Raw genomic sequence first — 288,358 nt, 5'->3', positions numbered from 1 at the left:
AGGTGGCAAGAAGGGCCCCATCTTACCCCCCCCCCTCCAAGAGGTCGTCCCCCAACCAGCTGGCATCCTAGCTACAAAGCAGATCCTTCAGGGACTAGGTAACAAGTCTTCAGCTATTGATCCCTCTTGGGAAAGAGCTTATCAGATCCCCTTCAGTTGACAACCAGTTAAGATCTACTTAATGAGATCCACAGTGACAACCATTTTGTTTCTGGGGAGGATTCCAGGAAAACTTCCTTCCTGTCTAATTATTACATTGCCCCTTTCCCTTCCCCCTCAGAAAAGGACCTCCTTTTTTATTCCAGTGATAAAAATCTGTCAATCAACTAATAGTAAACTTCCCTTTCTACACTTCAAAACCTCTCACCAATACATCCTGCTTTCTCCTCCTTGCTCCTGCCTCAGAAGAACTGGAGGTTCTCCTTATCAAAGCGAAAGCTCCCCCTTCACCCTTGATCCCATCCCGACTCTTCCCCACCTTGCCATTCAGTTACACTTTTTTCTTTCTCTAATCTTATCTTTTTTGTGGCTGCTTTCAAATAAGTCTAGCTCTTGCTCAGACATAAAGAATCTTCACTGGACCCTGCCATCCCTCAAGATATTATTCTGTATGTCTCCTTCTAACCCAATTTCTGGGGGGAAAACCAAAAGAAAACAAAACAATACAATACTCCTTTCTTCTCATCGTCTTGCAATCTGGCTTCTGGTTTATCCAGAGAAGTTGTCACCACTTTGGTTCAGGCCCACTTTATCTCTTTCCTGGATCATAACCTCCTAACTGGAACCCTGCCTTCTAGAACACCCTTATCTAATTCAGTGCCAACCCATCTGCCAAAATCATCATCCTAAAGCACAAATATGACTGTCGCTCCTTTGGCCCAATGACTTCCAAAGATTTCCTTCCACCTCTCAATAAAAATACAGATTCCCCACTGTAGCATTCAAAGCCTTCTGCTACCTGGTTCCAACAAACCTATCCAGGAATATTTCATATTACTCCCCCCAAATCTGTTCTAGACGTATCGGCTTACTTCCTGTTCTCTAAACTTGGCATTCAATATGCCATGATTTTTTTTTTTCTGGTCACATCTGATTCTTCATAGCCCTATTTGGGGTTTTCTTGGCAAAGATATTGGAGGGGTTTGCCATTTCCTTCTCTAGATCATTTGACAGATGAGGAAACTGAGGTAAATAGGATTAAGTGACTTACCCAGGATCACATAGATAGCTAGTAAGTGTCTGAAGCTGGATTTGAATTCAGGGAGATGAATCTTCCTGACTCCAGGCCCAGTGCTACACCCATTGTTTGCCCTTCTCCCATGACTTGTTTTTAAATATAATTTTTATTTCATTTTTTGAAAATATTTTTCCATGGTTACATGATTCATGTAACCATGACAAGCAATTCCACTGTCTCCCATGACTTTTTGCAAGTTGTCCCCTATGCCTACAATGCATTTGGGGTCCTTACCTTTGCTTTTAGGACCCCAAACTTTATTCAAGGTTCATCAAAAGTGCTCAACCCAATGAGAAGTTGCTTCTGATGCTTCATAATGTTCTTTCCCTTTTCTTACTATTCTATGTTAACTTAGCTATGTATCTTTTGCACCCCATCAGCAGAATGAATGTTCCTCAAAGGTACATAGTAGGTACTTGCTAAATGCATGCTGGCTTGGATTGGCTTAGGAAGGGATAGTTTTGATTCGAGAGTTTGATGAGAGGTTCCTGGGATCCCTAGGGTCAGAACAAGGCCACTGAGGAACTACAAGGAAGAAGGAGTGACAAGAGAGAAAGATAAAAACTGAGAGCTAGAGATGGGCATTTTGCCAAAGGCAGGAGTCAACATGTTGGAGTAGAAACAGCCCTCTATTTGGAGTCAGAAGATGAGTGTCTATCAGAGTTAGTCCATTCCCTAGCCATTTGACTATGGACAAGTCATTGAAATTCAGTTTCATCATTTGTAAGTGAAGCTATTTCTTCTACCTATCTCACAGAATTACAATGAGAAATAAATAGGCTAAGATACTTAAGGTGCTTTGTAAACTATACTCCCCCAGATTATACAAACTATACAAAAAAGTTGTCTTAATCTTTGGGAAAAACCAGAACAAATTAGCATAAGGAATGGAGTTGATAAATGGTCTTTTTTTCCTTATTCAAACTTCATAGAATACAAATTGCTACATTTTCTAGAAAAGTATAAATGTTATGTTTTTGTTTCCAAATCTAGGGCAAACAAGGATGATCTTTTAGCTGTCTTATAAATAGTTGGTACCACATTGAGAGAGAGCTTAGTAAATGTTATTTAAAATCAGAGAAAATGAGTTCTTTTCTTGAAAAACAAGAAAATAGGGGGCAGCTAGGTGACTGAGTGAATTGAGAGTCAGGCCTAGAGAAGGGAGGTCCTGGGTTCAAATTTGACCTCAGATACTTCCTAACTGTGTGACCCTTGACAAGTCACTTAGCCCCCACTGCCTAGCCTTTAACATTCTTCTTCCTTGGAACAAATACACAGTATTGATGAAAGAAAGAAAGGAAGGAAGGAAGGAAGAAGGGAGAAGGAAAGAAAGAAAGAAAGAAAGAAAGAAAGAAAGAAAGAAAGAAAGAAAGAAAGAAAGAAAGAAAGAAAGAAAGAAAGAAAGAAAGAAAGAAAGAAAGAAAGAAAGAAAGAAAGAAAGAAAGAAAGAAAGAAAGAAAGAAAGAAAGAAAGAAAGAAAGAAAGAAAGAAAGAAAGAAAGAAAGAAAGAAAGAAAGAAAGAAAGAAGGGAAGAAGGGAAGAAGGGAAGAAAGGAGAAGGGAAGAAGGAAAGAGAAAACTCTTGAACTCCAAGTCCTCACCTCACAACTCTGACCAATTCTGATTGTCCCTGCCTGGAACGTGACCATACTCTTTACTGTTCAGTTCCGTTGGAACTCTGCACTTCCACCTCCTAGCCCAGGTAATATGATGGATACTAATACCTCACATTCTCCTGTGGGGAGGCAGGTGCTTCTCATCTCCTCTCTCTTTACATTTCTCAAGAGAAGGGCAACTCCAACACCCTTGCTAAAGGGAATTCCAATGAATGGCATCTTGGGAAAGGGAAATGACCTTGAAGATGAGACGAATTGCAAAACTATTGCATCATGTCCAGAAAATTATTTCAGTCCTCCTGTTGATTAATCATTAAGTATTTACTACACACCTAAGGAAGACTCAGTCTTGTTCTCAAGGCTAGGACCCAACCTCTAGCTGTATGTTATAATAAGCCATAGTCCCTGTCCCTCAAAGTGTTTACAGTCAAATCAAGAAGAGCCTGATATATCAGCAATTAAAATATAGATAGCATGCAATTAAATGCCAAATTCTATAGTTCAGTCTATAGAAGGAGCAAGAGGGAAATCAGGGAGTAGAAGCTTTCATCCTATTGAAATAATCATGAAAACCTAACTGGAGGGATTGATGGTGGCTTCGGTTGGACCTGGGGGAAAGGAATAGGAGGAAAGGAATACTCATTTATTTAGTGCTTACTACATGGGAAAGACTGAAGCGAGGAGGAGAGAAGGAAAGTCAGTTTCAGGCAAAAGTGGAGAAGGGAAAGATCAGGGGATAGGAATAGATGAGTCCAATCAAGTAGGAGGTATGTGTTGGGGAGGGTTTTTTAATGTATTTTTTTAAACTGTAAATAAGTTCACATTGTTATATTATGGCAATTTTACAAGCTTCTGCCATTTCTTACAGTCTCATAGTATTCCTCTTTTTCTATTTAGGGACTCCATGGACCCCTTTGGGAGTCTAGGGAAACTAATAGACCCCCTCTCAGAATTATGTTTTCAAATGCATAAAACAAAATAACAATAGATAGAACTTATACATCTACTTTGTGCCAGACACTGTGGTAAGCATTTTACAAATGTTATCTTATTTGACCCTCACGACAATTCTGAGATAATATCATCCCCATTTTCATAGTTAGGGAGACGGAGGCAAACAGACTTCTCTGGGGTCACACAGCTGATAAATGTCTGATGTGTGAAGGAAGTTTTTTAGGGGACCTTGATCAAGAGGATAGAATCTAAGCTCTGGTGGTGCAGATTTGAATTCAGATCTTGCTGCTCTAGGTACCACTTAACTGCCCCTAAATACACAGGATTACAAATGAGACTAATTATATTAAACGAGTTACCAAATAGATTTAAAAAACCCACCAAGGTCAAGGACCTCCAGTTAAAAAAACCTGCAACCATCTTTTACAAGGGCTCTGTTTTTCTTTCTTTTCAATGGGAGTAGAAAGGAAGGGAAGAAAGTGAGTTTTGATGATTGGAAAAATAAACCAAAAAACCCCGGCATCTCTATGAAATCTAATATGAATCAGGTTTCATTCAAACTTTGTGCTTTCCCCCAGTGCTTTCTACAGCACATTACACATAGTAGGTACTTAATAAATCCTTGTTGAAAAACCAAATAGTGGACATTGACACTGCTTAATGCTATCAATTGCTTTGCATTCAAATGTGCATTTTCTAAACTGTATGTGAATTTAATTGAAGATTACTCTCTCTGAACAAGCATTAAATGGTCTGAGTGATATTAATAGCTTTCTGTTTGAAAGCGCTGTTCTTTCCTGAAGAAATGCCCCCTGGCAGAAGCTCTTCCCGGCATTGCTTGCCCTGTGTGCAGAGGTGGTCCAGGTCTCTGCAAGGCTAAATGCCAAGCCCAATGAATTCTAGTGCTTCAGCAATAATTGGGAAATGGCTGGTTCAGAAATTCCGTGCCTCCATCCATGCCCCCAAATGAGCATGATTTGGACAAGAGCATTGGTAGTATATTAGTACCTTTGAAGAAGGAGGCTTAAAGAACTGATCTGAAGTCCCCTCTTCACCCCCCCCCCTTTCTGGGAAGCTCTGTCACTTTGGGGGAGGGGAACTGGCTACATCAGATAATAGCAAATGAAAGATTGAAATATGTAAAACAGTAACCAAATCACAGACACCAGATGTGCTGCCAAATGCTCAGAATTACCCAAACAGCTGAATCAGGGCCCAGATCAGCACTTTTCCAGCATGGGCCACACAAAAAAAATGAGTCGAGAAGGGTTTATTGGCTGCTGCAGCTGTCACCTGGCAGTTCATGTGTCATATCCCTCCCTGACGCCTTTCCTCCCTCCCTTGCCCGCAGACCCAGTCCTCAGGTTGATGGTTATTGGGGGTGAGCCTCTATGCAACCTGGGAGCTTTTCTGCTGCTGTCAATCACTTCTTCAGAGAGTTTCAGCCTCCTAAGATGAGCATCACAGTTGGCTCCAGACAGGAGCCTTTTGACCTCATTTGACTTTCCAACTTCTGTTTTGGGGAAGGAGGTCATCCTCTTAATCATTGCTAAGTCTGTTTTATATTGATGGATTTAAGATGGTCCCTTTGCCCAACCACGATATTCATTGGTCGGAAACTCAGTTGGGCCATTCCAACTCAGGGATCTTAGGCTTAGATCTGGGAAGAAAAAAAACCCAACTAAACTTACAGGCATGCAAATAGAATCTCACCACTTTACAGAGTAGGAAACTGAGGCAAAGAGAAGTGAAAGGATTTGCCATGGGTAGTACAATTAGTATCTGAGACAGGATACAAACTCAAGTCTTCTTGACTCTGAGCCTGATGATTTCTTCATTCTAGTCTTTGTGCACACTCATCTATCATAGATGAAAACACACAAAGACAATCGTCATCCTCGGTTACCAAGAGACTACTACTACTACTTCAGCCTCTATCCATGCCTTTCCAATCTCTCCCTCATTTTTTAATTGCTTGAGATCACTACTCAAAAAGATAGGAGAGCAAGATTAGGGGATATTTTTCCCTTTTTGCAAATGTAAGCTTGTGACACAGATCAGAGGGAGGTGGGCAGGTCTCCCAGGCACAGAGCAAATGGCATCCGATGAAGCATTAGGGAGATATACTTGTGGCTAATGAGATGCAACCTTCATTTGCTCACTTTCCCTGGAAAATTGCTTTGCATTTAGTAGAATTACAATACCCTAACACTCCATTTTAATTATGACCAATGGCAGCTGGCACCCCAGTTTGAAGCACTGGATTTTTTTAAATGATAAACAATTCACATCCATTTAATTCTCGATTGGAAACTGGAGGGTACAACACTAAAATGGCTTGCACTTATCTAAGTAAACAGCTGACATTTATATAGCACTTTATGGCCCCCAAGCATTTTATACACACACATGTATATATGTATGTATGTATGTATGTGTGCATAAAATATATATGTGTATATATTCCTTCACCTTATCCTTACAACAACCCTTAGAAAAGAATACTGCAGATATTATTACTCTCATTTAAAAATGAAGAAATAAATTCTTGGAGCTCTTCAGTGCCTTTCCTCAATTTACACATCTAGTAAGGACCAAAGTTAAGATTCAGACCCAGGTCTCAGCCGATGCCAGATTTAACATTCTTACCACTGATGCCAAAGTTTCCCCTTATAGCTTACCGACAGCTTATTCTCACAATCCACTATTTCATGCTTTTCTAAGAGATTCTTGGGCTGGGGAAAATATGACAGGTTAGTCCATCTCCCTCACCTTTGATCAAACATCTCAATTTCATGGAAGGTGACTATACAAGCCATTTGCATTAACTACAACACTGTTTTATAACAGTAATGATAAGTGGATGGTCCTCTATGCAGTTGAGTAGACTCTATGGCAAATTTATGGGAGGATATGGGCCAGAGTAGATAAGTACAAATAAGCTCTGGTTTGCATGACTGGAGGGGAATGCCAATCCTGAAAAGATCATAGAATCCATTGGAGTACCAGAGTATGAATAGGTAGTGAAGGCCAAATGGACAAATTCAGTGTGATGACTGGAAGTTGTGTTCTCCTTTCAAGATTTTAAAACAGTTTCATTAAGAAATGAAATGAACAGGAAATTTCTAAGGGAAGTAATCCAAGGTATCTATAGCCATATAACAATGCTCGATTTACTAATAATTAGTGAAATTCAAATTAAAGCAATGCAGGTTTTTCCTCACACCCATCAGATTATCAAAAAGGATAAAGAAAGAAAATCACAGGTGTTTGAGGGTCTGTGGGAAAATAAACCCATTGATGCACTGTTGGTGGAGTTGTGAATTGGTCCAGTCATTCTGAAAAGCAATTTGGATCTATTCCCCAAAAGACACTAAAACACGTGTGCTCAGGAATACCACTAGTAGTCCTATACCCAAAGACATTAAAGAAAGAGGAACAGGACTAATATGTCCAAGAATGTTTATAGCAATTCTTTATGTGGTAGCAAAGAAGAGAACACTAAGGGAGAGCCATTAATTAGGGAATGGTAAAAACAAAGTGTGATACATAAAAATAATGATATTTCACATTGTCCTATAAGAAATTGTTTACCTATCAATTCCTTTAAGGGACTCCTGATCCTTCACTATTATCTCTAAGTCCAAAGTTGGGATGGACTTCATTCCTATCTGGTCACCTTTTGATAGTGGAAAGATCCCTAGCTCTGGAATCAGAGGTCTTGGATTTTTATCCTACCTTTGAGTATTATTTACTACGTTTGCGACAACCATTCTCAACTCCAGGTCAGCTCTCTTGGTTTCTAAGATCTATGTGGATAATTCTCAGATCTACTAATCCAGCCCTAACATCTCTTCTACCCTCCCCCCCAGAATCCTATCTTCAACTGACTATTAGCCATCTTAAAAATAGATGTTCCATAAACATCTAAACTTAACTTATCTAAAACTGGACTCATTCTTTTCACTGAAATCCACTCTGCTTCTGGACTTCCTTATTAATATTGAAGGTACCACTATTCTCCGAGTCACTCACATTCACAAGCTTACTGTCATCCTTCACTTTCCTCAATCTTTCTTACCCACTATATCCAATCTCTTGCCAAATTTTGTTGATTTCTCGAGGACTAGAAGGTATATTCTATGTACACCCATTTGAGAAGTTTCATTGTTACTATTTAAAATGGTTAGTTTTCCTTCTGAAGGGTATGCTCCTTAAGTGATAGGATCATAGATTTAGAAGCAAAAGGGGTCATTTATTCCAATCTCCTCCTTTAACAAATGAAGAAATGTAGGCATATCATTTGACAGTTTGCAACACATTTTGAATATATTCTCTCATTTACATCCAACAAATTTCATCTAGAATCCCTAATTACCTGGCAGTTAGGTGGCTCAGTGGATAGAATACTAAGCTGGAAGTCAGGAAGACTCATTTCCTTGAGTTCAAATCTGGCCTCAGACACTTACTAGCTGCATTATCCTGGAAAAATTACTTAGCTCTGTTTCCCTAATCTGGAAATTGAGCTGGAGAAAGAAATGGCAAACTATTCCAGTATCTTTGCAAACAAAACAAAAACAAAAAACCCCCAAACAAACCCAAAAGGAGTCATGAAGAATTGGGTAATACTGAAATAATTGAAGAACAAAACCTAATTACAACTGGATTCCCTGACTCTTCCCTCTCCTCATAGTGCAAACACTAGTGCTAGTAGGCAATTACATGAATCCACTGGTTTCCAATATGCGTGAGATAGTTGCCAGATAAATATATATGTATGTACATACATATATATATATATCCTCTTTGACTCTATTTCTTTTTCAGAAACAAAATCAAATTCTAGCATGCTAAGTGCTACATGAAGAGTACAAGATAAATACTTGTAGTCTTTAGGAATAGAGATCCATCCTCTGAGTATAGAGTCTGGGACAAGAACGGAAACCTCCTACTTTGGAAGACAGCAAAAAAAGGTATTTCATGTTTGGGGTTTAAATCTTTACTATGACTTTGAAGAAAGGGTAATTATTTTCCAGTATGGATTTTTTTTTTATCTATTTGCTATATGTCCACCTGGCAAGTGGGCAAACACTTAACTTCCTGGCTTCAGTTTCTTCATCTGTTAAATGGAGATGATAATGCCATCCCCCTCTCTCTCCAGATTATTGCAAGAATAAAAATAAGGTATTATTTATAAAACTTTTTGCAAACCTTAAAGCCCTCTACAAATTCTAGTTATTGTTGCTATTTTTACCACATGATGATCTCTTCCTTTTTTTTTCCCCATAGTGCCTGGTTATAGGACAATAAATTGAAGTTATTCTTTTGACTTAAGATGGCATCATGAGACCTAAAAACAATTCCTTTTTTTAAAAAGTTGAAACTCATCCACTTAGAACTTCATCCTTTGGGGAGGTCTGGAGTTTGGCAGAAGAACACACAGAGCTTTTTGTTGTAAAATGAGATGGACTTTAAGGAATTGAACTTGACAAAGTTTCTAAATGAGGACAAAAATGTTGAGTGTCCAAATTCCCCTATTCTCTCCCCCAAACCCAACAATAAGAATAAAGATGCTTAACGTCCAAATTCCTTCTCCTTCAAAACACTCTCACCAAGCACACAAGGTAATGCAGCACAAAGCCTTCCCAAGAGTCATCGGAAACAGACTGTGGGTTTTATTAGGTCCGAGAGCTTGAGGACTGAAAGGAGCAGTAGTCCCTTCACACCACCTGTTGACCTACACTCAGCCTTGATTACTGATTCCCAACCCTGAAAGTGAAGAATGTCAGGAAGAACTTAATAAATTCCGCCTCACAGAGAAAACAGCTGTGACCTGCCAAGCATGCCTAGCATGAAGAGAAGCACTTCGAGAAATCCAAATGAAAAAGGAACAACTGCTTTCTAGGAATCTGCTCCCTGCTACCTTGGGCTCTGGAAACCTTCCAGTTTTTGAAGCAGGGTCCTAAAGCATGCAATGTGTGTGCTCTGGTTCTCTCTCTGAGTCAGGCCAACAAATCCACCCCTGAGATACCAGTGGGGCATGCGGAGAGGTTGGGATTTTTCTCTTCTCTAATGCCCTTGGGGCGTGGGGGGTGTTCAGGGAGGCTGGCACCTCTGCTATGAGGGCTCTGCATGGCTGCTCATCTATCTTTGGTGTCAACCTTTCTCCCAACTCTCACTAGTGGCTCCAAGAAGCTGTAGCATGTACAGTGGCCACACCACAGTAAAAGTATCTCAGTAGATGGCCTAAACCAGGATGAGGGTAATGGATAGCCCCAAACCCATTGGTGAGGTAGGGGGGCGTCCACCCCAAGCATGTGAAAACTTCCCCCAGAAGAATGGGCAGATGAGAACAATCCATTCCAACAGCCACAAAGGAGACAGAAGCAGGAGCTGTGGAGCATTTAGAGCTGGATCAGCCACTGAAGACACCAAGGTCATCCACTGCATCCTGGGCCATCACCAGTCCTCCTGACTTTTATGTTACCAGTGGACTTGATGAGTCTGGAAGAAAGAGTGAGGTTGATGACTTCACGTAACTCTGCCTCAATTCAATTCAATTCATTTGAAAGTCAAGATATTACTCATGATGCCATTGGTCTTCTTTGAAAATGGAGAACAACACAACTGGCTATGCTCTCCTTAATGTTAGGGAACCAGTGACTAGCACCCCAATTCCATTTACCACAAAATATCAATTAGCATTTGCAAAGGGATATTTACCTCAAAGATATAGCAAGAACAAACAAGCAAGATTTTCTTCCTTGTACTTCAAAGGAATAATCTCACCCATACTACAGGGAAGGAGTTTAGAAAGGATTAGGCTCAAATCTTAGCTCAGTTCCAGAGCTAAGCATTAGCCTATTGCATTAGTCCCACTGAGTTCATGTCTAGGTGAGGTATGACTGACAAGTGATTCTTTCCAATGGGCTGGAGTCCCAAAGGTCACTCTCAAAGATCGATATTTGTCCTTCTAGGCATCTGTGTTGCCTTTGGCTTGGATTCTGACTCTTCTCTTCTGACCAAGGTCAGAAATCTCAGTCCCTTCACCCAGAAAGGAAAAGAAAGGAATGGCCAAAGACAGAGAGGCCCATTCTGAAGGGCCAACTGTCTTTAGGGAAAGGAGGAGACCCAAGGACCTTTCTTCTTATAGCATGGACTCTCATCAAACCCTGGGGGTGAAGGAGTTACCTCATGAAGTCAACAGAACCAGCTAATGCTGACTCACAACTTTTTGATGATATTGATAGTTCTAGCTACACAGCCAGTCCAAAAAGGCACCTTTCAACCACATGGCTAGGCAAGTAGAACCAGTCACAGAATGTCTGTCCATGTTCCAGTCTTTCGCCAAGGCGCTTATCTTATGATTCTCTTGAAAGCCATTTTCCCAGCATCCCAACAGGAAGAGATTGCATTGGCAAAGCAAGTTGAGTCTTTGCATGAACCCAGATCCCATTTCTAGCTCGATTATGGTATAATTACATAGAAGAAGTTTATCATCAGGCTATTTCTCCATCACACCTTTCTGTGGTCCTAGATATCCCCAACAGCTTGTTAAGCTACCCAAACACTCCATAACTGCATCTAATTTAACCCTGTCCTCCCTGAGTCAAGTACCATGTTCCAAAGCTTTACTTTCTTCCTTTTCTAGTCTTCTCATCAAAATTTACTTATTCAGTATTTCATTCTCTCAGACCCTGCTTTCTGCTTTACAAGGTTATAGCTAGTTAAGCTAATAACGAAGACTGTGCTACATGCCCTAAATATTGAATATAATCACTCCTTTTTGCATTTGAACTGAGACTTTTTTTTCCAGACTAGATATCCCCCCCACCTCTCAAAGTGGCAATGCAAGGGACACTCATGGATCTGATCCCACTGTGGATAGGCACTGAAGCTTTTCCAATGTGGGTCCCTTCATCTTTCCTTATGCCTCTCTTCAACTTGGGGGTTCCCCTGTGGGTGCTGTACTTAGTTCAGATCCCTGATTGACTTAGCCTTAAGGTAACTAAGAACTCATAAGCTCAAGTGATCCATCTGCCTTAGGCTCCCCCAGGCTAAGATTATGGGAGAATGCCATTACTACACCTGGCAACTGGGGCTTTCTTAGAAACACACAGCCTTGGTGGGCACAGCTAGGTGGCTCAGTGGATAGAGATCCAGGCCTATAGATGGGACCTCCTGGATTCAAATCTGGCCTCAGATACTTCCTAGTTGTGTGACCCTGGGCAAGTCATTTAACACCCATTGTCTAGCCCTCTCTGCTCATCTGCCTTAGAACTAATACATAGTATTGATCCTGAGATAGAAGGGAAAAGGTTTTGGAGGGTTTTTGTTGTTTAAAAATAACCACACAATCTTAACTCAAAGAAGTTGCTTGAATGGTGGGAATTCAGGCACTGTAACAAATTGACAAAGACATTGCTATTTGGAATCTTAAATTTAGAAGTGGAAGAGACCTTGCAACCCCTCAGTCCATACTCCCTCCTATTACAGTTGAGCACATGTAGACTTAGTTTACACGATTGACCCAGGGTCACACAGCTAATAAGTGTTTGAGACATAATTTGAACTCAGCTCTTCCTGACTCCAAGCCCTGGATTCAATCCACTGCATTTGCCTGAAAAGCAAGATTATAGGAAACTACAGGTTTCCTGTCTACATGAAGACAGGAAGATATCCTCATGGGTAGGCTTTGGGGAGGTAGGGAATGAGAGTAGAGTGCTTGCTCTGATTTTCTTTGTGAAAGTCCTTTGGGGCAGGACTCTTCAGCCAAGAGGATATTTACAGTCCCAACGCTGGCTTTTCACTTTCAGGGAAGGTTGTGGAAGTAGCTAGATCAGCCCAGACAAAGATAGAGCAGCCTCTTCTAAGTACTCAATCAGCCATTAAAGCGTGGGGAGTAGACAGCCAGACCGCTGTGTCAGAGAAGACTGTAATTTCACCCTGACGCTCTCTCTAAGGATGGTTTCCAGTTTTCTGTTTGTTTTTATCTCCCTCCTACTCCACCTTTGAATGTGCACATTGTAGAACTAACCGGGGATGGCTCTGCATTTGCCACATTCAGATCAATATGGAAGATTAGGGACCAAATCCTGCTGGCTTGTGGGTTTTCATCATGAAGGAGCTTTGTACAGTCTGGGCATGGCTGAGGTTATATAACAGGCACTTCTGTGAACATAGCTCTACAGCCACATTTTGGCTCCCTGTCCACTAAACCGGTGATGCCAAATATGATTGTCTTTCCATTTGGTTCCTATCCAAAATGGTCTGTGTTCTAGAACTCAAATTCTGTTCCATCTGTCAACATTTAGGTAGAATTATTTTTTTTAAAAAAGATTAAACCCTTAGCTTCCATCTTAGAATCAATACATAGGTGTTGGTTCCAAGGCAGAAGAGCAGCAGTAAAGGCTAGGCAATGGTGGTGAGTGACTTGCCCAGGGTCACACAGCTAGGAAGTATCTGAGATCAAATTTGAACTCAGGACCTCCCATCTCTAGTTCTGGTTTCTCAATCCACTGAGATACCCAACTGATCCAGAAGGTAGAATTCTAATGCCAGTGAAAAATAACAATCATATCCTTATTTTCTGAGACCTTTTCTCAGGTCCTAGATCTGACTGGAATTTGGAAAGTATAGAAATCTAGTTCAAAGGGAATACTGAAGGGCTGAATTAAATGCAACCTTTGACTGAGCCACAACTAGGTGGCTTAAAAAAAAATCCCAATAAACCTTACTTTCCATCTTAGAAACAATACTGTGTATTGGGTCCAAGGCAGAAGAGTGAGAAGGGCTAGGCAATGGGGGTTAAGTGACTTGCCCAGGGTCACACAGTTAGGAAGTGTCTGAGGCTAGATTTGAACCTATGATCTCCCATCTCTGGATCTGCGACTCAATTCAGTGAGCTACCCAGCTGCCCCCAACTATGTGGCTTTCATAGTGATATGGAGTGTGATGGGGTCTTCCTTTATTTCGAGTTGGGTGGGGAGAATGACAGCATGGAGTTGAGTAAAGTCTTGGACCAACCTACACATCCACTGAAACTTTGGGTGGAAGGCAGGTCCCCAAAGGAGGGTGCTATAATGGCAGTAGAACCAGGAAGTACCTGCCGATTGATGATCTTGAGATATAGGGCTGGGAATATCTGGAGGAAATGCCTTAATTCCCCCAAGATGTTGATACTCTTGGAAAAAGTCCCAATGGCCCTACCCTAATCATGGCCCTGCCTTTTACAATGCAGGAAAATCTAGCTCAGTGATTCACTCACTTTAGCAACACCCACTGAGTAAGACAAAAAGCAGATATACTTCCATTCATTTTGCAACTAGGGATATCAGAGTATGAAGATGATGAAGCATCTTGATGAGGTGATAAAGACAATAATGACCTAGGGTCATACATTCATAGAACTGGAAGAGGCCTTAAAAGTCAGCTAATCCAACTCCCACTTTTTACAACTGAGGAAACTGAGATGAAATACCTTGCCCTAAATCATCCAGTGAGATGGGGCAGAGGGTATGGAATAGAACCCAGGCTTCTAATTTCCAGACTAGTACTTTTAAAAATTAGAATATAAATGCCCTCATTCATTGTACTGGGCTTTATTTCACATTCAACAATTCAGATGAAGAAATTCTGTTATTTGTCAAAGACTGTATGCTTAAGAGGTGGATAGACTCCACCCCAAGCAGCTAGATCTCCTAAACATATGTATGTTTCCTCCTATAAGTTGTGTAAAAATTAAAATTAATATGCAATAACTTCAAATATTATATTTTATAAGATTTATTAATAATCACTAGAAGAAACAAAATAAAAAGGTAACAAAATAAAACCATGTTTCCATGGCTAATCTACCTGTTCAAATAGCCCGCTCCACCAATGTCCCAACCCAGGAAGGAAAAGAGCCCTAACCACAGAAGACCAGCCCTATTTATGGCCCTATTTATCCCCTGTCTAAGTCAGCACCTACTGACAGGAAGTGAGTGGGCTCCTGGGTAATGTAGTTCAAAGGTACAAGATTTCTAATTATTCAGTTGGCATTGAAGTATCCCCAATAACGCTTTCTTTTTTACTCTGAGGTACCAAGTTTGGCCCTATACTCCTCAATTCCAGCATGGTTTTAACTGAGAACAGTGGTTTAATCCAAAAAAAGAGGGGAGCTTTATGTTAATGGTCCATTGTTGTATGTGATTTCTTTCATTAATTGTGCATGGAAATCTATGATGTTTTCCCAGAGAATATGAGACAAAGACATCTTCAAGAGATTAGTTGTTGGGGAAGAAAACAATTTGACTAGAATGATCCAAGAGAGGTTGGTTGGTTGATGTTTTTAATGTACTGCATGTGGGAAATTATTTTACCAGGAACTGGGAAACTCCAAGGAACAGATTGGTTAGGAAAGGCCACCAAATAAGACAAACAACAACCGTGTAAAGTAGAAACCTACCTTACGTGAGTTCAGATCCTTGACAATATTGGTGTTTTCCTTTCTGGTAGAATCCCAACTCTAGGACAGCCATCAGCAAGAATTCAGTGAGGAGGACAATCAGGGAGAGGAATAATCAGAAGTGTTTGTGAATCTATGACCTAGAGGACACAGGCTTCTTCTTTCACACACTACATGTTACACATTCTTCCTAATCATTATTTGTCTGATGATGGTAGCTAACATTTATAGGGCACTTAAAGGTTTCAAAGCACTTTACATATATTACCTCAACTGATCCTCATAAAAATTTTGCGAGTTACGGGAATAGCATTATTATCCCTGTTTATAGACTGAGAAATTATATTGTACAGTCCAGTGTCACACAGGTTATGAGTGTCTGAAGCACTATTTGAATTCAGATCTCCCTGATTTTGAGTCCACTGTTCTGTCCACAGTGCCACCTACCTAAAAAATGGCCACTTTCAAAGAATTAGAAATTGAAGGGATGTCCATCAATGGGGAATGGCTAAACAATTGTGGTATATGTTGGTGATGGAATACTATTGTGCTATAAGAAATGATGAGCAGGATGATTTCAGAAAAAGCTGGAAAGATCTGCACAAACTGATGCACAGTGAAATAGGCAGAACCAGGAGAACACAAAGTACATAGAAACAGCAATATTATGCAATGACCAACTATGAAAACTTGAGTATTCTCAGCATTGCAAATGATCTGGGACACTCCAGAAAGATGTATGATGGGGATGCTACCCCCTCCAGAGAAAGAACTGTTGGAGTCGGGTGGATTCAAATCAAAGCATACTGTCTTTCATATCAGTGTATTTACAGTTTTGGTTTTGGATGAGTGTGTTCTTCCAACAATGACCAATATGGAAGTGTGCTTGCATGATGATCCATGTATAGCCCAGATTAAATTGCTTACCACCTCCTAGAGGGAGGGGGGGAGGGAGGAAAGGAGATGGATTGGATCTTATAATTCTGGAAAACATGTTGAAAATTATTATTACATATAATTGGGAAAATAAATTATCTTTGAATTAAAAAAAAACAAAACAAGAAAACAAATGGTCACTTTAGAGTAGTTTGCCTATTCCTTAAACCTACTTGGATATCCCTGAAGGCTGGGTGATTTACTCACTGTTAGCCATTGGACAAAATGTGGGGCCTGAGTAGAATGAAAGGAACAAGATATAAAATTAGCACAGGATTTTAAATGAAAACAAAGCTATTAGGCAGCTGAGCTCAGTTTAATTGCAATGAACTATCCAGGTTACAGAGAAACAAAAGATAAGACAAATTCCATCCTCTCTGTCCAGAGAGATAGGGACTCTGGGTGAGGAATGATGCATAGTCAGTAATGGTTTGCTTATGTTTTTCCTCCTCTTTTCTGACTTGGGAAACCCTAGTTTTCATCAAGGCTTTGGCTCCAGTGGCACCTCTAATAAAAAGCACCTTTCCTGATTCCCCCGCTTATAAGTGCTCCTCTTTCTCAAAATTCTCTTGTCTTTATTTTGTGTATTTACTTACCTTATACCTAAATTTGTTCCCCCAGCCAACTATATACCTGAAGGTAGAAACTTTTATTTTTTTTTCTTTGCATACTAGTATCTAGCATAGAGCCTGACACATGGTATTTAAGAAATGTTGGTTGAATTTATTTTTCCCTTTAACTTCAGTTACAAGGAAAAGGTCAATGGGTAGTCCATTCCTCTGGTCAGTTCCTCCCAGAATCTCCATTTTAAGGAAGAGTCCAGGGCAGTCATGTTAACTGCTTTGTTCCTCTTCAGGCTCTAATCCTGAAGATATATATATATATAAAACCTCACCTTCTGTCTTGGAACCAATTGATTCTAAGACAGAAGAGCAGTAAGGGCTATGCAGTTGGGGTTAAGCGACTTGCCCAGGGTCACACAACTAGGAATTTGTCTCAGGTCAGATGTGAACCCAGAATCTCCTGTCTCTAGACCTGGGTCTCAATTGACTGAGCCACCTAGTTGACCCTTTGGACTTCTTTCTATAACATGTTCCTCTGTGAATATTTCCCCCCTTTCCCACCCTTTTCATCTTCCTTTTGGGTGTTTTCCTTACCCCTGCTCCCACTTCATCATAATGTAAGCACCTTGAGAACAAGGATTATCTTTCTTTCTTTCTATCCCATTTACATTGTTAACATCTAGAAAAGTGCCTGAAATATCATAAGCATTTAATAAATTATTATTGACTTGATTTGAATATATTGGGAAATCACAGTGAAGTAAAATATTTTAAAAGGAAATCAGTAAAAAAAATAGGGAAGATGAAAAAAAATTGGTTCAGAAATTTGAAAATGTACCTCACAGGGCTGTTGTAAGGAAAATGCTTCATAAACCTTAAAGTGTTATGTAAATGTGAGCTGTTATTAAAACTGAATGATGGCTACAGCTTGGATGAGATGACATGAGTTACAGACCTGGATCTCTCATTAATTTGCTATGTGATATTTAGAACACAAAGATGGGGAAATGGCACGTTGATTAGAGTACCCGTGGCATTGTGTTAACAGGTGCCATAACAATACCCAGATGTATGGTTATCAGTTCATGTCATAGCTACTGCTGTCATGAAGCATCAACTAAAAGGTCATTAGGCCAGAAGAGGAGGGTGATGCTAATAAATGTACTGGACTGGCCTGGGGTCATTTTATAGCTCTGTGGTAAAGCAGAAAGGCACTTGACCCTTTCTCTGTCTGTCTGTCTGTCTGTCTGTCTGTCTGTCTGTCTCTTCCCCCATCCCCTCTCAGTTTCTCTGTATGAAACTTAGAGATAACTTATCTGAAATGAATGTTGTAAGAATTAATGATATTGTTTTAAAAGTACTTTCGTAGGGGAGGTAGGGAAAAGGAAAATGCAATTCTTAGAGAAACATCTTAACTTAATCCATTTTTTCTGACCTTTGCAATTTAGAATTAATTAAGTAGGATAGAAATGTTCCAGAAATTTGTGAAGCTCAAATATCTAGGTTGGCAGACATCATGTGTAAAGTACTTGCTATGTTCCAAGCACTGTGGTAAGTGCTAGAGATAAGAGTGAAAAAATATCAGCCTCGGCTTTCAAGGAGCTCACACTGGGAAAAACAAAACATATTAGAGGGTTCAGTTACAGGGTAGATGGCAAGGCCCTGGGATATTTAGGTTATATTATCGAGTCAAATAGTAATATCTGGGGGATTGAAGGACATATCAGTAGTGCAAATGATAAGGTCTGGTGGTCCTTCATCTTTGCAATGACTGTACTGGATAGCTTCCTGTTCATCCAAGCAGAGAAATAACCATGTCTACTCTACAGAACAAGGGATTACAAAAAAACAGATATAAGAAAATATCAACCCCTTTCTCTACAAGAAGTTTTCAATTCAGTTCATTAAGAAGTATTTTCTATGGAACAAATTTAATTTTATATTAGGGATTAATGGGAAAATAGAATTCTATTTGCCATAAACACACATATATACACATACATATATATGTAAATTTATATATATATATATGGCTAGACCATGCATCTCGTGTGATTCTATCTGTATCAGTATATTTAAAAGGATTCTTGAAGTCCTTGAGAAAAACCCTGTTTCTTTCACTTCTGTGACTTTTTTTCTTTTGACTATTTATGTAAGTCGAGTACCTGAAGTAGACCCGTGAAAGTCAGTGTGATACAGTGGGAAAAGTATTGGTTTTGGCACAAGAGGACCTTAGTTCTAATTCTGGCTCTTCTTTCTGTGTGGTCTTGAGTAAGCATTTAGCCTTTTACTATGTGCCAGGCATTCTGCAAAACATCAGGGATACAAATTCCAAACAGAGAGAAAAATGGTCCTCTTTCCCCAAAGACCTCGTATTCTAATAGAGGAAGACAATATAAAAAGAGAGAGCTGAAAAGCAGAGGTATGGAGGAAGGAGGAATAAGGTATCCATGTGGGGCATAGAGGCAAAGCCTTGAGATAGTAGAAGTGAATGAAGCATGGCCAGCCTGGGTCCACCTCCAAAATGAAGGCCCCCTGGAGGAACTCACCAGTAGAAGAGGTAGGCTGACTTACCAGAGGGGTGTTCCAGTATGAGAATGCCCCAGAAGAGATGGTTCCAGGGCAAGAAGACAGCTGATTCATGGCGGTAAAACAAAATGAAGATGATGGACTAGCTGACTTGTAGGGTTGCTTCTAGTTCCAAATCTGAAATCCTTCTACCTTGGGACTTGATTATCTAGGTGTGCCACATCCTGTCTTGTTTTAATATTTTAATATATAAGTGGATCTAGAGGAGTTAGGGCCTGAGTCAACGGTCAAGGGTTTTTAATTTTGATTTGGCAGTTTGTTCACAATGACAAATAGCTGCATGATTACTGTCTGCAAGGCAAAACTTATCCAATTCACTCTCCAATTCATGGGCTACACACTGAAGCGGAACAGCAGGCTAAATTGTCAGAACATTTTTAATAGTCACAAATAAAACATTTTGACCAAAAGCCTGCTTCCAATTCAAATGCCAGTGGGGGGGGAACACACACATACATATGTGAACATAGACACATTCGTACATACAAATGTTGTTCAGTCATTGTCAGGGTATCAAACTCTTTGTGACGCATTTGGAGGTTTATTGGCAAAGATACTGGAGAGTTTTGCTATTTCCTTCTCTAGCTCATTTTTACAGATGAGAAAACTGAGACAAATAGGGTTAAGTGACTTGTCCAGGATCACACAGCTAGAAAAGGTCTAAAGCCAGATTTGAAAGAAAAGTCTTCCTAATTGTAGACTTATACTTTAACCACTATACCACCTCTCTCTGTCTCTCTGTCTCTGTCTCTCTTTGTCTCTCTCTGTCTCTCTGTCTCTCTGTCTCTGTCTCTGTCTCTGTCTCTCTGTCTCTCTCTCTCCACAATTGTATCCATGTGTATGGGTATATTTATGTTGAGTGTGTCCACTTCCATTACTAAGAAATGAAATCCCAGGCAACCTTGCTTTAGCATTTGTTTTCTCTCATGTCACCATGGACTTAAATGGGAATTACATCTCACCTCTGAAAGATGTCTGTGAATACATCCTCAAGGACAAGCATAACACCAGTCTTATAAACTTGGTCTGTTACAGTATGTCACTGACCAAAGTGGATACGACATGAGCTGTGGGATAACTTCATCTATGGTCCAGTACGGTTCTTGATAAAGGGACTTAGTTGCATCTTGCAATTAGTCTTTGCCATTTTCATTGATTTCGAAGCGTGTACTGTATTTTACAAAGAAAAAAAGAGACAAGGTGACTCCAGGGTGAGAGTCAGACTCTGATTATTCATTCCTAATAGGCTCACAATGATTTTGGACTTGCCCTAGACAGTATATTAAGCATGAATGGTGACACCATCATTTACGCCCTGGAGTGACCCATTCTTTAAAATGCTACCCAAGAGATAGTTATTCATCTCATTTGAATCATCATTTTAAAAAAGTAATAAACACTTTATTAAAAGGTAGATACTCTTGCAGCCAGCAACAACAGTATCACCCAGAAATATGAGCTGGTTCTTTCTCCCCTCCACTCCCAGTAAGCTTGGAGATACAATTGCATTTCTTCATGCTTCTTCCTATACATGACTGACATCTAGAACTCTACAATGGAGAGTGAGTGCTGTGTGTTCTTCAGGAGAGCAGCAATAATAAAATCTGATACTCATTTTAAAATTACTCCCAAAAGCTTAAAAAAAGGAATGATTAACAAGACTGTATTTGACAGGTCTAAGAAAATGGAGGTTATTTAGCTCAATTGCTACCTGAGCAAGAATCCCAACTCCAACATCCTAAAAGCATTCATTCATCTATCGTTTGCTTTCAGAACTCTTAGAGATAAGAAACTCAATGATCTTCCAAGAGAACCAAGGGCGTTCTCTTTTGAATAACTCTAGTTTTTAGGGGATAATTCCTTATTTTGAGCAGAAACCTGCTCTTCTGCAACCTTCACCTCCTTATTCCTTATTTTGACCTATGGAGCCAAGTCTAATGGCACTTCCAATAGTTGAAGATAGCTACTATGGCCACCTAAGTCATCTTCTCCAGGCTAGACAGCACTAGTTTCCTCAACTGATCTATATATTCACTTCAATCTCAGGAGATACTTAGGTGGTGAAGTAGATAGTGTTAGACCTCCAGTCAAGAAGACTTGAGTTCAAATCCTGTCTCAGACACTTCCTACCTGTGTGACTCTAGGCAAGTCATTTAACATCTCTTGGCCTTAGATTCCCTATCTTAAAAATGAGGGTATAATAGCAGTTCCTTCCCAAGATCACAGTAAGGATCAAATGACTTGATATTTGTAAAGCACTTTACAAACCTTAAAACACTATAGTTATAATAATAATAGTGAATCACAATATTAGAATAACATAATTATAATGTTGTTATATGGTATATATTTATGTTAATAGTATAATTAATAACATAATTAATACTATTGTGCTACTATTATAATCAACAATCATTAATGTAGTTATAATATTGTATTAATATTACAATTGATAAAAGTAATATTGTTAATATTATCATTGATAATCATTAATATCATTCATGATATTATATCAGTTCTTGGTTATAATAATTATTAATATTTTGTTGGTGTTCTAATTAATAATAATCATTAATATTATTATTACTACCCAGCCTGTGAAAGGCATTATTCTGAGTATTGTGGATACAAAAAGAAACATGAATAATTTCTGCTCTCAAATAGCTCCCATTCCATTGAGGGATATGCCATCTGTACCAATAAGTAAATAACAGGTCCTTATACTGGCAACTGGTGGGGATGAGGAAAGGCTTTAAGTAGGAGGTAGTACTAGTAGGATATAGGTTCAAATCCTCTTGCTATATTTGTTGCCCTAATAAAAATGATGATATAATAGCATTTATATAGCATCCTCTGTGCCAAATACTATGCTAAGTGCTTTACAAATATATCATTTGACAGTAGCTCTAGGAGCTATTATTATTTTCTCCATTTTTTTTCAAACCCTTACCTTCCATCTTGGAGTCAATACTGTGTATTGGCTCCAAGGCAGAAGAGTGGTGAGGGCTAGACAATGGGGGTTAAGTGACTTGCCTAGGGTCACACAGCTGGGAAGTGTCTGAGGCCAGATTTGAACCTCGGACCTCCCATCTCTAGGCCTGACTCTCAATCCACTGAGCCACCCAGCTGCCCCCTATTATCCCCATTTTATAGTTGAGGAAACTGAGGCAAAAGGTTAAATGACTTGCCCATGATCACACAACTAGTATGTATTTGAATTTGAATTCAGGTCTTCCTGGCTCTACTGCCACACCTAGCTGCCTTACTGGGCATCACCTGGATTAACTCCTTCCTAAATTTTGGCACCAGAATACAAAATTCCAGAAAGTGATCTAGCCAGAGCTATGTTTCCTAGTTCTGAACTCTGTGCATCTTTAGTAGCCTAAAATTGAATCTATTCCTTCTATTGTCATAATCTAAGGACCTCCTAATTCCTCAGCTTCCTATTTTAAGTGCCTGACCCCTATATCCTGACCTCTCAGGACTCTTGGCTTTGCTTGCTTAGACATGTCTTAGTTGACTGTCCTAGATTTGTGCTGCTCCTCCCTCTCCTAGCTGACTGCCTAGATTTGACCTCTTGCTTACCTGGATCCCATGGCACTTAAAATGTTCTTTCCTAATTTTGTCAACTTCCCTTGTCTTGGCTGCTAGTCCACTTGAAATGGATACTAGATATTTTGTGGCATTTCATATGACAGCCTAATCTTGACCCCTTCTGGCCAGCCCTACCCAATTGCAAACTAAGTCCTGGTGATACACCTCGTAAGTCTCTCCACCTAGATAACTATGAGACTATGTTCTCCAGAGTCCCTTTTAACAACTCTGGGTATCTTGATTTGGTTTGACTTTACACTTAAGACCTGGTAGGACTACAGATAACAAAAGTTTTGTTGTTCAGTCAAGTCTGACTCTTTGTGAGCTCATTTAGGGTTTTCTTGGCAAAGATATTGGTTTGCTATTTCTTTTCTAGATCACTTTACAGATGAAGAAACTGAGGCAAACTGGGTTAAGTGACTTCCCAAGGTCACACTGCTAGTAAGTTTCTAAGGGGGAATTTGAACCTAGGTTTTCCTGACTCCATGTCTGGTACCATATCTAGTATATCACCCGTATCTCTTTTATACCCGCTAAGGATTCATAATTGAAAATTTTAGGAAAAGCTGAGTATTGTTCCTCTTGTGTTCTTAATCTTAAGTGACTAACACTTCACAACTTCTAGCAAAATTTTGCCATGGAACATGCTGATTATAACAACAATAATAATTACCCTTTTATTTAGCTCTTGAATGTTTACAAAAGACTTGTTCTCACAACAATTCAGAAAGTGAGATATATGAGAATTATCAGACCTATATATATATGTACATATAATATTCCCTACTAAGGCTTCAATTAAAGCAAGACTCTATTTACAACACAAAATATGTGTGTTGTTCAGTTCACTGGTAAATAGTGGGTCGTTATACTTACTTTTGAAACTTAAAAAAAAAAAAACTGGGCCTTCCAAATAAACTATAATTGCCAAAATTGAGAGTGTGCTGATATCACGAGTAACTCTGTGAGAATTATTGTCCACAGGGTGTACAAGGTATTCAGGAAAGACTAGCACCCCTGGTATGAGGGCTTGCCAAAGAGCCCTTTCCAGGGCTGTTTTCTTCCTTTTGTATCCACTTGCCGCCCAGCTCTTACCTGTGCAATGGCCACACCCTGGGAAACCATCTCAGCAGACGGGCTAAACCAGGTTGAGGGTAACTGATAGGCTTCAGTGAATTGGGGGGTGTCTATCCCAGGCATGTGAAGATTTCCTCCAGCAGAATGGGCATGAGAACCATTTGTTCCAATGGTCATGAAGTCAGTGGAAGCAAGTACTGAGGAGTGCTTAGGACTTGGTCAAACATCAAAGATGCCAAGGTTGTCCACTCTATCCCAGGCCATCACCAGTTGTCTTGACTTTTGTCTTGCCACTAGATTTGTGTGACTCTGGAAGAGAGGGTGAGACTGAATTTGTGGAGCTCTACCTCACTTAAATACAACTTATGGTCAAGTCAAGAGGCATCATCAATGTCGTCATTTTGGTACTCTTCAAGGACAAAAGCCAACCACCATTGTCCTATAATCTCAAACACTCTGGGGTCTCCACATTTTTAGTCAATCACAAAATTTTAGTTTTCATCTTCAAGATTTCCATCATTTTATAGAACCTACTCTAATAGCAACCCCCCTTTCATCTTTCTAGAGATCCAGTGAGTAAGTTCCTTACACTAAATTTAGTGAGGTGGTTGAATGCAGTACAGGTCATGGAATCAGGAAGACCAACAAACAAGAATCAGAAAGTTCAAAGCCTACCTCTGATCCTTACTGTCTTTGTGACCCTGGGCAAGTCATTTAACCTTTGTTTGCTTTAGTTTCCTTATCTATAAAATGGGAATAACAACAGCATCTGACAGGATTGTTGTGAGAATAAAATTAGATAATATATTTAAAGTGCTTTGCAAACCTTATACAACTATAATTTATTATTTTTTTATGCACAAAGAAACTAAACCTAAGGTTTTGTGGCTTTTGAAAACAAATGTAAAATGTCCCAAAACATAAGCCCTAGTTAGCCAAGACAAGATAGAGAGGGAACTGAGATGGTTAGAACCCTTTCAGAGATCCCTTTTTAAAAATGCATTAGCAACTCCCTTCATTTCAGAGGCTAGCTAAAGTGTGTACCACTGCATACTAAGTGTGTTGGTTGGTTTTCTGACCTGTTTTTTTTTCTTTTTCTTTTGTAATCTTTACAAGGGAAGGCTTTTATGGGTAGCAAAGACAGGGATATAGTCAGAAATGAATTTGATGTAAATTTAAAGTCATTGATTTAGAAAAATATATTGGCAGGCAACATTGGTTTGAAGTTGCTGACCTAATCTGTGTTGAAATAAGTCAAACTTGGAAGCAATAAGGTAAAAAATGACAATTCTCAAAGAGAAGGAGAAACTGGGTAATAAGTTTTTAGTTAGATGCCATTCCCATTTTACTTATGTATACCTTTTCATGAAAATGTGGACACTTATTAATATTATCTGATGAGGTAGGTTTCAAAAGTCTTTCATTTGAGCTAGCAAAAATTTTCTAAAATTCTTTTCTTGCTATAGTAAAGGTAGATACCAAAGGGCAAGGACTGCTAAAGTGAAACTTTGTTTTAGCATCTTGGTTCCATTTTAGGTTATCAGTACACACACATTCATACATACATACACAGAGAAGTTGGGAAGGACCTTTTGAAATTTTGTCCCCTAATTTCTCTACCAAAATCAGGATCACAGGGAAGACTTGCCTTCAAGGCTTCTACTGACCTGAATATAATTGGGTTGTGGCTTTTTCCACCTCTCACTAATTTTCATTATAAGATAGCCTAGACACTAATTACCAGGCTGCTTGCATAAGTCTATGAGTTGTGCCATGTGAGCTTGGCCTCAGGTTAGGTTCATCCATGTACAGTGAAAAGTGGCTTGGTCTGGTCTGTTTGCACAGTAACTGACTTGGCTCCCCCCAAAATGATATCATTTAGAAGTCAGGTGGCCTACCAATGTCATGGTTTAGTGGCCATAGTTTGGTTACAGGTAAAATACACAGTACACAGGAAAAATATTCCAAAATGATTTGCTGCTAAGCCTATTAGCTTTCTGTTTTCCAACATTATGATTGAGTAAATGGGAAAAATAAGAATTTCAAGGTCTTTAAATATAAAGACTTGCCAGTCGGGGATTCCATTTGATGAATAGAGCATCTTTTTTCAAGGAAAAAGCACTGATTGCTATTAGAAACTTGAGTTCTAATCCTGATTATTAACAGTTGCATGACAATGACAAATCACTTAAGTTCTCTAAGTCTTAGTTTCCTCATCTCTAAAATGAAGATAATAGCCCCTACCTGATAGGCTGATTTTGAGAATCAAATGAAACAATACATATAAAGCACTCTGCAAACCTTAAAACACTTAAAAATACTAGATAGGATTGTTGTTATTAGAGCCTAAACAGACTCCTTTTGAGAAAGACATAAGAGATGAAAGACACAGACAGAGGAAGACTGGATCATAGGGTTCGAAGTTGGACAAGGAAACCTTCCTTTGTGTTTATCATGTCAATTTAAAATCTATTTTATAGAAAGATTTCTAAGCCAGAGCTAAGGATCACAGAAAACTACAGCTATTTCCACTGGGAGTAGACAGTACACGACATCCTAAGAACACCATTTGTCTCCAGTAAGAAAGTCTATCAGGCATCATTTTAGGGGAGCAAGAGGATAAAGAATCAGCCATTCAGAATATCAAGGAAGAGGGAAGCCAGTAAAAAGGGTCACATTAAAGGATTAATTAAGCAAGAAATGCCCGGAGATAGCAAATAAAAATAATTTTTTAAAAATTTCTAAGTTTTAACAAATTTTACAAAAATAAAAAAAATTTAAATGCTGATTTTTTTCAGGTCAAAGGAAAATTGAGGGATAAGTCAACTGGGGCCTTAGCAACTAAAGTGATTCAATAAGCTACTTTTTTCAGGGGTTGTTGAGGTTCAGAGGTCACCGAGATTTATTTTGTTTGGCTGATATAGTCATGGAGGGAATACAGAGAAGGTGAGTCATCCTGCCACAGGAGAATAGAATCCCACCTTCCTTAAATCCATCTGTCCAGTCACTGGACAAGAGTTGAGAGATTGAGATTTTCTAGGGGAAATACTCCTCCAACTAATATCTTTAAGTAACTCCCTCTGAATTCTCCCATCAAAGACAACCCTCATTTTTTTCTAGTTAGAAATTCAGAGCAGATTTGTGTGTGCATGTGTGTTGAAATAGGCTCCAATTGTTGGCATGGCAAGGTGAAAGACATTGGCGTGATTGTCCTCTCTCTGTTTTCTTTTTTAAGAAGTCTATTTAAGTGGCTAAACATGGTTGGGAAAGAAATTTCTTCAGTTTCTTCATTACATAGATGACAGCAGTAAAGCCCAGAGATGTCCAACGATTATTCACTTCTGCAGAGCTGGAGAAGAATCTGGGATACGAATGGAGGTTGTTGTTGGTGTTTTTAAACCAGTGGTCCCTTCCCTCGACCATGCTGTCTCCCCTGTGCACAAGGTATCCTGCCACCAGGGCAAAAAACTGCTGTATCCAGACTGGACTTGGGATGACGGGGGCCAGATGGGCTGGTGGAGGAGGACTCGGAGCAGCAGGCTTTTTGCCTGGTGGATTAGGCCACAAAACACTGGGGTCTATTAAAACAGGAGTAGTCAGTGGGACTGGGAGAACGTTCTCAGAGGATTGTGCACAGGTTTGACAACAATTTACTTGCTTAATTTTTCACTGCAAGTTGTAGTTTCTAAAAATGACCTACCAGGAGAGGGTTATGCTCTTTAATGAGCCCTGGAGTCATAATAGAATAAGGCATCATAAAAACTACTATGGACCTTCAGAGCAACATTAGTAAAAAAATTAATAATTAGATACAATTTGGTACTTTTCTCTTAGAGGATAAATAGCCAGGCCCAGAGACAGGAAGTCCTGGGTTCAAATATGACCTCAGTCACTTCCTGTGTGACCCTGGGCAAGTCATTTAACCCCAATTACCTAGCCCTTACTGCTTTTCCACCTTAGAACTCAGTGATACTTAGTATTGATTCTGACAGAAAGTAAGGATTTACAATGACACATGTAAAACCCAGTGGAATTGCTTGTTAGCTACAGGAGTTGGGTGATGTAACCATGGACAAAAATATTCTGAATTAATTAATTAAATAAAAAATTTCAAATAAAAAAAGAAATTAAGGATTTAAAAAAGAAAAAAGTTAACCACCTTTTTTCTTTTTCCTTTAATGACAGAAATTCCTGGCTCTTTTTCCTTTCTAGGGTTTATTTAAATATTAGCTCTGAAGTTTTACTTATAGTTAAAATTTTCCCTTTCCTGGTTCCAGCTGTAACTTGCATCTGAGTCCTTCTCACTTTTAGGCAGCAAAGCAAAAAGATCTTCATAGGAGATGGAATGAAGGTTATAGACTCTTCTCCCTTAAACCTCTCTGTTTCTTCTGGGAAAAAGAAATAAAATCCTATGAAAATAGGAACTTTTTTTTTTTTTGCTTACAATCACTCTGAAGTATCTTCACATCAGCAATGTACGTGCCCATGGCTGTTTTCTCCTTTAGAAGTTTCCAGGATCATTTTACATTTTGAGCAAGGAAACGGCGATATCTGAACTTTTTGGCTCTTAGTTGGATGTATTGGGAACTGGAATTACAATACCACTGTCTTTTTAGCAAACAGCAACTTTTACAATTTGCCTTTTATACAAAACATATAATTATGTAACTCTGAGCATTTGCCAGAAGTGATTTTCTAGGAGGGCCAGTCTCAATTCCAGGACGAACCACTTAAAATATTGAAGCCAGAAAAAAATTGAACTTTTTAAATCGAATTTTTAAACCAGTAATTAAAAGTGGTCTCATCACATGCTACTTTTCTGACCTCATAGGACTAAACCGCCAGAGCCAAAGCCTGCTCTGGAATATGCACAGAACCTCTCTTCCTGAATGGCCTCAGATCTTCCGGCAAGGGCGCCATCTCTGAAGCTGTCACTGAGGGCTATGCTATAATTGCAGGTGTCATCCATCAGCCCTGGAGAAGACACGATTCCAGGGGAAGACAGGGCATGTTGGATACATAACCCATCATTTTGGTGTCTTTGCCCTGATACCTTTAACTTTGTTACAACTCCCACCCTTTGTTCTTGGTGGTTTGAAGTTATGTTCTTCCTCTCATGCAGTTGTCAAGATCAGAAAGTACTTCCTGGCCCTGAGTCAGATGGTGTTCATCTCTCACCACAGCACAGGCTTTCCTTGGTCACTCGCCAGTCAGTGTGCCCTGCTGATGCACTCAGGTTAGGCTGAGGCAGCATGAAGGACCAGGTAACAGAAGCTACAAAGAACAAGAAAATGTGGAAAGAAAAGGGGGATCCCCGTGTCTTCCCCAGTTCTTCCTTGGTTCCTCTTCCTTGGTGAGAAGAATGCTACCGACAGGTGATTCAAAGTGGGCAAGTAGAGGAAAGAGAACAGAATCCTTCCAGGTAAGGCTTGGTCATTGATTCCAGACAGCACAGTTAAAAGGCACAGATATGCCTTTGAGTGCATAAGAAGGATAGCTGTATTACATCATGCAGACAGTTATGGAAACACAAAATCAGTGCTCTCAAGCCTGAACAATGCAAGAGTTTTAGTTGAAAGGAACATTTGTTGTTCAGTCCATCTCTTTGGGACCCCATTTGGAGTTTTCTTGTCAAAGATGGAGGAGGAGTTTGCCATTCCATTTCCAGCTCATTTTCCAGATGTGGAAACTGAGGTAAATGGGATTAAGTGATTTGTTCAGGGTCACATCACTGGGAAGTATCTGAGGCTAGATTTGAACTGAGGAAGATGGGTCTTCCTGATGGCTCTGTACCACCTAGGTACTCTGAAAGGGACATTAGAAGCCATTTAATCCAACTTTTTCATTTTACTGAGATAGCATAGAGTGACAGAGGTAGAGAACACCAGACTTCAGGTCAGAAAGACCTGGGTTTGAATTTTACCTCAGATATTTACTATCTTTGGGACACTAAAGAAGTCCCCTAGCCTCTCTAAACCTCAGTTTCCTCACTTGTAAAATGGGAATAATGATAATACTTTTCTCCTATGGTAGGATGAATTAGATCTATAAAGCTCTTTGCAAACTTTAAAGTCCCACAAAATTGTTTGTATGTTGCCTCACCTATTAGAATGTGAATTCTTTGTGGGCAAGAATTGCCCCCCCATCCCTCTTTTTTTTTGCCTCAGTGATTAGCATAATACCTGACATACAGTAAATATCTAATAAATGCTTGTTAAATCTGACTCTCTCCCCACTTTTCTCTCTCCCCACTTTTCTCTCTCCTCTCCTCTCCTTTTGTCTCTCTTTCTCTCCTTTTCTCTCTCTCAATATGTATCTAAATAAATAGATAGACATATATATGTGTGTGTAGTATAATATTATAATTATCGGTACTTTTGTTACCAGTGAGAACAGACCCAGACAAGTTAAGTAATTTGCCTAAGGTTATACACTTGAATCAGAACTAGAATCCAGATCTCCTTATTTCAAGCCTAATGTAATTTCTATTACACCTGAATTTCTCAATCAACACAAGGTCTAATTATCTGGTTAATTAATAGAAATAGGAGATTGCCTGTCTGGCCATTTTGGATCTCATGGGGCGGTTGCACTTTGGTGGGGTCATTCCATGTCTACAGTCTGGTGCCTCAACCCTCAAAACTCAGGTTAGCCAGGGATGATCAATCCCTACAAAATCTGACTCAGATTACCCAAACTCCCATAAGACTTGGTTACTATTTCACAATGCCAAGTTACAAAATTACTGTGACTTATATATTGTTGACCACTCAACACAGTCAAATCCCTTTAGGAAAACCCTTCTAGAAAGCCAAATTAAAATCAGAAAGTTGCTTGGTAAATCCAGAACTAGAACAAAGAACTGATTGACCTTGAGGGGTACTTTTTTTTTGTCCTTCTCTAGCCTATAACTGCCAAGCACAATTTCTACTGGATCAGTTCTGCAGGATGCCCTCCTGTCTGTAAAAGATTACTGATACATTCTTATACTCCAACTCTCCATTTTCAAGACTCTTTAAGCACCTTGTTGCTGGGTTTGTCATTCCATTACCCTTCTTAGACTCTAACATTTTTTTTAAGGCCACCATTTCTCAAGTTGCACCTTATTTTAGATTGGCTTCTTCCTGATGACATCCAAGAAGACACCCTAATCTTAGGAGGATTATATTCAAATCCCATTATGGGATGAATAGTGTCTGGGAAAATTTGTTGTAAAATAACAAATCCCATCCTCCCTGGAGGATTCCAGTTAGTTTATCCAGGAATTACCTTACTTGGCCTCTAATACTCCACCCACATTGTGTCTTCATTTCTCTTTTGGCCAAGTCACTATTTATTTTCTAGGTTAGAAGAAGAGAGGAAACAAATCAAGAATGTTATCCCTTAAAAAGATTTAATCTTGGAAGAAACTAAACTAATAGACAAAATAAGAATTTGGATTCTCTATGGCAAATAGGTGATGCAGTCAATAGGACTAAGAACTTGGGAAAAAATGAGTTCAAATCCTGCTTCAAGACAGATAAACTCCCTCAGCCTTAATTTCCTCATCTGTAAAATGGAGACTATAATAGCACACTTACCTAACAGGGTTGTTATGAGGATCAAATTAGTTAACATGAAAAATCATTCTGCAAACCTTAAAGCTCTCGTTAAATATAGCTAGTTATTCTTTCAGCTATCCAGATGACCTTGTGTGCCATTATCTTGAATAATTGACAGCTGAATATGGGGTAAAAATTAAAATCTCAATAATAAAAAATACTATATTTTAAGAAGGTTTATCAAATGATCATTAGAAATCAAGGAATAAAGAGGATACAAAATAAAAAACCATGTGCCCATGGCTGGTTAGCCATTTTCAAAATCCCCACTCACCACCATCACTGCTGGATGCATGCCCAAAGAAGAGGCAGAGCTTCAGCACCCACTGACTTTAACCTCTGTCTACAGCAGGGGTCCCCAAACTTTTTATACAGGGGGCCAGTTCACTGTACCTCAGAACGTTGGAGGGCTGAGCTATGAAAAAACTATGAACAAATTCCCCGGGCAACAGTATACACAGTGTGGAATCCCCTCCTCCAGATTGCCGCTCACCATGCTGACATCTTCCATTGGGCAGCCACATGGTGCCTCTTTCTCATTCAGTTATGTCACCAGAAGTAGTACTGTATGGGAGCGATGCTGCACTTTGCAGTGACACCATATATAATACTCATGCATACGCATCCTGTGCTCCTCTCACTGACCACCAATGAAAGAGGTGCCCCTTCCAGAAATGTGGTGGGGGCTGGATAAATGGCCTCAGGGGGCCACATTTGGCCTGTGGGCCGTAGTTTGGGGACCCCTGGTCTACAGGAAGTATATAATGACAGGAAGTCAGTGGACTCTAGGGATATGTAGTTCTTTTTTTTAGGGTAACAGATTTTCAATTATACAATGGAGGGCAGTTTTCTTCCAGAATTTTTCAGCAAGGAATCTGAAGCAATGTGCACTTTAACCAGCAGCAAATAGCAAACGCTAATTATTATCCTAATCTTTATCATTTTATTACAAGAAAGGGAGTTTTTTTTTTCCCTCTGAACTCCTGTGGGATCAACCATATGAAAAACAAAAAACTCAAAACATGGGGAAAAAGTTAATTATGAAAATAAAGATGACTTTTTAAAAATGTCAACTAAGCATTTCTTTGAATACTTTTGAGGCCACTGGTAGTCTTCAACACTCTCTTGGGGAAAATCAGTGATGTAAAATATGGCCCATAATCCTCTGCTCATTCTCCTCTGGCATTCCTGGCTTCCCTGGCCCTCATTGTCTTATGTCTAGATGATTGTAATAGCCTGCTCATGGGTATTCCTGCTTCAAGTCTTCTCCACTGCAAACCATACTCCATTCAGGCACTAAAGTGATTTTCCTAAAGCCCAGGTCCTATATCTATATCTCACATACACACACACACACACACACACACACACACACACACACACACTCGTAATTAACTCTAGTGGCTCCCTATTGAATCTAAAATTAAATACAAAATGTTTTGTTTGGCATTCAAAGCCCTTTATAACCTAGTACCCTCCTACACCTTAGTACCCAACATATATTATTCAATCCATGACACTGACTTCCAGACTATTCCATGAATAAGACACTCCATCTCTCAGCTCAGGGCATTTTCTTTGGCTGTTATCATTCCTAGAACGCTCTCCCTTTTCAACTCTGACCTCCTTTGCTGACTTTAAGACCCAACTAAAGTCCCTTCTTTTATTGGAACCTTTTCCCATTACCTATTAATTTTAGTGTCTTCCCTCTGTTAATTATTTTCTACTTATACCTTATTAAGCTTGCTTTGTAGATATTTGTTTGCATATTGTCATTGTTTTTAATCCTTACCTTCTGTCTTAGAATCAATAATAGGTATGAGTTCCAAGGCAGAAAAGTAGTAAGGGCTAAGCAGTTGGGGTTAAGTGACTTGCCCAGGGTCACACAGTCAGAAAATGTCTGGGGTCAGGCCCCCCGCCCCCGACCCCAGACCTGTCTCTCTATCCACTGAGTCACCTAGATGCCCCTTCTCCCATTAGATTGTAAGCTCCTCAGAAGCAAAGACTACCTTTTGCCTTTTTTTGTTTTCACAGTGCCTGGCAAAAGTAGGAACTTAAGAAATGTTTCTCCTGGATTCAAATGCAGCCTCAGACACTTCCTAGCTGTGTGACCCTGGGCAAGTCACTTAACCCCCATTGCCTAGCCCTTACCATTTTTCTGCCTTGGAACTGATACATGGTTTCCATTCTAGGGTGAAAGGTATGGGTTTAAAAAAAGAAAAGAAATGTTTGTTGATTGATTGACTGGCTTCCTTACAATCCCACTTTCTACAGAAAACCTTTCCCAATTCCCCTTTAATTCTAGAGTCTACACTCTATTGACTATTTCTCATTCATCCTATATATTACTTCTTTGATATAGTCATTGCATTTAGTCTTACCTATTAGATTGTGAGCTCCATGAGGGTAAAGACTCTTTTGCCTTTCTTTGTATACCCAGTGTTTAGTGAGGTGCCCAACACCTACTGTGTGCTTAGTAAATGTTTATCGACTGACTGATGAACACTAATTTTTGCCAGTTATCCATCAAGTGACATAATCACAAATTTCAGGCTTAGAAGGAATTTCAGAAGTCACCTAGCTCAGCCTACTGTCTACTATACCTTCGATGTCCTAAACACAAAAGAATATGGCTAATTATAAGCTTTGGCTATATAGTACATCTTAGAATTAAAAAAAAAATATTTCCCTTGCTTAGATTTACCAAATATTTTGGTTTTAATTGGGTGACAGGAAGCAATTCAAGGATGGGTGAGCTTTTTCATTTGGGAGGAGTCTAAGGGCAGTGATGAAAATGAAAATGATTTAAAAAACTCCAGGTATAGAAGCACCTGGGGAAAGTGTCTATTTAGAAAACTGAGGATATTTCTTATTTTATCTCTGTCATAAATCACTTAACTTCTGTGGGTCTCAGTTTCCTTACTTGTAAAATGAGAGGGCCAGAAAGACCAGACCAGACCAGAGAAGGATATTGATAAAGTAGAGAGTATTCAGAGGAGGCCAACCAAAATAGTCAAGGGCATGGAGGTCACTTTGTATTATTAGCACTGGAGGATATTACTAGGTTCGAGGCTGGGGAAGAGAAGACTTAAACATGATAGCTGCCTGCTGTCAAGGACTGTCATGTAGAAGACAACTTGTTCAGTGCAGAGCTAGCAGACAGAACTAGGAGAAATAGCTGAAAGTTAAAATGAGACAAAAATAGATCTAATTTAAGGATGAACTTCCTAACAATTAGAGCGTAATAATGAGGTGGGCAGGTAGGTGGCAGAGTGTATTAAGTGCCAGGTTTGGAGTCAGGAAGACCTGGGTTCAAATCCAACCTCAGACATATACTAGCTGTGTGACCTTGGGCAAGTCATTTAACCCTATTTGCCTCAGTTTCCTCATTTGTAAAATGAGACAAGGAAATGGCAAACCACTCCAGTATATTTGCCAAGAAAATTCCAAATGAGGTCATGAAGAGTGTGTCACGCCTGAAAAAATGACTAACCAACAAAATGATTAAGTGGTGAATACAAGTTCAGCTTGGTCTAGCTGGTCTCTGAGATTCAATGCTAATCACTTTATGACTAGATTCCTCTTTAACTCTACATCTTTTATCTGTGATCTGAAACAATTTACCCATCCATCCTCATTAATCAATTTTGGTGTCACCGGGCTCTGGACACCATGCCTAAGCTGTCCCTGATTCTTCCACTAAGGACTCCTTTCCAATTGTTGAATTTTTCCCAGATCCTCCATTTTGGAGAACGGTCCCAGGAGAGCCATCCTTCATTTTCCAGATTTAGCCACAAAGCCTCAGCTGCCTCCTAACTCTGTTTCTATGGCTCTATTCTTTCTCTGATGACTTTCTCCTAGAATCTCTATTTTGGGGAAAGGCCTCATATTACAGAGACTCAGCAAGTATCTCCACATTTCTCTTTTGGCTTTTCTTTTCTATGTTAACCTCTTCCATTAGAATATAAACTCCTTGAGGGGAGGGACTATTTTTTTTCCTTCTTGGATTTGTATCCTCAGAGGTTAGCACAGAGCCTGACTTGGCACAAGCAAAGACCCAATCAGCTTTCTTGACTGAGGCAACTACCTCTGGAGCAGAAGCTGGAAAGCCAAATTCCACACACACATCCCCCCAAAAAAATTTCCAAACTTCAAAAAAAAAAAGAGAGTCATGATGACATGTAAGGAAAGTGTATTGGAAAGACCCTAGAACACATATAGATATTCTATAACTGGTTCTGATCTGCTATCCAGGTGGTTGAGAGGAACCCTTTGTTTCATGTGGCTATATAGCCAGAACTAGGAGCCTGAGTTGACTTTGGCTGACTCTCTTCGCTTCATCCCATGACTCCTTTGCTCATGATTCTCTGAGAGATAATGCTACAGGACAAGAAGCCATGAGGATTTCTTCCTTTGGAGACCATATGGTTTTGTGAAATGGTGTTTGGCTTCTACATTTGTCTTTTTTTCCTTTTAGTGAAGGAGCCTGGAACCTCCAATTATATCAGTTCTCAGGAGGGTGCTCTAGCATCTTAGTGTCCCCCAATAGGGGTTCCTGAGCTATTACTGTATCAATACTCCAATGAAGAAGGGATGACTTTTAGGGGTGACTTTTGGGATTCCAGTTCAGCTGAGCCACGGACTCATCCTGCAGGAATGCTACCTTTGGATGTGAACTGGACCAATGCTACACGGTTGGTTGGTTGTCGTCCTTCATACTTGAAAAGGTCCAAAATGACATCACTATGTCAAGGTTAACAGTGTATCCAACAATGGCTGATTTGACCAATATGAGTTTGGAAGGTTCTGCCAAAGGTCAGACACAAATAGCCAATATGAACAAGAACTGAGCCAAGCTTTGCGTCTACTCCCCTCAGAGACCAGAGATTGATGTAGGGGAAAGTTAGCTCCCTAAGTATTGGGGAAAAGTTTCATACTTTTTCTCTTGCTATATATTTGAAGTAAGTCTCTCTTTGTAGACGTTAGTCAGTGTTAAGTGGTTAAATGGAATGGAGACGATAGATCATCCTTGGCCCCTAACAGTGGGGACAAAAGCAAGCAATGAGGGTTAAAGTCATACCCTCCAATTTCCTGGGTACCCTAAAAACCTAAAGGGGTGATATAGCAGGCCTGACTCTGGAAGAATAAACTAGAGAGTAGATTAACTGCTTTAAGGAATCTGGAATACAATCCCAAATTCTAATCCAGAGTGGAGAAATTTAAAAAAATGAGGGAGGGAAAAAGTCATCCCATTTTTTTCTTGGGTAGTAAGGCCTAACCAGGTTTCTAGTCACTACTCAATAATTCCTTATTCAACATTTCTTTGAAAAACTTACTTTTATCTGACCCTCCTTCAACATCAATCAATCAACCAAGGATGATCTATTGTCTCCATTCCACTTAACCACTTAACACTGATTAACTTCTACAAAGAGAGATTTACTTCAAATATATAGCAAGAGAAAAAGTATGAAAAATTCCCCCAATACTTAGGCAGTATCCCTGCCTTCTCACCTTCCTCCTGCCCTCTGCTCATAGATATCAACCCCCAAGAGAGGAAATAGAGATCAGCTGTTCACCATAGCCCAACAGAGTCAGGGTTGTTTGTTCATCCCCATCACATGCCAGCAATGGCATCGAATAAAGACTCTTCTAATCTGCACCTCAGCTTTTGTGCCATCACCCAGAAGGCATCTGCTTTGAAGGAAAATGATTTTTGTTCTACACATTTAACTGCCTCTGTGCCCTTCGCCATGTATTTTGGCTTCAGTTCCTGACCAAAAAGAAATTGCTATCTAATGGCATAGAGATGGCTTGGAGATGTTAATATTTGAGGGCAGCAGGTTCTGTAAATGACTACTCTGCTCCAAATGTAGTATTTTCTTCAGTTAAATATTTGAACAATAATCCCCCAGGACCTATGAAAGTGAACATTCTATTTCACTGGAATTATTCCAATGCTTAATTACAGGATGGGATGCAACCCCTTCCTGGTTGAAAAGATGCTAAGTTGGCTTCTAAATCCATTGTGTAACAAAAGGACTCCATGCTGTGTCACAGGACTTCTCTAGCCTTCCTGCTCTGGTTATGGGGGTTCTATTTTCATGCAGCCCCATCATACAATTATCTTTGTTCCAGCTTTTACCTCCCCACCCCAGTTTCAAGGAAATCTGTCTCAGATGATGAACAAATGCATGCCCATCTTTCCCCTGACCCATAAGGACATGACAACCCCCTGATTACAACTTCTGACTTGACAAAGAAATGGAAATTGTTGGGTTTTTTGTTTTTTTTTTTTTATTCTGAGGGAAATTTACCCTCACAGAAGCAATAAGCTAAAAAGTTTTAGCTAAGCCCAGGTGAAATCCTTCATGACTATGGCCCCACTCTTTTATATTAATGTATACAATGATTATTCTTTCACTTCTGAACCTCCCTCCCTCCCTCCCTCTCTCTCTCTCTCTCTCTCTTTTTCCCCTCCCCCTCTCATAAAAGTTACCAGGCTGTAAAAAGATTAGGCAAAAAAGAAATGGAAATGAACATGGGGTTGGGGAATGAATAAGCATTTATTAAGCACCTCCTATTTTCCAGGCACTGTGCTAAGTGTTGTATAGATATCTCAATTGATATAAACTAGGGAATAAGAATGGGCAATGGAGGGAAGAGAGAGAGTGATGTAAGAATTAGGAACCAGAGCCAAACCACTAAACTCATCCTACATTGGGCCAAGTGGGGCCATCAAATAAAGAGAAGAAGCAATAGAAACACAGCTTCTTTATTATCTGACAATACAAATTTCTGGGTTGCATGTATCCCCAGAGAGAAAATGAATCAAGGGAAGGGATTTCACTGTGTGAAGCTTGTACTATTCAGTATCTCTGGGAAGCGCTTGGTCTAGTTTGCACCCTAGCAGAATTGCACAGATGGGCAAAGCAGATATTAATTGCATTGTACCAGTTCGGTCATTTGCACTTTCACTGAACAATATTGTTTATGATATCCCTAGATGTCAGGGAAAGAACTATTCCAACCATCTTCTGCCAATATGGGTTGGTGATCCTTATTCGCATGTCAATTCAACATGGTGGAGAAGTAAACTGAAATAATAGGGTAATTCTTCAAATCACAGATTTCACTAATGGGTATAATTGCCACATAAGTTTTCTATATTGGAGCATTTCTTAATGCCCACCAAGCTCTACCTTTCATATTTATAAAAAATCAGTTTTAGGTGTCTGCAGGTGAGGCCTTGACTAGATTGGGATTCTGAATGAGGTCTGAACAATTACACCAAGCCTTAGATTGGGGGTTAGGTGACTGATTTCCTATTCACTCCCTTGTCAATTGTTCATAAATGGCTCAAAGGGAAATCTGTTTGGTTGGGAAACATGACCTATTTTTTGTCAAAAGGCAATTTTTTTTCCCCTGAAACATTTAAGGCCAAATTTTTACTGTTTCTCTAGTAAGTGATTTATGCTCTAAAATATTGTTCTCTTAGATTCCTGGCTCCTTTGATAGGAAAGAAAATGGCAAACTTCATCTCAGAGAGGATGGATATGGGAGAACTCAAGTGTTTCTCTTGAACAGGTCAGTTCCAATTCTTTTCTCCTCTTCCACATTTAACATAGAGAAGAATACTTTCATGAATACATATCCAAAAAAACTACAGAAAACCTTGGAAAAGGAAATCAAAATATGGATTATATCTTATGTAAGCATGAAATAAACAACTATCTGGTATCCTTGAGGTAGAGCCTTATCTGTGAGGGGAAGATGAACGTTAGGGTGTCTTGTCTATTTTTCAGTTTCAGTTTAGTCCATCCTCAACTTACCTGTCAAACTGATCTTCCTAAAGCACAAGCCTTATCATTTCCTCCCTCTCCCAATTCAATAACCTCTAGTGGCTCCCTATTACCTCTAGGATCAAATATAAAATCTTCAGTATGGTTTTTTAAATCTTCTGTACCTTAGTCCTTTCCCAGCTTTCCTGATCTTCTAATATTGTGATATACATATTTCAAGTGATCCAGGGACACTGGCTTCCTTGCGTTTCCCTGAATAAGACACTCCATTTTCTGACTCTGAGTTCAGGGGCTGTCTCCCATCCCAGGAACATTTCTCCCCTATATCTTCATCTACAGGACTTCTTGACTTCCTTCAAATCTTATAGTCTGGTGGTAGTAGTTAGTGCATTTACTGTGGAGGAAACTGGAGGCTCTGTGAAAGAAAAGGACCTGCCCCAGGTGATATCACTAGACAGCTATGGGACCAATTGTTGGGTATGTTGCAGACATAATCTTTTTTTTTTTCAGGTAGAGATTAAACTAGATGGCCACTGAGGATCCTGGGAATTCTGAAATTCTATGATTTTATTAAAATGGAAAAGCTGGAATTTAATTCCTTGTGTTCAGACTTAAATTTTAGTGTTTTCCCCCATCATACCACAGTATAACTTTTTCTTTAACACTAAGAAGAATATTTCAAGTACTGAATTTTCTAACCTTCTTAATTTTCAGCAAACATATCCTATTATGGAAAAGAAAAGAAACTCTTGCTTTATATGATAATATCATTAAAACCCTGAAGTAAAAATCCAGGCTCTGGATTTTACTGAGTTTGTAATTGCTGTCATTTGGTGAGAAGATATTCATTGTGCATGTAGAATGACAGTAATTTCATTTAATGTGTACGATGCCTTGGGGAGTGACAGCTCATTTTCATTCTGACCTAGCCACGCATGGTGAAAATATTAGAACAAATTAAAGCCAAGAATCAAATAGAATAAATATTAGAATAAATATTCAGAGATGAAAGATTCTGAAATATTCCTCTACTGTGAATGTTCAAAAATTAAATATTTTTCAGAGCTAAAAGAATGAAAGCAAAAGAACTGATAGATCACTAACTATAAGCAAAGCACATTGGGTATACAAAGAGAAAAACTGGAGATAGTAGTCCTTATTTTCAAGGGATTTCTTTTTTAGTAGGGGACAACAACTATGAGAAGTTCTAGCTAAAAGTCAGAAGGAAAAGTCCCAGGACCTTTACATCTTCTCTATTGTCATTTCCACTTATAAAATAAGATCTAAATCACATTGAACCATTTGACAGTGCCAAGGACTTTGGGATGGAGAATATTCTCTTCAGAAGTATTCACTAGCTATGGTTGCTGAGAAGGTATGGATTGAAATACCCTCAGAAGCAGTTGCTAAGTCCTATCTACAGGGATTGACTCCCAGGATGATGGTTTCAGGGACTTGGTAGGTAGTAGTCAAAGTCAAGTCAAATCAATAGAATTTATTAAGTTCCCTCTATTTGCCAGGCACTCAGGATAGAAAGAAGGGGGGAAATAGTCCCTGTCCTCAAGGAGCTCACAATCTAAAGGGGAAGACAACATGCAAATAGTGATGTAGGAACAGAACTAATGATTAAGGGTGTGCTGCCATCCCCACATTTCTTGGACTTACTTCCTCACTTAAAAGCAGTTATTGATCATCAGTTGATGGTGATGGTGGTAAAGAGGGTGAGCTTCTTCTTCAAAACGATTGTTCATCTTAGTGATGGACATATGACCCAGGCTAGAAGCTGGACGCAGGGTCTATGGAGCACTACGATTCCCAGGGGCCCTGGGTTCAAGGTTCTAGGCTATCTCCATTGGGGGAATAAAAGGAGGGAGTGATTATGGTTTGACTCAATTCACATAAGTTGCCTCCTGTCTCTCTACTTCATCTGGCCTTGCTTGTCTGTACCATAAGTGGTAATTGGTTGACAGTTGGTGAGGATTGCTGACCCCTCTTCCACATATCTGAAATGGTAGCTGAAAGCAGGGTTAGTGATCTAGGGCTACTGCTATTCCCAGAGGTGTTAGGGTCAGGGATAAGGACTGTCTCCATTGAGGTGCTAAAAATGGTTCCTCCTGTTTCTCTCTCTCTCTCTGGGTACTTGATACAATAAGAAATACCATATAACTAAATAATAGCAGATATGCTAAGAACAATTTTGATTAAACAAGATAGCATATGCAAAGCAGGTAGTTAGGTTACATAGTAGATAGAGCATCAGTCTGGGAGTCAGGAAGATTCCTTCCTGAATTCAAATCTACCCTCATATACTTACTAGCTATATAACTCTGGAAACATTGTTTAACCCTGTTTCTCTCAATTTCCTCAAAATATCAAATGCACTGTCAAAAGAAATGGCAAACCACTCCAGAATCTTTGCCAAGAAAACTCTAAATGGAGTCACATGATTGAAAAATAACTAAATAATGTTGGTGATTTAATTAATAGAATTCTAGAACCTCAGAGACCATTTAGTGCAATCCATATCTGAACAAGTATTCCCTCTCTAACATACTCAACAGTAGAACCACAACTAGGGAGATGGGATGGATCTCTACCCCAGGGCACTAAATTTATAGGATCTTGATAGCACTTGCAGGCCTTCAACAAATATTAGTATAGTGAGATTATCCCTTCAAGTGGCATAGAGGGATAGTTATGTAGCTCAAAGGGAGACAGAATAGACAGCTCTAGTCTCTTCTACTTATCTCCAAGGGAGAATTTTGATCCTTTTTTTAAAATTAATTTTATTTAGTCAATTTAGAACACTATTCCTTGGTTACAATAATCACATTGCTTCCCTCCCTCCCTACCACCTACCCTTCCTGCAGCCAATGCGCAATTTCATTGGGTATTACATGTGTCCTTGATCAGAACCCAATTTCCATGTTGTTGGTGTTTGCACTAGGATGTTCATTTAGAGTCTACATCCCCAGCTATATCCCCTCGACCCATGTAGTCAAGCAGTTGTTTTTCTTCCATGTTTTTACTCCTACAGTTTTTCCTCTGAATGTGGATAGTGTTCTTTCTTGTAGATCCCTCCAAGTTGCTCAGGATCACTGCATTGCCACTAATGGAGAAGTCCATTACATTCGATTGTACCACAGTATATCAGTCTTTGTGTACAATGTTCTCCTGGTTCTGCTCCTCTCACTCTGCATCACTTCCTGGAGGTTGTTGCAGTCTCCATGGAATTCCTCCACTTTATTATTCCTTTGAGCACAATAGTATTCCATCACCAACATATACCACAATTTGTTCAGCTATTCCCCAATTGAAATCTCACTCAAGAGAAAATTCCCTGAAGTCTCTAATACAACAATCTGGGGGAAGACCACCGACTCATTTCATGTTGACTTTTTCTCAGTCTTATTTTCCCTTCAGCCATCTAAAGTGGGGTGTGCATTGTCTATTTTCTATCTCTAAGCTGGAAACCAGGAGTGTCTGAAGCAACTACAGAGCCCAAAGAGACCAAGGAGTCTGAAGAGTCCCAAAGAAAGTCTGAAGAGAGCAGAGATCTCCTCACTCCTGCTCTGGCAACTCCATCCCTCCCTCACATAGGTGTGGGGCATTGATCTCTACCAATGAGGAAAGAGTCCCCTACTAAGAGGTTTGGGTCTTGGTACAAAGGGAACCCATTCCTCCTAGGATTGTGAACTTTTTGCTTATCTGCACCAGCCCATTGGCTTAGCTGGAATGCTACAAACAGAGAGACTTTGACTGGTTCCTGAGATGTGCTAGACCAACACACAGGAAAAGTACATGTTGTGGAGAAGGAAGACTATAAAAATGAGACATAGAGAGTAGACTGGGGCTTTTCTCTGGAAATTTTTGACTGGGAGCTTGTCTGTGATACAGCATTGGTGGTTTGGACAAAAGGTACTTACATGGACTGGTAAGACTAGAGTGGCAGGCTAGGAAATATTTTTTCTATTTCCTTCCCTCTTTATTTCTTTCTTATATATTAAAATTAAATTGTTATAAGTTACTATCATCCTCATGAATTAAGGGTTAATTATTTTATAAATGGCGACCACACAAATAATCTTTTTTTAAACTAATGTTATACACATTTCTAAATATTATATTTGGTATAATATTAATTTTCTTTATTATAGTACAGAAGTGAAAGAACTTAGCCCCTAATTAGCAAGATTCGTTAGTTAAAATAGTAAATTACCATATGCTTCCTTTCTCTAGGTCAGTGAGGCACTCCAGAAGAACTCCTTCATGGCTAGGCTTCTTCCTTCCACTCCTCTCAGATCTCTCCCCCATACTCTCTTGAGGTGGTTTTCCTAGCAATAGCCTTTCTGGTTTGCTCCACCCAAGAGTGGTTTGTGGTGCTTGCCCTAAAGACAAAAATTTCTATTTATGGCTCTGACAAGAGGTTATTTGGTCAATGTCTGAAGATCTCTAGTGAGCAGGACTCTACTGTCTTCCAAAGAAGCCAGTTCTCTTTCTGGATGTGCCTAATTGTTAGGAAATTTTCTCTTACCTCAAATCTAAATCTGGTTCTCCATGGCTTCCACTCACTCCTCCTGTTTCTGTCCTCTGGGGTCAGACAGAACAAATATCTTCCCTTTTCCCATGACATGACAGCTGTTTGGATACTTGCAGACAGCTATCATGTCAATTCAACAAATATTTGTTAAAAGTTTACTATGTGTAGGTTAAGCACCTAACCACCTTGTCACTTGGTGACCTGATCAGCAGAAGTGACAAAAGTCCTTTGGTAAGTGACAGAGGTCACTGACAACAAAAGTCTCCTTGGTGGTAAAGATTGATTTCCCTGAAAGAAAGAATCATAGATGAGGGCAGTGAGGTGGCTCAGTGGATTGAGAGCCAAGCCAAGAGACAGGAGGTCTTAGGTTCAAATATGGCTTCAGACACTTTCTAAGTGAATGACCCTGGGCAAGTCACTTAATCCCCACTGCTTAGTTTTTACCACTCTTCAGTTTAGATCAAATATACAGTATTGATTCTAAGATGGAAGGTAAGGGCTTTAAAGTAAATAAATAAATACATTTTTAAAAAAAGAAGAAAGAATCATAGATCATAGGATGATAGGTTTAGAAGTGGAAGGAACCTCAGAAACCATCTAGTATTCCCTGAAATTAAAGATAAAGAAAATGATGCCCAGGAAAGTGGGTAAAGTGTCTTGCCCAAATAGTACAAATAATAAGTGGTCCAGTTCTGCCTTTCTGGCATTATATTGAATTCACAATAATGCTGCATGATGGTTAATGACTAAAGCAAGCAATTAAAAAGAGCTTCATCCAGATGGACAGGTTGCAGAGCTATCTTTTGGGACATTTGACTGCTTTGCTTTGTTGCTTTCATTAAAAGGCTTAGCAGGCACATAGACACCAGTTCACATGACACTGTTAGAAGCTCTATCTACTGGTGGCAGAAACATGGGTGACCAACTGTAATGGGTTCTTGACCTCTTTTCACAGAAGAGAATTAGCTTCACCCTGAAATGCCTTGGCACCTGAACCAGAAGCAAAAGAGAGGAAGAGAAGTCTCACTTCTGTGGAAAGCTTGCTCCTGGACAAACCAAAAGATTCACCCAAACACCAAGTTCAAGACATGCTGGCAGTCACAGTCCTCGAATGAGACATTTAATTATACAGTGCTTCATGACTTCCCTTCCCCATCATGAAACAAAAGGCAGAAAGAGTCCAAATTTACGCTGGCAGTGTCTCCACGGTGCTGCAGCAGCATGCAAGGCCTCCTGGGACTTGGCAAAGTGAACTCTAGTCCCTTTGGAGTTTCAATTTACCAAATGCATCCAGCTCAATAGGAAAGCTAGTACTGAACTGCCTTCCACTCCTTTCTCTTCAGCAGGGAAAGGATGTCCTTTATCACCCGACTGCTTGGCTCTGAGACAAGTTGCACACAAGCCCATACAATCATCCACTGTCGGGGGCATCAGCTACAAGCTCTTCTTTTCAAGTGAAAACTCGTGGATGAACCAGTCACTAACTTCCTACAGGATTAATGTCAGAGCCAGAGGAACAGAGGATTGGACTGAAATATCCATGGTCTATAACTCTCCAATATTTAGATAAGAGGAGACTTCTTTCTCTTGAACTCCTCCCAAGTGATCAGAAAGCCTTTGGAAACTGTAGAAATCAATCAATTATTCAATCAACCTTATACATTCAAGGAATCATTATTATTATTGTCCTGCTCATTACCAAATCTGGTGAAACTGGGCTATTCTAGTATTGGTTGATTTAACTGTTTCCCTCCTTCTACTCTTAAGTGGTCACTTCCCAGATTTTCTAGGACCATTTCAATTTCAAGAAAACAAAGTATGCTTTTAAAAGAGATGGTGCAAAAGGAATACTTTTTCTCAGGCAATGTGTCCTGATTTGAGGTTTGGGGAATAGAATCCCTGGATGAATGGCATTGGTTTATTTTTTCATTGAAATAAATTTCTTTTATTTCTGTTATGAGGATTTCATAATATCTTGGGATAATTAAGAGACGCCCTGGGGTGTCCCAAAAATAGAGTATCGAATCATTACTCTACCACAATGAAATAATAGTGTAAACAGGACTTGGTATTCTGGGGGACTAGAAAATCTAGTTTGAAATATGTCTACACATCTACAATTGTAAATTAATCACCTGTCTCCTTTCACAAATTTTTCCTTTGGGATGGGTGGGTAAGGGGAGATGTGGCACTGCAGCAATGACCTCATAATTCTGTTGTGGTACAGGAAAGGGGGAGGAGGAATTTAATTATTACTGATTTATCATCTATCAATGATCAGTTTGATTGAAGGATCCCTGATTTCTTCTTCAATTATAGCAACCTGTGGAGGGCATATTGAATGAATGCCAAAGGCACTAGTTAACCTCCTTGAATTACATTTACCCCACAGTTATATATACACAGTTCCGTGTATATATAACATACATTAATTAGTCAAAGAGCATCTATGAAGCACCTACTCTGTGCCAGGTAATGGAGAAACAAGGAATGGCAATGCCTTCTTACAAAGAGTTTATATCTAACAGGGGAAACAAGATTATACACAGAATATACACAGAATAACTCTAAAGGGAATAAATACAAAGTATTTAAATAGAGGAAAGTTTGCGAGGAAAGGTTCTAGCAACTGGGAGACTCAGTGAAGTGGAGATAAGAAAGAAATACATGTCTGCTATGGGGATGCAAAGGCACAGAGAAGAGTCATGGTATGTCTTGGGTGAAAAATAGAGAGTCCAGTTTGGCTGAACCCAAAGAGTGAGGGAAGGGGAATAATATACAATGAGGCTGGGGGGATAGGTTGGGACCAATTTGTGAAGGGTTTTCACTACCAAATGTGGGAGCAGTTAGGTGGCTCAGTGAATTGAGAACCATGCTTAGAGAGAGGAGGTTCTGGGTTCAAATGTTTCCTCAGATACTTTCTAAGTGTGTGATCCTGAGCAAGTCACTTAGCCTCTATTGCCTAGCCCTTAACTTCTCTTTTGCCTTGGAACTAATACATGGTTTTGATTTTAAGATGAAAGGTAAAAAAAATATATATATATATATATATAAGCATAACAGAGAAGTTCATATTTTATTCTGGCAAATTTGGCTTGGAATATTTGGCATTCATTTGGCATATTAATATTTAAAATGGCACATTTGTATTTTATTATGGCAAAGCAAGACCGTTTGAGTTGACTTAGGAAGGGAATGGCATGGCCGGATTTGCACTTAAGGACAATCTCTTTGACAACAGTTTGTCAGCTTCCCAGGAAAGCATAACACAACTACTCTGGCTAACCAATTTGATCAAATGTGCCTCACCCAAAGATATCTGGGGGAAGAGAAATTGAAGTAATACTAGTCATTCCTGACTCCCATTTCAATATTTCACTTTGTGCTTTTCTTTTTTATGAATCTTTAGCACCAGGAATCCATGACTACCTTTCCTCTGGAATCAGTCCCCTCACTACCTCCCACCCCAATTTTTTTGTCCATCAACTTTCCTCATCTTCCCTCTTTAACAAAGTGCCACCTGCCTGATGTCTTAATTGTGAGGCCTGAGATTCTATTGTAAGATGGAGCCCAGTGATCATGTCCTCCCATTCCTCTCATTCATGGTCCATAAAAGTATTTCACCAATTTGTTCAGTGATGAAAATTAACAAAATGTGCTGATGTCATTTTCCAAATGCCGGACCAAATCCTGCCCTTGGTGAGTGCACATGCAGTGTTTTGACTGACAGAGCAACTTCAATACTCTAATTGCTAGACTTCTATCTACGTTCTCCATAAAGCCAAGGCTTTTCCTTTTTATTCTGAGTTTGAGGAATGACATTATTTCCCTGCAGTTGAGTCACAGGCCTGACTTCTTGACTTTCACCCTTCTTCTCTCTCTCTCTGTCATAAAATGGTTTTGAGAGTTTGCAGTAATATTCTCTGTGTGGAAACTCTTTTAACTAATGTTCCTGTCTGTTCCAAGAATTACATTTCAATAGATAAAATACAATCTACATCAGTGACAAACTGCCAGGATCCAATTGTGAATAAAAGAAGGAATGGAATGAGGTCAGGCCCTGGGTCTGTTTGGGGGCAATTCTCAGCTGTTAGCTCAAAGGATTGAGGCTGAGTTATTTATTCAGGCTGGATTCCTCCAGAGAGAAACATATTCTCCACTGAAAGAAAAAACAACAACGACAACAAAAGATGATGGAATTGATACTGCAAGACATCTCCCTTTTATCACCAATTGCTGAACTATAAAAAGCATGACTTTCAAGCCTAATTAAATGTGAAACTCCTTTGAAAAAATCATTCTACAAGCTGCTTGCTTTGCAGATTTCATTTTTTAAAAATTTCTTTTGTCTTCTTACAGCTTCTTCCAAACTTCCCCTCAGAGCTGCTCAGTCTACAGTCCAATTGGAATGGAAGTCAGACTTTTTAGCTGAAGGGACTCCAAACTGCCCAGGGCCAGTTTATGATGACTGTCCATTTTCATAGGTAACACTGATCCCTGCTGTATCAATGCCATTGCTAACAGCTACTAAAGATTGACCCCATCTTTCATTTCCTATTATATACTCCCCTTTGCACTCCAGATTTTTTTTTATTATCAAGGTTCCCACCCCAAAGATAGAGTTTTGAATTGTTTTTAAAAATTTCCTCAACTGTTGCAAGTATATAGCTAAAGAATAATGTCATTTCTCCCTCCCACCAGCTATTTTCTTTAAAATTACTCCTGAAGAATGGCCTTGGTTGACTCTTGGTCAGCAGGATAAGACAAGATTTCACAGAATGTGTTCGAACTAACCAGCTGCATGAATTTATATAGATATGAATCTGTAAGGAAAGGAGCTACCATGACATTCTAGAAGAGAAGGCAAGAGAAGAATTCCTGGGCATTAAAGACTTTTCTTTCAGATGCTTTTATCTCTAATGATCTGTGTTTCCAAAAGAAGATAACTTGTGTTGTTTAGTTCAGCTCATTCATTCGCCAAACATTTTATTAAGCACCTTCTCTACTAGAGTTTGGAGAAAATACAAAGCTTAAATAAGACATGGCCCTACCCTCATGGATCTTAGACTCCAGTTGGGAAATATCACACACACACAAATCACATTTAGCTTCCACTCCCCCCCCATTTTCTCTGTTCATGATCCCTCGTAGGTCTTTGAAAATGGGTGTGACATGAAGCATAGAATGAAGCAAAAGTAATTTTCTGTTCCTCAGGACACCTATTTAAAGATTGCAGAGACCTTTAAAAATGAATAAGATTAGAACATTGTATACAGAGACTGATACATTATGGAACAATTGAATGTAATGGACTTCTCTATCAGCAGCAATGCAATGATTTGGGACAATCCAGAGGAACTTGTGAGAAAGAACGCTAACCACATTCAGAGAAAGAACTGTGGGAGCAGAAATGCAAAAGAAAAACTTATGATTGATCATGTAGTTCAATGAGGATATGATTAGGGCTTTGATATTAAAAGATCGCTCTACTGCAAATATGAATAACATAAAAATAGGTTTTGAACAATGATACATGTATAAACCAGTGCTTGTCAGGTCTGGGAGGAGAGAAGGACGAGGGGTGGGAAAAATCATGAATCATGTAACCAAGGAAAAATATTCTAAATTTTTAAAATGATAAATAAATAAATAAAGTTATGGGCAGCTAGGTGGCTCAGGAGATGGAAAGTCAGACCTGCAGATGAAAGGTCCTCGATTCAAATTTGACCTCAGATACTTCCTAGTTGTGTGATTCTGGTCAAGTTACTGAACTCCCAAACTACCTATCCATCACTGCCCTTCTACCAAGGAACTATCAATTCTAAGAGAGAAGGTATGAGTTTCAGGAAATAAATGAATGACTGAATAAGGCATTGAGTTTATTGGTATGGTAAATCAGAATTTTGGTCACCATCCTACCCCGGGACACTATAACCTCACTGATGTGTACCATTTTTCATTCCTAATCAAATGAGGTTCAATCTATAATCCATACTCCTGCATTCAGATCATATCTACTCAATATATATGGAAATAGGGAACATTACAGGTGATATATTGCATGGAACCCAGCTACCAGCTTCCAAAAATGTTTAACTTGTTTTGATCTGGCAAATATTATTAGAAAGAGGGCTGTGACTTCTTACCTTTTTTTATATCTCTGTGTTGGGCATAGCATACTACAAATATAAGGTGCCCGAGAGGATAGGCTATACTTTTTGCCTGTTTTGATGGGCAAAGCCCTTAGCCCAGTGCCTAATATGTAAGTACTTATTGAATTAACCTGACTTAAATATGTATTGAATAGCCATTAGCTGGACCTTGATTTCTATCCTACAGAAACCTCCTTTTTGGTTTGCCTGGAAATTACCCTTATGACTCAAAATTAAACTAATATACGCATTTTACTCCTGTCCCTAAATATAAATTAGTTTAGTCAGATCTAGTATCATCATATAGGATGTCTTCATTGTTGTCATAAAATTTAGTCATGCTTTGTGGACAACAGGATAAGGTTTCTAGACCTTTAAAAATGAATCCAGACACAATCTTCCTCTTTCCTCTAGACCAAAACCAAGTAGCTTTCAAGAATGTAACATCTTAAAATTATAACCCCAAGGACACCATATTGAAGTTAGAGTCAGGGATGCCAACAATATGGTTTGGGAGAGGGCCCAATGCTGTTTTCCCTAGAGTTATGCCAAGTAAGAGGTCATGAAACAAACTGGGCTCTGCTATGGTCCAAAACGGAAAAGCTAACCCCAAATATTCTCATTGTGGAACTAGCTAGGGAGCTAAATGGTCAGGAAAATAGGTGATCTATCTATTTGGCAGTCCTGCCACTCTCAAGCTAAGGTAGCAATTTATCTTACTATATTCCTCTTCATTCAGAAGAATTCCATTTTCCTCAGTCAGCTAGCTCTCTACTTTTTCTCCTCCTTAGTGTGGATTTATTGGGTATTAAAAAGATGCATAATACTGAAGGAGGTACTTCCTGTGGTGTACCTGAGAGACACCTTGAAGCCCTCCTTCTTGAGTTCTGCAAGAGAGACACCCTGACACCCAGATTGCCTGAAGATCCAGTAATAAACCAAAGGTCATTTAAGATTATGTAAGACCCTGCAAGAACTCATAAAATTTAGTTTGTGTCTGCCCCAAGGAATGAATTAAATTGGAGTATGACTCCACCAGGCACTACAATGGTATACTAAGGAGTTCGGTCCCATAAAGATGCTTTAAAATGTGATAAATTACTTTGGTGAGTAGTGAGTCCCCCATCACTGTAGTTTTCAAATTGAGACTAAATGACCTGAAAGTATTCCCTCTGAAGTTACCAATGACCTCCTAACCAATAATCTAAAGACCCTTTCTTAATCCTTATCCTCCTGTCCTCTCTGTAAAATCGCACACTTTTAATAACATGTTATATATAACCTTATATATATGTTTATATTATACAGACTGAGCCAAAGCCCCCTGTAAAGCTGGTATATATATGCACATTTTATATATATATATGTATATATATATAAAGATAGTGATGTCTCATATATATGAAACAACCTATCTATATAGGTATAGCTATAGCTTTAGATGCCTCATATGTATGAGACATGTACATGAATGTATAGATGATATATATGAGTCATTTATAGGTCTGAAATTCATAAGTATAGATTATGTGTGTGTGTGTGTGTGTGCATGCATAGCTTTTACAACTTTGGCATCACCCTCAATGACAGGCATCCATCCCTTCCACATCACGGGGGTTACGGGTACCAGGCCCCCATGATCTGGAAAATCTGTGTAAAAATATTTTGGTCCTTCCTTCATACCAGTGAAGGTCTGATTTTTTTTTTCTTTTATGGGGTGCTGACATATGCATTTCTAGATTAGAATGTTTTAGGATATCTCTACATTTCTGGTCTTTGTGTGTCATCTGCTAGCTTTGGGGTTCTTTTTACAAACAGTTTACTTAACTTCAAAAAAAGAAATTGGGTATCTTTCTGGTATTAGCAGATAAATATGTTGATATTATGTAATATTATACATATATTTTTGCATTTTTGAGTTTCTAAACTTTTTTTGGATCATCTGCTGACCTTTGTATGTCATTTGTGGCTTCTACAAAATCCCCCCAAAATTTATTATGCCAATTTGAAACATTGAAACCATGATAGGGAAAGTACCAATGTGAAAGGAATACCTATATTCTCCATATGTCCTTCTGTTGACAAGTCTTACCATTTCTCCCTTTACAATATCTCCTACATATGTCTCTTTATCTCCAACCCCATGGCTATAGCACTGGTTCAGGGCTTCATTTATTAGCTAGGTTATTATTATCATTTTTAAACACTTATATTTTGTCTTAGAATTAATACTAAGTATTGGTTCCAAGGCAGAAGCACAGTAAAGGCTTGGCCATTGGGGATAAGTGACTTGTGTAGGGTTATACAGCTAGAAAGGGTCTGAGGTCACATTTGAATTCAGGACCTCCTCTCTAAGACTGGTTCTTTATCAACTGAACCCCCTAGCTGCCCCTCTTGCCTAGAGTATTACAATAGCCTCTTTTAAAATTAATTTTCATTTTTATTTTATTTTAAATTAATTTTAAATTAAATTTTTTTCCAGATTACATGTCAATATAATTTTCAGTTAATTGTTTTCTACCATTTTGTGATTCATGTCTCTCCCTCCCACTCCTCCACTCCTCAAGAGAGCAGATCATATAATATGGTTGTATAAGTATTATTATACAGTGCATATTTACATGTTTATCATGTTATATGGTATAATAGCCTCTTAACTAGCCTCTCCACTTCTTATCCATCCTCCATATCACCACCAAAGTGGTTTTCCTAAGGCACAGATCAGATGATGCTACTCTCTCACTCAGTAAACTCTAGTGGTTCCCTATTAACTGTGGGACCAAATATAAACCCTTCTATAGGGCATTTAATAACCAGGTCTCATCCTACCTTTCCAGACTTACTGGATGTTACTCCCCTTTATATAAACTATGGTCCAGCCAAAATGACCTTACTTTTCACACACAGATAATTCAATATTCTGTAACTTTTTGTATTCAGTGTGTATAGCCTAAGGAAGTCAATGACAAAAAAAAAATCTCATGTTCGACAAAATACTTTTATTTATTTTATTTTGCCTAGTGTGGTGACTAAAAAAATAGCTGAGAAAAAATGGAATGTCCACTGTTATGGAATGACCCAACAAAGTATAATATATGTATATAATGAAATATGATTCCTAGAACATATCCCCCAAACCACTGAGTCTTAGAATCCTGAAATTCTATAAGTCTATGAGACTCAGCACAAGAGTTACTATCTCTATGAATCCTTTTCTAATTCCCTTCCCTACTCCCAGATGCATGTACCTTCTTCCTAAAATTATCTTGTATTTATTTTGTATATACCTATATATGTCTCCATTCACTAGACCATAAGCTCCTTGAGGGCAGGGACTGTTTCACCTCTGGCGTTGTATCCCCAATATTCAGCACTCGGTATGTACTTAATAGTTTAGTCTGGAATATTATAGAAGGGATCTTGGTTCAGACATGAATGGAACTAGACCTTTGAGGTTTCTTACAGTTTCAAAATTCTGTGATCCTAGGATATAGAGAAGTTTCAGGAGAAGAAAAGTCAAATTTATTAGTTAAAATGTTCCCAGAAAATGTTCAGCTTTTTTTTTTTTTGAAGCAATGAATCCAAACAAAAAGCCTCCCAAAGCAGTTGGCCACAGACAAATCCTAAACCAATAAGAACATATTCTGAACATTTGTTTAGAATATAAAATGAAAAGGAAATTTTCAATTTGTTAATCTTCCTTTCTTTAAGACTGTAAACCCCTTGAGGGTAGGAACTATATGTGATATATATATATATATATATATATATATATATATATATATAGAGAGAGAGAGAGAGAGAGAGAGAGATAGATATATATTTAAAAACCCTTACCTTCCGTCTTGGAGTCAATACTGTATATTGGCTCCAAGGCAAGAAGAGTGGTAAGGGCTAGGCAATGGGGATCAAGTGACTTGCCCAGGGTCACACAGCTGGGAAGTGTCTGAGGCCAGATTTGAACCTAGGACCTCCCGTCTCTAGGCCTGACTCTCAATCCACTGAGCTGCCCAGCTGCCCCCTATATGTAATATTTTACTAGATATCCTTATTGGCTAGCACACATTGGGAAATACCAGTGAATTTTAACCCAAGAAAGACATAATTAGGAGGGAATGGGTCAAATATTAATCACAGGAATCTTTAAAAATTATTTTTTTAATAAAAACTCTTACTTTCCATTTGAGAATCAATACTACCTATTGGTTCCAAGGTAGAAGAGTAGTAAGGGCTAGGCAATGGGGGTTAAATGACTTGCCCAAAATCATACAGGTAAGAAGTATCTGAGGCCAGATTTGAACTCAGATTCTCACATCTCTAGGGCTGGCTCTCAATCCACTGAGCCATCTAGCATCCATATTAAACTATCAGAAATGACAAAAATGGAAAGAAAAAAAGAGACAATCCTGAAAAATTCAGAGAAAGATTCCTATGTGGTGATGAAGAGAGTAAAGAAGTTAAACTAAGAGTATAATACACATAATGATTATAATATAAAATAAAACACTAAAAGACAGCTAAATTGAAGATATTGAAATGATTAATCTTGTATTTCAAAGAACAGAATTTAGAACACAAATCTCTCCTCACACAAGAAAGGTACGGAACTGTGGACCTGTCTCTCAGACAATTGGTAGCCCACTCTGTGTCAGGTATTTTGCTAAGTGTTGAGGATATAATGACAAAAAGAAAACAAAAAATGAAAACACTTATCTTGAGAAGCTCATAATCCAAAGGGGGAGACAACATACAAACCAATATGAATAAATGAGATATACATAATATAAATAATGGGTAGTTTCAGAGGGATGGTATTAAGTTTAAGGAGAAATTAGGAAAGATTTTTTTAAGTAGGTGGGGACTTTAGTTGAGACTTGAAAGAAGCCAGGGAAGTTAGGAAGCAGAGAGATGAGGAATGGAGTGCATTTCAGTCAGAGAAATAGCCAATTAAAATACCCTGAGTCAGGAGATGGAGTACCTTGTTGGAGAGACAGGAAGGAGGCTAGTGTCACTGGATCATAGAGTACAAGGAAGGGATCAAGGAATATGAATCTTGGAAAGGTAGAAAGGTATATATTATGAAAGGCTTTGAAAGCCCCACAAAACATTTTATATTTAATCTTGAAGGTGATCAAGAGTTACTGGAGTTTTTTGAATTTGATATATCGCCTTGACTTATTTTCTAAGTCAGTTATTTTTCTAATGAGGTATCACATTTTCTTCTATTCCCCCCCCCCACACTTTGTTTTATTACTTCTTGATATCTCATGAAATTATTAGCTTCCAGTCGCTCAATTCTAATTTTTATGAAGTTAGTTTTTTTCAGTTGATATTATGCCTCTTTTCCCATTTTGTTAATTTTGTTATTAAGGTGATAATTTCTTCAATTTTTATGCCTCTCTTATCAAGCTGTTGTTTCTCCTTTTTCATAATTTTCCTGCATTGTCTTATTTCTTTTCCAACTTTGCTCAGTACCACTCATCTATTTCTTAGTCCTAAGAATTTGAGTTGAGATTATATCCAATATGAATCTTTTCTTTGAGGCTTTGTTGCTGTTTTCAGGCTGTTGTCTTGTGAGTTTGTGTGTTGAACTTCCCTGGTACTAAAAATGGCTTTTAATAGTCTTGTTCTTTTTTTGTTGTTTGTTCATTCCAGCCTATTTCTTGACTCTGAACTTTATGTTAAAGTTAGGCTATGCTCAACTGGGGATTGGTGCACAATCCCAAGTTTTGGACATTTTTTGTACTTCTGTTTTTAGAGGTATGTCTGGAGATCTGTAAGTTTTCAGCGTTCCCAAGGTGGTGTAAACTGGGGAGAGGTGTGGTCACTACTCTCCTTGTCTTCATTCTGGTCTACATTCAGAAAAGGTCCTTGCTCCTCTGTAGCTGTAGGAGTTTGTGCTCTTCTCTACCTTGAAATAATATCTAGGTCTTGAAGCTGCTGATGCTGCTCACAACCATCTCAAGGGCACATCCCTAATGTGATCATGTGGGCCAGCCCCCATCTTGGTCACAAACCTCTCCTTTTAACTTCCTAAGTTGTCTTGAGTTGGAAAGATATTTTATTGACCATGCCATTCTAGAATTCAATTTCATATGATATATATTTTTACAGCACTTACATTCTGTCTTAGAATCAAAAATATCATTTCCAAGGCAGAGAGTGGTAAAGGGATAGGCAACTGGAGTAAAGTGATTCATCCAGGGTTATACAGCTAGGAATTATCTGGGGCCAGATTTTAACCCAGAACTTCTTATCTCTAGCTCTGGCTTTTTATCTGCTGAACCACCTAGTTGCCCCAATTTCACACAATATTTAAAGGTTGTTTGGAGGGGGATATTGGGAGAATTCTAATGGATTGCTGCTTCTACTTTGCCATTTTAGTTCTTTTTTAAAAAAAGACTCTCAAACCTTCTTCATGGAATAAAATTCAAAACTTCATAGGAAAATGAGGTTTTAATGAAGGGCACTACAGAAGCTCTAGACTTGGGTTACTTCTCTATGGAAACAAATGGCCCTGAGTTACTGAAGGCTCCTTTCCTGAACAACATAGAGTTGTGACACAGAAAAAAGTTTCTTTGATGACCCAACATTAGCAGCAAACAAATCTGGTCTTGTTTCTCTGAGATGCCAAAGATACTACAGAGAGATGACAAAGGGTATGACTCTGCCACAAGTAAAAAAAAAAAGTATACTTCAATAGAAGTTATTCAATAGAATTGTTGTCCAATGCTAAGAGGCTTGTCTTAACAGGGACTGGATTATACTGCATTTCCCAACAGGAAGAATCCGGGGATTCCCAAACCTACTTGGCAATTCATCTAATTCATGATTTTGGCCTACTTTTGGACCACATTGACTTCATTTGTTCATTGAAAATTCACCTAGCAGTTAAATAATTTAATTTAAAACTAAATTACCTTATGTCCTAAACCTGCCAGCATGTATAAAGCAAACATATCCAAGATGCCAGCAAGAGGGTCCCCTAAATCATTTACAGATCTTTTGACTCAGAGATCTTGTTTCCATATCTGTTATCAACTTCTCCCTTGCCTTTAGTTTTATCTTTGTTCTTCCAGGCTAAAAATAAAAATCTCTCAGAGAATAAGACATGAGACATGGCAGTGGACTTAGGGAGAAAATCATACCTTCATTCTCTAGATCAATGTGGCATTGGGAAAGAGACAACAAGGATTGATAAAGTCCATAAATCATCTTTAAAAATCTCACAGTAGGAGTTAGCTACAACCCTTTCTCCTGCCTACCTTTCACTAGTACTGCCTGATTGATAAAGTATTGTCTTGGTTCTTTCTTTTCCTTATGCTCAGGCTCACTCTCTAGAAGGTGTTCTAATTTCATGTGAAACAACTTATAAGGAAGCAGAAAAGGAAAGGGATCTACAAATCAATTTTTTTTCTTTCTTATGTTGTCTTATTGCTGATTAACCAGAGAAAGGGTGAGGATGACATGTGGAGGAGAAGGGAGTCAACATAACTCTCTTCTCCAGAGCAGCAAGGGCTTGGTTGGGACTGTGCACAGGGCATCTGCTTAGAACGAGGGATGTGTGTATGTTAGCAATGGAACAGTTAGGAATGGAATGCCTGGTAGATGAGTGCCACAAACACTACAGGCTAAGCACCTTAATGGACTGAGTTCTTCTTTGGATCTCTCAGTGTCTAGAACCAGTAGGTGCTCAGTAAATATTTACCAAATTAATTAAGCCACTATGAAAAACTGAGGATTTCAGAGCAAATGATGTTAGGGATATCTAATCCAGGTGCCTGAAAAAGGTCATAGATCTTAAGGCTTAATTCTTGCTGTACCCTCAAAGCCACGAGGAGGGTGAGAGATGACAAGGCATTTCAAAAGCTAATTGCTGGCACCCCTGGCCCTCTGCCCACAGCTGTACAAAAGAATAGGGATTTTCTTTTTCTGCATATTATAGCAATTCTCTTCTATCAAGAGGCTAATAATTATAGTATTTATCATTCCCGAAATGGTGGAGGGGGAGAGAAATGCCAGCTGAGAAATCCCCTCCATTTTATTTCTTTATTTGCCCTCTTAAAGAAAAACTAGATAAGGATGTGGGGAGGGTAATGGATACCTTAGAAGGATACCTAATATGGTGCTGGAAGATCTAATCTGCCTCATATTAATATCCTAGCTCACTGTAGTACATTCTCCTCTTCTTTTTCCTCCCTGCTCTCACCCTCCAGTCTGTGTTTCTCTTTTATACCTACTACATTCTCCTTGACAGTACCATATATATTAAGTTGTATGACCCCAATTATTTAAATAATGTGGACTGGATTATAGCCTTTTCAGTAAAAGACTTATGGAAGCACAAACAGAAAGCGATGGAAAAACTCAAGAGCCTCTCATGATTCTTGGGTATAGGAAACATCATCATCCATATTTACTGAGTGAAAATGGGCTATGTTCTTCAGCAAGACTAGTGTTACTAGATATAACTCTTTAGTTATCAGTAGAATCAAGGCCGTGCTTCCTTTTCTTTAGTTCCAGAACAAAAATCATGGGCTTTGGAGGAAGTTTAAGATAGAATTAAATTTAGGAAGCTAATAAATAGTATATTCTTAGCTATAGTTTGAATTTCAATTTGTTCATTCTGAATTATTTTATTAAATGCAGGAGATTGACTATTGAAAACCATAATATGCTCTGGCTGAAGTCAGAACTTTTTTTGGTTTGTTTGTTTGTTTGTTCTGATGTTTTCCATTCAGTTGCAAAGTATGAAGCCAACTCCAGGTGAAAACAAATAGGAACCACGAACAGAAATGTTCTGATAAGGGCAGGGAGGTAGGAGAAGGAACAGCTAGATTACTTATAAAGTTTAAAATCAACAAACCTTTGACACAGTCTCCTGGTCTAATGAAAAACTATTAACTCTATGCCTTAAAAATGAGAAGCAAACAAAGAAGAAGTTAGTAATTGTAGCAAAAGAGTACCATTTTCTTCACCCAGTTTAAGACAGAAGGTAAAAGCTATAAAGGAAAGAGGGTGGAGGAGGAGGGAAAGGGGAAGGGAGGGAGGCAGAGAGAGTAAAAGACAGCGACAGACAGAGGAAGGAAGGAAGGAAGGAAGGAAGGAAGGAAGGAAGGAAGGAAGGAAGGAAGGAAGGAAGGAAGGAAGGAAGGAAAGAAGGAAGGAAGGAAGGGAAAGAAAAGAAAGCTTTTACTTAAAATACAAGTCATTGAATTCAAATTTAACTCCTGTAAAATACTAGCCTACTTTATTATTACATAATTGTTTTGTGGAAGCTTAGAAAACAAAGCAGTGACTACTACACATTTAGAGGAACATAGGATTAAAGATTTGGAACTATAAGAGACCTCTAAGACCATCTGGTCCAACCTTCCTCATTTTACAGATAAGGAAGCTGAGGCCAAAAAGATTTAAATGAGTTAAGAATTAGACATGTCAAAATCCAGAGAAACTTATGAGAAAGAATGCTATCCACATCCAGAGAAAGAACTGTGGGAATAGAAATGCAGTAGAAAAATATGTGATCGATCACGTAGTACAATAGGGATATGATTGGGTTTTTTATGTTAAAGGATTGCTCTACTGCAGATACAAATAACATGGAAATAGGTTTTGAACAATGATACATGTATAACCCAGTGGAACTGTTTGTTGTCTTCAAGAGCGGGGAGGAAAAGGCGGGGTGGGGTGGATCATGAATCATGTAACTATGGGAAAGTATTCTAAATTTTTAAAAAGGGGGAAAAAGAATTTGATGTCAGAAACCTCTTTCCTTTTTTCATCAGAGTTACAAAAGAGTAGGTACAGGGTAAGCCATAGACATATTTGCTCAGATCACAAGGCATTTGACAGGTTTCTTGTGACATCCTTATGGAAATCATGAAGCTGAGAGTTCAATAGATTCAGAACTGATTGAAAAATCAGACCCAATAAAGGATAAAGGAAAAGGTCTCCAGTAAAGCACTATGTTCCATCCTTGACCATGCTCTATACAAAGTTGACTTCTGAGAAGACAAATATATGGCATGCTGATCTAATCTGTAGATGATATCAAGCTGAGATGGGCAGCTAATAGATTGGATGACACATGATTTAGTCAAAAGATTGGGAAATAATTGCAGTGATATGCTGAATCTAATAAGATGGTTTCTTCTGCATGTCCTTTGATACAGAAATACCACTACTAGGTTTGTATCCCAAAGAAATAAAAAAAAAATGGGAAAGGTTCCATTTGTACAAAAATATTTATAACTGTGCTTTTTTTGGTGGTAAAAAATTGGAAAATGAGTGGATGTCCCTCAATTAGGAAATGGATGAACAAATTATGGTATATGATGGTGATGGAATACTATTTTGCTATGACGAAAGATGAACGGTTTGATTTCTAAAGAATTGGAAAGACCTCCATGAACTGATGCAGAGTGAAATGAGCAGAACCAGGAGAATATTGTACACAGAAACTGAAACATTGTGGTGCAATCAAATGTAACAGATTTTGCTACTAAGAGCAATGCAATGATTCAGGACAACTGAAAGCCTTATGAGAAAGAACACTATCCACATCAAGAGTACTGTGGGAGTAGAAACAGAAGGAAACATCTGATTTATCACTTGTTTATATGGGTAAATGATTTGGGGTTCTGGCTTTAAAAGATTACTCTATTACAAAAATGAATAACAAAAAAAGGAAAAAGGAAAAAGGAAAAATTTGAACCCAGAAAAAAAGATACAATTTCTTCAATCCTTAAGGATGGGTATGTGGTATAATTAATGCAGAATTCCCTCCAAGGGTAGATTACAATCCATCTATGTCATCTCATCCTTTGTATTTTTTCCATATATACTCCAGAAAGGATCTCCTCAAATGCTGGAGGCTTTCCTGTAGGACTCTTCACATTTCAAGAGAACTAATAGATCTCTTGTTCCTGCTGGCTAGAGGATGTTAGGGATATTATGGAGGGGATTCTGTTTTGATTAATGGATTTGACTATATGACATCTGGGCAGCTAGGTGGTGCAAAAGATAAAAGTGTTGGACCTGGAGTCAGGAAGACTCATCTTTCTGAGTTCAAATCTGGCCTCAAACCCTTATCAGCTGTGTGAATCTGAGCAAGTCACCTAACCCTATGTTTACCTTAGTTTCCTCATCAGTAAAATGAACTGGAGAAGGAAATGGTGAACCACTAGTATCTTACCCAAGAAAACCTTGAAACAACTGAACAAAATATATCTGAGAGCACTCCTCATGTTGAGATTTTGTGACTGTGTGTTCTTAGTGAGCACCTAGAAAGGTGTGAGAAAGGTAATAACTAAGTCAGGAAACTAGTGATCCAGTTCTGCCTCTAACTAGCTTTGGTGAGTCATTCTACTTCTCTGTGTCTCAGTTTCTTCCTCTGTAAAATGATGATAATAGTAGCCCTCTCTATATCATGGGTTTGCTGTGAAGCTTAACTGAAATAGTATATGTTGAAGTGCAAAGCTCTATGCAAGTGTGAGATATTTTTGTTAATGACCATAACTTTTATAAGAGTCAAGTCTAGTACAGTAATTTGCTATTGTTGAGATAAAGGCCATAAAAAGCAAAGGAAGAAATATTTGTTCTTCCACTGAGGAAAGGCCAAATGTATGTGGATCATTATGGTATAGTAGAAAGAAGACTGGAGATCTAGGTTTGAGTTATAGCCAGCTCTTACATTAAATAACTAGAAAAATCACTTCATTTTTCAGAACTCAGGCTCCTTATCTGCAAAATGGGAAGAAAAATGACTGTACTATCTGCTCTACAGGGTTGTTGAGAAAACATTTTATGAACTTAATTCCAGGGTTATGGAAGCTGGAAGGCCCATTATATTCTATCTGTGGCAGATGTATATCACTTCATCTAAAGTAGGTGGTGAGAAGATCTGAGAGCAGAACTTTAAACTCTTCTAATAAGTGGCTTCAACTTTCTTAAAGAACACTTCTGCGTTCTAGTTCACATGGCAACAAAGAAGTCCATTCACTTCTAAATAAGATGAGGGAAAATCATGCAATGAGAGAAAGAAGAAGCCAGATGTCAGTTTAAATAAAGGATTCCATGTGCCAGAATTTAAAGAACTAATTACCACCAGGTAGGGTTGGAAAAACTGTCAAACCAATAAAGGTTTTGTTTATTTTCAGGTTCCTCCCTTCCCCTTTCTCCTTTTGGATCCTATCACCAGTCACTCCAGTATTCAAGGCCTCCCATCTTATTCTATATCAGGGCTCACACTCTTTCTCATAAGTCCTACAGAATTGTCCTGGATCATTGTTGTTGTTAGTAGCAAAATCTATCATAGTTGATCTCTCCACAATATTGCAGTTACTGGGTACATTGTTCTCTTGGTCTGCTTATTCTTTGATTTCTGACAGAATTCTGGAATGATTTTTTCAAAAAATTAATTAATTTGTTTGTTACATTAAAATACTAAGTCCCCTACCTCCCATTAAAGAAGGCATCATTTGACGATAGACAGACAGATAGACAGACGGACAGATGGACAGATGGACAGATAGACAGACAGACAGACAGATAAACAGACAGACAGATAGATAGATAGACAGATAGATAGATAGATAGATAGATAGATAGATAGATAGATAGATAGATAGATAGACAGATAAACTTTGTACTATTTATTTATCAGTTTGTTCTTTGGAGGTGGACATAGATAAGTCATTCTTCAAGCAATGTTTTTGTTGCTGTATATGATCTCTTGGTTCCACTCATTTCACTCTTCATGATTTCTTGTAGGTCTTTCCATGATTTTATTTCTTTTTAAAATTTTTTCTCTTCTTTTTTCCCCTCAATCACATGCAAAAATAAGTTTCCAACATTTTAAAAAGAATTTTAAGTGGAATTCTCTCCCTCTTTCCCTTTCCCTCTACCCACCCCCCTCCATAAGCAATCATGTAAAACGTTTTCCCATATTAATTAATCCTTTTGTCGAAGGAAACTTGAACACACATACACACAAATGAAAGTTTATCAGGGCTTGCCCTTCTCCATGCTCCAGATTTCACCTGATCTTGCACTCATAATTTACCTCTGTAATGTCACACTCTCAACTGATTTGATGGCTAATCTGGTAATATACCTGATTGGCTGAAATGGTTGTGCTTTGGCTGTGTGCCTTCCAGTTCACATACTTGCCAATTAATGCAAAACTTTATGCCTTAATACAAAGGAGTAATTAGAGAAGTATTTTTAGGCTTTGAAAGTATATTAATAAGCCGAGGATCTTTCACCAGAGGTGGTGTTTCAGTGCCTTTCAAAGCACTAAAGGTAGTGCAAAGGCAGCTTCTGATTCCAACAAAATGTAAGATCAACACTATGCTTATATCCTAAGAGTTCATGTTCAGGACACTGGCAGACTACCACTTATCTAACTGAAAGTACTAATGCTATGAGAGGTCTGAAAGTTATGTGAAAGGACTGGTGAGGTAACTGGAGATGTTTAGCCTGAAGAACAGAAAGGTACCAGGTTCAGTGGACACATGGACAGACAGATTGAAGCCTCTACAAGGAATGAAAAAGGAAAGCTGGGGGCAGCTGGGTAGTTCAGTGGATTGAGAGCTAAGTCTAGAGATGGGAGGTCCTAGGTTCAAATCTGACCTCAGACACTTCCCAGCTATGTGACCCTGGGCAAAATGACCCCCATTGCCTAGCCCTTACCACTCTTCTGCCTTAGAGCCAATACACAGTATTGATTCCAAGATGGAAGGTAGGGGTTTAAAAAAATAAAAGAAAGAAAGCTATGTCAGCTCTAAGGACGATTTTTGAATAGCCCCTACAAGAAAAGAAAGGACTTCTAAGAATAAGGAGTGGTGAATTATCGCTTTGCCACATATTCTCCAAGTTTGAGCCTGCTTTTTCCTGGAATTTGTAGGTTCTAGTAATAAAAACAAAACAGAATTTTGGGAACAAAGCTTTTGTACTACTGTGTATTTGGAGTAAATACACATGCCTAAAACTTAAAAACAACAACAGTGGGGGGTGGGGGGGAGAGATCATTGCTTTCTTAGAATTCTGTTGTCAAATTTTAAGTAGAATATTTAATAGTCTTACAATGGGAATGTCACTGAACCTTGATTTCCATACCTTTAAAACAGAGAATAATTTCTGTGGTACTAACCCCTCAGGATGGTTATAAAGCTCAAATTAGATTTTATATACATATGTGCCTGTGCATTTATAAACTACTTTGCAAATCTTCAAGTACTACATAAAAATCAGTTGTCATTATTTCTCTTTCTATCCCTTCTAAGATAAGTCTATCCCAATGCTCACTCAAGTATCAGGTCTCAGGGGTTAATAAGGCACCTTAGTTGTGAAAATTTAGTCATGATATTTATTCTATGGCCTCTACAAATGTATAAAAATGATGTTCTATCTCATTTAGAAGGGAATGGAAACATGGAGGAGAGAGAAAACAATGGAGCTTGAAATGACCTCAGATTTCTACCTCTAGAAGGAATTAGCTGTGTGTCCTATTCCACTGAGTAAATCTTCCTCTGCTTCCCATTTGTCAAGGCCAAAGAGAATCTATTAGCATCAGAAGAGGGAGAGAGAGAACAGAGATAGACATAGCAGTAGAGTGGAGGCAAAGGATGGATCTGCCCTAGAACTGAAATATACCCCCTAGGAGTTGTTAGGTGTTCTATTCAGTGGCTAGTGTAGTAGTCGAGTTTCTAGGAAGAGGCATGGAGAAGATTCCAACAGAGGAAACACAGAATATAAGAAATGCTACAAAAATTTAGACCAATATTCAAACCAACCTAGAATTTTGCCTCTGACATTTGTTTGTGAAATACTATGGAAGGTAACTTCAGGATCAATCAAAAAAGATTAGAGACATATGGCTACTCATTATCTTTAAATGAATTTCTTCCAAGTGATTAATTTTCCCTGTCCTTGCTTGCTTTTCTACTTGTGGGTAGAATGATAACTTAGAAGTTCAGTATTCAATTAGCAATGCAAATTTGAACACCTTTTGTATTTTATTCCAGGCAGCAGGTGGTTTAATGGATAGTTCACTGGGCCTGGGTTCAGGAAGATCTGAGTTCAAATGTGATATCAGCCACCTATTAGCTATGTTACTCTGGGCAAATCATTGAACCTCTATTTGTTTCCGTTTCCTCAACTGTTAATGGTTAAACATCCTAAGATTCAACAAGTGGAATTATTTTTTTAAAGACCACTCAATTACATTTTTTCAAACTAACGGTTTTCCTTAAGATAATATATCTATATTCCATCATAAACATGGAACACAGTGCCCTTAGTTTGGTTATACTTCAAAGAAATTAGCTCTTTGGCATTGCTTGTATAGAAAAATGACAAAGATGCAGTAAGTATAAGAAACAAAATAGAGGCACATCAATGTATGAGTAGGGGAATATGAATGATGTAACTTAAACTTCAAGTGCATTAGGTACCAAAAATATGGAGCATCATTCAGCCCCACATCAAAGCCAACAGGTGATTGATACAAGTTATTGGTGGAAACAAACAGATTAATCACTAAAAGATGGTAGTAAGGAAATATATGGGAAAGAGAGTGAAAAAAAGCCAGAAAATATACTGATACAATAATTTTTTTTTTAAACCATCACCAAATGTGCAAGACTTGGGGGTTGGGGAGACACATAGACCATCTAGAGTCTTACTCACACACTCAGGAGGATGTTTTTCCCCTGTGCTCCAATGGGCAACAGTCAGAAGGTATGAAGGGCCATGGGAAGGGCTGTTGAACAAGTTGCTAGGGTCTGTGACCTCATGGTTCCTTCATTCATTCTTAGTCTTCTCTGTCCTGTTAAAGGATAGGATTTGTGATTTGTTTGCATGGAATTGTCATTGCAAGTAGAAAGACCTTTTTTATCATAGACAAGATTTCTTAATTTTGGAATGCGAGCAATACAGATAATCTTCCTGAGAGGACTATTGCAACACGCTAGTAAATATAATTTAATAATGACTGTAATATTTGATCAGCTGTTCTTTATAGGTAAAAATATTTATTTGTATATTCTATGTGTCATTTACTTTTGGTTTTACCAATATACATGAATGCAATCTGGAAAACAAAAGTGATAGATTTGTCTTTGTTCTCCTGGTGTTCCTTGAGACTAATGGTATGCATTTTTAGGATAATTAAAATTGTGAAAAGGGAATTCTTTATTTTCTTTGTCTATTCTGAGTTTACACTTGTGAAAGGGAATCCTTTATTCCATTTGTCTATTTTGAGTTAACAGTTGGTTAACAATAACTTAAGTACCCCTGAGTACCTTACCAGATTGTGAAGACAGGATTATCTCCCCTTTGTCTACTTTTGAATTGAATCAACAAAAGCCTGAACATCCTACTTAGCACTAGGTGAAATGAGAATTCACACCCTCAGAAACTCAATCAGCCAGGAATCTGTGAATCCTTTTGATAAGAATTTATACCTCCAGAGGGTGAGAAGTGGATCTCAATAGACACTGCCTTGTGAGCAGTGCTAGACAATTTGGAAACTGTGATTGGCCCCTGTGAAGAGAGGATGGGACAAGAGGTCACCATAAAAGCCATGGAATCCTTCAGCTTGAGGCTGGTCATGTGGAGGTAGTCTGGTAGAGACAGTCTTGTGGAGATTGTCTTCTGGGGATTGTCTTCAGAAGATAGGCTTTGAGGGAACTTTTCTGGAGACTTTGACTTGGATCTCAGTTTCTATTTTGTTCAGACTCCTGGACTGCTTTGTGGGTGAGTGAAAAGGGTTGACTCCTTTCCTAGTTTCCAGAGAAACTAGTTTCCATCTTGGAGGAGGCCACAGTGGTTACTCACCACCAGCTCTCCCGGCTGAGGACTAGTAAAGGCATTTTCTCGAACATCTTTCACATTTCTCTACTTTGTTGCCCCTCTATTTTGGTAAATAAACTTTTGAATTGAGACATAATAATTTTGGCGACCACGGTGTTTAATATAATTTTTAGTCCAGTCATTAAATTTAACCCTTACAGAATGAAAACTATTCCCACCTATTTAGCTAAGCAGTCAGATACCAGATTGCTACAAAAAAGGTTCACACAGAACTATGTCCGGCTGTGACAACCAGTTACAACCATATTGTGTTTATAGCTATACTGCCTCTGGTCTATTTATGTTTTTCAATTTCTTCTTCGAAAATAATGATACATTAAGGGCATGCTTTGTTTAAATCTTGTGAAGAGTATGGGAAAAACCTGAGCAGTGTTGAATCCTGGGCTAAAAGGAAATCTACATGTCAAAATATAAAAAATGTCATGGTTGTATAAAAAAGATGGCACAGAGACTAATTTATCCATTTAAATGGCCCTAAAGAAAAAATAAAGTATTAACAATATATAACCACATGGCACCAGGTAATTCTCATCAAAATTAAAAAAAATTATATCAGGAAGAGAGAGTGTTTGGGAGATTCCTAAAAAGAACAGGTAGACAATTCAGGCAGGAATGGTCTCCCCAGTGGTTCAGAATTTGCATCATTCAGCCTTCCACCCTCCCCACCCACCCCCAATAATTTTCAGAGATCATAAGAATGGGGGTAGGTGGGTGATGCTCATTAAATACCTCTACTGGCCTGCAATTGTTTCTTTATAAGAAATCTCCAGAATAACAACGTGAAATAAAATGAAGTAATTAAACAGCTGTTTTTCTAGTCTCAGAAACCCACCCCTCTCACCCTTCCTGATTGCAGAACAAGATTCAGAGGCTCCCAGAGAACAGAAATCAATTTTCAGTGTGACCACTTATACCTTGGAAATTAGCAGATGCTACCATAAAGAATTGGTTTATTGTTGTATTATCTGTAGGTAAGAAAGTGACAATGTTGATAGTGCAAATTAAACCTAAAAATGTGTTGTTTTCCAGACAGCTAGTGGTTAAATATTTATCACTGCCAAAAGACCCTTCCATGATCATGAAAATTCACACTAGTTTCAAGTGAGCCAAGATCTTATATATAGAAAATTCCATGCTTTACTTCAGATTAGACCTAAATTTTTGAGTCATAGTCTAGAGCTAAGGTGGAACTACTAAAACTGTTCTGCTAAGAAGCCCAACTACCTCTCAGTTTAGATTGAGACTGCAACAAGTGTCTTGGGGAATGTGATAGAGACATGAAGAGAGAGAGGTTTTGCAGGACTTGTGGACCAAGATGCAAGAACTAGGGTTCCAATGGAATGTCCCCAGTTGGTGTCAGTTTGAGCTGACAAGGGGGATGGGGACTTTGTCTCTGACTGGAAGTCACTCTCCTTCCCTGGAGGTTTGAACCTGGCTGAAAAACCTTTGTGAAGCTGACTTGGTTTTTGGGGTTTCTCTGACTGAGCAGTTGAAGATGACACTGAGAAGAGAAACGTGGCTTTTGGACTTGGTCTGACTCTCTGGCTCTGAGCAGTAGAAGCTGACCAAGGGAGAAGCTTTTGAGTTGGTGGTTGAGAGTTGAGCTGGCCAGGAGAAAACTTAGTCTTTGAACTTTGTTTTTCTCTGGGGTTGAAGCTGAGAAAGGAGACCAGCCAGGATGAATTTGTGAAGAAAAAGATTTTGAAAGGGCTGCTATCCTCCATTTTCCTAACTGTCTAAGAGTCACACTTGTGATTCTCCAAACCCTCAATTTTATCTCATTTAGATTAGGGAAATTCTCATCCCTCTTACATCAGTTTCCTATCCTGTTATCCTAATAAACCCCTTGAATTGAAAAAGGAAAGGAAAAGAATATCTTTATAGTTTACTCAAGGGGAGGGAAAGAGCCAAAGGCTTCAAGAAGAACTGGGTGGAGAGGGTTGGTTAAGGGAGGGAGTGAGGGAGGAAGGAGGTTAGAAAGTAGATTGATTCATCAGCCATCAATAGGAATCAATAGACAAACCCCAGGGCATTCCTTTATAAGTGGTTCCCCTGAATACCAGTGTGGTGGCATCCCTCAGCATTTCTCATTTCTACCTCCATCACCAATAAGCAGTCTCAGGCCCCCTAAGCAGCCCTCTCTAGTCAAAAACCGGAGAATAGTTTACCTCTCTATTTCAAGAAGAAATCATTTCCAGTCATTTTACTTCTTCTATTTCAGGGACTATCAGAAGGGTAAGAAAGAGAGGTGCTTAGGAAAAAAGATCTGTGTCTTAGTAAAAATTAAGCTTGTCTCCTACTTGATAGAAAAACACAGTTGGTGAAATCCACTCTATGTTCTCCTTCAGAACTTCTGAATGAGTGGTCGTGTTGTGCCCTAGTCTTCTACCATTACCTGCCGCGTTTAAGTTTGGGTCAACACACTCTCACAATGGTTGGAGTTGGGGATCATCCCTCCTACTTGTTAGTAATGGATAGAGCACTGGGTCTGGAGTCAGGACTACATCTGAGTTCAAATACAGTCTCAGATACTAGCAGTGTGACCTCGGGCAAGTTACTTAACTTCTATTTGCCCCTGATTCTTCATTTATAAAATGGGGATAATAATAGCACCTACCTCTCAGGGCTGTTGTAAAGATCAAAAGAGATAATATTTGGAAAATGTTTAGTATAGTGCTTGGAGTATAGTAAGCATAGTATGAAATAAGCTAATATTATTACTACACCACATATTGTCATAGAGAATAATGTTCATTTTGCTTCAACTGAGAAAAGCATGCGAATTTCTCTCAATTACTGTAAGAACTTCTAAGCTGCTAAAAGCTAGGATTTTGGTATTCAACCTCCTTTCATGTCAGAGTACTTCTGCTGCATCATTATTTCCCTCTGGCTAAATGCTATGGATGGTTTATGCCAAACCTGTTTTGTTTCAGCTGAAAGTAGTTCCTTGCCTATCTCCTAGTGATGTCTGTCATTTCTTCCCTAGAAGACCAAGAAAAACAACAGAAAGTTGAGAGGTGGGAATTCAGAGACAATATAGTCCAATCCCCTCATTTTGGAGATAATGATATCAAGGCACAGATTATTTAGATTGAATTATCATCTTGCTTCCAAAAAGTCCAAAGTACTGAATAAGAACATTTAAACTGAGTAAATTTTGTAAAACTAAGACCAGGACATGGGAATATCTCAAAGAGTCACAGATAAGAAGATGTTAAGATAAGTCAAAAGTTAATTCAAAAAGGAAAGACATTTTCCATAGGTCACAGGATTAGTCATAGATCTAGAGCTGGAGGCAATGTTGGAGATCATCTACTCCAAACCTCTTATTAAAGTGATAAAGAAACTGCTGTTCAGAGTCACTGTTTAGTGACTACAAAGTGACAAATACAGGGAAATATAGAGCTGGGATTTGAACCCAGTTCCTCAGGTCCTAGAACTGTTGTTTTCTGTACACAGAAAAAGGATATTCATGGTATTTGGACCTTAATATAATCCTTATTCTGTCAAGTGACTCAGGGCATGCTATAGGTCCTGTTCAATAATTTGCCAAAAAGACTGCGATGGTTTCATTCCATCCAAGGGAATATGCATAGCTAGCCATTTCATCAAATAGAGCCAGTTGAGGCAGGTTGCAGATAATTCTCATGTTTTTTTTTTCTTCCTCCTGTTCCGACAGTCCAAAAAGAATAACAACATCAGGCATTTATGATAAAATAATGACTATCAGCTCTACCCTGAAGCCACCGTCATAGGGTTACTAACTTCTAAGACCAGACTATGGTTCTTCAACTGCAGTAACTGTAGGAATTATAGAACCAGTAAGAAGAATCACCTTTCTTATCCAAGTTCTTTTCTATAGACTGTTTTAGTCCTCTAATATTTATTTTGCATTTTTGCTAAACATGGGACTCTCAAGTCTATCAGGACAGGACTACACAATACTAATACAATTCACTCTTCCACAGTAATATTTAACTTCTATCAATAAAAGAAATAGTCATGTTGTTAGCATTTCAATCAATTCATTTGTATTGCACTGCCAGGGTGGTGATTTCTGAGGGGAAAAGAAAGAACTTAAGCACAAAAAGATTTCAAGGAGCATACAATTGCTGAACATGCTTCCAGTGATCAGAATAGGAGCAAGAAATTACAGGGAACATGAAGATGGTAAGAACCCAGTTGGGGAAGAATTCATTGATGTGAAAACTCATGAAAACCTATGGTTAAAGAATTTTGTAGTTCCTTCTTGACTGGACCAATTTAATCAAAGTCCTTAGACTTTAAGGTTCTGATTTTCTGTTATTATAAACCTACCAGTGTTGTATTCTTTGGAAATGGAATGGAAAACCCACTCTGGTTTGCAGTTAGGCTGCTTTGGGAGAAACTAAAACAACTGCTGATTGAGGCTTCACAAAATGAGCCTTGTGAGATGGTAGGGTTGACTCAATGTCTCTTCCACTTACACCTCAAATTTACTATTATTATGTAGGAATTGGAGTCAAGATTCTTAGCTCTGAAGTTGTAAAGATGGGCTTATGTCTGATCCAGGATTATTTTTGGCAGTTGAAATACATTAGTATTGGGGGCAGCTGGGTGGCTCAGTGGATTGAGAGCCAGGCCCAGAGATGCAAGGTCCTAGGTTAAAATCTAGCCTCAGACACTTACTTCCTAGCTGTGTGACCCTGGGCAAGTCACTTACCCTCCACTGCCTAGCCCTTACTGCTCTTCTGCTTTGGAACAATACATAGTATTGGTTGTAAGGTGGAAGATAAAGGTTTGGAAAAAAAAATACATTAGCATCTAAACGTTGGATGAGACTATCAGTTCCCCAATCAATGAGTCCCATCTTAATGAATCTTCACCCTTAAGTTCAAATATCTCACAAAGATATTTCCTATTTTATTTCTTTGGAATTCAGATACAGAATTAATAAATGGTAGTTATCACTAACATTAGCTATTGCCCATTTAGTATTAATTTATAGTAAGCTTCTAGAAATATACCTCTATATTAATTTAAAAGTGCTCTTCACATATTTCCTATAGATCCAACTGCAAATTTATTGTAAATACTTTTGTTTATTTATTAGACCCTTACCTTCTGTCTTGGAATCAATACTGTGTATTGGTTTCAAGGCAGAAGAGTAGTAAGGGCTAGGCAATGGGGGGGTCAAATGACTTGCCCAGGGTCACAGAGCTAGAGTGTCTGAGGCCAAATTTGAACCCAGGGCCTCCCATCTCTGAGTCTGGTTCTCAATCCACTGAGCCACCCAGCTGCCCCCTATAAGTACTTTTAAAAGGAAGAATGGCTCCCTAAGCTCTCTGTTGCTACAAAAGAGGTTCCACAATTTAAATGATGAAAGCAACATCAATAAAGCAAGCTTACTTTCTTTAGTAGCCATACTGCCAAACATCACATATTCACAAAATCTTATTTCACACAGTTTTAAAAATCAAACATAAGCTATATGACCCTAGATAAGTCACTTAACCCCCCATTGGCCTAGCCCTTACCACTCTTCTGCCTTAAGATTGATTCTAAGATGGAAGGTAAGGGTTTAAAAAAAATCAAACATAAAGCTTTATGTTGTCGAACATATTGCCATGAATCGAGTATAAAAATTTTTAACATTTCTGTGAATTAGTTTCTTAACCCCCCAAATTAAGGCTTTAATATATTTTTTAATCCATACCTTCTTAGTATCAATAAGTCAGAAGAGTGCAAGGACTATGCAATTATGATTAAGTAATTTGCCCAGGGTCACATAGCTAAGAAGTCTCTGGGGCCATAATTTGAACCAGGACGGGCACTCTATCCACTATGCTACCTAGCTCCCTTATCTTGATACCTTCTTTCAAAGCCCATGACTCAAGGACTACAATAAAATTATAAGTAGCAGGAACCCAAGTGGCTCAGTGGATAGAGAACCAATACCAAATACTACTCTTCTGCCTTGGAACTGATACTTAATATGGATTCTAAGACAGAAGGTAAAGGTTCTAAAAAATAAATGAGTAGCAAATCAGAATCATATTCATAGAAACTCAGGGTAAGGAACTCATGTCATCTGATCCAACATCTACCCAAAGTATGAAAGCCTAGAAAGCTAAAATGAAGCTCAGGGAATTAGAGTTTAAAGTACCCACCTTCTTCCCCTTTCTGAAAATGTTGATGTTTGCCTGCCTTCAGTTTCATACTTCTCTTGTTTCCCAGAATTCCTCAAAGATTCTCAACAGCAGTTGAGGAATCACGTTATTTTTTCTAAACTCTATAAACCATATATTTCCCCTTCATTTAAAATATTTAAAATTGATCCGAAAACTATTCTTCACTATAGTGGCTAAAGAGGAAAGAGATGATTTGAACTTGTAACTCTAACAAAAGACATTATGATAGCAGATATATACTATTTAAAAGCAGAATTTCTTGGGGGCAGCTGGGTAGCTCAGTGGATTAAGAGCTAGTCCTAGAGACAGGAGGTCCTAGGTTCAAATCTGGCCTCAGCCACTTCCTAGCTGTGTGACCCTGGGCAAGTCACTTGACCCCCATTGCCTAGCCCTTACCACTCTTCTGCCTTGGAGCCAATACACAGTATTGACTCCAAGACGGAAGGTAAGGGTTTAAAAAAAAAAAAGCAGAATTTCTTGAAGTAAAATTTCATAGCATCAGAGAATTCCTATAAAAGCCAATATGTGAGAAGTCATTATTAAATTCAAAAAGGCTATTCTTGTTTTATGTTAAGAAGTTAACAAAACTGGACTAAAACATAAAGTAAAACAGCAATTCTAGTAGCAATGAAAATATTATAACAAAGATGCAGAATAAATTCTTTGCTTACAAAAGTCAGATGGTATCTAGCTTAGAAAACACTTACTGCCTACTGCCTTGTTATTAATGGAAAACCTTTTGAGATTGTACCTAACACAGAGAACACTTAAAAATCCCTTCATTTCCTCCCAATTTGCCTTTTTTTTTGCCCATGAGCACTTTCTAGGGTTACACAATAGTGCCATTCAGGTTTGGTAGCAGTCAGGTTATTGTACTCAACTGTATTTTATACCTACCTGCCAATGATGACTTCAGTTGCCTAACCCAATTCGACAAGGCTGGAACTCTTACCTGTACTTTCCTTGGGGAAGGGTGTGTGCTGAAATTAAATCTAAACATTGCTCTTAACTTATTTAGCCTATTTCCCCCTTAACTTCATAAGCAACCATACTTCACTTGATATGTATTTGTTCAACGCCTGTTCTGGGCACAGAAATGCAGGGGAAGAAAGGGGAGAAGCAAACACGTTTTTATTAAGCACCAATGATATCCTAGACAGTGTGCTAAGTACTTTACAAATATTATCTCATTTGATCCTCACAAAGCCCTGTGAAGTAGGCACTATTATTATCTTCATTTTATAGTTGAGGAAACAGAGGCAGACAAAGAATAAATACTTGCCCTGAGCCACAAAGGTACTAAAAGGCTGATTTTGAACTCAGATCTTCCTGACCCCAGGCCCTGTACTTCAAACACGTCACCTAACTGTCTCACTATAGAAGAGGGTGATGAAAATTTGGTTAAGCATTTCTCTACATTAGGACAAATTTTGCCTTTTGTACAATTTCTAAATAAAGATTTATTTTCCCATTAAACTCTTTCCACAAGTTTGTAACAGTAAAACAGTTAACATTTTTTAAAAAAATAAGCAATCCAAGCTGGAAATATAATGTGTTGGAGACTGGAGGTCGAGAATGGAGTTGTAGTCTTGAATCTACTTCAGGATTGTGGTTTGACTTCCAATGCTCGGAACTTCAGTTTTCTAATATAAAATGAGAAGGGGATCAGATAAAATAAATACGTTTCCTTTCGTTCTATGAGGCAAAGCCATAAATATAACAATTTATAGAGGAATCAATTTAGACAAACTAGCCAATGAGTTATCTCAGTAAACAATGGTGGTGGACTTCTGGGAGTAGAGACAAGAGGGTGGAGTAAACCACAGTAGCTCCGAGTCACAACAATCCTCTTGAACCAATATTAAATTATCAATTATTAAAATATCACCACAAAACTAATACAGGAGTGAAAGAACCAACAAGGAGATAGAGTGAAACAACTTTCCAGAAAAGAAAAACCCAAAAGGGACAGAGAAATCTGGGGCACTGGTGTGAGAGGAGAGCTGGGCCAGCAAGAGGCTGTAGCAAGGAGGGAAGAGCAAGGCAAAAGCAAGCCACCCCCTCCACTTCTCCCCCCTGCCCCAAATCTGCTGACCCATATTTGGAACCTAAGTCCAAGCCAACATCCAGTCCCTGAGATCCTGCTGGAGCAAATAGTGGTCCAGGCCAACCCATATCCCTTGAAATTTTAAAGTTGTGGAGAATTCTGGCGCCCCAGCCCAGGGCAGTCTGGGCTGAAATGGGCTGATCCATGGTGGGCCAAGAGCAAAGTCAGGAATCCTAATCTGGGTTTGGGATTAAGAAATAGTTCAGAGTTTGGGGTAGTTGATAGTACTCCACCCCCTTCCGCCATCTTTTTGCCTAAAGTTCAGGGCAGACCTACAGGACAGGGTAATCAAGGATGTGCCTGATTAAGCCAGAGGCTACAATTTAAGTAGTTCCTGACCTGATCAAGATCAAAGTAAGACCAAAAACTTACAGCTAAGCCCAAGGCAAGTCTTTGAGTTATCATGATCTCAAGCATCAATTGAATAAGCAGGGGGAGGGGGCTCTCAGCCCTCAGCCCATCACATCATCCTCCAAGACCTGAAACTGGTAAACACCTAGAAAATAAGCTAAGAATAGCATCAAGGAAAGACTGAAGTTTAAGAGGGTACCCTAACCTCCCAGAAAAAAAGAGACTACTTATAATTAGAAAGGAAAAATAAGTAAACAATGGTGGTCTCTAATTATATTAAAGAATATATGGCAATATCTAATTTGCTTAGTAGTCTCTTTTTTGATGTTGGAGGAAAGCCAGATTATAAGGTAAAATTAAAATTTATTAAAGGTTACTTAAAGTGTATGATCTGAAACTAACCTCTTAAGATGAAATGCATGGACTTAAAATGCTCAGGAATTCCAATGTAGTTGTTAGTCATTACATGCAATAAACAAAATCCAAGTAGGTAGATGGAAATTCATGTCTTGACATAGAAGTAGCATCTGGTATTAAAACATGACACAGCATATTGGAAAAAGAAATGGCTCTGTATGTCACGTATTCTAAAACACACCCATGAAATATGAGCATGAACTTATGCCACTGAAGTGTTAAAGGAAAAAGCACATTGTAAGAATATTAAGCAATTCTGGAGAATAGAAGGTAAAAAGGACAGCAGAAAGGATAAATGGAATGTATTGATTTGTATTAATACTGATCTTTATGAATGCAAAAATTCTTGAACAAATGAAGTTTGTCTCTTCCATGTTACGGTGACTACCTAAACCACTCAAGCTTTGGTTCTGTGGTTTTGGAAATCACCAGACCCTCCTGATGGGATTACAGCCCCTTATTTCAGGGCAACCTAACTGGTACAATATATATGAGATATATATTTACATATAACAAACCTCACTAAATGTTTTTCATAAGTGTTCTAATCAACTAAAATAAAGCATATCCTTTATTTTAATTGTACCCTTTTAAACACCTATGAAGTAGATACCTGGGATTTTTTTTTAACCCTTACTTGCTATTTTAGAATCAATACTGAGTAATGGTTTCAAGGCAGAAGAGCAGTAAGGGCTGGGCAATGGGGATTACGTGACTTGCCCAGGGTCATACAGTTAGGAAGTTTCAGAGGTCAGATTTGAAATTAGGACCTCCCATCTTTGGCCTGGCTCTCCATCCACTGAGCCACCCAGCTGACCCCTCGAATTTTTTTTTAGAGTCTGAACATATAGTAGAAGTGAGCTAATTGATTTAAATAATGATATACTATTAAACACTGAGGGGTCATGGCCATTATATACTTATCCATAATCAATTTGGAAGTCATTAACATAAAAGGCATTTAATTTCTTTATTTTTTTATTCGACAAGCAGCAATATCATGTTTGTCATTTTAATGTAGATACAATTATTAGGTTATCTGTCATATTACAATATTTAGGTTTTTACTTTATGTCCTTTAAGATACATTAAAAAAAACACATCAACTGCAAACGTGAGGAGAAAAAAAAAGCATGGTACCCAACCAAATTTCCACATTTCAGCAATACTTCACTCATTCATTTAGTAAAGTTTTAAGAAATGTCATAATGACATGAGCTTGAAATATCTATAGGCATTTTCATTGACGCTCATGACGTGGCACTGGTGATGTTGTAAACAGCAGAAAAACAGGGGCTGCCAAGTGACCAACTATAGAGGCACAAGCCTGCTTCTTCCCACAGGAGTACACCAAATAGTGAGTTAGGATCTTCTTAAAAGCACACCTGCAGGCAGCTGGCATCATCATGCCACATAGCTATATTCATCTGCTGATGCTTGGCTTCTTTCAATGTACTGTTTGTCTATCAGAACTTCAATGCACTTCTTAATCATGCTAATGCTCGGATTAAATCGAGCTCTTGACTGACTAATAACCTATGGAAGAGAAAAAGAGATTTCAAGTTAATATGAAGTAGTGAATCATATTAACGTACGTCTCAAATTTCTAAAATTTATATCATGAAAATCTGTTCCTGACTAAAACACATTTTATTTTCAAATAATTATTGCTTCCAATGTTTCCAACCTCAGAAATTAAATAGCACCAAGTTAAACCAATTTTTAATGCTATTACAAAAAAAAAAATGCTCATTTAAAATCTAAAAAGCAATATAATGGGGGCAGGAGGCCCTATCTTCTGGTTCCCTCTTCATATTCAGGGAGTTAATTTTGGACAAAGAGTTATGCATTCAGTGATAATAACAGTTCCCCGTTAAGAAAATCACTAACATCTAGGCAGACACTTAAACAAATATAAAATTTATTTCAAATTAAATTTCACATAAATAAAACCAAAATGATTATAAATGCAATACTTTGTTATTTTGATGTTAAGAGACAGAAAGATATACAAAAAGGAAGATTAGGTGGAACAGGTAAGTGGGATCAAAAAAATTATTTATGACTATCACAAAAATCTTGCACTTAGCCTACTATACTGTGCTTCATGGGCCAGCCCTCCTTAAATAATCAGACAAAGGACCATTCAATAATTTGGGGAAATCAAGGACCATTGGTATAGCCAATCTTGATTATTCAGAATAATCACTGTGAACAGAAAATTATTCTCATTAAGATAATAATGAAGCATTTCATGCACTCCTGAAATAGTATTTTAAAGAAGAAAATCTAATTGATTCAGTCATATTAAATTGTAGCCAAGTAATATTGAAAATGAATTTATCGCATTATAACAATCTTATGTAAAATACTTCCATTTTGCTTTACCTCCTGAATAAGAGCATTATGCCGCAACACTTTTCGAGCTTTCATGATGCGGACTATAGCAGCTTGAAGATACATTTTTCTATCTTCATCTACAGCACTTCTGGTCTGTTCCATTTCCTATATTATCAGGAAAAATTGATGATAATCAATGTAAAGCCAATAAATATTTGAACATATATTTAATTGTAATTCAAAATTTAAATTAATGAAAAATAATTATCATACCTCTCAAAATGGCCCATGCTGTATTCTCTCATCATAAAAAATGTGCAACAAAAGCTAATTTCTAGAGTTTGAATTTGAGAGTTGTTAAAAAGATTGTTTTTTTCTTTTGGGGTGTGAAGTAGAGAAAACAGGAAGAACCAATGTAGATAATTTACAATGTCGAAATTCCCTCAATCAATATGAATCTGTAACTGCTATATCTTATAGTGATATAAATATGTCTGTGCACTGAAAGCGACCTGCCCATGGCATGTGTCAGGGCAGAATCTGATTCCAGGTCTTCTTGACTTTGAAACTGTCAATTATAATGGCTATATTTTATCACAAAGAAGAGTAATTTTCCAACTTTCCTGCTACTGGACCCCTCCAATCTAATTTAACTCAACATATTTATTAAGTTCATGATACGTGCCAGGTACTATGCTAGAGATATAACAATCAGAAGGAAATAGTGATGTCAGGGAGTTTACATTTAATTAAAGAGAGATGTAACCAGAAAATCTATAATTGATAGTTTAATCAATGCTTGGAGTATGACTCAGAATTATAAGAATATAACCAGATTAAGAATGTAGTTCCAGGATAATATCTGAGTTAGAATTTAAAGTGTGTGTATTGGTAAAGTAATTTTAAATGTCATCATATTAATCCTAGGCAAGTTACTATGTTAATCATAAATGTGTGTTAATCCATTCTACACTGTATTCTGAACAAGCTAGTTCATGTAAGCAGTTACTGAGAAAAGAACATCATCCAAGGCTAATGGAGGTCTGGAGATCTAGCAGGTTCAGAGATGGTCTTCAAGTAGACCTCCAGGAGGATTAGGGTCAGAAATGAAACTACAAAAGTGTGGGTTTTGCAAGATAAGGTCCAAGGTTTTGAACTGGGATTAAGCCTGCAGGCTTCTGGCCCTGTGATTTCTCTGTCACAATAAAGTCAGATTTTTACCCAGAAGGATCTCCCAGCATCTTATTTTTACAGAAACAACATGTATATGAGCAAGAAGGGCAGAGATTAATAAAGGACTCTTACAGAACCTGATTTCTTCTTCAAATGAATGTATAGATTCCTTAGGACAGAGAGGGGAAGGGAGTGTTTTTGGATAGGGGACACCATGTATAGAAAGGAACAGAGATGTGAATGATGGAATATTATGAAGAATAGGTGGCAGGCAACTTGGCATTTTCAATGCCAGGCAAGGTGCTAGCACTTCAGATTCAAAGAAAGAAAAGTTCCTGCTCTTAAGAAATTCACATTCTAAAGGGGATTAAGAAAGGCTCCAGGGGGCAGCTGGGTAGCTCAGTGGATTGAGAACTAGGCCTAGAGATGGAAGGTCCTAGGTTCAAATCTGACCTCAGACACTTCCCAGCTGTGTGACCCTGGGCAAGTCACTTGCCCCCACTGCCTAGCCCTTACCACTCTTCTGCCTTGGAGTCAGTACACAGTATTGACTCCAAGATGGAAGGTAAGGGTTTAAAAAAAAAGAAAAGAAAAAAGAAAGGAAGAAAGAAAGGCTCCAAATGGTTACATATTATTATTGTTGTACTTGATAATAACAATAACTAGCATTTAGTTATTTAAGTTTTTCTTTAAGGTTCAAAAAGTACACTAAAAATATCTCATTTTATCCTCACAAAAACTGTGAGATAAGCAGGGTGGCAGATAATTTTTCACTCTATCTCATCAGTAGGTACTATAATTATCCCCATTCTAAATAAGGAAATTTATGAGAGAATTAGGTGACTTGTCAAGGGTTTACATAGCAAGTAAGTGTCAGAGGTAGAACTGAGTCTGCTTCCAATGCTCTAGAGACAGCATCACCAGGCTATATCAGTTAAGGGTCTGGCTCCATGACCCCTGGGCAGTTCCATAACAATCCAAAAGTAGGGGCTTGGTTTGATAAATAGTCTTCAATAACAATTGAATTCCATTTTCTCATAGCCAGATATTGTATAATGATAGGCTCACTTTGGAGGAACTAAGTAGTAATAATGGCAAGCTATCTAGGATCTCATGAGTTTTCTGAACAGTTTAGATATCAACAGTTTGTTTATAAGCAACAAATCATAAATCATTGGTAAGGAAAGAAATATAATTTTTAAAGTTTCAGGGCCCAAACAACAGGATTTTATAGATGGTAATTCAAGAAAATGTTTTTATCTAAAGCAAAAATATAACCACTAGAGATTTTTTTTTAAAATCCTTACCTTACCCTGGAATCAATACTGTATTTTGGTTCCAAAGCAGAAGAGTGATAGGGGCTAAACAATGGGGGGCCCAGAGTCAAACAGCTAGGAAGTGTTTGAGGGGACATTGGAACCTAGGAAACTCTTGTCTTGCCCCCACCACTAGAGATTAAAGAATATATATATATATATATATATATACATATATATATATATATATATGATGACAATGTTTTAGAAAGAACTGTCATAAAATTATATATATGTTAAAAGACAATTAAGATGAATTATGAAATTATTCTTTAAAAAAGCAAGGATTTCCTAAAAGGAAAACTAAGTATTTTTTTAACTTAATATAACAAAAAATTAACCATCTATTTCAGATGATATTTTCTGAAACTATATTGCAAAAAGAGACTGTTGTATCTCCTACTTGTAGATTAAACTATAAGGTTAAAAACAATAAAGTGTACCAAAAGGATGTGCTAAACATATAATGAATTTTAGAGTATAAATCAAAAAAAAAGTTATGGTTTTTGGTTTCATTTGCTAAAGCCAACATTAATAGATAAGTTGAAAAAAGTTTAAAAATACTTGCCTGTGGTGTGTCTTTTTGCATTGATGTGGTAATTTTAAATTTTGTTCTTTTACTGCTGAAATTCATATTTAATGAAAAAGTAGATTCTGCATCTATGTCCTCCTGTATTTAGAAAGAAGGCAATTTATAAATAACATTACTATATGGAAATCATGATTAAAAACAGAAAAATTAAACATAATAGCTAAGCATTAAACAAAATGTCTTTAACTCTTCAATCAAGTTTATTTAAGCTTCTTCATTTACACCTTATTATACTAACATGAGTTTAGGTTTGACAAACAAAACTAATTTTTTAAAAGCTAAAACTAAACAGTCCAAGATACTAATATCTTAGTTTAAACCCCCCCCCCTCCCAGCTGATTCTTTCATTTCATTTTCATTCATTTTAAAACCAGTGTTTGGATTTTAGGCAGAAGACATTTTTTAGGCTCTTGACATACACACAAACCATTAAATACCTATTTTCATAACCACTTGGAATACTGAATTAAAAAGTGTTAATAATTACAATGAAAAATATCTATAAATAATAATCACCACCACATGGGAAAGCTAATATTCCCATAAATACGCAACACCACATTCTACTTTAATTTGGTTCTTCACATAATAATTTTTTTCTTCATCACACTCTTTCCTTTTCACTGGTGATAGCCATCACATTTTTTCAACAGGTTAAAAGCAGAAACAAACTATCACTTCTCAGATAAAAGTTATTATAAGCCAATTTAAGAATGCCACTTGCCCTTTAAAGTCCAAGAAAGTGAAATTGAGGTAGCCAAACTTTTGCCAAAATGGAAAACAAGCATTTCCAGATGGAATTTCCTCATTAAGAGTCTAGAAGTACTGCTTAGCTACTGTTGGAATCATATTAAAATGTTTAATATGCAAACAAAAAAATCCATATTTATATATTGTTCCAAGGCTGCAGTAATATCCTAATGTTTTAGAAGAAACAACTCATAATTTTATTTCAAGTAGTATAGAATATTTGTCATTGTGATAAAGTTGTGAAATTAAGTGTCATTTTCCAGCATGATAATGGAAAATAAAATTCTAATCACAGAATGTGTATCATATGTAGAAGCATAATTATTTGATACAAACTGTCATTACCATATTCTAGAACTCAGTAAAATGCATCAAGAGGAAAAGCTAACTTTTCAGCTTTCAACTTTATCATAAAAATGGAGTACTTGTATTATAAATTTCCTTCTAAGCTCTGAGACACAATTATACTACACTTAGTCTAAATATCTACTTTTTGAGACCAAAAACAGGTACCCTAGACTATACTACAAGCTTAAATTACTTATAAGTTACTGAAAACACTAGCCTATCTCTCTTGGCCATATAACAAAATCTATTTCCTTAGAATTATAAATTAAATTTGGCTTATAAAGTCAATTTATTATATAACAGGGAGGGTACTTTTACTTCACACATAAATGGCAACTTCCATATGCTTCAGGAAATAGTTTTTGCAGGTAATTGTCATCCCAAAATTATCATCTGTTGGCCCGAATTTCAAGTAATAATTCTCTCTAAACTATGAGGGCCTTTGCTGCAAGTTATATGGTCTTTGACTTTGGTCCCTACTCAAGACCTTTCCATGATAATATGTCTAGTTTGTACTCATATCACATAGTCTTTGTGAACACTGGGGTCTCTCAATGGTATGATGAAACAATCATGCAAGAACTTTAGATACTTTTCTTACAGAAAAAAGATTAGCAAAATACTATCTCCTAAAAGCAATTTCTCTTAAAAAGCTAGTATGATTTCTTTAAATTGCATTCTTTCATTTTATGAAATTATTTATCAAACGATAAATTTGATATATGAAATATATAAAATATGAAATATAACAAATATGATATATCAAATATGAAATATAACAAATATGAAATAATTATCAAATTATGATGAGTTACAATGCACTGAAGTAAGTTTTACGTAGAGGTACAAAATTGGAAATAGAGATTTCTGGTCATGCTCTAAAATTTAACTGGAATATGAAACTTAGAATTTATATAAAGTCTCAAGATTTACAATGTGTTTTATATGCAATCTCATTTGGTCCTCATGACCCTGTGAAGTAGGTACTATTATTCCCATTTTAAAGAGGAGGAAACAGGCTAAGAAGGATGAGTGATTTGCCCATCTTTACACAGCTATTAAGTGTTTGAACACGGATTTGAACTCAGGCCTTCTTGAGCCCAAGTTCAGCACTCTTACTACTATCATTTTTTATTGTTTTTATTATTGAATATTTTGGTTTACTGACTTTTAGGAATGCCTATGTGGACTGTTTTGGATTAAACAACCTGATTGCACCTAAAATGTATAAACTAATAAAATTTATAACTCAGCACCCAATAACAAAATAAAGGGACATGCAAAGTAAACCGAATATATCACTGAATGATATTGTACAAATACTAATCAACCTTTAGAGGCAAATTAAAGCCTTATGCTATAAAAACTGTAAAAACATTTAAAAGAAATCATAATTAGTATATATCTGAAGTATATATATATGAAGAATTCAAAGGTCCCAGCTTTCTTTTTTTTTAAACCCTTACCTTCTGTCTTGAACCAATAATATGTATTGTTTCTAAAGCAGAAGAGTGGTAAGGGCTAGGCAATGGGGGGGGGGGGGGTGTCAAGTGACTTGCCCAGGGTCACCTCAGCTTTCTTAAAGACAAGACCCGAATGATATAAATAGGAGATGTGGCTTAGATTCACAAATTATTTGATTATCATATTACATACCTTTTCTGAATCATGGTTAATCATTTTCACATCAAGTAATGATTTGATTGTTTTTGCTAATTCCTTTTCATTCATCTGTGTGATATCATGAAGCTCTTTGAAACTGACGGTTTCACTATTGTTAAAAGCAAGTAGTACTGCCATTTGGTATGTTGTCACCATGGCCACATAGGGTTTGGACAAATAATTCATTTTAACTTCACCTACAATTAGGATAAAAATGATCAATGTTATAAAATAACAAGTGATCCAAAATCAACTGATGATAACTTAGTGTTATAGTTATGTCTCCTTGAAAGTGGAAACAATGATTTGGCTAAGTTATTCCAACAGTATTTCCCCATCCCCACACCACCCAAGGATCATCAAATAGCATATACCATCAAAGATTTGAAAAGAGTAGTTCAAAGTAATTTGTAAAACACACTTAAGATAGTAAATATTAAGATAGTATATCTCCTATGGCAACGTGTAAAGTTTGCGTTTTACCATGAATGAACAATTTATGCAAAATATCCCTTGGAATATTAAAAGTGTTGTTCCAGGGCACTCATCAAATCAGTGATGATTTTCTTCTTATTACTTTAAAAAAAATAATGGTAAGTCATAAAGTTACCAGGACATTATAAAGTGCTTTTCCTTTTTAATTTCTAGACCCAGAATAGTTCTTGGGCAATCAATGCTCTGGGAGTATAGATTTAAACTTGAATGAGTTCAAGGTACCATTTAGGTCAATGAACTAGATAGAAGGTTTCCAAGAAAAGGTGTAGAAGAAAAATCATTGGATTTAGAGTCAGAGCACTCAAGTTCAAATCCCAACTCTGCCATTGAGTGACCTTTAGCAAATTATTTCAGTATATTTATGGTGCTGGGTTACTCACTTGTAAAATCAGGCAGTAAGATTAGATTATCTTTGAGACTTATGGTCCATTTCTGGGCCCGTTTTGTTTACCTGACTTACAATAAACTTAATGAATCATTACAGACAGCCTATAATTGATTATATGTGAGAAAGAAAAGTTCTGTAATGGTCTCAAGTATTTTGGAACCAACTAAGCCTCAGGAAAGCATGTGCCACCATCACTTCAATCACTCTCACCTGTGGTTTAAAATCTGGCATACTACAAGTTATTCTAGTGCCCCCAAGTGGTTCAAAATAAGAAATGACTTTAGGAGGTCTCTAGGTAATAAATTCATCTACAGTTTGTAAGAGTTTGGACCTTTTGCTCCTCTCTCCCCTCCCCCAGCTTGGATATTATGTGTCTAGCATATGCAGAAATTGAGTCCCATAATAAAATATGATGACAGGAAAAGAAGACGTCTTTATTCTCCTTTCTAGTTTCCCCCTTCAAATTAATGGATGATCCCCAACACATTTTATTCTCAGACTCTGTATTGAAAACTCTTTGCTGCTCTTTCCAATTTTCCCTTATAACAAAGCTATTTAAATTAGGAGCATAAAATCCATAATAAGAACAAACTTAGTGCAAATGGAAAGCAGTAATAAGAATACTAATTAAGGCACTTTTCTTCTCACTGAGTGCTAAAATGACCAGTGAGTTAGAGCAAACCACCCTGCACTCAAGGGAGAGAAAAGCAAATTAGACTGAATCAAGAATGGGCTTTTCAGTACACATACTATTAGCTAATTTATTGCTGGGTTAGAACTATGTTACAAAACAAAATTAAATGACACTGTGAACAAAAAAGCAAATTTGACAAATTCTGCTTCTAGTTGGTTATTATCTAAAGTGGTTCCTGTATCCATGCAAAAAAGTACTCACTTTGCTTAAGTTTGCATATGCTTAAGCATATGCATGCAATGTCTTGTGATTTCTTAAATATGTACATTTATTGCTCTTTGGCATCCTAAAGCCTTTATATTCCACAACAATATAACTTACACATCTTTTCCTCATGGAATTTGAATATTTTAAATATTGAGTTAGTTTATGAATATCTAATGTTATTGAATCTGTCACAGCATTTAGCACAGTATCTTGTACATAATTATAGCTCAATAAATGTTTAATGAATTAAAATTAAAATGTAAATTCATGAGGTCAGGAATTTGAATTCTTTATGCCTTAGTGCCCAATCTCAAAATGAGTTTTAAAAGATCATGATAGGGTTTAAAAAGAAAACAATAATAACAACTGATGGTTATTAAACATGTGAAATCATACACAAGAAATGTCAAAAATAAATAATCATTTAATAAGAATAGCAGTCATTTCCTCTGCATGCTCCACAGTGTTATACAAACAGAACACCTAACTTCTTGGGAAAAAAGATAAAACATATTGGAACTCAAAATGTATTAATGAAATAATGAAATGTATAGCTTTAAGATATAAAAAAGGCAAGTAAAAAGGCATTTTAGTATCAATATGAAAAATTTACTGCAATGGTGATTAAGGGGATTATAATCTTTCTGTAATTATATTTAATAAAAATATAGTACCTACATGCATTCATTCCTTAAAAAGACAGTAAAGAATGTGTTTCTATGTCTAATGCAAACTTGTCCAGGTAAATTTTAGCAAATTCACATTGGTATTGTCAGGGTGCAATACTACTGTAGGACTAAATTCAATGTACTGCACACCTATGTGAAAATATACTTTATCTAAAATATTGTTAATAGCATTCTAAAGTCAACTCATGATGAGGATTTAGAGAGATAAGCAGAAAATAAGAAACACACAGCCAATGTGAATATTACTGGTATTACTGTAAGTATAAATGCCACTGGTGGCTAGGAGGAATGACAGAGAATGGGAACAGCTATAAATTATATGCTAATACAAACATATTTGGCTACCTAACATTTTCTGCTACTTCCAAAGCTAGAGCTAACCAAGGGCGTTTGAAAGATGCAATAACTCTTTCAGGCCATTACAATACCACACAGAAATGAAATGGTGGCACATTTTAAGGGTTAAAAAAAGTAAAAACCTTTGTATGTATCTCATATGAATAATGGCAGTTTATAGAGTCACTGGATAGACTGCTGGACTTCAAGTCTGAAAGTCATGAGTTTGAATCCTGCTTCAGACACTCATTGATGGTTGACTTTGCTGAACCCATCCTGTGGGGTTTTGATTAGGAACCATCTGCTGGGATCCACTGTCAGCTTCCATGAGCCCAGCTTGGCAGGCGAACAGCCAGGAAAAACAGCGTCCTTTGCCACCCCTTACTGCTATAGCAGTTCTCTGTAGGGGTCAGGGAGGCGGCTCTCCCCATTCCCTTCCTAGGGAAGGAAGCATAAGGCATTGCAGAACTCCCTGGCCACGGGCAAAGATGAGACAGGGTGGGCAAGAAGAGGAAGCAGTATGTGGATAGCCCCATGCAGGAGCTCTGAAATCTGTGCCATCTCTGGTAATCTAGGGACGGGCAATGGTGAGGCTGGCATGTTGGGAGAGGACGTGGAGACTAGTGAGTCTAAGCGGAAAGGAAGGGCAAGTGACAGCTCAAAACTACCAATGATGGAGTCCCTATTTTCTACATGTTGAATAACCTCCCTTTCCTCCCCTTGGCACAGCACCAGGAAGCAGGCACACGTCCCCAGGTGGCCCAGGAGGCTGCTTGGGTTGTTAAGTTTAGGGAGTTTCATCTAGTAGGAGATGCAAATACTGCCCTGCCTTGTGTAGGTTTCAGGAAGGCAGAGGCCGAGGCAATCCCAGCCTGTTCCACTGCACAGGCCCTGGCGGCCTCAGAACTAGGAGGATCTGGGTTCAGGGGTCTCCTCTGGCACATAATGGCTGTGTCATCCTAGAAAGGCCACTTAACCATTCACATTCGGGCAGAGGTGTTCAACACACACTGTCTATAACATGGCTGGAATCAGGTTAAAATGTCTTTAGGAAATATTTGACAAACCAAACCAAACCACAATCCAGGCATTAATGCGAGGTTTTCTAAATCACTAGCAGGGACCCCCTGCTTGGAGCGAGCTCTAGCTGCTCTCTCTGAGAAACTCCTGCTCAGCAAGTTCCCAATCCTGATGAGGGCAGAGGGCCTGGCTCCATCCCCAAAGGCAGGGGCTGCTTTTCTGTCTCTCTTTATCCCTAGTGCTCAGCACAGTGCCTGGCACACAGTCATTATTTATAAATGCTTGTTGATCATATTTGTACTTAACTTTCACTACTGACACATAATTGAAGGGGAAATCCTTCATCATTAACTAATGGTACACACAGATATATAAAGATTTGGACCTAATAAACGTGGGAATTTATTTTGATTAACTAAATATTTGTTATAAAGATTTTGTGGGGGAAGAAGGGAGGTACGAGAGAAATTTCTGTCCATTTATAGGAATTTTAAAAGATAATTAAAAGAAAAGTTGGAAATCATAATCAGATATGAAAATATCACTCTACAAAAGTGAAGTTTCTATTACATACACCAAAATCATGGGTAATTTACTGGCTGATGATAAATTTTAGGAAAAATCCCCCCACCCCCCAAATATTACCTTCCATCTTGGAATCAATAGTATGTACTGGTTCCAAGGCAGAAGAGAGGTAAGGGCTAGACCTGTAATGGTGAACCTATGGTACACATGCCAAAAGGGCACCCAGAGCCCTCTCTGTGGGCAGGCCTACAGTCACTTGCTAGTTTGTAACTAGAAAGTCAGAGAGCCTTAGGGTGATGATGTTCTGCTCCCCGTTCTCCATGGGTCTGAGGACATTCCTCACTTCCTCCATCCCTCTGCCAAGCAGCCAATGGAAGTGTTTCTTCCCTCCCCTGTCTGGGGTAAGGGGGAAATGGGAGGGACCAGGGGGTGAGGAGAGGTCAGGGTGTGACATGGTCTAGAGGGTGGGTGGGAGTGTACTCAGTTGGGGGGAGGGGGCAGCATTCCATCTCTAAAAGGTTCGCCACTGCTGATCTAGGCAATGGGGGATAAGTGACTTGCCCAGGGTCACACAGTTAAGAAGTGTCTGAGGTCAGATTGAACCCAGGACTTCCTGACTCTAGGCCTGCCTCTCAATCCACTGAGCCAGCCAGCTGCCCCTTATAGGAAAAATGTTTGATAAAGGCCAGTGACGTAATTTTGGAAAGGATAATAATGAGTTACAGTCTATCTAGGGAAATATGACCTAGGCTATGAAAGAACTAGAGAACATAATGAAATCAGGAGGGCTGAAAGAAGTGGGAGTGCTTAGTATGATGCCAGAAAACTTAGGACAGATCTATGCTATCTTTAATTATCTGAAGGGCTATTATATGAAAAATAATTCGACTTGTTCTGTTGGCTCCAGAATGTTGAGCTAAGAGCAATAGAAAGAAGATTCAAAGAGCCAAATTTAGGTTAGAAGTAAAGAAAAGCTGAATAATCAGAACTACTCCAAAGTAGAATAGGATGCCTCAGGAGGCTCCCTCTCCCCAAAGGTATTCAAGTAAAGTTTGTAGAACTACTTGGGTATAATGTAGCAGATATTCAGGTACAGGTTGAACTAAGTAGTCTTGGAGGTCCCTTCTAACTGAGAGATTTTTTGAGTTTATTATGCTAGAAATAATTTGTACTTTACCTGTACAAAGATAATGTAACCACGTAAGCTTCCTTCCACTGAAATGCTGACTGTAAAATAATTCAAACTGTAAAATAAAATAAATTTTCAAATTAGTTTTGGGGACTGTAAGTTACAGATATAACAAGCTTATTTTCATTCTGCTATTAGTGTCTTAAAATCTGTTATTCCTACAATTCAGAAGCTACATAGTTGATGACTCTTCACAAACTGAACAAAAATTTAAAATATTTCTGGTTTAATTAAGTTCTCATTACTTTGTGTTTATAGATCAGCTTTTAAAATGCATTAAAAACAATGTACAAATCAATACAATTTTAGAAAGTCTACATATATTTATTTTTACAGTTGGTGTCTGATTATATGACTTGAAGGATTGCCATAGTTTTGGGGGGGGGACAGGAGACAACTTATAAAACATTTATTAAGGGGGCAGCTAGGTGGCTCAGTGGATTGAGAGCCAGGCAGTTCCAGGTATCTGGCCTCCTAGCTGTGTGACCCTGGGCAAGTCACTTAACCCCCACTGACTAGCCCTCATAGTTCTTTTGCTTTAGAATCAACACATAATATTGATTCTAAGACAGAAGGTAAGGTTTGGTTTTGGTGTTTTAATCAGCTATTAATGCAGAGAGATTATAATTTTCTTTGATGGATTACTTAATAAAAATCAATAAAATCACACATCCCTGAGGTTAAATACAAATATTAGCAGGGGAAGAATGTATATTTTTAAATTTTAAATGACATTTTAATATTTCTTATTGAAAACAGCTTGATCATAATTAAAAATGTGCAAGTATATGTTTTTAATGAGATGGCATCTGATAATCCAATTGAAACAGAAATATAAGGAATTTCTGAAAACAAAAATTAATCTTTATTATTTTACTGAAAATCATGAAATCATGATTATATTATAATTACACTCAATGATATATTCAACATTATATGAACATGAATGAGGTGATAAATTCAATCTACATACCAGTCCTATACTCATTTTTGTACTAAATTCAGTACTAAGTTAACACTTAGAAATGTTTTTATTCTTAACTTCACAAATACTGAAAAAAAGGGAGAATATCCCCATATACAAAACAAAGTATGACAGATAAAGGCCTATATATGAACCTGGGAATCTCTATAATAAACAATGTGCCAAGTAGCTGCACTTTCAAAAAAGCATTACAAAAGCAGGAACACACAGGCCACTCCAAGAATTTGGTACACCAAGCTTTTCCTGAAACTACTGCTACTGCTGAACTCTACTTTCTTCTGCCAGTGAGAAATGCTACATGGCATGGGGGTCAGTTGACTGTATGCTACTGACAAGTGTTTAGCAGCAAGTCTACCACCTGATGGACAGGTGCAGCTCAAAGTCCTTCAGTTCCCCAACCCCTTGGCTAAGGCAGCATTTTCTTTTTCCTTCCCTAAGTCAACAATTAGCATGCCTAAATCATCGACTCTACAACAAATGGAAAATGGATTCCAAAAAGGCAATTAAGAAATGCCATGAGGTACTGATGAAGTTAAGCTGTAACCTTTCAATTAAGGATTTTTATTGTATCATAGTATATATAGATACATGTTTAAACTGAACATCATCAAGTTTTAAATATCTTAAATTAAAATATTAGCAAAACAAAGCATTCTTTACCAAAAATCCAAACATCTCATACCCAGCAAATTGTGTAAAATGACAAAAGTGAAAAGTGACAAATGCTGGAGGGGGTGTGGAAAAGTGGGGATTTGCAGAACCATGAACTGATCCAACCATTTTGGAGAGCAATTTGGAATTATGCCTTATTACGTCATTCTGTATACTCTTAAACTCAGCAAAATCATTGCTGGGTCTATTTCCCAAGGAGATGAGGGAAAAAGGAAAAGAACCTGTATGTTGCAAAATATTTATGGTAGCTCGCTTTGTTATGGCAAAGAACTGGACCATTTTAAGTAAATATAACTGTGAATCAGCTCTAAGATCGAAATTTCAAAAATAAAAATTAGTATAGGTAAATGCATCAATTTTCATGAGACAAATAAATACAAAAGCTGGTTTTCATTTCAGTTTCAATGAGTTAATATTCTACTGTGCAAAAGGGAAAAGCTCCCTCTAGTGATGTTTAATGAAAATAGGTAGAGGTTATCAATATTAGATACAAAATTTAAAACTAAAAGGAGCAACTCCCTTCTTTTACGAAGGAAGAAACCAAAGCTCAAAAGGGCAATGACTTATCTCAAGATGCAAATAAATAAAAATTACAGGAATCTATAACTATTATTGACAATCCTTTCATAGAAATTTTGTCCCCTTGCCATGTAATGTTCATTAGTGTAAGTAAACAAGCCTCTGCAGCTTATGAATCAATAGACACAAATGATGAAAACTTAAATAATGATGTTTGTACTCCAAAGCAGACTTATGTTAAAATATTAAAAACTATCTGGAATGAATGCTACCTAATTTTTTTTTTATTTAATGTCTGTTAGATGGTTGAGTACATAGCCTTTTGAATGATAATACAAAACTATAGAAAATCTCTTGCCCATGAAGGAATTTACTCCATAATATCTCTCAAGAGATGACTATCCAACCTCTACTAGTTTTGTTCAAATCTGTTTGTTGCATATCTGTTTACATACAGCTCCCAACTGCTAGGAAGTAAAACTAGATCTTTCATAATCTCCATTCATTCTAGTTCTAGACTTCTCTAACTATGTAAATTGACTCTTTGGACCTAGGTAGTATAATTCAGTTTCCAAATAATAGACTTCAAATAATTGAAGATATATGGCTTCTGATGGCATCACTGAATGGAAACTGCCCTTCTCTCCAAAGTTACTAGTAATTTCTTAATTGCAAAATCTAATGGCCTTCATTCAATTCTACCCTTTTGATCTTATTGTATCCTTTGACACTATTCACCATCTCCTAAATACTTTTTTCCTCTCAGTTTTCATTATACTGTTTCCTCCTGGCATTCCTCCTACCTGTCTGACATTTCCTTCTTAATCTTCTTTACTGGATCTTCACCTACCTCACAGCAATTAACATTGACATCTTCCAAGGCTATGTCCTGGGCTGCCTTTTCATTCTAGACTATTTTATTTGGTGATCTTGTCAGTTGTTATTGCTTCAATTATCTTCTCTATATAGATAATTCTCAGCCTCAGTCTCTCTCCTGAGTTTTAGTCACAATCACCAATTGTCTTTTGGAAATATCTAACTAGATATCCTACAGGCAACTCAAACACATCATGTCCAAAACAGAACACCTTCCTTTTCTTCTCCACTTCCTTATTGATGTGAAGGATATCAGCATCCTTCCACATCACCCAGGTCTGTAACCCCTGTCATCTTCAGTGCCTCATGCTCATTAATACCATATTAAACAGTTGAAAAAACATTGTCTCTATCGCTACAAAATTTCTCATAGAAGTACATTCACTCTACTCACTTAGCCATAACCGTAGTGTAGGCTCTTTTCACTTCCCACTTAATACTATTGCATTATCTTTCTAACTGATCTCCCTATCTCAAGTCTATCCCCACTCTAGGCCATCCTCTCTAATGTGATTTTTCTAAAAAGTCTCACCATGTGGTACAGTGACCTAGGCCTAAAGTTAGGAAAATATGAGTTCAAATTCAACATCAGACTTATTAGTTGTGTGACCCTGGGCCAGACACTTAGTCTCTGTCTGCCTCAGTTTCCCCTAAATATAAAATGACAATAATAGCAACATGTGCCTCCCCCAGGGCTGTTATAAGGATCAAATGAGATACTTATAAAGGGCTTAGCATGGTGAATGGCACATGGTTGATGCTTTTAAAATACTTTTTTCCCCCTTCCAGAATCAAACAAGAAGCCCTTTTAGAATATGAGCTTGTTGGGGGCATTTTTTTTTTGCCTTTCATTAGGTTCCCCAGGATTAGAAATGTGTCTGGCATATGGCAAGAGCTTAATAAATGTTTGCTGACCAAATAACTGACTGATATCTACTATGAGTCTCGGTTCTATTCTCTAGGCTAAATATCTCTAGTTCTTTCCACTCTAGCTAAATTGATATGTTTAAAAGTCCTATTTCCCTTCTTTGAGTGTGCTCCTGTTTGTCAGTGATCCTCATGCAACATGAACCTTTAATATTAAACAAAATACTCCAGAAGTGGCCTAACAAAGTTAGACTACAATGAGACTATCACTTTCCTTACCCCAAATACTTTGCTTTAGATGTTTAATTTCCTGCACTAGTTTTTTTCGAACTGCCATGACAAATTGCTGAATTAAATAACAATTTACTAAAAATGCCAGGTGGTGGTTGTTCCACTCCCCATCATGGACTACAATCTAACAAAGTGAACATCAATCCCACATTTGTGTGATTTATTTTTCTGCTGAACGTCATATTCACTCCATAACATTTCAACTTGTTTCAGCTCAATGTTTTAACCTGTCAGGACTTTTGTTTTCATTCTGAATATCATGCAATGGATTAACTACCTCCCACCCCGCCCCCCATCTGTGCTGTTTTCCTTTCATAAAAATGATAAATAGGAAGGGCAGCTAGGTGGCTCAGTGGATTGAGAGCCAGGCCCAGAGATGGGAGATCATGGGGTTCAAATCTAGCTTCAGACACTTCCTAGTTGTGTGATCCTGGGCAAGTCACTTGACCCCCATTGCCTAGCTCTTATTGCTCTTTTGCCTTCAGTAGTATTTCTGATCATAGCATCATTTTTTTTCAGCCTTTCAATCACTCTGAACATTCTTTTCTTGAATCAAGAACAATATGTCCAGAGGCGCATATCCATAATTTTTCTGAAATTTCTGATGAATGTTTTCTTCAAGTCTAGGGTGAGAAATAACTAATGCCTTATAATATGATCACTTTCTCCCCAAAGATGCAGTTGGTCAAAATTAATTGGAGTGAAAGATACTCTCATTGTGCTCTCTTTCTAAGGTATAAAAAAGTATGGAAGCCAAGTCAAGGATTTGTTAAATGCTTTCCTTTAAAGATTTCCAGCAGATATCTAAATAACTGAAGTTGCCATGTTAAACAAAGAATGTTTAATTATCTATCTTCTCTAGCACCAGCACGGTACTTTGTACAAAGCAAGAATCTAATAAATGGTCACTGAATTAACTGTTTCCTCCAGTTTATTGATTTGTAAAAGCATTATCATGCCACAGTTATATTTCCTCCAAGTCAGAAATAAATCTTGCATTTGGAGAATGCTTATAGAATTTCCTATTTTTCATGAATTTTTGGAAGTGTAGTCCATTCTGTGTTTTTATATGTATATGTCTATTTCTCTCACTACATTTTTAGGCTCTTGAGGGTGGGTATCATGTCTTTTTCATCTCTGCCTCCCCTATTAGTTCCTAGCCCAGTGACTAACATATAGCAGATACCCAATTAAAGCTTGTTGAAATGAACTTGGTCATTAGACTGAATTTTAAAATTAAAAGCAAAGTTGGTCTTTAAAACATTCTAAATTACAATACTAGAGTAGCTACTCTTATTTGGTTAAAATATTCTTTTCCCCCAAAAAGTAAATAGCAACTTGTTCATAAGATATTTTCCTCACCATGATGATCTGATCTGATGATATAAATCACTAATCCTGGGCTCACTTTTACAGAGCTGCTCCATGGCAGAAATAGCTTAATGCTAATCAAGATAAGTGAATCAATAAAACTAGGGACTTGTCTAACGTCCTAGGCTCAGTTCATGAGAAGGCTTGAGATTCCTGCTTCTATTTTTCCTCTCTGTCAGGTATAAGAACAGAACTTGCTGTACTCTCATCATTTCTTTAAACTTCTCTTATTATATCTACAAACACTTTTAGGAGTATTTTTTTTCTTAGTATTTTCAATTAGGAATATTCTTTCCCTTTCTAAGAATATTTTAAAACCTAAAATATCACATTTGAATTCTGTCTTATATCTAGCATTCCAAATTACACAGTATCACTAAGTATATAACTTATCATGACCCTGAACATATTTCACTTTTAATAAAGAAGGCAAGACAACAATGTTCCTCAAAAAATAAAATCCAACCATTAGCAATGAGCTTTTCTACTTGAATGAATATATCAAGGACTAGAGATATAAATACACAACTAACAAAGTCTCTCTACCCTTACAAAGTTTTATATTGGAATAGGGGGACGACACAACACACATAGCGTTAGAGGGGCAAATAAACAATCTCAAGAAAAGTAGTTGCCAATATCACTGTGAAACACAATCAATGGAAGAAAATATTTTTTAGTTAAGATAGACAAGAAGGTGGAGATATTTCATATTCTAGCCTTTTTTCCAACACAAAGTACTTGCTATTACTAGTAACTCTCTCTCTCTGCTATCATGTGATAGCCCTCAAAAAAATGACTACCAACTATGGGAGAAGCTGCCCTCATCAGCATCAAGTCCTTTGTGTTTTCCCAGAGTTGCCAAGTTTTCCCAGAGTTGCCCCATATGGGAGGAGGAGAAACAAGTGACTTCAGCCATGTTATTTGCACAGTCTAAAGGTTAAAAGGGCTGTTTCTGTATTTATTTGAACAATCATTACCACATGTGAAAATGAAATAGGTACAATAACAATTTTTTAGGCCTCTGGATAACAAAATCTCATTGATGTTTAATTTAGGGTTTAAGAGGAAAGCATTAGGAGCCATTGTTGTATTGTTCTCTATCACTGTCCCATAAAATGTGTACAATTATGAACTAACGTTTCAATAAGAAAAATATAGACAACTGACTGTTTTGTTAAAAAGTTAATGTGCCACAGTAAATTTCAATTGGGCAACTCCTAAATTAAGATGTTGTTATGCTGACAAATTTCAAAATCTATTAAATATTTCATGTGTGTGATTATCATAAATTTTTAGCATAGGCAAAATTGTAATAATTCAAAATTTATTTTATATCTGGTATTTTAGGGTTAGGGTCTATTTTGAGACTATAGCTCTGATATTTTAGAAAAATTAAGTTATTATTAAAATATTTTTAAAAGATGCTGCATTATTAACATCTATATTTAAATTAAATATCTTCTTTGGTGTATATGTAAGAGGAAGTTTCCAGTTTAGCATATGGTTTATTTCTTTAGCAATGACTATGTCTATATTAATATAATGTATTCTGTCAATGTGTGGAAGCTCCAAGGATGGAATTCCCTCCATAAATGCAGGCTGCAACTGCCTAAGATTTAGTAAATGAGTTATTCACAGGGCATTAAAGGACTCAGCAGAACCCAGATTGCAGTGTGCCCATCTTATCTCCAAACAAAACTTGCCCACAGGCAAGATCCTACCCATTATGTTGAGGGTCCAATAGATGCACTCAATGACAGAAGAAAATTAGGAATCAAGATATATCATTCAGGTGGCAAGGTTAAACAGTTTTAATCAACTGAAATTAAAAACAATTTAAACGTATTTTAAAGAGCTCTTATTTATTAAAATAAAACCTACTTATACAAAATTAAAACACATGAAAAACAATAACCAAAAATAGGAAAAATTGAGGCAGAAAAATGGTCTAGATTATCTAACTGAAGCATAGAAAGTAAGGCAAACATGAGTTGCAATTTCTGAAATGTTCTTATATTCAACAGATTTTTGTGGCTTAATAGTAGCAATATAAAATTAAATGTTTGATATGCAATGTAAATGTTACATATTCTAACAAAAATATTATTTCAGGAGTATTTTCAATAGTTTGTTTTTTAGAGCTTTTGATGTTAAATTCAGAGCTACAAAATATGAATATTACAATGTAGGTACACTAAGGAAATGCCTCAGAAAAAGCTGTTTGTGCTGTTTTTTACTCTCATTATTAAAAAAAAAAATCCTGCTTACACAAGAATATTCCAGCTTTAGGGGACAGGTTGGTGGTTCAGTGGATTGAGAGCCAGGCCCAGAGATGGGAGGTCCTGAGTTCAAATCTGATCTCAGACATGTGACCCTGGGCAATTCACTTAACCCCCATTTCCTAGTCCTTACTGCTCTTCTGCCTTGGAACCAATACAAGTATTGATTCTAAGATGGAAGGGGAAGGGTTAAAAAAAAAAAAAATATATATATATACATACATATATTCCAGTTTTGAAACAAGCGATCATGATTCATCTTTTCCCCCAGAAGACAGATCAATTGTTAGAATAATTTAAAAACAAACAAACTGTATATCCAATAAGTTAAAAGAGTGGTAATTCTGAAGACATAAATGATTAAAATTTCCTGAGTCTTCCAACAAGTTTCCGGCTAACCTACCATCTGTACGCTTTTTTCCAGTTCCTGAGGGATGGCAAATGTAGAGGAAGGAGACTGAGTAAGTGGCCATGCACCAGCCTAAAGAAAAAAAAAATCATCTTTAAAGTTGAATAAAGTTTGTAATCTACTATTACAATAATGTAAAAATAAATTTGCAACCCAAATTGTCTCCTTCCAAAGACTGAGATTAAGTCAGAATATTACTTAATATCATAAAACATTTCTCCCAAGTAATGTAAAACACTAAAATCTTTCCCAACATAACACAATCTAATAGATCACATAAATTAAAAATAAAAATATACTGTGGTTGTTAAACTAGTTAGTCTTTTTTGCACCACAACTGCTCTTGGATACCAGAGGGTGTAATAAGAATAGACAATGAAAAAGGCACTTTTTATTCTAAAATGCCTGCAGCCCAGATAAAACCTCTCTCTCATATTACTTAGATGAGATGAGTCATCAAACACAATCTTTTTGATAAGATAGAAGACCACTAAGCTTTATCCTGATGGGCATTGCGATCTGAACTTCTTAGGCACCTAAGATTCCCTAGTCACTGCCATCTGCATTGCAATACTTCCAGATTTTTCCATCTACCTTAAAACTATAATATAACTTTATATATGTAAAAATCTTCCCCAATTCGAACATTTACTCCTTGAGAGCCAGGAAATATATGGCACCCTAAAATTTGAATCCCCAAGGCCTAGCACAATGCTCCACACACAGAAAGTGCTTATTAAATACTTTTTCACTCATTCATTCAATCAATCACATAAAATGTACTGAGAAAAAAATCTATTCATACCTGTAGAACATATATTTGAAAACTAATTCCTAAATCAATTACAGTGTCCTGGTTTTTTATAAAATTGTTGAATTTGTTGTTGAGATCAGCACTGACATTCATGTCTGTATACATTCGATGGAGTTTGCTTGTAAACTCATATCCACAGGCTTGCTATAATAGATTTAAAACATATGGTTCAACAAGGAAAGATGGGCAGGATTTATAAGAACATATGTCAGTTCATAAGTATTGAATGGTATGACCTTAATAAACACCCACTCTGAACTTCTACCTTACTTTCAAACCAAACTACTCTTAATTTTCAAAAATTAATATAAGATTGTTACTTTTCAAACACCATTTTCTTTGATAATCTAAAAAAATGATATGGGGCATAATAAAAACAAAGGAAACAGATGACTATGTACTTTTTGAAAAAATATATCAGTCTATCATTCATTACTGACAGCAATGCCAGTTACTGGGGAGAAATAAATGTTCTGTAACATGTAACACATTACTAAATGTGTTATTGAAATGAACTGAAGATAGATATATATAAGTAAAGTGGGCAATTAAAAAAAGTATATTAGGCATATGTATCTTTAAAGACGGAGTACATAACATTTTAATTCTTTATATGATTTATTATGATCTTAATATCAAACAGTAATACAACCAAGTAACACTGGACATTTTATAACTTGCTTTACAATGATTTAAATTTAAATTAATGAAGTTCCATGTATAACCACCTATTTTAGTCACTTCCTCTCTGGCTCCATCAAAATCCCTGTACACATTCCTATTCACTTTTTATCTCATAGTCATGGCTTGTTCTCTTTTGTACTGGTTTTGTTTTTTTTGCTTTGCCCATTTCATAAATGTCTTTCAATGTTTCTTAATATTCTTCACATCTGCCAATCTTAATAGCATTATGAAATCCCATAACAAATTTTATTTAATTATTCTTCTTTTCTTAGATATTTAGATTGCAAGTAGTTATAATTACTGATAATGTTACTATAAAAATTCTTTTTAATCAGAGAGCTCAATTTGTTTTTGATAGTACTCTTGGGGAACATAACATACAACAGAATTACTAATTAAGTAGTTTGTAACTTACTAAGAATTGCCATGACAAATATGCTGTGAAAAGGAATGTGCCTTAAATTACTCTAAACCCAAGAAATTTCTAAGTTACCATGAGGCCATACAAAGGTATCCTTAATTTAAGGGAGAGGTGCCACAAGTGTAAAAAGGAATGATATGAGAATGAATGCACCTTAGTTCCTTCCCTAAAGCAAACAAAAACAGAACACTTTGAGGGACTTTTCATACCAAGGATGGCACATTAATACTACTTCTAACTCTTTTCCATTACAGTATTCTGACTAATACTAAATATGAAATATTTACCACTAAATCAATCAGCAAACACTTATTAAGTATCTACTATGTGCTCACAGTACGATGGTATAAATTCAAAGAATGAAATAATCCTATTTTCAAAGTCATTCTTTACATCCTAATAAAAACTGTTTGTAAACCAACATATTTAATTTTGTTTTTAAAAATTTCAGGAGGGGCAGCTAGGTGGCTCAGTGGATTGAGGACCAGGTTGAGAGACAGGAGGTCCTGGGTTCAAATCTGATCTCAGATCCATTCTAGCTGTGTGACGCTGGGTAAGTCATTTAACCACCATTGCCCAGCCCTTAATGATCTTCTGCCTTAGAACCAATACATACCTTTGATTCTAAGAGGAAAGGTAAGGGTTTAAAAAAATTTTTTTCAGACACATTACAAACAAAAAGTGAATAACTAAAGACATTCCTTTTAAATAGCAGTATCAATGATCATGCAATAGATGGGGAAAAGAACATTAACTGAATTGCAAAGGATGCAATTTCAGAGAATCTTTTGACGAATTTTTAAAAATAGGTTGTAGATGTCTTCTAATAAAGTGAATACACATCTAAAATTTGTTTTGTAAATTTAGCTTTTCATTCATAAAGGATTTAGGAATCATATAAAATTATTAATATAATATAATATTATTAATATAATATTGTTAGATAGTTAAAAAAGAATGGTTTTTATATTACCTTTAATTTATTGATCATGGCTTCTTCAGAATCCATAGACATAGATAGGCCATGAATTAAGCGCTTGGCCAACATTCTGGCATAAAACTGTTGGAAGGAAAAGAAGGGACTATTTCATGGCAATTTCAAATCCTTGAATATTTTTTAAATGACAAAAACAACTATGACAACTTTTTATCTATTAAAATCATTACTCACCTTTTGAAAAACATCTTTATCATCAATATATTTGAAAACAGTAATGAAGCTAGTGAGCTTGTCTTCCACTTCATTTTCAGTCATTCCTTTTGCTGATTTTTTTAGTAAGTTGTCACAGTACTTAGCCAGCTCAAAAAAAATTGAAAATAAATTATTTATTATTCAGTTCAATTAAGTAAAGCACTATACCAAATTTCACTCACAAATAACTTGACGAGAAAGATATACATTCTACTATCAGGTCATCATACGGGATTCAAAATCCATCTCCTCTGAACACCATTTAAGTTAAAGAAAATCATAGGTTCCAGCCTCTGTTCTCAATATGTGACTTGATTACTTTATCTCAAAAAGCTAAAATGATGGGGGTAGGGGGGTGACAATTTAGCTTTAGGCAAAATGAAATATTATCCTCCTTACCAGTTCAGGTGCTTTACAAATAGCTTTGGGTTCTTTATAGTTTACTACTGATGTCAAAGCCTATATGGAAGTAAAGAATAAGAGTAAAAAACAAAATTAATGGTCATTTTAAATGAAATTGTTATCAAGTTTTCCTTTTAATAATCATTTGATTAAATGGTACTATCCCCAAATATTAACATGTAAAGAAACATCAAAGAAATCTTAAAATTCATGTGATGCATACTTCTATTAGCTTTCACTAATAAAAAATGTAAAAGATGACAAAAAAGTTTACAATCTAAAACAGAGCTACTACTGTATTATGGAAAGAGCACTAGATTTTATGTTAGCGGGGTTCTATCCTTCTTGGTAACTTTAACAGCACCCACAAGTTTAACTATCATCCCTATCCAGATTCCTCCCAGAATTAAATATCCAGTCCCAGTCTCTTATTAGAGTTTCAGGCACACATCATCAGCTGCCTACTGGATTTTTCAAAATGAATGTCCCAGGGGGTAGCTGGGTACAGTGGATTGAAAGCCAGGCCTAGAGATGGGAGGTCCTAGGTTCAAATCTGGCCTTAGACACTTCCCAGTTGTGTGACCTTTGGCAAGTCACTTAACCCCCACTGCCTAGCCCTCACCACTCTTCTGCCTTATATTGATTCCAGGACAGAAGATAAGGGTTTTTTTTTTTTAATTAATGCCCCAGAGGCATCTTAAAACCCCAGTATGTCTAAAAATGAGCTCATCATCTTTCCCCTAAACCCCACCTCTTAAAACTTCCCTATTTATCTTAAAGGCACCAATACCCTTCCAGCACCCAAATTCAGCTTCTCAGCCTAAGCCAGTACCTTCCAATTATCTTTAAAAGAATATGTTAACTCCTCTTTATTTTTCAAAGCCCTAAACAACTGAGACCTATGCCTAGTTTTTGGTGCTAAGGAATTTTAAGGTTTACACAGCACTGTCCTAGACTTAACACTCTCCTTTATCTGACATAACCACTTGGTTGCCAAATTTTGTTTTTACCTTCGCATCTCTCATATCTGACCTCTTCTCTCATCTATATAGCATCTACATCGTATTTAGGCCCTCCCAATCATTCACCTTGATTACTGCTGCAGTATCCTAATTGGTCAACCTGCCTCAAGCTTCTCTCAATTTTTGTTCATCCTACACACTGGTGCCAGTCATTTTCCTTTTAAGCACAGAGCTAATCATATGAAACCTGTACTCAATCAATTCTCATGCTTGCCCATTGTCTCAAGGATCAAATATAAAGTCCTCCGGTGAGCTTTATTTTAAAGTCCTCCACTGCCCAACTCCAAACTGAGTTGGAGTATTTGTAGTTTCACTCCCTCTCCTGTACTCTTTGATTCCGTCAAAGTGAATTCCCCTTTGCTCCTCACTCATGACATCCCATTGTCCTTTGTCTGTTCTTGGTGTCGGGAATGTATTCCTCCTTAGTGTCACCTCCCAAACAATCCCTCTTCCTTGAAGACAGAGCCCACTCACCACCTTTTGCAGATCTTTCCTAATCCCAGAGCCCTTCATCATGAACTATCCTGCATTTAATGACTTTGCAAATAGCTAACTAACTCTATATTGATGCTGTATACTCTATATGTACTTATGTTCTCCCTATTATAATGTAAGCTCATTGTGAGGAGGAATTGTTTCATTCTTTGTACGTGTATCCCCAGTATGCTTAATAGATATTTGCTTGGTGACTGATTGGATTGATTAAAATTATAATTCTACAAATTGCTATGACTTTGAAAGATATTAAAAAAGATATTAAAAATCTCAACAGCCAGAGATGCGAAAGAAGTTTATTTCCATTAAGACTGCCTCTGCTAAAGAATGCAGGTAGGAAAAAACATGATGAAATTAAGGAACAACTAGAAATCTATAGTAGTCATAAAATAAAAGTTCACTGGCTGAAGGTAAGTGGTGGTTTGCAAGTGATCTTAAATATCAGGCTAAGAAATCTGTATTTTAATCTCTAAGCAGCAGGATACCACTGAAGAATTTTGAGCAGGTGAGCGAAAGAGTTAGATTTGTCCTGGGAAGATTATTTTGGCAGCTATGTGAAGGACTGATTGGAGAAGTGAAAATCTGGAATTGGTAAAAGCAATTAGACTGCAATTAAAACAGAAAAACAACTCTGAAAGACTTGAGAACTCTGATCAATGCAGTGACTGACCATGAATCCTGAGGGTCAAAGATGAAGAATAATGTTACCTGACTGAGAGATGATATTCAAAATGAAGAACGACACATTCATTTTTAGACATGATCAATGGGATGTTTTGCCTAAGTGTTCCTTTAAAAGATTTTGTTTTTCTTTCTCTTTCTCATGGGGTGGGGATAGACAAGAGAAAAAATAAATGCTTAATTAAAAAAAAATTTTAAGCAAAATGTCCCCAATTTCTGTAGATGTCCGTGCCATTCTGCCAGTATTTCTTTATAATTTCTGCATTATCCTTGAATCCTCACTCTCATCACCCTACAAATCCAATCAGATGCCAAAATCCAGTCTCTACCTTTACAGCATCTCTTGCATCCCAAACCTTCTCTCCACTCACACAGCTCCAACCTCAATTAAGGCCTTCATGGTCTCATCTGGACTGCTGCAGTAGCCTCCAAAATGGTCTTCTGCCTCAGGTCTCTCCCTACTCCATTAACCTACATGTTGCTGCCAAATTATTTGTCTTTAACTTCACCAAGTAACTCCAGGTCCAGTACCTTCCAATTATCTTTAAAAGAATATGTTAACTCCTCTTTATTTTTCAAAGCCCTAAACAACTGAGACCTCTGCCTAGTTTTTGGACTGTCCTTTACCCCTCTACAATCTGACCAACCAGCCTTACTCAGGTTGTTCCTTCTCCCACACATGTGCCTTTGTACTCTCTGTCTTCTAGACCTGGAATATACTTACTCCTGACTGCTGTCTCCCAGGATTCATCTCTTCCTTCAAGTTTTGGCTTCAACACTACCTTCTACAAGAAAACTTTGCTGATCCCAAGTACTAGTGCCTCTACATTGTAGCTCTTTGTATTTATTCTTTTTATATTTATTCTGACTATACTTAAAATTGAACTTAACTTAAACAAGGCACAGCCCCTTTCTTACGTAGATATTTTATTCACTGAAAAGGGAAGACCTTGTGAGAAATACAAAGGAAAATAGTTTGAGAAAAAGCACAGTTAAGTTCTAGGAAGATTTGAAGTCTCACTTGTCTCCAATGTTTTCCAATGGACTCCATAATGATCATGTTCCAAGAGATCACATTATCCTTCAAAGCTCCAATACTCTTGGTATGCCTGCCTTATCAGTATTCTCAGTACTCTTTCATCCTCTGATTACAGATGGGAACAAGGAATTCTTCTCTAAGTCTCCGTTTAAGGAAAGCTCCCAAGACCAGCCACCTCTCACTTAGTTACAGTCCTCTGGATATACACCCATCATAAATATGACCCCATGGTAGGTAATACATCCCACCCCTGTCAGTCTGTCTGTCTCTTCCTCAGCTTTTTTTTTCCTGTTGCTTTCTCCCATTAGATTTGTATCCTAGGGCTTAATACAGTGCCTAGCGCATTCTAGGTGGTTAATAAATGTTTACTGACTAGTGAAGAAAACCAGACGATCAGACAAAAGTATTTGAGACATGTATTCTGAAAGCAGCTTTTCAGAGACAAAAGTAATTACTGATGGTAATGATAGCTGTGGTGGTGCATTGTTTCCTAGCAGCTATTTTACATAATTGTGTTTAAGGTCTTGAAGTTTATATCTAATAAACTATGTATCAAAGACTTGTTTGGAGACAATGGTAAAATTCTATACTATCACACTTTACAGAAATGTGGATTTGGGGTTTCTTAATTTAAGTTAAAGTTAAGCAACTACATGGGAGGAGTTTCTGGGGCTAAGGAAGAAAAACAGAAGAGGTCAAGGAATCAGAAGATCAAAACCAATGTTAAAAAGCATTCTAGACCACAGAGCCAAGAAGTTGACACAAGCAGAAAAGCAGAGTAGGGACAGACCTGAAAGTAGGATTTTTGAGCTGAGTCCAGCTGACTAGGGACAAAGAGGCCTCATGGTTCATTTGGAGGAAAGTTTTCATGACTGGAGCAATGAGAATGCTCTGTTGTGTGAAGAACTCAAACAAGGTTGGCTATCTACAGCTTAAGAAAAGGTAAAACCCCTCAGCAATTTGACTGAGATTGCCCATTTCTGTCTTTATTGCTTGAGAAGAAGAAACCCCCTTTGACTTGGAGACCACTCCTGAATAGCTTTGCAGATCAAAAATTTTAGGGAACTACTCTTCACTGCAAAAGAAGCCCAGCAGTTGTTTCCTCAAGAACCAAAGGCACCAAAATCGACCTTCTAGAGTCATACATGCCCCAAGCACATGCTTTCTCCTACTACTCATGTATCTCATGGTTAGGTTTCTTTAAGTTGGTGTCTCATCCTCCCCCCCCCCAAACAAAGATACTTCATATATTGATTAGAAAGTGTTTGTAAGTAGCCTGTTATGCTTATTATTTTTCTTTTCTTAGTAAATGTTCCTGCTTAAGAATTAAAGGTATGATCATGAATAGTCTGTTTAAATGAGAAGTGGAATCCCTGGAGCTCTATGTGAGTAGCACTGTGTAATATGATTAAATGATTCCCCAAAGGGTCACCTCTAGGATCCTGAGTTATTAAGAACGTAACATGACTGAGATACGGTTTATTATTTGTGTTTATATATCAGTGCCTGCCACATAGAAATTGCTTAATAAATTCTTGTTGTCTCATAGACTGACTACAATCTTACAGGGCTTACACAGTGCATTAGAATCAAATCAGTCAACAAACACTAGAAAGAAAAGTTTTCTATATACATACATGGTTTTCATGTTTTCATATACTTAATCAACACCTAGTAAAAACCAAATCTTATTTATTCACTCAAAATCATTATATATAATTTAGCTTTTCTAACCACAAATCTATGGGAATTTCATAAATATTATAAATCATGAAAAACTAATTAAATTATATCTAAAACCTATAACCTCCCACAAAGATTTACTAAAGAGGAGGCTTGGCATGATAGAAGACCTTAAGAGTAAGGACCTAATGCTGTCTTGAACACTGACAAATCATGGAATTTATTTGATCCTTAGCTTCCTCATCTATAAAATGTGAATAATAATACTTGCACTGAAGAGTTTTGAAATTTGAAAGTGCTATGGAAATGTAAATTATTTTCATCCCATTAAATACAGTATGTATTTGGTCATTTTGAAGGCAGATAAATCTATGCATAAATGATGAAATGTCTATTTATTAGACAGAAATTTACTTATAATTGTTATACAAGGAGCCTAAAAATGCAAAGAAAAATCAAAGAAACTACCAAAAGAACAATTTATCAAGATGCAGAGGAATGATTAGAGAAACTATGAATTTTTAACTCAAAACCATTATGAATTAATTTCTATTTATTAAAATAAAGAAGATTACATTTTTATAAAAAATCTAAAATCTAATTAGTAACTAGTCTTTTTTAACATTTTAACTTGTTAATTTCCATGACTGTTTAGGCCAAGTAATCTCAATACTATTTACTATATCAACATTATTATTTTACTCAAATATCACACTAATGACACCATCTAGCTATCTAATAAACAATTCTGGGTATTACAGATGATGAAATTATAGAATTTGTTTCATATATTATAAAAATTACCTTATCCAGGGCACTCATGAAGTGTTGATCACCATTCAAAACAGTGTTGATAAGCTGGGCAAATTTACCATGCACCTCCAAAACTGACTCCACAAATTGAGTTGGCATCTATAAATATTCAATATAAATCAAACAATGAGATTTTAAAATATTAATTAAATTATGTTGATGCCATGTCAACTAATTTAAAGAGTAAAATTTTCAAAGCAAGTTATTATAAAAATATACCAGGTGAAAACCCAAAGAAAGTAGCTCAGCTATTTTTATTTATATGTATAGCCAACAATATATTAAAATCTTTGAGAAGCACTTCAAAATTTCTCCAAAGAGGCATTTTCATCAATCCATTAGTATCTGACAAAATATATGCCTTTGCAAGGGTTAAAAAAATCAGTATTGACCATTGATAATTAAGAATTCAAGGATGCTGGAAAATAATAAGAACTAATAGCAGAGCCTAGTGGTAAGAATATCAGACTATAATTCAGTAGACCAAAGTTATTCTATCAGCTTTGTGATTAACTAGCTATATGTCATATGAGATTGTTTCCCCATATACATATAGTGTTTTTAACACAGCAAGCACTAGGCAAATATTTTTGTTGATAGATTTTAATATGTGAGTGGAACTGGATTACTTTTTAGAGCACAGCACTGTCCTTAGAACATAGTAAGCAATTTAATTGCTTGGACAAATTATTAAAATGCTTTGATTTTGGTGATTCTCGAATCAGTTGTCAAGATAGCCTGTGGTAATGTATTAAATTCCAATATTCAAAAGGACAAAATTAGCTGTTAATCTATTACAGATAAATTTCTACATGTACAGAAGCATTTAAAAAATGAATTGTTATTGATATCTTTTGTTTTTATAGACCTGAAATCTCTATCTAATTCTCCCCCTTCCTTATAGAAAGCTATCTCATACAGTTAAAAAAAATTTTTTTAAATCAGTAAAATTGATCAAGTCCTTTTTTAAAAAATCTGTTCCATACCTGTAGATCTGCCACTTCCGCAAAGGAGTGAAAAGACTTAGCTTCTCTAATTTCTAATTTGGGACCAAGTTTGTCCAGAAATATTTTTGATAATTCTATGTTCAACTCTAAAACAGAAATGTTACCCAACAGTAACAGTGTATTCAAAAGCATGACAAATAATGATGAAGGAAAAAAGAAATTCCATAAGGAATTAAATAAAGTTATTAGGGCAGCACATGTTGCTTCTGATACTCTATTAGAAGTGACTACTACATGATTATGATAAAAAGGGTATAAATATCACCCTAGAATATAAAGAGAATGAACTGGAAAACTATATGTCCTCCCTTTTTAAAATCATTATGGATATCTAAGCATAATCTAGAAATTACAAAATGAAGATAAATCACCATTTTAAACATTTTCCAAAATATATAAAATTTACTTTGACAGCATGAATGAATAGGACTGAATGATGAACTATAACACTTCTCATGTTCTAAATTTTGACAGTAGGAAGAAAGGAAGGGAGAAAGGAATTATTAAGCACAAAGTATGCCCAGTACTTTATAAATACTACTTCATTTGATCCTCACAACAACTGTGTGCAGCAGTAGGCATTATTATTATAACTTTTTTATTTGAGAAAAATGAGGGAAACTAAGTTTCTTGCCCATAGAAATACAGATATTAAAACTTCTAGATTAGATATGAATTCTGGTCTTCCTGATCGTAGGCTTAATACTTGAGCTACTATGCCATCTCGTTGCTACTTAATATAATCAGTATGTGCCAGGATGGAATCCGGAGCAGTGGGATGATCTGAAGTTCTTTGAGAGGTCAGGGGCATAAGTATTTTGCAAATAGATGGTAGTCTCTTGAAATTTTGCAGGAAAGGAACAAAAAAGTCACCATAAAATAACAAAATTCTTAAAGTAAAGTCTAGTCTACATATGAAAGAGATAAGAGTCCAACTTCTGGGATACCAGTCCTATATCATGGATAGGGAAATTAAAGCAGAAAAGGAATGAATGTGGTTACAACCTATTTGAATTTAGTCATTTTGCTGTTTAATTGTTTTGAGTTCTGTCTGATTCTTGGTAACCCCATTTGGGATTTTCTTGGCAAAGATCATAAAAGTTTACCATGTCCTTCTCCAGTTCATTTTACAGATGAGGAAATTAATGCAAAAAGGGTTAAGAGACTTGCCTAAGGTCACACAACCACTAAGTATCTGAGGCCAGATTTGATACTAGGTCTTATTGGTATCAGAACCAGTGCTCTATCCACTGAGCCACATAGTTGTCCAATAGCATTCCCTTGTTACTTACTTGAGTTACTGAATTCTCCACAAAGCATAGTTCCGTAGAGAGAAAAACAAAAGTTGAACCCTTAGCTCACTTCCCAAAACATGGTGGAAATCCCCACCAAACTAAATTAAAATAAAAGTAGCAGCATTCCTAAATTCATATTTATATTTAGGATAAATTCCCCTATGATTTAAAGGATGAGAACATACATTTATTAAGTGTTAGGCTCTGTGCTAAATGCTTTACAAATACTGGTCATCATGGATGATATTATGTCAGTGCCCGCTTTATACTTCTTGGGATTTCTTTGGCTTTTCCATCATCCTAATCTCATCATCACCCTCCTACTCTTCAACTTTCTTTTGTGTGTTGATTCCCCTCATTAGATTGTAAATTCCTCAATAGCAGGGACTATCTTTCTTTTCCTGTTCATATCCCTAGCACTTATATAGTGCCCAGCACATAGTAGGCACTTAAAAATATGTATTGATAATTGGTTTTACAAATATTGGTCATTATGTCTAATCCTATAATTTAAAGATGAAAATTAGGTAGAAAGGTTAAGTGATTTGTCTAAGGTCATATAGACAATAGGAGACAAGGCTGGTCCTGATTCAAACCTGGTCCTAAGACTCCATTTCCCACTGATCGAGGATAAGAGGTATTAAAATTTCTGAGCAAAACTAAGACACTCAATTATATCACACTAAGGAGATGACACTATGATTCATCTAAATAAACGAATGCCAACAGTTTAGAGGGTATAAGATACCAGGTGAATTAGTTTGCTGAACTATAGCAACATCAAAAGAGCTGAATTTTTAAAAGTCTTTTTATATCCATTTCAATAAACTCTTTTACTTTGTAATACCATGTCTCTTACTTTTATGCATTTAAAAATAACATGAAAAAGAATCCAAAGTCTTTACCAGATTGATAAAGGGGGCCACAACACAAAAAAAGTTAAGAACTTCTGCCTGAGATACTAGAGGAAGATTTTCTGACTAAAGATCGTTTCTTATTGACCCAAATATTGAGTAAGTATACAAAAGAGAACTAAATAGAATGTGAGCTCCTTATTAAATGGAGGTCTTTTGAGGGTACAGACTATGTTTTGCCTTTATATCCACATATATAGGGCTCAAAACAGAAATAACTGGCACATAAGAACTGCTTAATGAATGCTTGCTTTATTACTGCTGTATCCTTATTGATATAATGGAGGCAAGGATGGAACAGGTATCAAGAAAAAGAAAGCAAAGAAGTAAATGGAAAGTTTGACCATAAGTGGAATAATGATTTTCTGAATAAATCCAGAAATTTACTATATTTAAGAGGCAGAAATTCCCCTTTGTAAAAAATTAGACATTTAACTCAGGAAAAAGAAAAGCTCACAGAGTATAGGAAAAGAGTTCTCATTTCAGAGAGAAGGCAGTAAAAAGCTGACCCTGAAAGAGCAAGGCAAGCCATACAGAGGCAGATGACCATTTATATGAAGACTCCTTACTATTAGAACCATGGATATGTTATGTTAGATAGGCCAAACCAGAATTGATGACAATCTTAACATCTGGAAGGATGAAGTAAGCAAAGAATTACAGAATCTCAGAAGATTAAGTTTTATAAAAGGGATTTTTGGAGATTATCTCATCTAACCCCATCATTTTACACATGAAAAAACTGAAGTTCTTAGAAGAATGAATCATGTAGGGAAAGAGCACAGAGTTGGGACTAGAATTCTAATTCTTAATCTATCAGCCAAGGGCAACTCTTACCTACCACCATCCTGTGGGGGTAGTGGGGGGTTTCCACTGATTATCCCCTAAGAAACAAGAAGATGGCTAAAACAAAAATAGTATTAGGAGTCTACCTAAAGGAAAAATGAAAAAGTCTTGGTAAGTGGAAATTTTATCAAATAGGCAGGTAGTTGTAGTATGAGAGAAATCCAGGAAATAGGAGAAAGAAAGGCAATTGAGTTTGCTAAGAAAATCGAACAGCAAACATTAAGGACTAAGCCAAAGGCACTGGAGAAATATGATTGGTGAGAAAGTAAACAGGTAAGAACTGAGACACAGGGTAATAAGAGGGAGAATTATTTAAAATGACATTAGAATTGTGGTCTACAAAGAGGCTGGTTAGCAAAATGAGATAAAAAGTCAGAGTGAGACTAGTAGCAACATTGGCTAGATGCTAAGTCAACCAAGCAATGAATTCGGAGAGTTCCCCTATCTAAGGATCAGTTTCCAGAAACTGAGGAATATTTAATAACTGGTCCTAGCTGTCAAATCTGGGTACATGATTTAGGAGTTAGGGTATTCATTAGTCACACAATAACGCATCCATTCTTAGTTAAATATGTATATCAGGTATAAGCCATAAATGTCATACTGAATATGAGATGTGCTTACAAAATGACCCAAGAACATCTGGTTTATAATGATCCTTTCTGAGAGAAAGAAAAAAAGTTCAATGTTTCCACCATCAACAGCTGAAGACAAGCATTGTTCAATAACCAGATAAGGAAAGATTTCCTATTCCAATGGAGGAGGGCAACCCACCTAAATCAACCTTGATAAAAAAAGTGATGAGATACTTGATTAGAAGTCAGGTAGAAATCAGAGAAAGGGCAGTACTACCTCAGACAAAAACCTGGTAACCATGGAAGCTTAGGTTCTAGAAGCTGGGCTCACTATCAACTAATAGTAAGCTTCTCAAACAAAAGGAAATCTTAAAAGAAAGTGTAGGTATAATTTCTACAACGTCCTAAACCTCAATATAACTTTTTAGGATGCCATTCTTTTACCTAAATTGAGAGCATAAACCAAAATTACAATTCTAATACCATTAGTTGCCTATATAGAAAAAAAGACCACTATGATGTTATAAGTAATCATAGAATGGTTACACTGACAGTGAGATATCTCTTTGTTCTCTTTTCATCCTATTTTTTTTTTTGCTATTAGTTAAATTCTAACCCTACTTCTACAAAAGTTTGAGAAATCCAAATTAATGTTATTAAGAAGCCTGGATCCACAATGTTTTTTAAAAAATTCTATAAGAGGTACAAAATCATTGATCTAAATGTTTTATATTATTTTCATAACATTATCATATGATAATAAGAAAAACACTAAGATGAGGAAGAAAGTATACATGAAAGCAAACAAGAGTTGATGATAAATATGATCAAAAGAACATCTTTCCAAGGTCACATTTCCAAACTCACATTTTCCTGAGAAAGATTACCAGTTGCTCTGAGACCCTCATCATGAATATGGTTCTGCAGTTCTTGAATCATATGAGGTAAACCACTTGACACAGCACGAAGCAAGGTGTACATATTTGCCATGTCTGTTAAAAAAAAAGTCAAATGTATTAATTCCTAGTTTTTTTAAAATGGGATTTTTAAATGTACTTTTTGAAAATGTCCTCATGATATAAAACACTATACTTCCTACAAAATCTGCAAAAATATTTATGTAGTATGTTGAAGACATTTTCCAAATGTATGACAAAAAGTTAAAAGTGATGAGCTATATTAACATTAAATTCTAGAAACAGCAACAAACAAAATAATTTTGGTTTGCTAATTTTTACTTAAGATTTTTTTTGGTATGACTTACCACTTCTTTTCTCTTGTCGGATAATATTGTGACATTCTGCATGTAGGAACTGTAAATGGTCGGCCACCATTCGTTGCTGACATTCATGAATCACTTTATTATATGAACTTGGATGTAAATATTTTCTACACCGCATTTCTTCATCTTTTAATCTACCTAGGACCTAAAGAAATGTATAGTAAGAACTATAGAAATTGACTGCTTTATGAGGAAAAACTTAAATTAGAGTGGTGGAGTGAAATGAAGGTGAGAAAACGTCATTATTCAAATAAAAATGGAAAAAAGGATATAGAATATGAAAACTAACTTTAATTCACTTTTTATCTAATAATTTAAGTTATGACCATAATGAGAACTAGTACCTGCCAAACCTCAATTATGAATATAATAATAGCTCACATTTATACATGGCTTTAAGGTTTATAACACTTTCCAGATAAAAACCTATGAGAGTGTTTATTAGTATTCCCATTTTATAGATGTGGAAACTGAGGTTGTGGGTGAATAAGTGCTTTGCCAAAGGTCATAAAGTTAACCTTCAAATCCTACAATCTTTGAACCATACCAAAGACAACTTATATAAGTTTCCTATAGGAAACTTTTAACCTAGTAGAAGTGATAGGATATAAATAGCTTAATTTAAGATAGATGTTGTTGAGTATAGCAGTAAAGATACCAAATGCCTCAAGACAAAAAAAGGAAGGAGACAAGTTTGTGGAAGGTAGGAAATAAGTTAAAGCTTTTGTACAAAAAGAAATATGAACAAGGTCTTAAATAGGGTGTGGGATTTTAATTGGTAGATATGGAGATAAGAAAAGGCATGCAAGGCAGAAAAGGAGAATAAAGGTCATGTCTGATAAATGGCAAATTCTCCAGGTGATTGGTAATATGAATTTATAAAGATGAAAAATGAGAGATTTGGTTGGAAATAAAGCATTTAGGGAACATTCACATATCCCTACTACAGAGAAACCCTTTTTCAGAAGAAAAGGTAGATAAGATCTCATGGACTAAAATTCCACAAGAAAATGCAACACAAAAGATGGAAACTCTTGAGAATGACATGCAGAGGAAGAGATCAAAGCTACCAAAAGTCACATAAAATGCTCTAAATCACTAATTAGAGGAATGCAAATTAAAACAACTCTGAGGTACCTCTTCAGGTCTATTAGACTGGCCAAGATGAAAGAAAAGGAGAATGCTAAATGCTAGAGGGGATATAGGAAAATAGATTCATTAATATGCTGTACACAAGAGCTAAGAACTGGAAAGCAATTTGGAATTATGCCCAAAGGGTTATCAAACTGTGCATACCCTTTGACCCAGTAATCTTGCTCATAGGTCTATACCCCACCCAGACCAAATGAAAAGGGAAAGGATCTATATGCACAAAAATATTTATTTACAGAGGCACTTTTTTGTGGTTGTAAAGAATTGAAAACTGAGGAGAAGTCCATCCACTGAGGAAATGGCTTAACAAATTATGGTATCTGAATATGATGGAATTCTATTGTGCTATAAGAAATGATGATGGTAATGGTTTCATAAAAAGTTGAGAAGAATTACAACTGATGCAATGAAATGAGCAGAACCAATAGAACAATTTATACAGAAACAGCAATACAGATGCTTAGCAAGGTGACTCAGTGGACTGAGAATCAGGCTTGGAGATGGGAGGGTCCTGGGTTCAAATTTGACCACGGACAATTCCTAGTTTTGTTGCCCTGGGTAAGTCACTTAAGTCCCTTACCACTATTCTGTCTTGGAACCAATACAAAGTATTGATTCAAAGATGGAAGTTAAGGGCTAAATCACACACACACACACACACACACACACACACACACACACACACACACACACACACACCAGCAATACTATGAAGATAACCAGTTTTGAAAGACTCAGTAACTCAGCTCAACAAAGTAATCAACAAGTATTACAAAGGACTTATTTATTCTAAGTGTAATACATATCATAACCACTCAGGAACATTTGAAGCTATATAATTAGAGTAGGGTTAAGTGCTTTCTAGGAGGAAAAACCTCATGTAACTCAAGGTACAGGCATATTTTAAGGATAATTAAATTGCTTCTGTTCTGCTTTTACTATTTTAGGCAAAAGAGAAGGTTAAAAGAAGGGCTAAGACTTCTACTCTGTTTAACCAGACTGAACAAAGAGCTAGTAGGAAAGTAATAGAAGTAATACCTAACATAGATAGCAGGACAATAAATGAGTGACTAGCTGCTTTTGATAAGTTCAAGCCCCAAATCTAGAATAATTACACCTCAGGGTACTGAAAGAACCAGTGTTCATGAACATAAGAAAACAAAAGTAGTGATCACAAAGTCAGCTAGGTTTCAAAGAACAGATCATGGAGATGTCAATGAATTGAGGAATGGATAAACAAATTATGGCATATGAAAGTAAAAGTTAGTAAAACCTATGAATATTTATGTGAACTGATGCAAAGTGAAGTGAGAACCAAGAGAACAAGTTATACATTATAGAAACAATTCTGAAACACTTAAGAACTTTGATCAATGCCATGACCAACCACAATTCCAGAGGAACTATAATGAAGGAGGCTACCTATCTCCTGAATGAGAAGTGATAGACCCAAGATATACAAGACAAAAAAAAGAGAGACAAAAAAAGATAAAAATACCAGAAGGAATCACGGACAAGTAAGATAACTTTGAAAGTTAAATGATGAATTTATTATTTAAAAAGTAAAGTAAGCTATATATAATGTATTGAAGTTCAGAATAAATGACAACAAAAACAAAGAATAAGTCACAGTGATATAAACAACAAACACCCCTATCTCTCCTTTCAATGAAGATGGGGAGAACAATGGCCCTGGAAGGTGAGATACATTGTAAGATTTGATCATTTTGTAGGTTGGCTTTGTACAATGTTTTTCTTTGGGGTATAAAAGGCTAGAAATGACTGCAACATAAAAGCAATGGCAACAAAAGAACTTTTTAAAAAAGTAAAAAATGAAGAATAAAAAACATTGTATCACTTAGAAAAAACAAATGGCAACTTAATTTTTTAAAATGTCATGCCAGACTATCTTCTATTTTTTAAAAATAAGAATAGCAAACTGATATATTGGGGATATTCTGTAGATATATTATTTAGCTAAATGATAAGAAAGCATTTGACAAAGTATCTCATATTCTTCTTCTTGACAAAAATGAGCACATAACTATATCTTGGTTTACATAAGGATCATACTACTGAAAAACACTTAAGCCTAGGCTAATAGCTTCAAATGCTCCCATGTGGTTATGCTATGCATCACACTTAGAATTCTACTGGGTGACATGGAGAGAAGAAATACAAGGAAACGGGAAAAAGGCATACAAAAATGTGGTAGAAGGGCAACTTCTTGAACTTTATATGGGGAACAATTTCCCCTTTAATGAAAACAGGGTCCTAAAAACAAAGAGAGGTCCATAGCTTCCAAAAGGCAAAAATGGCAAAGACTAACTGATAAATGTGAAAAATAAGGCACATGCATGAAGGGAAGTTTGAATCTGAGAATTATTGAAGAAAGTTTTAATGATGCATAATAAATGTACTAGAAGCAAAGAATGAGGAAGCCAAATACAACTTTTGCTGGCTTTGCAATTTTGCCCACAATCCAATTTATATTTCGCTGAAACTCTTCTCCCTACCAACTATAACAGCTGCCTCAGTGGCTTGTTCAAGATTATCACAACTTGATGGTGGTGGTAAAGCCAAGACCAGAATTCAGCCATATCTCTGACTCTTAGTCTAGTCCTCATTTGATTATGAAACTATATGAGTCACACTATATAGTTTTTCTTCAAGTTAAATGTGAAATCCCTTTATTATTTGCATAAGGGATTATTTTATGCAATATTTACATGTCTACAAAAGATAAACAGTAATTTAAAACTCTACATATAATTACTCAATTAGTATTATGGAATTTGTAAATGAGCACAACACTTACACCATTATGAAAATTTACACAAACCCTTATTGAGCACACATATCAAAAAACTCTGTAAGACCAACTTAAAAAAAACCAAACAACTCTAGTTTTTAATAGCCATTGTTTTTAATAGCCACTTTTACCTCAGTCCTCCAAGAATTTGACAATCTCAAAATAAAGTCTTCTTCTGGGTGGTAATACCATTTCCTCTTTCCTTTTTTTGCATTTAAAGCAAAACTCTAAATGAGCAGACAGTTTACTATTTGGTAAAGAATCTGACTTGTAGTTATTTATATAATTTAATAACAAATTAACCAAATTATTAAAATTTGCCCACAAAGAATCAACATTGACAAAGTAAAAAATGTTCAGTGAAAAAATGTTATCAGTAAGTCAGTTATGAAATACTAACTCAATCTCTGAGTAACAATAAAATAGAATGTTTATTCTCAGAAGCAAAAAAAAATTGTTGAATTTGTACTAATAATTTATTTTATTACATAAGTATATCTCCAATAGAACATACTTTTATTTCTTACCTTTTCCATATATTGTGAACAGTTTGATTCTTGTAACAAATTTGAAGCTTCTTGTTTATAATACTCCCCTGTTTCAGTCAGAAAAGACAACTCAAAAATTTCCTGATAAAACTAAATAGAATAATAAAAAGAATATTAGCAAAAACAAGAATGAGTTTTTTTAAATAAAAGTTCTTAGAATTTCTTTTAAAAAGAATGAGTTGTCTTTTACCTTTAAGGGGAATTTTTTCTTATACTGTTCAACATGAACAAAGGAGTTAATAACCCCATGGATTACTTTTTGATTTGGGTCTTCCCCACAGCGATCACTAAAATAAGCAACAGCACAAAATATTCATGAGAATCCAAATAGCTTTAAAAAATACATCAAAGTCTGAGACTGCCTATGATACTTTTCTAATTCAGTTAAGAAAATAAGCACCAAGTATTCTGTGTCAGTCATTTAAATATATAACTTTATAAAAATTATAAGGGAACTACTGAGAATGATATGACAAGTTGCAAGCTAAACTCAATGAATGAACGAATGAACACTAACAAGTATCTAGAAGTCCATTAATTTTCCAGAATTTTTAAAAATATAGTTTTTACTTAGTCATGTGTAGTATATTTGTCTGCACAAAGTTTAGTCATGTGTAGTATATTTGTCAGCACAAAGTTAGTTGAATCTTTGTCCTGGGATCACAGAAACATTGATTTAAATTTGGAAGGAACTGTCTAGGGATATTTAAGTGATTTGCCCCCAGTCTCATCTGATTTTCTCTCTCTCTCTCCCTCTCCCTCCCCTTCCCTATTTCCCTTTCCCTCCCCCTCTCCGCCCTCTCCCCCATAGGCATAAAGACGGAAATTCAAAGTCATTTGTTTGTTCCTATATTATACAGGATGGTAAGAATTAAAATTAAAACTTTTATAATTCTTTACACATTTGCAAAATATTAATCATTATGAGTTAATCAAATAAGGAAAAATGGGGTTATCTTTAACTTCTATGAAAGTGGGAGCAAAGATTTTTAAGTGGTTCTCTCAGGGTCCTGAGCAATTCAGGGATGAGGCTGGACTCCAGCTCAGGATTCTGTGACCTAGATTCTGCTGGACTGCTTTCTGATCAAGGTAACATTATTTGAAATAAACCTTATCTTTTCTTAAATTTTCAACACCAGCCCTAGATGTTTTGAAATTTTCTCCTTTAAAAGGATGGTCACATCTTTTTTACAGTATGACTAAGGATCATATTACTATAATTCCTTAATAGACTTTTTCTTTTTCAACTCTTACTTTCCATCTTAGAATGAATATTGTATATTGGTTCCAAGGTAGAAGGATAGTAAGAGCTAGGCAACTGGGATTAGGTGATTAGCCCAGGGTCATACTGCTAGGCAGTATCAGAGGCCATATTTGACTCCAGGATCTCCCATTTCTAGGCCTGCTTCTCAAATCCATTGAGCCACTTAGCTCCACACATCCCTATCCCAAGATACTTTTAATAAACTTTTGAAACAACTCATCATTGATTATGTCTAATTTCCTCTTTAGTCTTGTTCTTGTACATTTAAACAGAATATTCTGTTCTTTTATTTACTAGATTCTCAGGTTATAGCTATTTATGTGAAATGAAGCAAAGCGCTAAGCAAATTATCAATAGTTTATCCTTCTTCCCACTCCCAATTATGCAATTAAAAAAAATACCACCTAAGAAAATATCAATACCAAACTACAAACCTACTTTCCCAATTCTACAGAATCTTCATGAAAATAATCTAAGACTAGTAATGTCATCCTTTATTAAGTTTTGAGAAGGGAAGTCACTTATCTTTCATAAATGGCATCCTATAATAGATCTTATTTTTACATTCCTAGAACTAATATCAAACACAAGATCCCACTGCACTTGCTTGTTGGGATTATAAAAAGGCTTTGATTCAGTAGAATTGATTTGTCTCAAAGGTTCTCCTACTATGACGCCTATATTAAAATCATATAAGGACCATTGAAATATTAGAAAACTATTTTCAATGCTCTTTGAATACTAACTAGTAATATTATCAGACAATGATAAAAACTCAGGATGTACTGACCAAACATATACTCACTGCCATACATTTGCCAAGGAAAATATCCAATGCAGTCAAAAAAGGAAGAGATTCACCCTATATTAGTGCAGTTGGATGATCCTGTAGATGAAACTGTTTCCAGATGATCTAGTACTAATTACATCAAATTAGAACACAGCCTTCTAAAGGAGATCCATACTCGCTCAAAAGAACTTGGTCCAACCAAAATACGAGGAAAAATAAAGGAAGAATATCTTCTGTCCGCAGCACTATACCAAGATGGGTGGATAATCAACTGATCAAGTCCATTAGTGCATTTATTTATCTTGGACTGCTACTTCTGACTTCTACTTACTGCTGTCACTTAGCAACTTCTCCTCCTTTAAAGTTAATATAATTAAAATTCTCCACGCAGTGCAGGTATCATTCTTCGTTATTTTTAATGGAGTTCACCTAGCTCATCTTCTTTCTCTTCTCCCCAACTCCTGCCCTTATATTAAGGAACCTTCAAATTCATATTGATGATTCCTTAAGTTCTCTAACCTTCCAATTTCTGGTTTTCCATAAACCCTATAGCCAATTTAAAAAACTGTACCAAAGTTTATATTGTGCCAAACACAAGAGTGGTTACATCTTGGATCTCACCATTACCCACAAGTGTTCTACTTCCTTAATCAAGAAATCTGACCTTTATCTATTTGGCCACAACTTCCTATTATCTCACTTCTCTCTGTATTTCATTCCTCAAACAAACCCATTTGTTTTTTACTACATCTAGACATCCAAGTCCTCAATCCCTCAGTACACTGTCAAAACTAATAGTCAACTAGCCATTTTAGTGACTGCTATGTGCCAGGCACTATAGTAAGCACTGGTTATGCAAAGAAAGGCAGATATTTCTTTTTCTTAAGGAGCTCACAGTTCAATAAGAGAAACAACATGAAAATAACTATACTTGCAAACAAAACATATAGGAGAAACTGAAGATAATCAACAGAGGGGTGATAGAAAGATTAAGGAGGAATGGGAAAGTGTTCCTGCAGAAAGTGAGATTTTAGCTGAGATTTAAATGAAGCAGGAGTCAGAGATAAAAAAGGGAAAGAGTTTTAGCTATGGGAGATAGTCATCCCTGCTCTGATGTTACTTCCCTTTCTCCAATATCCTATAGCCAATTCAATTCCACTAAGTCTATTTGTCTCCCTGTCCTTCATACCTTGATTATTTCCACCATTTGCCTCCTTTGCTGCTATTGATGTCAATGGAGCTGGAAGAAGTCACATGATTGTACTGACAGGGTACATTATATAATTCTGTTTCATAATGTTAACTAAGTCTTTCCTAAAGCAAAGAAATACTCTTCTTATCTCACTTTCCTCAGTAGCTACTCTAAACCTTCTTTACTTTCTTGGGCCTCCTACATATCCACTCCTTCTCTAAGTTAATGACCTTGGCTTTTACTTTATTAAGAAAACTGAACCCATTCCAAGGGAGTTCTGTCTTCATCCTTTCTCTTCATCTTAAAACTCTGGTATCATTCATTCCCTATTCTATGACAATGGGGTGACTTCTATTCTTGCTAAGGCAAAGCCCCTACATTTGACCTTGATTCCATTTTTCAATCTTCTCCTCAACCTCAAACATTCTTCTACCCTTCTGAATCTTCCACCTTCCCCAGTTTCTTCAAATATGTTTGCCACCCCCCCCCATTCTTAAAAATACTTTCACTAAGCTCTTCTACTGAGGCTACTATCCTAGGTTTCTTCTTTTCTCAGCCAAAAACCTAGAATAAGTTATTTATATTTGCTATTTCTATTTCTTCTCAGCTCTTCTAATTTGGTTTCTGACTTCATCCCTCAAATTGAATAGCTTTCTCTAAAGTGACGATTTCTATTACCCAATTTGATTGGTCTTTCCTCAGTTCTCACCCTTCTCAATCTGTTTACTGCACTGCTGACTTCTTCTCTGAGTTTTCAAAAAATTTCAAAATACTCTTCTGACTCTCTTCCTACCTAACACTATTCCTCAGGCTTCTCTGCGGGTTCATCTTCCATATCACATAATCTCCTCTTAGCCTAGTGTTTACTAAGGCTCTGTCCAGGGCCCTCTTTTCTTATCTGTTTATACTAATTCTCTTGGTAAGCTTATTAGCTCCCATAGGTTTGGTTATTATCTCTAAGCAAATGACTCACTGATCTATATATTCTGACATAGTACTGCCCCAAGAATTGCTTGATGGACATTTCAAACTGGATGTTTCAGAAATATCTCAAACTCAAGCACTGTTAAAAACTGAACCCATCGTCTTTCTTCTCAAATTCTCTTTTCTTTCGAACTTCTTTATTTCTATAAGAGGCACTTGATCCTTCTAATCTCTAAGTGAATAATCTTAGACTTCTCAAATTCCCTCATTCCACATGTACATTCAAGTTGACAAATCTTACCATTTTCTACCTCCACAATCTCTCTCAAGTTCAAATGCTTTCTTCTACTCACACAGCTACCTCTTTAGTTCAGGCCCTCATCACTTCTATAGTTAGTTGCAATAGCCAAGATTGGTGATGGTGAACCTTTTAGAGACCAAGTGCCCAAATTGCAACCCTTGCACTGCAGAGGAAGGAGGGAGCTCTCCCATTGGGCTGCAGAGCAGAGAGGAGAGTGATGTGAAAATTGTCCTCAGGTGCAGTAGAGAGGAAGAGGGGAGCTGCTCCCTCTGACATGTGTACCATAGGTTCGTCAACACAGGCCTAGATGGTCTTCTTGCCTCAAATATCTCACCACTTTAATCAATCCAATATACACCATCAAAGTAATTTTCCCAAGTACAGATCTAACCATATCACACTCCTTTGCTCAATATACCCCAGTAGTTTCCTATAGCCTTCAGGATAAAATACAAATTTTCTTGTTTAATTTGTATAAACCTTCACAATCTCATTCAAAGCTCTCTTTTCTGTCTCATTGGATATTACTCTCCCTCCCATACTCTTCAATACAGGTAAACAGTCCTCTCCATTCTCCAAATAATATTCTCACCCATTTCCATAACCTTAAACTAGTTGCTCCAGGGCCCAAAATGCACTCCTTCCTTACCTATCACTTTTGGAGTCCCTCTTTTCCTTCTAGATTAAGTTTAAGCACCACCTTTAAAGGCCTCAATTTTCTTAGTATTGTATAAAGACTTAAAGATTCTCAGCTAAGGTCAGGAGGAGGAAGTGTTGAGAGGAGTTTGAGGAGGGAAGAAAAGGTTGACAATGACTTTTGTGGGAAGTGAATCACTCTTAACAGCACCAAATTCAATTTGGTGAGTAATATTATGATTGATAGAGGACTCTATAGAACACTGTGATGAAGGTAGGATTTGATGGAATAAGAAAATTGCATTGACTATAAATGAAATATTGAGTTCTTGATGTGTAGTCTATATTTTCTGTGGGGTAATTTAAAGACTTTCATACATGTATAAAGGTATATCTTTGGGAGCCACAAGGCTCTGAGGAGTCCCCAGAAGTCTTAAGTGGAAGTTTGGGGCAAAAAGAAGGAACTGCTATGAGGCAAATGGATGCCAGGGAGCAGGCCTTCTCCTCCTCTGATGTCACCTAGCCCCGCTTCAGCATTCCCCAGCTCATGGTTCCAATGCTTCCCTCATTCTTGACTCAGACATCTTCTTCCCCCTGACCCATGCCACTCACAGCCATGTAATGTAGCCCATAGCTCATTTGGTGCCAAAGTGGGCCCCAAGCCCATCTCTGACTATATACTCTTAGTGTTTTTCCCAAAATGGCTTCCCCCAATGCCTTGACTCACATTGTGCTCAGGCATCTTTCTTTTGGAGGGGTTTGTTTTATTTTATTTTATTTAATAATGGATAAGATGAACAAATAAAGAAGGTAGTCTTTATATCGTTATGATTATATAGGTTATGGATTTAAGGCTTATTTTGTCTTGGTGGCCCTCAGAATTTTAATGTTTTAGAAATTTCTAAATGGTCTCTTAGAGGAAAATTGTTGATATCCTATGTCTTCTGTAGTTACTAGAGGATACATTGGCTCATTACTTAGGAAAACCTCAAAAATATGTTTATTATCAGTCTATTCTTTTGAACAGTAGATGATTTTACCCCCCCCCCCCAAGGGCAAGAAAATTAAAAAGAAATTCTCTCATATTGTGATAAAACATGTATATATATTTATATACTCTTTCTTTCTCCTCCCTCACTTCCTTCCTTCCTTCCTTCCTTCCTTCCTTCCTTCCTTCCTTCCTTCCTGTCTTAGAATCAATACTACATATAGGTTCCAAGGCTAAGTTTGAGTTAAGAGTGGTTTAGGACTAGGCAATTGGGATTATAGGGCTTGCTAAGGATCACACAGCTAGGAAGTGCATGAGGTCAATTTTGATACCAGGAACTCCCTCTCCAGGCCTGGCTCTATGTCCACTGAGCCAGCCAGCAGCTCTTATATACTTTCATAAATTAAAGCTGTATTTTAGAAAAACTTTTCTTCAAAAGTACTAATAAAAGTACTCTAGGGAAGGTTTATTAAGTTAAATCACTATAGAAGACTAAATAAGGAAGATTGAGCACTATGCTTTTGAATGGTGATTCTTGAATTCCTTGGGGATTTTTCACAGTGGTTCAAAGGATTCATACTAAAAATATCACTGAGGTTTAAGCAATAAATAATTATCCAGTAACATCAAAAATGCATATTTTCCTTGTAATAATAAACATGTGCATGCAAAGCATTTTTATGTTTGTTTCTGTAGAAATTTTGAAACAGTCATGATCATGCACAGAATGATGTTGGTATTCATACTCTGAACACTTCTGACATAAATGCTATGTGCAGTTTGTCAACCTATCACCAAATTGTTTCCAAACTGTTACAAGGGTTCAATATTCAAGTGCAAACAAAGTCCCAATGGATGGTCATATGCATGTACATACCACCATTTGAGTTCTGCACATGGCACTAGAGTGTTTACCTCATTTTCCCATTATGCTATAATCATACCTCATCAGCTATATCTTCACATGATCAAAACATTATAAATGTCTGCATTCTAACTGTGCAAATATAAGGCTATTTGAAAAGCATGATAGCTGGATGTGCACATTACAAACCACATTAAAACCATCATGGACAATCACAAATGCTTTGCAGAAATAAATCTTATAATGGTTCCGTTTCAGTATTAATAATATTTTCTAATTTAAGCTTATCATCTACTTGTGGTATTATTTTTCTATCTGAGAGATTGGCAAATGAACTGATTGACAACACTGGTTAGTGATACAGTAATTTTTGTGAGATGGGTGGCTGCTATGCTAGTGGTAGGAGAGAAAAAAATCATGTCTAAAGAGAATCTTTTCCTTTCAAAGGATATAAGATATAGATATACACGCATACATAAATATATGCATACAATAAACAAACTCTAAAAACATTTATCACTTAATATAATACTCATCATTAGTCAATAGAAAAGTATATCATAACCAGAGAGCCATTTTCTTTGACTAGGTAGATGGCAACACATTTAAAAAAAATTTCCACTTCTCAGCAAGAAAGCCTGTAAAATCTTCTACCTTTCCCTATCACATCTAGTGTAAATAAGTATCTTCACTTTACTATTTTAAATGAAAATACAGAAATAAATGATTATAGATTGTGTTTGTCAAGTGTTAAAGCCAAATATGGCAAACTGCTTTTCAAAAAGAGTTCAATAAAGAACTCAAATTTTTATACAGTTATGTTAAATATCTTCCAAGTAGTAACTTATCAAATAAATAAATTTAATATGAAGTCTTACAAAAAATAATGAGCATAGAGAATGTTCCACATAAAATATGTGTAAATATTTTATTATTAGAGTTTTAAATTTTTACATTTTGTGTTTTCAAAGTTATATATAATGTAAATTTTAATTTGAAGCTGCTTTGGGAAGAAGTTAACATTGTAATTAGTTATTTTTAAGTATTTAATGAATAAGTTGAAAGGAATGGTATGAGTAATATATTAAATTACCCTGGGGGTAGTGTGTGAAAGGAGTTCATTAAAAAAAATTTTGGAATCAAATTTAGAAGAATGACATAATTATAAAATCATCCTGAGATAGCAGTAAGTATAATATCAATATACAAACATATGTATACAAAGCAAGCTATATAAAGGATAAATAGGAAATAATTAACAGAAGAAAGGCACTAGAACTAAGGAAAAGGAAAGGCTTCCGGTAAAAGATGGAATTTTAGGGGGAGTTAGATAGCTCAATAGATTGAGAGTTAGACCTAGAGATGGGTGGTTCTGCATTCAAATATAATTTCCTCACTGTGTAACTCTGGGTAAGTCACCTAACCCCTATTGTCTAGCACTTACTACTCTTCTGCCTTTGGACCAACGTACAGTATTAATTACAAGATTAAAAGTAGCAGTTTTTTGTTGTTTTTGTTTTTTTAAAGATGCTATTTTGATTGGATCCTAAAATTCAGAATTCAGAAGGTGGAACAGGGTCTTCTATGTAACTGGTTTCCTGTCTTAGGGGATACAGATGTATATACAATTCTTCATTCTCAAGAGAAAAAAAAATCTCTTGATCCTGTTGTTGGTGCTTGGTACTTTTTTTAAACCCTTACCTTCTGTTTTGGAATCAATACTGTGTATTGGTTTCAAGGCAGAAGAGTGGTAAGGGCTAGGCAATGGGGATCAAGTGACTTGCCCAGGGTCACCCAGCTGGGAAGTGTCTGAGGCCAGATTTGAACCTAGGTGGTCGTGTCCACATCACTGGCTTGACATTTGAGATAAAAGCAAGAAATTACTTGGCTAAATGTTTGAGTGCCACCTGACAACAGCCTACTTGCATTCATCTCTTCTTCAATAAGTTCATAGGATTTATAACTAGAAAGGACTTTTAAGCTCAACTAATTCAACAATAATTTAACAGATGAGGAAACTAAGACACAGGGAGGTATAGCACTTCACTGAAGCATAAAACAGAAAAGTCAGAATTTAAACCCAATTTATCTGATTCCCAAAACAGTGCTCTTTCCATTATGCTAGAGGGTATCTTAAAAATCTTTGCCTGCAGTTAAACTTCACCTAACAAGCTCCTCTCTGTTAGTTTAAGTTTCTTAAAAATGGGTTGAAAATTAATCTCACATAATCAATTATGGAATTTAGATATAAGATCTACCACACAAACTGCAATATAGTACATAAGACATAAGACAGTCAGGAAGACTTCAGTTAAAACTGTACCTGAGACACATCATCAACCTCTCTTAGCAAGTCACAATCTCTCTAAATTTCAGTTTTCTTATCTGTGAAATGGATATAAGGCAACCTGACAAGAGGAATATTCTGAGGATCAAATAAGATAATGTATATAAAATGTTTTTTAAACCTTAACAATACTATATACAAATTGAGGTATTACAGTTCCTCTGTAACCATTTACCATATGAGAGAATTTGAGGAACTGTGTGACCCAAACTTACTCCATCTTGTAAAATTGACTCCATTCTTGGCTTTGAATTTAATTTTCCTATAAATTCCACCTGCTTGCTAATCATGGGAATTAAGACATCCTATTAAGTTCACCTATTCAATCTCCCTTCCAACTCAGAAAGTTGATAAACTTTCCTATTACAGGAAATCAGAATTGGAAATCAATCTTGTATCCTGGTTTATATCCTTAATTGCTTCCTTTTAATGCATAAAAATCTGTTTCCCTTTGTATTCAGGAACCAATGCCAGCTCAAGGGCTGGTCTTGATTTGCTATGCAATTTGTTCGCATTACTTTATGGTCAGAAGCTTGGACCTTTGTTTTCTCACTTATTTCAGATTTCACCCATCAGTTTTTACTGAAGTCAGCCAGGTCAAGATAAGACTTAAACACCAATGCCAGGTTTTGAGAAAAACTCCCTTGAGAGTAGCTTAACATGGGACTTCTCAGAAGATTGCCAGAAATCCAACTCCTCTTGAATCTCTTCCAAGTTAATGCAAGGTTTATCCCTCTACTACTGGATACACAATTTGTCTCTGCCCTGCTGGGGAATGATTACTCCCTTTAAGAGTCTGATGGGTTCCAACAATAGTAAAACACCAAAGGGTTTTTCTCATGGAAAAATTTCTTTTGTTCTAGAACTAACCTCCTTAGGGAACTTTGTATTGATCTGGAAAAAGGTATAGCTTCCCCTACTAAGGGGTTGAGGGAGTAACTAAAAGATAAAAATCTCAAACTATTAAAAAAATCTAAATGGATCCCAAATATGGTATGGAAGGGGACTTTTAATTATAACAAATTAAAGGCTTTGATATTAGACTTTCAGTAAGAAAGAGATTATAACTAAGTTTTGTCTGTGTTTTTATTTCTTTGTAAAATGTTCAGAAAAATCTTTGTCTTGTGTAACATTTAATGTTGTTTGTTATTCTGGTTCCTTGGAAGATTGCTTTTTTCTTTTCTAAAACCTTACCTTCTGTCTTAGAATCAATACTAAGTATCAATTACAAGGCGGAAGAGCATCAAGAACCAAGAAATTAGGGTTAATTGACTTGCTAGGTCATACTGCTAAGAAGTATTGGAGGACAGATTTGAATGAGACTTCCCATCTCTAAGCCACCTAGCTGTTCCCCCTTGGAAGATTTCTAAGGTCAAAGTGCAGCAAGACAGAAGGTTGCTGAGAAGCTGCAACCAAAGAGTTTAGAATGCTAGGGAAAATTAATGAAATCTCATACTTGAGGTAGTTCTCCCAGTTTTCTGTAATCTGACGCTAAAATCGCTGTCCAAGGAAGCAAGCTAACTCCACTTTAGGCATTCAGTGGGAGACTGGGTTGGGAGAAAAAAAAAAAAAAAACCTCTGCAAGATTCTTTCCCTTTATCATTTCAGCCTTGTTCAGTCGGGGGTTATAGAGAGAAAAATCAGATAATCAAAGGAAAGAAATTTTTTTTTTCTGATTTGAAGAAATTTGTGGCATTATAAATTAAGACAATTTGTAACTGAAATGTAGTATTTTTTCTGTAAATTTCCAAATTATGGTAACTGCTAAAAAACATTAGTAGATGATGGTTTACAAATTAAGTCTGTTAAATGCAGTTATTAGAAGGGGCTACCTTTACTTCACTGACCTCATGGTTGGAGTAGATTTTGAGTTATCTCTATATATACCTCTCTATATATCCAAAGCCTTATATATAAGACCATAATGCCATCCTGAGCCTGGATATTAGACCTCAATCTTATTTGGAGCGCTTGATATGCTCAGATGTTAGTCATTCCTCCCTACTGTTACCTCCTTGTTTCGTGGGCACTCCTGCACCCACATGTTGATGGTGATCACAAATTGCAATTCCTTCCCCTGATTTAAAGGCCCTTGTTGTTGCTACTTTGGTAGTTTTCTTTATTTCAGGTTGATGTATCTGGTGTCAGAAATAGGTCTCAAAGATCCCTACGCAGGCAGCCATCATTTTTGACTAGAAGCTAGCTTGGAGTCCTCCCAACTTCTCCTTTTCAGTTGTTTCCTGGATCTTTAATCAAGGGTTGCTAATGCCCTTGAGCAATCTTTTGTCCCTTCCAATAGGCCTTTCTAGAGGGATGACTGCCAAATAACATGGTTCCAGATTATGGATCCTGTACTTGCAAGATGAAAGCTCTACACAGAAATATATATATATGAGACCTTAAAAAGGTCCTGAAACAGACATTCACTTCCTTCTCTACCTTTAAGACTTCCTCCCTTCAGGTAAGCTCCAAGGCCAGTTTTCTTCCACCTTTGAGAAGAGGTCTCATTAAAAAAGATCAGTTGGCCTAGCTTAGATTGATGGGACTCCAAAGATAAAGAGAGACTTAACATTTATGCACCCTAAATTTTTAAGAAGCTTCACCATTATTGTTTGCTATCTTTGTGGGACACAATTTGCACTGTGTTCTATTAATATGTATGTGTCTGCAATAGCATGGCCTCTACAAACAAGAACCAAACTGAAAATAGTAGCATGCTTGTGCAAAAGGCTGGTAACTAAAAAAAAATCTCAATAGCATTCTGAGATTTAAAACCTAACATCAAACTGCCACTTTTAAATTCTTTTGGCAATAGCTTAACTGAAAATAGCCTCACAATATGAAATGCTTTGGATAAAAGGTCCTTGTATAAAATAAATTAAAAATTGAGATTCTGTGTTTGGAAAAATACATCCAGGTATAACTGAATTTTTTCCCCTCATTTTTAATTATGTGTCTTTCCTAATAGGGCTAGTTTGCTTTAGTTTTATTTTAGGGAGGGAGAAATCATATCCTTAATGAATATATGTCTAGACATGATAATGTAGTAAGAGCTCATTAATACTTTTGCTGTCAAATAACAGTATGTAGCTTTTAGCTGAATAATGGAATTGAATTACTCCTTGGTCTCTTAAACACTTTTGAGGTATAAAACTTTTTCAGTTTACCATTTTGTAGTATGGATACTTAAATAATGCCTAAATTTGATAAATCACAGTTTGAACTACTGTTGTGACATTTTTTGCAGGATCTCCAGATTGACTTTCTCCTAGAGAAAACTGCACCCCCCTGAGGTCATGTATCTGGCCCCCCACTGCACTTCTGGAAGGGGCATCTCTTTCATTGGTGGTCAGTGAGAGAAGCACTGTATATGGTAGTGTTGCAATGCTCAGGTACAGTACTACCTCCAGTGACATAATCCTTTGCATGGCACCTTAGAAAGAGGCGCAGTGCAAAGGATTATGTGGCTGCACAATGGAAGATGTCAGCATGGTGAGCAGTGATCTGCAAGAGGGGATTCCACATTGTGTATACTGCAGCTGGGTTGGGTTAGGGTTAGGGTTAGGTTTTTATAATCCAGCCCTCCAATGGTCTGAGGTTCAGTGAACTGGCCCCCTGTGTAAAAATTTTGGGGACCCCTGTTGACCTAGAGTCTTTTTTTTTTTAAACCCAATCCTTACCTTCCATCTTGGAGTCAATACTGTGTATTGGCTCCAAGGCAGAAGAGTGGTAAGGGCTAGGCACTGGGGGTCAAGTGACTTGCCCAGGGTCACCCAGCTGGGAAGTGTCTGAGGCCAGATTTGAACCTAGGACCTCCAGTCTCTAGGCCTGATTCTCAATCCACTGAGCTACCCAGCTGCCCCCTGACCTAGAGTCTTAAAGCAAAGAACTCAGAAAGGCAGATAATTAGTGAATCAGTACTGCCAATTCAGTTAACTACAAGGCTGAATTTGAAAGAAGACAAATCTGAAGAATCAAAGATCCACTCCAAAAGACCCTAGCCTCTGGCTGCTATTCTTCCCACATACAGTAGAATTTTTTAATTTTCTGAAAAACATCTCTCAGATATCACCTGGACATTCTCAGAACTAGAGCCACAGCTTTTCCTCAGCCATTTTAAACCTTAGGGTGGCCCCAGCTAGAGAATTTTCCCTTTTACTCTTTGAGATAGTCACTGGGCACCTAAGGCCTCTCCTTTTGTCCCAGGGCAACTCTCTCACCACCAAGGTTTCCCTTCTGTCCTACTGTATGGAACTCATCCCAAATCTTCTATACCTTAACCATCTTGTTTCTCATTCATTTTCGAAGGGCCCAGCCCCAGACCAATCTACCTGAAGCTGGATCCTGGAGAATCCTAAACAATCCCTCTATTTCTATTGCCAAAAAGGAGTTGACTGCTGTGTTTAGATGTAACATTTGTTACATCTAAAGAGGGACAATCTGTCTGTTCAGGAAAAAGAAACAGATGACAACAGTGTTAGACCATTGCCCCAAGTCATCAGACACAAAGTCATTGGGTTCACAGAGCATCCTTGACACCACTTTTGGTCAGTGACAACAGAACTCTTCTTGGTCAAAAGGAGTTAGAAGAATGTTAAATGAAGTTACCAAAAAAGCTACTTTGACCTCACTGACCTCATGGTTGTAGCAGGTCTTGTGGTATTTCTGGAAACTTATTGTATCTAGAACCTTGATATGATCAGTCCTTAATGATTTATCTACAGCCCTTGACTTTGCCTCCCACACCCCACAGTCATGTGGTGATCCCAAATTACAATTCCTCTTCCCTGACTAAAGACCTCTGTAGTTGCTACTTCAGAAGTTCTCTTTATTTCAGACTAACAAATTTAACCACTGCTCTCTCTTTTCAGGAGGGAAGGATTTAAAGCTGAAAAAGAGGTCTGAGAAGGGTCCATTAAAGTTACAGGGGAAACATTTAAGGAGAAAATGACATGTGCTGTAGTCTGAGAACTACTGAGGTGATGGCCTTGTCATGAACTAAGGTAGAATCCTCTTTATTCAGTTTCCCCATTTGATGCTATTTTCTTCTCAACAGGAATCCCATCTGGTTAATTTTGAGCCTGATGATATACTCTGAGAAAAATGTGGAGCTTTGTTACATGACTGGATGTTAAATATGACTTATGCCTAGAATCATACAAGGTTAAGGGAGTTCTTTCCTTGTTATGGTACGGCAATCTTCACATTATTATAAATCATGTCCCTTCTTTTCCTTTTGTAATAAATTTCCATAAATAGCTGAGAACTATAAAATTCTTTTATTGAAATCCTAACTATATTAATAGATTAATACTGAAACTTTTGAGTTATTTATGGTCAATTATGACTCAGGAAGAATATCTAAAGGGGGAATTAGACAAATAAGATGTAAAAGTTTTCTAATTAAATTGATTAGTAAATTTAAAAAAGCAGGAGGATTAGATCATTTTCTCTAAGAATTAGGATATGTACATATGTATATAATTGGCTTTCAAATGTTTCAAAAGGGAAATTTATACCAAATTTGTAACAAGTCCTCAAAACTGGATTAAGAATTTTACATATGAAATTGCATTGATAATTGTAAAGAAAATAATTTTCCCATTTTAAAGTATCTGATCATTTTAAAAGACAGAAAGGTATATTTTACAAATTAGGCCCTTATGAATTTTTTTTTTAAGATTCTTATATCAGATACAAGGTTTAGATAAAGAAAGAAATAGCACATGATAGATAAAAACTGAAATTCTCTGAAATTCAAGGTTTGGAAAACCAAACTAGGTTTACCTAGACATACTAAATTTTATTAAGTCTTGCTACTGGAAGATTTCAGGAGAATTATCTAGGAATCTCTAAAAGTGAACTGGAACTAGAGAAACAGAATTCCCTTCATTCAGCCCCAAGGATAAGGCTTATTCCAGAATGTTCAAGAGAGGATATGTTCAAGAATTAAGATGACTACATTGATTGGACATATGGGACTCAAGGACAAAAAAACTAATGAAGTAAAAAAAAACTATTATATTACTTTGATCTTTTGTTTCAATGTTTATATTGGCTAAATTTTCTTAGGTTACCTTGGTGACATATAAATCTCCCCTCAAAATTAGTCCACTGTGAACTTTCTAAGTGGTGTGATCTATAGTCTGACTTAGTTGATCTATTTTTGTTGTTGTTAAGTTGTTTTTAGTCATGTCCAACTTTTCATGACCCCATTTGGGGTTTTCTTGGCAAATTCCCTCAATTATTTCAGATTTTACCCATCACACATAGAGCATATGAAACAGTAACCTATTCATTTTTAGGGTATACATCATTACCAAATGAAGAAATCCACTGTTTACTGTTAAGTATTTGCAGTTACATATATATATTTTAAAAAAGAACTTCTGTTCTACTTTATTGGAGTAAGCCAAACATACATAACTGAGAAATATCTGCCTATAAAAGAATGGTGGTGAAGCAGTACTTTCCTTTGCTTAACTCTACTTCTTTGGTGCAAGGGCAAGTTCTCTTAGAGGAATGTCATAAGGAATGTGACAGCCATGGGGAAAAATCACAAATCAAACCCATGTAATTTTAAAAATTTAAGTCTAGAATCATCTCTGAAAATTCCACAAAGACTCTAGCAATTACTAAGCTTTGACATATCATATTTCTACTAGTTATATACTGAATGCTATAAATTTATAGCACTACTATTTATGTTTACTTGTATCTATTTCAAATACTTGGACCTGATATAATTACAGAACAGAAATATTTTCATCTATACTACAACACTTTTCTCATTTACCAATAGTGCTTCTTATTGATTTAGCATTACCTTAACAGCATTTTTCATTTAGTCAAGAATTATTTATGCATTTACTGAGTGCCTCCTATGAGTCTAGTATTCATCCATTTGTAGCTAATGAATCTTGTATTCTCAACACAAATCCATTAACTTTTTCTAAAATTCATCTTTTGTTTAATTAATGATGCTTCAAATTGAAACAGGCATTAGCAAAACATCAATGGTTTATTGGAAAATGAGGGGATACCCTTCGATTGGGAAATGGCCGAACAAATTGTGGTATCTGTTGGTGATGGAATACTATTATGCTCAAAGGAATAATGAACTGGAGGAATTCCACGTGAACTGGAATGACCTTCAGGAATTGATGCAGAGTGAAAGAAGCAGAAATAGGAGAATACACAGAGATGGATACACTATGGCACAACTAAATATAATAGAATTCTCAATAGCAGCAATGCAATGATCCAGGACAATTCTGAGGGACTTAGAAGAAAGAACACTATTCACATCCAGAAAAAGAACTGTGAGATGTAAAAATTAAAATTAAATCTCAATTATGTAGAATATTATATTTTAGGGGATTTATTAATGATCATTAGAAGTAAAGGAATAAAAGGGAATACAAACTAAAACCACATGCCCATGGCTAATCAGCCTGTTAAACACCCACCCACACTTACCATCCTCACCAGGAAGCCAAAGAAGCTGAGGCCTGAAAAGCCCACTAAATTTATCCTCTGTTTACAGGAATTACGTAATGACAGGAAGTCAGTGGGCTCCTGGGAAATGTAGTTCTTTTTTTTAGGGTAACAGATTTTCAATTATACAGGGAGTAGAAATACAGAAGAAAAACAACTGCTTGATCACATGGGTTGATAGGGATATGACTGGGTAAGAAGACTCTAAATGATCACCCTAGTGCAAATACTAATAATATGGAAATAGGTCTTGATCAGTGAAAACCCAATGGAATTGCTTGTTGGCTATGGGAGGGGATGGAAGGAGGGGAGGGGAAAAACATGATTCACGTAAATATGGAAAAATATTCTAAATTAATTAAATAAATAATTTTTTAAGAACATCATTCTTTTTAAAAAAGGGATTTGCTCAAACTATAGTACTTTGTAAATAGCAAGAATAGAATATATGTTGATTAAGTGAACTTAAGAATCATTCATACATATTCTGAAATGCTGGTGATAACTGGTCTTTACTTGTGCAAATTAGCAATGCTGGGAATTTTGTCTTTTTTAAAATTTAATATTATTTTTAGATAATATGTAACATTTTTTAAATTATAACAGTTCTTGGGGAAGCTAGGTGGCTCAGTGGACTGAGAGTCAGGTCTAGAGAAGGGAGGTCCTGGGTACAAACATGGCTTCAGATACTTCCTAGATGTATGATCTTGGGCAAGTCACCTCCCACTGCCTTAGCCCTTACTACTCTTCAGATTTGGAACCAATCCACAGTATTTATTCTAGGATAGAGGGTAAGGGCTTTTTGAAAATAAAATTTTTTAAAAAATTTAAGGTTCTGATTCTGATTCCTGGGCCATTTAGAAACATTTATTTGTTATTGATGATTATAAACCAAGTTGTAGCTATCTCAATTACCCACACTCCAGCTGAATTCATTTATTGGTGAAGATGTCTATAAAAATCAGTATACTACAGAGATCCAATTCTTTAGGCAGTCCAAAGGGCATGAGATAGGTTGGCAAAACATCAAGTCACAGCAAAGTGGCTGGAGATCAGTGTGTTGTAATGAGTAAGAATTAATCCAATTCTAATAATTTATCAAGGTTCCTTTCAAGACTGATGTTGGCTGGTATAGGATTTAAACTTAGCTAGATAGCTAAGAAATCTAAAATTCCTTGACTTTATACTTGTACTTAGGACAAGAGGTTCAACAATGATTCTGTACTGTGGAAGAAGTGATTCTCTACTAATACAGAAATAGACACAGCCAGAGAAAACATCTTCATAAAAGTCACATATGATTGAGGTTCAAAGTTAAATAGCAATTGATAGTTGATAAAACTAAAATTTTATATGCTAATGAATTCTCAGATTCAAACATCTACATTAGAATAACTAAGAGTTAACAATATTTCAGAATAAAATTTAAGAGGAAATTTAATGAATAAAAAATCTATTGGATTGTTTTTAGAAATTCTCTCCATAACTGAATTGTAAATTGAGAGTTAATGATATTGTTTTTAGCTAAAAACATACCTATCTAGGGTTCAGAATGTATGTAAAAGTTGTGAGATAATAAAGGATAGAAAACTTTTAAAAATACTTAACAATTCTAAAGAAACAAACAAACAAAAAGCCCTCTGTCTTTCCATTATTCTCAAGACATTTTTAGTACACACACGTAGTTCTATATATATTCCAGGTTTGGAATTTTCCAAAATTAGCATAAATAGAATCTACCTCTCTATTTCACAACCCCATCAAATGTGAATGTTATTACTTTTTCAGTAACCATTCACTACAAATACTTCCCAGTTCTTCCTTTGTGCATTCATTTTGTAGAATCCTTTCAAAATTGTTTGCAATTAAAAAATAAATAAAACTGGGAGCAGCAAGGTGGCTTAGTGGATTGACAGCCAGGCTTGGAGATACAAACAAGACTCTGGGTTCAAAAGTGGTCTCAGACACTTCTTTGCTGTGTGACCCCAGGAGTATTACTTAACCCCAACTGCCTAGCCTTACCATTCTTCCAACTTGGAACCAATATATAGTAATAATTCTAAGGAAGAAGGTAAAGGTTTAAAAAACAAACCCCAAAGATTTTTTAAAGCAAATTCTCTAAAACTTTAAAGTATCTCCTATATATAGAATTTTCAAAAGATGGATTTTACATTGTACCATAAAAACTTAAAAAGTTGAAAGTTGTATTAATTTAAGTCGGGGGCCTTTAATGGAATCCTTAAAAGGATGAAAGATTTCTCTTCTCTTGGTACCACTTATTCAAAAAAGGAAAAGACTCAGAAGTGTGGCATGGGCAGATTTCTTATCTGGAGAAGAAACTGGGCATTAGGACAAAATATCCTTTTTTTCCTCTGGAGAGTATTGGAAATTTTATTTTCAAGGGGATATAAATTAGAAGAAGTAAGCCAAGGGAATAATTCTCATTTCTTCTATTAGTTTCTCAAGAAATAAAGATCAATCCAAGAATGAGATAGTATAGTTCTTGAGGACTATGTTACTATGAATGCAGGTACAAGGTAACTATACTTCCAGTTGAATTTATAGGTTAGCAGTTCACTGAGTTGGCCATTTCACTGTTTATTCCTACTACTTGGCGAATGCCCCAAATCGGGTTTTGATGGCCTCATACTGAAAGGAAAGAAGCAATTTCTTGTTAGCAGATGAAGCTGAAAATAAATAGGCTGTCCAATAGCAAGAAAGCTAATTTTGTTTGCCAGTTTGAAAAGGGCTAGATAGCTCTTAGACCAGTGGTTTAATTTGGATTAAATTATTTAATGTTAAAATCAAGTGGTCAAGGTCCAAAGCAACTGCTATATGTTTCCCAGTCTAAAAGTTATTACTAGCAAACAGCCTTCCTGTAGAAGATCTGGCATGGAGTTCTGCTATGTGGAATTATAAGAAGTAGCTACCACTTCAAATTACTCAAGAATAGTATAGCAAATAAAAACAAACAAAAAAGACTGTATCACTTGGAGTTTACAGTTTAAAGTATTTGATTCTAGATGACTTAAGTCTGACCAAATGAATTGTTAGGGTGATGACAAAGTCTTGGAGAAAGAAGGAGCAAAATGCAAAAAATTAGGTTTATAACCTTATATGGAAATCTAGGTACAGTGAAAACTATTCTTTGCCATTTAGAAGGACTTCTTTTGCTTCCAGTTTAAGGTGACCTATTAAAAAAACTCATTAGTGATAACTTTCTACAGAACAGTACAAGTTTTATGATAATGGGGAAATGAGAGCAGAAATTTCAGAGCAAAAAATGACTTTCTTTGGATGAGATAATTATCTAGCTATACGTTCATATTCACAAATCCACAGGATCCTGGCATTTAAGCCAACCTATGACAATCAAGTAACAAATATTAAATGCTTATTATTTGCCAGGTGCTGGGGTTAGGGAAACAGAAATTAAATACCTTCTACCCTTAAGGAGCTTATATTTGATCATGGGAGACAGTATGTGAAGATACAGATACATAAAAATAAATACAAGTAAAAGAGAGTGGGAGGGAACGGCAGCAAGAAGCCACTAGCAGCAACTAGAGAGGTTTATGAAGATTTCCTACTTAAGATTGCTTGAGCAAAGTTCTGAATAAAGGTGATTAATAAGACAATAGAAGAGGGGGGAAAGTATAATGGGGAAAAGAGTGCAAAGCCACAGAGACAGGAAATGGGAGTTTTGTGAGTGAGAAAAGGCAAAGTGGATAGTTTGGCTGTTCTGTACACTGGTATGCAAAGTAACTGGAACTAGGACAGAGCGAAATAATTAAGTGTATTAATTTACACGCTAAATCTTCATAACTTTAAAAACTTCTGACATTCTTTTGCTGCAAATATTTGACTTATCCAACTTGGTTTCAAATAAGATTTTAACATATTCTTTAATTCTTCATCATGAAACCACTTTTACCACATTGGATTTTAAGAATATTTTTGATGCACAGACCATTTTTCCAAGTCTACTCTTGATTAGGTCCACAGGTTTTCAATGAAATTTAAATCTGAGGAATTCCCAGGACAATGAGTCATGTTCATCTCCATTTCTTTTTTTTTATTTTTTTTTATTTTTTTAAAATATATTTTATTTGATCATTTCCAAGCATTATTCGTTAAAGACATGGATCATTTTCTTTTCCTCCCCACCCCCACCCCCCATAGCCGACGCGTAAGTCCACTGGGCATTAGATGTTATCTTGATTTGAACCCATTGCTTTGTTGATAGTATTTGCATTAGAGTGTTCATTTAGAGTCTATCCTCTGTCATGTCCCCTCAACCTCTGTATTCAGGCAGTTGCTTTTCCTCGGTGTTTCCACTCCCATAGTTTATCCTTTGCTTATGAATGGTGTTTTTTTCTCCTGGGTCCCTGCAAGTTGTTCAGGGACATTACACCACCACCAATGGAGAAGTCCATTACGTTCGATGATACCACAGTGTATTAGTCTCTGTGTACAATGTTCTCCTGGTTCTGCTCCTCTCACTCTGCATCACTTCCTGGAGGTTGTTCCAGTCTCCATGGAACTTCTCCACTTTATTATTCCTTTTAGCACAATAGTACTCCATCACCAACATATACCACAGTTTGTTCAGCCATTCCCCAATTGATGGGCATCCCCTCGTTTTCCAGTTTTGGGCCACCACAAAGAGCGCGGCTATGAATATTTTTGTACAAGTCTTTGTGTCCATTATCTCTTTGGGGTACAGACCCAGCAGTGCTATGGCTGGGTCAAAGGGTAGATATTCTTTTAGCACCCTTTGGGCATAGTTCCAAATTGCCCTCCAGAATGGTTGGATCAGTTCACAGCTCCACCAGCAATGAATTAATGTCCCTATTTTGCCACATCCCCTCCAGCATTCATTACTTTCCTTTGCTGTTATGTTAGCCAATCTGCTAGGTGTGAGGTGATACCTCAGAGTTGTTTTGATTTGCATCTCTCTGATTATAAGAGATGTAGAACACTTCTTCATGTGCTTGTTAATAGTTTTGATTTCTTTATCTGAGAACTGCCTATCCATTTCCCTTGCCCATTTATCAATTGGAGAATGGCTTGATTTTTTGTACAATTGATTTAGCTCTTTATAAATATGAGTAATTAAACCTTTGTCAGAGGTTTCTATGAAGATTTTTTCCCAATTTGTTGTTTCCCTTCTGATTTTAGTTATATTGGTTTTGTTTGTACAAAAGCTTTTTAGTTTGATGTAGTCAAAATTATTTATTTTACATTTTGTGATTCTTTCTATATCTTGCTTGGTTTTAAAGCCTTTCCCCTCCCAAAGGTCTGACATGTATACTATTCTGAGTTTACCCAATTTACTTATGGTTTCCTTCTTTATGTTTAAGTCACTCACCCATTTTGAATTTATCTTGGTGTAGGGTGTGAGGTGTTGATCTATTCCTAGTCTCTCCCACACTGTCTTCCAATTTTCCCAGCAGTTTTTATCGAATAGTGGATTTTTGTCCCAAAAGCTGGGATCTTTGGGTTTATCGTATACTGTCTTGCTGAGGTCGCTTTCCCCCAGTCTATTCCACTGATCTTCCTTTCTGTTTCTTAGCCAGTACCAAATTGTTTTGATGACTGCTGCTTTGTAATATAGTTTTAGGTCAGGGACTGCAAGGCCCCCATCATATGTGTTTTTTTTCATTATTTCCCTGGATATCCTTGATCTTTTGTTCTTCCAAATGAACTTTGTTATGGTTTTTTCTAAATCAGTGAAGAAGTATTTTGGTAGTTCAATGGGTATGGCACTAAATAGATAAATAAGTTTTGGTAGGATGGTCATTTTTATTATATTGGCTCGTCCTATCCATGAGCAGTTAATGTTTTTCCATTTGTTCAAGTCTAGTTTTAGTTGTGTGGCGAGTGTTTTGTAGTTGTGTTCATATAGTTCCTGTGTTTGTCTTGGGAGGTAGATTCCTAGGTATTTTATTTTGTCTAAGGTGATTTTGAATGGGATTTCTCTTTCTAGTTCTTGCTGCTGAGCTGTGTTGGAGATATATAGAAAAGCTGATGATTTATGTGGGTTTATTTTGTATCCTGCAACTTTGCTAAAGTTGTTGATTATTTGTTCATCTCCATTTCTTAAAAGAAATGCCATATTTCAGTGGTCCATTACCATTAGAAGTTATTACAAAACAATTTTGTTTCTCAGAGTATTCATATAGTTAACAGAATTCATCATTTCCTCAATGAGGCAAGACTTTTAGGCTGAATGGAAATTTTAAAAAATTTCCAAAACACCTGAGTTGAGTGTTAATATCTTACAAATTCACCTGGATTTTGGACAATGGTTTAGTATAATCTTAACTGGGATAAATGACTTTCATCCACAAAAATTACTCTGTCCGAACATTCAGTATTCCAATTTTTGTACTGTTTTCTCACATAAGCATATTTTTCTTCACAGAAAAAAGTAGCTATTCTTTTTTTATTAACTACTTTTCTGGATGATTTTAGAATTTCAAGAAGCCTGTGTGCCCTGAAGAGGAATGAATAAAAATTCCTCCAGTTGCTAGGTCCCTTTGAACATTTTTGCTTAATTTCCTTTGCACTTTGATGCGACTAGTCCTATTTGATTATGGGATTGAATCATAATAACTAACATTACATTGACTTGCCCAGGGTCTGAGTCTGAGGCCAGAGATGACCTCAAGTCCTCTTGACTCCAGGTCCAGCACACTATTCTGTACCATCTTAGCTGCTCCTACTTATCCTTGAAACTCTTGACTGTATCACAATAGTTGACACAATATTTTTAAAAGACACTGGAGTGGGGTAGCTAGGTGGCTCAGTGGATAAACAGCCAGGACCTGGAGATGTGAAGTCCTGGGTTCAAAAGTTGTCTCAGACACTTCCTATCTGTGTTACGCTGAGCAAGTTACTTAATCTCCATTGCTAGCTCTGCTCTTCTGCATTGGAACAATACTTAGTAGGGATTCTAAGACAGAAAGTAAAGGTTTTTTTAGAAGAAACACAAAAAGTCATAAAATGTTGTCTTTAAGAACTACAATTTTCCATGTTTCCTTGGGGGGGGAAATACCATTCTTTTTTTTCTTCTTCTTTTTTAAACCCTCACCTTCCGCCTTGGAGTCAATACTGTGTATTGGCTCCAAGGCAGAAGAGTGGTAAGGGCTAGGCAATGGGGGTCAAGTGACTTGCCCAGGGTCACATAGCTGGGAAGTGTCTGAGGCCAGATTTGAACCTAGGACCTCCCGTCTCTAGGCCTGGTTCTCAATCCACTGAGCTACCCAGCTGCCCCCTGGAGATACCATTCTTAAGAGGCCATGGAATTAAAAATATAAGAAAACAGAGCAGTGAAATACGTGTATATAGTATGAAATCCAACACTCAACTGACAGAGAACTAACTAAAAGTAGAGATTTCAACTCAATCCTATTTTAAGAAGCACACAACTACTGCTGCTACAAGATGAAGAAAAATTGAAATGACTGCTTGTCATTCACAAACCATTGTAAAGTTTTAGTGTGAAGAAGTAATATAAGATTATCTAGAGCCAAGTTGTTAAAGGCTTTAAGTACCAATTTAGTTTGCATTTTATCTGTAGGTGATAAATATCTCTCTATATTTGGTACTACTAATGATTCTTGAGCAAGTGACAGTTATATCTGTGCTTTAAGAAGATTATTTTGACAGCTATATGGAACATAAAACAGAAGGGATATTGGAAGCAGGGATACCAATTAGAATGCAATTATAACAGTTCAGATAAGAAGACATGAAGGCCTGAATTAGGGTGATAACTTTATGCATGTAAATAAGATGAATAAACATTACAAAGGTAGAATAAAAGGACACAACAGGAATAAGGTAGTGAGAGAGAAGTCGAGGTCTACTCTCCAAAACTAACCTACTGTGACTGGAAAGATGGTTCTTCCAAAAGAAATAAAGAAGTCTGAAAGAGGGCTGGCTTTAAAGGGTTAGATACCAATTGAAGAAAAATGGCAATGAGGATTATAGACTTAATTACAAAATATATAAAGACTGCTCTGCTCTTTCTATTCTTTTAGGTATACAGCTGTATAAAGGCCATGAGATCTTTGTCAAAGTCCCTTGTCAATCCATCCATGTAAGAAGCCAAGAAGACTCTAAAGTAAAGACCTGTCTTTAATTGCTTAGAATATGCTCTCCCAAAAGAAGCTGTAAAATGAGAAATAGAGTTCCATCAAACTTCTGAGCTAATTTTTGGTATGCTGGGAAATATTTTGAGTGTTTTTTGGTTTATATGAAAATGTTCAATTATATGAGATCCCTAAGGTCTCAAGATACAATAAAGTATGCCTGGTAATATCTGTTATATTATGTATGTAATACCTGTTATAATTATAAATTGTGTTTTATACATTACAATAATTATATGTGTTATATAATGTTATAATAATTTTATATGTAGTATCTCTCATAATGCTTGACCTAATTTATTATTTTTAAGGGCAAAATGAGTTCTATTTAAAAGATTTTGAAAACCATCAAGTGTATTAGAAATGTTGAATGTATTTTTCTCATTAGAATGTTATATTTCTACTATCCCAGTGCAATATTTCCTTCCCCCAGAGTATTCCACAATTCCACTATTACTTATGATGTAAATCTGGAAAATTCTACTACTATAGTTAATTACAAAAAAAATTTACATTTAATAAGAAATGAGATTTCTAATAAAACACTTTATTAGGGATGTTTGCAAGTCAATTCAACTCAACAAGGAAAATTAATAATATGGGGTACATCATAATAAGTGTTATGAATACAAAGAGAAAAATGATTTTTAAAATCCCTATCCTCAAGGAGCTAGCCTACTGGAGGGAAAGAATTTGTACAAATAAGTAAAAAAGTCAAAAGATAATCAATCTATATCTGGAAGAGACCTCAAAAGACACTAATTCAGTCTCCTTATTTTAGAGATGAGAACAGGCCATAAAGTCATACAGGTTGTAAGCAGAGAGACTAGATTTTAATCTAAGTACTTTGGATCCAGAGACAGAGGAGAGGAGTGAGGCAGGGTAGTCCAGTGAAAAGAGCTCTTATTTTAGAATCAGAGTAATTCCATCTGAATCACGTCTTTTGAAAAATGGAGAGATTTTAGATCCTCAAGAGGACATTTCTCTTGAAGATCAAAAAGCTGTCCATCTTTCAAAACTCACTTTCCTAAGCCCTCACACTGCTCTTACCTGATTTTCCAGCCTTCCCGGGCTCAACCCTGAAGATAGCCAGTTCTACTCTACAATATCCTCTATTTGTGAATTCTTTGCTTCCCTGTCCTAATGATGCTCATGCTTTGCATATTCCTAGTTTCAGAATATTCTCACTTGTTTCCTCTACACAGAATTTCAATTTGTTAATAATAAGGGAAAAAACCCTAGAGGTGAAATTACTTTCATAGAGACAGACTCAATTCCCATGCTGCTAAAGGAACAGAAGGAAATTCCATGACTGAGCCAACTGTGTACACTAAAAATCTTTATTATCTAATCTCAACTAAGGCCCCACCTCAGCAAAATAATTCTTTTCCTTTTCCCATGGAGTACCTATCCCATTCCTGTCCCAAATATTATCTTCATGAATGTATCCCTTCTATCTCTATCCATCTAAGTGTATACTTCATATTTTACTGAAAAAATAAAAGATTATCCTCTGTGAGTCCCCCCTTCTCTATATCACAAAACTCTTTAACAGCCTGCATTCTATTCTTTTTAACTCTAGGGTGAAGAAGAAATGACATTTCTCCCATAGGATTCTCTTCTACATATAACCCTTGATCCCATTCCCTCCTATCTTCCCTGCCACAATGTCCCCACTGTTGTTCATTCTCTTATCTTCCCATCCAGATTCCTTTCCCATTTCCTACAAGCACACTCAGTTCTTCTCTATCCTTAAAAATCTCTTACCATATCTTCAATGTATCATCCTATATCTCTCCTCCCTTTTTCAGGTAAATCCCTAGAAAAAGCTGTATCCTCTTCTCCTCTTACTTATTTCTCAATCTATTACAACATGGATGCCAATCTAATCACTCAACTGAAACTGCTCTCTCCTTACCTTGGCTTCTTAATCGTCAAATCTGATGGCTTTTTCTTAGTTATGATCCTTCTTGACCCCTCTGTTGTATTAAATACATAACTTACATACTAATTATTCTTCTCTGGGTTTTTGTGACATTATTCTCTCTTAATTCTTTTCTCCTACTTGTCTGACCATCCGTTCTCATTCTCACTGCTGGTTTATTTTCCACATCATGGTTCCTAACTATAAGTATAAACTAAAGCTCTCTGTTTCTATACACTCTCACTTGGAGACCTCATCAGTTCACCTGTATAAAACTATAGTTATCAACTCTATGAATATGACTTCCACAATTCTGCATATCAAATTCTAATCTCTTCTGAGTTCAAATCTTACTTCTCCTATTACCTGTTGGTAAGATCAAAATTAACATTACCTCTAGTTTGTATTGTATGTATTTCTACCACAATGATTCTGCAACATAATTGATTTTATGCTGCATCAATTTTATAATTGAATCTGCACCTGTCTAAATTTATATCCTGGAACTGAGCTCAGGAATTCAGCTTTCTCTGAGTTAGCTTAAAGTTAGTTTAAAAGAAAAGTTGTTATCTCTCAGGGCAGTAATGGTTGGGACTTCCTGAATATCTGATAGTTAAGTTTCACAAAATTGCCATCCCCAAAAGATATCTTTTCTTTGTTGTTTTTATGTAGCTATCAAGTCCGCTGATTGTGATCCCCTAGCAAAAACTATACAAAGTGAATGATTCTCAAAAAACAATTGACCTACTTTGTTAACAACAATTTGAACTCTGGACCTCCTGGCTCCAAGCCTGGGTCTCTATCCACTGCGCCACTTAGCTGCCCCTAAAACTCACTCCCATTTCAGAACTATCCTATTTCTTATCTTGAATACTGCCATTCTTCCAATAACCTAAGCTTGCAACTTTGGCTGTATCTAAAAGACTTTACTCTCCTTTATCCCATATATCTAATTAGTTGCCAATTCTTGTCATATCTACTTCCACATTATATCTCACATTATTCCTATTCTCTCTATGTACATGGCCATAGCACCTCTGCCTCAAGTTTATTCCTTCTCCAATTAATCTTGCACACAACTGTCAAAAAGTTTTTTTCTTAAGTACAGATCATGCCATTCACAACTCAAACTTCTATGGATAAGATCATAAATGACACCCTGAATTCAACTTTTAAAGCTCTTCACAACCTAGCCCTAACCTACCTTTACAATTTTAGCATACATTATTCCCCTTTGCATACCTTATGATCCAGCCAGCCAGGCCTCCCTATTACTCATACCTGATATTTCTTATCTTATCTCCATGCCTTTGTTAAGGCTATCTTCAACACCAGTATGCACTCTGAACTCTTGGAATCTTTTATTACCTTCAATACCCTGCTTAAGAAACACATTCTATATGGAGCCTTTTTTTGATCCCTCCTCCCAAAATCACCTTGCTTAAATTTACTTATTTATGGAATGTGGTCAGTCCTGAAAGCAAGTTCCTTGGATAGCATAGATTGCTTCAATTTTGTTTTTAAACCTGTTATGTTACAATTTTTTTTTACATTAATCTGGGGGGGGCTTTATAAATTATCTAGTTCAACATCCTCCTTTTTTTATAGATAATGGAAGAGACTAAAAGAGGTTACATGTCTCAACCAATAAAAAAAGCTAAGGGAGAGCTAAGATTTCAACCCCCAAAGATTCCAAAGCCAGTCATTATTGAGCCTCACTAGAGTTTAAATTAATAGAATCTATACATAGAATGTCAAAAGTATTCTCAGATCATAAAACTCAATTCTCCTAATTCGCCTTCTTTAGAATCTCAATTAGAAATAGGTAGGGGGGGTCAGTGGATAAAGCACTGAACCTGGAGTCAGAAAGACCTGAGTTCAAATTTGGCCTCAGAGACTTACTAGCTGTTTAAACCAAGTCAAGTCAGTTAACCTCTGAGTGCCTTAATTCACTAAAGGAGGAAATGGCAAACCACTCCAGTATCTTTGTCAAGAAAATCATATGGACAGTACTGGGGTGCTACAGTCCACAGGGTCATGAAGAATCAGACAAGACTGAACAACCAAGGACCTCAATCATCCAGTGAGAACAAATTAAACTATATCAAGTTTCATTTTCTGTAAAACAAGGGAATCGGACTAAGCAATTTCCTCCTTTTCGCTATAAAACTTATAATGCTATGGCTAAGGATGAAACTGGAAAGGTTTATTCTTGAGAAGCCAAGAAGTTAATTGCTGCCTTTACATATCTGAAAATCAGAGCCAAAATGGTATAGTGAAATTTCAAGTCAGAAGGCATTGGTGGGAGAGTCCTTGCTCTGAGATTTGCTATGACCCTCAACAAGTCATTTCCCCCAAGTCTCATTTCTTCACCTGTAAGACAGGATGATAACCCTGTACCAACTGCTCCACAAGGTTATTATGGGGGAAAAAATGTGAATATTGTGGTTTCGCTACATCAATGTATTAGCAACCAGTAAAAGGTGCAGAGGCAGATTTAGGCTTGAAATAAAGAAAAACCTCTTAATGGCATACCCATAATGGAAGGACAAAGCAGAGGTAGGATTACCATTTTTCAGATATAATGTAAAAAGGATTCTTGGTATAAGTTTAACTTGAAGGTCTTTGAGATCCCTTTCAATTCTGAAATTCTATGATAAAAATTCTATGGTAAAAATTTTCAAAGAAATCAAATGCTTTCAGATTCACTACAATTTTCAACATTCAGAAAAAGTTCTCATTAAAGTAAATCTGACTTAGATGTAATTAGTTTACATAAAAATTCATTTGTTGTTACAACTAAACCCTTCAAAACAACATTATATATCCAGAGAAACAGAACAGCCACAAAAAACAAATAAGCACTCACTTTTTTATTTCTCGGAGGAGCATTCGTATAAGGATTGCCTGAAGTGGCTCAACCATCAATTTTCTCCACATATCCAATGCTAGCTGCCAGAACCAACATATTCATTGTAAATGAAAATCATTGTAAATCTAGTTTTCAAATACAAATAAATCCATGTGTGTACATATTATGCAAATGTGCGTTTATGTATAGTCAGTTCATCTTCAACATTCATGAGTTTAACTTTTGCAATTTTAAGCATTCATGTAATTTTACTAATAATCTTTTCCACTTTCATACTGATAACCACACAAATTGTCAGCTATGTGAAACAGCAAAAAAAATGAGAGGCTTTATGCATACACGTTTGTGGAGTGGCTGGTATCCTAGTAGGCATTCACACTACCACTGTAAATAGCCCCCATACATTTGCTGCATAATTTTATTATTTACCTTTAAAACTCTAGCTTTGTGTTGTAATTATACCCCCAAAGCATAGTGTAAGTCTTTTGCGCTCTGAGTCTAAGTGTTCAAAGTCAGTGATGAAGCTTAATGACAAAATAAAGGTGTTAAGATAAACATGCTGGAAAGTCTGTAGCTACTGTGGGAAATGAGTTTGTCAAAATAGGGACTTCCTGACAACAGCAACTAAAGTTCTATCAATCTTTCCCCTTGGCTTTCAGAGGGAATGTCTCAACATTCATGTTTTTTGCTTTCACACCATTGACTTTAGTGCCATTTTCTAATGTTATCCCCATGAATGTGGACTGTCTATATTTCCTAATTAGAAAAATTAATATATTTATGGGAGACATAATTCTATTTCATGAAAATAAAAGCATCTATTTCCTATTCACATCAAACACACGGACACGCGCGTGCACGCACGCACACCGACACACACACACACACACACACACCCTCAAGCTTTATCTGGTTTTGTGATTCTATAAACATGTTGATATTAGAATTGCTTAGGAAATTACCTACCTCTCCTATCTCCATAAGTGGTTCATTCATATCTACACCACCATAACCATATTGAAGGTCAGCTTCTGTCAATTTATTCTTCTTAATAAACTGTGTGTTGAGATACCTGAAAGAAAAACTCATTCTCATCATCAGATATAATAAAAAGAAAAAAAAAACATAAAGCAAATTATTAACTGAAAACTAAATTCAAACTGTGAAAAATTAGTTTAGTAATAAGCAAAATCCACCAAAAAATCATGTAGTAAATAAAAAGTATTTAAATAACAGAAAAAAAGTAATCACCCCATTTCTCCCTGCTTGGCTCCAAAAAAATCAATAAACATCTTAGCAAAGAAAAATCTATTAACTCACCACCATATAATCCAGCAAAGACTTTTCTTCCAAGAATCTAAAGCAATCCAATCACTAAACCAAGACTCAGGAAATTGGGCCAAGTAAGATCAGGGAAATATTTAGTTTTATTAAAGTGTTTATAATAGTGAGCAATAATTTAATCGCTGACACATTAACAATCTGTAAAAATAAACTAAAATAAACTAATATCAACACTGCATTAATAAATATAATAATGGAGGGGAAAACATGAGCTAAGTTGTCAAAATCTTTCTGATGTGAAAACTAGACAGTAATAAAAGCTCATCATGCTATAGTTCTTTGTTTTACAAAGTGCTTTCTCTACAAAAGACCTGTGAGGCAGGTAGTACAAATATTATCAGGCCCATTTTACAGATGGGGAAAATAGGGGGTTGGTTGAGAGATTAAGTGATCTATATACTGTCACAAATTGTTAGAGGTAAATGTATACCCAGATTTCTTGACTTAATGTGCATCTTTCCAATACATCAGGCTGCCCCTCTTAGTCTATATGGAAGGTAACAATCAGGATACAAAACAAAATAAACAAAAAACAGACTTTTAAAAGAAACAATGTTGATGGCACTATTTGGGAGATCAGATGCCAGGGATATGAGTGATAAAGCTTAATTTGCTGCAGTACACAAAGCTATTTGTACTATTTTATCAGATGCATGAACCTTTTATATTTGACTATCACTGCCTAAAGAAATAATACTTCAGTGATACATGCAACCTATTTGGACATTCATTTTGATCAAAGCGAAAGTTTCCTCTTTCTGTTCTGTAGGACACAATCTGCGAGATTTCTTTTAAAACCATATGGCCTACACGTTTAGCAGGTCATTTGTTGTTACAATTTCTAGAGGGAAGGTCAGGGATCATCTGACCACCTGATCATTTGATATTTAAAGAAAATGAAAGACTACATAACAAGCCACTGTAATGGGCCACACTAAACCACTTTAAAAGATTATTGAGTTAAATAAGAAAAAAAAAACATTAAGAGCACCTATAATGTAACATGCAAGTATGGCTTAATAATAACAGCAGGATTCAGAGTTTCCAACCACCCAATTGAAAATAAAAGTCCAACAGGGGCAAGGAAAGCTATCAAATTTTTCTCCAATTTCAGAATGTGATTTTATAGTGATTGGGCTACTACTACTCATGCATTCAAGTTTCTCCAATAAATATCATTTTAAAAAAAGATGCAATATAGTCTAATGGAAAGAACAGAATTCGTGGAGTCAGACAACATGGCTGGGTGACCTTGAGTAAAGGGCATCGCCCCCCCCCCTAGATTTTAGTTTTCCCTAATCTAAAGGAGTGTTGTGAGGAAAGCATTTTGAAAAAAACACTGCTAAAGATTCTCCCCAACCTAACCAGGTTTTAAAGAAATAAATTATTTGGGGGTTCTGAGAATAGAGTGTTGACTGAAATAAAACAACTTAAATCAAAGAGAGTATAATGTCACCTACAGGTGCTTTTGATGTTCAATTCTTGGTGAACCAACATGTCTCTCTGACTGTGTGTGCTAGCAATGATGAAGCTTCATGTTCCTCCCTCTCATTTTTGAATATTGATGATTTGACATTATAGTCAGAGATCATGAAGTCTTTGATAAGCCAAAATTTAATTTATTTTATAAAGAATTTTACAGATAATGGTTACATTTACAAGTAAACTGCTAAGTCAATTCACTAACTTACCCTACTTCCATTTCCATAAAAGAAAAATGTCTTTGTAGTTTTAAAAGAAACATAACACAATTTTATTAACTACTGGGAAAATTGAATTGATTTCTGATTGAAATCCTTCCCTAGAAAACATGATTAATTTAGAAAATAAAAATCAAAGACAACAAGGACTACCAAGTGATAAGATCACCAGTTTATGGTAAGGAAATTGCTGATGATAAATTAATAATGCAACAGATTTAAATGGCTATATTCAGTAATGATATTCTATAATAGATCTCCACTTAAATTCTACTCTACTGTCTTAATAAAGGTGTGGGTGCCTAAGCAATATTGTGCATTGGGTCCAAGGCAGAAGAACAGTAAGGGCTGGGGTTCAGTGACTTACCCAGGGTCACACAGCTATCTGAGGCCAGATATGAACCCAAGACCTCCTCTCTCTCCACGTTTGGCTCTCAATCCACTGAGCTATCTAGCTATCAAATTTGAACCAAGGACCTCCCATCTCTGTGCCTGGCTCTCAATACATTGAGCCACCTCAAGTTCAAGTTCTTAAAGGGTATGCCAGTAAAACATAATTCTGGCCTATATCAAATTGGAAAGAAACAGATATTGCTTTAATGACTAAGCATATTTTATCTGAGGATTAGCCTACCTTAGTTTGTACAGCCTCATCACCAAGTTCATCATGAATGAGGGTAATGAATTTTTTTGGTTATAGCATCTCTTGAAAACCATCTTTTTAGGTGTAAACAGATTGTGATGTATACAGAAGAAATATTCACACCAATGAAATCATGGTATCTTAAAGGATTGTTGGATTTGGACCAATTGCCAAGAAACTATACTAGATTCAAGAGAATAATGAATAAATTTTATGAATGAAAAAATAAGAATCAGGCAATGATTCTGAATGGATTGTAGATGCATAGCATTGAAAATACAATTAAAAAATCTTTTTTAAAGAGAATTACAAAAATTTTAAGGGGACACTGTGGTATAGAAGAAAAGTATTGTGTTAGGACACTAAATTAGAAGTCAGAGTCTGATTCTAAAACCTGAAACTACCATTTACTACTTAATGTGACTTCAGATCAATACACAATCTTTTTGGGTCTCAGTTTCCTTACTGAACTAGATCATCTAATATTTCATCCTATTTTCCCATATTCCATAAGAATGCAGAAAACAAAAAAGGAATCTTAGATAATCAAAATATGAGAAAAACAATCTAGGAAGGTTTCCTCTGAAACCATTTCTATACGAAGTATTCATGAATAATTTAGTCTAGTTTAGAAAACTCTCACTGTATGGAAAGAAATTTTTTGCTTTCAGGTATTCTACTTCATTCTTCTGTTTCTGAAGAAATGAAATGGAATTACTGGTGAGAAGAGTTAAGATCAAAAAACTCCCCAAAGCATTTATTTGGATAGAAATCTGTCTTAGAACCAACTCAGTATGAAAGAAACCTTGACCAAAACTTATTTTGAATTAACAAAAAAAATTTCATGACAATTTCACTATTAAAATAATTTATAGAGGTTCATTAGAGATATCCTAGGTAACTTGAATTACCAGTAAGGTGATTTTTCTAGGACAATGACTTTTATGCAGGGGTAACTTAATGACTGCAATGACCCAATTATGATCAATTATCAGTCACAAAGTTAACGTGATTGGATCTGAAATGAGATTATTTATTAAGAATGAAATACATAAAAGTGTCTGAGTCTTCTGAAAGCCTCAAATGAAATTGATACATACAAAATGATACAGAAAATATCAATTACAATCATATGATTACTAATAAAGCATTATGCTTATATGTGTATTTATGAAATTATACAAATCTTTTTAAGTCAACACTTCATATAAGCCAAGATTTCTTTGTGTTGGTAGTGTTAGCCCAAATAGTTTTGTTACTTATGTTTACTAAGCAGAGACTCAGTATTTTGCTTTATTTTTTTTAAAAACAACAATCATTAGCAATCACTGTTCTTTCTATCTCCAAGTGGCACAGACAAACATTTCTAAAACCATGTGGGAAATATGTTTTGATACAAACAGATATCCAGAACAGTAGTTATTAAAGCTTACACAATGATTCTAGGAATACATAGCTCTACTTTGTTAATATGCATTAAAAAAAGGATTTTTTTGTTTTTGTTAGCAAGAAGTAGGGAGAAGTTATCTTAGTGGAGAATATAGGTGAATGAGCAATGAATGAGCACATCAATGATAAGTTATAGCCTAGTTATACCAATGATATAGCACTTATGCTGAGTCACTTATAACTTTGATTCTTCAGAGATGATGATGCTTTATTACTGCACAGCCACATCACACAATACCCCTCCCCCCAAAAGGTGTTATGAAAGTCATATCATAAAAATGTGTCACAGAACAGTCTGGAGTCAATAACACACTATAAAATATCCTGGAGGTACTGACTGGGTTCTAATCTGACCTCTGATACTTCCTAGCAATCCTAGGCAAATTGCTTAACCTCCTTCACCTATAGCCCTTACTACTCTTCTGCCTTAGGATGAATACACAGTATTTATTCCAAAACAGAGGGTAAGGATTTTTAAAAAATACAATAAAATGAAATTTCCTAAATATAATGAAGCCTTTTAATTCTGAGTCTAAGTCATAATCCAGATGGAACAGCAACTATCTAAAATATATTTATTAAAGGACTAACTCAATATTTACTTCATAAATCATATCATCATTTAGTTAATAGGCATTTTTCATCCATTTGGATTTTTCTGGATTGTTAGACCAATCTTCTTTGAGTGACCAGGCTCCAAATAAATCTGGTGCCACTCTGCTTTTCCTACCTCATCTCCTTTTCTTCTTCACCCCTACTATCTTATACTCAAAAGTCTCCTTACTTTCCCCTAAAATGCCATGCTCATGCTCACCTTTGAGGTTCTATTCAGGCTTTCACTCTGAGATACAACCTTAACCTTTCCAAATTCTAAAAGTACTTCACAGTCCAGCTTAAGTCCCATCACCTCAAAACTTTATTCAATATTTATCTTTGTTGTTCAGCTGTTTCTTACTCATGTCCAAGTCTGTGTGACTCCTTTTGGGGTTTTCTTGGCAAAGATCCTAGAGGGCTTTGCCATTTCTTTCTCCAGCTTATTTTACAGATGAGGAAACTAAGACAAACAGGGTTAGATGACTTGTCTAGGGTTACACAGCTATTAATTGTCTGAAGTCAGATTTTAACTCCGGAAGAAGACTCTTCCTTACTCCAAGTCCAGCCCTTTATCCACTGAGCCAACTCATTGCCCAAAAGGTATTCATTATCCTTCCTGACCAAAAAAAGTTCTTTTAAAAAAAATCTATAATAAGGATATTGTTACTTCACAATACTGAATTATCTAGCATTATATACACTATGCTTCTCTTATTTTGTTTCTAGGTCTTTTGGGCCCCAGAAGAAGTTCCTTGAGAACAAGAGACCATGCTTTATGTTTTTATTATGTTGCTAAAATCCTCACAGGCTACTACTGTCAGTATTCATTGGAAACCACTTAAATTTAAAGTAAACTTAACCCTCTGTTAAAAACAGCATACATACATAACAAAACCAAAACAGTTTATAGAAGTAGATAGAAAGTTGGCTTCAGTACTGGCCAACTAAGATTCAAAATTTGCCTCTAAAACATAAGGCATGACCCTAAAGTCCTCAAACCTCTCAGTAGTCTAAGCAAATTTCTAAGCCTATCAGTAGCAGAGAAGTTACAAACTTGCATTGGTAAAAGGAGATTTCTAGATTCATGAAATTATAGGTCTAGCCCTACCAGGTGGTTCTCAGGTTCCAAGTCTTGATCTAGTCAGGTTATTTCAACAAGGCAGTTTTCTACTCATAAATTTCCTCCTCCTCTTACACACAGCTAATTCTCCACCCTTGGTAACTTCTCAATTATAAAATGCAATTGACTTTCCTTTTACTTCAGCATTTGCTAACAATCGGTCATACAGTACATTTTCTCAATATTTGCATTTGATACTGCTACTTCTTCATTCTCTTCCCACCTTTTCTAGGTCTCTTTCAGGGCTTCATTATTAACCTTCTGTCTCTTAAGCATGGGTATCTTCTAAGATGCCATCCTCTAAGGAGGACCAAGGGGCTAAGTTCACAAAGAGGACACAAGTGCAGAGAAGAGAAGCAAAGTAACCTTGAGAAAGATATGGAAAGCAGAGAGAACTCTCCTCCCTGGCTCCAGAGGCCAGGCTCTAGTCAAAATTATTTTTGTTGACCATTTGCTTCTCTTAATGAGAGTAGATAAATATATATATTGCTTCTAGCTGAGAGGCTGGAACAGCAGAAGCCTGAAAGAGCAAAAAACCCAGCAAAAGCCTGAAGCCTATTAAAGGAGAGCATGATAGAATAAAGACTATGAGAAGCCTGTTGGTGACATGTGTCATTTCATTTAACCTTTTCATGTTATACTGCCCCTGTCCTTGAACAGGACCCCAGAAAAGCCTGCTATACTTGGTGCCCAACTGTAGGGCATAAAGAAACCAGCATGATTTAGTGCCCGGAGAAGTCATCATAACTTCTTTTTGTCACAGGTAACGCAAGATTCTTCCAGTTAAGTGTGCACAAAAAATAGTAGAGTGGTTTCGAGGAAAAGCAGGTCAAGTTCCATTTTTGCTGTGGGCTGGTAGAATGAACAAGCCTGTATTTGGGTGGAGGGGGAGGAGGGGTAGTGTTCCTATGGCCCTGAAGGCTGTAGATTTAAGGATAGGCACCCAGAATGGCTTGAAAAAATCCAGCTAGAAGGGAGAGGTTGAAGAAGCTATAGGGGCTGGCAGGGATCCGAGACTTCGGGGGACTTGCACCCTAACCCCTCATCATCAGGTGGAAATCTTGGTCAAGAAGCTTCTTAGCCACCGATGTGAGTATAAAATCACAAATCACAGTCAGAATAAACAAGAAGATTTTTTCAGGCAAGGCTAAATTTATGACTTTAGAAAAAAGGGCATTTTCCCCAACTTTGGTTAGTACTAGATCAAACAGCAAAAGGGCCAGAATAGAGCAAAACAGTTTCCTTATCGTGGCACCAGGGCTCACATCCCTGGAAAAACACAACATGGATTTTTTCAGTGTAGATTCGGACTGACACACCACATTAGAAAACTTGTTTTTCTTTTTCTCGTCAAGATCTTAAGTAAACACCTTAATTCATAAAAGCATGCTTTCCACAATTTGTGTTCACTGTTGTCTTTTATTTTATTTGTTTATTCATTTATTTGGTCTGTCACATGTGGAAGATCTGTCTGTATGTAATGTAACTGGGCATTTAGTTTAAAATACACTTCAGAGTCCTCCATGGAGGGAGGTAATTAATTCTGACCTCTAAACTTGATAGTGTTTCATAATTTTGCTTTTTTCTTATATTGGAAGGCCCCTCTGAGAGAAGAAAAAAGATTAGTTCGGGACACTCAAAGGGAAATTTTGTCCCGTAATTTGACCATTCACTGAGATTTAATTTTAAAGGTTGATATATGTAACTTTTAAAGGTTGATATATGTAACTTTGGAAAATTGCCAATGAATCTGATAATGTACTATGATACAGTTTAATTTCATGGTGTTAATTGTATATCAGTTAAATGTGAAATGTTAGCTAAATTTAATACTGCACAATACCTATAGCTAGAGAATTGTTTATTATCATTAGAACTGATAATGTATAATGATTTCGATGAATTTGAGAATTATCTGAATGTAATTTATAGCCAGCTTGACACTAAGAAGGAACTTTTAATTTAAAGAGGAAAAAAAACTACACTGGCTTCTTAGTAAACATAAGATCTTTAAGTGCAAAATTCAGTTAGGAAAGGGTTCTAGTGTATTATGGAGAACTTTCTCTAAGATTTAAATTTAGGATTTTAAATAAGATGTTACTTTAATACCATGTACTGTTTAACATGGCTACAAGTGATCACATGATGGTATTGGGATTTTTAGGAGTTTAAATTTGATGGTCTATATATGTGAATTAAGACAAGTATTAAGAATTTGGTATATTGTGATAAAAGGGAATTTCTAAACAGTGTTGTACTTGATTGAGATGTATAAATTGTTTTTAAAATATGTGGTATGAATAAGAAGGGATTAACATGTATTCAAATATAATTTGTTACAATGTAATACTGGTTGTAGACAAATATGTTGAATTTGTACTATGAAGGAAATTAATTTTTATGCAAATTTTGTATAATTAACTAACAAGGGAAATTTTACCAGTCTAGAAATCAAACAGGACTGGGTATTAGGTTATTAAATACAGGCAATTAAAGAGGTAGTCACCTCTCCTCTATTTATAGTAAGAGTAAAGAGGAGAAGCCAGATGAGGTGAGAGAAATAAATAGTAAATGGGAAAAGGTATAAAGAATGTTAGTTCAGAATATGAAAGAAATATTTAATCAGTTATGTAGAAATGTCAAGGCATAAAGAGACAAGACTAGAGGTTTTATTCTGCTTTGGGCAGAGGTTTCATAAGAAAATTGGCATATGAAGGAAACACTGTTAAGGGACTTTAATCAAAGTCAATTTGGAAGTTGGGAAGTTTTTAATTAATATCCACTGGGAGTGATTTATTATCAATGTTTTAAAAACATGCAGATTTTATAAGTATAGTAACTTAAAGTGTTAAAACAGAATGAAAGAGATTTTTTTTCCCCTTAGCAATGTACTTTTGCTGGGAATGAAGCCAAGGTTTGAGATAAGAACTGCTGAGGCTTTGAAACTTTTACAAAAGTAATTAACCATTTCCTCACCCAGGAAGGAGAACAAAGTGCTTACAATTATTTTACATTGATACTTAAAGATTAATACAGCAAAACAGCATAATAAGATTTATAGATGACACTTCAGGAATTTTAGGGAAACATTTTAAACAGGTAAAAGTTATCAGCTCCCTTACATAAACATTAGAGATATAACTTAGAAAGCCCGGAGATGTTAGCTGGTAGCTTGAATGAATTTTGATCCAGTATTAAGGTATATATTGCAACTAAAGTTAAAAAGCTAACGGGGGGGGGGGGGGGGGGGGCAGCTGGGTAGCTCAGTGGATTTAGAGCCAGGCCTAGAGATGGGAAGTCCTAGGTTCAAATGTGACCTCAGACACTTCCCAGCTGTGTGACCCTGGGCAAGTCACTTGACCCCCATTGCCTAGCCCTTACCACTCTTCTGCCTTGGAGCCAATACACAGTATTGACTCCAAGATGGAAGGTAAGGGTTTTTATTAAAAAAAAAAAAGCTAACAGGATTTTTAAGAAAATGCTATATAGGTATAGAAGGCCCAGAACTTTAGGACTTTGTTTGCCAGCATATTGAAACATTGTAATCTGTATATACTATCATTAAGGAGCTTTTCTAAAAACAGGCAGGCAAAAAGCTTTATTTTAGTTGAAACTTTACAAAACACTGCTCAGACTAGCTATATTAATTGGTGAAACTAGAGTCTAAACTATAGGTTCAGAATTCTAGAGGTTCAGTTAAAGAACATGCTTCCTTTATAGATACAACAGTTAATATGTTGGAGTTAGTTAAACTAAACAATACAATGATTTATGAATAATAGATTAACTGCTTAAGATGCTAACATGAAATATATCAGAAATTAACATGTCAGTCTTTCCTGTAAACACTTCTGTGTGAACCATAATATGTTTATGATATAAATTCTGGATTACATTTTGAAAAATTAAGTATATTTGTGCCTCAAAATAAATTATTTGTTAACTTGTTAGACAAGAATTGATAGAAAGCAAACTCATTTGGTGCCACTGATTCCCCTCCCTTCTTTCCTCTCACAGCAGCACAAGTTAAGAAAACAAACACTGGCAGAGGATCAGAAGCAGGTCTTTTGATTACAAATAATTCCATTGGTTTTTTGAAAAAGGATTCCATTATTTACCTTTATGTATGGGAATCCACATATATTTTTGAGAGCAAAATTCCTATGATTTTAAAATACTACTATTGAAGATTTTATCATCTTTTTTTTTTTAAGAGTAAACCTGTCTTGTCACACCCCTCCCTTCTCCTGCTACAGCAAAGGAATAAAACTAGGGCCTCCTGAGTATTCTCAGAGAGCACTAAAAATACTGTAATAAGTAGGGTCACACTAACTTTAAAGAGACTTTATGAGAGGATTGGATAGTTTTTTTCCCCATCATAGTGATGTGTATTTAAAGCTTCTATGCAGCAAAGTTAGTGAGATAAGCTTACATTTATATGAGGTTAAGTGTTTTAGCAATTATTAGGTTATATAAACATACAAGCCGCTTGTTTCCAAATTATGATAATGACTGGAATTGGAAAATTATTGATTACGGGTAGAATTTTTTGTCCTTTAAGAAAAAGGGGAACCACACCTGATATGTTTTGCTTTTATTGCTATTCCATGGTTAGGCTGTGCATGTGCTTAAACAATCAGTCCATATATTTCAAAGTAGGATCTTTTCCCCTGCATTTCTTCTCCATTCAAATAAAGATTAAAAAAAAAAGAGGGAAAAGAATAGTAGATTCATAGGTTAATTCAGCAATGACTTTAGACTACTGAGATTCTTATTGGCCTACAATTAAATGTCACTAGTATAGGTTAGCTATTTACAAAAGGAATATAATCTAAATTTTAGAACCTCAGAAATTTTTAGCTCTCCTGATGTAGAAGAATTTATTTTACAATATGTTAGCTTTGCAAAGATTTTTTTCCTAACAGGAGGATTTATTCAAAGATTTCTGCAAGGAATCTGGACCACAGAGATCAGAGTCCAGACACCAAGATTCATGAAGATGAAGATAAAATAATATTCAGCTAATGTTTCATCAATGTTATTAATAGTTATTGTTAATATTATTAATTGCTATTGTTATTGGAATAGATATGTAATCATTTATGTAATACCTTTTATGTTAACCAACCTGATGGAATATTGTCAAGTATATCAAGCTACTTGTCTTTAAGTATTAGCACATAATATATTCATGGATTTTCTATTACATAATAGAATTAATCATAATTTTTATAGTTATATTTGCTTTTAGATATGTTAGAGTTGACTTCTGAGGTGCAGATCTTATAGATATCTCAGAAGCTGAAATGTGATTATAGTTATACTTATTTTGCTTATTATTATATTATTATATATATTATATATTATTATATTATTATATATGCCACTGATGTAAATAAACTTTGCTAAAATTCAAGTTCATTTGCAGAGATTGACCAATGTATCACTGAATTTGGATGATTTGTAGAACATTATTAATTGTAAAGTATTCATCAGGATTTATCACCATACTGCATTCATCACTAATGATATTCATGAATGGCTTCACCAGGTATAGGGATAGATTTATGGAACAATGTACAACTTTTTCACACTTGCACTTCTAGTTGTAATGAACATCCTTCTTTACATTTGTGTCCCTGATCTGACTCACTTAACAAAATCTATATGGAGAGATGCAGCGAATTCAAAGAGTTAATTTTCCCCTTTACATGTTCCCCTCTCCCTTTTTTAGCTTTCTTGCTGTAAAACAAATAAGGGGGAGATGTGGAGGTCCAAGGGGTTAAATCCCCTGTAACTCTCCCCCTCCTCTATCCTGTAAGTTAACAAAGAGGACACAGGTGCAGAGAAGAGAGCAAAGTAACCTTGAGAAAGATATGGAAAGCAGAGAGAACTCTCCTCCCTAGCTCCAGAGGCCAGGCTCTAGTCAAAATTATTTTTGTTGATCATCTGCTTCCCTTAAAGAGCTACCTTAGTAGAGAGAAGATAAACATGTACATTGCTTCTAGCTGAGAGGTTGGAACAGCAGAAGTCTGAAAAAGCAAGTAGAAGCCTGAAGCCTATTGAAAGAGAGCATGATAGGATAAAGATTGTGAGAAGCCTGCTGCTGACAGGTGCCATTTCTTTTAACCCTTTCATGTTCTACTGCCCCTGTCTTTGAATAGGACCCCAGACAAGCTCACTATAATCCTTAACCTTCTTAGTCTAGGCTCTAAATGCTCTTTTGAAGATCTCCTTTTATCATGGTTTTAATTATATAGCTTTGCAGATGAATCCCTTGTTTTATAATTATGCACATAGCCCCTTTAAAGACTAGTTTTTAATAACAGATCTCTAGTACTTAGCAATGACTTGCACATAATAGGTGTGTGATAAATACAGTGGACTTAATTAAATTTTAAGTTTATTACATGACCACAAGTACCCTCACAAATAATTTTAAGTGCAATGTGCTTCTTATAAAACTATTTTTAATGACTTTTTAATTCCTATAATAAGTCTCCCCCCGCTTCAGCTCAGAAGTAGATTAATTTGGATTATAGTTCATCAAATTCCTTTGTTTATATCCAGGGCAAAACTTTTATTACCCAAGACTATGCATATTATCCTAAAATTCAAAATTTAGGTTTAAGATATATTTTGGGTTTTCAAATGTTGCATACAATGGCTTAACTTACACAAGGGAAAGTAAGTCTAGAGATTTGTTTTTTTCAAAAATCATTTGACATGAGACTCAAATATATCTAAATTACAAATTGTAAGTTAAGCCTGCCTGTGGTCTTTGATCACTGGTCCTATACAGAAGAAGGTAATGCATACTTTTATTGAAATTATCTTTTTTTTAAATATGGGTGTGCTCCACTTTAAGAAAATACAATATAAGAAACCCTAAAGTTATCATACAATAAATTAGGGAGTGATTGTATTCTTCCATTTAAAAAAGAAATTACCCATACAAGTGTTTCAATTAGGAGTTCTCAGTTATTTAAAAGATAATTATTTTATAGAAGCTAAAGAGCAGAGAAAGTTAACACTTAGATATCAAAAGATGATCAGTATGCCAAATGAAAAAAAATCCAAGTGTACTAAACTAAAGACATTATATAGGATATATAAAACTATTATAAGATCGTTAAAAAATATTGCTAACATTTCCCTTCTGAATCATTATACATAAAATGAGACCTACATTTTACAAGTCAGGCTAAATAAATGCACATACTGTCCTAAATTCTAGTTTCATGAATTTTAGATTATTTTCATGGAACAAACCCTGTTATGATAATGACCAAGAGTTTTAAAAGATCATAGGCATTACACGTTTTCTTTTCTTTAATGGTACTATAGAGAAATAAAATACAGAAATTAAAAGTAAATGGAACGAATATCAAAACTATGAGGGAAATGTGAACAGGATACAAATATAGCTACAAGAAGTACTTTGACTTTGAGAAGGCAGTTAAGTTTTCTTCTATCTTTGCCACATTTTTTTGTTCTGTTGAAAGAGTGATTTTATTGACCATATTTTAAGAAGCCTTAAGAAAATAATCACGTCATCCTATTTTCTTTCTTATTTTTAAACCCTTAACTTTTGTCTTAGAATCAATATTATTTTAAAGGTGCCAAGGCAGAAGAGTGGTAAGGGATAGACAATTGGTGTTAAGTGGCTTGCCCTAAGTCACACAACTTGGAAATGTCTAAGGCTAGCTCTGAGCCAGGTCCTCCCATCTCCAGGCCTGGTTCTTTCTACACTGAGCCAACTAGTTTCCCTCCTTCTTCCCATTTTCAATTAAAAGTATAACCACATGAACTGATGCAAAATGAAATAAGCAGAACCAGGAAAACACCATACACAATAACTGAAACATTTTGATACTGATAGCAATGCAATGATCCAGGACAATCCCAAGAGTCTTACGAGAAAGAATGCTATCTACATCAAAAGAAAGAACTATGGGAGTATAAACACAGAAGGAAAATATGATTTATCACTTGGTTACACGGGTATGTCTTTTTCTCCTGCATACATATCATTACTAGGGGGACACTTCTGTTGCTTCTTATATGCAGAATTTACAGATCAAATTGCAAGAACTTGACAAATCTGGAGCTATAGTACAAGTATGACCTCTAGACTTCTTACTTACTTCCAGCATACTAGAGAAACTCAGCCTGAATGGGAAGGTCCATTTTAAGTACTTTTAACCACTCCAACAGCTATCAAAATTGGAGTAAAGGACTCTTGAATTCATTGCTCACATGTAAAACAGGTACCTTCTATTGACACTGAATGTGTATTCTGTCAATATATTGCATTTACTGCTTATTTATTTTAAGATTTAATTTTGTTTTTAAGTTTACACATTAATCTAATCTAAAGTATTCCATTATACAATGAAACTTTTAGTTACTATGTTTTGGCTATTAGCTATATGTTCTGTTACATCTCCTTCATTTGTAACCTCCTCCAATGACTGGACTAGAGATAATAGTATTGTAAAAGTCCATAGACAAATTGGACAAACTCTTTTCTGAGGCAAAACCATAGGTCCTTATGGATGCTGGGTTTATCACCAGATCCATCAGAACTCAGTTTTGTCATGGGCAACAATTCTAGTTCACAGTAATTAGACAGCTTGCAACACAAAGAGGTCACGTGTTATCTAAGAGGCCTCTTTATCCTTGTGCCTTTGTTAACTGTCACACAGAGGATGATGGATAGACTCCATAAAAATGGTTACAACCTATAGAAGAATTTAATGAGCTGAATATTTCAATTGATTTTAATGGGTCTTCAGAACTGATTTTTAGATATCTAAAAGCACCACTACCTCTGACAGATCATTCACTTACCTTTGACTTGTGTGTGACAAGAGGTAAGGGTCCATTGAGTACATGAGTAAGTACATAGATGACCAAATGAAGTGCAACCACACCATTCCATTTCCCACCTCCACATTTATCTGTGCTAGAGTTATAGCTTAGAAATGCAAATGGATGGGATGTATAAATACATGCCTTTTATGGCTATTACAATCTCATACAGGAAGAGGGAGGATTTCCCATGGGGCTTGGTGACCTCTGGATAGTTCTATATTTGTAAATCTTCAGCTTACTCTACCTTTCCACCTGGATGATGGTTTAGCCTATGTTATTCCATCTGTATCCATGCATGATCACTACATTGGTCAGGTAGACAAGTCTATGGCCAGAAATCTAGATTCTTGGTGGCATCCTAGTCCCAAGAGGTCGAGGCCAAATTCAGTAACATCTTCATAGCAGTACAGAGGTTTTTCTGGCCACTCCTGCCAAATTTTGGAATGATGGCAATGATAGACTCTGTGAGAAATATCTCAGCTGAGGTTGAAAGATTGGCTCAAAGGCTATCTCCAAAACTACTAAGGCCATCTCTTACCTACAGGAAGAAATTGACTCCTTAGCAAAAACTGCTTTACAAAATCAGCTGGCCCTTGACATGTTCACAGTCACATAAGAAGGTACATGTGCCTTTATTAATCAGTCCTATTGTTCTTATGTAAATTGATCTGGAGAAATTGTGACAAATATCCAGAGCTTCAAAGGATTTTAAATGACAATATAACAAGTGGCAAAAGAGACTCATGTGACTCCTAATAATAACTGGTGGAATCTCTTATGACTTTAGGGAACAGGTTTGCTACAGCTGTCATCAAATGGGCTCTTATAATTTTGAAGATTGTGATACTTCTTAAAATGTGCATTTAGCTGTTTATAACAAGCTTTAACCTGGTGAAAAAATTATGTACACTCACATGATGTATAAAGAATTATCATATAGAGTGGTGCCATTGCCCAATATTACTTAAAAAAATCAAAATCCTTTTTATTAGGTGCAGGCTTAATCTAATTCTCATAGGTAAATTTCCTACTATAAAGTACGGATACCACGTACTTGATCCAAGCCACAAAGGGGCAAATGGGATAGATCCAATTTGGAAAAGGTAAATCTCACACTCTTCTACAGCAAATTATCTGTATCACTAGTAAAGAGTTACCAAGTAAAGCAAACCATCATCTCAGGCATTTGAATTTATGTAATAATGTCTGGGGTCACAGTTTAAAAGTATATTTACCTGTATAAACAGTCCATATAGTCTGCCCCCTTGCTATATTCTTCCCAATACCTATGATACATAACCAATACTTGTTCTTCAGACTCCAGAACTCTCTAAAAGGAAAAAAAAGTCACTTTACAAAGAAAATACAATTTTCATATAAATACTATTACTTAGTATTTGAATAGAGTTCACTTCTATATTTGATATTCACAATCACACTGTGAAGTTAAGCAACTATCACTACCTCCATTGTACTGTTAAGAAAACTGATTTCTACAGTTGAAATAACTGGTTCACTGTCTTATGATGAATAAGCAGCAATGTGGGAACCAGAATCACAGGCTTCTGACTCCTAGTGCAGGACTTCTTTTCTCTTTTAATAATATTTTTTTAAATAAGTCACTTTATTATTATAGTCTCTTTTTTTGTAAAATATTTATATTTCACTTAGTTTTTTGAGACTTCTTTATAAGTACTTGAAAAAAACATATAAACTCTGACATGTCTCAAAAATTAGCAAAATGTTTTAAAGAAACTGAATTCAATATTTCCCAAATTATAAATATATCATAAATTGATGTTGTCCTGGGGTGGGATTTTTATTAAGTTTTTTAAAAAGTCAATTTTTTTTATGAATCAATTTGTTATCAATATCTTACCAACTTCTATATATATATATATATATATATATATATATATATATATATATATATATATATATATATATACTTCCTAGAGAGGGAAAATAAATTGAAAATCAAGGTAACAGAAGTATGGAGTAGCAGATAAGAACTAGAATCTCTCTTAACAGAAAATTTCCAAACATTAATGCATACATTTTAATATTTTCACATTTATATATACTTAAAGATTTGATAATAAGTAAATAACAGTAACCTAGCTTTACTAACACCGAGTTAGTTGACTGAACTAAGCCTTTTTCTCTTGAGTTGCCATTTCCTTAATGTTAATTTAAGTAAAAACTAAGGAGTCAGTCAAGGTAACAAAGATTATTACATAATTTTCTAATATTAAATGAGTTCAGTCTTTATTTCAAGACTTTCTACTAAATCATCTGATTTCTAGAACTCAAAATGTTTCATGCTTTCACAATCAACACAATGCCTAGCACATAATGTGTGTTCAATAAATGCTTGCTAATACTAATGAACTCTAATGTTTTTCCTTTTTAAAACGGGATTAACTTTAAAAAAGGGGGGAAAGTCTCTAGTAATATAAAAATATTTACAGCAGCTTTTTGTGGTGGTAAAAAATTGGAAATTGAGGGGATATCCATCAATTGGGAATGGCTGAACAAATTGTGATATATGTTGATGATGAAATACTATTGTGCTATCAGAATTGATAAGCAGAATGATTTCAGAAAAAGTCAGAAAAATCTATATGAATTGATGTAGAGCAAAATAAACAAAACCAAGAGAACATTGTACACATTAATAGCAATACTGTACAATGATCAACTGTGAAAGAGTTAACTCCTCTCAGTAATATCAGATCTGGGACAGTTCTGAAGGCCTTATGACAGAAGCTATCCACTTTCAGAGAAAGAACTGTTGTTACACATTAGTTTATTTACAGTTTTATTTTAGGGTTTTGGTTCTATATGAGTATTCTCTTACAAAAATAAGCAATATGGAATTTGTTTTGCATGATAATACATGTATAGCCCAGATCAAGCTCCTTAACACATCTCTGGGAAGGGGAAGAGAAGAGTGGGAATCAGACAATTTGGATGTTATAAGTTCAAAAAACATATGCTGAAAATTGTTATTACATGTAATTGGGAAAATAAAAATATCTCTGAAATTTTTTAAAAGGGAAAATTTATTGCTTTTAAAATCTTATCATAGTTAACAATGTACTCCTACATATATGGAAAATATCCTTAATTGGAATCTATTTGTAAAGCAACATCACATAACTAACCTTTAGTCATCAAAAAAACCCTATATCTTCTCCTAAATTTCCACATTTCAATTTGTAGTAGCAATAAAATATGCTTGCTTGTCTAAATCTGTTATTGACACAAAATAGTCTTATTTTTCTTCTTTAAATTTCCTGAGTTAGATTAAATAGAAAGTTCATAAATCATTCTGGAATTTCTAAATTTTTACCTAACTTTTAATTAAAACAACCTAAATATCTAGTTAAAGAAATAATCTACAATCTACAAATGGTATTCAAAAGCAAAATGAATTTTCTTACAGATAAAAGGGACTTTAATCATGCTTGTTACCTTCTCATCTACAGTGACCAGGGCTGCTGGCTGCATTCAAATTGTGTTCTCATCAAGGGAACTAACCAGACAGCCAGAAAAAGTTTTAGGTGAGACAAGCAGTAGCTGACTATTTAAGAATCACCAAAAAAAAAAAAATAAAGGTGAGTTAAAATGTGTCAGATAAGAAAAACAAATTTGGTTCACAAATTAAATAAATACTTTATTTAGTCAACCTAATTCAGAGTTAAACAAGAAGAGATTGGTACTACTCTACACTGGCTTTAGTTAAAGTCGTGTTTAGGAAAGAGAAGGATCTCACTGCTGTTTCTCCACAACCAACTGTCAAAGATGTCTTTTTGTTATTTCTTTCAACTCAGAAAGCAACCATAATCAGAAAAAGAACTACGTAAAAGAAATATAAAAGTTCATCATTTTTAAAGGGCAGGATAACAACTACTCACAATTATATAATACTTTAGGATTCACAAAGTGTTTTCCTCACAAAAAATCTATGGGATATTATCATCAATTCACAGGTGAGGAAACTGAGGCTGTTGGAAGTTAAGTGTCTTACCTAGTCATGCACTTGGTAATTGTCAGAATCAGGCAATAACCCCCAAGTTTCCTGATTTCAAATCCTTTGATCTCATCACTGCACCACAATGCTTCTAGAGGATATGGATGCTGAGTACTTTTTTAAATTAAATTTTGTATTACATGGTTCTACTGAAAATACTTTATGCCTTTGCTACTAGTTACTATAATTTTCCATTTTATAAATTGATTTTAGTCTTCAAACAACCTTCTTCCCAGCAATACATCTTGTTTTAAAAATACTTAGCAATTACTATGCATGCAATCTTAATATACTTATACTAACATGCTACTTAATTACCTTGTGCAAATGGCGTACGTGATTTTCCAAAAAAATTTTAGTCTCTGTGTAAAGTCTTTCCCCAAGAGGTTCAGGATAGGCTACACATAAAGCATAGATGTCTCTAAATTTGTTGTCAAGGTTTTTCAATTTTTTCAATATTCATGAGATTCATCTTTTTTTTTTTAAAGGCAATCTTTGACTAAAATTTCATGTGTATAATAAATACAATACATTTTTACATTTAGCTTTTACACTTATAAATGGAAATTTGATACTTTTGCTTCTTAGGATTTATATGCATGATTCTCACTGAAAAATATAAAATACATTAGCCAACCTTATTAAAAGGAAACTATTTTAAGATTCACTCAAGGAAAAGAGATACAAAAAATTAATAAGACAACAGGCCTTACCATAAAAAACCAGTGATACAGTAATGATAAGACATATACAATGATAACTATGCTACAATGCAGAGAGTAATTAGTACCATTAAAGTTCCATTAACAGAGAGCTACAGGAATTCAATGAAAGTAGAACTCATTTCCACCTGGCATGTTGATAGGCTTTCACCTTATCTTTAGATGGTCAAATAACAATCACTGTAAACAAGTAAAATGCAAATATATAACCAGAATCAGTTAGTTTCATTGGAATTATATGCTGATAGTGATCCCTCACCTATTGTGGGAGTTACATTCCAGACACCCCCACAATAAGTGAAAATCCATGAAGTAGCAGGAGAGGAAACAGTCTAATGTTTAAGCTAATCAGCACCCAGGATACAGAGCACAGCACTAGTGAGGGTCACCCATGGGTCCCCAGTTGTTGGTTAAGAGTTAGTTCAACACCACCTGCCCCCACTGCACTGAACTCCACCCCACCCTAGGAACATCATCTGTCTCAAGTCAGCTTAGCTCTGCTTTCCCAAGGGGGACAGAAGGGTAGCCTGAGACTGTGAAGATAGGATGAACTCTCCCCTTGCCTATTTTTAGCTAAACAAATCAAGAACTTAAAGTACCCCCTACTTGACACTAAGTAAGAGAATTCATGAGTCATTTATTAGAGTAAGCTCACACCTCAAAAGGCTACTGCCACCCCACCCCCACCCCCTGGCAGTGCTAGGCAAATTGAAAGATTGTGATTGGTTCCCATAAGATGGGGAAGGGACAGGAAGTGACATGGAAAAGGGACTATAAAAAGTCCTGAACTTCCTGTCCAAGAGACTTCTCCTTTTAACTTCATCTTCTTTGGAGTTCGTCTTTGGACACTGTGTCAGTGAGCTGGGCTGAAGGAGAAGACTCTTTCCCTAGATCCCACATCCGCTTGCTGGGTAAGTAGTTGTCTTCTTTTTCTGGCTTTTGGAGAGATTGATTCCAAAGATTCCTGCCTTGGCTTTGGAGGTGACTGCAATGGTGGAACCCTAGCTGAATACACCACTAGGACTACTGGCTTAAGAGACTATCATGACTCCATGTGGAGATCAGGACTTGAGAGACCTTGCCTGGTGGTGAGCTGGACTTCAAATTATAGGGTATCTAGCTAGGTAATAACAGAATAACAGATATTCTATCAAATATTCAATTCAAGTGACAGAGTACATTATGCTACCCAGCCTGTATGGCTTATTAGGACAATATCTTATAAGTGATCATCAATCATACTAGAGAGGCTCTGAATTTCAGAAATTGATAAATTCAGCACAAAGCATTCTGCAAACATGAAGAAGCTTACAACCTACAAAAAATTCTTCTACTTGAACTATGTCCAAACCATCCTTCATAACAATGACAATCAATGCTGGTAAGCATACATGCCTTTTCTAGGCCTTGCTTGTTGTGAGCAATCAGGGCACCAATAAATGAAATTATCTCTGTGGTTGCATTTATCTAGGAATTTTGTCTGAACTTAACATGTGCAAAAAGGACTTCTTTGTTGGAAAGTTTCCAAGACTATCTTTTGCTTAACCAAATCAATTTGGAAGGGGGAAATAATCAATAGAAAACCAAAGCTAGATATTCTTTCTCTTTTAGTCAAGTGTGATTGCGTGAGTTGCTGCAGGACATCATTTGTTATACTCTTGCATCTTCATTAAACATATCCTCAATACATGTATAGATCACATGTCAACAACATACAAGTCAACAAGCATTTACGAAGTGTTTACTATGTGCTATATACTATACTACACTATAGAAATACAAAGAAAAGCAAAACCAGTCCAGGCCTCCCATGGAACTCATATTCTGAGAGACAAACCATGCAAATAACTAGGTACATACAAATTATGAAAGGTAATATCGAAGGATTAATAGCTATAAAAGCCAAGAAAGGCTTTTTTTTTTTAACAGAAACAAGAATTTTAGCTGAGTTTTTATGAAGTCAGGAAAGTTAAGAGGTGGAAGTGAGAAAATAGAATATGCCTAATATAGGAAACAGTTAGTGAAAAGGCAGGCTAAAGATGAAGTGTCCTGTGCAAGGAACAATAAATACACCAGTGTGGCTAGAATATAATCAACATGGAAAGGACCAAAGTATAATGAGATTGGAAAAAAAGAAGACCAAGTTATGAAGAGCTTTAAATGCCAGGGAACTTTAAATTTAATCCTGAAGGTAACAGGAAGTCACTGGAGTTTATTAAAGGGGAGGCTGATGGTGGTAGGGGGAGTGGTAATAGGTAGTTAGACCAATGCTTAAAAAAAACTAAAACCCTTGGGAGCACAATGAGGAATGGAATAGAATGTGGAGAGACTTGGAACAAGAAGGCCAATTAGATTATGGTACTGTCCAGTTGAGAGGCAGTAGTTGTACTGAGTGGAGAGAGATGTAAAACAGAGGAATTGTAAAGATAGAAATAAGATTTGGAAATGGATAGGATATATGGGATGAGAATGAGTTAAGGAAGACATTGATATTAGAAGACTGGTTGATTGGGAGGATGGTGATATCCTCAAAAGTAATGAAAAAAATCTGATTATGCAAGGCCTAGGAGTAGTTTTGTTATGTATTATGATCTTAACAGAAAATTGTAAAGAGAGGAAGAGAGAAATACGTTAGAGAAGAGATTGTCTTACATACATAATCAGAGTGAGCAGAGTGGCTTCCATTTGAATTTCACTCTCATATAAACTGGTCAAAAGAGGGAAAAATAAAACAAAGGCTTTGTTTTTCTTTTGTTCTCAATTGGGAGGGGAAGGAGAAGGGAGAAAAGGTAGATTAAAAAAAAACTTTAAAAAAAATTTCATTCTACTTTGGACATGCTTAGATAACTACACAATATCCAATTTGAGATGTCCAAAAGTCAAGTGGTAGTGTAGCTCAGGAGACCAAGGATATAGGAATTATCTACACAGAGATGATAATTATATCCATAGAAGTTGATGAGAATGAAAAAAAGCAGACAGACAGGTAGGAAGCAAATCAAAAGAACTGTCATAAAACCTCAGAAAGGAAGAAGAATCCAGAATGAAATGGTGATCAACAATGTCAAATGTTTCAGAGTCAACTAAGATAAGGACTCAGAAAAGAACGTTAAATCTGACCCTTAAGAGATTATAGTTTGGGAGTAGTTTCAGTTAAATAATAAGACTAGAAATCATACCATGCAAAGGTTAGAAAGGAATTAGAGGAAAGAGTGGAAATACTAAGTGTAAACAACTCTCAAGAAATTTGGTCAAAATGTAGAGGGGAGATATAAGACAATAGCTAAAGAAAACAGCAGAATTATATAAGGGTTTGACTAGGGATGACAGGGGAATGGGGGGGGGGGAGAAAACAAAAGTAGAAGGGATGAAAGGTATATCTAGAGAGGTTTGCCTTGGCAAACAAGGTCTTCTTTCCATTCAAGGCAGAAGGTAAGGAGATAATGGGGAAAGATCCTTGAACAAAGTGAGATGAGGAGAGAAGGAACATATCACATTAAATAGCCTCCATTTATGTTCATGGATATATGAGTGAAGGTCTTCACCTATGAGAGGAGAGGAGGAGAGGAAGAGGAGGGGAGAAGAGAAGGATGTTTCATAAGAGGGATGAGATGTGCAGCTACTATGGAAAGTAGGAGAGAACAATTCCAATTAGGGACGAGTACAATGATTGCCTTGTTGCACTGAGGGCCCAAGGGAAATTAGCTAACAAATGTGTAGCAACTCCAGTTTCTTGATTCTCGCTAGCTCAGTTTAGCAACATGTGAAAAGGAGGAAGGGGAATATAAGGAGAGTTATCATGGGTTGGAGTTTGGCAAAATGTGATCAGTGACACTTGTATAATTGAAAATGTTACCCTAAAGGGAAACTACATTTCTGGGGAGCCCACTGACTTCCTATCATCCAGTACTTCCTGTAGACAGGGAATAAATATCCAGAGGGCAGTCCTGCTCCTCCTCTCGTTTGGCTTTCAGCCAGCAGTGATGGTGGTAATGTGGGGATTTTGAAATGGTTAATCAGCCATGGGCACATGGTTTTTATTTTGAATCCTCTTTATTCCTTGATTTCTAATGATCATTTAATAAATCTCTAAAATATAATTTTTTATTGAGATTAAATTTTAATTTTTTACCCATTGTAGGGGACAAGAGATAAAAAAAAGAGTACTGTACATCTGAGCTAGTTCACATAGTGGTTAGATAGGCAAAAAAGTATAGTCAATGTGTAGGACTGGGGCAGGCAAGAGGTAGGTGCTGAGAAAAATTCAATTTGAGAGAATGGAGGTCATGCTAAGCCTAAGTACATAACAAGGCAAAAGACAGAAAGATAATCTCATAAAAATCTTAAAAGAAATGAGAAATTAGTTACATGAGGTAGCTGTTAAAATATATTCCTGATCAGGAATATAATATAGTAGATAGAGGAAGGAAGTAGATAGAGCACCAAGCCTAGAGTAGAGAGGACCTAGGTTCAAATCTGGCCTGAAATATTTCCTAGCTGTGTGACTCTCAGCAAGTAACCCAACCTCGATTACCTAGCCCATACTGCTCTTCTTACTTAGTACTGTTTCTAATATAGAAAGGGCTTAAAAAAAAATAAAAAAAATAGAATACATTCTTGATCATCTTTTTTTCATTCATGCTTTCTCCATTCTGTTGGTATTTTCCCATCCCTGAGATATACCTCAGAAGAATTCTTCAATGTGTTTGACATTTTTCAGCAAGGGTTTTTCCCTCAGTAATTGGTCTGGTCCAGCCAACTTTCTTGACTTGGTCTTCTACACTGCCATTTCTAATTCCTCTACAATCAATGGACACCTACTGTTTCCAGTTCTTTGCTAACAGAAGTGCCACTGTAAATATTATGGTGTATACAGAGTCCATTTTCTCAGTGAGCTGACTGGGATGTATGCCTAGCAGTGGAATCTCTGTATCACTTTGTTACTTTCATCATATAATTCCAAATTGCTTAGCATAAATGTCAGACCAGTTGATACCAAGGTCATCTACAATAAATGACTTTATTTATCACTTTCTTTTTAATTCTATGCAGTCTGGTTTCTGATGTCATCATTCAACCAAAACTAGTCTAAGGTTAACAGTTATCCCCTTCTAAACTATAACTTTAATGCCTTTTCTTAAACCTCATCCCTGATTTTTCTGCAGCTTCTGACACTGTCCATTGGCCTCTTCTTGCTACTCTCTTCTTTTTTCATGATACTGCTCTCTCTTGGTACTCTTCCTTCCTCTCTGGTTTCTCCTTCCTGGTCTCCTTTAGTGGATATTCATCCACAGCTAACCTACTAATCATAGATATCTCCTACTGTTTTGAGTTTGGTCCTTTTCTCCCTCTAAACTACATCTCTATGATAATGATTCCCAAATCTACTTATCCAGCACTACTTTCTCTGCTAACCTCCACTTTTGCATCTGCAATATGCGTTTTGGACATCTTGAATGGGATGTCTCACAGGCATCTTCAATTCAATATGTCCGAAACTGAATTCATGTATCTTCCTCCTACCTCCAGACCCTGGCTCTTCTTAATTTTTCTATTTAATGTTACTTGTACCAATAAGCTTGTAAGCTCATAACCTATGTACTCTCATTTTCCCCACTACTCTCCAATATCAATCTATTCTAAAGTCCAGTAAATTTAACCTTCATAATATCTTGTATGTGTTCTATTCTCTCCCTGCCACCACCTGAGAAGAAGAAACTGCTACCTTCCTCCAGCCCTACCACAATACCTCACAGTTTGGTCTCCCAGTCTCATGTCTCTCCTCTACACCAGACCATTCTCCACTCAACAGTCCAACTGATCTTCCTAAAATACACATTTGACTATTTCATTCCTCTAGTAGTAGCCCATCACCTCCAGAATCAAACATAAACACTTTTAGTTGGTTTTCAAAGCCTTTCATAACCTAGACACTTCATACATATTGAGATTTCTTATAGCTTACTCCCCTGAGATATCATTTGTGATGTGACATTTGCATCTTTGCTGTCACTCTCACATGATATGACATCTCCCAAATCTTCATTTTCACTGACTGTCCTTTATGCCTGGAATTCTCTTCCTCCTTACTTCCCTGGCTTTTTCATTAGTTCACTCATACTGCTTCTAATTCTAAATACTATGTTAGTGAAACTTGGGGATAGTCATTCCGAAAGCAAATTGAAATGAAGGCAGAATACTACGTAGAAAAAATAGCAATAGTTAGAAGCAATCTAACAAAACACCTAAATAATATTTATCTTCTAACTTGCCTTAGACAAATAGGAACTTTACACTCAATGTAATGAATATAAAAAGTAAACCCCTAGTCATTCAGGGGTTGGAGGATGGGCCATTGGATCCAGATTGTTATGAAAGTTCTACATGCTATTAAATTATCATGATTACTTACAACAACCATTGTGTATCCTGTACTTATCTATGGATATATTATATCAACCCAAATGGAATGGTATCCTTAAGGACAGGGACTATCTCATTTTTTATTTGTATCCCTAATACCTACAAAACATGCTGAAACATAATAGTTATTGAATAACAAATACAAACACTGCTCATTTCAATAATTATAGAGTATATAAGTCATGTAACCTGAAATGACAAAAGACATTTGATTCAAAGAAAGCCATGAAGCTTTTTAATTCAAGTTGGTTCATGCTTTGAATAGAGCAACATCTAATTCCCACTACTCTCTCCTACAAAAACGCAAAATCAAAATTCACAGTATCTCAGATTTATCCAATTGTTTTCAGTACCTCAATTCTTATCAAATTGGATAAATATCTATTAAATAAAATATCCTCAGATATCTACCCTTCTAAGACTACCTGAATCCATGAAGACTGCAACCATTCTATAATTTAGCATGTGGTCTTCAATTAGGCATTTATCAACAAATGTTGAATAAGGGCTTAATATGATGGGCACGGGCTCTAAGAAAAAGAGAAATGATTCTTGCCCTTAGGGAAAAACAACTTTTATAGAGAAATAAATATAATACATATACAAAGGGGATACATAATAATTTCTGTAGCATGTGTATGTGGGTGTGGGGCTTCCTCCAGGTGTTGTCCCTTCAGTTAAGTTTTGAAGGAAGCCAGAAATCTTTAGAGGTCAGAGTAGAGAGCCAGAGTATTCCAAGAGAAGATGGTATGTGTGAAGACACAGCAATAGGAGATTAAATGTCATTCAAAAGAAGAACAAATGGATTAATGTGATGGAAGGAAAGTAGAGCCCCAGAGCGTAAGCTAGGAGCCTGCAAAGGTCTGCTCTGTAGCCAGAATCACATAGGACTTTAAAGGCCCCTGCTAATAAAAGGCATTTGAGAAGTGGGGAAGAGTTGCTGAATCTTCCTGAACAAATGAAGAACCATGTTCAGATCTCAAATTGTGGCTGACCCTGCTGTGTGGTAAGGCTCATATTAACCTACAAACCCACCACAAGACCCAAAGCTTTTCTTTTTATTGTTCTTCCTTCTTAAAAAAAAAAAACTTTCTACTCATGATTTAAAACCTTTTCTTAAGAGAATATATCAAAGTTTGTACTCTGCTGACAGTCTTTAAAAAAGGAGGTTCAAGGCCACTCTGTGAATCAGCCCCTGGATTACAGAGGGGTTTGGGATGTTAACTTGTAGACGATAAAAGATGAAGCCATTCTCTTAGAAGTCTTGGCTAATGGGGTAAGAAACGAACAAATGCAGGACAGTATGTGTGTTTAAGTGTCCTTCCTCACTGAAGAGTCTAGTAGTATTCCTGATGGCTCCACCTCTTTCTTTTTTCCCCATTATACTTTGGTCTCACTGCAGCCTCTTCTCCTTGACAACTTCTCTTCTCTAAACAATGCTTTATCTTCCTTCTCCTCCTACCCTTCTAAAGGCTTTAGCCAGATCACACCCTCTATGTAATTTCCCTCCTAGTTTTAATTATCTCCATTCTGATGATTCTCAGATCTATTTATAAAAACCTAAAGGTTTTCCTAACCTCTAGATTTAGATCTCAGTTTAGATGTCTTCTAAACCCCTTAACTCAATATGTCTAAAACTGAACCCATCTTTCCTTTCAAATACCTTCTCTTTCTGAATTTCTTTTATTATTATTGAAGATAATCCCAGGCTCACAATGTATATTCCATCCTTGATTTTTCCCTCTTTCTCTCTCTCAATGCTCCATTGCCAATCTGTTACTAAGTTCTGTAAATTTTACTTTTAAAATACCTCTCAAAGAGACCTTCTCTCCTCCTATATGTTCACCTAAGTGCCAGTAGTCCTCATCACTTCATGAACAAATTACTACAATAACTTCTAGTTGGTCTTCCTGCCTTAAGTCTCGCTCCACTTCAGCCACTATACAGTTGTCAAATTAATCTTCCTAATGTATAGCTATAAACATGTCTCTCTTTTACTTAATAAACTCCAGTGGCCCCCTAATCCCTTCTAGCATTCAAAAATCTTTTATAATCTAGCCCCCTCCTACCTTTCCAGTCTTCTTACGTCTTATTCTCTACAAAGTACTCTATGATTCAGCATTTAACTCCATCTCCAGCCTTTGGGCATTTTTACATTTGTCCTATTCCTGTTATTTCTCCATGCTTACAATGTTCTTCCTCCTCATCTCTGCCTCCTGGCTTCTGTGGTTTCTTCAAGTCCAAGATAAAACCTCACCTTCCATAGAAAGCCTTTTCTGATTTGCTTAATGATTATCTTCTCTTTATTGATGATCTCCAATTTATCCTACATGTCTCTTGTTTTTTTTTTTAGTAACTCTGCATGTTGTCTTGTCCATTAGACTAGGAACTCCTTAAAAACAGGGACTCTCTTTTGCTTTCCTTTGTATCCCCAGGGCATAGCATAGTGTCAATGTCCAGTCCATAGGAGACGCTTCATAAAAACTTACTCTCTTCTTTTCCTTAGTTACAATAAAACAAAATAACAAGTTCTTAGCTCCTAAAGTAGCTGGAAAGAAAAGCAATAAAAGCATTATTATGGTTGGTCCCAGAAGAATCACACTAGAAATAACCTAGGTTGAATCACTAAACAGTATTTTTACTTTACAGAGAATTTCATCACATCTCAGTTATAATACATCAAAATCATTTGCTGTCACAATTTAGAAAGTCAAAAAGATATGTCTCTTTTCTTTGCTTTTCTTTCATTCTATTCACCTCTTTTGATTCCTCTTTTTCCCCCTTTGCCATTCTTCTATTATTTTCTTTTGTATAATTTTAGTCAAGTAGTTCTCTTTCAAAAAGCCTACTCCAGCTTTCCCAGATACAATCCCACCTAACTCCTCAAACAAATTTTGTCCCAAGAGACAAGAATGTATTGGGAGGAGGAAAGAGACATCCAGCTGTGTTACAGAATTAAAGGAGATGAGAAAAAAAAAATCTCATAGAACAGTACAGAGTCTATTTCCACAACAGTCTGAGCTCCTCAAGGACAGGGTCTGTATCTGTCTTCTGTCTCTAAAATAGTGACTGCTACAATAAATGTTGAATTATAAACATAATATTAATAAGTGTTTCCCTTTTTGTCTTAATTAAGCTTTCAAATAAAGAATAAAGTTCTGACTCAGATTCAGTAAAACCTGAGTGTAAATCCATCTCAGATACATATGAACTACATGACACTGGGCTGTCAACCAACCTCTCAGAATCTTAAGTTTATCATTTATAAAATAAGAATAACCATAACACCAACTTCACAAGGGAGAAAAACAAATGAAATAATGTGTATAAAGTACATTGAAAACCTTAAAATACTATTTAGATGAGTTATTATTATCATTAAGTGTTTTATAGTAATTATTATACCAGATTCTCAAAACAACACTCTTGTTAGGAATCACTGACTTCATTTCATAAAGAGAGAAAAATGGGTTAGATTGGTAAAATGGCTTCCCATCCAAAAATAGTAAAACCAAGTCTTCTGATATTATGTCTAATTTACTTTCCACTCTACTTAAATCTGTATTTTCATAGATCTCAAATGAAACAATCAGAGAATTTCATTTAGAAGGTACTTGAAAGGCCATCTAATCTAATTCATATCTAAGATAGAATCGCCTATATAATGTTCCTAAAAAATAGACATTTTGCCTTTACTGAAAGTCTCAAATACAGGTAAACCCACTACTTCCCAAGAAACCCATTCTACTCTGAATGGCTCTGTTATTAGATTTCTCCTTATATTAGATACAAATTTGCCTTTTTTGCAATTTCCAATTCTTGATATTTGTTCTGGCATCTGGAATCAAGAACAGATCTAATCCCCTTCAAAAACACTTTATATACTTTAAAACAGCTACCATATCCTCCCCTAGTCTTCTTTTCTCTAGTTTAAGTGCCTTTAACCAAATCTTTTAAGTTATAATCTTAAAGCCCTTCAATATACTAGTTACCTTCTTCTAAACATTCTCTAGTGCATCTTCCCAAAGTATGGTGCTCAGGACTGTTCAGACTATTTTAGAACTGGCAGTTGTCTGCATATTTTTTTAAAAACCCTTTCCTTCTGTTGTAGATTCACTACTGTATATTGGTTACAAAGCAGATGAAGAGTAAGGGCAAGGCAACAGAGGTTAAGTGACTTGCCCAGGGTTACACAGATAGGAAATGTCTGAGGCCACATTTGAACCCAGGACCTCCGGCCTATTGGCGTGGCTCTCAATTCACTGAGCCACCTGACTGCCCCCTTCCACATATCTTAACAACCTAAGATTTCACAAGTGTTTTTTAGGCTGCCACAAAATATAGTTGATTCTCTGGGTATACTCAAATCCTTTTTAAATGTACAGTGATGTAACTATATCTCCACAAACTTATACCTTTACAGTTCATATTTTTTTAACTTCAAGCTTACTTATCCATATTAAATTTCATTTTTTAAAGATGGGCTCAATGTTCTATCAAGATCTTTTTGGATCCATATTTTGTTATCCAGTACATTAGTTATCTCTCTTATCTTTATATCATCTGTAAATCTGAGAGTCATGACATTTATGTCTTTAACCAAATAGTTCATCAAAATATTAACTAGTACCAGATCAAGAATAGACCCCTGGGTTCCTCAACTAAACAGGAACTTCCCAAGGTGACATAAAATTACTAATGACTATTCTTTTAAGCTGGCCATCCAATCATTCATAATATACCTAAATGTACCATCTACCTTCGTGGTCGCCAAAACTGTAATGGGGAAATTTAGGCCTCTGTGAGAGGGTTATAATATTGTAAAGGCTAAAATGTGGCTACAGGATTTATGTAATATTGAACAATGGCCGCCAAGGAATTTACTTATGAAATTCCTAAAATGAACACTCAAGTCAGAATGGAGTTTATGGAGGTTTAATCACAACGGGAGTAGGGAAAAGGAGAGGGAGAGAAGGAGAGAAGAGAAAAGGGAAAAGGGGCTACTCAACCTCTGACCAAGGCAGAGGGAGTTTAGGCCTAAAGGCCCAGGTGGAAAGAATCAGTCCTTAACTCACGTGACCGATCTGAAGGAAAGCTGTCTGCGGGCGTCCTCTCTCTCCAAGCTCCTAACACCAACTCCCTCTCTCTCTCTCCACAGGAAGTTCCGCGAATTCCAGAGGCTGTTCCCTACCTCACTTCCTGTGTCTCACAAATCCAATGGTTGGCTCTAGCTTGGCTTAGGACAGCCCAGGTGGGCAGTTAGTTATTTCTGATTTGTCATTGACTAGCACATGCCCGTGTAGTGTGGGTGTGCACCATTTTTGGGTGCTAGACCAAGATGGAGACTTTTAAAATTCACACATCATCTGTTACACATTGGTTTATCTTGTCTAACAGAACAGAATAATAGACTATAAAATATTTTGCTAAAATCTTCATAAATGAAAATATTCTCCTAAATTTTTAGTCAATCTTTTTTTTAAAAGAAGCTAAAACTGCTTTGAATAAAATATAAATTACAAATATTACTACATTTTAATATATATTTAAAACTTTTCTCATTCTTTGGAATAATGAGAAAAGGCTACTGAGAAAAGGAAATATATTTCAGGATAGGCACTATTCAGTCCTATTGTGGTTAAATTTGCTCACCAATAGAGCAAACAATCCCTAAATTGACATCTATTTGAAAATTCTGAGAGGATGTAAAATAACCCAATAATTTCTAACAATGGTAATGAAACAGGCTGAGTTTCCATGAAACATTCTTCAGACATCACCTCCAACTGCTTCATCAACCTGACTACCCACCAAAAAAATCTGGAATGATGAACCATGAACTCTGCTAATGCTCCTGGATGAGGGATGTCAATCTATAACCCTAGGCCTCACTCACCACAAATGATAACATACAAAAACACACACACACATATTATATAACATAACTTTCCAGACTAAAATAGCACTTCCAAACCACCATTCTCCCATTAGAATGATAGCTTCTCAAGGAAAGGAGAGGTCTTTTTCACTTGTACATCCAGTATTTAGCAAAGTATCTGACACACAGTAAGTAGTCAATATTTTGAATATTTCTTCATTTATTCATTCATCTAAATAAGTATACTAAATAATACAAGTATACTAAATATACATATATATTAGTATACTAAATAAATATACTAAAAGGCATTTATAAAATTAAACATAAAGAAACCTTATTTCCTTTACATAGCAAATATACTTGAATTTTTTTTAAAAATTAGAAACTGTTCCAATGTATATGCATGCTTTATATTTTGAATGAACAAAATCAATCTTCTAATTAAAGGATACGAAAAACGATCATTCCAAGTTGCTCTTTCAACGTAATCCAACATGACAACAGCTTTGATTGTCGTTAAGAGTTTGTTCCATGTTTCATCGAAATCCACTACTCTTGGTTTCAGGGACATTGTGGGAGTTTAGTGTTGAAATCTGTTAAAAGAATAAATAATAATGTTAAGATCAACCTTAGTTTTGGGGATTTTTTTTAATGAGATGTAGGATGAATATGTAGAAAGAACATAAAAAAAAACTTTGAAGATTGATAAAGCATTCTTTTCAAATCACACAAATAAATATCAAATATTCTTCATTGATAAAATGATCACAAGACTAAAATTCCTACACTTTTAACCAGAAATCCAATCCAAAACATGGTTATAAAAAGTAAATAAACTGATTTTCAGTCAAAAAGCACCATCTTTCTTTATGTGCTCATTAGTTTTTAAGCTGGAATGATCACTTGACAGAAGACTCAACGTTCACTCATTCCAAATAATTAATTAACAACAATGAAGCATACTTCAGGTACCAAATGAAGGGATCCTTATAGATTTTCCTCATTTCCACAGGAATAGGAGAGGGGTGACTAGACTTATGAAAAATAAATAGGACCTATGGGGGTTGTAATCTCAAGCACAAAGACCCTAAAACCTAACTCAGATTCTGGCTATGCTATACTTCATTTCTCTTGGTTCATGTCCTTGTCTATATTACATTAGGACAGACTCTACCGTAAGGTTCATTAAAGCTTTAAATCTATGATCATCTCTAAAAATGTGATGTGTATATTTTCAGTTCAAATATTTAGGCCACATTTCAAAGGATATTTAAAATTTGGGAGATATTTAATTTAATACTCAGGAGAAGTTATAAATTGGTGAAAAAATTAAATGCTCATAATTTACGTAATCATACATTTTGATTAAATATTGGTTCACATTGATAGGCTGGCAAATAAGAAACATGAATCTTTGAATTTTGATATGAATTACTTCTATTTGCATTTTAATTAACTGTCAGAACTAAACAAAACCATCCTACTAGAAAACCAAAACAACTTTTTTCTATTTACTCTGCAATATTGTTAAAAAATAGCCACTGAAATTCATTTTTAGATGCTTATACTCTAAAGTTTGTTTCTTTTCTATTCAAAATGATTAATTTGATCTATGATGAACAATAATGCTGATTATTTTTATCTATGACAACCTCAATTAACTGGCACTTGTTATTTTTTACAAAAAAATAACTAGTTTACAAAAAAATAAACTGCCTAGACTAACAGAGGAAGAAATAAATTACCTAAACAACCCCATATCAGAAAAAGAAATTGAACAAGTCATCAAAAAAATTGCCTAAGAAAAAATCCCCAGGTCCAGATGGATTCACAAATTAATTCTATCAAACATTCAAAGAACAACTAATCCCAATATTATACAAACTATTTGATAGAATAAGCCAAGAAGAAGTTCTACCAAATTCATTTTATGACACAAATATGGACTGATCCCAAAGCCTGGCAGGTCAAAAACAGAGAAAGAATACTATAGACCAATCTCCTTAATGAATATAGATGCAAAAATCTTAAATAGGATATTAGCAAAAAGGCTCCAGCAAGTCATCACAAGGGTTATTCACTATGATCAGGTAGGATTCATACCAGGAATGCAAGGATGGTTCAATATTAGGAAAACCATCCACATAACTGACCATATTAACAAGCAAACTGACAAAAATCACATGATTATCTCAATAGATGCAGAAAAAGCCTTTGATAAAATACAACACCCATTCCTATTGAAAACACTAGAAAGTATAGGAATAGAAGGGCCTTTCCTAAAAATAATAAACAGTATATATCTAAAACCATCAGCAAACATCATCTGCAATGGGGATAAACTAGAAGCCTTTCCAGTAAGATCAGGAGTGAAACAAGGATGCCCATTATCACCTCTATTATTTAACATTGTTCTAGAAACACTAGCAGTAGCAATTAGAGAAGAAAAAGAAATTGAAGGTATTAAAATTGGCAATGAGGAGACCAAGCTATCACTCTTTGTGGATGATATGATGGTCTACTTAAAGAATCCTAGAGAATCAACTAAAAACCTAGTTGAAATACTCAACAATTTTAGCAAAGTTGCAGGATACAAAATAAACCCGCATAAGTCATCAGCATTTCTATATATCTCCAACCCATTTCAGCAACAAGAATAGAAATTCCATTTAAAATCAACCTAGACAATATAAAATACTTAGGAATCTATCTGCTATGACAAACACAGGAACTATATGAACACAACTACAAAACATTCTTCACACAATTAAAACTAGATCTAATCAATTGTTAAAACATTGATTGCTCATGGGTGGGCCGAGCTAACATAATAAAAATGACAATCCTACCCAATTAATTTACTTATTTAGTGCCATACCCATTGAACTACGAAAAAACTTTTTTACAATATAACAAATTTCATTTGGAAGAACAAAAGATCAAGGATATCCAGGGAAATCATGAAAAAAAAATGCAAAGGAAGGAGGACTTATAGTCCTAGAGCTCAAACTATACTATAAAGCAGTGGTCATCAAAACAATTTGGTACTGGCTAAGAGACAGAAAGGAGGATCAGTGCAACAGACTTGGGGTAAGTAATCTCAGCAAGACAGTCTATGATAAGCCCAAAGATCCGAGTTTGGGGGACCAAAACCCACTATTTGATAAAAACTGCTGGGAAAATTGGAAGACAGTATGGGAGAGATTAAGTTTGGATCAACATCTCATACCCTACACCAAGATAAACTCAAAATGGGTGAATGACCTGAATCCAAAGAAGGAAACTATAAGCAAATTAGGTGAACACAGAATATTATACTTGTCAGATCTTTGGGAAAGGAAAGACTTTAAAACTAAGCAAGAGCTAGAAAAAAAAAATCACAAAATGTAAAATCAATAATTTTGATTACATCAAAACTACAAACAAAACTAATGCATCCAAAATTAGAAGGGAAGCAACAAATTGAGAAACAATCTTCATTATATAAACCTCTGACAAAGGTCTAATTACTCAAATTTATAAAGACCTAAACCAATTGTACAAAAAATCAAGCCATTCTCCAATTGATAAATGGGCAAGGGATATGAATAGTAATTTTCAGTTAAAGAAATCAAAACTATTAATAAACACATGAAAAAGTGTTCTAAATCTCTTATAATCAGAGAAATGCAAATCAAAACAACTCTGAGGTATCACCTCACACCTAGCAGATTGGCTAATATGACAGCAAAGGAAAGTATGAATGCTGGAGGGGATGTGACAAAGAAAGGACATTAATGCATTGCTGGTGGAGTTGTGAATTGATCCAACCATTCTGGAGGGCAATTTGGAACTATGCCTAACGGGCGATAGAAGACTGTCTGCCCTTTGATCCAGCCACAGCACTGCTGGGTTTGTACCCCAAAGAGATAATAAGGAAAAAGACATGTGCAAAAATATTCATAGCTGCACTCTTTGTGGTGGCAAAAAATTGGAAAAAGAGGGGCTGCCCTTCAATTGGGCAATGACTGAACAAATTGTGGTATATGTTGGTGGTGGTATACTATTGTGCTCAAAGGAATAATAAAGTGGAGGAATTCCATGGGAATTGGAACAACCTTCAGGAATTGATGCAGAGCGAAAGGAGCAGAACCAGGAAAACATTGTACACATAGACTAATACACTGTGGTACAATCAAATGTAATAGACTTCTCCATTAGTGGCAATGCAGTGACCCTGAACAACTTGGGAGAATCTATGAGAAAAACTAATATCCACAATCAGAGGAAACACTGTAGGAATAGAAACATAGAAGAAAAACAACTGCTTGAATACATGGATCGAGGAGGATTTGACTGGGGATATAGACTCTAAATGATCACCATAATGCAAACATGATCATTGAAATAGGTTCTGATCAAGGACACAAGTAATACCCAATGAAATTGCGTGTTGGCTGTGGGAATGGTGGGTGGAAGGGAGGGAAGGAAATAATGTGATTACTGTAACCAAGGAATAATGTTCTAAAATTACTAAATAAACTAATTCAAATGGGAAAAAAATAAAATAAAATAAAATAGACAATTTTAAGGACATAAATTAACAAAGACTGAAATTAGCAGATCTAGAACAATTTATATAATAACACTTGAAAAAAAAAACTTTCAGGGCTATAAGAACTGGGATGAACACAGTGACCATTCACAATTCCAAAAGACTGAAGAAACATGTTATCCATAACATAAATATGGGAGAATTTTACATGTATGTGTACATAACACATATACATATATACAGTCATTAAGGAAAAATTTTTTTGCTCAACTATCCATATTTTTAAAAGACATGTAGGCTTTTTCTTCTTTTTGGTTTCCCCCCAGTGATGCGGGAGATGGAAGAGAAAATACCTATCAATAAAAAGAAAAAAAGAGATGGAAAAGTGCTACAGAATTGAAATGTTCCATGAACTTCTGGATGAAATCACTTTATTATTAGTTCTACTTAATTGTTTCACATTGTTACAATAAATATTTCATTATGTAAAAGTAATCTATTAATATATATAATGTAAAAATGAAACATAGCAATAAAACTTCATAAAATTCTTTCTAAGAGGTCTATGCAACATGCTAGAGGTCCATTTCTACATTGGTTCACAACATAGGCTACCAAAGGAGCACAGAGACTGTATGTCTGTTATCCCTCAATCTAGGTACATGATCAGCCTACTTTTTCATGGTCTCATTCACCCTTACTCTTCAGAGCCTTCTCCCTTCCAACTTCACCAATGATCTCTTAATTAACAAAACCAACGGCCTTTTTTAAGTCCTAATTTTCTTTAACCTTTATATACTTAACTGTTGAGTATTTCCTCCTATTTTCTTGGTTCTCTTTTCCGGTATCTATTTTTTCCTTCAAACTGTCTATCTGTTCCAAGTCTCCCTGACCATTTCTTCACTTTTTTTTTTAACCCTTACCTTCTCTCTTAGAATCAGTACTAAGTAAGGTTCCAAGGCAGAAAAGTGGTAAGGGTTAGGCAATGGAGGTTAAAAGTGCCCAGGGCCACACAGCTAGTTTATCTATGGCTATATTTGAACCCAGGAACTCCTGTCTTTAGGTCTGACTTTCAATCCACTAAGCCATCTAACTGCCCTCTTTCCATCATTTTCTACCTCTAATCTTTTGCCAAATTGTATCTTTATGTTCTCTCTTCTTCGTATTCTTGGGTTCAAAGATCACTGCAGATGGCAATAGTAACAATTAAATTAAAAGATATTTGCTCTGTCAAAGGAAAGCTCTGATAAGTCTGGGTGATACACTAAAAAAAAAGTCCATACAGTCAAAGCTATGGGTTTTCTACTAGCAATGTATGGTTGAAAGAGAATGGAATAAAGAGAAAGCTGAGCACCAAAGAATCTATACTTTCAAACTGTGGTGCTGGAGATGATTTTTGAGAGATCCTTGGACAGCAAGGAGATCAATTCAGTCAATACCTGAATTTAGATAGAGTTCCAGAGATGGTGTAAAATAGAAGAGCTTGGTGTGGTCCATGGGGTCACAGTTAGGTACTATTGAATGACTGAACAACAACTTCTTTCCCTTCTCCTTCAAATATCTGTCTCTTCCTCTTTCTCAAATGAACACCACTCAAATGAACATTTCTGGCGTAAACTATTATAATGGAGAAATAAATATAAACCCTATACATGAGGTTTTTTCCCCTAAAGATGCATAATTTTTGGTAGATTGGCAAGTTTAACATGAATCAGTGGTGTGATGCAGAAGTGAAAAAAACTAACAATTAGGCAGGACTGAAAAACTTAGTGGCCAGAATGATTTCATATTCTCTGTCCTAGTCATTCTAGATCTGAGGTGTATTCACTTCAAGGCACATTTTAAGGACAGAGACATAAGCTGGAGCATGTCAAAATACTATTAACATTGGTTGTGTTTTGGTAGAGGGACTAAAAACATGTCATACAAGTTTCAGCTAAAGGAAACGAGGGAGGTTTAGCATAGGGAAGATTTGAATGGGACACAAACCAAAGAGATGCATATAGTCAAATGTAATAAAGACAAGAAAGAAATTCAACGAAGTGCTTGAAAATATATGAAGGGTGAGTGAGACTTTTACTTGGCTGAAATGCAACCAGTAGTAAGGGTAGAAGTTTTAGAAAAGCTAAAAAAAATTTCCCAATTAGAGCTCTCTGAAAGTGGCGAGTCTCTGGATGAAGTGTGTTATGACACAATGGAGGATTCCAGAAACAGTTGTGGGACAACTTAATATGCAGCAGAGATGGTTTGGACTAGAAGACCTAGATGGTCCCTTCCAACTCAGATTCTATGAATAACTGATTTCTTTGCCTTTAGTCTCCTTACTTTCCAATACCATCTTTTATTAAACTGCTTAAAAAAGTCTCACAGGTGTGACCATATCACTTGTCTGTTTAAAACCTGTAGTGCCTCTATACTGCCTAAAATTTAAAAACATAAAGTCTCCTTAGTCAGGCATCTACAGTAGCTAGATGGCACACTAAATTTAAATTGCCAAGTATAGAGTCAGGAAGACTCATCTTTCCAGGTTGAAACCTCAAAATTTACTAGCTATGTGACCTTGGGGAAGTCATTTAAACCCTTTTGATTCAGTTTCATCTCTAAAATAAAGCTGGAAAAGGAAATGGAAAACCACTTTGTTTTGGAGAAAACTCCAAATGGGGTCACAAAGAGTCAGACACAACTGAAAAATAACTGAACTAGTCTGGCATTTAAAGTCCTTTTGTCCTGTGATTCCAACTTACCTTTCCATACTTACTCCACTAATTATTTTCTGATCTTATCCCATACTTACTCCACTAATTATTTTCTGATCTTATCCTGCGCCTCCATCAGAGTTTGTGCATCTATGCAGGTTTCCCCCAGGAATCCATTTCTAAAGAATCTCTACCTACTGAAATTCTTTTCTTTTAAATGTAAGTTCAGGTACTAATTTCTCCATAAAGCTTACTCTGAATATTCAAATTCAAAGGACTGTTTCCTTTCTGAAATTTCTTTACAATGTATGAATCCACAACTGTGAAGATCTAAACTACTATCAATGAAACAAAGTTTCAAGATAACCTCAAGGGAATCATAAAAACAAAACAAACAACAACAAGAACAAACATAAAAACAAAACAAACAACAACAAGAACAAAAACCAACACACTATCCACAGCCAAACAAGGAATCCTTGGAATCTGACAGCAGACCAAAGCAAGTCAGTCCTTACTTTATTTGCTTTATAAGTTTTTTTTTTTATGCCTCCAGTCATAAGAAAGGAAATAAATACATACTGCATAAAAGCACTGATATAATCTATATCAAGACTACTTACCACCTTGGGGAGGGGAGGGAGAGAATCTGAATCACAAAATGTCAAAAAACTATTGTCAAAAATTATTTCTTCATGAATTGAAAACAATGAAAAAAAAACTGGATCTATCCTCTGTCTTTGGTTACATTCTACCTATTATGCTTATTTGTATATACATCTAACATTTGTGAGGCCCACTGAGGAAAGCAGCCATGTATGCCTCAGATTGCTGGCAAGGCCCCAATCTCTCACATAAAGGACCAAAGGTCATCATTAAACCCTGAGTCCCTCCTCATTCAGAAGAGCAAAGAAGTCCTTATAACATCATGACTGAAAGTACCAAATCTTCCTTTCCCCAAGAATAGATTATCAATCACTGTTTCTCAACTTGCTTATTCTATAATAGCAAGCCTGGTAACATTCATATGTGAAGCAATTTTCATAAATATCATCACACACACACCCCCAAAGGATGTTGTAATACTTAATATTTTTATCTCTACAAAAGTCTTTCACTTAGTCATAATAAGGAAAGATCATAGCCTCCCGTCATAGTGCTGTGATTCTTCCACTTGGTCCTTCTCAGGCATGCTGGACTTAATCTTTCCTGTCCTTCCTCCTTATTTCATTCTCTCTCCCTAGCCACTCGCTAGCCTTCCTAGCAGGCTAACTCTCTCTCTCCACGGCTAAAACAGCCCTCAGTTCCAATCACTCATCACCATGCCTCCCAAGCAACACATGGCACCCAAACAGGGACTGTGACAGACATTCTCCTCAAATTGACTGTAAATTCCTTCAAGACCTAAATTAAAGCTGTTTTTCATATTTGTATCTCCAGTGTCTAATCCAGTCCTTTAAACATGATAGGTGCTTACTGAATTTTCATTGAAATTTGTTGGTCAGTACTTCTCTATAAGAAAGAAAAATCAGAAAACTTGAATTATTTTTTCACTTTTTAAAAACCTAGGCTCTACAGGGCAATTATGGGTAACCCAGTAGATACAGTCAGGAGGAACTGGTTAAAAATGGCCTCAGACACTTTCTATCTATGTGACCCTGGACAAGTCACTTGATCCTAAAAGCCTATCTCTTACCACTCTTCTGCCTCAGGATCATATTTAGTATCAATTCTAAGTCAGGAGGTAAGGGTTTAAAAAAAAAAATTTAGGCCCTAGGTCTTAGGTTAAATTATTTTCTCAGTTAAATTTAAATTCAGCATTTATTAAGTCCCTAAGTAAAAAGCACTGCTCAATTTGTAATATAAGAAAACTATAATAATGATATATAGTATAGTAAAAAAAGTGTTAGATTTAGTCAAAGTTCAAATATCGTCTCCAACATTTATATGTCTGACCACAGATAAGTCTTTTAAATTTTCTGAACCTTAGTTTCCTTATCTATAAAATGTGGATAATGGGTTTTAAGTCTTTCATCTCTGGAACTCTTGGCTTCAGGTGCCACTGTCCTGATTGGTATATGCCTCATCTGAACCACTCTTTCTAAAAGTCCACAGTCAAACCTCACTTCACTTATAACTCCATGGCTATGTTCTCAAGAGTTGCCTTGACCACCAGTTCCAGTTTTGAAATCATAATCAAATCAATTCTTTTACTACTCCTAGAAAAGATGTGTTGATCTACCCCTACATGGTCTCAATTCACTTATCAAGATGAAGTGGTGTCACTATATGTATTATCTCTGTCCTTAGAATGTAAGCAACTTAAAGAAACTGTTTTTGCTTTTAAAGCTAGGTTTCAATTAGTATAAACAGTGAATCCCATGAAATGATCCCATGTATTTGAATTTGTACTCTTTGTAATAAAAAACATAGCCCTAAAGAAATACACTGAGCAATTTCAAATATATGCATCTACTTCAAGGATTCATTATTATTACTAATCAAGACCTAGTTGTATTTGTATTTGCTGTAGTAGCACAGTGTTTAGTACCTAGGAAACACTTAATAGATGCTCCTTCTTTCATTAGTTTATTAGTATTGATGAAAAAGTAAGTATATGGTTTATAAGTTAGTAATTATCTCTTCCTTGCTTTTCATTCATTCTTTTGCTACTCAAATTAGATAATGTATTTATTGAGCTTTGGAAACCTTAAAACCCTATGCAAATATATTGTCACATGGTATACAACTTTACCTTTCTCAAGACAGATTTTATACTTTTGATATCTTCAACATTTTCAGAACACTGCTCAATACTCTCCGTTTTCTGGCTTGCCACCAGAACTGCTTGCTTCTTCCACAAGACCTCCAGATACCCATGCCCCCGGGGAGGGATACTTAATCTTTTTTGGGCCACAGACCATTTTGGAAATCTGGTGAAGTCCATGAGATCCTTTCTCAAAATAATGTTTTAAAATACACAAAATGCATAGGATTACAAAGGAAAATAATTATAATGAAATGCTATTGTCAACTTTTTTTAAACAAGTTCACAGATCTCAAATTGAGAGGTCCTACCTACCCTAGTACTTTGAAACTCCCACCAACTCAGGCAGCTAGGTGGCTCAGTAGATAAGAGAGCCAAATCTAGAGACAGGGAGGGCCTGGGTTCAAATTTGACCTTAGACACTTCTAGCAATGTGACCCTGGGCAAGTCATTTAACCCCAATTGTCTATCCCTAATAGCTCTTCTGCCTTAGAACTGATACTTAAGACATAAGTTAAGGATTTAAAAAAGTATCTGAATTAGTGAAACCTCATATTATTGGTAGTAGTCCCCAAACCAGACCATACTTTCTTAAAGGACTACAGATTTAGAGGTGAGATTTTCAAGGTTACTGAGTACAGCCAACTCACCTTTTCACTTCTTTCACTGCAAACTATAATCAAATAAACACAACCAATACTTCTGAAAAAAAGACATTTCAATACTTACTGCTCTATTGATCCAATGAACATTCTTTTGACTTCCCAGACCAAAACAACCTTTTAGGCCACCACTTCTCTCCCCTAGGTATCCCAAGCAATTTAGTTAAGTGCCTTTTCATTAATTTATAGTTAATAATCATTTATTAAATGCTACATAGTGTCAGGGATGGTACTAAGCCTCAGGGGAAAAAAAAGTTTTTAAAAGATACTCCTTGCCCTCAAGGAGTTTACCATGGGGGAAGACAATATATAGAAACTTAAAATGTGCAAGTATGGAGTACAAATGAAAAGCTAATTCTGAGCCTTCAATTAAGAGAGACTTTTGGAGTAGTACTTTGCTTCATTCTTCAATCAAAAGTACTAAGGTACTGACCATAAAAACAGAAGCAATTTTCATGATTAAGTTTCTGGTGAGAAGCTTATCCTGGGGGAAAGTAAGATTTTCCAGAAGTGGAAACCAAGCAGAGCACATAGTAGGAGATTAAGGAGTTAACCTAGCCCTATTCAATTTTATCTTTAGACCAAGTTCTTATTAAGTCTTTATGACAAACCCCTTACTCTGTCTGCCTCCAGTCCAACCTATTCGTAACAGGAGAATGGCCAGTGAGAGCCCACCTTTTATGAGCATACATGGCACTCTAGGTGCAATGCAATCTCTCAGGAAGAATTCAGAACATGGGCAGGTATTCCTTGACTGTTTCAGGTCTACTTGCCATGCAATGAAAGGCTTTTCAGTTGGCTACTGAGCTGAAATTGAGCACACAAACAAGGCCCCAATAACTCAACTGCCATCAGATTTCTGTTAGCCTAATGTTCAAGTAGGGAGGCAAAGCTCTTTTGTAGGCTTCCAGATAAGGAGAACTAGCATCAGTGTCCTATTCTATCTATCCAGATCTACGTAAAGTTATAAGCATGTGGTTCTGCTTTTACTTTTGTAGATAGTGTATTCTTTCCTGTCATAAGCAAGGTAGTACTAGATTCACAACTGACCAAGCCACAAGGGCCACAGTGATAGGAATTTGTGGGAAGCAGATCCTAGTGAAGATCTCTGGAGCTGCTACGCCAACCCACAAGAAGGAACTAGACCCCAGAGTATAAAGGGCTATTACAATCCCTCAAGATTCTAGGGTTAGCCCTAGGGATTGGGGCTGGCTTTTTAAAGCTACAACTCACAAGGCTTCCTACTAGGATTGTTAGTTTAAATCAATTAGTTAAATTTAACTAGCTTTTGTTATAGTTGTTCAGTCTAGTCAAATTTTTGTGATCCCATTTGAGGTTTTCTTGGCAAAGATACTGGAGTGGTTTGCCATTTCCTTCTCATGTTACAGAGGAGGAAACTGAGGCAGTGTTAAGTGACTTGCCTAGGATCAAACAGCTTGTAAGTGTCCAAAACCTGATTTGAATTCAGGAAGATTAATCTTTCTGACTCTTTCTGGTACTCTCTCCAAGGAACCATCTAGCTGCCCAACTAGCTTTTAGAAAGGGATAATTTACTAAGTTATAGAAGGAAGAATTAGTACAAATAAACCTTTCAAAAGTAATGGCATATTCTCCGACTAGTACCTACAGAGTCCAAGGGAAAGTGGGCTCAAGTTTAGAGAATACATATGCCAAAGGGACAGCCCAAATTCTGGAATTCTTTTGTTGGAGTCATTAGGATAGTCCCTTGCAATTTTTCTGCTGGGTTCTTTGTAGAGGCTTTAATCTATGTTCAGTTTCTCTTTTGTTCCATATGCTGCTCTTAACACCATCTATTCTAGGGACCTTATTAGGATACTAATGAGAAGTCCAAAGTCCTTCTGACTTTTTTTTTAATATAATAAAGTCTTCCTCCATACAAAGAATACATAGGATGGTGACAATATTAAGGTGCTTTCCCTTCCTCTCTCTGAATGATTCCTTCTAAGGAGTGTAGCTGAAACACTCCCTTCCACTGCCAGGTACTCAACTTCCTGATTCCAAATAGTCTAATGGTTTTATAAAAATCCTGGAGGTTAAGATCAAATCTATCAGTCAAACTCAATTAACATTCAGCACTCAAGGAGGTAATGGGGGTGGGAAGACCTGGCGGGTCCACATCTAGTGAACAAGCAAGACAGTTCCACAGATAAATGCCAGCTCCAAGAACAGTATCTTTATCACTTACTTTAAGTAGGATGTGGTATTGATACTCCAGGAAGGCCTAGGCTTACAACTACTCTTAGATACACCAGTCTCTTGCCTTTTTTTTTTCTGACCAATGGACTTCAAAGATTCTGGAAATGATTTTGGGTAACAAGGCCTCAATTAAATACAATTAATATGCAAGTCAAAAGGCATCATCAGTAATGTCATTTTGGTCCTTGTAGGAAGGACATCCATCCAACCCACACATATACAAAGGTTCTTTGTGTATATATATATATATATATATATATATATACACACAAAAACTGCCTTTTATTCTAGTCAGTCAAATGTTTTCTTTGATAAAGAAAGACAGCAATACCTTGTAGTTGTTAAACTCTTCAGTCAGGAGTGTGACTTGATGTAGTCTGTTATAGAAAACCCTGGTGTCTACACTAGTAGCCAAAAAGTGCCAAACGATGTAAAAGAACTTCTCTCATACATAGCAGATAAATTTGTACAGAAAATATATATGTGAGAATATGAATAATAAACATATAAGAAGATTTAGATAGATGGATTGGTATTTGTTCTCAGATACCCACATATTTAAAAAATCATATATTCAATAGAAGATTTTTAGTATGCACATGCAAACTAACAATCAATATCAACAACTTGAAGCATCCTATTAATAATTCAGGTAAAATATGCCAAACTAAATCTATGTCCCAGGGGAAAGAATAAAAGAATAGGGAAAAGCATTATTACATACTTTGTTATATGCCAAGCAATGTAATAAAAAAAAAAGCAAAGGCAGGCTCTGACTTCAAGGGTTTTGTACTCTAATAAGGGGAAACAACAGAATCCCTATTAAAAAATACTAAATCTTCTATGTGGGTTTTGAAATTTTTTTTAAATGGTGACATTAGTCAAAATAGGAAAAAAATGTGTCATTTTGACATAAGCATATTATTTTTCTTTTTATAAATATTTTATTTATACTTTTTCTATTCCTTAAATTGTCATTTCTCACTTTTTTCTTCTTCCTAAACAAAGCTCTCTCCTATATCAACTAAACCAACTAGGAAATAAATCAAAGCTTTAGCCATTCCTTATTCTATACCTTATTCCACACTTCTAGTCAACCCTCCTTTTCTGCTGAGAAACTGGTTAGGAATGTCCCTTCCATAGTCATAACTGATCTCTACATTGATCAGTTTTGAAATCTTCAGACTTGTTTTCCATTTATTACTGTGGCAATAATATTAAATTTCTATTTTTTTTCTATTTTGTTCTGAATAAATTAATAAAAATCTTTCCAAATTCCTCTGAATTCTTATTGGTCATTTCTTGGGGACAGACACTGGTCCTAGAATTTCACTGAAATTGGTTAAGAACGCTGATCTAGACATGTAATTTTCTTTTTAAACCGTTACTTTCTGTCTTAAAATCAATACTAAGTATCAGTTCCAAGACAGAAAAGGGGTAAGAGCTAGGCAACAGAGGTTAAATGACTTGCCCAAGGTCACACAGCTACAAGTACCTGATGCCAAATTTGAACACAGGACTTCCCATCTCCAGATCTGTCCTTTGAGCCACCTCGATGCTCCTATACCTGCAATTCTTAAAGTATGGCCTGGGGACTCTTTCAATGGTTTGACCAGGTCAAAATTATTTTCATAATAATACTAAGATGGTTTAATTTTTAACATTGTAAATACCAATAAATATAATCCATACAAAGAAAAATTCTTTGATGAATCATTAGTAATTTTTAAAAGCATAAAAGGGTCTTAAGAACAAAAAAGGTGGGAACTACTGCTAACCATTTTACAAAAGAGGAAACTAAGGCCAAAGACAATTAAATGACTTGCGGTGAAAGAGATAGAATTTGAACTCAGATGCTCTGATTCCAATCAATTGTACTTTCTACTGTACCACCCTAAACTTTTATATTAAAATATGAGACAAAAAATAAGTGTAAGATAGAACAGTACCCATTCTTTTAAATCTACTCTGTTTACTGAATGTGGGTCTCCAACCATTATAGCTAAATATGCAATAAATTACAGCTCAAAAAAGTATTCATCTTCTATTGAAAATGCAGTATTTCTGTAAAGAAGATACAAACTGTAGAGAATAGACAATCAATCTAAACAAGAAAAATATACAGCTAATTAGATTAAAAAAACAAAAAATTGAACTAAATCACAGAAAAATAAAAGTATAACTCATACAGAACAGTAACTGATGGTTAACTAATCTGAAAACTTATATAATATAGTCAATGGAAAACTGAAAGTATCAAACAACAAAACTACTAAAAATCCATCTGAACTATAACAAGTATCACAAAATAATGATTTTAATCAGTTTTATTTCATAAATTCAGGGTTCTTTTCCACATGTAAGAAACTAATTTCAAAACATACTTCAGAACAACTTTAAGAAGTATCACCAGGACAGCTGGATGGTTCAGTGGTTGAGAGCCAGGCCGAGAGATGGGAGGCCTAGGTTCAAATCTGACCCCAGACATTTCCTAGCTGTGTGACCTTGGATAAGTCACTTAACCCTCATTGCCTAGTCCTTACCACTCTTCTGCCTTGGAACCAATACACAATATTGATTCTAAGATGGAAAGTAGGGGTTTAAAAAAAGAGAAAAAAGAAATATCACCTTCAGACTTAAGATAAAGAATGCTTTCCACCATAGAGAAAGAACTGTTGGAATCAGAATGCAGAACAAAGGATACTATTTTTCCTTTCAGTTTAATTGGATTTTTAATTTTGGAGTCTTGATTTTTATATAAGTATTTTCTTACAAAATGAACAACATGGATATAGGTTTTACATAATAATACATGTAAAATCCAGATTAAATTGCATACCATCTCAGGGAAGGGGGAGGGAAGAGAGGAATGGGCAAAATCTGGATCTTATAACTTTAGAAAACTTATGTGGAAAATTGTTATTACATGTAATTGACAAAATCTTTTTTTTAAAAGGAAATATCACCTTTAAGTTTTATAATCAAAGATTCAATTTACAATTATTTCAAAAAGTTTGATAACTGATATTGATAATTAGTGTACATGTTGGTGTTTCATAATTTAATAATAGAATACATGCTGTCCAACATTCTACAATAAATCACTTTTAATAAAAACAAAGTTTAAAATAGTAATAAAAGCAGAAATCAATAACACGAAAGGCAGCAATACCCCAAGCCTTAAACTAATCCTGAAGGGCAACCTATGTATTTAAGGTAAAAAATTTGTTCTTTAATGTAGCTAGGGAATTCTAAACTGAAAGGTGGGATCATGAATTACGGTTACCCATTTCAAAAGCTAGTAGTTGGTCAACGATGGCTTGAACTTACTGAAAATAATTTCAGATGTCTGCTACTTCTCTCAAGAATTAACAATAGTCAGAAGTATGCCTACTATAAGACTTAGAGAGCTAATCTTGAGGTCAATAATGCCAAATGAAATAATTATCTGCAATGATAACAAAAAATGCCTCCAAATAACCTGTAAAAGCAAATTGACAATTTCTTTAAAGTCACTTCAGGATTTTTTTATCCAGGTTTAGATATTTCAAAATCCACCTCTTTTTTTTTTTCAACCTATCAAAATGCTTTAACTCTGTACCAAAAACATATATAGTTTAAGGTTATTTTATCTACCTAATCTTCCTCCTAGGATCAGTTTGATATTCATTTGTTAAAGGGGGGAGTGGGGGAGAGAACACAATTGAGTTAAAGCACAAGTGAATATAACAGTTTTTTAAAAAGTAGACACCAAAAAAAATAAATCAATGGAAATAAAAATATACAAGAGTCACACTTGATGGTGGCTTGGAGACAATTGGCATATGAATGTATGGTAGTTAATATCTAATTTCAAAACACAAAGAGGCTGGAGACATGTAATATTATATCATAAATGTATTAATACAAATAGGAAAGAGAATTAAAAAAAAACATTGTGCATGCTGAGGAAATGTTCTTTCACATGCCTATAATGACCATCTAGAAACTATTTTTCTCAAAGAATCATCTGCCTTAAGGATAGATTTTCTGCTATCTTCTTTTTTAGTCTACTTTTTTCATATCTTCCCTATATCTTATTCTTTAGTAAAGTCAATTCCAAATAGAATAAAAGACATAATCTTTCAAAATTTGGGTATTCAAATAGCTTAGCATCTAATCCAATCCAATTCAGCAAACAATTTCTAAAGCACTTACTATGTGTTACAGGTACCCTACAAATGATGGTGATATAATCCCTTCTCACAAAGTAGATTCTACTTAAGATAAACAAAATCTAAGTTCCAAAAAATCAAGAGGGCTTTCAAAGTTTAATGTTCAGTGTTATGCTTGTACAATGACAAGTTTATGTCTTATCTCCATTTAGTCTACAACTCATGGATCCTGGACTCCAGCTGTTCCTTAAACAAGTTACTCCATCTCCAGATAGCTTTTTTCTTTCTTTCTTTCTACCCACCCCCACCCCCCACGTTCTGTCTTAAAATCACTACCAATTCCAAGGCAGATCTGTAAAGGGAAGGCAATTAAGGCTAGTCGACTTACCCAGTGATACAGGTAGGTAGTGTCTGAAACCAAATTTGAACCTAGAACCTCCCTTCTCTAGCTCTGGCTTTCTATCCCTTGAAACACCTAGCTACCCCTCTTAGTTGCGTTTTCAGTTGCTGTTCATCATGCCTGGATTTCTCTTCCTCCTCATCTTCTCCTGGCTTCTTTGCTTCCTTCAAGTTTAAACTAAAACTCTACTTTCTACAAGAACTGGTCCTCCTTAAAGTAAATGATATTTCCCTCAATTTATGCAGTTTCTATCTTGCTGTTACCTCCTCCGATTAGATTGGGAGTTTCCAGATCGCTGGGGCAACTTTTGCCTTTCTGGATATCCCCACCATTTAGATCAGGGCTTGGTAAATAGAAAGCACTTAATAAATACTGACTGGTTTGATTTGACTCCATGTATGTAGGGTATGTCTGAGGCACACACGAATCCTAACAAGGTAGCAGTACTTTAATGCAGCTTCCTGACAATGTAAATTTCCAGAGGACAGAAGCTAACCCGGTAAAAACCACTTTGTGGGTCCTCAAACAGAAACAGTTTGAGTAGGTCACGCCTGGTGCACAGACATCTTGTAGGCACTTCTGCTGTGTTAGGGGGAGGGGACAGGGTGCAGTCTTCGGGTGCCCTTGCATTTCCTTGGACCCTAGACGCTGAGGAGGATGAGGAGTGACCCATCTTCTAGGGGCGCCCAAGAGAACAAAGTGAAAACGTTTCCTGTCGGGGGGTTCATTGAGAGCATGACCTAGGGGCACCCCCCCCATACACACATGTGTATGTTATACGCATGCACACATATTCGCGTTATATTTATACTCCACACTGCTTACTTCTTCCTCGTCCTCCTCCCTCCCTCAGGAGAAAATGAGGCCAAGGAAGGGGCGGCCAAGGCCGCTGGACAGATGAGGCCTGGGGCCTGGGCCCGGGCGGTTTCCAGGGCCCCCACTCGGACCCCCGCCTCCGCCACCCAAGGAGGCCGGCTGGGTTACGCCGGACAGACGCGGTCCTCAGCGGAGTTACCTGTCTGGAGAGACCGGGTAAGAGGCGTGGAGCGGAGAAGACCAGACCAGGCCGGGCCGGGCCGGGCCGGGCCGGGCCGTGGCTGTCAGCTCGGCCCCCTCCTCACGGCGCTGCCATGACTGCGCTGCCCCGCCTGCCCCCGGCCCGCGAGCGAAGGTGTGGGAAGGGGGGACCCCCGGAACGGGGGGGAGGGGGTCCGGCGCCAAGGGAGGGGGCAGGGGCCCGCCGGGGCCGGGGAGCCCCCCGCGCGCCCGCCACTCACCAGGCCTCCCGCGCGGCCACAGGGACGAGATGCGGGTCCTCCGCCGTCCGAGGACGCCCCCGGAGCGGAGAGGGGGAGGGGAAGGGGGAAGGGAGAAGGGGAGGACCCGCCGCGGGCTGGGTCGGCTGGTCGCTGTCCTAGTCCTCCTCCTCCTCCTCCTCCTCCTCCTCTCTTACCCCCCCACCCCCGTCGTATCTCCCTACTCCAACCTCCCTCTCGGCTCTCGAGGAGATGGTACCATCCGAGGTACGGCGAGCGAGAAGGGTACAACTTAGTGCGATTGCGAAAAGCCGCCCTAAATAAATAAATAAAGACAGCGAGCTAGAGAGCTATGAGCCGGATCTACCCGACCCGGGAGGCGGAGGCAGCCAGGGAGTTCTCCGTAGGACCGGGACGACAGCAGCGGCGCGTCGGAACCGGAAAAGGGGTGTCTCCCACTGCCCTCCTCCCACGCCTCAAACCCCGCAATCTCCCACGCACTCCACACCCTGTGACTCAGAACCTTGGAGTTCCAGAAGTTAAAGACGCCCTGCTAGGACCCCGAGTCGGAGATCCCATGGTTGGGGACCCTTCATCTCCTCCACTATCCCTCTAAGGCACTCAAAAACACACGAATCCCCGAGAAATCCCCCTCAAGCTCCCTCTCTCCCACCTCCAAAAACTTCCGCAGCGTGGATTCCCCATCCTCAATGCCCCCGAACGGGCAAACAGTTCACATAACTTGGGGTAACTTGGCACCCACTGTGGAAGGGGAAGGAATAAAACATTTTATTTAAGTGCCTTCTCTCTGTCAGCCACTGGGCTAAGGAGTTTCCAAATAGTATGAGGAAGGCAACGGGTGTCATATTCAAGAGGCATTGCTGCTTTAATTCTTAGAATCAGTTCTGGAAAGGGTGGATGATTTCTTAGATCTGGAATCTTAGGTCGGATCTGGAAGGATGATTTCTTAGAAATCCTCTAGTCAAAGCATCCCTTTTTTCTGATAAAACCTAGGCCCAAGGCAGGGAAAATAACTTGCTAAATGGGTAGTTTTGAAACAGGCGTACCCCACTCCCAAGTCTTGCCCTATTTCCATTAGTACTTCTCATCGTTGTTTCTATCTTCTGAGAGTTTAGCAAACTTCTAGTAAACAACTCTCTTTAAATTTTTTAAGTAACTTAAAAGGAAATCTTCAAAAACATCTGAGTTTTCATACTTAATAAACATCTCTCAAACATTATTAAAGACATTCATATATACTTAATATGATAGAATGACCAACAAGCTTTTTCCAAATATAAAACTACATACAGCCTGATGTCCACAGCCATAAGATACTAATTTTGCCCCTTTTCACCACTATAATTAATTGGTATGCATTCTATAATGCATACCTTTTCATTCAATATAATATATATATAATATAATATAATGCCTTTTCATTCAAGCCTTAGAAGACAATTTTTCTTGAAAAAGGGAATCAGGAAATCTTAGCAAGTCGCTTAGCTCTCTCCATGTTTTCTCATTCCTAAAATGAGGAGATTGGGCATAAGGCCTCTAAGGTCCCTTCTAGGTCTAAGTTTTATAATCCTGTGATTGTCTTCTCTACTAATCTTTAGAGTATCTCAAACCATAAAGATTCCTTTCTGGCTTGGTTAGCAAATAAGTCTGACCCAATCATGACATTTCTTGACTTTTCCCTTTTTTCCCCACAGTCTGTCTTCTCCAATATTGCCTTTCAGTCCTAATCCACAGGACTGGATGTATCCCAAATATACTCAATCAAAAATGCACCCCAATTTGTAAAAAGCTTAAACAGGGTAAAGTTTTCCCATCTAAATTTATATTAGATGAAGCATTTATTAATGTTTACCTTGTACTGTTTGAAGTGCTGGAGAAAAAGTGGTCTCTTCCTTCAAGGATCAGTGCATATAGGTGGGTAGGTTTTTTGTATTTTGTATTTGCATATTTAGTGTGTATAGGTGGGTAGGTCTCCTCAAATGGAGAACCCCAGGAGGAAGGATAAGAGGAAGAGGCCCAGGGATAAATGAGTCTCCAACATGAAAAAGCTGCTTGGAAGAGGTGGAAAATTAGTGAGGAGAGTCAGAGGCTAAACTAGGTTAGAGAGGAGCATTTCTGGTGTGAATACATCTTAAATTTAAAATGTCAAATTTGTCTACAGGTCACAATTAAAAAACAGCAGATCTAGCTTTAAAATATGTGTTTTGCTAAATCATCTGTATTATGTAGAGGACTGGTCAATTAGAACCCATTCTTAAATCATGGTTTAGATTTTCCTTTGTTGGTGAATTATGTAGAACATGGATAGATATTTCTTACCTGATTCCAGTCTAACATATAGAACTTCTGTGAACCTTCCAGCCATGGGTGACAAGTCCTGTATGGTGACAAAGAGTCTTCTCGTTAACTAAAAAACTGGAAGGATAGAATGATTCAAGGGAGTATGAAGCTAGAACTGAGTGAACATACTAAAACTAGGCAGATCTTTCTCTCTCCTTTTCCTGAAGGCTTTTAAGTAAGATGGGTTTATTTGAGCTGACTGGTGGTGGGGATAACTATCCAAGAGATACCTGACTAGAAGTCCCTACTACATAAGACCTCTGTTGCTTTCCTGATCTTCAATGAAAAAGTTATAAGTAGCACCTTTATCTTAGGCCACACCCCTGACTTGCAGTGCAAGTGGGAAAACTACTACTGCTCCCCTCAGGGTTCTAACATTAACCTTAAGAGACTATGATTCCCCAAGTAATGTGTACCTTAATATAAATCAGCCAATAGAATTCTAACAGCTTCTAAAAATGAATATTTACTGATAAGGTACAGCAAGAACAATGGTTACAAAGCATTCTTCCATCCCAACACCCAAATCTGGGAACATACCTTTCCCTTACACAATCTCATTGGGGATAGTAAGCTCAAACTCTCAAAGGGAATGGGGCACAATTATAATAATGAAAACTACCTTGTATAGTACTTATTATGTAGCAGGCACTGTGCTAAGCACTTTATACATCCTCATTTGATCCTTATAACTCTGGGAGATGGAAATTAGTATTACACTCATCTTACAGATGAGGAAACTGAGGCAAGCAGAAGTTGAGTGACTTGCTTAAGGGCATGCAGTTAGTAGAAGTGTCTGAGCTCAAATGTGAACTCAGGTCTTCCTGATTCCAGGCCCTAAGTCTCTGAAGCTCTGATTTGAGAACCATTTGGGTGGTATCTGGAACAATCAAAAAGGTAGTGAGAACTCGATGAAAAGACACTGATAAATAACCTGGAGGAATGGCTTCTGCTTTTGTACTTGGGAAGCAACTTTAGTAAAACATCACTTTGCAGACCAGCTGAAGAAAAGACTAGTAATCTTCTGCTTGGAGGAGAGCTCAACTCAACTGTAGTTTTAGCACTTTAGTGCCATCTACAGCTAGAAAGAAGTGGAAATTCTCTGAAGGACTAGGTTTGTTTTTAGACCCTTTCTGTCTTAGTAACAACTTTAAGACTGAAGGACAAGGGCTAGGCAAATGGTTAAGTGACTTGCCCAGGATCACACAGCTAGGAAATGTCTGAGGCCAGATCTGAAGTCTTTCCAGCACTAGACCTGGAGCTCTAACCACCTACCTGCCCTAAATTGGCAGAAAAAGAGATGATACTAATAAGAAAAGTGCAGCACCATATGGAGTGAAGAGCTGGATGGACTTGTTTGCATTGCCCAAAGATCCGAAATGTAGAGCTTTGAAGTTCACAGTAAAAGGGAACAGTTTGCCTTTAGACTTTATAGTGCTTGAATGATTCTTTCTCAGTGCTTCCAAGTGGGATGGGGGAACAGTGATTGTGAATTGAAATTGAAGAAGCTCATCATTGCTTCAAAAGCAGAAGAGAAAAATATTTGCCCAGTGGCAAGGTCCAGCAAGAGAAGGTTAGCAAAAGTAACTCTGCGTGGGCCAATCTGATCCTTAAAAAACCTAAGATACCAAATCCTGTAGTCCAGAATTTGGAGTTGCCCCAAGTACATGGTTGTCTTCACTCATGTGTCTCCTTGCTAATTTCTGTTATTGTGTACCTACTCTTCCTCATAAATACAATGAACAGTAGTGGGAGAATATGACCCAAGTTTTTGAGGTAATAGTAATATATTGTTTATTCATGCATTTACTTTATATTGAGTAACTGTGATATACTGAGTATTATCACTTTTACCTTCTTATTAAATGAATGTTTTATGTTTAAGAGTTGATAGTGTTATTATTGTGATAGCCTGACTTTGTAAGGTGGGAATCACAATCGTTATCCTGCACCCTCTGCACAGTACAGTTCTTCTTAGTACCATGAGAGAATTTAACTTGTAACCACTTGATGGAAACTCAAACCTTATAGTGTTAGGGCTGGTTGGGTGAGAGAGCAGCTCTGAGAAAGAACAGTTGGTGTGAAGATTGGATTTAGCTATCTCCTGATTATAACAATGAAAATACTTAGCTCTTCCTTTATTGTAATGATAAAATTGTAATCTCCTGATTGTAACAATGAAAGTACTTAGCTCTTCCTTTATAGTTAACCTAGAATTTTTGTTCCACAATCTATTTTTAGATTTTAATCTACAAAAAGGTGATAACTCAGTATTTTAAGTACACCTACCAATTTTAACCACAAAAAAGGTGTTAAGTAACTACAAAAGGTGAACTTACCAAAAAAAGTGTTAAGCAACCCAAAAAGATATAATCTAACCAAAGAAGGTGAGAACTAAAGAGTGGGCAGTCCTGGAGAAAAGTGTCTGCTGTGATTGGTAGATGTGAAATTTAGGGGAGGTGACATAAGAGAAAAAGATTCTTTAAAAAGAGGATGAAAAGCCAGAAGAGATATTTGATTTGAGTTTCAAGTTGGATGGAGGCTCTGACTCGGAGGAGAGACTGGAAGACAGATCCTTGAGGAGCGACCAGAAGACAGACATCCAGACTTCTTTCCATTTAGACTGTCACTTTTGGTGAGTAAAAGCTGACTTAGTGACCCTGCTTTTCTCGGAGGTGTAAACCCTTCAAGAAAGGTCCATCATCTTGAGACTTTCTTCCCCTGACTGGGCCTTAGAAATTCTAACTGATATCAGAAGAAGCCAGAGTTTTCTCTCTCTCCCTCATTCCTTAATATCTTCCTTCTATTGTAAATATTGTAAATAATAAATGCCATAAAAACCATCAATTCCATTTACTTTAGTAATTCATTTTGGGATTTAGAAATTAAATCCCTGGTGACCACATATATAAATATTCAAAGTCCAACCAAAAATAAATTTAACAGTAGAAACATACCAGGTCAACAGGTTATAGTGTAAGGATCCACTCATGTATACTTTGCACCTATTTACATGTGAAATAAAGGTACTTTCACTATAGGAATCATTCATTCCATATCAAACCATTCCAGTCATAATGACCATTGGTCTACTAAATTTCAGTAGTGGCATCAGGGGGCCTTTCATAATGAATACTTTTACCACTATCACAAACAACATTAAATGGACTGAACTCCATATCTACTGCCCTTTGGGAAAGGGCCACAGTTGCCTATTCAACTATGTTTTAGTTTCAGAGGATTTCTCTTTTTTTAAAGTATGGATATTTAAGTTCATCTCTTGGTTGAAATTACTTGAAAGAATTCTACTGTCTAGTCATGACTTCATTTCAGAAGAACTCAGAGATGATTAGTACTATGGTTCTATGAGGAGCTACAGCCTGTGTACTGGGTCCTGCTACAGAATCTTAGAGTTTAGGTATAAGATGCTATGTAGCTTCATTTTTCCAACTTGCAGTATTAGGTTGAATCTCCAAAGGGCAATGACTACTGCTACCTAATTTAGGATTCTAGGGATTATTATTCTAGGACCATTATTAGAACTCAATTAATAGTTGACAGCTCACCAGTGTCAATTAACCAGTTGATATTAATTAGCTTTTACATAGGGATATTTACTAAGAAGCTATAGTAAGGACAAAAATATAAAAATATCCCCCTAAACTGGGAAGCACACTCTCCCTACCTCACCTGTACCTATCAGAGGGAGCCAGTGGTGCGGTGGATAGAGTGCTGAGCCTGGAATCAAGAAGACCTGAATTCAAATCCAGCCTCAGACACTTACTGACTGAATGGCCCTAGACAAGTCTTTTGACCTATATTCTCAACTATAAAATGAGAGCTATAATAGCACCTAACTCATAGGGTGGCTGTGAGGCACAAATGAGACAATATTTTTAAAAATACTTAGCTTAGTGCCATATAAATGCTCATTCTCCTCACTTCCTCTTACATAGTCCCTGGGAAGAGTGAGCTTATATTTACAGTGGTTGATACAAAACATTTCACTCCCTCCCTCAGCAAGAGTGATACTTTCTGGCATTTGGAGTCTTCTCCCTATTTGGAGTCCCTTGATGTTCATTACTTGGTTCTGTATAAAAATAGGAGTTTTTTACTTGCTTATAAAACATGATCCTCCTCTTCTGCTGTATTGATTAACTGCTAGGATGGATCATGCATATTATTCTTCTGGGCAGTTTCCTCAAAGTTTCTTCAATTATAAGAAGATTCTGCTATTAATTTCAATTACTGGACTTTTTTTTTTTAAATCCTTACCTTCCATCTTGGAGTCAATAGGCAGAAGAGTGGTAAGGGCTAGGCAATGGGGGTCAAGTGACTTGCCCAGGGTCACACAGCTAGGAAGTGTCTGAGGTCAGATTTGAACCTAGGACCTCCCGTCTCTAGGCTTGGCTCTCTGAGCCACCCAGCTGCCCCCAATTACTGGACTTCTAATAGTATTTCCAATCTTTTGAAGCTCACAAGATTATAACATGATTTAATCCATCTCTGGATATACTTTCACCTCAAATCAGCAAAGAATAAAAACAAAAGAAACTAACTTCATGTGTTTAGGACATCTCTCCATTAACTTCCTCTTTGTAGATGTCTGATGTAACACATTTATTAACTCCTAAAAAAATAAAAACTATTTTTCTTCCCCATCCTATCATACCTATATACTCTAAAGATAGTGTGTGTATATGTGTGTGTATGCATTTACATAAAATATATTATATCTGATATATTATATATTTTATAGTCCTTACCTTCTGTCTGATACTATGTATCATTTCCAAGGCAGAAAAGTAGTAAATGTTAGGATTGCCTAGAAACACACAACTAAGGTAGTGTCTGAGGTCAGATTTGGACCCCAGACCTCCTATCCCCAACTGCTCTAAGATGGTGTATTTTTATATAGCATATCTAGAACATCTTACTAGCTAAGTTAATTATTTGTTACCTTGTGTGATCCTCTTCTTGAGTCCTGAGCCTTTGTTCAAGCCTTACTCCTAAACGTTTTTTGTTCTTTAAAAACAAAAATGTAACCAGATAGTTCCCATTGAAGGAGTTTATGTAATAGATACTTGGTATACAAGTTAAAATGTGATGATAAATACTGTAGATTTGCATGTTAGCTATATAGTTTTTCTACAATATATAGAGGGTATGGCCAGAAGAAACAAGGTACTATATTGAGATTTTTTTACCTCAAGTTGAATCAATAGATTTATTCCCTGGGGCCACAAGTTTTTAATAATACATACATATCTATATCTGAATACAGATGTGTATATGTGCATATATTATGTTCATACCATGATTGTGATAGTGTTTGCACATGATATTGGTATTTAGTTGTGTTTTTTAAATTAAAGTGGAGTAAGGAGCAATAAGTACATATGTGTATGTAATTACACACATGTATATTTGCTATGCATATATACATGTATGTGTTATGTGTGTATGCATTTGTATCTAGATTATAAATAGAAGCATAAATTCATATGTATGTGTATATATATGTGTGTGTGTATGTGTGTATATATATATATATATAAAACACATATAAACTAGAACCCCAAGTAATTGGGGCCAGAGAGGAAGGAAAGAGTGAATAACCTGGACCATTCTTAAAATGGAAGATCCTGAATACTCTGACCAATTCAATTTGATTCAATAAACATTAATTAAACACTTACTACACGCCAGGACTATGCTAAGTGTTGTAAACACACATACAAACAAAAAGAACAAAAAGAAAGCCAATCCCTGCTCTCAAGAAACTTATATTTTAATGGGAGAACGTAATTCATGAAAGGAGACCCAAATACGAGGTAGGAAATAAGGTACTCTCATAGGATATGACAGAGAAAAAAGAGAAAAAAGTTTTAAGTCAAGATCAGAACCCAAAAAGGAATGAAAGATTAGTCAGAGGGAGAAGTTGCAGAGGCAGAGGGATCTTCTAGCATAAGAAAGCTCTTCAACAGCTGCATTGATTTTTATATCTCTCACTTCTCAGGAGACCCCCTACCAATTAGGTAATTTACTTTAATGATGCCCTTCCAGACATGACTGACTGTTGACATACACCTTCCTAGGAAATTAAAAGTCCTGGGAATTTCTTCTAATAAGAGGTGCTTTCTGGGTCCAAAATATCATGGAAAATAAATCCTCCAGACTTCTCTCCTGAGCCATGTTCCCTTAATACTGTCTCCAGTTTAAAACAACAACAAGATCAGAAAACAACAAAACTTTAATCCTATAAATCATATGTATAAAGGGTATGCATGACATGGTACCCTAACAGTATCATGATACTCTGACCATAAGTCATCTGGAAACAGAGGCAAATGAACTAAAACAAGAAAAACAAGAAAATAGTGTCCTGAAAGCCAGAATTGACTAGCTTGAAAACAAAGCAAAGAAAGTGAAAGACGATCTAAAAAGAAAAACAGACCAGAAGGAGGATAACTGTGAAGATGGGATTAACTCTCCCCTGCCCATTTTTAGATTTAATCACTAGACGCATATACACCCCACTTATCCTTAAGTAGGAGTGTTCTGTGACCCACATGTGTGATAGTGGGTGATGAATCAGAACCCACTGACTTCCCCCCAGCCAGTCCTAAACAAAGCTTTAGCTGAAATTGGTCCACGTAAAATGGAAAAGTCATAGGAAGTGACGAAAAGTAATGGTCTTTAAAAATGCCAAATACCTTCCTGTGAAAATGTCTTTTGCCTTGAACTTGACCCTGGAGGAGCTCTGGCTGAGAACTGCTTCTATTATAACTACCACGTGGGTGAGTGAGAAAGGCTGACTCCTTTCCCTGGTTTGTTCTGAGATGTACTAGCTTCCACTAAAATTGTTCTGACTAAGGACCTTGGACTGCTTCTATTTTCCCTTTGTAAAGATTACAATTTAGGGGAGACTGAGGCAGGTAGAAATTAGTTTCTCTCTGCAAGGAGTATTATATTTTTTAGAGGTTTATTAAGGATTAAGGATTAAAGAGAATACAGGATAAGGAAAACGTGCCTAGGCCAGAGGCCTAGACAAGACCTCACCTACATTATGGAAAGAGCCACGTCTGCTTCAAAACGGAAGTCCAAAAAGAGACCCAAAAACCTTTGCCACCAGCTTAAATCCTTTCTCGATCTCGTCCCACCTCAGAATTCCCATGAGATTACAAAGCATTTTGGGGAAGTGGAGCAAGGGCTTGTGGGGATTGAAGTCCAGAGTTCAAATCTCAATTTTTTACCTTATAACTACGTGAGGGAAAAAGACTGACTTCCTTTCCTGACTTTCCTGGAAGTACTAGCCTCTGGAGAGGCCCCTATTCTTGGAGGAGGCCTCTTGGCTAAAACCTTTGTTAACTGACCCATAGGTCCTCCAGCTGGGGCTTATGGTGCCCTGTTGGAGTAAAGCCAGGGTTTGCGCAATAGTCTATTTCATTAAGCTAGATTTCTTTCTCTGCCCTTTTTCTCATTTTTCTACTTTCACTTTCCCTCTATTTTATGAATAAATTGCTAAAAATAATTTGGAATTGATTAATTCCTGGTGACAATACTCTTAAATAATCTAGTCCAACCCCTTAAATTCTGCCCCTTACATGACCAAAAAGCCAGGGATGAAATTCAATCTTTAAAAATTATAATTCAACAAGTAGAAGCAAATGACTTCACAAGGCAGCAAGTCTATAAAACAAAATCAAAAGAATAAAAAAATTGAGGAAAATATAAAACACCTAATTGATAAAACTATAGACCTGGAAAATAGATCCAGAAGAGACAATTTAAGAATTATTGGACTACTGGAAAATCATGAGAAAAGAAAAAGCCCAGACATCATTCTACAGGAAATCATCCAAGAAAACTGCCCTGACATTCTTGAAGAAGACGAAAAAGTAGAGATTGAAAGAATCCACAGATCACCTCTTGCATTTAATCCCCAGCTGACAATGCCCAAGAATGTTATAGCCAAATTCAAGAAGTACCAGATCAAGGAAAAGATACTAAAATCTGCTAAGAAGAAATCATTCAAATATCATGGAACCACAGTTAGGATAACACAAGACTTGGCTGCATCCACATCGAAGGACCAGAAAGTGTGGAATATGGTATTCTAGAAAGCAAGGGAACTGGGTCTACAACAAAGAATAAAGTACCCAGAAAAATTGACTATATTCTTGCAGGAGAAAGTATGGTAATTTAATAAAATAGATGACTTCCAAGCTTTCATAAAGAAAAGACCTGATCTAAACAGAAAATTTGATGCCCAAACATAGAACTCAAGAGAATCACCAAAAGATAATTAAGAAAGGGAAAGAAAAAAACTTTTTTTCAGGGACCCAATAAGTTCAAACAATTTGTATTCATATCCTATAAAAGAAATATTGGTAATTCTTAAAAATTGTTATTATCATCAGGGTAGCTAGTAGAATTATACTTAGAGGGAACAGTGACAAACTATATAGGATACAATGTCTATATTTATATATAACTAAGGATAAAAAAGAGGATAATACTAAGAGAAATGGTAAAAGATATAAAATGGGGTAATTTTATATTTCATAAAGAAGCACAAGGGGGGGAGGGGGAAAGAAGACCAATACAATGGAAGGGTAAAAGAGGTTGGAGACAGTCTCCAAGAAAATTTTAATCTTTATAGTGGGAAGGGTCAGAAAGGTTCAAATGGAAAGAAAACCTCAAACTTCAAATTTAATCATCATCATCATCATCATCAACATCATAATCAACATAAATATCAATAACATCATTATCAACAACATCATCACCACCACCAACATCATCATAATTAACAACAACACCATCAGCATCAATGTCATCAACAACATCATCACTGACATCGTCAACATCATCAACATCAATATGTAACTATCCATCTTTTCCTTGCCCAGGAAAGATTTTTGCTGGGTGGCCTAACCTAATAGCATATTATTCAGAGTACTGAATGAGAGCCAAAAGATCTAAACTCTAGGCTCAAGCCACTATGTGTCTTTTGGGGATAAAAAGAAAGCCTTCTTTTTCTTGGACTCAGTTTCCTCATTTATGTATGAATGAAGCTTACCTGGACTTTGCATTAAGTTAATCAATTAAATAAAAGAATAAACCAGGTGTAAACAAGAAAAAATTAAAAAGGGCATAAGTTTTTTGTTGGAAAAAATAAAAGAAAGTTGGGTGGAAACCTCAGATAAAAATAATAATTGACATTTAGGGAGGTCATGAATATTTTACTGACACTAGTTTACCATATTTACTTATACTACATTAACTATATTTTACAAACACTAACATGTTTGCTGTCTTGTTCCTCACAATAACCCTTGAGGTTTGTTCTACAGATTGTCCTCATTTCTTAGAGATAGAAACTGAGGCTCCAGAAGGATACTTCACTGAGTAATAGATAAGGTTAAGTGACTAGTTTATTATCTCACTAGTATCAGAGGTAAGACAAATATGAGTGTCTCCTATTTCCAAGGCCAATATTCTTTCCACTATACAATGTTGCTCCTATTTTATTACTCTTACAGTGCCCCTAAGAGAACAATTACTCTTTTGCTTTTTATTTGCCCCTTAAAGCAATATTAGAAATAACAATTCTGTGTTCCATTTGGTCTTCAAATTGATAACCAAGTTATTCTTACCTCTAAAGTCTGTGATCCTGCCTAGAGCTATAACTAGTGTGGAGTATCTGGAACTTTGTCCTAGGGTGGAGGTAGTAATATACTTCCTCTCTATAGCATTCCTCCAGCTTGTGCTCCTTGGAATATCACTGGCATGACTATCGTTCCCTAACCCTCAAGGTCCTGGTGTCATTGGACTCCTCCACAGGGGAAATGTTTCCATCATTCCTCCCCATTCACCCTCACAGTTCATCTCACCTCCTCTCCATCTCCTTCCAAAGGATGAAAGTGTGGAGATCACTGACTATGCCTTAGGGGTATGGAACACACTCTTTTGGGGCTTCCTTTTCTTACAGCATACCTTCCTTTTATTTCTTTCATAGATCATCACTCCTGCAAATGGTTACACTGTCTTCCCTTCCCTATTTCTAGCTGTTAGTGAATCAGTTCACCTCTATATAATTCTCTACACTTAAACACTTTGCCTTCTTGTCCTACTACTACCAGTCAGGCCTTGCTAAACTATAGCCTTAACTTACTCTCAAATCTGCCTCCTTTGCTAATGTTCACATGCTGCAAAAAAAAAAAGAAGTAAAAAGAAATTATATCACCATGCTGCCTGGATCCATGACAAATTTATGTCCCATAATGTTACCTGGGTCCTCACTGCAATAATGCAATCTTTATACAATGCCAAATCAATTCACTATCCCACTTGTCACAATGGCTATTCCAAACTCCCCTCAGCACCTCTTCTGATGTTCAACTCTTCAATATAGTGGATTGCTGTTGTTCAAAAACAACTCTTTGTAACTCCATTTGGACTTTTCTTGACAAAGATACTTTCTCCAGATTATTTTACAGATGAGGAAACTGAAGCAAATGGGGTTAAAGGATTTGCCTAGAGTCCCATATTTGTATGTGTCTGAGGCCAGATTTGAACTAAGAGTGATGAATCTTTCTGACTCGGGGCCCAATACTCTATCCACTATACCAGCTAGTGCCCTTTCAACTAAGTCCTATACTTCAAACTTCACTTAAAAAAAGTCATTTAAATTGTCCTTATGCTCTCTTCCTCCTTACTTTTCTTCACTCAGAAATCTTCCCCAACCATTTCCTCTTGGACCTGTCTTTCATATAAAGAACTAGCGCTTTTTGTTGGCATGGAAAACCCCTCAGTATATACTCTTTAAAAAAATCTTAACCTTCTATCTTAGAATCAATACTGTGCATTGGTTCCAAGGCAGAATAGTGATAAGAGCAAAGTAAAGTGGGCCAAATGACTTGGCCAGGTCACATAGCTAGGAAGTATCTGAGGTCAAATTTGAACCTAGGACCTCTTCTCTCTAGACCTGGCTCTCAATACAGTGAGCCACCTAGCTGTCTTCAATGTATACCCTTGATCCCAACCCCATCCCATCTTATTTAGCAAATTGTCCCCTTCTTTCCTTCTCATGATCTCTTTAATCTTCAGTATTTACTGAATCCTTTCCTGCCAGCTATAAACACACCTAATTCTCCCCATCCTTAAAAAACAAAACCAAAAAAAAAAAACCCTTTCATTTAATTTAATCAGCTTTGTTGACTCTACCCTATATATCTCCAACCCTTTCAACTAAACTCTCAGAACCATTTAAGTTAGGTGATTCCACTCCTTCTCCTTTCCTCTTATTTACTTACAAACTTTCTGCAATTTAACTTCCAACCTCATCATTTGCCTCAAACTGCTCACTCCAGAGTTACCATTTTGTGTATTAATTGCTATATCAAATGGCTTTTTTTTTTTCAGTTTGTATCTTTCTTGGCCTCTCTGCAGTATTTGACATTATGGATTTCCCTCTCCTCAGACACATTCTCTCTGGGTTTTCATAACTAGTCTTTCCTGGTTTTTCCTCCTATCTATCTGACTGCTTCTTCTCAGCCTTTTTTCTAGGATCTTTATCTCAGACATGTCCACAATGGGTATTCCTCAAGACTCTTTTCCGGAACCTCTTCTCTTCTCCATCTATTCCATCTTGCCTATAATCCCATAAATTTAATTATCTCTCTGAAGATGATTCCCATGTCTACCTATCCAGCTCTAATCTCTCTCCTGAATTACAGTCTAGGAACATTAACTGCCTTTTTGGGCATCTTGAAATGAATTCCCTATAAGCCCCTTAAACTCAACATGTTCAAAACAGAAATCAATAACTCCATTCTCACCCCAAACCCTTACCTCTTCCCAACTTTCCTGTTACTGTTAAAGATGCCTTCATTCTTCAAGTCCAATCTCACAAAATCAGTCCCAGTTTCAACTCCTTCTCATATTACATTTGTTATTTGTTTTCAAGTCTTGTCCTTTCTCCCTTCAGAGCATCTCTTTTATGTATCCCCTTTGTTTAACTTCATACAACTACTACTCTACTTCAGTCTTTCACCACCTCCAGCCTGTACTGACTGGTCTTCCTGCCTAAAATCTCTCTCTACTTCAGTATATTCTCCACTCAGCTGCCCAGTGCATTTTCCTAAACTCAGGTCTGATCATGTGACACACAGCCCTCCTTCATACTCAGTAAACTTTTGTGGTTTCCTAATACCTCCAGGATCAAACATAAAATCCTCTGCTTGCTATTTAAAGTCCATCAGAGCCTGGTCCCTTCCTACCTTTGCAGTCTTCTCATGCCTTACTCTCTTTCAAAAAGTTTATGATCCAACCACATTAGTCTACTAGCTGTTCTTAGAACAAGATGTTTTCTGACTATGCTTTTTCACTCAGTGTCCCTCATACCAGAAAGGAATGTTCTCTCTCCTCAGTTGTGACTTGGCTTCCTTCAAGATTCATTTCAAATCTCATCTCCTTTGAAGCCTTTCCAAGTCTCTATCATTGCTAGTGCTCTCTTTATATATCTTATATGTGTAAATGTTATCTCTCCGATTAGAATAAGGGCTTCATGAGATCAGAGACTTTGTTTTTCTCTTTCTTTTTTCTATAATGCTTGGCACAATGCCTATAATGCTTATGCACATTGTATAATAAATGAGACCCAATTTCCTACCTCTTCTTTTATCTCAATCAAAATTTTAATAGTTCTTCAAAATTCCTAAGTCTTGCGTCCTCTAAGAACTGTGCTGTCATCATCATAATCAGCAGGAATTTCTTCCTAGTTCCATAGCATTGATTTTTTGTAACCTCATGTTAGCAACTAATGATTTTGAATTTGACATGTAAATCTGATATTGCCTTGTCATGTTCTCTAATTTTTCCCTGTGTCTTGCCTGGTTTCCCTCTCATGCAGGAATCTACTTGGTGGGCATGGCCATACCATGTAATCCTGTGGGATCAGTCACAGAGACTTGGAATAATGCTATGTACATGCTTTTTGTTGTTCATCAGTTGTTTCACTGGTATCTGACTATCTGTGACCCAATTTGGGGCTTTCTTGGCAAAGATACTGAAATGGTTTGCCATTTCCTTCTCCAGCTCATGTTATAGATGAGGAAACCAAGGCAAACAAGATTAAGTGACATGTCCAGAATCACAAAGCTAATAAAGGTCTGAGGCCAGATTTGAACTAAGAAAGAGACTTACTGAGCCCAGCCACCTAATTGCCCAGATACTCAATAAATACTTGTTTATTTAGCACTTGTTATACACTTTTCTCCAGTATTTTTATACACTTTTCTCCAGTATTTTCTTAATTTCTTACTATCTTCTCATTTAATTCTTTTTTTTTTAAAAGAAGACTTTTATTACCAGAATTGCATTTTCAACAAACAATTTGTGAAGGCATTTGCCCTAATCAACTCTACTTCCTACACAGGTTGGGTTCCTAAATATACATATGGCAGACAACTTTAAAATTGCCAACATTTAAGAATCACAACCTCCCCTCAAAGTCCCAAGCCCTGGTACCAGCCCTCAGTAAGGCCGTGAAGTCCCTACCATTGGCTTTTTCAAGTCTGTGTTGAAGCTTCTAGCCCTAGGACAAATTAGCTCACAGTCTAAGTCCTGTGAGTCATCAGCAAAGAAGACAGAATCAGCAGTTTTTAGAACTCTTAATCCATAGTAAAAAAAATGCTGGAAAATGAATAAACCAGAAAAGAAACACTTACCCATAGAAAATTTCCATGGCAACAAAGAGTAAGGCACAGATTCAGTAGAGGATGGTGAGAGCCAAACAACCACATTCAAAACTTTGAGGAAAAATGCGAATTGATACCAGATGCTGGAAGAGGTCAAAAAGGATCTAAAAAATCAAATTAAAAAGTGGAAGAAAATTGAAGAAAAGAAATGAAAGTAGTACAAAAAATAATAGCTTAAAAAGCAAAATTGGTCAAGTGGAAAAAGAGGTACCAATATTCAATGAAGAAAAGAATTTTTGGAATTGATCAACTGGAAAAAGAGGCAAAAAAATCTAGTGATGAAAAGATTTCCATGGAAAGTAGAATGGACCAAATGGAAAAGGAGAATCAAAAGGTCATGGAAGAAAAGCAGTCTTTGAAAATATGAATTGGCCAAATAGAAGCTAAGAACTTCATGAGACATCAAGAAACAATAAAACAATCAAAAGAATGAAAAAATAGAAGAAAATATGAAATATCTCATTGAAAAAACAACTGATATAGCAAATAGATCCAGGAGAGACAATCTAAGAAATATTGGACTATCTAAAAGTCATCATAAAAAAAAGCCTAGATATCATGTCACAAGAATTTGTCAAAGAAAACTGTCCTGATATTCTTGAACAAAGGGTAAAATAGAAATTGAAAGAATCCACAGATCACTTCCTATAATAAATGCCTAAATGATGACAACTCCCAGGAATGTTATAGTCAAGTTCAAGAGCTCCCAAGTCAAGGAGAAAATGCTGCAAACAGCCAGAAAGAAACAATTCAAATATCATGGAGCCATAGTCAGGATCACACAGGATCTGGCAGCTTCTACATTGAAGGATCTGAAGGCTTGCAATATGATAAGCAAAATTGGGAATATTGTTATTGGCAATAATAATGAAAATAGCAGCCGGAATTTACATAGCACTTTAAAGTTTACAAAGTTCTTTATAAATATCATCTCATTTGCTCCTCAAAAGAACCGTAGAAGGTAAGTATTACTATGAAACTCACTTTATAGAAAGGGAAAATGGAGGCACAGAGAGATTAAGTGATTTGCCTGGTAAATGTCTGAGGATGAATTTGAAGTCTGATCTTCCTGACTTCAGGATCAGCACTGTGCCACTTATCTGTATCCTTGCAGTATATGTATATCCTTGATCATTTTTGAACATCACATTTATCTGCAATAGCAATATACACAATTCTTTTTTTAACAATGTTTTTACTTTATTTCATTTAACATGTCTCAATTATATTTTAAAAATTTTAACATTCACTTTATAATTTTGAATTTTGAATTCTTTCCCACCCTTCCGTCCCTTACCTGTTGAGATGGGAAGCAATACGATATTGATTATACATGTGAAGTCATGCAAAACATATTTCCATATTAGCCAAATATCTGAAAATCTAAATTTTAACTTTATGTGCTTCAACACTGACTCTCAACACCCACTTTTCTCTTTCCCCAAATTTAATAATAGCATGTATGATTAAGAAGGAAAAAAAAATTCCAAGTCACCCAAATGAAACTCAATTTGTTTGAGTTAACTTTCCTTGCATTAAAATTTACTACAAGAGGAAAATATTTTTAAAAATCAATTTTAGTTCAAATGTTTCATGATTTTACTAGTGAAATCGTTAAATAAATAAACCAGAGATATGGATAGGGGACTGGGCCTATGATTTCAGTGGAGTAGGGAACTCCTTCTCCGGATTATTCCTCTCCTGCTACAAGTCATCATCTTTCTCCCCGCTAGAGTTTTAGAAAGTTTTTGAAATACTAAGAGGTGAATCACAGAATCACAAAGATAGTCTGAATCAGAGGCAGAACTTGAATTCAAGTCTTGTTTTAGAGACCAATTCTCTACCTACTGTGCCAAATTAATTTTTTTTATTCTCTAATTATTAATCTATTGTCATTAGTTTCAATGTCATATCATATATATGACCATCTTTATATATACATACATACATATACAAATACATGTTTATGTGTAGATGAACATGAAAATGTAATTTCCTAGAACTCACTTTTCCAAAACTAGTATTATATGCTGTCTTTGTAGCCTCTGCCCCTCTGGATCTTTAATCCTTAATATAAATTTATATTCCTGAATATTTCCATTATTAAATGCCTCTCTGTCTTTATTCCCAATATCATGTCATTCAACATACTGAGAGAAGAAGACAAGGCTCTGAGAACTACATGTTTTGTACTTGTAAAACATGCTATTGCACTTTAAAAACAAAGTAAAGGTCAGAGGTGCAACTGACTCAGGAAAGTGAGGGTGGGGCCCCAGAGTTTTAGTGTGGGAAGTTGGAACAGATTAATAAACTCTGCTGTCCTTTTCCTGTGAAAAAAGAAAGCTTTTGCTTAACGTTTATCCAAATTTTGCCAATATTGTCAGAAAGCATTACCTCTTTACTTGAATCTTTTAAGTTTATTTGTGGTTCTGTTAGTAAAATTAACTCAACAAGGTCAAAGCTGGCTGGCTGAGTACCAGTTTTTAAGAACTACTTGAAAAATTCATCTGAGAGGTTTAATGTGTTCAGCAAGAGTTTTCTCAGCCAAAGGGGGATCCAATCTGGAAGGGATTTGGGTTATGTAATGGAAGAAAACAACGGTAACCTAGGAGAGATGAAGCTTCTCTTAATAGGAAAAAAATCTGTGGTGTTAAGAAGAGATTACAATTTTTTGTTGCCCAAACAACTTTTGTTTTATTCTGGTTTAGGAATTTAGGACATAGATTGCCCTATGTCAGTTCTGAAGTCCTCAACTGAGAGAAAGTAGAAGAGGAAAACAAGGTGGTTGTGATAAAATTTGGTCACACTAAGTTCTAAATCAGTTGGTCAACAGAAAAGGGATAATATACAGATAGGGACTTAGGACCAGTGGATAGAAAAAATGTTAATAGGGATTTGTTGCTTATTTATGTAAGCCATCAGTAATATTAGTTAATTTCCTACTCAACTAGGCACTAGACTCAGGGACAAGGTGCAAAATAAGGAAAATAAGAATCATAAACCAGGGATATTTAATATCAACCTAGATCTGTCAATACCAAATTAAGCAGTTTCACAAAAATTGAATTGCTTTTCCAAGAACTCAAAATTAAAAAAATGCAAAAACCATGAGCCAAATAGGCAAGAAAAATAGGTACTGTCTTCTTTATTATATCATCATCCAAGTCTCACCCCTTATGCATGGGTGTATCTCCCAGGCTCTATCCTTGACCCTCTTCTCTCTCTACCTCCTTTCTTAGCAACCTCATTGGCTCCCTTACGTGCAGTGGTCATTTTTCTACATAAGACTCCCATATCAATGTCAAGCCATAGTATCTTGCCTGACCTCCAGGCCTGTATCATCAGTTAATTGTCTCTGGAACATGTCTACCTGGATGTCCCAAGCGCATCCCAAACTCCACAAGTCAAAAACAGAACTTATTTTCCTCCTCTTAAAATCCACTCCTTTTCATATCTTCCTTCTTTCTATTGAAGGTAAGACAGAAAAGCTGGTTGCCTACTACATAACACTAGGAGGAGGTGTCAAGAATAATTTTTCATACTGTTTGACCTTGGGCAATTCACCCAAACTCCTTGGGGCTCAGTTTCTTCTAGAACATAAGAAGGTTGATCAATATAATATGGCCTCCAAGATCCCTTCCAACTCTAGAGCTATGATCTATCAAGCTTTGAGATTTACTGTAGTCCTCTTGATATGAAAAAAATTAGGTTTGGTAAAATCAAAACACTTGAGAGTTTTCCTTTGTTATTCACTTTGCTATTCTGTCCTAATATAATGTTTCGCTATTGATGAATGGTTCCGAGCTCATCTCTTAGTAGAAAAAGCCCTGGATATGGACTTCAAAAATCAATTTGTCAATCAACATTTATTAAGTACTTACTATGTGCTAGACTTGCCTAGGTGTTTGGATAATGAAGTTAAAAATGAAATAATCCCTCCCCTCAAGGGGTTTATAGTCTCTAGGAGGAAGACAACACACAAATATATCATTGTAAACAAAATACGAATATTAATAAAAATTAATACAAGGCGATCTGGAGTGGGAAGCAGGAGCTTGTGAGATCAGGAAAAGCTTTAGATAGGAGGTGTGTGGAAGAAATTTACCCTCCCCACTTTCTTGGGCTACATACCCGGTATGAGCCTAAACTTGAGGATCCTATGAAGAAAATTATTGAGTGAATTGGGTCATGAGGATAAAATTGGAGCTGGAAAAAAGGCAGCAATAGAGTTAAGAGATAATCAAACAGGGTGAAGGGTGAATGTCCCCTGGACTGGCCCCCTCAGTGACCCAAGCAAAGTAGAAAGCCACAGTTGTCTCCCAAGACTTGAGGTGTGAGAGTTAGTGGGCAAAGAGCAGATTTTGCTCTCTTTCTCTTCTGTGTTTGTTGCTGGCTGGACTTCCCTGTGAATGTGGCCAGGGGATCCTAATGACAGCCACAAAATAGCAAACCAAATAGAGCAGAAAGGAAAGTACCTATCTCTCTCTCTCCTATTTTTCCATCCTTTTCCCTAACTACTTTTGATTTAATAAAATTATTAAATTATGGCCAGTCTAATAAATTTCCCTCTTACACAGAGGTGATGTTTAAGATGAACTTTGAAGGAAACTAAGACTTCTAAGAGAAAGATGAGAAGGCAGTCATACATGCAGAAATATGATTATCCAAAACAACTTGGGCTGACCATGGAACTAAGGAATTTCAGAGTCAAGTGAGTTCCCTGACATATACCCAATGCTTCAGAGGAGGACTTTTGTGAAGAGCAGATACTATACATATAATGCACAATATTTCTTGATTATAGATATGATATATATCAATATGATATATTGATAAGAAATTAAAGAAATTCATAGTCAAAATGGCAGAAAGAGACTTTCGGAGGAGTAGGCTTCCTCAAAAAAGAGAGAATTTAAATGGCTTAAACACACACACACACACACACACACACACACACACACACAGAGTAAAAGGGGCAGCTTGGTGGCTCATGATTGAGAGCCAGGCTCAGAGAGGTATTGGGTTCAAATCTACCCTCAGACACTTACTAGTTGTGTGACCCTGGGCAATTCACTTATTGTGAATTTTCGTGAGTGAATATTCACTCTATTGCCTAGCCCTTACCACTCTTCTGTCTTGGAACCAATACACAGTATTGATTCTAAGACAGAAGGTAAGGGTCTAAAAAATACACATAGAAAAGATAATAAAAATTCTGCAAAATAGAAAATGTGTAAAACAAAATGTTAACATAATTTTTAAAAGTAGAAAAACTGAAAGGGAAGGTTCTGGGATAAAGTGAAACATTTAAAAGAGTTCAAACTAGCACCTGCTTCTTACTATGTGATCCTGAATAAGTCACTTAATTTATCTAGACTTTAGTTTCTCAGTCTTGAAAATTAAGGGTTGAATAGATGATTTTTAACATCCTTTTAATTTTAAATCTGTTATCTTGTCCATTAGATGATAAGCTCCTTAAAGAAAGGAACTGCCTTTTGTCTATTTCTGTATTCTCAGAACTTAGCACAGTATCTGGCACATATTAAGTGCTTAATAGATATTTATTGCATTGAAAGAATCCTATAAGCATCAGGAAGAAATAATAAAGAGGCCATTAAGGAGAATATAATAGAATTTTTTTAAAAACCCAACTTTCTACATACAATATCACATTTACTCTAAGAGATAATAAAATCAAACACATTATGGATGATGTGGGAAACAAGAAAAAATTATTAGAGATTGGAAATATGTAAATATTGGTAACATACTTACAAAACAGATTAAAGATTTTTAATATCCCAGAAAAATTAGAAAAAATAAAAGCACATCTCTACTTCACAAGATTGTTTGGAGGGAAAATTCTACATTCAGTTCTTTTAGATATACTACAGCTAAACTCCAACAGTGCAATAACAAGGAAAATGTGATTCAATTTAAAAAAATAGAAATATAGTTGAACACTAAAATGACAAGTAAAAATCCTGCATTGTGTAAGAAAAAAAGAAAGAAGACGCTATTTGCCTGTGGGTGCTTATTAGAATCACAGTAAACTTTTCTTATCCTTTTTAAAATGCTTACTTCCTGTCTTAGAATCAATACTGTGCATACATTCCAAGGCAGAAGAGCAGTAAGGGCTAGGCAACTGGAGTTAAGTGATTTGCCCTGGGTCACACAGGTAGGAGGTAGCAAAGGCTTCTGTTTTTTTCTTTCATAGCAAACTTTTCAAAGAAGACAATGAATGAGGATTTGAAATGTGAAATTAAGAAGCACAGGCACAATTGGGGGCAGTTAGATGGCTCAGTGTATTGAAAGTCAGTCCTAAAGACTATATGTCCTGGGTTCGAATTTGATCCCAGATACTTTCTAGCTGTGTGACTCAGGGCAAATCACTTTACCCTCTTTGCCTAGCCCTTACAGCTCTTCTGCCTTAGAGTATTGAATCTAAGACAAGAGGTAAGGTGTTAAAAAAAAAAAAAGCATAGGCAATCGATCTTGAATCACTTATCCTGGAAAACAGTGTTCTGTAAGAAGGCTACAGGTGGACATTTTGAAAGCTTTTAGATTGACAAATTTTAAAAGGTATGCGTGAAATTCATTTTTTATTATTACATTTTTATTAATTAATTTAAATTAATTTAATTTTTAAATAGAATTTATTTCCAGGTTGGCATCACCCAACAAAAATTAAGGATAAATTGTTATATTTTTATTGTTATATTATAAATTTTATGTTTCTATTTATCAGTTATTTCTCTGGGGGTGAACAAGTCATTCTTCAAATATTAATTTAATTCTGCAGCTGTATATGTTCTCTTGGTTCTACCAATTTCACTTCATTATTTAATGTAGGTCTTTCTGTTTTGTTTTGTTTTGTTTTGTTTTTAATTAACCTGCTCATTGTTTTTTACAGCATGGTAGTATTCCATCACGATCATTTACCACCATTGTCCAACTCTGCTCCAATTAATAAACATTCCTTCAATTTCCAGTTCTTTGCCACCATAAAGAGAACTGCTATACATATTTTGCAACACATAGGTTATCTTTTTTCCTGATTTTCTTGAGAAATAGATCCAGCAATGGGTTTTTTTAAATGGTTGGCTCACTTCACAGTTCCACCAACTGTGTATTAAGCATCCCTATTTTTACACATTCTCTCCAATATTTGTCATTTTGCCCTTTTATCATTTTAGCCAATCTGATAGATGTAAGATGATATCTAAGAATTGTTTTGATTTGCATTTCTCTAATCAATAGTCATTTATTTAGAGCTTTTTCTGTATACCTATGAATGGCTTTGATTTCTTTATTCAAAAACAATCTGTTCATATCTTTTGGCCATTTATCAATTGGGGGATGACCCTACTTCTTATAAATTTGATAAAATTCTCTATATATTTTAGATATAATAAACTGTCTATAAAATTCCTCAGTTCTTTTTAGTCTTGGCTTCACTAGTCTTATTTGTACATAACCTTTTAAATTTAATATATTCAGAATTATCTATTTACATCTCAGAATGATCATCATCTCTTGTTTACTTATGCATTTCTCTTCTATTTATAAATCTGATAGGTAATATGTTCTCTGTTTTTCTAATTTGCTTATGAGATGTCCTTTTATGTCTAATATCCATTTTGATCTTATCTTAGTGAATGTGGTTAGGCATCAGTCTCTGCCTAGTTTCTGCCAAACTACTTTCTAATTGTCCTGGCAATTTTTGTCATACAGTGAGTTCTCATCTCAAAAACTTGATTCTATATTTTTGTCAAATACAAAGTTACTATAGTCTATTACTGAGGCTTCCCGAACCCGCGAGAAGCCACGAGGTAGAAAGAGGAAGGATAGAATTTTGGATACCGCAAGGGGCGTGGCGGAGTCAAGTTAGAGATATGAGGTGGCAGAAATGAGTCAGAAACCAGGCCTTATTAATATTAATGGAGCCACAGCCATACTCTGATCAGTGGACATCTTTCCGAAAGGCTAATCCTGTCCAGAGATCCAAATTTAATACCACACAGGTCGGAGGCATGATAGAGAAAAGAAAGTGCCTGGCCGAAGGCCAGGTCCCAGGTGAGAGAGATAGAGAAGGAAAGGAATTAAAGATGGAGCTTGGTCAGAGGCCAAGTTCCAGCAAGCACAGGCATCAGTGAGAGCTGAGATCCAAGAGAGGGGCGGAGATTGCTGTGGCTCCTTTTAATGTCTTTGATATGCAAATATACATGATACATAGGGATGATTATCATTGGTTAACAACAAGGTATAGGTGTGGTTTCTCTTAGCCAGGTGAACACAAAGAAACCTGTTTTCCCACCTAACCTGGGGGAAGCTGGGGTCAAGGGTCAGAGGCTTTCCTAGTCATGTGCAAGACTGAGTATGCTCTCTTCTAAGCCCCTCTGTACATTCTGTTTCCCTTGTCCCTAGATAGGGGTGGACTGCTACAATCACTAATGTTGGTTGTATGTTTATTGTGTCCCCTGACCTACTAAGATTTCTATTTCTTAGCCAGTACTAGATAACTTTGACAATTGCTGCTTTATAATAATTATACATCTCTTTCCTTTACATTTTTTTCACTAATTCATGTGATATTCTTGACCTTTTGTTCTTCCAAATGAATTTTATTATTTTTTCTAAATCAATAAAATAATTTTTTAATAATTTTATTGGAATGGCATCAAATAAGTAGATTAGGTAGGATTGCCATTTTAATTATATTGGCCCTGCCTACCCATGAACAATTAATATTTCTCCAATTATTTAAATTTGACTTTATTTGCATAAAAAGTATTTTATAATTATGTTCATGTAGTTCCTAGGTTTGTTTTGGCATGTATACTCCCAGATACTTTATATAGCCTGTGGTTATTTTAAATGAGATATCTCTTTCTATCTCTTGTAGGATTTTGTTAGTAGTATATAAAATGCTAATGACTTACATGAGTTTATTTTATATCCTGCTACTTTGATAAAGTTTTATTAGTTTCACCTATTTTTAATTGAATCTCTAGGATTTTCTACATATGCCATGATATCATCTGAAAAAAAGAGATAGTTTTTTATTACTTTTTTGCCCTTTCTGATTTTTAAAATTTATTTTTCTTCTCTTACTGCTGTAGTTAGCATTTCAAATACTATATTAAATGATATTGGTGATAATGGGTGTGTTTATTTCACTCCTGATCTTATTTGGAAGACTTCTAGCTTATCTGTATTACTAACAATACTTGCTTTTGGTTTTAGGTAGATGCTTCATATAATTTAAAGAAAAAAATCCATTTATAACTATGATTTCTAGTGTTTTTATTAGAAATGAGTGTTGTGTTTTATCTATGGCTTTCCTGGCTTCTATTGATATATGATTTTTATTATTTTGTTCTTAATATAATCAATTACATTTTGATAGTTTTCATCATATTAAGCCATCCCTGCATTCCTCATATGAATCCTGTTTGATCACTATAAATAATCTTTATAATATATTGTTGTAGTCTCTTTCTAATATTTTATTTAGGATTTTTGCATCCATATTCATTTATGAAATTTGCCTATAATTTTCTTCTTATATTTTTACTCCTGGTTAAGGTATGAAATAGAAAAAGTAAATTAAATGGGAAACTATTTCTTATTGAAATAGAGATGGTAAACTGAGGGGAAACTGTTTCTCCTTGCAAATGACTACTGCCCTCTGGCTTGTGACTAGAGTGCTGCTACAGGAACCTGAAACTGCTTACTTGAAATGGAGGTAGGAATGAGAAATGCTGAGGGATGCTGCCACACAGGGATGCGGATACACAGGGAAACTGCTTAGGGGAATGCTCTGGGGTCTGCCTACTGATCCCTACTGATGGCTGATGGATCAGTATATCTTTCTAATCTCCTCCTCCCTTTCACTCCCTCCCTTCTCCAACCCTCTTCTTCCTGCCACTCTCTCCTTCCAATTCTTTCCTCCCCCCTGAGTGAATTATAAAGATACAGTTTTCTTTTTCTCTTTCAAATCAAAGGGTTTATTGAGATAACAGGATGGGAAACTGAGGTGAGAGGGATGAGGATGTCCCTAATCTAAATGAGGGAAAATTGAGGGTTTGGGAAGTCACAAGTGTGACAGAGGGACAGTCAGAGATGGAGAACAACAGTTTTGGTTTTTTTTACATCTTCTTCTTCTTCACAAAATCAGCAAGGTCTCTCAGCTTAACCCCAGAAAGAAACAAAGTTCAAAATCTCTCCTTCAGCCTGGTTTGTCTCCTTTCTCAGCTTCAACCCCAGAGAAAAACAAACTTCAAAGTCTCTCAGTTTCTCCTGGCCAGCTCAACTCTCAAATAGACCACCAACTCAAAAGCCAAGTTTCTCCTTCTTGTCAACTTCAACTGTCCAAAGCTAGAAAACCCCAAAACCAAGTCAGCCCCACCAAGATCTTTCAGCCAGCTTCCACCTCCAAGAGAGAGTGACTCCAAGTCAAGTCCCCTCCCCCCTGGTCAGCTCAACTGCCAAATCCTGGGAACATTCCATTTTGGAAACTCCTTCTTGATTGACAGGCAGGTTAGGTCCCCAGTTTCTTGCATCTTGGTTAACAAGTTCTCTCTCTCTCTCTCCAGCCTCTACCACAATCCCCCCTTTTATTAGAAAAAAAATGCAACTTGCATTTTTCCATGATACTTAATAATTTCATCTATCTATCTTAACTCTTTCCTATCTGAAATATACTCTTACCCCTCCCCCCATAACAAAATCCTAAACTCATCTTAGCTGTTCTATCTATCTAAATGCTAAGCTAAGAATGGGTCATAGGAAAATGGTTTAGGTAGGGGAATTATACGAACATAGTATTCCATAACAAAACAAGTAACAATTTCCAAATCATCTCAACAATGTCAATAACATATTGAACATGCAAATGTCTTATCTTTATGTCTATATAGTCACTAAGAAAAATTTCCTAACACTAACAAATGCTAACCTACAATCATAATACAATCTAACTACTATACTACAGACTTCTATGTCTCTACTACCTTAAGCCTTAAGCTCATTCACTAAGCTATCTCTATTGTTAGTAGTTAGACTATTAATGAACTTACTCTAAAAAGTAAGCATGTTAGTTAATTTAGTAATTATATGTGTCCATATAAATTTATATATGTACATCCTTGTATATTTCTGTGCAAAATCATGCAGAAAAGAAAATATCTGTTTAAATTTACCACAGAATTTCTCATCAGTGTGTCTTTTTTTATCATGCATGTTGTATACTTACCCATCCCATGAAATATTTTACTTTGCCATGTAGGATGTGTGTGCATGTATGTGGAGTTTACATGTATGACGCTTCCTTACATATTCACATGGCCAAAAGTTCCAAAGTCCTTCCATGTCCAGTCATGTTGCTTGTAGAAAATCTTTTCCATCCTCTCTGGTCAACACTTCACTCTTCCACCTTCTGTTACTTGATTGAAGACTTGAGTTCCTCAAATCAGGATCCACTGCAACAATCAGGAATCTAGGAACACACAAACAATGCCTGTGTGTGAGATTTACATGGGTGTGTAGAGAAATAGGACCTGGTCCTCATCCAGGACTACTGACTATAAGGATACCTATTGACTGTCATTATTTTAATGACACTGTGGAAGTATTATACATTGTTGTGAAAACATCAGAAGTATCTGAAGCACTGGCTAAGGGATAAAGGAATGAAGAATAAACAAGTGCTATATTGTATAAACTATCTAAAATGGTGAGAAACTCCATCTTCTCTAGAAAGTAACTGTCTCACTATTCATGGGAATATTTGTGGATAAGTTACTGAATTTCTTGCTATTTACCAGAAGATAGAGAGACAGTTTACATCTTGTTAAAAGATTTACTTGAGTTCAAGGCAACTAGGTGGCATAGAGCACCAGTCCTAGAGTCAGAGAGACCCAATTTCAAATCTGACCTCAGACACTTACTAGCTATGTTCCCTTGGTAAGTTACTAGACTCTGTTTGCCTCAGTTTCCTCATCTATAAAATGAGATGGAGAAGATAATGACAAACAACTCCAGTATCTTTGCCAAGAAAATGGCTCCTGAATGGGATTATAAAGTATCAGACATGACTGAAAGGTCTGGTCGAAAACAATATAATAGGCTGGCTGATTCTGTGGTAGGATGGGGTTTGGACACCAATCTCAGCAACATCATTCCTAACAATCAGTGACACTGTGTCCACAAATGCTTCAGAGACAAAAGGCTATGTGGCAACCTTAGTCTTTTTGGCTTATCAATCAAAGGCAGCCTCTTCCTACTTGGTGTTCATACCTTTTTCTGCAAATACAGATAGATTATCTACTAAATAGCACTGAAATATGGAACTTCACAGAAAGTTATGATCCTTCTCCAAGAGACATTGCTGCCCACCAATAGGGGAAACCTTGATACTGTGGTCTCTATCAATCCCATACTACAGACATGATCCATAATACATATAGATGTCATCAATTATTAGATAGTTTTTTTCAGGAGCCCTGCTGTTTAACATTGTATATACTTTAAAACTGTAACACTCAGGAATTAAGAATATGTCAGTGTCCATAGATGCAGAACAAGTTTCACTTGTAACAAGGTCTTGCCTCCCCCCCCTACACTGACCTCACACAGACTGGGCTGAAGGCTCTGGATTTCTCCAGCATGGCTCAGGAACCTCTTCTTCTCTCATCTGTGGAACTGATACTGACTAGTACCTTCTGCTCCAATGAGTACCCCCCTTTTGTAACAGATGATAATAAGGGGGTATATTTAGTTGTGAAATTTCAAATTTCACAATGTGATCACGAGGTTAAAATTAGGAGAAAAAAGATGAAAAACAGTGAAGGGAGGCAAGAAATTGAATCTGTGAGTGATTTAGTAGGAAGTAGAAGACAAGGGAAGGCAGAGAGGGAAGTTGAAGAGGCTGAAGAGGGAGGCTGGGAGAGAGGGAGGAAATGGGAGGAAGGGAGGTTAGGCAAAAGAAGATAACTGCCTGATCTATTAGTTATCATTAACAACCAAATATACCCCCTTATTATCATCTATTACAATTTGGCACCCAGACTGACTGAACTTTACAATCCCTGAAACAACAGAAAAATGTTTAAACAAGTGCTCTGTGGGGTAGTTGTGTTGGCAGCCATTATTGGCTATTGGATCTATAACATTTTATACAGCAAAATGACCAATATGATCATAGAGTCTGCTGAATACATTAATAATACCACTATGTTCATACTCCAGTTGCCATTCCAAAAAGAAACTGTTCTCTGGCAGATTTTGACACAGATGTATATCATTTCCATGGCTGCTATACAGACACTGACCTATCTTAAGAATATCTACAGATTTGTGATCCCCAAACAGACAGCAAAGATAATGGTGGTGGATACAAACCTAAAGACAATAGTAAAGAACATGTTTGAAGAATTTGTGAAGGCAAAAGGTCTAGACCAGATTAAGGATAAGGGAATGGTCACCCAAAGAGAAAGAAAGGCAAAGAAAACAAAGTTTAATGCACAGGGAAATGACAGTAACATGGACACTAAGTCAAATAGTGAACCTGAGAAAATTTATCCACTAAAAGATGTAACCAAGATATCAAGTACAGCTGGTGTGTTACATTCAAAGGTTCACAGACAGTTTACTACACAGGAGTTAGATTCCCTGAAGAAACGGGTCCCAAAATTTATTGATCAGCCTTATAAGACTCAAAAGGAACTCAAATGCGCTTTCCGAATTTTTGAACCAGATCTCCAAGATGTAGAATTTCTTTTGTCAGAACTTTTTAGCACCCATGAGCATCACCAATTCATTGAAAAGACAGGTCAAAAAACAACCTGACAAGTTGGCCCACAGAGGAACAAAGGGAAGACTTTGATTTTTCTAATCCCACCAGCATGACCTACCTAAGGAAATGCCAGGAAGACTTGCTCCAAGCCATTAAGCTGTGTTGTTCAAAGCCTAATGCATGGGCAAGATTTGACAAATTGGTGCAGAATAAAGGGGAACATCCAGCTTCCTTTATTGATTGCCTCTCTGAAATGGCTGAATCCATAATGGGCTTAGAGACTAACACAGAGGAGACAGTTAGAGACAGTTTTTGAAAGGTTGCACTCCACACTTAAAAAACTTTTTTTCAGACATTATTTTCCAAAATATGACACAGTGAGTTTAATTGAATTATGAGTTACAGCGACTTATATTCATGACTATCATTCAGAGCAAAGTAAAAAGATGCAAGATTTAAAGGAAAAATTAGAATAAACACAAAAAAATTTAAGAGAAAAGGAGATTGAGGAAATCAAAGAGCTGAATACTGTTAGGACATACACAAAATCTGCTTACAAGCCAAGAACAGTGCAGAGAGAGACTAGTCAATGTTTTTTCTGCCATAAGACAGGACACCTGATCAAAGACTATTTTCTGAAAAAGAAATATCAAGTAAATAACAACAAAGGTGCACAAGCAAAATACAAAAAGCAAAATCCCATGTGCTCTCAGCATTGTACGCTGAAATCCACACAAGAGGCAAGACATCTACAAGAAATGAGAAATGTTATTAAATCAGAAGCTAAACCAAAACATTCAGACATGGTTAGGAGAGAATTATGAAGCCAGGCTTATAATGTATCTAGTTTGGTACATGGAGATAGAAGAAATAGTAAAAAAGAGACTGGTGTTAAACTTGGAAGACAAAAGATGAGAAACAATGAAAACTTTGGGCAAGAAATTGAATCTGTGAGTGATGGCAAATGCAAAAGATCAAATGACAGGCAGAGACAAGTAAAACAACTTGATGTGGAAGTTAAGTACATCATTTCTCAAATAGCAACAGAGATAAGAGACTTAGAAAAAGGCTGTATAGTAACCACACAGGAAAAAAGTACAAATCAAATCAAAACATTCTTGGAGAACTTTTTTTCAGTGCAGATTGGGCACAGGGATTGAATTTTGTACAAGAAAAAGCCAGAAGAAATTAGTGAAAGATACAGAGAAACAAAATTTCAATTCCCTATAGCAAAATGATTGTAACAAAAAATCAATTAATGGAGAAGAAATCACAGATTTGTATAACAAAATCCCACAAAACTCAGTCAATCCTTCAAATAGCTATATGGCACAAATTTCCTTAGGAAAAACATCTAATCTGAATCCTGAAGCTGAAACTTTCCATCCTGCAATGCCTGATACAAATACAATACAATACAATATTTACTGAAAATGAAGCTGACATTACATTTGAAAATAATAATCACATTCAAAGTAATGTAGGTGAAATGACAGTTAAAAAAATAAAAGAAAAGAGGAATGGAATGGAATGGAATGGAATGGAATGGAATGGAATGGAATGGAATGGAATGGAATGGAATGGAAGACTTAGAAACCAACTGAACAACCAAATATTCAAATGGCAGATTTGAAGTCAACATTCTAAGTGGCAGAGGGGAATCTGGCCAAATAAACTTATATGAGATAAACAATAGCTATAATTTAAATTCATTGTCCAATGTAGTAGAGGATACAGTACAATCAACCTCAAATGAAGACTTCATAGGAAATTATTTAAGTCAAGAAGATTTAACTGATTCAAATATACAGTTGACAAAGGGTAGCAAAGAAATGAACAGTGACTCAGTAGCAATACATACCTTAGCTACACACAGAACCATATGTATGGATTAAAGTGGGAAAGAAAAACTACAAAGCTCTCTTAGATACTGGTGCTTCAAAATCTGTCCTAAAGGCATGTCCAGGGGATACCAACATAGGGGGTATGGTTTCCATAGCTGAAGCTATGGGACAAATACAACAGGTCCCTGAGCTTAAGAGCACTATGGTCAAATATCGGTCCTCTCGCCATAGATCATACTTTCCTATTAATTCCCTTGTGTCCAGATAACCTTTTAGGATGGGATTTTTTTGTGTAAAATTCAGGCGACTTTGCAATGTGAAAAATCTGGGAAAATTTTTGTATTTACCCAAGAATTCACTAAAACACTACCCATTGTTATACTTAGAACAACTGGAAGAAGAACCTGAGAAAATTCAAATTATAACATCTATGTATGAAATACCAAAAGATATACCACAAGGGGTGTTTGCAAAATATCAAAATGATGTGGGTAGGGTCAAGTTGGTTACACCAGTCAGGATTGAGGTCAGGGAAGGAATACCACCTAAGATCCCGCAATACAGATTGAGTAAAGAAGCCAAAGAGGGAATAACACCTATCATAAATAGTTTGCTAGAACAAGGCATATTAAGACCTACAGTATCTGACTACAATAGTCTAATTCTAGCTATTAAAAAGAACAAGCGGGGGAAAGTGGGGGCAGCTGGGTAGCTCAGTGGATTGAGAGCCAGGCCTAGAGACGGGAGGTCCTAGGTTCAAATCCAGCCTCAGCCACTTCCTAGCTGTGTGACCCTGGGCAAGTCACTTGACCCCCATTGCCTACCCTTACCACTCTTCTGCCTTGGAGCCAATACACAGTATTGACTCCAAGATGGAAGGTAAGGGTTATTAAAAAAAAAAAAGAACAAGCTAAATGAAGATGGCACTTCTGCTTGGAGATTTGTCATGAATCTGAGGGCTGTAAATACTTTTATAAGGAAAAGACACACTGTCACACCTTTGCCAAATGATATAATAACCCAAATACCTTCGGAAGCTAGGGGGTACACAGTGTTGGACTTGAGCAACATACCATTGCACCCTGATTCTCAAAATATTTTTGTTTTCCAATGGGGACAAACTCAGCTGTGCTATACTAGATCAGTGCAAGGATGTTGTGAGTCTGCTTCAACATTTTGTCAACTTTTGCAGAGAGATCTAGCCACCATAACTTTCAAGCGTAGCAGATTAATACATTACATGGATTATTTGCTGCTAGCATCGCCTGACCCAAAAACATGTTTGGAAGATTCAAAGAAGTTATTGAAAGAGTTTCATAAGAGAGGACATAAAGTTTCAAAAAAGAAGATTCAGTGGGTCCTTCCAACAGTAGAATATTTAGAATTTGTCCTGGAGGTGGGGGGGGGGGGCACCAAGAAAATTTCTAATAAAAGAATAGCAGACATACAGAAGCTAGGCTTCCCTAGAACTAAGAAAGAACTTAGAGCTTTTCTAGGGGTTGTTGGTTTCTCGAGATAGTACATAGTAGGATATTATCATATTTCCAAATGTTTAACTGATTTGACAAAGAAGAAAATTAAAGAACCGTGGCAATTGAACAAAGAACATCACCATTCTTTGTCACAGTTGAAAGGAGTTATTCTATCAGCTCCAGCTTTGGGAATACTGGATTATAAGAAAGAATTCCACTTGTATGTCTATGAAGCTAAAGGCATTGCTTCTGGAATGCTAGCACAGTATTTTGGGTTAAATCTAAGGGCTATTGCATTTTACAGTTCTATCCATGACTCTGTAGCACAAGGAATGGTGCATTGCCTCAGGAGCAAGTAGCTATGGCTCTGATGGTCAAGAAATCATATGATATAGTACTGGGATGTAAATTGCATGTGTATTCTGCACACCGAATAGAAAAACTGCTATAGTCGCAGAATATGCATTCATTAACCGATGCAAGAATATCCCAGTATGAAGTCATTCTATTAGGCAATGATAACATCACAATTCATAGATGTGCACCATTGAACCCAGCAACTCTGATTCCTGATTTGCCAATTGGTGGAGAAGAATTACATGATTGTGGTCAAATAGTAGAACTCATGCACAAACCAAATGAATCCCTTAAAGACACACCTCTTATTGATCCAGAAATATAGCTATACACAGATGGGTCCTCCTATATTCGCAATGGGAGAAAATTCACAGGGGCAACTGTAGTTGACAAGGGCAGAACACTTTGGCATGCAACATTTCCAAGTCATGTTAGTGCCCAAGGAGCCGAGCTCAAGCTTCTGCTCATGTCCTTAGAATTAGCTAAAGGAAAAAGAGCTAATATTTTTCTGGACTCATACTATGCTTTCTCCACTATACATTGGTCATCATACATATGGAAAAATAGAGGGTATAAAACTTCAGCTGAGAAACCAATTGCATAGGGCAAATTAATAGACCATATTATAAATGCCATAGACTTTCCTAAAGAGGTGGCCATACTCCATTGTAAGGCATATACTCATGGAAAGGACAAGAATATCCCTAAAGAATGACAGAGAAGCCATAACATCAAAATACGCTGCAAAGTTTGGACCCCACTGTGTGCTGAATTTCTTTCTGATTGAAAGGCATAATCTCACTGAAGCCTACAACAGAGAAGAAATACAGTCATGGAAAGAGCAGATAGGCACTAAACTAATCAAAGATGTCTGGATTGCTCAAGGGGGTAAACCTATTCTCCCTAAAAAGCTGTATCAACATCTATGCACCATAATTCATGCAAAGGAACATTATGGAGTGCAAGGGATTCTGGATAGAATACAGAGGTTTTGGACCGCACCACAAATAACAACAAATGCCATTAGAACTTGTCAGGCAGTGTGGGAAAGATTAGGTTTAGATCAACACCTCACACCCTACACCAAGATAAATTCAAAATGGGTGAATGACTTGAACATAAGGAAGGAAACTATAAGAAAATTAGGCGAACACAGAATAGTATACATGTCAGACCTTTGGGAAGGGAGAGGCTTTAAAACCAAGCAAGACATAGAAAGTCACAAAATGCAAAGTAAATAATCTGGAATACATCAAATTAAAAAGTTTTTGTACAAACAAAACCAATGTAACTAAAATCAGAAGGGAAGCAACAAATTGGGAAACAATCTTCATAAAAACCTCTGACAAAGGTTTAATTACTCAAATTTACAAAGAGCTACATCAATTGTACAAAAAAATCAAGCCATTCTCCAATTGATAAATGGGCAAGGGACATGAACAGGCAGTTCTCACCCAAAGAAATCAAAACATTAATAAGCACATGAAAAAGTGTTCTACATCTCTTATAATCAGAGAGATGCAAATCAAAACAACCCTGAGGTATCACCTCACACCTAGCAGATTGGCTAACATGACAGCAAAGGAAAGTAATGAATGCTGGAGGGGATGTGGCAAAGTAGGGACATTAATTCATTGCTGGTGGAGTTGTGAATTGATCCAACCATTGTGGAGGGCAATTTGGAACTATGCCCAAAGGGTGATAAAAGACTGTCTGCCCTTTGATCCAGCCATAGCACTGCTGGGCTTGTACCCCAAAGAGATAATAAGGAAAAAGACTTGTAGAAGAATATTCATAGCTGCGCTCTTTGTGGTGGCCAAAAATTGGAAAATGAGGAGATGCCCTTCAATTGGGGAATGGCTGAACAAATTGTGGTATATGTTGGTGATGGAATACTATTGTGCTAAAAGGAATAATAAAGTGGAGGAGTTCCATGGAGACTGGAACAACCTCCAAGAAGTGATGAAGAGCGAGAGGAGCAGAACCAGGAAAACATTATACACAGAGACTGATACACTGTGGTACAATTGAAGGTAATGGACTTCTCCATTAGTGTCAATGCAATGTCCCTGAACAATCTGCAGGGATCTAAAAAACACTATCCACAAGCAGAGGATAAACTATGGGAGTAAAAACACCGAGGAAAAGCAACTGCTTGACTACAGAGGGGAAGGGGAAATGACTGAGGAGAGACTCTAAATGAACACTCTAATGCAAATACCAACAACATGGAAATGGGTTCGAACCAAGAACACATGTGATACCCAGTGGAATCGTGTGTCAGCTATGGGAGAGGTGGTGGGAAGGGAGGGGGGGGAGGAAAAGAAAATGATCTTTGTTTCCAATGAATAATGTTTGGAAATGACCAAATAAAATAATGTTTAAAGTGAAAAAAAAAAAAAGAACTTGTCAGGCATGTAAAACATGCAGAAGGTATAATCAAGGACATTTTAAGAGCAGAGCATTGGGAGGCAGACCACTCAGCTATATGCCTTCCCAATGTATTCAAATTGATTATATCAACATACCTAAAGACAAGGGATACAAATATGCATTGGTTATTGTGGATAGACTGACAAGATGGGTTGAAGCATGTCCATCCAGGAAAAATGACACAGCAACAGTAGTGAGATTTCTATTAAAAGAGATAATGACATGACATTCCTGATACCATAGATTTGGAGAAGGAGTGCCATTTCGCTTCCCAAGTTCTGCAAGAAATCTACAAGAACTTGGGGATTAAATGCAACTATCATTCAGTTTATCAGCCCCAAAGTTCAGGTTAGGTTGAGCATATGAACAAAGAATTAAAGACACAGATAGGTAAACCCTGTTCAGAAACACACTTAAAATGGACAGATGTGATGCCTCTTGCTTTCTTCAACATAAGAACTAGACCTAGGACTAACTTGCATATATCACCATTTGAAATGCTATATGGTCAGCCACTTTGGCATGGTAGGACAGTGAAGCCACCATACCTGTCCATGTTAAAAGGGGAATGAGTACTTCATGAATATTTAAAACAGATACAACATAGACTAGACAAACTAAGAAAACTGGGCTTGCTTGTGCAAAGAATATCACTCGATTTTTCATTGCATAAGATAAAACCAGGAGATAAGGTATATGTCAAGAACTTTAATAGAGAATCTCCTACAGAACCAAGATGGATCAGACCAACATCAGTCATAATGACAACTCCCAATTAGTTAAACCCAATACTTGCATATGCAGTTTGGACTGTTTTGACTTTTCTAACTAAATTTTGTGGCGGAAACTCAGAATTTGGGGAGGGGAATAACTTTGCATCCTTTTTATAGAACATATTTACATAAAGACATATCACCTATGAAGTTAATAACCAAGCACAAACAGAAAAAAAAATGTTAGAAACATTTTAAATGGAAAGATGACAAAATTTTAAAAAAATACCTCCTTTGGAGATGAGCTTAGATCAACATTTGGGAAATTCACTAATTGCTTTGAGAATTATCAACATGAGAAGGCTCTGATCTGTTGTTAAAATTGGGAAGAATGTTACTATTCCCTATTCTTGTTGACAACAAAATGAGTTTTCCACAAAATTTTGATAGAACAAGAGTCATGTGGTGTTGATCTTTTTTTAAAAATGTTTTACATTAGCTATTTTTATCTAATTTTGTATGCAGAAACAAATCCTTTTTTCAATTATAAAAAAAAAGCCCTCCAACATCTATAAAGGTTGATCAAAAAGATCCATGGTTCCATGCTTCATATGTAAAATTGCATCACACCCATAATGTTGACTAGCTCTAACAAAATTCAATAACATTCCCTATCAAAGGAAAGCATACAAGACTACTTATCAACAGAAATTACAGTCAAAAAAGCATTGCACATGTTAAAAAGATAGCCTATGAATGGAAACTATGAAAGGAAAGCACTGCAAAAGCAAATAAAACAGCTCCAGAAAGAAATACAGTCAGTAAAACAGGGAAAAATAAATATGCATGTGAAAGGTTAGCTCCAAGGAAAAAACTCTACATATTCTATACCAAGTCTCTGCCAACCTTATTAACACCTATAAAAGTAACAAAGTTATTTCAAAATGAAATTATAACTCCATGTACAAGTGAATTATGTTATATCCAAATTTTATATTCAAGACATGTCTAAAAGGCAGCATACAATAAATCCTATTGTGAAAAATTCAAACAAAAAATAAGAAAACTTCAAATTCATATTTTTAACAAAATTCTAAGAACTTATACTATATTACATACACCCACTCATGAAGATGAACATATGTAAAGCTTGCTTCCACTCAGGAAGATAATCACATAAGTAATGCTTACTTCCACACATGAAGAATAACTAATGAATTCTGACTAGAACTCATGAAGAATTCATAGCTTACTTCCATGCACAATGAAAATTTCATCTTACATACATGTACATGTAAAAATCTTACATGCATGCATGTTCACGATCATTCCAGTATGCTCCTGAATATTTAAGAACACAGGACTACAATCAAGAATGACAGCAGACAAAAGGCAAGCAGCACAGATGATGAGAGATCAAGACACATAGAGTTTCTACAATCAACATTAAGACATGGAAGGACTTTAAAATTTTGGACTTGTGATCCTGAGGTTATGTAAGAATGTGACATACATGTTAACATCACATAAATACATACACATGCTACACAGAAATACAATGAAGGAAGAGTTGCAAAACACAAAATTCACACTGATATATCAATTTCTGTGGAAAATTCAAACAGACAGAAATTTCTTATCTGCATGAGTTTGCACAGAAATCAAGGACAATATATTATAGTTGTACACATGTATATCTGTATAGATACAACTTATATACATATGTGAATACTAATGTACTAACAAACTAACCATATTAGAATAATTTATTAATATTAGGGACAGTTTAGAAAATTGTTCAAAGTCTCAGGGAAGTAGGGACAGACATTAAAACTACTTAACTATAGAAGTTAGATTACATTATGATTTTAGGTTAGTAATTGTTAGTAATAAGAAATTTTACTTAGTTGAATTTATAGACATTAGGAAATAAGACAGTTACATATTCAAAATGCTGTTGAAATTGTTTAAAATTGTTACATGATTCATTATTATGTTCAAAACTATATTTCATGTAAATTCCTATTACCTAAACCAATTTTCTTATACCAAAAACTTAGCATAGAATTAGATAGACAGAATAGCTAAGATAAGATTAGGATTTGTTGTTTTGGGAGGGTAAAGGAACAATTAATATAGTACAGGGTTAAGAATTAGATAGTTAGAAATATAACAAAACATATCCAAAAGGTAAGTATCATTAAAAAATGCTGGATGCATTTTTTTCAAGACAGAAAGGGAGGATTGTGAAGGAGGAATTGGGAAAGCATGCAAAAGGAAGAAGCAGTGGCTGAATGGTGACCTGTCAATCAAAGAAAGGTTCCATTTGGAAGGTTACTGGAAGAAGCAATTGAAAGAAGGAACTGAACAACTGAAGGTTTATGTCTTTTAACCTTGAAAGGCAGAAAGGAGGTGGTTCTCTTGATCTTGGAGATTGTAAAGGAAGGACAATAGTCCAGAGACATTTCTTTGGCTTGCTCTGTTTATGATAGTGACTGAACTGCCAGATGTGAATCTTAAAACTGCTCAGATTCTACCTTAGAAGATTTGGTTAAGCAATTCCCCTATTGTAACAATGTGAGAACTTTTAAAATTACTCCACCCTGCTCAGACAGTGCCTTAGGGGAAGATAAAGTTGTAAACTCCTGATTGAACAATGAAAAGTTCCTAACTCATACTTATAGTAAAGCTAGAACCTTAAGCTAGGTCTATTTTTAGATCTAATACAAAAGGGTACTAAGTACCTATAAAGGTCAAATTAATCACTAAAAGGTCAAGCAACTTACAAAGGGCAAGCTTAATAAAGAGGTGTGAAGTTTTAGTCTACTCAGAGAAGGTGATAAAAGAAGATGTGAACTAAGAATGGGCAGTCTTGGGGAAAATGTCTACTGTGATTGGTAGATGTGAAAATTTAGGAGAGATGACATAAGAGAAATTTCTCTTTAAAAGGAATTGGCTCTCTCTGAACTTGGTTGGAGTTCAGTTTGGAAGCTGAATTGGAGGGTCTCTCTGAACACTAGAACTTGCTTGGGACAAATCTTGTGGTGAGTGAAAACAGACTGACTAGTCTCTCTTTTAAGGCTCAGGCCTAGGCCAATTGGCCTAGGCCCTTCCTACTATTTCCTCTTACTCTGTCTCTCTCCCTTCTCTTAATTCCTTCATTTGTATTAATTAAAATCTCCATAAAACCCAGCTGACTTGGGTAATTTCATATTTGGGAATTTTTCCCATGGCAACCACTTACTTTTGATTAAAATCAAGACACCAAAATTATCTTTACAGTTTTGGCAATTCACAGTCTTGAAAACCCACATTTTTCACGGTCACAGAGACCTATCAATCATTCCTATCAATTTGAACTCTTTCCCAATATCTCCAACCTAAAGCTCACAGTAGTATTAGGGAAATCCTCATCCCTCTTACCTCCATTCTCTATCTTTCCTGTCTTCTCCAAATAAACCCTTACTTAAGATAAAGAAGAGAAAAAGTATTTTCATTTGAGACACCACAAACTCACCCTGAGTGATTTAGTAGGAAGTAGAAGACAAGGGGAAGGGAAGCTGAAGAGGCCGAAGAGGGAGGCTAGGAGAGAGGGAGGAAATGGGAGGAAGGGAGGGTAGGCAAAAGAAGATAACTACCTGATCTGTTAGTTATCATTATCCATCAAATATACCCCCTCATTATTATCTATTACACTTTCTGATTGGAGAGTAGAAGATGGAGAGACAAGAGTTTCTGAGTTGAAGGAGGGGAGGGGTGAAGCTAGATCAACCATATCTTATTTCCCAACCTACACATCTTTGGATTTTTCCAGAATGTTTCCAGGCTAGATAACCCATCCCCCTTTTAAGCTTCCTTTGATGTGCTGTCTTTATTACTTTGTTATGAACTCCTTGAGAGCAGGGAATGTCCCCACCTACTTACCTTTCTATGTATCTCCAACCCTTAACATAGTACCTAACTGTGATAAGTGTTTAATAAATGTTTATTAAAATGACTCACTAACCTCAAAGAGGTTGTCAACCTGGAAACACACAGAACCACCAAAATAGTCAGCAAAAACAAATCTTTAATCAGGAAAGAGACATGTCCTTAAATAATCAGCCACTATACAGAGCAAAGTGCTAAATACCACACAGAGTTGAACTCTGGGGGGCTCTGGGGGCAGTGTTTCTGATAGGATCACCATGCTAGATTATTCTCCAAAGAACAGAACTTGGGGACTTACATACCTTTTGGGGAACTATGCCTGATGACATTTCTTCCACATTATCCACCCCTCTGCCCAGCAGTCCAATAGGAGCACATGGCGGTAAGGTGGGCAACTCACAGGCAACAGAGCTGGAGGGGAGCAGAGTGCTCTTGCCACTCCCCTTCCCCTCTCTATACTCACTGAGGACATTCTTCACTTCACCCACCCCTCTGCCCAGTAGCCCAATGGGAGCACTTTCTCCCTCCTCTGTGTGGGGTGTGTATGTGTGTGTGTGTGGGGGTGAGCATGGCACTGGGTCTGGGGGATAGAGTGGGGGAAGGGCCCGAAACGCTATCTCTAAAAGGTTTACCATCTCTGACCCAGAGCTTGCTACTCTTCTGTTGTTTTCAAGATAAAAGGTAAGGGTTTTTCAAAGGACAAAATAGATTGATCCTGTATTGTTTATCTATTTACACTTCTGTTCTGTAAATGTTTAAATCATGCTTTTTGTTCTGAACTTGGTTTAGAATTCAGTTGGTTTATAGTGGGTTAAATCTAGAAGTCCACCTCTCACTGCTAATCACAGATCTATTCTTTCCTCAAGGAATTTTGCTAACCTTGGGGAATGTGCATAAAGAAAAAGGAGTCAAGCCTAATATCTTTACCTTGAGAAGCTATCCTTTGAAGATATCTGGCTTGCTGTCCAGAAGGCTGGGCCACTATACTGCCTTTGAACTTAAACAAAGATCACTTTTTAGTCTCCTACTAGCAGGCTGGAAGGGAAGGGTCATGGTTTGTTCCCACTACCAAACTTTAGAAGAATTGTGCTATACTGTGCCCCAACTCTGTAAGCAGTCATGTTGTCCTCACTCTCATGATGTTATCTATGTTGTCCTGTTTTTTTGTTCTCTACTCCCCAAAACCTATACAAAGGGAATTGCTTTTTTGGTTGGAGCCTTTGGCATAAATGGAGGCAAGCCATAAACCCATTTATTGAAAGATAGCATGTCCCTATTAATAAATGTATCTTGCTCAGAGATCTGCCTGTGTTTATCCTTTGGTTAACATTCAAATACTACAGAAGCAATTTTTTTCCTTTTTTTTTTAAACCCTTACCTTTCGTCTTAAAACCAATGTCGGTCCTAAGGCAGAAAAACGGTAAGGACTAGGCAATGGGGGTAAAGTGACTCACCCAGAGTCACACAGATAGGAGGTGTCTGAGACCAGTTTTGAACTCAGGACCTCCTATCTCTGGTCCAGGCTCTCAAGCCACCAAAGCTGTCCCCCAGAAGCAACCTTTTTTTTTTTTTGAAAATTTTATTTAGTCAATTTAAAACATTATTTCTTGGTTACAAGAATTATATCCTTTCCCTTCCTCCCCTCTCCCAACCCCTTCCCTTAGCTGATGCGCAATTACACTGGGTTTTCCGTATGTCCTTGATCGGAATCTATTTCCATGTTGTTGGTGTTTGCACTAGGATGATCATTTAGAGTCTATCCCCAATCATATCCCTTCGACCCATGTAATCAAGCAATTGTTTTTCTTCGGTGTTTTTACTCCCACAGTTTTCCTCTGAATGTGGATAGCGTTCTTTCTTGTAGATCCCTCCAGGTTGTTCAGGATTACTGCATTGCCACTAATGGAGAAGTCCGTTACATTTGAATGTACCACAGTGTATTAGTCTCTGTGTATAATGTTCTCCTGGTCCAGAAGCAACTTTTTAAAGAAATATTTTCCTTCTTAGTGACTGATATCTAAATACCCCAAATCAGAACTTTTTGAATATCTTGAGAACATTAGAATTTGGGAATTCTAAAATTCAGTTCTACACCTAAGAGAAACTCCAAGGCTAGAAGTGTCCATTTTCAAGATTGCTCATCTCTTATCTAAACTCAGAAAAGAAATCAGAGAAGCATAAGATTTCTAGGACCCCATCATTTGGGATTTTGTGGGTGAGCATGAGTCACTTGACATGTGCTTTATGCTCCTGGCTGAAGACAGAGGGGAAAGAGAAGAAAGAAATCTCTTCTCTCTCTTATTGCATTCTAGTCTGGAAGTCCAAAAAATAAAAACACAAAAAAGTACAAGGGGAAAACCATTTCTCAGTTCCCTTTTATAGATTGCAAAGGGAGCAACTCCTTCAACAAGAATCCGTCTTACCGAACCTCAACCAACCCATTATCAGGAGGCAGTCCAAATCTTTGAAGTCTGATCAATAAATTTATCAGTGAATAAGTCTACATCTACTCTTCCTATGCCTAAAGATTTATTCAGATTTCCCTAGAATTTTATTCCAAGTATAGCTTGAGTATGATAATGATCTTTTTCTTTTTAATATCCCAGAAATTTGTTGAATGTTCTACTTGAATATACTGAATACAAAAAGATTGAGATTGTTTGCTTTTGGTGCTCCTGGTAAATTTCAGAGACACTAAATGGAAGGGGCTACTTTATTGGAAGTAGAAATGGAAAACCTCAGACCCATTTGTGTGGCCATGTAAAGACAATTCCTTTTGGGGATGGGTTGGACCATTTGACTGTTGAGGATGTGAGTATAATGAACTATCTCCTCCACTCCCTTCTCTACTCGAGTTACTTACAATTGATGACATTGATTTAGCAGACAGAGCAAGAGTATGGACAGAGAGAATAATTTGAGGCAACAAAAGTGGCTACTTGGGATTTTGGGTGATTAATCAAGTACAAGCCACAGAAACTTAAATAAAGGCCAATCGTACCTACTCAGAAACAGTCCAAGTCAGGTTATTGGCATTCAACAGTCAACTATTCAAAGTTCTTTTCAACATCAGGCTCTGATTCAGAGTTTGAGGCTGGCTGCCTTGGGAACAGAAACAACAGAGAGCAGCAAGAGAGGTTGAGTTGTATTTTGCTACAACTGCAGACACTTGAGTATTGGATGACTTGAAAGAGGAATGTGGAATTGGCATGCCAAAAGCTGAATTTCAAGGGACCGACACTGGGAAATGGAGCCAAGGCCTGGGATGGGAGCCATCCCAGATCCTGAAAAACCTAATCCTTGCCCCATCAACTTTTCCTGTTTGTACTCATCAGATCTCATATGGCAGTGACAGTGTGGATCTAAGAGGTATTATGTCACACTCTGCTGATAACTGGGTCCCAGGTGACAATTACATTCATGTCATTTGATGAAGGATACATGTAGCATGTGACTTTACAGGCTATTTAGGGGCTTGGCCACTGGGGACTGAGCAAGGACTATCCATATTTGGGTTATATGAGATTGAGCTTGGAGTTCCCGAGGGAAGATTCTGGCTTCAATAAGAAAGTGGACACCATAGCCCTGGTATGTCCAGGCCCAGCAAACATCTCTGGAGTGTCAGTGTGGATTGGGACCAGTTCCAGAATGTTCAAAGTACAGAAAGTGAACTGGTGAATAATAGCATCAAACTGACAAATCATGACACATGTATGAGAGCTTGCAAGAAAACAGAATACTGGGATCAGAGAACGTAAAGAAGAGCTGAACTCCTTGTCTTGAAGAAGCTTTCAGAGAACTTTAACTTTGCCTGAAGAATATACCTGAAGAATAAAAGGATCTTCTGAGGAAGAGACTTAACACAAAAGGACCTTTCTGAACTCCTTTAATAATTTGATGATGATCTTTGAATGCATGACCAAGTTTCTCAGCCTATCAGAACAGTCTCTACTTTGTCTCATTTACTTTACCCAATGGCTTTTAAAGATTTTTGACAATTAAAGTATTTTCATTGATTAACCAGGCATCTTATCACTCATTTCAAGTGCAGTAGACTGACTTAATTGAATAAATATCAACCTCATTCTTACAAATATGCCTCACTTAACAAGATCCATTCTACTCAAGGTTGATGTTTTGAAAGCAATTTCTTAAAGAAGATTTAGTTTCAAAAGAATTGAGGAGGTTGAATACTCTATCTTAATACAGTGTGGTAAACTCAAATAAAAACAAGGGCTACTAAAGCATACATAAATCCATGGATGCCACTTATTAACATTATTTAAAATGTATTATTATTTGTGTTTTATTGTATTTTTATTTATTTTGTTAAATAGTTGCCAATTATATTTTCACTTGCTTTAAGAGTGATGTGGGTCTCATGCAGCCAGTTGACACCTCTGCCTTGCTAAACTTAAACATCTAAAGATAGAACTGAACAGAAGGCTCATTGGCTTTAGCAGGTGGTATCTCCAAGGCAGTATATATATATATATATATATATTTTTATATATATATATATATATATATAAAATTGCCCTGTGATGTTTGGGAAAGAATCATTTTTACCTTCTGATTGAACTCCCTGGTGAGAAATTAGTTGAAGGATGTACTTTCCAGTTCTGTCTTTGTATCAGAAAATTTTTGATAAGAATTAGAGAATGTTGAGCAATTCATTTTAGTGACTTTCCGAGGATTACATGTGAGAGACTAGATTTGAACCCAGGTCTCCCTAATTCCAAGACTAACTCCCTTACATTATTGTTTCTCTGGCATACTAACGTGTAGGAAGTTTTATCTAAGTAAGTCAGAAATTATATGTAATTTATTTGCAAATGCATGAGTTTCTACACTCTCCCACAGTGTATGGAGATTTCTCATGGCAATGAGTAACATTACACTATGAGCAAAAAAAAAAACAAAAACGGCTGAAATATCCTCTAATTCCATCCTGTTAATACTGATATATATATATATATATATATATATAATTTACACATATATATGTGATTTTACTTTCTATTCTGTATGTTTATTTGCTTACTTATTTTTGATGATGGATGCATATATGTCCAAAAGGCCCCAAAACTGTATTTACCCTTTGATCAGCAATACAAATAATAGGTCTATAATCCAAAGAGAAAAAAAAAGTGTGGGTGCAAGGGGAGGACCTATTTGTACAAAAATATTCATTAGAGCTCTTTTTGTGGCAGGAAAGATTTACAAATTGAGGAATTGTCTCTCTGGCTGAACAAGTTGTGGCATATGATTTTAATGGAATACTGTTGTACTATAAGAAATGATGAGCAGGATGATTTCAGAAAAACCTAGAAAGAGAGGGTAGCTAGGTGCCTCAGTAGATTGAGAGTCAGGCCTAGAGACAGGAGGGCCTAGGTTCAAATCTGACCTCAGACACTTCCTAGCTGTGTGACCCTGGGCAAGTCACTTAAGCTGTATTGCCTAGCCCTTGCCACTCTTTGCCTTGGAATCAATACATAGTATTGATTCTAAAATAGAAAGTAAGGGTTTAAAGAAATTTTTTTTGTTAAAAAACCTAGAAAGACTTACATAAACTAATACAAAGTGAAGTGAGCAGAACCAGAAGAACATTGTATATAGCAACAGCAATATTTTTTGATGAACAACTGTTAATGATCTAGTTATTCACTTGATCTAAAAAAATCCCTGAGATTCATCATGAAAAATGCCATCTGCCTGAATTGATGGAGGCTGAATGCATATTTTAAAAGTACTATATTTCACTTTCTTTCTTCTTTTCCTTTTTATTTTTTTTAGGTTTGAGGTCTCTTCCACAAATAACTAATATGGAAAAACATTTTACATAATTATAAATATGAAATCTATATCAGATTGCTTACCATCTCAGATTGGGGTGAGGAGTCAGAGGGAGGGAGGGAAAGAAGGTGGGAAGGAGAGAGAGAGAATCTGAAATTGAAAAATTTTTTAAATGTTAAATTTCTTTTTACATGTAGGGAAAATAAAATATTGACAAAGAAAAGAAAGGAAATATTTTAAGAATAATAATAGAATTTTAGGTTTCAAAGGTATTTTTTGTCTATCATTTCCTTTTGATCCTTACAATGACTCTAAGAGATATGTGCTATTATTATCTTATTTTATAGATGAGGAAATTAAGGCAGAGAGAGGTTACTTGCCCAGGGTCACACAACCAGTAAGTAACTGAGACAGGATTCACACTCAGCTCTGTGACTCCAAGTTCAAACACAACACATTGGACTGCATGAGGTCTACAACACTCCTGAGTGTGGCTTGAACGAGATTAAAATGTAATTGGGAAATACTTAGCAACAACAATGACAAATATATATTATCCAAAGTGTGATTATAGCACTTCTGCCCCCCATTCCACCACTCTGCCAGCTTCACTGGGGAAACAGGGGTCCATACAGGATTGAGGATTTTTCCAAAATGTTTACTATGTTGGGTGGCCATGGCCAAAAGATTCATCACTGAGTGGTCATCCTGATGATGAACCTCTCAATTCTTAGTTAGGTTGATCGTCCTGGGATCATACTGGAAACTTTGCTAGTATGTCAAGATCTACCAAAGATTTAATTCCCTCTACTGCTGTACCTTTTGAGTATACACAAGTCACTACCATATCACCAGAGAGCATCAAAGGAGGAATTTTGGGGAGGTCTAAGTATGAATTTCCCCTTAATCATGAGGAAGTCCCACTGCTAAGAAGCCTCCATTGGTCCCAGCCTGGCTCTTGAATCTTTCTTCTTTTCTTGCTCCCCTCAAGTCTGCCAGTGCAGAAGCCCAGATAGTCAGGAAAGGGTCCTTCTCAATGATTAAACATTCCTAAAGAACCTGGTGCTAAATGGCATGTAGACAGCTGAATGCTTAGGTTGGAATTTCATTCAGACCAGAAAGGCCACCTCACTGTGATCTACTGAGTCAGCCCTTGCCACAGCTGTTGCCATAGCAATCCTACAAGGTATCAAGGAACCATCAGTTAGCTCTGACATTTGGTATACATGCTTGTCTGAAGAACTAAAGAGGCCCAGTGACCATCTGGGGGATTATGACTGAACAGCTAAAAGATAAATTGGGAGAAGTCAGAGGCAAAGCAAAGAAACCATATACTAACTAACAAAGAAGATACAGATATAGAAGGCAAAGGTTTTAAATACTACATGCAGAGATCAGCTTTTATTCAAGTTTGTAGTCAAAAAGAAATGAAACAGCAAATAACGGGTGAATAATGTGACTAAATGATGATAGTGAAATAACTCCTGGGTAGAGAAGGAAAGTTTTAAAAAATTTACAGCAGATAATGCAATGATGTGGGAAAGACCTGAAAGAAATGATGAGGAATGCTATCCAGGTCCAGAGAAAGAACTGCTGGAGTCATCTTTCACAGCAGTGTATTTATGGTTTTATTTGGGGGTTTTGGTTACATATAAGTGTGCTTTTATAACAATGACCAGTATGGAAGTGTGTTTTGCATGACAATAAAAATAAAAATTTTAAAAATATATAGTATATGACATTTTATATAATAATATAGATATCTTGCAGCAAAATCTCTGAGATAGTTAAAATAACATTCAGCTTCAATTTTGTAACTAATTTTATGATTAAGAAAGAGAAAAATATAGTGGTGTGTTGATTTAGAATCTTGAACCCTAGAGACTACATTTCCCATAATCCCTTTTTCAATTTCCTATTTGCGGTCTCCCTACATGGAGGGAGCTTTCAGTTTCTGTTGTCTGCCCACATGATCTCTCTGGTTCCATGGCGGGGAGGGAGCGTCTCTTGGTTTTTGCTAGCCTTACTTCCTTATACTTCAAGATAAATATTTAATAAGTATTATTAAATATAATACTTGGAGTACTGGATATTAATTTTAATCTTTACATTTTTGGCAACCACGAAGAGATTCTAGAACTTGACTTTTCTTTTTCCTTTTCTTTAAATCCAGCAGCCCAGTAACAGCTGAGCAAACCAACAGTTTAAAATTGCTACTGGTTTGCAACCAAAGCTGCTTTTCTACTGGTAGTTTTCAACCCCCCTCTCCAGCTGCCCAGCTGTGGCTCATTCCTCTAGCTCTCCTTCCGACTTCCAAGCTACTGGCAGCTGCGAGTATTTGAGTATTGTTACCCCCCAGCCGCACCCCACCCAGCCATCTTAATTTAGGGGACTTGGTGAAGAAGCTGCTTCCTGCCCACAGCCTCAAGAGCAGCCAAATCAGCTTGATTGGCCATTCCTGAGGCAGCCCCCTTTCCCCCCCCCACCCTTGAAACCTAGGTTGGTTTCTCCTACCAGCAATCCAAAGTCGGTGTTGGTTTTTTTTCCTTAACCAGAGCTAGTTCTAGCCTGGCCCCACCCCCACACTACTACTGCTACTGCTGCTTCTGCTGCCCTGATCTCCATTCCAGCTGATGAATATAAGCTTCCCTTTCCCCAGCCAGCTCAATGAAGGGAAACCCCTTTCTACACTGGACAGCTGATTGATCCCAAGGATCCAATAGGCTCTTTTCCTTGGCTGGGAGGGTCATGGCTCTTTTTTTTTTTAACCACCCCTAACCACGCCCCTAAACCCTTCTAGTTGTAGTGCTGCCTCTTGGTCACTATAGGTCAATAGTGAGCACTGATGTTTTTTTCTTTTTTTCTTTCTCTTATTTTTTCCCCTTTCCTGCTTAATTACAGTGGTTGTTTGCTGCCACTAGATGGCAGCAATAAGTAAATAAATAATTTAAAAATTTCCCCCTTTAAAAAAAAATCCAATAAAATAATTTAAATAATTAAATGAGCTAAATGCTCTCACTTTATGCCCCACCCCTTATAATAATAACAATTTTAAAAATGAATCACTAAAAAATAAATATACATTGTTATTTGTTCCTTATTTGATCAAAATGCTACCATGCATGAAATCCTTTTGCTTTTTGCCCAATTAGAAGCATATAAAATTTCAAATTCCCTCCTCCTCCTTGTAATCTGAGAATATTTTATTTTTCTGATCTTCATACGTAAGACAAAAGATATCTCTATATGAGAGAGTAAAGCAGAAATGCAGGCTGACAGGAGAATTCAATCAAAAAAATTCAAACACATGACCTAATTAAAAATACTGATCTCACCCAAAACAAGTATGAATTTTGCAAGCCTACTCCTGAACCACAACTAGAGGATGAACCTTTTTCTCCTGAAATGGAGATGAGACACCCCTCTTATATACATCAGGTGCAGATCCTTCTCTCTCATACTCTACAATGGAAAATCACTAAGCCCCTTGTAGCACTCACAAAAAACTCAGTGCTGGAACCACTTAAATTGGAAACAGAATACCTAACAGTTCTTTCAAATTTAGAACAAGCTATACTTTCTGCCCCTGCTCTAGGCATGCCAAATTATGATGAACCATTTACTTTATATGTCCATGATCAAAAAGGGATAGTTTCAGGTATTCTAACTCAACTTTTGGGACCTGCTCAATGCCCAGTAGCCTATTATTCTGCCCAGCTTGGCCCAGTAGCTGCTGGAGCACCACCATGCCTTAGAGGAGTAGCTGCCACAGCTTTACTGGTAACCAAATCTGCCAATCTGGTACTGGGATGCTCTCTGACCATAATGTGCCCACACGAGGTCGAGGCATTGTTATTAAGACATAGGACACAGGTATTTACTGACCAAAGGATTACTAGGTATGAGGTAAACCTATTAAATAATGAACATATACTAAAACGCTGTGGAGTTTTTAATCCTGCAACCTTGCTCCCTGATCTGCCAATTTCCAGAGAACCTTTACACAATTGTACATCTTTAGTGTCCACTGTTGATAAACTTCGTAATGATTTATTGGACACCTCTTTGGATGATTAAGATTTAATATTATTTACAGATAGTTCTTCATTTATGAGGGATGGCATGCCAAATACTGGAGCTGCAGTAATTACTGAATTTGATACTCTGTGGTCAGCTTCCTTGCCCTCAAATGTAAGTGCACAGGGTGCAGAACACCCATATTTGAAACACGCCTGAATTATTGCAAAGGAAAAAAGAGTCACAATTTACACAGACTTCTGCTATGCCTTTGACATATGTCACACCGTTGGTAAGCTATGGCTTCAGAGGGGATTCTTAACATCAACTGGAAAATGTATTGCCAATACATACCTTATTACTGAACTTCTTTCTGCCATCCAGCTATCCAAAGCTATAGCTGTCCTTCACTGCTCTGCACATACAGGTGGCACTGATCCTGATTCCAGGAGAAATAATCAAGCAGATATTGCAGCAAAACTAACAGCCTTAGAAGGCCCTGAATGCCACTAATAATTACTGATGATTTGGATCTATCCCTTTCTTATAATGACAAGGAAGTGGAAAAATGGAAGCAGAAATTTAAAGCAAAACGGATAAATGGAGTATGGGTATCATCAGATGGCAAACTCTTACTGCCTAGAGCTTTCTATAACCAGATTTGTCACTGTATTCATAAACAAGGTCATTTTGGCACACAAGGCATTGTAGACTCTGTTAAAAGAGTATGCATAGCACCTGGAATAACTACAATTGCCTCCAAAGTACAGCTTGTCCTACCTGCCAGGACTTTAATCCTTTTGAGGAAGTCTTTGGTGGACATCCTCTTACTTACACACCATTTGAGCACCTACAAATTGACTTTATCTCTATGCCAAAACTTGGACAGTATAAATTTTGTCTGGTCATAGTTGATCAATTAACCAGATGGCCTGAAGCATTTCCTATTGCTCATGCCACAGTGGCTTTTGTTGCTAAAATCCTTTTGAAAGAAATTATTCCTGTTTTGCCCTGCCAGCACATATTGATTTGGATAAAGGAACTCATTTTACTGATTCGATTTTATCTCAAATTTATACATGTCTGGAGATAACTCCTAAATTTCACACACCAAATCATCCCCAGAGCTCCAGCTAAGTTGAAAGAATGAATAAAGAACTTAAGACCATGACTGGAAAATTATTCACGGAGACTCATTTAAAGTGCCCTGAAATTCTACCTCTGGCCCTATTTTATCTCAGTAGCAGACCCAGAGGTGATGTACACATCTCACCATTTCAGATACTTTTTGGACATCCACCTGTTCAGGCACAACCATTTGCCCCTTCCTATCCCTCACTGTTAGGAGGAGATACAATCATTACTACATATATCAGACAATTACAAACAAAATTGAAAGAATTCCATGACTCTAGAGGTGCTGTTCAAGCATGCCCCATTGATTTCCCACTTCATGGTTTAAACCCAGGTGATAGTGTATACATAAAGAATTTCAAATATACTGGATCGACTGAACCTGCTTATGATGGATCATTCCATATCCTACACCAACAGCCATAAAAATTGGAGAGGGAATTCATGCATTCATTGTAGCCATGTAAAATGAGTACCTTCTGTTGATGGTGAATAATTGCTTGCACTGATTTTATTTGACTATTGATTGTGATTGGACTTCTTAATTGCTGAATTTGTACTATTCAATTGCACTTTATTTGATTGATCCTTGTATTTGCACAAATTACTTTATAGGGCAACACATGTACTACCTCATAGAAGAAAATCTGTATTAGTGACTTATATTGAACCAATGTGCCTTTTGTAATATTTTGTGCCTTTACTAATTTATTGTATTTTCTTGAATGTATCATGCTTTGTCTACCTCATTTGCACTCATATTGTTTTATCTGTCTTATTTGCACTCACTGTGGATCATGGTAAGTCAAAAAGGAAATGAATCTTATTTTTTGAAAACTAGTCCCTATACTTTACCTCTGTAATTGTGAAATATACACAATTTTAACATTTTATTTTCTTCCTGCATGTGTCATACAATAGTTGATTTTTTTCTTCTTTTCTCATTTTTTTGCTTTTGATACACATGTCACTACTATTGAAAATTTTTTCAACTATTTTTACTTTTTGCAATAGCATAAGCTAAGATATCCATTTACCTAGCATATAAAAAAAATACCCCAAAAGCTTTGGACTATGACAACCTGCCACTAGATATTTTACTATTATGAGACTTTAGCTCAATGACTATGTCTAATACAAGAACAAAAGGACCACAAAGGAGCCCAGAACTTGACTTGCAAAGTGCCAAACAAGCACAAAAAGGAGAAGGAAACCAAATCAATTCTACGGGGATTGATGACATTCTGCACAAAAAGCACAATGACTTGATCATGTGTGAGACTCGAGTTTGCAGCTGTTTAACATGTGTTAAATGCAGGACTTCCTTGTACCAAACTCTATACCAAGCATATGACATCGTTTGTTCTGGCTTCATTATCCCCCCCCCCAAAAAAAAGAAAGAAAAAAAAACAAAGAAAAGGGTTGAACCAGGAAATTCTATTTCCCATTTATCTTGAGATCTAGTCTCTTTTACTATTTTCTCTCATGATGTGACAACTTACTGTAGTCCAGACTGCTAAACTGTGTTAGTGACTTGTTGTTGTATAATTATGGGACATGGATCACTACAAGAACCTGTTGTGAGTTGTGGTTTTTTTCCCTTCTTCCCAGAATTTTTTTCAAGTTTTCTTTTTATATATTTTTTATCTGACTCAGAAGTTATTTTTTAATTTTAATTTCTTTGATTCCTTGATGTTTTTTGATACTTGATTCATATGCCTTATGACTCGACCATGTATCCCTATGTTATTCCTACATGCATCCCTGTGTCTTCCTCAGGGGGTGAATGTATTATTATTTTCCTTGGGGGGGGGGGGCTATGTTATTGTTGTGAACTTTCACTTGAATTTGAGCCAAATTTAGAACAAGAGACTACCTCCCAGAATCTAGAAGGTGCTGTGAAAATGCCTGCAGAGACCACACTCTGTATCAGAAGATCCAGAGTGAACTTTGAGATATGGCGAATTTGAAGTTTGTGGGGGGGTTGAAATGCTTTTGTTTTTGAATGCACTCTCTTATGCCAAAGGGGACTGCCCCCTAATTGGCTTTTTGTCGAAGCATCTATTATTGGTTTTGTTTCTTTTCCCTTTTATTTTTCCTCTTATCCTCAAATTATTGTAATTTCCCTTTAAAAACTGTAATAGTTGTATATACCTCTAGTTCACATTATAAGTTAGTTACGTTTTCATGATCCATTGGGGAGACTGGTCTCCCAAAGGATCACAGGGGAAAAGTGTTGATTTAGAATCTTGAACCCCAGAGATTACATTTCCCATAATTCCCCTTTCCTTTTCGTTTCTGTTGTCTGCCCACATGATCCCTCTGGTTCCAAGGTAGGAGAGAGAGGAGCGTCTCTTGGTTTTTCCTAGCCTCACTTCCTTATACTTCAAGATAAAAATTTAATAAATATTATTAAACATAATAATTGGAGTACTAGATATTAATTTTAATCTTTACAGTAGGTTAGCATTGATTTAAAAAAACTTAAGAGAACTAAAGGAATTAAACTAAAAGGAACACAGCAATAAAACAAAAGTATATACAAAAAGGTAAATGACCAACTAATTAACCAAAATCAATACAATTGAAATGATAACACAAAGACTTGCTTTTCTGAAGGTCATAAATTGATTTTTTTTAACAAACGATCAAATCTTTCCACTTAATTTAATTAAAGAATTATGCCAAATTGGCTCAGCAGGTAGAGAGCTAGATCTGGAGATGAGAATTCTATCAAGATGGGATTAACTCTTCCCTGCCCATTTTTAGATTTAATCACCAGAATTGTATACACCCCACTTATCCTTAAGTATGGGGAGGTCTGTGACCCACACGTGAGATAGTAGGTGACAAATCAGGATCAACCAACTACCCCTTTGGCAGTCCTAAGCAAAACCATAGTGCAATTGGTCCACATAAAGTGGAAGGAAGGTACAGGAAGTGAAAAAAAGAATGGTCTTTAAAAGTCGGAAGAACTTCCTATAACCAGTTCTTTCACCTTGGAGCTTGACCTTGAAGGAGCTCTGGCTTGGGACCTTGTACTGCTCTTGGATTTTCCCTTAATACTTCCACATGGGTGAGTGAAAGAGGTTCACTCCCTCTCCTGGCTTTTCTGGAGGCCCCTCATCTTGGAGGAGGCCTAATGACTAGAACTCTTGTTTAATTTACCTCTGGGCCCCCTTTGCTGTGGTCTCTGAAGTCCTGCCTGGTTTAGTCCAGGACAGAGTAAATATCTACTCTCTCTCATTTCCTTACTTTCACTCTTTCCCTCTATTTTATAAATAAATTGCTATAAAGTCATTCTGACTTGAGTAATAATTTCTGGTGACCACATTTTATATATTTAGTCCAAACCTTTAATTTTTAACCCTTACAGGTCCTGGGTTTGAATCTGACCTCAGACACTTCCTGATTGTGTAACCCTGGGCAAGTTACTGCATCTCATTTTCCTAGCTCTTACTGTTCTGTTGTTCTAAGACAGAAGGTAAGTATTAAAAAATAATAATAATTAGCTCAAATCACCAAAATTAGAACTAAGAAAGGGTTGATTAAAATAAGGGTGAAATAAATAAAAAAAGCAATCATAGATAATTACACATAACTTTATGACAATAAGTTTGAGAATTGAGGGGAAGGGGATATAAATACAGATATTTATTTTTCTCTCTTTACTTCAATAAACACACAGCTATTTCTTGATATTCATAAAGATTAGCTTTTGTGACTTCAATCATTTAAATGATTTTATTAGTAACTTCATTTTCATCTTTGCAAAACGCATGCAGATTGGTAGAATAGTTGGCATCCTAATAGATACTTCATGGGTCTTGTCCATCCTACCATCTTAAAGAGCTCTCTATTTGTTTCATATTTTCATTCTTTGTCTTTAAAACTCATGTTTTTTGTCCCAGTTATACCCCCAAAGCATAGTCCAAGTCCTTTGGACTCTAAGCCAAAGTATATAAAGTTAGTAATACAACTTATCAGAAAAAAAAAATGTTTGACAAACTTCATGCCAGAATGTCTGCTGTCAAGCCAAGAGTTTGACATTAATGAATTAACAATTCCTTATTTCAGCATAATTTAGGCATCTTCCCACAGGAATAACTAGTCTCAGCAATCTTTCTCGGTTTTCAGAGGGTGGTCAAGGTAGAGAGATTTACAACAGTTTGGTATACAATTCTACATTCTCCCAGAGCCAGTCATCTGATACAGTGGAAGGTAAGATTCAGGTGTTTTATAATTTTTTAAGTTTGAGTTTTTGTACACTATTTATGATATACATTTCATGTTTTATGAAAAGTGAATATTGTCTGAAATGAATGTTTGGGGTTTGGGTTTTTTAGATATGTTAGCACTTAGGGCCATAAAATTCTAGGAGATTTCTAATGAGAAAAAATGTTTTGCATGTTACTAATTTTATCTTGTGTATTGCATTTTATGGGTTACTTCATATTTATTATTTTAGGAAAAGTGCTTTTCATTAGAATTAATGTTTTGTTATAAAGAATTGTATGTAGAAAAGTATTTTTTCAGCACTTTCTAGTGAAAGATTATAGCTTTGGGTGATTGTGAGAATCTAACCCCTATTTCCCACAGGTTCAATGTATCAACATTTGTGCTTTCGACTTCTTTGCTATAACAATCAAAATTCTTGAGGGACAATATTTCTTAATTTTAAGTTGATTTATTAATTGACCACTCAAAACAATTTAAACTGATCAATTGACTCCCTCCAAAATCCAAATGGGAACCAAAAAGAGCAAACAGAGCAAAAGAGTGGGGCCAAAAAGAGTGAGGACATCTGAAGCATGTTTGGGCAGAGATCAGGAAGCAAAATACATCTTGATCCTTAAAGGCAGAATAGTTTAATCTTTATTGAACAGTTGTAATGACCCCGAAGACTTGAACAGACTCATTGGTGAAAACATGGAGCACTTATAATAAATGCATATAACGCCACCAAGAAGGATGCCACATCTTTTGCCCTATAGCTCCAGATGTTTGGAAGTGAACAGTGTATACCTATTGATTTGTTCTCTAGAATTTCAGAAGATGGAGAAGATGTGGAGGCTTACAACTAATATGTCTTTGGATTGAGGGATATGTTGAAATACCTTTCATTAGCTATTGCTAAAGCTCAGTAGAGTTCATAAGCAACAGGATAACACTTGAGTTTGTCATTTGTACCTCTAGCCAAAGATCAGATGGTTCTACCAAGAAATCTTGGAATCTAGGGAAAATATAGGATAGAGGTCTGAGAGAGAGTCATCGAATACTGAGTTGGTAAAAAACTGGATTATCTAACAATCTACAAAAGAACCCAAAGGAAGAATTAGGATTCTACAAAAACAATACATCACAATCATTGATTGTCTATAGAGGAGCTAGTCAGAGACCCTTATAAGAAAAAAGTAATGAAGAGTTAGGAAAAAGTCCTTTTAGAAGGGACTAGAACTTAAAAGAAGAGGAAATTGTATTTTGATATACTCTTAAAGATCAGGGGATCTCACCAAGATGCCTTTGACTATACTCACATATGTATACAAACATTGCCCCTCCCTGCATGCCCATCCCATGCACAAACACATCACTAACAAGCTGAAGTTTCTAAACTGTGCTTAAGATATCCCATCATTGTGTTTCCTATTGGTTAGAAAACAGATATAATTAGCATTTTTAAATGATATTTTTAAGCATATATAGCAGACAAAGTCTAAAGACATTTCTCCAAAACAGGGGCAAATTCTCATTTTGCATCCAAAGGAATTTTGGGAAAGTGTCTCAGATTTTGCAAGTACATTTGACCAAAGGATACTGAAAGGTAGATACTATTATTAAGGAGTCCTCATCCAGTTCCCCTGTCATTTAGTTCTCTTCTGAGCCTTGAGACTTTGTGCCCTTATAGATTCCTGAAACTGCCTTTTCTTGATGTATCCAATTTGTCCTTAGTGGGTCTCTTACTTCCTCATGAAGACATTAATGTCAACTATCACTTCTGGCTAGGGGACACTAGCTGACTAGGACTGGAATAGGTGTTATTATTATTGGCTTTGGAAAATACTGCTCCGAAGGCCTGGGGGGAACTACAGCTCTTTCAGGGCTTCAAACTTCACAAGGTTGTTTATTTGGTCATTGGGGGAGAGGAGGAATGTAATATTTCCTCTGGACTTGCTTCCATCCCCCTCCTCACTGCCCTCTTGCACAATCCCAAAAGTCTGTTCCAGGAAGTGGTCCTAAACCTTTTGTGTATGGAATTTTCTCCCTAGAACTCTCTTACCCAGCATCCCATTTGTGTGTTTATGCTAAGTGCTAATTTAGGGAGGATATAATTTGGGTGTGACTCTGCCCCCCCCTTCCCAGAATGCTGCTGTGGAGGCTAGGAGAGAGCTTGGCAGGAAAGTTTACTCACATGGTCGTACTTAAGTTTTGTACTTCAATTTTTTATTTCTTCTACTTCAAGTGATTACTAATCAATCTTATAAAATATAATACTTGGGGTTATTCATATTAATTTAAATGTTACAACCTGAATGTTCCTGAATTTTGACTGCTTTTTTTGCTGGGCTACACAATTCTGAAATGACTTACAGTGTTAAACATCTTTCCAGAACTATATCTTATTCTTTATTTAATCACAAAATATGTCTTCTGTGAGGAGCCATCTGCTTCTATCCAATGACCAAAGTAAGCACTATGAACCAATCAAATTGATTAAGGCCATGTCCACATTTAGTTTCTACCTTTGGCTGAGTGAGTGATTTAATCTAGCTATCTGGGCCTTCTTTGATTCAATTATTCAAGGTATATTTAGAATCGAAAGCCTTGATTGCTAATGTGCTAAGAGAGGGGATTTGTTCCTAATGTCTAGTATTAGAATGTGGAATACATTTTCCTAGAGAAAAAATGTCACAAATGGTGGTATAATGGAGGGGTAAAAGTCCCAGCTTTTGGGACAAAAATCCACTATTTCATAAAAACTGCTGGGAAAATTAGAAGACAGTATGGGAGAGATTAGATTTGGATGAACATCTCACATCCTACACCAAGATAAACTCAGAATGGGTGAATGACTTGAATAGAAAGAAGGAAACTATAAGTAAATTAGGTGGACACAGAATAGTATACATGTCAGATCTTTGGGAAAGGGAAGATTTTAAAACCAAACAAGAGTTAGAAAAAATCACAAAATGTAAAATAAATAATTTTTATTACATCAAATTAAAAAGGTTTTGTACAAACAAAACCAATGCAACCAAAATTAGAAGGGAAGCAACAAATTGGGGAAAAATCTTCATAACAAAAACCTCTAACAAAGGTCTAATTACTCAAATTTATAAATAGCTAAATCAATTGTACAAAAAATAAGCCATTCTCTAATTGATAAATGGGCAAGGGACATGAACAGGCAGTTCTCACCCTAAGAAATCAAAGCATTAATAAGCACATGAAAAAATGTTCTAAATCTCTTATAATCAGAGAGATGCAAATCAAAACAACTCTGAGGTACCACCCCATACCTAGCAGATTGGCTAACATGACAGCAAAGGAAAGTAATGAATGCTGGAGGGACGTGGCAAAGTTGGGATATTAATGCATTGCTGGTGGGGTTGTGAATTGATCCAACCATTCTGGAGGGCAATTTGGAACTATGCCCAAAGGGCACTAAAAGACCGTCTCTGCCCTTTGATCCAGCCATAGCACTTCTGGGTTTCTACCCCAAAGAGATAATAAGGAAAAAGACATGTACAAGAATATTCACAGCTGCGCTCTTTGTGGTGGCAAAAAATTGGAAAATGAGGGGTGTAATAATTAAAATACTTGGTTGTCATAAACTGTAGTGATTAAAATAGTGTATGAGTAAATTGTGACCACAGAAAACATGTTTTCACTACAGTGTCTTGTTTTAAAATCAAATATATAAGGTGGTCGCCAGGGAAATATTCCCAATTATGAAATATACCCAAGTCAACTGGGTTTTATAGAGATTTTAATTCATACAATGAGGAATTAAAGAAAAAGAGAGAGAGAGAGAGAAAAGGAAATAATGAGAAAAGGGCTATACCAGCCTAGGCCGGCATGAGCCAGCTTAGGAAGAGAGGGATCAGTCAGTCTTTTATTACTCACCACAAGATCTGTCCAAGCAAGGATTCAGAGGGACAGAGTCTCCTCAGAGGGAGTTCCAGCCAGTTAGCCTCCCTCAGACTGTCTTCAAGAGACTGTCTCAAGAGACTGTTCTCAAGAGACTCTTTTGAGAGACCCTGCTCTCAGATTTTCATCTCCTTATAAAGGGAATTTTCTCCTATGTCACCTCCCCTAAGTTCTGTAAACCTTAAATTTTCTTAGACTTATAAATGTTGGAAATTTCACAAGTGGGAAATTTCATACTTGAAAAATTTCCTATTGATAGTGGGAACTCTATTGGAATGTGAACCCCATTGGCAGGGGAGGTTCCTCCTCCTCCCTTCTTAAGATTCCTTTAGGACAGAAACCTTTTACTGAACAATGGAAAGGGCTTTGACCTATGCTTAAGCATAGAACAGGAAGTTCTTTGAGTCATGATTGATTTTAGAATTGATACAATAGAGATACTTGGAATGACAGAACCAGGTCTTAGAAAATACAATTTCCACCCCACTCAGTCCTAACAGGATTTAGGAAGGGCTGCAGCAAAGGATCAAGATTTAATTATTTGAGAATATGACCTTCAACAGACATGTGCAAAGCCACAGACCTCTGGGCGGTCCTGGGTTAAGCTAGAGCCACCATTGGCACAGGGAAGACATGGACAGTGATTGGTAGATGTGAGAACTGAGGGGAGGGAACTTGGATGGGTTCCTTAAAGAGAGAGGGATCTGAGGACTGAGGGTGGTTGGTTGGAGAGGTTTTGGCTGGGAGAGGTGGTGCTTTGAGAGTCGGCTCTGAAGGAAGCTGGAGGTGGAGGCCCCTGAGACTGTTTCTCCATTTTGGTCACGTGAGTAATAGGGACTGATCTCTTTTCTTTGCCCCAGCTATCTAAGGGCTTGGGCCTTTTGGCCCAGCCTAAACAGAAGGGGTATTTAAGCCCTATTCCCTTCTCTCCCCTCTCTCTCTCTCTCTCTCTCTCTCTCTCTCTCTCTCTCTCTCTCTCTCTCTCTCTCTCTCTCTCTCTCTCTCTCTCTTCTCTCTCTCTCTCTCTCTCTCTCTCTCTCTCTCTAATACCGTTCTTCATCCTGTTTGTAATTAAACTCCATAAAAGGTTGACTGCTGACTTGAGTTTTCATTTAGGAATTACATAGCTGAATTCCTTGGCGACCTTAAATTAATATATATCAGTCTTTTAAAGTGATTTCCTTGTCACAGTTCTCACATCTACCAATCACAGAAGACGTTTTTCAAAGGACAGCCCATTCTTAATTCACACCTGAGTAGACTAATCTTTTGAGTAATTCACACCTGAGTAGACTAGAATCTCTGAGTAAGTTCTCACCTCTTTGCTCCCTGTAAGTTCACAAGTTGCCTGACCTTTATAGGCACTTAGCACCCTTTTGTATTGTATCCAAAAATAGGCACAGCTTAAGAACTTTTTGTCTTACTATAAGTATGGGTTTAAGTACTTTTCATTGTTCAGAAAGGAGTTTACAACTTTATCTTCCCCTAAGGCATGCTTAAGTATGATGAAGTAGAGTTCTCACATCCCTGATCAAGTACCTTCACTGCCCAAATGGGGAATGGTCCCAATGGGGAATTTTTTAAGGTTTACAATCCTAACCTTATGAAGTAGGGTCTGAGAATTTTTAAGGTTCACAGGGGATGCCCTTCAATTGGGGAATGGCTGAACAAATTGTGGTATCTGTTGGTGATGGACTACTATTGTGCTCAAAGGAATAATAAAATGGAGAAATTCCATGGAGACTGGAACAACCTCCAGGAATTGATGCAGAGTGAGAGGAGCAGAACCAGGAGAACATTGTACACAGAGACTGATACATTGTGGTTTAATCGAATATAATGGACTTCTCCATTAATGGTAATGCAGTGATCCTGAACAACTGGGAGGGATCTACGAGAAAGAACACTATCCACATTTAGAGGAAAAACTGTGGGAGTAGAAACACAGAAGAAAAACATCTGTTTGATTACATGGGTCAAGGGGATATGGTTGGGGATGGAGACTCTAAATGAACATCCTAATGCAAACATCAACAACATGGAAATAGGTTCTGATCAAGGACATATGCAAAACCCAGTGGAATTGCGTGTTGGCTATGGTAAGGGGTGGGGGCAGGGGAGGGAGGGAAAGAATATGATTCTTGTAACCAAGGAATGATGTTCTAAATTTAAATAAATTTTAACTAAATAAATTTTAAAAATAAATAAATAAATAAATTTAAAAAGATAAAAAATAAAAAAGGGAGAGTGAAGAAAATAGCCTCTTCCAAGATAAGTTAGTGCTCACTGTGAAAAGGAAGCCTTAAAGTTTCTGAAATGTTTTACCATCCTAGAAATGTCCAAATTCCCTATATTGTCATGGTTAACATACACATTAAAATCCTGATCAACTCCTATTATAACAAAAAGCAGTAGAGATGACTCACTTAAAAAATGAATAACATGGAAATATGTTTTGCATAATAATACATGTAGAACCCAGATCGATGGGATTGCCTGCTAGAACTGGGAGGGGGAAGGAAAGGGAAGGAAGGAGATAAGGCTGATCACATAACTTGGGAAAACTTGTGTGGAAATTTGTTGTGACAATGTAATTGTTAAAAAAAATAACAATAAAAAACTTTAAAGCAAAAAAAAAAATAGAGGGGTAAAAGGAGGAAAGGTTTATGATAAGGGAAGAAAGGTGATAAAGAGAATGGAGTCTTTCCTCCTCTAAGGCAGGGACAAAGGAAGAAGGTGATGTTGATAAGCCAAGGGAGAGAAGGAGAATGGATTTGTCTTTTCCCCTTCAGAACTCTCAAACAAAACCCCCCACTATGGCTGCCTTCAACTCTTAACTGTTGGGTTCTATGAAGGTTCTCATTGAATAGGCTTCTGGTGATAAGCCTCTCTTCTTCCTGGGGAGAGAAATGTAATTTATTTCCCCCTCAATCTCAAGTTTCCCCTAGTAACAGTTGAGTCAGTTCCTGAGTCTTATTAACTAAAATTTATTTGAGGGAAACAGAAAAGGAACAGCGTAGATGGAGGGTAAGGAATTGAGGGTCAAGAAGGAAGGAGGGAGAAGGGATCCCTATCTAATACCCTTCCCCCCAAAGTTAGGTAGATCAGGGTTTGATTCGCCTGACCCCTTGGGGTCAGAGTAAAAGGATTCTGATTTTTGGCTTCACAGTAAGTGTCCCCAAGTTCAAAGATTGAGGAGGTAGATGGAAATCTTTCTTGGTGAACAGCTTATATTTCAAAGTCCTGTCCAATTGGTTTTTCTTCTTGTGAGGATCTGGGTCAGAAATCACAGGGAAAGTGATCACTGGATCAGGGAATTAGCCAGATCTAACGTCTCTGGGGTGTCTTTCCAGATAGTAGTCAGTTTCCCAGTTGCTGGATCAGCTCACTTCCTCCTCTTTCTCCAAAGTTCAGAGTTCCTTTTTTGTCCATCCCCCACAGTTGTAGAATTCTGCAGCTCTTCTAAGTTCATTTCTTTCCAAGGTTTCAAACCTTCTCTTACAGTGGCTAGACATAGTTGAAATATATATTACACTTCAGATACATGATGAGTTAAATGGTTTTTTAATGCCTGATCCAGGAATTTGACCATTTTGATTAACTGTTAATTGTATGTTATTTCAAATATATATTTTTTTTTATAAACAAAAACAAACACTTGGCAGATGGGACAAGAATAGAAGAGAAAGGACCTTGGAAGGAAGTGAATAAACTTGATGCTTTCCCAGCAGGGCTTTTCTGTTAATTGAGCATGCTATTGAATTTAGGCAATTACTCCATTGGCAAGAATCTCTGAGTTACTGATTACTCATACAAAGGGTAAATGAAAGTTAGTCTACCACCAGGTGCCATGGATAGACAGGGTAAACTGGCATTTTCCAATAGAAATAGCCAAGAATACTGGCATTTCTACATTTTGTGTTATTTTTCAGCAGTTATAGAGTGAAGCGATCTATTTATCCACAAAAATTATATTTCTGCAAAGATAATTAACAACTATATATCCACTATAGGCAGGTAGGTGACACAATGAATAGAATGCTGGACCTAAAGTCGAATAGGGATTCATCTTCCTGAGTTCAAATCTGCCCTCTTATGCTTATTAGCTGTGTGACCCTGGGCAAGTCATTTAACCCTATTTGCCCCAGTTTCCACATCTGTAAAATGAGCTAGAGAAGAAATGTCAAACCACACCAGCATCTTTGCCAAGAAAACTCCAAAGGAGGTCACAAAGAGTTGGGCATAACTGAAAACAAATCCACAAAAACAATAATTTTCTCTGGTAGTTTCTCATGTTTTCCTTCCAAATCCTACCTGCTACAAGTGAAGGACCAGCCCTGGAACCTATTTTCTCCCTTCCCTGACCCCCTACCCATGGAAACCCTGTAGGCAAGTCATCACATCACATTGCCAGGAGCCAATAGACCCCAATCCCAGAAGTTCCTGTCACTCCCCCTCTTGACATATGCCAGGAACTGATAACACCCCAGCCCTAGGAGTTCCTATCAAGTTCCTATTCACTCCCCCCACCCCGGGAATTCCTGTGCGCTCCCCCTACCACTCCAGGATAAAAAGCCTGCAAGCCCCAGACTCGGAACTCCAGCCATTTTTAGAGTGCTGAGCCCAAAATGCAGTTTGTTTAATAAACTCCCTCCTGTGTGTTACATTGTTGGTCATCGTTTCTTCCTTGGGATCGATTCACTGGGCACTTCACAAGAAGCATCCTCCAATGTCTTCAAATGATCTCTGGGGGCATGGTTTCCTTATCATCTTGCCCACACACCTCCTAGAGTGCTCTTGATCATCATTAGAAATATTCAGGTCCAGAAAGCCAAATCCTGTTCTCCAAAATCAGTTTCTTAACTGGTTGTTCTTTTCTCAAATTCTACCTTCTCTCCTAAAGAGCTTACCCTCAATTATCAGCCATAATAAGAATATCACCTACATCCTTACATTTCCTGAGGCAGGTCAGGTTTGAAAATTTGCAGGAAGATTTTTATTACATCTGGAACAAATACCCCAGAAAGATCATTTATTTCCTTGTCTCTCTACAAATAATTGCTTATAGCCATAACCATGCTTCCTTTTTTAAAATTCAGTTTTATTTTTATTTTCAGATCCAAATTCAAGATCTTCCCCTTTCCCCTCCCCCACACACTGAGAAGGCAAGAAAACCAAAACTTACCACAAATATATGGCTCAGGTTTTGTCCTGGGCTCTCTTCTCTCATCTCTCTTTCCATGGTTTGGTAATCTCATTAACTCCCATGGATTTAATTACTACTTCTCTGCTCATAATTCTCATATTTTCTCTATCCTGTTCCACATTCTCTAATGATCTTCAATCTTTTCTTTTAGTCAAAGATATTTAATTTTTTTCCAATTACATGTAATAACAGTTTTCAACGTGTTTTCTGAAATTATAAGATCCAAATTGTCTTAAGTTGTCTTAACTTTGTAACAAAGTTGATAATAGGCTGGAAAGAACAGTGGGCCTTCCAAGGGAATTTTAACTGACACAACTGTGGAGACAGTAGTTAAAAAAACAAACCCTCTGTTTATTAAGGTTATAAAGATTAAAAAGTTTAACGGAAAAGTAAAAGCAGGAAAGATTTCTAAAAAACTAATGGGTTACTACCTCCAACCACCCAAACTCAAGGTCCCTCATAGGATCTTCTTCTTTTCAGTAAAAACCAGACCTGTTCTGTCTCCTTATTACTAACTTACCCAATTTCTAACTATCTAAACCTATTTCTAATTATTATTATTATATATTATTTAGTACTGCCTTCTTGTCATTGTTCAGTTAGGTTTCCAATTTCTAGTGAGTCAGAGTTTTGGCCTAGTGGTTTCAGGCCTGAAAAGGCCAAGGCCAGGCTTTCAACTCTGTAATCACAGAGGAGCAAAAACCAGATTTTCTTCTCTCAACTGTAGATCTTCCTTGCTGTATAAATGGAGATTTTGAACCCTAGACTTTATTTCCCAGAAGTCCTTGGTGTTTCCCAGAATTCCCTATTATCTCTCCTGAGTCTCTACGTTGGCGAGATCACGATTGGTATTTAACTGTCAGTAATGCCTCCCATGCTTTCTTCCTTTGCAATGATGCAGCAAGTATAGTGGTAAGCTAAGTGCAGGCATCATTAAATGGGCTAATCAGCCATGGGCATGTGGTTTTTATTTTGTAGACTCTTTATTCCCTGATTTCTAATGATCCTTAATAAACCTCATAAAATATAATATTTTTATTATTAGAGATATAATTTAATTTTTACATTTTATAGCTCTTCCCAAAACTTTCACCTTCCTCCTCTTTCCACAACTACCACTCTGGTTCAAGGAATTTCCACAAGCCAATGTTTAGTCACTTCTCTGGGAAGGGAACCTGGAAGAGGGAGAGAACAAAGCAGCCTCCAGGACCTTGCTTAACAGAAAAGCCCATTGGTATTAACAGAATTTCCAATTTCTAGGTTCCACAGTATTCCTAAGCAAGATCTTAGCTAATGGGGGCAGCTGGGTGGATCAGTGGATTGAATCAGACTTAGAGATGGGAGGTCCTAGGTTCAAATCTGGCCTCAGACACTTCCCAGCTATGTGACCCTGGGCAAGTCACTTGACCCCCATTGCTTAGCCCTTACCACTCTTCTGCCTTGGAGCCAATACACAGTATTGACTTTATTGACTCCAAGACGGAAGGTAAGGGTTAAAAAAAAAAAAATCTTAGCTAAGGTTCCATCTCAGGCAGTCTGCCAGCCTGACAGGATTTGGATTTCTGTCATATATTTACCAAACCCCCAAATCTTATTTAAACCCAAATTCTTGCCCCCTCCTACTTTTCAAAGCTTCTCATACCTTATTCTTTGACATATATTCTCCAACTCAGTGACACTGATCTCTTGGCTACTCTATAAACAAGATACTCCATCTCTTGGACTCTGGGAATTTTTTCTGGTTGTCCCTCAAACCTGGAATACTCTTCCACCAAATTATACCTTCTACAGGAAGGTTTTACAAGTCTACAGTAAACCTTAACCTATCCTTCCTAATTCCAGTGCTTTCAGTTTCTCTCTTAATTATCCCATATATGATTTGCTTTATTTAGATTTATTTTCTTATTTTCTCACTCACTAAATCACAAACTCCCTAGCCTTTAGCCCAGGGATTGGCACTTATTATTGGTGCTTAATAAATGTTTATTGATTGATCAGTCAATTGAAATTTGTATAGTCATGGAAAACAAATTTCTGCATTGCCTTGTTCTCCACCCCACTCTTTCAAAAAGAAGAAAAGGGAAAAAGATAAACTTCAATCTAAGCTCTGAGTCCTGAAATATTGGGATATACTGAGGTGTGTGGGTGTTGTTATCCACCAAGGGATACCCTAGTCCCCTTTAGTGAAGTAAGGCAGATTGGGCCTTACCCCCACTGGGCCAGAGCACAAACTAGTTTTCCAAAACTTTATGTAAAAATAACAGGCTTATTAGAAAAAACAAAAAAAGCAAGGAGGGAGGATTTAGGAGCAAGGATAACCTAATCTCTACAGTCTCTTACTTCCCTCTTCCTCTAAGTCCATCACGAGATGAGGTCTTCTGTTTCTTGATACTCCCTGAAACTCCCTGCTTCTGGCTAATTATCCCCAAAGCCCTATCTAGATTACCTGACACTAAAAATCCTTCCTGGTGGGTTTATTCAGATGTTATTAGTTTTCAAGATGGATAAAGATGAACTCTAGGTGTCTGAGTTCACCCCAACTGGACCAGGTCTGAGGTGAAGACCTCAGCCCTCACTCAACAATGGAGTCTAGATATCGCTTCTTCTTAGTCAGGGTTGATGGTATGAAGATCTTCTTCAGGTGTGTTTCTTCTGTGAGAAAAGGTTCTCCAAAAGGAATTCAAAAGGTTTCCCTTCTCTCACCAACAGGTTTGGTTAGATAGGCTCAGCAGTGAGAAGCTCCTTCCTCTCCTGCTTCAGGACAGGAAGCAAGTGCAGTTGACCATTGCAACTTCAAAACCTCTCCTTCCTCTGTCACCGCATCCTAGAATCTTTCTCTAGAGTTCCTAGCATGTGCTCATGCTAGCCTCTGCAAACCGACTTTAACTTTACATAAACTCATTTCTATTTCTATTATTTATACTATAACAGTCCATTAGTTCTCTGTCTGGAGGTAGATAACATGCTACATCATGAATCTTGGAATTATGATAGTTACTGGATTAATCAGTTACCAAATCTTTAAATGTCTTTACAATATTACTACTACTCTATAAATTGATCTCCTGATTCTGCTCCCTTTCCTTTGCATTTGTTCATATAAGTATTCCCAGGACTTTCTGAAATCATCCCCTTCCATAGTTCCAAACTGCTTTCTGGAATGGTTCTGGACTAGTTCACGGCTCCTCCAATTTTCTCACATTCCTTCTAGCAGTTATCATTTTCCTTTTTCTTTTTTTCATCTTAGCCAATCTGGCGAATGTGAGGTAGTACCACAGTTGGTTTCATTTTCATTTCTCTAATTAGAAGTGACAGAGCATTTTTCACATAGTTATTGCTAACTTTGATTTCTTCTTCTGAAAACTAACTGCTTTTTTACATGCTTTGCAAAACTTCTTCTGGGAAGCCATAAAAATATATATATATCTTTCATCACTTGAATTTGATTTGTAGATCCTTTTCATCATTCTCTAGAGCATGCTTTCACCTCAGAAGGTCCAGAGAGTCAGGCCTAGAGATGAAAAGTCCTAGGTTCAAATCTAGCCTCAGACACTTCCTAGCTATGCGACCCTGGGTAAGTCACTTGACCCCCATTGCCTAGTCCTTACTACTCTTCTGCCTTAGAACCAATGCACAGTATCGATTGATTCCAAGACAGAAGGTGAGGACTTAAAAAAAAAAGGAGGTCCAGACCAACTTCTTTTCTTTTTTGTAATCCCAATTATATCAGAGATTGTTTGTCCTCTGACATTTTAACTTCAACAGTTTAAACACAAAATGACAAAATTTTGGAGTTGCAAAGTATCTCATCAGTCATCTACATTAAGCCATACCAGAACCTACTATCACACCTAGATGCTATTCTAATTTCGTTATTATTTCCAAAAATTCATCTTTCTGCAAATTCACATCAACTCCAAAATTCATATCCCCTCAGTATCAGCTGGCCCATTTCACCTAAAGACTAGTAGAAGAAACTAGGGATATTTATTTTAGAAGAAAGAAGGCTCAGGGGTGATATAAAGCCATCTTCAGATATTTGAAGAATTCTCATCTGGAAGAGATATTTTAGAGCAAAATCAGGTGCAATGAATAGAAATTTCTTTTTATTTTTTTAAACCCTTATGAGTTCCAAGGCAGAAGAGCAGTAAGGGCTAGGAAATAGGGGTTAAGTGACTTGTCCAGAGTCACACAGCTAGAAAGTGCCTGGGACTAGGTTTGAATCCAGAACCTCTGGTCTCTCAGTCTAGCTCTCAATCTACAGAGCCAGCTAGCTGCCCCAATGAAGTTTCAAAGAAGTAAAATGAGGCTTGATATCAAGGGAAAATTTTCTAATAATTAGAGCTATCCAAAAGTGGAATGGACTGCCTTGGGAAGTAGTGGATTCCTTCATTTCAGGTTTAAGGAAGAGATTACATAACTACTTTATGTCTCATTATAGTAGATCTCATATTTAGAGAACCAACAGTCATCGTGAAGGAAGGGCTCATGTGCTACCCAGAGCTATCCAGCATAAGAATATCACTGAGTGGCTTTTAGCGAGGCAGAATAGAAAACTCTAGTTTCTTTTTTATCCCTACCCTTATCTAGAAGGTATTTTAATTCCTCCCAGGAGAGAAAGAAGGAAGTTTGGGCTGGAAGCAATGCTCTCAGAGGGAGAGGTTACAAGGATAGAATTATATATACCTAGTCCCTTACATATGTAACATTTAAAAGAGTGGTTGGCATAAACTGTTACAGATAAAAGAGTGATGCCTTAAACTGTGACCGCGGAAATATGGTTTCAAGACATTGTCTTTAGTTAAATCAAATATAAAGTGGTCGCCAGGGGAAAATTCCCAAATATGAAATATACCCAAGTCAGCTGGGTTTTATAGAGATTTTTAATTAATACAAATTAAGGAATTAATGAAAGGGAGAGAGAGTAAGAAGAAATGAGAAAAGGGCTAGGCCAGCCCAGACCAGCCTAGGCCAGCCTAGGCCCAAGCCCTAAGAGAGAGATCAGTCAGTCTTTTATCAACTCACCACAAGATTTGTCCCAAGCAAGATTCTAGTGTTCAGAGGGACCCAGCTACTCCAACTAGTCCGAGCTCCAATTCAGCTTTTGCAAACTGAATTTTTTCTCAGAGGCCTTCTGATTCTCCTTTTAAAGAGAATTTTATCCTGTCACCTCCCCTAAGTTCTCACATCTACCAATCACAGTAGACATTTTCACAAGACTGACCATTTTTAATTCACACCTTCTTTAGTTCTCAACTTCTCTGGGTAGACTAAAATTTCTGAGTAATTCACACCTGAGTAGACAACACTTTTGAGTAAGTTCACACCTCTTTGCCCCTTACAAGTTTGCAAGTTGCCTGACCTTCATAGGTACTTAGCACCTTCCTAAAAATTAGCTTAAGGCTTTTGCTTCACTATAAGTATGAGTTAAGTAATTTTTCATTATTCAGTAAAGAGTTTACAACTTTATCTTCCCCTAAAGCATGCTTAAGTATGGGTGAAGTAGAGTTCTCACATTCCTGACTAAGTCCCTTCATTGTTTAAAATGGGGAATGGTCTTAACCAAGTGTTCTGAAGAAGGGTCTGAGAATTTTTAAGATTCACACATATTAATCTAATGGACAAATTTTTTTTGGTTCAACATAATATTTTATCATTGCTTAATTATTGGATGGAAGAAAATCCCAAGCTTTAAGTCCTCAGTTTAATCCCTTTAGTTCCAATTCCATAGTGAACACATATAGTGAGTAGCAAAGAAATTCATTAATCAAAAACATAGTGTGATAGAAATCAGAGAATATACCAGACAGTACAGAGTGAATGAGCTCAACCAAAAGAGAAAATCCTGGATCTCACCCAACAAGAATTTCTCCAAAGTCTCTAGTGTAGCAAATAGATAGAAAAACAGTGGAGACCACTCAATTCTATTATGTCTTCCCAGAATCTTTTTCTTTAGCAACCTGAAATGTTTAAACTCCCCCATCTTCTTCTTTCTCAATGCCAGAAACACCAGGAACAATGGCAGGGCTTCAAACAACTTTAAGAAAGATCAAAGAATACTGAAGAATGCTTAGTTCTTACCAACTCTGCCCCATTCCTCATGCAGGGTGAAGCCTTCAGCTCCACTGATGAGGACAGAGTCCAAGACTAATAGACTCTGAGACTGGAGTTAGGAAAGTAAAAAACTATGTGACTCAGCCCCTTTTTACCACTCTGTCATAGTCTCCACAGAAGTGAGTCCTCAGAGGACTGATAGTCATTTTACATATTTCTTTGTTTTCTGAGTTTTCATGGTCAAAGAATTCATCATCAAGTGACATCTATCATTAATGAGCCTCCTCTATACTTTGCTAGACTATTGCCTGGAAAATAGATATAATCTGTTACCAGGAGCATAACTATCATAATTTCCTAATGTGAAGAATGCATCTAAATTCTTTGTCTATCAATCAGTAACTTTTAAGTTAATCACTCAAAAACTTAAGTACCCCTACTTAGTAACTTACCAGTCACTAAATATGAGAGTTTACAAGTCATTTGCTAGAGTGGGTGACAACTCCAGAGGTCACTGTCCACCCCCTGGGCAGTGCTAGATAAATTGAAAGACTTCAATTGGTTCCCTTAAAGTAGGGGAGCGACAGAGAAAACTGCTTTAAAAAGACCAGCTTAAAGATTCAGTTATTCTCTCTTGGTGAGCCAGACTTGAGGAGGAGACTCTTTCCCTGGATCCTGTGTAGGCTTGTGGTGGTGAGTGGAATGATTCCTTTCTTGGTTCTTCAGTGAGGAGACCCTCTCTGCATTTAACATAAACTTTTGAAAGCATGCTTAAAAAATCAGTGTTCTCCTGGATTTATCTACTATATTTACTTGTTCTTCACATTTTTGCACGGAATGTTAAAAATTCTTCTTATTGTATCAGCATAAAATTTCACTGTTCTGGCACACTGTCCATTCTGATTTTTCAGGGCACTGGCCCTTTAAATGGCTAGATTGCTTTCTGCCATAACAGAACACAGTTTTTCCCTTAGAAACAAGATTTCTTTTCTCTTATGTGTTTTATCTTTCTTATCCTGCATTTCCCTTCTTATTTCTTCTCTCACTGTCTGACAATCTAGCATGTTCATTTTGCATTAGCATCTTCTGTTCTTCCTGAGAGTTTCTCAAAATTCTATGTCTTAGATTTGATGCTCAACTAACTCTGTTCCCTATTCTCTTGAAATATTTTTTAAGATTTATGACTCCTGTTTTATACCTAGTGATAATATGCACATCTTCTTTCACACTTGTATTTATTTACTTTGTTCTGGAATTTTGATGGGATGGCATTGTGGAGGGGGGGGCCATGGGCATCAGATGCCAGCTTCTGGGCTTGTTAGTATCCGAATGCTGAAGAATAAACAGAGACTGAGGCTGGGTGGGTGCCATGCAGAAGTTTTGTTTATTATGACAAAGAGGCAAATTTTTATAATGAGAGAGTTCTTTCTATTAGGCAATTAGATCCATACTTCAAGATATACATATATTGGTTGTAAAGGTTAAAATTAATATCCATTACTGCAAGTATTATATTTAATAATGTTTATTAAATATTTATCTTGAAGTATAAGGAAGTAAGGCTAGCAAAAACCAAGAATCACTCCTCCCTCCTCAACCAGAATCCAGAGAGAGCATGTGGGCCAGAAAATCAAAACTAAAAACTCCCTACATGTAAGGAGACACACAAATAGGAAAAGGAAAAGGGGATTGTGGTAAATGTAGTCTCTAGGGTTCAAGATTCTAAATCAATACATCCCCCTGTGATCCTTTGGGAGACCAGTCTCCCCAATGGATCATGAAAACATAACTAACTTAAAACTTGAACTAGAGGTATATACAAATATTACAGTTTTAAAGGGCAGTTACAATAATTTGGGAATAAAAGGAAAATAAAAGGGAAAAGGAACAAACCCCATAAAAGGTACATTGACAAAAAGCCAATTAGGGGGCAGTCTCCTTTGGCATAAGAGTGTACATTCAAAACAAAAACATTTCAACCCTGCCAAGGTTCAAATTCACTATATCTCAAAGCTGCCTCTGGATTTTCTGGCACAACATGTGGTATCTGCAGGCATTTTGTGACAAGGAAATCACTTTAAAAGACTGATATATATATTAATTTAAGGTCGCCAAGGAATTCAGCTATGTAATTCCTAAATGAAAACTCAAGTCAGCAGTCAACCTTTTATGGAGTTTAATTACAAACAGGAGGAAGAAAGGTATTAGAGATAGAGAGAGAGAGGGAGAGAGAAAGGGGAGAGAAGGGAATAGGGCTTAAATACCCCTTCTGTTTAGGCTGGGCCAAAAGGCCCAAGCCCTTAGATAGCTGAGGCAAAGAAAAGAGATCAGTCCCTATCACTCACATGACCAAAATGGAGAAACAGTCTCAGGGGCCTCCATCTCCAGCTTCCTTCAGAGCCAGCTTCTCAGAGCACCACCTCTCCAACCAACCACACCTAGTCCTCAGACCCCGCTATCTTTAAGGAAACCATCCAAATTCCCTCCCCTCAGTTCTCACATCTACCAATCACTGTCCATGTCTTCCCTGTGCCAATGGTGGCTCTAGCTTAACCCAGGACCGCCCAGAGGTCTGTGGCTTTGCACATGTCTGTTGAAGGTCATATTCTCAAATAATTAAATCTTGATCCTTTGCTACAGCCCTTCCTAAATCCTGTTACCCTGAGTAGGGTGGAGATTGGAATAATTAAATTTTGATCTATGCTGCAGCCCTTCCTAAATCCTGTTACCCTGAGTAGGGTGGAGATTGGAATAATTAAATTTTGATCTATGCTGCAGCCCTTTCCATTGTTCAGCAAAAGGTTTCTGTCCTAAAGTAATCTTAAGAAGGGAGGAGGAGGAACCTCCCTTGCCAATAGGGTTCACATTCCAATGGTGAAATTTCCAACATTCACAAGTCTAAGAAATTTTAAGGTTTACAATTTTCATGGTGCCTTCTAGATTCTGGGAGGTAGTCTCTTGTTCTAAATATGACTCAAATTCAAGTGAAAATTCACAACAATAACATAGTCACCCCTGAGGAAAATAATAATACATTCCTCCCCTGAGGAGGATACAGGTATGCATGTAGGAATTACACAGGGATGCATGGTCAAGTCATAAGGCATATGAATCAAGTATCAAAAAACATTGAGGAATCAAAGAAATTAAAAAAAAAACTTGAGTCAGATAAAAAATATAAAAAGAAAACTTGAAAAAAATTCTGGGAAGAAGGGAAAAAAAGAAAAAACCACAACTCGCAACAGGTTCTTGTAGTGATCCATATCCCATAAGCAAGCATACAACAGCAATTAGTCACTAACCCAATTTAGCCGTCTGGACTACAGTAAGTTGTCACAGCATGAGAGAAAATAGAAAAAGACACTAGATCTCAAGACAAATGGGAAATAGAATTTCCTGGTTCAACTCTTTTCTTTGTTTTTTTCGATATGCTTGATACAGAGTGTGGTACAAGGAAGTCCTATATTTAACATATGTTAAACAGCCGCAGCCTCAAGTCTCATTCATGATCAAGTCATTGTGCCTATTGTGCCAAATGTTATCAATCTCCATATAATTGGTTTGCTTTATTTCACCTTTTTGTGCTCATTTGGCACTTTGAAAGTCAACTTCTGTGCTTCTTTGTGGTCCTTTTGTCCTTGGATTAGACATAGTCATTGAGCAAAAGTCTCATAATAGTTAAATAACTAGTGGAAGGTTGCCATAGACCAAAGCTTTTTCGGTATTTTTTTTAATATGTTAGGTGAATGTACATTTTAGCTTATGCTATTGCGAAGAGTTTAAATAGTTAAAAAAATTTTTTTTCAATACCAGTGATGTGTTTCAAAGGCAAAAAATGAGAAAAGAAGGAAAAATCAAATACTGCATGAGACATATAGGAAGAAAATAAAATGTTATAATTGTGTATATTTCACAATTACAAAGGTAAAGTATAGGGATTAGTTTTAAAAAAATAAGATTCATTTCCTTTTTGCATTTTTCCTTTTGCATTACCTCATTGAGGGCAAATAAGACAGATAAAACAATATGAGTGCAAATGAGGTAGGCAAAGCAATAATACATTCAAGAAAATACAAAAAAAATTAGTAAAGGCACAAAATAATTACAAAAAGCACATTGAGCCAATATAGGCCACTAATACAGATTATTAATAAACTAATACAGAGGTAGTACATGTGTTGCCCTACAAGGCAATTCGTGCAAATACAAGGATCAATCAAATAAAGTGCAACTAAATAGTACAAATTCAGCAATAAAGAAGTCCAATCACAATCAATAGTCAAATAAAATCAGTACAAGCAATTATTCACCATTAACAGAAGGTACTCATTTTACATGGCTTCAATGAATCCATGAATTCCCTCTCTCCAATTTTTATGGATGTTGGTTGGTCTAGTTAATAGGACCTGTAATTGTCCATCATAAACAGGTTCAGTCGACCCAGTACATTTGAAATTCTTTATGTACACACTATCACCTGGGATTAAGTCATGAAGCAAGAAATTAATGGGGCATGCTTGAACAGCAGCTCCAGAGTTGTGGAATTCTTTCAATTTTGTTTGTAATTGTCTGATATATGTAGCATTGGTTGTATCCCCTCCTAACAGTGAGATATAGGAAGGGGCAAATGGTTATGCCTGAATAGATGGATGCCCAAATAACATCTCAAATAGTGAGATGTGTAAATCACCTCTGGGTCTGCTTTTGAGATAAAATAGGGCCAGAGGTAGAATTTCAGGCTGCCTTAAATGAGTCTCTGTGCATAATTTGCCAATCATGGTTTTAAGTTCTTTATTCATTTATTCAACTTAGCTGGAGCTCTGGGGATGATTTGGTGTATGAAATTTAGGAGTTATCGCCAGAATGAATAAATTTGGGATAACACCAAATTGGTAAAATGAGTTCCTTTATCCAAATCAATATGTGCTGGCAGGGCAAAACAGGAATAATTTCTTTCAAAAGGATTTTAGCAACAAAAGCTGCTGTGGCATGTGCAGTAGAAAATGCTTTAGGCAACCTGATGAGTTGATCGATTATGACCAGACAAAATTTATACTGTACAACTTTTGGCATAGAGATAAAGTCAATTTATAGGTGCTCAAGTGGTGTGTAAGTAAGAGGATGTCCACCAAAGACTTTTCCTCAAAAGGCATGTTGATTAAAGGTCTGGCAGGTAGGACAAGCTGTACCTACTTTGGAGGCAATTGTAGTTATTCCAGGTGCTATGCATACTCTTTTAACAGAGTCTACAATTCCTTGGGTGCCAAAATGACCATGTTTAAGAATAGAGTGACAAATCTGGTTATAGAAAGCTCTAGACAGTAAGAGTTTGTCATTTGATTATACCCATACTCCATTTATCTATTTTGCTTTAAATTTCTGCTTCCATTTTCCACTTCCTTGTCATTATAAGAAAGGGATATCATGAGTATTTGTTAGCGGTATAATTAATTCAGGGCCTTCTAAGGCTGCTAGTTTTGCTTCAACATCTGCTTGGTTATTCCCCCTGGAGACAGGGTCAGTGCCACATGTATGTGCAGAGCAGTGAAGGACAGCTATAGCTTTGGGGAGCTGGATGGCAAAAAGAAGTTCAGTAATAGGGTGTGCATTGGCAATACATTTTCCAGCTGATGTTAAGAATGCCCTCTGGAGCCATAGCATGCCAATGGCATGACATATGTCAAAGGCATAGCTGGAGTCTGGGTAAATTGTGACTCTTTTATCCTTTGCAATAATTCAGGCGTGTTTCAAATATGGGTGTTCTGCACCCTGTGCACTTACATTTGAGGGCAAGGAAGCTGACCACAGAATACAAAATTCAGTAACTACTGTAGCTCCTCTATGAGGCATGTCATCCCTCATAAATGAAAGATCATCTGTAAATAATATTAAATCTGAATCATCCAAAGGGGTGTCCAATAAATCATTATGAAGTTTATCAAGAGGAGACACTAAAGATGTACAATTGTGTAAAGGTTCGCTGGATTGGTAAATCGGGAAGCAAGGATGCAGGATTAAGAACTCCACAGAATTTTAGTATGATATGTTCATTATTTAACAGGGTTATCTCATACCTAGTAATACTTTGGTCAGTAAATGCCTGTGTCCTATGTCTTAATAACAATGCCTCGACCTCGTGTGGGCACATTATGGTCAGAGAGCATCCCAGTACCAGATCGGTAGATTTGGTTACCAGTAAAGCTGTGGCAGCTACTCCTCTAAGGCATGGTGGTGCTCCAGCAGCTACTGGGTCAAGCTGGGCAGAATAATAAGCTACTGGGAATTGAGCATGTCCCAAAAATTGGGTTAGAATACCTGAAGCTATCCTTTTTTGATCATGGACATATAAAGTAAATGGTTCATCATAATTTGGCATGCCTAGAGCAGGGGCAGAAAGTATAGCTTGTTCTAAATTTGAAAGAACTGTTAGGTGTTCTGTTTCCAATTTAAGTGGTTTAGGGACTGAGTTTTTGTGAGTGGCTATAAGGGGCTTAGTGATTTCCCCATAGCAAGGGATCCACTGCTTACAAAATCCTGTTACTCCAAGAATAGCTCTCAGTTGCTTTTTAGTGGTAGGAGCACTTAACTTTTGGATATTTTCAATATGCTTTGGAGAAATTAAATGGAACCTAGCAATTAAAATAAATCCTGTATATTGTACCTTGGGGTGACACCACTAAACTTTGTCTTTCGAGATCTCTTGGCTTCTCTTATGTTTGCTAGGAGGTGTTTGCTATCCACTTTGCATGCTTCAACGTTTGGTAAGGCCAAGAGCAAATCATCCATATTCTGAATTAAATGACTGTATTTAAATTTTACAGCATCTATAACAGCTGTTAAGAATTGTGTGAACAGAGTAGGGCTGTCCACGAACCCTTGAGGCATAGAAGCACAGGTCCCCTAGAAGCCCTTACCAGGTGAAAGCAAAGATATGCCTGGAGTTCTCATGTATGGGTATAGAGAAGAAAACTGAGCACAAGTCTACTACTGTAAAATATGTAGCTGTGCTAGGATTAGAAAAAATAACAGTATTTTTCTTGGAAACTACAGGGTGTCTCTTTATAATGTGATTGTCCAAAGCTCTCAAATCCTGGACAAAGCAACAGAGATGTTTGTCATTGGGCACCAGTTTTGGCTTTTTAACAGGCAGGATTGGTGTATTGTATTCAGATTTACAGGGAATTATGATGTCTTGGTCAATCAGGGAATTTATTATTGGTGTAAAGCCATAAATTGCCTCCATTGAAAGAGAGTAATGGGGAATGGAAGGAAGTGGGCTTGATTTTGTTAGAATTTGGACAGGGATAGCCTACTGAAGTAGGCCAATATCAGAAGATGATATGGCCCAGAGATACTCAGGCATATCAGTTGGGATCTCAAAAATAGGAATCTCCTTCATTTCATGAATATCTGAAAGAAGTACAGAGAGTAAAGTTAAGAATTCTGCAGGCAGTTCCAGTGTCACAGAGTAATCTGGAAAGCTTGTTATTGTGGCCTTAAGGTTGCACAAAACGTCTCTCCCAAGCAAATTTAAGGGGGAGCCAGGCATTAAGAGGAAAGAGTTTTCCCCATTAAGGGGTCCTACAGAAACTATTCTACGGGAAAGCTTGGGAACCTTTATTGGTGTCTCTGATACCCCCCTGACATTAACTGAGCCAATGGAACTGCAATCTAAATCAGGTGTACTCTTCAATACAGAATGGGAAGCTCCAGTGTCCAAAAGACACTCATAATAGGTGTTACCAACTTTTAATGTTAAATGGGGCTCATTGGTATGGAGGGGCAGTGGATAGGGACAACGGGCAGTAAGATGTCAGGGTTTAGAAAATCAAAGTTTGTAGCCTTTGATTTCTGTGCCCCCCCACACACCTTCATAATCTTTGGGTAGTATCTTGGGTTCTCCCCTGAATGGCACTAGCTCCCTGGGTGGTTCAGGGGTGAACTCCACTCAAAATATATTGCTGTGGGGTCCTTTGTTATGAGTTGTCAGGTGCCTGATTTATGTCCCTAGGATTATCATCAGTCCTAAAATTACAATTACTGAAATCACCATTATAATTATCATTCCTATAATTGTTCCTATAAGAATTTCTCCAGTTTGTATAGTTCATAATTATCCAGGAAAAATTCCTACAGTTCATCATTATGTGGTCCTTTGCATGACAGAATTGACAGGTAAGGGACTGATAGGTTCTTGGAAAGGGGATAGCACCATTGGTTGATCATCCTGCCCTTTTTTTTTATCAATCTTATCCTCCAAAATTTTGATTTGTTTTCTCAAGGTTTCTATGACATTATTAGCCTCTTCCTGTTTTTCCTTTTGGATTTTTAAGATATAAGAAGCAGTGTTTCTCAACCCTTCCTGGTCCATCTGAGGCCACTGTGGGCAATGCATCTTAAAATAATCTTGGACCATCCTGCAAGAGTTGTTGACAAAATGTCTCTTTATTTGCTTAATATATTTGTCTTTAGAAATATCAAGGTCTAGGGGATAACTGAGTGGCTCAGTGGATTGAGAGTCAGGCCTAGAGACAGGATGACTTAGGTTCAAATCTGGCCTCAGACACTTCCCAGCTGTTTGACCATGGGCAAGTCACTTAACCTCCATTGCCTAGCCCTTACCACTCTTCTGCCTTGGAGCCAATACACAGTATTGACTCCAAGACGGAAGGTAAGGGTTTAAAAAAAATTTTTTTAAGAAACATCAAGGTCTAGATATTAACTCCCAAGCTCAATAAGATTATCCATGAATTGTGAGGGGGTCTCATTATCTGATTATCTAAGCCTTTCAAATTTTGACCATGCTTCTGTATCCTTGGAGCACTCTCTCTTGGCTGTTATAATGGCATCCCTACAATAATGTAATTGCAACTGGTAAACAGTATTGTTAAAATACCATGCAGGATCCTGAGCAGGCCAGTGTGCTGCACCACACCCCTGGACCTTGTTAATATGAGAGACAATTTTATTTTTATCACTTTCCATTAGAAAAACATTGAGAATATTCTCAACATCCTTATAGGACAGGCCATATTAATAAAAAAATATCAATCATCTTCTTGGTCACAACCAAAGGTTTGCATTTGAAGGAAGGTACATTGCATTTCAGTTCTCTAATTTCTTGGGGAGTAAAAGGAATATGATGTCTTAGGGGTCACCACATCCCCATTGCATCCTATTTTGGGCACTTCCCTTGAGGGGAAAAGTAATTTATAGTAGTCATCTGATGTCTGTGATTCCTTAGAAGTTAACTGTGGGGATGCCGAGGCAACATGGATTGGAACAGGTATGGTAGCAGAATGAGATTTCTTTGGAGTTAGGGCTAGTCTTGGAGTGGGATAAAGGGCAGGAGAGGATAGGTGGTTAGAGGAAGGATCAGGGGAGGTAAGATCAGCCAGGAGTTGCAGAGCATGAGAGAGATGTTGCAGAGTACCAGAGAGAAGTGTCAGCACCTGATATATATGAAAGGAATGTGTCATCTCCATTTCAGGAGAAAAAAGATCATTCTTTATTTGTGCTTCAGGAACAGGCTTGCAAAATTCAGACTTGTTTTGGATGGGATCAGTATTTTTCATTAGGTCATGTAAGTGTTTGAAATTTTTTGATTGAATTTTCCTGTTAGCCTGTATTTCTGTTTTAATCTCTCATAGAGAAGCATCTTTTGTCTTAAGAATGAAAATCAGAAAAATAACATTTTTTAGGAGTACAAGGAGGAGGAGGGAATTTGGAATTTTACATTCTTCTAATTGGGTAAAAAGCAAAAGGCTTTCATGCATGGTAGCATTTGTGCTACTTAGCATTTTGATCAAAAAAGGGAAAATAATGTATATTTTTATTGATTTATTTTAAATTATTGTTATAAGTGGTGGGGTGGAACTTAAGGATATTTAGCTTATTTTATTTTTTATGATTTTATTGAATTTCTATTTTTTAAAAAGGAAAAATTTTAATTATTTATTTATTACTGCCATTTAATGGCAGCAAACAACCTCAGTAACTAAGCAGGAAAAGGGAGGGGGGGAATCAAAGAAGAGAAAAAAAGATGAAAAAAAGAGAAAAAAAAATCAGTGCTCAATATTGATCTCTAGTGGCCAAGAGTTAGCACTACAACTGTGAGGGGTTAGGGGCATGGTTGGGGGTGGTTTTCAGGGTAAGGGGTGTGGTTATGGACTACCAGAAACCAAAATGGATAATATGACTACAAAATCGGGTGGAGACCAAGAGATGGAAGAAAGGCAAATTTTGTAAATCAAGGAGGGGTAGGAGTTAAGCTGGGGTGGTTAAAAGAGGGCTAGGACCCTCCCGGCCAAAGCAAAGAGCCTGGTAGAGCCTAGGAGGCAATCAGCTGTCCAGTGGGGAAAGGGACTTCCCTTGTTGGCTGGGGAAAGGGAAATGTACATTCACCAGTTGGGCAGAAGCAGCAGCAACATGGGGGTGGGAGTCAGGCTGGAAGTAGCTCTGGCTAAAAAAAAAAACCAAATGTGTCTTTGGGCCAAGGGTAGGAGAAACCAAGCCAGATGTGACTAGGATTCAGCAGCTGCAGGACAGTAGCAGCACTGGGGTGGGTGCCATGACTGAGGTCGTAGTTTGAGGCAGCAGGGGAGGAGTGGGTCTGTCACTTAGCTGGGTTTTGACCAAGATGTGGACAGGAATGTTTAATCAGGCTGATGGGGCTGCTCTCTAGACCATGGGTGGGGAGCAGCTTCTCCACTAAGTCCCCTAAATTAAGGAAGCTGGGTGAGTGGGAGAGCAGCAGGCAGGCATGTAAAAATACTCACAGCTGCCAGAGGCTTGGAAGGTGGAAGGAGAGCTAGAGGAATGAGCCGAACCTGGGCAGCTGGGGGGGGGGGGGGTTGAAAACTCCCAGCAGAAAAGCAGCTTTGGTTGCAAACCAGTAGCAGTTTTAAACTGTCAGTTTGCTTGGCTGTTACTGGGCTGCCAGCTTTACAGAAAAAGAAAATAAAAAAGTCGAGTTCTAGAATCCTTTCAGGTCGCCAAAAATGTAAAGATTAAAATTAATATCCAATACTCCAAATATTATATTTAATAACATTTATTAGATATTTATCTTAGAATATAATGAAGTAAGGCTAGCAAAAACCAAGAGTTGCTACTCCCTTCTCCACCAGGATCCAGAGAGATCACATAGGCTGGAAAACCGAAACTCAAAACTCCCTCCATGTAAGGAGATGCACAAACAGGAAAAGGAAAAGGGGATTGTGGGAAATGTAGTCTCTAGGGTTCAATATTCTAAATCAATACATGGGGAGACATCTGACTGCAAGATGGCTTAAAGATTTTTTGTTTATGGAGGGTTAGAACAAGAGTTCTAAATTGTTCTAATAATTGCCCTAATTTCCTCTTCATTAGAGGTGAGATCACTCTTTTCATTCGTGATACTGATTCATGATACTGTTAATTTTATTCTCTTCTCTTTTTTAAATTAGATAAACCAATATTTTATCTATTTTATTTGTTTTTTTTTTAAAGAACTAGCTCCTAGTCTTATTCATTACTTCAATAGTTCTTTTACTTTCAATTTTATTAATTTCTCCTTTGATTTTTAGGATTTCCAATTTGGTCTTTATCTGAGGATTTTTAATTTGTTCTTAAAAAAATTTTTTTTAGTTGCATACCCAATTGTCCATCTCCTTTTTCTCTTTTTTGTTGATATAAGAACTCAGGGATATAAAATTTCCCCTGAGTACTTCTTTGGCTGTCCCATAATTTTTGATATGTTGTCTCCTTATTGTCTTTCTCTTCAGTGAAATCAGTAACTATTTCTATGATTTGTTCTTTAACACACCAGTTTTGATGAATTCAATTATTTAATTTCCAATTAATTTTTAATTTGCCTCTATGAACCCTAACTTAGTATAATTTTTGTCGTATTATGATCTGAAAAGTTGCATTTATCATTTCTGCTTTTCTGCATTTGTTTGCAATGTCTTTATGCCCTAGTATGTGGTCAATCTTTGTATATGTACCATGTGCTGCTGAAAAGAAGCTATATTCCTTTTTATCCCTATTCAATTTTCTAGTGATATCTATTAATTAATTTTTCTAAGATTTCATTCACTTCTCTTACTTTTTTCTTTTTTTTAAACCCTTACCTTCTGTCTTGGAATCAATACTATGAATTGGTTCCAAAGCAGAAGAGTGGTAAGGGCTAGACAATGGGGGTCAAGTGACTTGCCCAGGGTCACACAGCTAGGAAGTGGCTGAGTCCAGATTTGAACCTAGGACCTCCCATCTATAGGCCTCGCTCTCAATCCACTGAGCTACCCAACTGCCCCCTCTTACTTCTTTCTTATTTATTTTTTGGTTCAATTTATTAGGTCTGATGGAGAAGAGTGAGGTCCCCCACTAGTATAGTTTTACTATCTTTTTCCTCCTTAAGTTCCAATAGTTTCTTCTTCAAAAATCTGGATCCTATGCCATTTGGTGGATATATGTTAAGTATTGATATTTCTTCATTGTCTATATTGCCTTTTATCAGGATGTAATTACCTTCCTTATCTCTTTTGATCAAATCTATTTTTGCTTTAGCTTTGTCAGAGATCAAAATTGCTACTCCTGTCTTCTTATTCTCAGTTGATGCTCAATAAATTCTGCTCCACCTCTTACCTTTTCCTTATATGTGTCTACCTGCCTCAGGTGTATTTCTTATAAACAACATATGATGGAATTTTAGTTTTTAATTCACTCTGCTATCTGCTTCCATTTTATTGGTAAGTTCATCCCATTCACATTCACAGTTATGATTACCATCTGTGTATTCCCCATCATTTTGATTTCCTCTTTTAATTCTGCCCTTTCTCCTTTCACTCTTTTCTTCCACACCAGTATTTTGCTTTTAATCAGTCCCTCTTTCCACCTCCCTTATTTTACTCCCCTTCCCACTACCTCCCTTATTATTACCCACCTACTTCTCTTAAGGTTAATCACCCCTCAACTTTTCTCTCCTTTATAGTCCCCTCCCCACACACCCCTTCCTTATTCCCCTTTTTCTTCTCTGTAGGTTAAGATAGGATTCTATACCCCAATAAATCTATTCTTCCCTCTCTGAACCAACTCCAATGGGAGTAAGGTTTAAGTATTACTTGTCTCCATCCTCATCCTCTCCTTCTTGTAATAGTATTCTCCCCCTTCCCATGTGCCTCTTTATGTGGTATAATTTACCCCATTTTACCTCTTCCTTTGAATTTCCTTTAGTACAATCCTCTTTTTTCCCCTAATTTTTTTACATATCATTCTAAACAGCTTAATATCACACCCTCTGCTTATATATCTTTATTCTATCTACTATGATAATTATAACAATTTTTAAAAATTACAGGTATCATCTTTCCATATAGAATATTATCAATTTTACCTCATTGAAGGCCTTAAATTTTTCTCTTCCTTATTAACCTTTTTATGATGTAAAAGGGAATTTTTTATTCCTGTTTTAATTTAATAGGGGATCTTGCGGTCCTTTTCCAATAGAGATGTGTAGGGATAAACCAGCTCATAGTGACAGGAAGTTAAAAAAGCATATAAAAGGGGCCAGGGTCAGTTGCTGGGAATGAGGTGCTGGCAGTTAGAGGGCAGATGGATTTGATTGGTTGGGAGCTGCTGAGGAGGAATCTTGACACACTTGATCAGGGCAGATCTTAGGAAAGACCCTAGATAGGGTTTGGTCTTAGATTGGACTGGATTGGGTTGGAACTTTGTGGGATGGTTGTTATTCATCAGTTGGACTTTTCTCTATAAGCAGTTACAGGTAGTTATAGGCAATATTAGGCTTTTAAATGTAGTTCTAAGCAATTATAGGTAGTTATAGATAGTTTTAGGAGTTAGGCAATCTCTCTATCTCTTTCCTATATTTCCTATATACCTCTTTTCCCATATTAAAATTTGTTAAAAGTTGCTCTCTTATTTTTGTCAAACTCCAAGTTTAACTCTTACAGTTTATTGGTGAGCCAGGTAGGAGTTTGACTATTTAAATCTTCTGACTATTTTCCTTTTTACTAAAACTATTCCTACTGGAGTCAGTTAAAACAACTTCATCTACTGACTGGAGTTAGTTTGATCCTGTACATTAAAACAGCCCCATTTACTGGGGAAAAATAAGATCACAGGAAATATAATAATTGGATTTTTTTTAAAAACGTAGACAACTGAGTATGGTGCTAAAAAGCATGGTCCACACTCTGAGAGGACAGTATCCTACTAATCTGAAACAGTTCCTGTTCTCGGAGAGCATTACCTAGTTTACACAGCTCACAGTTTTAGAATAACTTTGTTTAGCACTATTCCTAGGTGCATTTACACAAATAGGGTTCCTTGCATTTTATTTTTCCTAAGGAAAAACATCAGGCTGTTAGTTTGAGTGATCTCAAGATTCATATAGAAAATCTTGAGAAAAGATTTAATTATCTCAAAATTCAGGAGGCAGATTCATCACCCTACAACCCCTTACCATCTAAGCCTGACCAACTTAGTTCTTGCCATGGCCATCTACCCTCTTAATTTGCTCAATTTTTTCCAACCCCTGTTTCTCATCCTTCTCCCTCTGCCTCTCCTCCTTACTTTACCTGTTATGTTGAAACCAAAACTCCTCCCACCCCCCACAGGAGTTGTTGATGACTTCTGGTGCTCCCTGACTAGAATGTGAGACGGATCAGGTTCTAGATCATTTGGGAGTCACCAATAGGGAAGACAGTAGCTCACCTTATGGGAGTTGGTCAGCTATGGGCCTGGCAATGAGCTGGACCCACAGCATCCTTGGGAAGCAAAAAGTGGGCTCTGCTTGCCTTTGAATCTCTCTGAAACAGAGATCTCTTCTGACCAGACATTGCCTTCTTGTGCCATTGTATGGCTATAAACCATGTCATACCATGATATTTGGAGAATGAAAGTCGATGATTTTCCTATGGGGTTTTAGAGATGTGTAACGAAAAAGGATAGGAACCTACTGTGCAAGGGGAGTCAAAAGAGAATCCTTTTTGGAAGAGAACAAGACACCCCAAGGACATCAAAATCAGAGGGGAGTATCTACGGACCAAAGTATGCACAGGAGAACTCCATGCGAGCAAGGAACTGGAATGGACAAGTAAATAGGGCATGAAGGAAATGCTGTATGATTAGAAGAATTCAGGGAAACTCAAAATGCTTCACATGAGCTGATGATGGAGGAGAAAGCAAACAGAGCCATGGAAGCAATTGGCTCGAAGACTTCAATAATATTACAGACACGTAGCCCTGCAGGACTTTGGAATTCTGATGAATGCAGGGACAAGTTGTGACCAAAGAATGCCCCAGGAGGCACACTTTGGGCTGTGGGCATGGAATAACGCAGATACTGTCAGATGGGATCAGTGTCGTCTCTTTAACATGACTATATTTCTTATTGGGGTGTTCAGGGAGGGGTAGTATCTCTGGTATGGAGGGCTTGTCGTGCCCTCCTAGGGCAGCTCTCCAGCCTCTGACCCCCACCTGACACCCAACTTTCACTTGTGGCTCCTAGTAGCTGCTATCATGTGGCAGCGGCCACACCCCGGGCAACGGCTTCGACAGGCCGGCCAAACCTTGTGAGGGTAGCCATTGGGTTGTTGACCCCTGCTGAACCATGGCTTTGCTCACCCAGCATGTGAAGACTGCTTTGGCAGAACAGACGGAAGAAACCAATAAGAAGGTTCAACGGCCAAGAGGGCGACGCAGCAAAGCACTGTGGAGTGCTTAGGGCGTGTTGGAGCACAAAGGACAACAGGGCCATCCAATGAAGCTGAGGAAGTCTCCAGGTGTAACGACTTTTCGTGCCACTGGACCCAGGCTTCCCATGCCGAGAGAGTGGGACTGTCTCTGTGCATCGGCTTTTCCACTTAAATCTCCTTCACACACAAATGTCTTTGTACACTCATCTATCATAGATGAAAATGCACAAAGATAATTGTCATCCTCAGTTACCGAGAGACTACTACTACTACTACCCATTTCCTACTCTATAGCAACTCAAATAAGAAACCAGAGAGACAAGAAGTGAGGTAAAAAAGGATATAAAAGGGACCAGCCTGGGTTACTCTCACTTGATACATAATAAATTCTGCTCTACTCATTTATTTTCAACTCTATATGAATCCTTATGCTTTTATTTTATTTTATTTTTTTATTTTTAAAACCCTTACCTTCCGTCTTGGAGTCAATACTGTTTATTGGCTCCAAGGCAGAAGAGTGGTAAGGGCTAGGCAATGAGGGTCAAGTGACTTGCCCAGGGTCACACAGCTAGGAAGTGACTGAGGCCAGTTTTGAACCTAGGACCTCCCGTCTCTAGGTCTGGTTCTCAATCCACTGAGCTACCCAGCTGCCCCCTGAATCCTTATGTTTTAAAAGTATTTATGTTAAATAATAGATTGATTTTGCTTTCTAATCCAGTTTGCTCCTTTTCCATTTTATGTGTGATGCTATTTGACTTTATAGTTATGGTCACATAGCTAGGAAGTGTCTGAGGACAAATTTGAACCCAGGTCCTCTCAACCTCAGTTTTGTGCTCTATCCACTGTGTCACGAGCAACTCTTCCCCCATTCTTTACAAAGAGGAGTTGCTTCTTCAAGGGAAGTGAGAAGAGAAGGAATATAATCAAGGCTATTAATTGAAATTGGTTGTTCCTGCTGGACAGCTCCAATTCTTGTCCCAAACTAATCACTGATTCTTATATTGGTTCCTTTATTCCCATTTAATGCCTACTTTAAGACATTCTCTGGAGTTGGAGGGTTTTTGTATCTATTCTTTCCTAGATTTTATCTTCCTTCTTAAACCACTCACCTCCAGCCCAAGTCCATTTATTTCTCTGTTGAGATTGTCAACTTTGTTTATGGAGCCCCCAAGTTTGCCCCTGTCCCATGTAGCCTTTGTGGCTAAAACATTTTCTTTTCTTTTCTCTTTTTTTTAACCCTTACTTTCTGTCTCAAAATCAATATTTTGTATTGGTTCCAAGATAGAAAAGTATTAAGGGCTAGTGACTTGTGTAGGGTCACACAACTAGGAAGTGTCTAAGGTCACCAAATTTGAACCCAGGACTTCCTGCCTCTAGGCCTGGCTCTCAATTTACTGGGTCACTCCCTTGCCCCTGGCTATGGCTTACCTCTTGAATATTTGTTAACTATTAGGGTTTTTCATTGCTTCATGAATTTTCTTCCGTTTACTCATATATCCAATCTGTGAAGATTAAATTAACTCTCCCCTGCCCATTTTTAGATTTAATCACCAAAAGTATATATACCCCACTTACACTTGAGTTGGGGAAATCTGTGACACACATGTGAGATAGTGGGTGATGAATCAGAATCAACTGACTTCCCCCTGGGCAGTCCTAAACAAAGCTTTAGCTGTAATTGGTACATGTAAAATGGAAGGAAGTCACAGGAAGTGACAAAAAGAAATGGTCTTTAAAAATGCCAAGAACTTCCTATGAAGAAGGTTTTTTGGTCTTTCATCTTCAACTTGACTTTTTGGAGGAGTTCTGACTGAGGATCTCAGACTGCTTCTACTTTCCTTAAAACTACCACGTGGGGTGAGTGAAAAGGCCAAATCCTTTCCTGGATTTTCTGAAGGGACTAGCCTCAGTAGAGACTTACCCTCTTGAGACAGGCTTCCTGCATCCCCAGGTCCTCAGCTCAAGGCTGAGGCCTCTCTGGCTAAGGACTAATTAGCCCTGCCAGTGTTGAGCCAGGGGTCAGAGCAAAAATACTTAGTGTATGGGCTAGGTATCTTACCCTATGCTCTCTCTGATTTTCTTACTTTCACTCTTTCTATATTTTATAAATAAATTGTTAAAATAAATCTCTTTGGAATTTGACTAAATTCCTGGTGACCCTACTCCTAAATAATCTAGTCCAACCTTTTATATTAACCCCTTTCATTCTGCCCCTTACAAATCTCAGTTCCAGGTTTGGAATTTTGCTAATAAGGCCAGGCCCTGCCTTCTTCTACCTGCTTGAATGGAGTGGTCTTGCCATACTGAAACTATTCCTGACTTGAAGTCCTTGCTGTTGGTTTTCACTTGTCCTAGTATATCTGTACTTGGAGGCCTGGCAGGTTTTAGACTCTCCTAGAATCTCCCCCAACAGAGCTGGAGCATTGGATCTTTCTGGAGCATCCCTAGATGGACAACTACAGGCTCTGGTCATGTTTCCTTCTAATATTTCCTTTCCAGTGACCTCTTCCAAAGCCACCTCATCAATTGCCTTCTCTCTCTCTCTCTCTCTCTCTCTCTCTCTCTCTCTCTCTCTCTCTCTCTCTCTCTCTCTCTCTTTCTCTCTCTCTCCCTTTTCAGAGACCATGCCCTGGATGAACTTCTACTCTGGGATCCTTCACTTTTGATTTGTGACTGTTGCTCTTAGAAA

At 36.7% G+C, this 288,358-nt stretch overlaps 1 protein-coding gene and 1 long non-coding RNA gene across 5 annotated transcripts; one reads left to right on the top strand and one right to left on the bottom strand.

Annotated features, from left to right (window-relative positions):
* The first annotated feature begins 29,239 nt into the window (after positions 1-29,239).
* Positions 29,240-45,160, top strand: LOC103097010 (uncharacterized). The gene is made up of 3 exons (XR_473319.3): positions 29,240-29,436; positions 39,114-39,202; positions 44,913-45,160. It is a non-coding gene; the product is annotated as an uncharacterized LOC103097010 (long non-coding RNA).
* A 31,832-nt stretch (positions 45,161-76,992) lies between these two features.
* Positions 76,993-199,353, bottom strand: CUL2 (cullin 2). 4 transcript variants are annotated; one of them, XM_007504739.3, is made up of 21 exons: positions 198,961-199,353; positions 180,706-180,846; positions 167,546-167,648; positions 164,427-164,521; positions 148,431-148,536; positions 147,462-147,544; positions 117,896-117,992; positions 117,685-117,795; positions 113,176-113,338; positions 112,779-112,903; positions 107,266-107,373; positions 101,539-101,598; positions 101,119-101,247; positions 100,921-101,007; positions 98,834-98,986; positions 98,023-98,100; positions 89,745-89,811; positions 84,208-84,410; positions 81,430-81,531; positions 78,421-78,537; positions 76,993-77,568 (listed from the first exon to the last, which is right to left on the bottom strand). In XM_007504739.3, the coding sequence occupies exons 2-21, from the start codon at positions 180,822-180,824 to the stop codon at positions 77,437-77,439; spliced, it is 2,238 nt and encodes a 745-aa protein (XP_007504801.1). In that variant the 5' UTR covers positions 180,825-180,846; positions 198,961-199,353; the 3' UTR covers positions 76,993-77,436. The 4 variants fall into 4 exon arrangements, with proteins under 4 accessions (XP_007504801.1, XP_001366399.1, XP_056656013.1 ...); XM_001366362.4 differs by lacking the exon at positions 198,961-199,353 and adding an exon at positions 198,699-198,838; XM_056800035.1 differs by lacking the exon at positions 198,961-199,353 and adding an exon at positions 198,509-198,531.
* Between the last annotated feature and the right edge of the window lie 89,005 nt (positions 199,354-288,358).

Source organism: Monodelphis domestica, chromosome 5 (genome assembly GCF_027887165.1).
Source record: "Monodelphis domestica isolate mMonDom1 chromosome 5, mMonDom1.pri, whole genome shotgun sequence".
Taxonomy (NCBI): domain Eukaryota; kingdom Metazoa; phylum Chordata; class Mammalia; order Didelphimorphia; family Didelphidae; genus Monodelphis; species Monodelphis domestica.
Note: the sequence above shows the minus strand (reverse complement) of the source record. Positions and strands in the feature narration are given on the sequence as shown.

Coding starts and splice junctions, on each gene's coding strand:
- CUL2 (XM_007504739.3), bottom strand. CDS start 180,824: ATGTCCCTGAAACCAAGAGTAGTGGATTTCGATGAAACATGGAACAAA. Junction 101,599..107,265: donor TCATGAGTGCCCTGGATAAG/GTAATTTTTATA, acceptor ACTTCCATATAG/GCTTTGACATCAGTAGTAAA. Junction 101,008..101,118: donor ATAAAGATGTTTTTCAAAAG/GTGAGTAATGAT, acceptor TCCTTCCAACAG/TTTTATGCCAGAATGTTGGC.